Raw genomic sequence first — 281,754 nt, 5'->3', positions numbered from 1 at the left:
GCACATGGAGTTAAATATCAGACACCCAAACCTGAATCAGACTTATAACTGTAACACTCTGCATAGTTGTAGCTGTATTTCCTAGTGATAGGAACCCTTTGGATGCTGCATGCCATGCTGGTCACCTCTTTGGGTGGGGAGCTCTGTAGTCCACTTTCATAATAGTATATGAATGAGTAGCAAAGAAGATGGGGAAAACAGGAGGACGAGCATGCAGGGCAACTCATTCAGGCAGTCAGAATAAGGCAGACAATACTGGTCTTAACAGTGTGGATAAAAATGCACCCTGTTTATTTCTAGTGTAGTTTCTCTGCTTGCATTCTTATTCATATGCTAACTTGCAATGGCCTTCAGATTATTCCTAGAATTAGGGACAAGTGGACCCCAAATTCTGTATTAAACTTCAACATGAAGGTGAACCCCATTCCAGAGAAAACATTGTTAGGATGTCATCACAGAAGAACTTACACTCTGGGGATAGGTGGAAGGGGAAAGAGCTAAGAGGACCTCAGAGTTCCAGGAGCCCATTCCTAGACTCAGCTGACAGGCTAAGTGGAGGAGTGTCTGGCCTTCTCCTCACATTTCATGGAGGTCTTGGAGCTCAGGGATCTTCTTGGTCAACAACTTCAGCTACCCTTTGGGTACACCCCTCTCCCCCGAGACTCGCTAGTGTTTGAATTTGGATGTGCCATCCCCTAGAGGATGGATGGTCTTGTGGTTAAGGTAACTGGACTGGGAAGCATCAGATGTGGATTTTTTCCTGGTTCTACCACAGATTTGCTGTGTGACCTTGGATAAGTCACTTATCTTGCTGCACATCAGTTATCCATCTCTAAAACAGAGGCAATGATATTTACTGTCCACAAGAGTGGTGTGATGCTAAATTCAGGAAGTGCTCGGATACGAAGATGGTGGTCAGAGAAAAGCCCATCATCAATGCATAGAATGTGTTAGAGTTCAAACTAGAAAAGAGCACTTTGGAGGGAGACTTCGGACCAAGTTAGAATGTCACCCCAAAAAAAAGCATGGCCCACAAAGTGTCTGAAGCTGAACTGTGAAAATATGAAATATAACTTCCCTGCTGACTCCAGATTCCAGCATCACCCTCTCCTTCTCTGATCATTTCCTCCGGTGATGGGGAAACATTCACACAGTTTCCCTGTCATTTCAGGATAGAAGTGGAAGATGAGGATGAGAACCATATAATTTAGAAATGAGAGAGACATGGGGATTTATATTGCAAAGCAAGGTGTGGGGGGGAAATCACTCAAGAATATTTTATAGAGAACAATCCTGCATTGTCAGAAGGATGAACGAGGTGACCTAATAAAAACCGTTAAAGACTTTTTTCAAAATCTATCACATAATAGAGGACTTCTGTCTTCAGAGCTGTCAATCCAATACCTTTCCCAGCACAAAATTCACTCAAAAATAATCTTCATGAAAGGAGAAAAATCTTAGTTAACTGCTTGCCTGGGGCAAATAGAATGAAGCCAAGAGGCATGTTGGCAAGTAATTAACTATGCACTTTTAGCTGTCCAGGTGCAGGAAGCACAGCTTAGATTTTTATTTATTAACATCATTAAAATTTCCATTCCAGCCATAGCTCTGGCACCAATGGGGTTCACAAAATCGTGAGCAGGGCAAATAAAAATTGGCAGCACGCCTCATGCTGGGCAACACAAGTTCAATTGCTTAATAGAGCGAAGAAAATGCTGATTGAAATATTCAGTCATTTGGGGGGTTCCTACATGCACTTTACATGAGGGGAAGGGTGGCTTTGTGGGAAAAAGACTGGATTGGGAGTTGGGAGATGCAGGGACATAGGAAGTGCCATCTGAGATCAGGCCAGTGGTCCATCCAGTCTAGTACTCTGTCGGAGTGGCCAGTACCAGAAGCTACAGAGAAAGGTGCAAGAGACCTTGCAGGGCACAGTTATGGAATAACCTGTCCACAGGGGAAGTTTCTTCCTAACTTCTGTCAGTTAGTGGTTGGCTTATCCCCTGTATCATGCAATTTTACATATGTAATATAGAATTGTTTCTAATATAAAAGTGAATGTTGTCATTATCCACAGTTGTGTCTCTTCTCATTATCCACATGTGTCTTGTCCTTTCTTGAATTCTGCTAAGCTCTTGGCCTTAATGAAATATTCTGGCAGTGAGTTCCACAAGTTAATGGTGTTGTGTAAGAAGGCATTTCCTTTTATCGTTTTTAAATCTGTAGTCTCTCACTTTCATAATCTAAGGACAAAGGGATATTCCGTGAAAGAGGGTAAATAGGAGCATCCAATGTACCTTTTGCTAGCATTTATTGCACACCTTTATGATTAAAAGGGGGCACAATAACCATTATAAGGTAAATAGTCCCGTATGGGAAGACACTAAAATGTTGGCAGTCTCTCCTTGCCTCTAATATTTTTATTGCCTATCTCTGGAGCCTTTCCCTTTTTGCTATATCATTTTCTGAGAGAATGACCAGAGTTTGACAGTGTTCCAGGTGAGGGTGCACCATGGACTTAGATAATAGTATCACAATATTTGGGCATTTTCTAGCCTAATCCTCTTATATATGCCAATTTTTTGTTTGCTTTATTGACCAAAAATGAACACTGAACTGATGTTTCCACTGAGTCTTCTACAAGAACGCCCAGTTCTTTTTCCTGAATAGTTGGTTTTATTTAGAACTAGCAACATGTATGTAGTTCAAAAGCTTATTCCTTCCAGTGTGCATTTGTTAACAATAAATGTAATCTGCCATTGTGTTGCCCATTTCCCTAGTTTGGCTACGTCTTCGTAGTCTTCTCTAGTCTTGACTTAAATAATATTGTATCGTAGGCAAATTTTGCCACTCACTGTTCATTCCCCTTTCCCAGCTAGATAATAAATATAGGAAAAAAACCACTGATCCCTGCATTGAACCTTGAGGCACTCCACTGCTAACCTTTTGCCATGTTGAAAATTGAGCATTTATTCCTCAATTTATTTTTTTCTGTCTCTTAGCCAGATTTGAATCCATGACAGAACTTTCACTCCAGATCTACTTAACTTAATTATCTCTTGTGAGGGCCTTGTCAAAGACATTAAGTGTCCAAATAAACTATATCAACCAGTTTTCCTTTACCTGCTATTTGCTGACATGTTTAAAGAATTCTAGTAGATTGGAGAGGCATGGTTTTCTTTTGCAGCAGCTGTATTGGTTAGTCCCTACCATATCCTCATCTAGATATTTTATAATTCTATTATCACTTCAGCCAGTTTTCCTAGTATGGAAGCAAGGCTCACTAGCTCTGTTATTCCCCGGATCACTCTCAGCACTCTTTTTGAAGATGAGTTTGCTGCACTTAGGGTGACCAGATGTTCTGATTTTATAGAGACAGTCCCGATATTTGGAGCTCTCTTATATAGGCACCTATTACCCTCCACCCCCTGTCCCGATTTTTCATACTTGCTATCTGGTCACCCTAGCTGCACTCCACCCCTCTAGTAGAGTAGTTGATATAAATGAGACTGGATCCTTTTGGTAGCAGCTCAGCTGCTTCATTCTTAAATTCCTCCCTCAGTTCCTATTCCTGGCTTTCACTGATTCATGATGTGGCCTCAGTCAAATGGCTTAACTGCTCTGGGTTGCAGTTCTCATTTGGAAAATGAGGTAAATTAATCTCCTCTCCCTCACAGTGTATTGAGTGTTTGTTCATATTTGTAAAGTGCTTTGAGTTCTTCAGACAGAAGTTGCTACAAAAATGCCAAGTATTGTTATTTAAGACCTTAGATAGTTATAATATAAAGCATTTCAGTTCGCCTTTTAAAAATGTAATTGAATTCTATATACATTGTTTCTGTCATCTGCCCTGTTTCTGATGTATTCACATGGTAGTGCACATGGGAAAGAATTGCCTCCCTTTGGATGGGTGCTCTAGACTAATTGTTTTATCCTGTCTTTTTCCTGCAAACATCCCTTACATATTAATGTGTGACAATGAAAAGATTATGATGCCATACCAACTGCAACCTTTAGTTAACATTTTTTCATGCCATCTCCATTTTTGCAATTCCAGCTTTAAAATGTTTCTTTTTCTACTGCTTTTGTCCTTTTCCACTTGCCAAATAGATCATATATTTTTCCCCTCCTGCGTTTCTAGTGAAGCTGAACATGTGACATGACTTTTGCTTCTGTTTATTTGCACAGCAGCCGTCATAACATAGTCACAACTCTGGGAACTGCGATTGCTGTACTACTGTGAAACCAGGCTTCCCTTAGCAGATTAGTCCACACCCTAACAAATCTCAGTTAGCATGAACTTCCTTCTAACATATTCCCTTTGTATCTTACCTTTATTCCTAATTGTATCACCTGCAATAATTCCTCTCCCTCCTTTGTGTGTGTAAACATCCACTGTTGGGGTTCGCCCCTCTCTGGGGTGGCTGGGAGCCAGGTCGCCTCACTACACGAGTCTGGTGAGCTGATGAATTAGCCTGGTGAGTCAGGAAACAGTCAGGAGCCAAGGCCCTCAGGCAGGGGCTGAGCAAACAGTTTAGTATTCAAGCCCCCGGCCCTAGGTCAGGGCGGGGCAGCAAACAACATTTTGGGGCTCAGACCCTCAGGCAGGGGCTGAGCAAAGTAGCTCAGTATCTAAGCCCAGGCCCTAGGTCAGGGCGGGGCAGCAAACACCCGTTCAGGGCTCAGACCCTCAGGCAGGGGCTGAGCAAACAGTTCAGTAGTTTAAGAAGCCCAGGCTCCTGGGCCTCAGCGTCGGGGCGAGGGGGAGTCTGCCACCCGGGAGTGGGGTGGCAGGGGGACGCAGGCTCACCCACTTTTCTGCGTCCCAGCCCGGGGCCCTAACAGCAGCAGGCAGCCTGCTGCTGCGTCAGTGGGGATCTGGCCGCAACACACTGACATTGGCTCTGGGTGTGCTGCAGCCAGACTAGGGTCGACTGCCCCCGAGCTACTTCCGACCTCCCCCTCTACTGGTACCTCTGTCTCGGCGGCATCTTCCGCAGCGTCCCACACCATGGGCTCCTCAGGATACTGAGCGAGAGGTAAACTGGGCAGCTCCTTGGGATACTGAGCGAGGGGTAAACTGGGCAGCTCCTCGGGGTCCCTTTGTACCGGCCGGCCTAGGGGCTCTTCCAGTGTCTGGTCGGCGTCCAGGCTCCGCAGGTACAGCCAGTCCTCGGGTCAGTCGCAGGCGGCGGGAGTCTCCCCAGCAGGAGCTAGGGCACCAGCGTCTGGTCTCTCCGGCAGCCAGGCAGCTTCTGAGCCCTGGGGCTGGGCTTTTATACTTCCTGTCTTACGCCTTGACCTCTGGGGGGCGGGCACTGGCTCCTGCGGCTCCGCCCACTTTGGCGTCCGTAGGGGCTCGTCCCTCTCCGGGGCGGCTGGGAGCCAGGCCGCCTCACTACAGTGTGTTAAGTATTTTCAGACTGTTACCAAGTGCCCCCTTTAGTTGTCTCTTAGACAAACTACAGGTTTAGCAGTTTTAAAAAATCTTTTCTCGTATAAATCTCTAGCCTCATGATAATTTTTGTTGCTTTTTTCTGAACTACCTCCCTGTCCAGAAGTGATATTTACTATCCTAAGAAGCATATTACCTGTTAATTGTTTTCTGTGGTGCGAGAACACGGATACAGATGAATGAGTGTTCCTGTTGCTTGTTCATCAAGCTGGAGATGGCCAGTCTGGATATAGGATTTTCACAGCTGGCTCCACCCACCTTTAGGGCTCTGTGCTGGCAGATTCCCCAGCTGATGACTTTCAAAGCTGCATAATATAGGTTAGTCTGTGCTACCTTCTCCCTGAGTGACCAGAGTTAGGAAGGTATATCTATATAGCAGTGAGGAGGGCGCTTCCCAGCCAGGGGCGGCTCTAGGCATTTTGCCGCCCCAAGCACGGCAGGCAGGCTGCCTTCAGCGGCTTGCCTGCAAAGGGCCTGAGGCCCCCGAAGCGGACCCTCCGCAGGCAAGTTGCCGAAGGCAGCCTGCCTGCCGCCCTCGCAGTGACCGGCAGAGTACCCCCCGCGGCTTTCTGCCCCAAGCACGCACTTGGCGTGCTGGGGCCTGGAGCCGCCCCTGTTCCCAGCATGGATAGACAGATATGCTAGCTCTGCTCAAGCTAGCATGCTACCAATAGCAGTGTGGCCACTGCTGCAATGGCCCAGGCTGGCCAGAGAGTCAGGTGGGGTTGTACTTGGGCAGGTAGCCTGAGCCCGCCATCCATGCTGCCATGTCTGTGTACCCATGCTTGAAAGCACCTCCTAGCTGCTGTGTAGACGTACCCTCAGCCTAGGCCTTACATTAATGGGACATTTGAGTGGGTGTTTGCACCAGTGTAACTTAAAACTGTAGTTAATGTGTTTAACTGTACTCAGAAGCAAGGATCCACAACACCCCTTGAAGTCAATGGCATTACTTCAAATGTACTGTTTGCTGATGTAACTGAGATCAGAATCTGGCCTTTAGTAAGAGAATTCCAGGCTTGTGGAAAGCTGCACTGCTACATCATTGTTTCACTCCCAAACATCAAACCTGCTTTACTCCAGAGCTCTCCGGCAATATAGAAATTAGAGATAAAAGAATACCTGTTAGATCATGTATTTCATCCCCCTCCCCCCCACACTTTCCCTTCCTGACCAGGACAAATTTGTCCCCTAAACTCTCTTTTTCAGGGCTTTATCTAGTCTAATTTTCAAGTGTCCCAAATAGTAGGACTTGAGGTACTTTTCATGCTGCTTGAACACATTGGGACTCTCTGCTCCCGTGTCTATTCTACTAGCAGTCCTCAACGGATGACCTGGCTGCACTGATCTGACTTGCTGGTGATTCTGAGGGACTCTCTGGCATGTATTTTGCAGTACTTGAACTCCTTGGCAGAATTTTGTGGTAACTCAGTAATGAACATTGCCATCCAAGCTCCCTGAGGAAAGAGGTTTTCTTCTTTGTCTCCCCGCCCCCCACCACACACACACACATGTGGGCTGGATGGGACCGGAAAGAGCCAGGTGTCTGCAGCACCGAGAAGCAATTTGTGAACTGCGGGTATTTTGTCTGTTTACTTGAAAGCACAAAATTTGTCACTTGTGTGAGTAATTTGCTACTAATTATGAGCTTACAATCTGCAGATAGAAAAATCAGAGCCAATGTGCATTTTCAGAGGAAAAGGAAAATTACCCCAAGTACTGTATAATTATGCACTTAGCGGAGACTCGCTCCTGTGCCCTTTCCAGAATGTTGCGTTTGCTGTACAACTTGGGACGTTTACACACAACTGTGTGTGTGAGAAATACATATCTAAAATGCCGTTTCCAATGGTAGAGAGAAGTTGAGGATAAAATCTGGGGCACTGAATGGTTGGAATTTACTTATAAAAGTCTGGGATTGCAGTAGCTATAGCCAGACACTGAGCAAGCTTCACCTAGTACTACGCTATACCTCACTCCTGACCTGCAGCCCCAGCCCTGGGCTCCCCACACACAGCTCTGCCAGTGCCCCTCACCCCTGACCTGCAGCCCCCCCTGCTGTCCCAGCCCTGGGCTCCCCACACACAGCTCTGCCCATGCTCCTCAGCTGCAGTCCCCCTCTTGTTCCAGTTCTAGGATTCTCATGATCACCTTGTGCTAAACTCAACAGCATTTTTGCATATTACCTCTAAGTGAGCATGAAGAATACTTAAGAATCTCACTTTTGTTGTTGACCAAATGTGGGAATTGAACGCAGGGCTCCCAAGCCGAAAGGCCACGGCACTAATTCGCTGCAGCATGTAGCTGAATGCCAAGCAGCCGTGAGAAGGGATGTGCCAATACAGTGCAATACAGCTTTATTTTGTGTCTCTCCTACAAAGTGAAGCCCAGACCATTGTAGAGAATTAAATTACACTATTGCTGAGATAATAGCAGAAGCGCGAAACAAGAGCCAGAGAGGTAAGAGATGTAATTTGAGATGAGATGGAGAGTCGATGAGGCAGAGAGCTACAGGAAGGAAAATGTTAAATACTTAATTGAATTTGCATAAGTGATTCCTTAATGATAAACTAGGGACAGGTAAAGTGGAGAAGTTAGAGATAGAAACGATTTATTAGGCCATCTTGCCCATACACCAGTTCAGATAAAATAACACAGTCCTGCTCACTGCTGCTGTCAATCTCTCTGACACACTCTTCTCTCTTTCCTCCACCTCAAACTCATGTCAAATATTTTCAGATTTTTTAAAAAAATCTCTTTTTCTTTGAAGTGCTGGGCTCACTAAAATCCTTGGAGACTGGAGCTCTTGTCCGTCCACACAACAGATGCAGTGGGTGTTCCTGCTTCTCCTCCACTGCCCCTTCCTTCTGATGTAGAGGGACCACCTTTTGGGTTGAAAAGGGAATGGGCCACAGTGACTTGAACTCAGTCCTTGGTCTGTCCCCTGAGACTTCCAACTTTGTGGGCAATTAACACCAAATTAACTTCCTGGCACCCAGCCAAACTCATTATTCACAGGCTGTTGAATAGCTGTGAGTTGGTCATGATTGTAGATTCCTGCTCGCTCTTGGGTGACTCTCAAGACTGCTCCTGGGAGGCAGGCACTCTGATATAATCCAACATCCCTTTTCGTCCCCAGACCTGCCCTGAACTCTTTCTCTAGTGGCTTGAAGTCTGGTTAACTTTTGCTCCTGTTTTAATTTTCATGCCTTGTAGTTCCATCTGGGACCTTGTGAGAGAGGCTGGGGCCGGAGCCAGAAGCAGGAATGTGTTCTAGAGACCTTGATAGGGCAGGGAAGCATGCACACTTCTGGGTGCTTAACTGAACCTACAAATATTATGAGCTCCACCCGTGACAATAATCAACTCCAGAATAAAGCTTCATCTGCCAGCGCCTTTAGAGAATTATTTATGGATTAGCAGACTCTTCTCCTTCCCACTCCTCAGAAGGATGGTTAGGAACAGTGCCAGCATCGCTGGAGACAAGTTAACACTGCAAACTCATTTTTTCATGAATAACTGTTTGAATTTTTAAAGTGAGTTTTCTTCACCTGTGTTCATGCTGCCTCTGCCCTCCCCTTTCTCCAAATGTTGTCGCGGATGGGTTTGCTGGCAGGACCATTTACAGAAACAGTGAATTTTAAGCGATTATTGGAGAATGAGCATGAAAAGCACATTTCAGATTCATAGTGGTGAATATTCTAAGAGTTTACTCATCCAGTCAGAGACCAGAAACACACCAGGTGACCTATAATCCCCATCAAAACAGCTCCAATTTTGCACAGCAAATATTTGCAACAAACTAGCCACTAACTGAGGATTATTTGCCAGACTTTATTCAAATCATTTCAAATAACAAATACGCTGAGAAAAGTGCAATTTGTCCATACATAGCCAGAAGAGAGATGAAATTAATCAGATAACCAATTTATGAATTATTCTCCCAGTTCCAAAAATCACACAGGATTCCAACTGCAGAGTAAATTCTTTCTCATCCAAATTCCTCTGGCTCCTTATTGAGACTTCTCCGCCTTTAAATGCTGTTGTATTGTTGGCCTAAATTATTCATGTGTTGAAATAAATTTATTGGTTGTGGACTTGTCCCATATTCCTTTCCCTTAGCTGAAAATATTATTTAACTTCAAGGTGGCAGTTATGCAATTTAGTCTTTGTCTTCCATTATTGATGAATTTCAACATAAAATATTTAGGCACTTCCCCTGTTCTGCTTTATGTAGCATTGGCCATAATTATGTCAGATGGAATTTTCTCCTTTTTTGAAGAAGTATTTAGTAGAAACCATCCTCTGTGGCCCTGACGTTGGATATTTAAATGGAATAGTAATTTGTGCCTCCTTATTTTTAGCCCTTTTGGTAATATGCTGTTTTCAAAAAATGACCCTTCCAGTTCCTAACAATCTGTTGGCCCTGATCATACAACCCTTATTTGTGTGATTAATCTTTACCCTTCCAAGTAGTTCCACTGAAATCACCATGGCTATTTATGAGAGACTAAGGGTGACAGGTTCAGTCCCTACTTTTTGACTATCTTTTCTCCGCAATAATAAGACTTTGCCCTGTGTTAGCACCGGTCACTTAGGTGATATCAAAACACTTTACAAACTTGAATTAAACGTTGCTCAGTTCCTGGGAGAGAAATCCTATTATCCCAATTTTACATATGGAGAAACCGAGGCCCAAGTTCATGCAGAGACTCAGAGCTGGGAATATAACCTTAAAGCACTGACTGCCCCCCCGATCTCTACACTAGACCACACTCCATCCCAGAACTGCGATTAGAACACAGCAGTAACAACAGTTACACTCAGGACTCCCATGCTCTAGCCTCAAGAGCTGTCACTGTCTCTCTCCCTTGCTTTCTGGTGCCATTATTTTCACTCCTGTTTGCACACACAGATGGAAATCAACAGATCATTAATAGCATCCTCTACTTAATTAACATGCAATTAGCTTAATGAACATTTTAACCTCATTCTGTAATTATTCATCTTTATATGTTGGGGAAGTCTGGTGCCCAGCTATGGTCCGTTGTAAAGACAAGCCAAATGAGGTTTAGTTCTGCAATTATTTCCATGGGACCTGTTTGTGTAGTTGCTCCTCTCGGTTCTTGTTTAGTGTGTCTACGCTGACGGGGCTGGGCTGCACGGCACTGGAGAGCAATGAACTGCATCTGATGTGGGAAGAATGGCTCAGCACACAAACAGAACCTTTTATGAAGTTTAAAACGGTCTGATTAACATTCCAATTAAAATGCTGCTAGTGTCTGCCTGCCTCTGCGCTTTCTGCTTTCATCAGGGGTTGGTAGAGGAAATAACCTGAGAGAGGGGGCATGAGGGGAAATACTGCATGAGGGGCTGCTTCCAGTTACAGCATCCCAACTCACCCCTGCAGGTGGCTAAGAGCAATCAGCTGTGAACATCTCTTCTGCCTGCCTCACTGCTGAGTTTGCTCTGCCTGCCTCTTGAGTTTGGCTTCTCTGAACACAGAGACAGGACCCCAAATAACCCATCTCAATTCTCCTGCCTGCCTGCAATTAGGCTGTTCTTTGTCCATGCAGTCCATCTTGGGTATCAGGCATCCTGTGTGTCGATTCCAGGTACATGTACTGAGGGAGTGGATAATGGCTCTGCATGGGGTTCAGTGGCTGAGCACAGGAGCCTTCTCTCAGGGCAGCCTCTTAGCAAAGAGTTTCAGAGGGCAGTTGCTCCATCCTTGGCTCCTGCCCCATCTCGGTCTTGCTACATTATTTGGTTGTATAGTGGACACCAACTGGCATGGAGTGCAGGAGAACAGCAGATTTTCTTCCCTGTTCTCTCTCTTTCCAGGTTCTGGGTTTGAATCCCAGGACAGGCAATGTGGGTCAGAGCCCTATAGGCTGCACTGGATATTGCATGGCATCTCAGGGCAGCTGATCACTATGGAGCTGTTCTGGGAGTTTCACATGGAGGGGGTGTAAATTTTAGTCCTCAGTAGCATGTCACACACTAACCGGCCTGTGTGGATCCCATGGGCTTGCACTAAAAGTTCCCTACTGTGTGTTATTGTCATCCTGTTTTGAACAGTCAGGATTTTTAAGTGTGTGTCACACAGGCCAGTTAGTGTGTAACACACCATTGTGGTTGAAAATTTACACATCTCTGGTCTGGACCAAAGCACCATGAAGACAAGCAAACCCAGAGTCTGCATGGGGCACGTGAAGATGCCATGGTGAGAGAGGGAGAGACTTCTGGCCAAAAGTAATATAGGAAGCAGGACGTGAGGGAGAATCTGTGTCCTCATCAAAGTGATCTCATCAGCAAGTCACCCTCTAGGTGTCCTGGTACTGCCTGGCAGGAGGTTGGATTTGATTCTCAGTCTTCATCTCTTGGTGTGTCAGCCAACAGTCTCATGAAAGCAGAGTGCTTGTCTGATGGGGTGGAGGGAGCATCTTGCTGGTTCAATAGCAACCCCATTAGCTGACTACAAAGCAGCATTAACAGTGTCTAAAAAGGAGACCTGTTCAACCTTCCTGGTCTGGAAGGATGGTGGCAGAAATAGGGTGCCTATTAGTCTAGCAATAGAAAGAGGGATGTGGAAGAAACACTCACTCCCATCATCCCTCTAGGAGCAAAATCAAAAGACTTGTTTTCTGTTGATATCTCAGCAGCCCCCTCACCTCCTCTCTCTTGTCATTACAGGCCGGGGGAAGGCAGTCGTGCTTTCTGCCCTATGCCTGGGGAAACTTGTTGGTAAGAGCCATTCTGTCTTTATGGGAATCCACACAGAGAGAGCAATGGATATCAGAGATATTAAAAAAACAACCCCCCCCAAACCCACTCCAGTAAAATGCCATTGTAAAGTGGGGGAGGGGAGGGGAACCCACACTGAGCATTATTTCCTCCAGGCTGTGTTTGTTGCTGTTTTGAGTCAGCAAGGTTAACCAGAGAAATAGAGCAGAAAGTTGAGATTATTTGGAACAGCTGCAGACGGGTTTTCAGACCCTTCCTTGATACTTCAACGGAAAACAACAAACTTTATTTACCCAGCACACACCCTTGCCTCCTCAACCTGGAACTGGCTTTGGAGAGAGGGGTCTGGGTGGGGGGCGGGAATGAGATCAGAGAGGAGCATGAGCAAACAGTAGGCACAGGGATGAAGAAGGGTATTTTCATCAGAGGGAAATCACCTCCATTCAGCCTCACCCAACCGCAGAGCGAAGGGGCTGATTCTGCAATGTGCTGAGTGCCCTTGTTGAATTCACATGGCTTTAATGGTGCTCAGCTACCTCCCAGGTCAGGCCCAAAGTTCTCAATCAACTAGTTCCCACCCCTAGTTAGCACCACTTTTTAAAACTCCTGTGGTGGGATCACTCAGCTGTTGTCCTTATGCAGCAGCAGTGGTGTTCAGTGAAAGAGCATCTCCTTGAGTATCCTACTGAGCAGGAATGATTTGTGGGTGCACATGGGTCAGGCCATGCAGGCTATATAAAGAGCAATAGGTCTGTGGTACTAATCTTCATCTGAACTCTTAGGACTCTTAGGAGAAAAATATAGCTAGGGTTGTGTTGCATCCCGAAATCTAGAGGACTATCCGACATCCCGCAGTACTGTGACTGCTAAAGTCCAGACAGAGACCAGGACTGAAACCTGCCCTCTGGCTTAATGGAACATGTGCTGAGCTAGGATGCCATGAGTTGAAGTCTCAGCTCTTCCTGTTACTAGTGTTAATATTTCTGGGCACTTCAAGAGCCCTCATGCTAAGCAAGGCCTCCTGCCTCTACCCTAGTAGGCAAGAAAATATCGTCCATGTTATAGGTGAGGTAATGGCGAAGCTGCACAAGGCCACATGTTACAGAACTAGGAATAGGACCCAGGTATCATCCACTTAGCCACTGTGTCTTTGAGAAAGTATCTAGGGTGACTAGGTTTTATAGGGACAGTCCCAATATTTGGGGCTTTTTCTTATATAGGCTTTTATTCCCCCTCTCCCCCCCCATCCTGATTTTTCACACTTGCTAGCAGGTCAGCCTAAAAGTATCTAACAACTCTGTGTATTTGAGTATCATAAGCCAAATCCTCAGCTGGCGTAAAATGGTGTCTAATCCTTGACTTCAGTGGAATTATACTGATTTACACCAGCTAAGGATCTGGTCCCCTGACTGTAATTGCACCAACTAATACAGCACATTCCCTTCCCAGAGCCAGGAATCCTGATTCCCAATATTGTGTTGGTCTCAAGGAAATACCTGTGTAACCCATTGGCAAAGTGTGTGTCACATATCTCTTTAGTGGCTGTTCCACAGAGAATCAAAGCTTGCCACTGCTACCAGTTCCTCCTTGAGCACAAGTGGTAGAGATCTCTACTGGGTGCCTGAAGGGCCCACAGTCAAAATGTGCTGATGGCCCCTGTGGTGGTGGTGGTGGTGAATACATGCCCTCCTCATCAGTAGTGCTAAGTGGGAGAGTGGAGACCTCTGAGCATTGCTCATAGGTATTGGAGCCTTACACCTGTAAGTCACCAGCCCACCACAGTAGGGCCTGAAAGTTGTTCCCATCAAATGGATTTTTTGGTGGCCTATATAGGAGATGAATTTGGTGGGCCTCAGTTCTGGCTTCCACATCACAAAGTCCCCATCATGCTTTGCACTAACTGGCAGATGCAGTGGAGGCCAAAGACTGCTCTCCCCACATCTGCCAGCATGCCTCAGTGTATGGGGGAAGCTTGTCCTGCTGCTGGCATTCATTCACCAGGGCTATCAATGTGACATATTTCACTAGCATTAACTCTACAAGAAAAAAATTAAAATGAAAGGATATAGTCATATGCACTTTATTTATGAATATGCAAATTATGCTAATCAAGTATTTTTCATATGATATTTGCATGCCAGCAATTAAGCATCCCTGTTTTTTTCCCCTGAAGGTAGTAACCATAGGTGCTGTCAGAAATTAGGGCTTGCAACTGAGCCTGGGACCAGCTAGCTTCGCCTTGTTCCCAGGCTTGGACCAGTCCAAATTCTGCCTGGCTCTTGTCCTGCTCCAGCCTTACTCCCCTGCCCAGTTCCTGACTCCGTTCCTGACTCTAGCTTCGACCACTAGGCATGACTGCCCATGCCTTGGTCTGTGACAGTTTGAGCAGCCCAAATAAAAGGGGGTAGCTTTCAGGATGAATCCTATGGAGCCTAACATCCCCTTGTTGGGGTTGGGAGACCCCTGCAGAATTTACAAACCCAGATTAGTGCCCTGCATGTGCAGAACTCTGCTTTCCAGACCCAAGCTTGCCCCAGGTCTATGGAGAACTGAAGCTTCCTTTACCGGGCAAGCTTGACAGGGATCGCAGAAAGATCCATGGCTTCCTGAACCAGTGTCTGTTCCTGTTCTTATTATACCTACAAACCAGGGTGGTCCAGGGTGAGGCTCATCATCAGCTTGCTGACCAGCAAGCTGCTGGTCTGGGCCTCTCTAGTACTGGAGAAATCTAGCCCCCTCCTGGACCAGTTCAAGAATTTTGTCTGTGCTATGGAGGTAATTTTCAATGACCCAAATTAAGCGCACGTAGTGGCAGCCACGCTTCAGGCCCTGAGGGATGCCGACGGGCTACCAACTACACCACAGACTTTTGGTGCCTGATAACTCATACCAAGTGGAACAAAGTTGTGCAGTGGTACCATTTTTGGGTTGGTCTGAACAACATGATCAAAGATGAGCTGGTACAGGTGGAAGCTCTGACTGATTGGGATGCCCTTATCGAACTATGCCTAAGACAGACATCTTGAATACTGTGTGAAGATGTGGGCTCTCAAAAAAGATATGTTGGAATTGGAAAAGGTTCAGAAAAGGGCAATAAAAATGATTAGGGGTATGGAATGGCTGCCATATGAGAAAAAGATTAAGTCTGTGACTTTTGAGCTTGAAAAAAAAGATGACTAAGGGGGGGGGATATGATAGAAGTCTATAAAATCATGACTGGTGTGGAGAAAGTAAATAAAGAAGTGTTATTTACCCCTTCTCATAACACAAGAACTAGGGATCACCCAATGAAATTAATAGGCAACAGGTTTAAAACAAACAAAAGGAAGTATTTCTTCACACAATGCACAATCAACCTGTGGAACACTTTGCCAGAGGATGTTGTGAAGGCCAAGACTATAACAAGGTTCAAAAAAGAACTAGCTAAATTCCTGGAGGTTATGTCCATCAATGGCTATTGGCCAGGATGGGCAAGGATGGTGTCCCTAGCCTCTGTTTACCAGAAACTGACAATGGGCAACAGGGGATGGATCGCTTGATAATTACTTGTTCTGTTCATTCCCTCTGGGACACCTGGCATTGGCCACTGCTAGAAGACAGGATTCTGGGCTCGATGAACCTTTGGTCTGACCCAGTATGGCCATTCATATGTTCTTATGACTTCAGAACATGGGGACCCAGTTTGAAGGGATCCCTACTGGCCCCAACAACCACTCTAACAGCCTTTGGGGGTACCAGCCAAATACCAGGACTTTGATAGGAAGAAGGCTTAACATCTTGCTATAGACCTCCAACCTGAAGCCCAGGTTTCCTTTGGGTGTATTCACTCTCTCACTGAACTGTAACTACAGGCACTCACACTATTTCCCAGAGAACTTGGAAAAGGGTTTCATCCACCCTTCCACATCCCCAGCTGGGCTAAGAAAGATGGCTCTCTGTGCTCCATTTAGATTACTGGGTGCTGAATAAAATAACCATCCAGAATCAGTACTCCCTGTTGCTTATGAATGAACTCTTTGCGAGGCTTCGCTCCCCCAGGGTCTTTATCAAACTAGGCCTATAAGTTGGCTAAGATTCAGAAAGGGGTCACGTGAAAGACTGCTTTCTGCATCTGGTATAGCTATTTCAAATATCGGGTGATGCCCTTCGGGCTGTGCAATGCCCCAGCGACCTTATGACGTTTTATAACCAGTATCTCTAGGGACATGCTAGTGCAGTTTGTGGTGATATACTTTGACAATAGCCTCATCTTTTCTGAAGTCCAGACTCTTTGTGATCAGTGTGTCCACACAATCCTGGAAAGGCTTTGCCTGAACCGTCTCTGTGCGAAATTAGAAAAGTATGAATTTGATCAGAATATGATTGAGTTCCTAGGATATATTTCTCCCTGGGGAATAACTATGGATTCCCGGAAGGTTGCCGCCATTTCGACCTGGACACTTCTCCCACACTATTGCCTCACATCCAATGTACATGTCAGCCTGTGCTCTCCTATGTAGTCAGGCATAGCATTCACACTAGGCCACCATACCTGACATCTGCCAGTCCTTCTTCCTCACCCCTTTGCGTGCTGCACGCAATGAAGAATCTCAGATCTTGGAAGGGCTTGATAGCAGAGGAAATGTCTGATTTCACTTCTGAGAATTTTTTTCTCCATATGCAGAAGCCTTTATGTAAAGAGATTGGGGAAAAGGGGAGATTGGATTGTCTATTGCTGTTTGGTATCTACAGAACCTGTTTACTCATCTTCATTTGGAACTTTAAAACAGCTCTTTCAAGAATAAGAGACTGCTCACCAGCTGCAGGTCAGCAGCAAAGTCCTTCTCCACAAAGCCAAATTCCTGATCGCTGCTGCCATCACAACAATTTTAAGGCAGACTTTTCCTTCTATGACCATATTTAACACTTGACCCTAGTTTGTTTTTTACAGACTCTCATTGGCTTCCCTTGTAAGAGGGGTAGGCAACTTCCCACCCCATTGCAAATTTCAGTTTAAAATTACCAGTTGGTTCCTACTGGTTCCAGCTAGCAACTAGGGTTTGGAACATGAGCAACTGCTGTATTGGTCTTCCAGTTCCTGAGACTCCAATAAAAACCAATAGAGACCAGCTGAAGGATCCTTGTTGAGTCTACTGGAGTTTCCAATAAGTCTGCTAGCTAAAGGTAGCTCATGGCGTTTTACAATATGGCAGGTTGCCACCATAATATTCACCTGGCTCTAGTTTATGCATATTTGATGCAGCCCTCAGACCTCTGGCAGGTGGCTAGTGCAGCCCTTAGCTGAACAGTTGGGCATCCCCTTCCTTACGGTAAAGAGTTTGAAGCTGCACTGACCAGGGCTGCCCAGAGGATTCAGGGGGCCTGGGGCAAAGCAAGTTCGGTGGGCCCTTCCATAAAAAAAGGTTGCAATACTATAGAATACTATATTCTCGTGGGGGGCCCTGCGGGGCCTGGGGCAAATTGCCCCATTCCCCCCACCCTTCTGGGCAGCCCTGGCACTGACTTCTTCTGGCTTCCATCTGCAACTCAGCTGCTGTGGAAGATGTGGGGAGAGTGGGAGGGGTGCTTGTGAGCTGCAGCTGGAACTAGTGGTCTATGGAGTTGTGCTGCTTGCCGCAAACCCACAGGCAGCATGACAGACACACAAAGGGAGCAACTGGGGTTCTCCAGAGACTCCCAGGCAATGCACATGAAACTGACTCATCTCCGGCTGCCAAGAGGCTCTTCTGTCAGATGGAAAGAGCTGAGCTGTGACAGTTACAGCAGAGAATACAGTAGCAGCAGCACCTTGTCCTCTTCGTGTGCTTTCATCACTGCTCTCTGCCACAATTCACAGCTGTTTTGCCTCCTAGCCAATTAAAACCATGCCCTGGGTTGTATTCTTTGTGTATTGTTTTATTTCTGGCAGTTCTGGTCCAATTTCAACTGTAGTTTATAAAGAGAATCAAAAACTACCCCCTCCCCCTCAATTCCCAGACTTAATCTCCACATCAGCTATTTTCCACAAATAGCCATCCATATGTATAGATGTGGGCTGTGTGTGAGAGAGAGTTGGGGGCAGGAGACAAAATGCAGAGTCTCAGAAGAGATTAGTGTGCAAACACAGCAGTCGGGTTTTCCTGGAGAAGGCAAGATGCTGGAAGTTCAGTATTTCCCCTTCACTGGTGATTGATGGTCTCTGAGTCTTGTGGGGGGATTAGAATTCTGCATTTTGATTCACTCTTGGCAAGTCTAAAGCTAATGAACAGTGTCCCTGAGATGTGAAATCAGGCCTCAGCGGACTCTCAGAAGACACGTCTATCTCTTGACTTTGCAAATATGCCTTTTTAACATACATTATTATCTATAATGTTTAATAATCTCTTATACACTTATGGGCTGTAGCACTTCTCATCCCCAAGCACTTGATAAATGACTATAAAATGAGTAAATGCTGCACATAGTGTTTCCCCAGGCTCGGGCAGATTAGTGCAGATTAAATTCTGCACTAATATGCCTACGGCCATGAATGTTCCATTACATTTTACTGACTTCCAACAACTCTGCTGACAATATTTTTGTGCTCCTTGTGCAATACAAAATATTTTTAAATCAACACTAACCTGTGTGTGTGAACACTCAACATAAGAATACAATGTGCTCAGTGCTGTATAAGGAGTGGACAAGGTCCCTTCCCTCAGGAATTTACAGTCTTACATACATTTTTTTAAAATGTATGTGAAAGCCCAATTTATGGGACACCTTTGAACTTTTGGGAAATTTTGGCTTGAAAATGACCAGCTCAACTCTGAAACCAAGGGGGAGTGAGTGTGTGTGTGTGTGTGTGCATATATATAATATATAAAATGTGTGTGTGTGTGTATATGCAATATTTGAAGAAAAGTTTCAAAAGATTTGTGAGTTACAGTTAATTAAAAGTGTAATCTCTGACATTTTCCCTTTTGCATAGACCCCTCTAGCTCACAAATATCTTGTTTATTAGTCTTCAAACTTCCCGTACAGTGAAAGCTTGTTGGAAGCTCATGAACTAGCTATATATGTAGAAAATAGATTATATGAAGTAAATAAGCAACGTTATTAATTATTTTGTTGGTGCCCTATAGTGCTCCCATTGATTTCAGTGGAAATTGCCTGATTCTATTCCCACTGTTGTCAATAGAAGTTTGCCACTGATTTCAGAGGGAGCATGAGTGGGCATTATATGTGTGTGAATGTATTGACCTCTATTCAGCTGGTTAACTATAGGATTTAAACTAAAAGCAAAGGGGGTGCTACCCCTCCTCTCTGTGGCTTGGGTAAGCAACGTTCCTCCACGGCACCCTTCCCTCTTGACGGGCGCAGACTGCATTCACTTTTTGTTCCAAACCACTGTTGGCTGGTGGGTTGTTGGTGAGAAAGGACATAAAGGTCTGTTCTGTATGAGATAGTGAAATTATGCACCTCCTTTAGCTTTGAGAGGTAGGTTCTGTCTGCTTGCCACTGTAGGATAAGAATTCGAGACCCAGCTTCTCAAGTGTATATGTGGCTTGTCACAGCAAGGTAGCAACCTCCTCAGAGTTAAGGTTACAGCTAGGGGGCCATTATGAGGTTGCTCTTGATCCTCTTTGTAAGAAAAAGAAGGAAGAAAATAAAATTCCTCACACGTGCGCATTTCTACAATTAAGTTTCGTTGGCAAAAGAATATTTTCTGAAAATTGTAAATGAATTGAATTGATGCATTTTGAAATTAAAATACTTTAAAATGGTCGCCTTTTAAAAATGTGTGCAAAGTGCCTACTATTTCTCCCTGCCCAGTTAAACTGCATTATATTACACAATGTTCAATATAGGTAGATTTTTACAATGGCTTCTGCAAGAGGCAATTTACATGGTCCGGAATAGTAAATGTTTAATAAATTGCTTTTATTTGAAAACTAGACACGATTCTTCATCAATAAAGCCAAAGAAGAATCAAGTATTAATGGCGAATATTTTTGTTGGTGGTGTCTGAACCAGCCCAGACTCCTTTTCAAAAGAGAGAGGAAACTCTAGGCCAGGGGTCGGCAACCTTTCGGAAGTTTATTCACTCTAATTTAAAGTTCCACGTGCCAGTAATACATTTTAACGTTTTTAGAAGGTCTCTTTCTATAAGTCTATAATATATAACTAAACTATTGTTGTATGTAAAGTAAATAAGGTTTTTAAAATGTTTAAGAAGCTTCATTTAAAATTAAATTAAAATGCAGAGCCCCCTGGACTGGTGGTCAGGACCTGGACAGTATGAGTGCCACTGAAAATCAGCTCGCGTGCCGCCTTCGGCACCCAAGCCATAGGTTGCCTACCCCTGCTCTAGGCTCTAGTAAAATGATTCTTTCTCTTGCATTTCCCACTAACATGCCCTCTTGATCTAGGACAAAGTTCAGAGTTCCATTTTTCAAGAGCTGGCAAATGAGGGACAGAAAGCTTAACTTGAGAAAGCTTAATAGGACATTTTAGGTCAGAGGGGGAAACAGAACCTGCTCTTTGAGCCCTGGTCTACACTGTGAGTTTAGGTCGAATTTAGCAGCATTAGGTTGATTTAACCCTGGACCCGTCCACAAGACCAAGCCTGTTTTGGCGACTAAAAGGGCTCTTAAAATCGATTTCTGTATTCCTCCCCGGCGAGGGGTTTAGCAGTAAAATCAACCATGCTGGGTCAAATTTGGGGTAGTGTGGACGCAATTCAATGGTTTTAGCCTCTGGGAACTACACCAGAGTGCTCCATTGTGACCGCTCTGGACAACACTCTCAACTCAGATGCACTGGCCAGGTAGACAGGAAAAGCCCCAAGAACTTTTGAATTTCATTTCCTGTTTGGCCAGCGTGGTGAGCTGATCAGCACAGGTGACCATGCAGAGCTCATCAGCACAGATGACCATGCAGTCCCAGAATCGCAAAAGAGCTCCAGCATGGATCAAACGGGAGGTACTGGATCTGATCACTGTATGTGGAAAAGAATCCATGCAGGCAGAACTCCGTTCCAAAAGACAAAATGCCAATATATTTGCCAAAATCTCCCAGGGCATGATGGACAGATGCTACAACAGGGACACACAGCAGCTCAGGCAAGCCTATCAAAAAACAAAGGAGGCAAACAGTCACTCCGGATCAGAGCCCCATACATGCTGCTTCTATGATAAGCTGCATGCAATTTTAAGGGGGGCCCTACCACTACCCCACCACTGTCCGTGGACACCTGCAAGGGGGGGGGGAGTCTCACACAACAGAGATGAGGATTTTGTGGATGAGGAAGATGAGGAGGAGGAGGTGGTTGAGGATAGTGCACAGCAGGCAAGCAGAGAATCCTTTCTCCCCGACAGCCAGGAACTGTTCATCACCCTGGAGCCAATACCCTCCCAAGGTGGGCTCCCAGACCATGAAGCCAGAGAAGGCACCTCTGGTGAGTGTACCTTTGTAAATATAATACAGGGTTTAAAAGCAAGCATGTTTAATTATTAGTTTGCCCTGGAGACTTGGGATGCATTCGCAGCCAGTACAGCTACTGGAAAAGTCTGTTAATGTGTCTGGGGATGGAGTGGAAATCTTCCAGGGACATCTCCATGAAGCTCTCCTGGAGATACTCTAAAAGCCTTTGCAGAAGGTTTCTGGGGAGGGCAGCCTTATTCCGTCCTCCATGGTAGGACACTTTACCATGCCCCTTACTCTCACAGATATTGTGGAGCGCACAGCAAGCAGCAATAATGATGGGAATATTGGTTTTGCTGATGTCTAACCTAGTCAGTAAACTGTGCCAGCGCACTTTGTGCATTTGGATGTTTAATTCTACCATCATTCTGCACTTGCTCAGCCTATAGTTGACCTGCTCCTTACTACTGACCAGGCTGCCTGTGTATGGCTTCATGAGCCATGGCATCAAGGGGTAGGCTGGGTCCCCCAGGATAACTATAGGCATTTCAACATCCCCAACGGTAATTTTATGGTCTGGGAAGTAAGTTCCTTCCTGCAGTTCTTCAAACAGACCAGAGTTCCTGAAGATGCGAGCATCATGCACCTTTCCCAGCCATCCCACACTGATGTCGGTGAAACGTCACTTGTGATCTACCAGTGCTTGCAGCACCATTGAAAAGTACCCCTTGCGGTTTATGTACTGGCTGCCAAGGTGGTCCGGTCCCAAGATAGGGATATGTGTTCTGTCTATCGCCCCACCACAGTTAGGGAACCCCATTGCAGCAAAGCCATCCACTATGACCTGCACATTTCCCAGAGTCACTACCTTTGATAGCAGCAGCTCAGTGATTGCCTTGGCTACTTGGATCACGGCAGCCCCCACAGTAGATTTACCCAGTCCAAATTGATTCCCGACTGACCAGTAGCTGTCTGGCGTTGCAAGCTTCCAGAGGGCTATCGCCACTTGCTTGTGAACTGTGAGGGCTGCTCTCATCTTGGTATTCTTGCGCTTCAGGGCAAGGGAAAGCAAGTCACAAAGTTCCATGAAAGTGCCCTTATGCATGCGAAAATTTCGTAGCCACTGGGAATCATCCCAGACCTGCAACACTATGTGGTCCCCCCAGTCTGTGCTTGTTTCCCGGGCCCAAAATCGGTGTTCCACAGCAGGACCCTGCCTCATTGCCACCATGATGTCCAAATTGCCAGGGCCCGTGCTTTGAGAGAAGTCTGTGTCCATGTCCTCATCACTATCGTGATTGCGCTGTCGTTGCCTCCTCACCTGCTTTTGCAGGTTCTGCACATACTGCAGAATAATGTGTGAGGTGTTTACAATGCTCACAGCAGCAGTGGTGAGCTGAGTGGGCTCCATGCTTGCCGTGGTATGGCATCAGCAGGAGAGCAGAGTTGCAGTGGAAGTGGTGGATGATGACGGATGCAACGAGAATAGATATTTATATAGAACAACGAGAGGACCTGAGAGGTGGATTCATGGCACCAGGAGAGCAGGAGATCAGAGTTGCAGCAGAAGCGGAGGATGACGATGGATGCCACGAGAATAGATATTTACACAGAATGTTGAGAGGACCTGCGAGGTGGATTCATGGCACCAGGGTAGCAGAGTTGCAGCGGAAGCAGTGGGTGACGATGGTTAGCAGTCCTACTGCACAGTTAGCTGACAGCTGCACCCAGGACACAACAGCAGCGGTGATGGTGAGCTGAGCTGGGTGGGCTCCATGCTTGCCGTGGTATGACATCTGCACGGAAAAAAGGCGCAAAATGATTGTCAGCGGTTGCTTTCACAGAGGGAGGGGCGACTGATGACATGTACCCAAATCCACCCGCAACAATGTTTTTTGTCCTATCAGGCATTGGGCGCTTAACCCAGAATTCCAATGGGCGGCGGGATAGCTACCCACAGTGCACTGCTCCGTAAGTCGATGCTAGCCACGGTAGTGAGGACGCACTCTGCTTAGTGTGGACATACGCAATCGACTGTATAAAAATCGACTTCTATAAAATTGACCTAATTTCATAGTGTAGACATACCCTGAGTTGCTAGAGCTATATTTTATCCACTAAACCTCATTGCCTCCGGTGCCAATTGCTCCAACTCCATGTTGCCAAGTGTCATGCATTTGATATGACACTTGCACATTTGGCAACCCTGTCCCACTTTGCCCTGTCCCATCTCCTTACATTCGGCTGTGTTTTGGGAGTACAGCTGCAGTTGTTTCTCCTGGCCACTGGGGGTTCAGGCAGCCAGCTGGCCTTTCTTCATCTCCTCTCTGCCTCTAGGGAGGAGATGGTGCCTGGGGCAGCTGGTAGGCAGGTGATGGGAGCAATGGGGGAAGGAGACAAGGGGAGGGAGGAGGAGAAGTGGGGGAAGATTGGGGAGGCTAGTGAGGAGAGGGGCAGGAGGAGGCCCAGGGCTACCCACATCCCCAACATCTTCCCCGGCCCCAGGCTCCTACTGACCTCCTAGCCACCCTGCCCCACCCCAGTAACCCTTCAGCCTCTTCCCCCCGCCTCCGCCATCTTTCTTCCGGACCTTTCCCCCCACCAACCTCCCCTTTCCCCCATGTAACCTCTGACTCCTTCCCATCCCCTGGTCCCCATCACTCCTGGTTGCCCTTGGTTCCCTCCAAACCTGCCTTGCTTCTGGGATGCGGGGGGAGTAGGTTTCCTCCCCTCTCCCAACACACACCTATTGCCCCTGATTGAGGGGAGTGAGAGGGAGAAATCAGAGACTTTTTCACACCATTGAGAAATGTCACTCACGGAGCTGCACAAACTTGGCAGCAATGCACATTTCTGTGCTTATCTGTACAGTTCATCACAACACAACAGCCTTAACTCTGATCCCAGCTGAATACCATTCTCTTAGAGATCAGGTTATTGTGTTGTGGAGCAATATGCATTACTTTATGGTTGATAAGAATAATTGGTTTATTATGTGGGTGGTGTAAAATTTACAGTATCTTTTAACTATTCATTTCCTTGGCTTTAAGTGCTTGAGATTGGTAAATGATACACTAGGGAAGTCGCTGTTGTCACTCAGCAACCATAATTGGATTTTGAAGTGAAGATTTGTTTGGTTTTGCAGTAGGAATCACTTCATCCTCCACTGAAACGTAGCCTCCTTTGGGATAGAATGGAGCCACTGTTTAAAAACACATTGCCACAACATGCAAGAGTTTAGGACAGGATGGGAAGCGAATGAAAAATACTTCAGCTGCTGGAAACTAACGAAGGAATTTTGCTCAGCACAATGGGCACCAGGGCTAATGTTGTTGTTCCTTGGGGAGATGTGATAGTGTTTCAGGGGAATGCATGCTCCTGTTTATGAAGATATTATGATTATTGTTAAATAGCTTATTTCAGTGTCTCACAGGATTGCCATCCAGGAAGACAGCTACATTGTGTACAGAAGGCAATTACCAGCTAGAAAAACAAATCTGTAATATGTGAACAACAGACCTTCCAGAGAGACTAGGGCAGATCACAGGACACGTTCAAGCTAGAAAAAGCCTCACATACAACAAGTAAACTGAGGCCCATCTTGGAAGCCAGATGACAGAAATGCATGGAGCCACTATCATCTCAAGCTGTCTATATTCTTCCCAGCATCCCCTTTGCCTTGTGAAATGCTGAGAAAGTGTGTGTCATAAAGTTGGTTTGTTTTGTTGTCTCCAGGGGACTTATTGTAGGGACACTAATGCAGAAACAAGAGTCTTACATTTCGTTCTGAAGATGGTAATCTCCATGATCACTGTAGTACGTGGTGACATGATTCAAGTGGTGTGAGCTAGTATCAGCTAGTGTCATCATGCTATTTTTGTTTGCAACTGAAAGATCAAACTTCAACCCTTTGGAGGCTGTGAGAGGTGGAGAAGGTTGAAGCTGCCACTGGGGAGGGGTGGTATGTTTATTCCAGAGAAGGGGAGGAAGTGCAGGGAAAGAAGAGGTGCGTCTCCTTTGCATTTTCACTAACTTCACTAGGGGGCATGGATCAACATTCACGGGGCACTCCCCGTCAGTACGCGGCCCAAGATGGGGAAGCTAATAATCCCACCGGTGGACCAATTTGGTAATGAATCCTGGTCACGTGCCACCTGAGGCATGTTGCACATATGCTAAGAAGATTGGCATGATGTACAGTTAATACAGGAAGTAACTATACAGTGGCAAAGTAACTGGCCAGTGGTAAAGGGGTTTGGCTGCACTTGCACTCGGGCATGTGGCAGTGCTGCCTAATGATTAGGGCAGGGGACTAGGCCCCTGGAGTCTGGGATTGTAGCTCTGACTTTGCCTCTGATTTGCTTTCTGAACATGTCTCTCATTTTTCCCTACCTCACAAGAGGGGTTAAGAATTTATGTGTGTAAAGTGCTTAGAGACCCTCAGAGGAATGAGAAAGGCACAAATGTGATTGTTATTTCTGTAATCGCCTCACACTAGGATTTCTCACTTTGGTTTGTTTTAGGCACAGTCTAACATTACTTGGATTTACAGTAACGACTTCCTCTTTTTATATGGAATCTGTATAGGAATGCGCTATAAAAATAACCATGTAAATCGGGACAGCTTGTTTTCTAAAGTTTTGCACTCTAAAAGTTTTGGGGTGAAAAACTGAACAGTCTGCTTCCACTAGGATTCAAGGATGTAGGGCTTTTCTATTGTATTATGTGACGGAGCAGTCTGTCCCTGCAAGGGCAGTGCTGCCTAGGGATTGGCCCACCCTGTAATGTGGCATGGCCCTTCAAGATTTTGGGAGGTCTGATGTATACCAGAACCTAGGATATATTGGGAGAAAGTAAGCAGTCCTGGGAGGAAATCCTGTTGCTGTTTCTTTAAGACCCTGGGACCAGGAGCCTCGCCGAGTGGGAGGGACAAGGCTCCCCTCTGCACCAGCCAACTGGGATGAGCTTTAGGAAGGTGACCAGCATATATGCTGCTTCCTCCCTTGTAGTAGGACAGACATAAGCAGGAAAAGGCTGGTTTGCGAGGCAATACTTGGGGAAGAGGGGTAGCTGAAGGAGAAGCTAGTTAAGGCCCTACAGCTGGCCTAACCTGCACTATCAGCTCCAAGGAGGATAACTGGGAGGAGGGCCTTCCTGTCTTAAGGAGAGAGACTGTTCAAAATAGAGACCAGCTGCTGCCAGAGAGACTGAGCGCAGCTTTGTGGAAGCTCCTCAGTAGATAGCTGGGAAGAGGCTGTGAGAAGCCACAAATCCAATGTGGGAATAGCAGTCTGCAGACCTGGTGAAGACACTGGCAAACTGGGCAAAAGTAGAAGAAGCCCAGGGAAGTGGCAAGGGATTGAAGGAAGAGTCTTTAGCTACCTAAAGCAGGGTCCCTGGGCTGGAACCCAGGTGAGAGGTGAGTCTGGGTTCCACTATCTCTTCCCCCAGACCAAGAAGGGAAGTACAGGCTTCAAGACTGAGAGAGGCTGAGAATGGGGGCTTTCAGATAGGGTTGAGGACCTGGCATAGAGGTCACTAGGCTTTGTGCTCTTCTGTTTTGGATGTTATCTCTAGAAGGGAACTGGACTGACAGGTGACCTGGTTGATGGGCTAGGCCATGGAAGTAGCAGACTGCTCGGAACAAGGGGTTCTGGAGTGGAGGAACCCCTGCAATGCTGGGTCCTAAACCAACCGGGTGCTCTGGTGGTGAGTGTGCACCATAAGGGCCAACAATACACTTAAAGCATGTAAGGGACAAGCATGTGGAATTCAGTTGACAGCTCTCCCAAAAGATGTGGAAGGAGCTGTAGTCCTTCTGGGGATCTGTAGCTTAAATGGAAGTAGTTCCAAATATTTTACTCACTTCCATGTTTCTTGGCATTCTTGGCTTTGTGTACATCTATAAAAATATATTAAAAGATTCTCTGACTTGACCAATGTGATTAATTTAAAATGTACTTGTAACTTTTTTCTGGACAGGAGCGGAAGGTGTGTGCGCATATCTCTGTGTAAAGGCATATATCATTAGGCCCTTGAGCCTAGAGACTTCCCATGAAGGCCAATGAAATCTGAAAGTAAATAGCCTAAACTCCCTTCAAATGTAGGCACAGCCTATTTACGGCATCCAACAAAGGTCATTCTGTGTGTGACCCTTCCAAGGCTCTACGGTTGACCTGAGTCTTGCCCTGAAGAATCTAAGTCATTTGAGCTGAACGCGTTGTGAGCTGGTTCTGTGCAGTGCCTGGATTTGGGGAACAGCTAGACAATGGCATCTACATAAAGTATCGGTAAGAGGTCTCAAGAACCCTTAGTGGTGTCTTCCATGCTTCTCTTGGGGTACGTCTTCACTACCCGCCGGATCGGCGGGTAGCAATCGAATTCTCGGAGTTCGATATATCGCGTCTCATCTAGACGCGATATATCGAACTCCGAACGCGCTCCCGTCGACTCCGGAACTCCACCACCGTGAACGGCGGTGGCGGAGTCAACGGGGGAGCCGCGGACTTCGATCCCGCGCCGTGAGGACGGGTAAGTAACTCGAACTAAGGTAGTTCGACTTCAGCTATGCTATTTGCGTAGCTGAAGTTGCGTACCTTAGTTCGACCCCCCCCCAAGTGTAGACCAGGCCTTGGACATTTTGACTCTTAATGTCCAATATATGCCAAGCTATAAGCAATCAGTTTAGCTGAAAGAAGTGGTAAGTAAACACATGTGGCACTTGTGAGGAAACTGCTGGGAAATGGAAATATGGACTTTGAGACCCAAAAAGCAGCTCTGGTATATGAGCTCAAGGAAAATATCCCTTAACTCAGAGGTGGGCAAACTTTGGCCCAGGAGCTGCATCCGGCCTTCCAGATGTTTTAATCTGGCTCTTGAGCTCCCGCCAGGGAGCGGGATCAGGGGCTTGCCCCACTCCATGTGGCTCCCGGAAGCAGCAGCATGTCCCCCTCTGGCTCCTACATGCAGGGGCAGCCAGGGGGCTCTGCATGCTGCCCCCACCCCAAGTGCCAATGAACCATGGCCAATGGGAGCTGCAGGGGCAGTGCCTGTGGACAAGGCAGTGCGCAGAGCCACCTGGCCATGCCTCCATGAAGGAGCTGGAGCGGGGACATGCCGCTGCTTCTGGGAGCTGCTTGAGGTATGCGCTGCCCAGAGCCTGCACTCCTGACCCCCTCCCATGCCCCTACCCCCTGCCCCAGCCCTGATCCCCCTCCCACCCTCCGAACCCCTCAGTCCAAGCCTGGAGCCCCCTCCCGCACCCTGAACTCTTCATTTCTGGCCACACCCCAGAGCCTGCACCCCCAGCTGGAGCCTGTACCCCAACCCCCAATTTCATGAGCATTCATGATCTGCCATACAATTTCCATACCCAGATGTGCCATCGGTCCAAAAAGTTTGCCCACCCCTGCCAGGGTCAGCTCTATGTTTTTTGCCACCCCAAGCATGGCAGTCAGGCAGCGTTCGGTGGCATGCCTGCGGGCAGTTTGCTTGTCATGCAGATTCAGCGGCATTTCTGCGGGTGATCTGCCAGTCCCGAGCCTTCGGTGTACCTGCCACCAAATTACCGCCGAAGCCGCGGGACCAGCGGACCTCCCACCGGCATGCTGCCGAAGGCTGCCTGACTGCCGCCCTCACGGCGACCGGCATGCTGCCCCCTGTGGCTTCTCACCCCAGGCACGCGCTTGCTGTACTGGTGCCTGGAGCCGCCCCCAACCCCTGCCTTAACTGGTAGCAGTTGCAGCACCTTACACTATCCCTTCAGGCCTCTGACCACTAGGGGGCGAGACAACTGCAAACCAAAAGCAAGAAAAGCCCAGTAAATTGGAAATTTGTAGTGTTCAGCAAAGCAGCAATGTATCTCCCCTCTCTGGCTCTGAAAACCCTCCACATCTCAGGGATGCTCAATTCCCATTTATAAAAATTCCCCCTGAATAAAAGCAGATATTCAACATTTCTCAGCCCGCTGGGTATAGCTGTCTTTTGAAAACCTGGGCAAAAGTAGCATTTTAAAATTAAATAGGTGAACAACCACATCCTACTACAAGTGCCTGTCTCTGCTGGCGATGTGGGAAATGGTGAACAGCCAGTGAGAGAGCAGAGGTGAGGGTCTGTCATGCTCCTGATGAATTGTGCTGGCTAATGAACACTGAATTAACGCAGCAGGTAGTCAAGGTGGAGCGCCTCCTGTTTGTGTCATGATTATTGTTATCTGTGTGGGGGCAGTGCACAGAGGCCCTATTCACTCTTCTATTTAAAACTCCTCTGGTGTCTCTTCACTCTTGATGTTACAGAAATCCTGGCTGGAGATGCAATCAGATACCCCACTGATGAGCACAGTATAGATACTTAGATTAGATACAGCTCTGGATCAGTTTTGTCACAGAATTTCACGGTATCACTGCAATAACTCTGCATCGTTATTGGAATGGCTCCTCTGTGTAGCTGCTTCTCATGGCTATTTGCAGTCTATGATCAATAGTGGGGGAGATTCTAGAGTGTCTGGCTTGCATGTTCCTCTCTTCCATGTCCTTGATAGCTACTCTTCCTTGTCCCATGAGGACCTTCTTTTCTGGGGGCATACAGAGACCATGGGCCCTCACATGCTCAGTTTCAAACCCATGCAATGTTGACAGATCAGCTTCCTGTGTATTTAAAGAGGATCCCCCAAAATAGATTCTAGTGACCCCACACTCAGAGGGATGTAACCAATGAGGACAGTCTCCTCTCCAGAAGCTGGTCTTAGGGTGTGTGTGCATCTGGCACACTATTACAGCCCAGTCTCAAATGGATCCTTTAAAAAAAATGGGTCTACAAGGTGAACCCAAGGGTATGGAAGCCATACTAAGCTGGTCCTGGCTGGGCGTTTCCTCCCCCTGGGGCTGAGCAGGCACGGGCTGTGCTAAACTGGCCTCTGCTGGGAATGACTCTTTGCAGATTTTACACGGACTCATGCCAACCTGTTTCCTGCGGTGAGGTGGATTTAAAATGCTTTACAACAAGCAGCTCAAACGGTGCAGTCTCCTTGCAGTGACAACACCAGCTAGAGCTTACACCTGAGGCTGACGCCATCTGTTTCTGGAGCCACTCTCTCACCCTTTCCAGCAGTTTTGTACCATTCCCAAGGCAGAGTTCAGTGGTCTCAGATCATTCATTAGAACATAAGAACATAAGAAAGGCCGTACTGGGTCAGACCAAAGGTCCATCTAGCCCAGTATCTGTCTACTGACAGTGGCCAATGCCAGGTGCCCCAGAGAGAGTGAACCTAACAGGCAATGATCAAGTGATCTCTCTCCTGCCATCCATCTCCATCCTCTGACGAACAGAGGCTTGGGACACCATTCTTACCCATCCTGGCTAATAGCCATTTATGGACTTAGCCACCATGAATTTATCCAGTCCCCTTTTAAACATTGTTATAGTCCTAGCCTTCACAACCTCCTCAGGTAAGGAGTTCCACAAGTTGACTGTGCGCTGCGTGAAGAAGAACTTCCTTTTATTTGTTTTAAACCTGCTGCCTATTAATTTCATTTGGTGACCCCTAGTTCTTGTATTATGGGAATAAGTAAATAACTTTTCCTTATCCACTTTCTCAACATCACTCATGATTTTATATACCTCTATCATGTCCCCCCTTAGTCTTCTCTTTTCCAAGCTGAAGAGTCCTAGCCTCTTTAATCTTTCCTCGTATGGGACCCTCTTTAAACCCTTAATCATTTTAGTTGCCCTTTTCTGAACCTTTTCTAGTGCTAGAATATCTTTTTTGAGGTGAGGAGACCACATCTGTACACAGTATTCGAGATGTGGGCGTACCATGGATTTATATAAGGGCAATAATATATTCTCAGTCCTATTCTCTATCCCCTTTTTAATGATTCCTAACATCCTGTTTGCTTTTTTGACCACCTCTGCACACTGCGTGGACATCTTCAGAGAACTATCCACGATGATGCCAAGATCTTTTTCCTGACTCGTTAATTAGCCCCCATCATGTTGTATGTATAGTTGGGGTTATTTTTTCCAATGTGCATTACTTTACATTTATCCACATTAAATTTCATTTGCCATTTTGTTGCCCAATCAATTAGTTTTGTGAGATCTTTTTGAAGTTCTTCACAATCTGCTTTGGTCTTAACTATCTTGAGTAGTTTAGTATCATCTGCAAACTTTGCCACCTCACTGTTTACCCCTTTCTCCAGATCATTTATGAATAAATTGAATAGAATTGGTCCGAGGACTGACCCTTGGGGAACACCACTAGTTACCCCTCTCCATTCTGAGAATTTACCATTAATTCCTACCCTTTGTTCCCTGTCCTTTAATCAGTTCTCAATCCATGAAAGGACCTTCCCTTTTATCCCATGACAGCTTAATTTACGTAAGAGCCTTTGGTGAGGGACCTTGTCAAAGGCTTTCTGGAAATCTAAGTACACTATGTCCACCGGATCCCCCTTGTCCACATGTTTGTTGACCCCTTCAAAGAACTCTAATAGATTAGTAAGACACGATTTCCCTTTACAGAAACCATGTTGACTATTGCTCAAGAGTTTATGTTTTTCTATGTGTCTGACAATTTTATTCTTTACTATTGTTTCAACTAATTTGCCCGGTACTGACGTTAGACTTACCGGTCTGTAATTGCCGGGATCACCCCTAGAGCCCTTTTTAAATATTGGCGTCACATTAGCTAACTTCCAGTCATTGGGTACCAAAAGGATTAGCAATCAATATGACATCTACTGATTATGGTGGAGCAGAGGAGAAGGGGAGAATTGAGACCTGGATGGTTCTGGTTCCCTTTGTATGAGACTTTTTTTTTATTGCATCACTTTGACTTAGCATTCACAGAGGTGTGTGTTGAAAATAGGTGGCTGGGGTGATGAGGAGGGAAGAGAGAGACAAAGGGAGCATGAGTTTCTTTAACTAGCACCAGTTTGTGTGGGGTTTATGTTGTTTGTTCTAAGAGGGAGGGGAGGAGAGAGGAAGAAAGCAGGAATATAGGAGGAGGCAGAGGGAGGGAGAGAAAGGAATAGGGGGGAAGAAAACGAAGAGAAAGACGCTACATGGCAGTGGTAGGGTACCAAGCCTTCGCGTATTGACTTCAGCCCTCCTCTGAGCTGCCGCAGAGAAGCAACAGATCAGCAGCATGTGTGACAAACCCTCAGGTAAAAGCAGTGCCAGAGGGGAGAGGGGAATGTAGGGCCCGACGTCTCCAGTTTTAGAGCACCAGGGGTAGAGCGCCGGTGCCCAGGGTAGAAGAGCAGCTAAATGCACTGACCAAAGTGCTGTGGGCTCACATTGGCAATAGAAGGTGTCCCAAAAACCTTATCAATGAAATGTAAGCCTCCCTCCCCCCCCCACCAAGTAGAAACCAGGTGAAAGCAGGAACAGGAAACCCCAACAGAACGGTGACCCACTGCAACAAATACCAGCCTGTCACAGAACAGCTGCAACAGAGTTGGTGGGGAGGGGGCATGAATATTAAGTTAGAGAAACAGAACCGGATTCACTCCTCATTTATTTCTGTACCGAACATTCGCTGTAAGGAAGGAAGTTAATCAAAAGGGCAGAGAATACTCAAGAGGTTCCCAGGCACTATTAATACTGTAAAATGAATCTGGGAAGGAAGCAAACACAGCCTGGGGGTGTATCCCCCAGAGGAGGCCTGATAACCGCTGAGAGCAAAGCAGAGCGTCTCGCGTGCATCAGCCCACATTGCCACCACCTTGGCAGGGGGAGCAGCGCGCTCAGATGGAGCAGGCAGGGGCCCCCACCTTGACATAGCATTCGGGGGGAGCGGGAGCTCCTAGGAACTGAAGAACAGGATGGTGTTGGAGGCGGAGGGGAGGAGGGGATACTGCTTATGTGCTGCAACCTGACAGGTGTCCCCCTGCTTTCCCAGCTCCCCACTGCTGCAGCCACAGGCGTCCGTCCGCCCCCTTTCCTATGGATCGCCGCTCCCACCAGCGCCGCAGCGTTAGGAGTCGCCCTGCGTCCCCAGCCCCACTCTGCATTGTTATCACTGCCCCGGTTTCCCATCTCCCGGGCTGAGAGCGGTGCTGCGCGGTTACCGGAGACCTCGCGCTTCCGCACGTCCCCCAGCTCTTACCGGCGCCGCAGCATTAGTCACCCTCCTTCCCCGTCTCCTGGCCTCAGCCGGCACTTTACAGGGGCTCCCTCCCCCGTCCCCCTTTCTGTCACTTCTCAGGTTAAACCGGGACAGTGGCTCAGCAAACCCGCGCACCGTGCCTGGGCCTGTGCCTGTGCCTGTGCCCACTCCCCTGTGTAGCGGAAATAAATAAAACCCAACCCTCGGGGTTACGTGATAGAACTGGGGAGTGGGGCGGAGGGGAGGGAAATGCCAGACACCAGAAGCGGATCGGTGCCCAGGGGCAGCAGCTTCAGCAGAGCGTCCCCAGGAAAGGGGCGAAGTGATGGAGTGCGCTGGGCTGCAGCACGAAAACATTGACACAGGGAGGATGAATGTTTTAGTAACTGGACCTTGGCCTCGCCCACTTCATCAATCGTCTCTAGCCCGGGGCCGCTGTGCTATATATATGACTGCCTCTCTTTGAACACCCCGGCTGCTCCAGAGGCTGTCTGCCTCTTCATGTCTCCCTGAAATATGTGCCGGAGTGTGTATAAATATTTCAGACGGGCAGGACTTATTTGACAAGCGGGGACTGACAAAGAGACCAAAGGCACTTAGTTGTGAGGATGCGACTAATGTGTTCTCTATAAACTATTTGGGGAGGGGGCACCAACCCTTATCCATCTTTTTGACAAATGGAAACCCTGGAGGTTCTGGTTCCCTTGTAGTTCGATGGCAGATATACAGTGCTGGGAAGTGTAGATGGTTTTTGTCTTGTGTCTCCCATTGGAAACACTGAAAATTAATATTTTTAAAATGTTACCTGGTTAGACCTGAGCAAATCATTCATAAAAAATTCAACAACCGTCGTCTCTTATTGCTCCCAGAATACCCACGAACAGATCCGTTTCTTCCAATTACTCTTTAGTCAATTACTTTTCTTAACTCCGTAGACTGATCTCAGCCTGTTCGCTGCAAGAATACCACATTTGCTATTCAAGCAGCATTGTTCGAGCTCTGATTAGTCAGTTTAATTGCGATATTTCTTTCTGTTCCCTCATTGGATGACTTCACAGGTACTTCTGGCACAAATGCTTGGGTGTGCTCATTTAAAATTTGGTGGCTGTAAATACTTTGGCGCATTACTTTGGCACGCATTTTCCATGGTCACTTGCTCAGTGAGATAGGAGCATGCGAATGTTCGCAGAAAGTTAACATAAAAGGGGTATGAATATGCCGGAAGCAAATTAATGTAAAACTCTGAGTGAATATTGCTGGATCTGTGCACCATTCAGATAGCTCTGTACAAATCCTTAACAGGGGTTAATAACTAAATTAAAAACCCTGCAAAGGGTTTCACAGGTTACAAACTATACCATACTTATGCTTATCCCAGTAATCATTTTAAAATGTATTTCCCCATGTTACTGATAACAACGAAGTGCATTAAATCTGAAAACCTGTAAACATCTGACACTTCTCACTATTTGTTTCCTTTTTGTGCTTCACTCAGTTTTGATCAATTCCACGTTCTGTCTCTAGGCGGTTTCACTTCCCTGCTCTCCACCTGCACTAGCATAAAGTTGCTCACTTTGACTTTCTGGGTCTCTCTGGAGCTGTCTCCTGTGGCCTTCTCTAGGGTAGCAGCCGGCTGCAAGGAGCTGGATTTAAATCCCTCCCAAAACAGGGTGTATTGAAACTTCTTAGAAGTCAAGAAGACATTTCTACTCGTATGGAAGTTTGGAATCTCCCCCTTCCCCCCAGCTGTCGAAAACCAATAGGGTTGAAACCTACAACTACTGACGAGTGCTCCTTTAACCCATCTTTGCAAAACTCCTGATCCTGATTTGGGGAAGAATATGGGCCTATTATAAACCCTATCAGCCTTCTCTGCTCCATTAATAGGAAACTGGTCCTTATAGTCCAGCTAGTCTGGCTGCTCCTGCTGCCTCCGTCACTGCTGTACATTATTGCTCTTCTCCGTGGTTGAACACAGTTTACAATAGAAATACCTGCTCACTAATTAGCTGCTCTAGCTGTTAATTGCTTATTTGTTAGAGCATGAATTAGTAAGCAGCCGTTCTCTGGGCGATCACTCTTTCTTTCGTGTGTGTTTAACCCTGGGTATGATTCTTGTTCACACGATTAATCAATCCCTGCCAGGGCGCCTTTTACAAGTGGTTTTTCCTTTCGGTGTAACACCTCTCTCTCTATCTCCGTGGCGGCACAGGTTCCGATTCAGCGACCCCAGGGACAGAGGGATGAGTATCACCTCCGCCGGGGGTTCACTGTAGGAGTGTCATTAGCAAAGGCAGCTACTTTCCTTAATGATCTATCACAAAGTGTCTTCTAAAATCGCGGATAACTACAGCACCGATGGTCTAAAAGCATATTTGGGGCCAAGATACGAGGAAATCTCCAGCTGGTTCCTGCCCTGGAGAAGACTGGATATGTCTCAATACCTTACCTTCAGGCGGACTCTTGATTGGGTCACTTAAAAAAAATAGGGCTCGAGAGTTGAATGATCCCCCGAGAGAATATTCCTAGCGGAACAATCATACCCACGAATAAAGGTTTCTAGAGATCTGGCTTTACAGCTCTAGAACAGCCCTCGGCGCCTGAGCCTGAAGGAAACAGCCGGCTATGCCAGAGACCTCGGGAAATGGAAACTCCCCTATTTAGACGTGCCAGGGACAACTTCGCTGGCGGCTCCTACGTTCTGCGTTTGCTGATTCCCTGCGCCCCCGGCTCTGTCGGGGGCGCGGGGGGGCACTGTGGTATTAGCGTTCTGATGCGTTGGAGGGAGTCCATGAAGCAGTGAATAGCTAGGCAGGCTGCAAAGGGAAAGGGGAGAGGCTGGAGACACGCAGAGATGCTTAAATTCCCTCCCCTGTTAGGGTTTTGTATAACCCCCCCTGGTCCTGAACGATCTTAGCGGCGGCTATCCAAGCCATGCCCACACGCAGAGATAAATAACAATGGCAGATAAAGCAGGGGTAATGAGACACAGAGGAAGGGGGAGCACAGATCCCTTTAACTTCCCCTTCCCTGCCTCCCCCAATAATCCAGATATCTTGGAATTCCTGATTCGTCTTCGCATGTTTACAAAACCACTGCAAAGAGAGCTGATCAATTCTACTGCTATCTTGCGCAATGAGAACAATATTAGTGGGTTTCTCTCCTGAAAAACGTCAGTGCACTTGCAGTATCCCCCCAAGGTTCCCTGCTAAAACACCCCGCACCTTGAAGCGCGTTTGCTAATCTGTTTAATGCACAATCTGGTTGCGAAGAATAAAGAGCGGAGTCTTTCCACGGGAACTCGGGCAAGGGGGCTCGGTAGTTCATTAGACATTTTTTGCGTCCCACTGGAAGCAAAACTCAACAGAACTCTGCTCCCAGCAGCTCCTGTGCACTCCCTGATTAATATTGCAACAGCTTCTTCTACATTCTCGCCACATCTTACCTCCAGCCCCACAACCAATCATTTTTAACAATGTGGGGGGGGGATAGATTTGATTCTCGGAGCAACTTTGATTTAAGACTCCCCCTTCCCCCCCCACAAGGATGTGTGTGTGTGTGTGTTGGGGGGGATGTCTTTCACATGGAGTTTATGGAGGAAAAAGAAGCTTCCTGACCTACTGAACAGAAGTAAGACGTTTGCTCCACCACCTAGGAGCAGAGGGGACAGCTGGAGCATCTCATTCACTGGGTCAGAGGAGAAGCGCCTTCTTTCCGCGAAACCAGGCAGAGACTTTACAAGAAAAGCGGAGTTCTGCCACCGGGGCTCTACAAGGACCTGCAGCAATTGGATTATTATTATTCTAGGGGGATGGTGTGGTGTTTTTTTTTCGTCTCCGGATTGCTCTCAGCCGTGCTCCAAACTCTGCCGCGGGAGGTTGTCTTTCCCATTGCCCTGCGAGGAGAACAAACGCGCCAGGCGTCTGGATGATTGCAGCGAACGTATTAAGAAGCAGAAGGCAGCCTGGTGGAGAGGGCTCATTGCTCCTCCACCGAGCGGCCGACCCCCAACGCGAAGGGTGGGTAAAGGGAGCCTCGCGCACCAGCCGCCTTACACACACACGGACAATGTGCAAATGCACGCCCGTGCAACGCCAGCAAACGTGCAGTCCAGACCCATCCTACACAACCACACCTGTGCACGAGCATCCGGCGCGCTTGGACCATATGCAACTGCGCATCTGTGGAACACAACCGTGCAGGGACAAGTGTGCAGAAACATATACACTACACAAGCACACACCCCTGCAACCCCGGAACTATAAGCGTGCAGGCCGTGCAACACACCCAACACCCCGGTGCACCAACAGACACACCCCGTGCGTTACCCACCTAGGCACCCTGCGTGCACACACGCTTACTGCACATCACGGACACGTACCACAATGCTACACTACGAACACGGTCCAACTTGTCTGTGTCGCACCCATCCCCACGCTCATTGCGCCAAGCGTGTGCACCACCAACTCCTCCAGTCTCCTCTGCCCCTGGCCTCTGAGGAATGGGGCGCCGAATCCGCGTGTGCCCCCAGGCTGAATGGATCCTTGCCTGGTTTCTGGCATTTCTCTGCAGGGGAGGGAGAAAGGAGGCGAAAGAAAAGCCGCGCAGATTCGGTTTTTTGCCCAGCCCTGTTTTCTTTTCTCTAATTTGTCCTGAGGGAGGCCGGGGAATTGGGCAGGAGGCAGGGCTGTCTTCAAGCACAGCTGATTTAATTGGATCTTCCCCACCCCCACCTTTAACCGGAGGGGGGGGGGGACACCAAATAGTGGAGAGGAGTGAAAAAAATGAAAAGCCCAAGGGGGGAAAAGAGGCAGAACTTGCAGCCGGGTCTTGGAGGATTATAGATTCAATTCGGGGCAGAGGCGCAGCGAACAGGAGAGGCACCGTCACTCCCGATCTGCACAGGGGCTCGGGACATCTCACTCCTCGGGTCAGCCCGAGGCAGGAGCGAAGAGGCCAGAGAAGGTGTCGGCCAGAGGCGCCGAGCTCGCAGGGGTCTCTGCCCGGGCGAATGCTACTCGAAGGGGCGACGTGAAGCCGGATCCAGGCACTGGATTGTACAGTGCACCCAGAGCGAGCCTCGGATTCCTCAGCTGGCTTGAAACTGCGGACCCAAGATCTTGGGGGTGGGGGCGAAGGAAGAAGAGAATCAACCCCCCCCCCCGGACTTTCACACTTTGGGAGGAAGGGGCGGGGCCAGGACCCGTGTCTCCAAAGCCTCCTTCAAGAAGAATCCAACTTTCTCCAGCCCCCTAAAGCCTCAGCTGGCCATGCCACTCTTAGCCACCTGCTAGTGGGGAAGGGGGGAACCACATTAAAAGCCCCCATCGCAACCAGCCAACCCGACCTCAGGGAAACTTCGGAAGCCGGAAAGATCTGCCAGGTTGGCTGGGGGAAGGGAGCGAGAGGGGGAGGGGAGACGAGCCAAGCTGAGCTGCAAACCACTAAGCAGGGTGCGCGTGTTGCAGCGAGTCCTCGCTCCCCCCAGGCTCGCGGGGGTGATGTGATGCACCGGGGCAACATCAGGCTGGGGACCGAAGCTCAGCAGCTGGGGGAGCTATTGGGAGCTGCCGTTAAACGAACCCCAACCCCCTCCCTGGATTTAATGAACGACAACACCGCCCCTTCCCCAAAAGAGCTGGAGACTAAAAGAGAGTCACCTATCCCCTCCCCCCACCCCTTTCTCCTCCTCCTCCCTCACTTCCCCTTGTGCCTTCAGCCAGCGCCTCCTTAGCGGGCGGGCGGCCGGCCGGCCGGGGGCTCTCAAGTTGGCCCCAGTTGGCAGCCAGTTTGGGAAGCCCGGGAGTTCAGGAAGCGTTTGGCGTCTCCTTGTGGCCCCCTCCCATCCCCCCCCGCCCCCGCCAGGTGACAGGAGCGGGGCAGAGCGGAGGGAGAAGCAGCTGGAGTTTGTCTGGATTCTGCTCCCCGCTGGATCCGCGTCTCCTGGGCTCCGGGTTCATTGTGTGTGTGAGTGTGAGGTTGTGTTGCTCTTCCTGGAGCTCCTAAGGAGCCTGGGAGGGAAGAGGGGCCCTGGTTTGGTTTTTCCACCTTCCCTCTCTCTTCTCCCCCTCCCGCCCCCCGTTTATTTTTAACTGTTGCTCCTATTTCGGGGTATCTTTTTCTTTCGTCTAAGTTGACTGTGCAGAGATCGGCGACTTCCAGGCGGCGCTGGCTGACTTCGCTGGCCGGGCTGAGGCGCTCTGCGCCCGGGCAAGCCTCTCCTGGATCCCTCCCTGCTCAGAGGCGGTGGAAGTGCTGGGGATGAAGTAGCTTTCGCCTGTTTCTCGTTCCCTCCCCCCCCCCCCCCGCCGGATGCTGCCTGGCCTTTTGGGCTGCTTTTCTTCGCCGGCGATGAGGGCTCTGCCTTGAAGATGGAGATTATTTGTTTTTTCTTGCTGGCGGTGGTGCCGGTGTACATCCAGGGAGACGGGGTTTATGGTAAGAGACGTTATTGTTCTATCCCGGGTTGGGAGGGGCGGGTGGGGGTGGAGTGCGGACCACGCTATCAGGTCCAAGTTAAAAAAGCACCTGCAGGAGAAAGTAAATGACGCTGGCACAGCTAGTGGCAGCCTGAGCGAGGAGATTGAGGCAGCAATCGGGCTTCCCCAGACCCTGTCGCTACTTGACAATTCCTGCCTGAAATGTACGAGGGCGGGGAGATTGCACCGCGCGACCCTTTCCGAGTCTCTCTGGGTTGATGCTTTTTAAGGGAGAAAGCGGCAATTTGTGTCACACGGATCAGCCCCACCAGGTCTCCCCCTCCCAAACTTGCTCAAGAAGGAAGAGACGTTCTAGGGCAGAGGCTCGGCTGCAAAGCCCAGTGTCACTCTTGTACTGACAGTTGCAACACGAGCTCAAAGTTGCAAGCTTCCCTGTGGGGTTTGTTTGCCTCTGTGCTGTCTTGTTTCCCTCGTGCGGGGACACCACGTCTGTCGGCTCTTTACTGCTGCCGCTGCTGGGCTTCCTTTGCTGAGGCGGTGTGTGGGAAAGGGCTCGGTTGGTGTGTGCGTGTTGGGTGTTTGGATACTCTCCTAACCGGTCTGGCTTTTATCACCGTGCTGAATTGACAAAGGGCCCCTGCACTGGGAGCTCCCTCTGTCACCTGCTGCAGGGAGAGCAGTAATACAATAAACTAGAGATACAAATACAAGAAAAGCGCTTGTTTGGAAGGGGGTGTGGGAGGGTGGATGTCAGTCCACGCCGCGCTGGGGGTTTTGAAAGCAAGCGGGTCCAGGGTAATTGCTGCAAGAGTCAGCGCACGTGCGCTGAGGCTATTAGGAGCTAGATAAGAGAGATGCTCGGGGGGCAGCGATCAAGGTGTAGACTGGCTGCGCCTGGCTGGGTTAAGAAAGCATCTCCCCAGATCCCCAGGGACTGTACAGATCTAACTGAAAAGGGCTGTGGGGGCGACTTTGCCTTTAAATCCTACCGAGCTGTGTTACTTTGCTGTCATTCTTTAAAATTATTTCCTTGGCAGAGCTCAGGTTTAGCTGCTTTTTGTTGTTGCCCATTTGCAAATGAATGCAGGCAGCTAGCAAACTGCAAGCGCAGATGACACCCGGCGTGGTACGGTTCCCACAGACATAGATTATTTATCCCTTCAGCTTCCAGGAGGGCAGCAGGGCTGACCAGCAACACATGCTGATGAGAACAGTCCTCTGTCCTGAAGACAGGCTCCAAGTTGATCGTACACCCAGGATTTGCTTTGGCAAGCACTGCAGTTCCAAAATACAGCCGCCCGCCCCCCTACTGACTCTCACATTTTTTGCTTTACAAGGAGAACTGCATTTCCAACAAATAAACTACCCGCCCCCCCGACATGCCTCTGACAACAAGCCTGCTTTATCTTGGCTTGCATCTCCATTGTGCCTTGCTATAAAGTCCCTCTTGAAGATACGCCTTTTCCTCTAACAAGGAGAGCTCTCTGAGCATAGACCTCCAGCGAGAGTGCTCCCAATCTTTATGTGTTTTTTGAAGAGCACGTAGCTAATCTCTTGTGTGAGCTCTGGTAATGCTGAGTTCAGTCTCACTGACTGTAGCTAAGTCTTTGTAGGTCACTTTTTAATGATGTATTTCTTTGATGGGAAACGATTCTTCCTCTCCCCCTCAGGGCTGGGATGTTAATTTGAGTTTAGATCGGTTTTGTACAATAACTACTTTAAGTAGAGGCTTTACTTTTTTGTTGCAGTGTGTGTGGGTAGAGGAGGGATTGCAGGCTCAGAGGGAAATTGGAGGAAGCGCCCAAGAGCAGTGAGATGGGGAGTCTAATGTATTTATGGCAACAGAAACATGGTCTGTGCAGGGTTTTTTAATCCCTGAGGATGGGTATTGTGCTCCTAGACAAACTTCTACTTTTAATTAGTAGGACGGCTGCGGTTCAACTATTACTAGTTTACTTTGCTTTAAAAGGCCTCTTCAATCAGTTTTAAGCTCTCTCGCTCTTGTCACACTCCTGTTTTGTATACACCTTCCTTTGAATGTGGTTTATTATACTGTTTATCCGGCCAGGGAATTCATATTTTAGCAGAGATGCTGCAAAACTAGATCTTCAGAATATCTTCCTGATGTTTTTTCAGAAAGAGAGAGAGAGACTAAGATGAAGGCATCCTTTAAAGTCAGAACTGTTCACTACTCATATTTATTTTGCTATTTCAACTGCACAAATAAAGGAAAAACCCAGCCTCCTTCCCCCCCTCCTCCTTATGCTATCTGTCGAGAGAATCAGGGTTTTTAATATAGAGCTGTCTCTGTGAGTGCAACTCAGAACATTGGATGCTGCAGTCAGCACACCACAAACTTTTATGGTGACTAATAGTTTCATATCCTCTTTTCTGATCCTTCCTCCGGTCTCTCTCCTAACACTCGCTCTGTACAATCTCCAGCCAGAGCTGTTTGTTTATATGTGAAATTGCTGTTATTGCTGGCTCACCCGGTGCTCGAGTGAGGCCATTATATTTGCAAGAATATCTAAAACTGGATTAGAAACGCCTGCTTCCCTTACTTTTGTCCTAAATGTTAATCTCTAGCTATAGCCCCAAGCTAAATATAGTTGGAGTATTTTGTGGTTGAAATGCTTGTCTCATGTGGCACTTCATTTGGGATTTCAAGAATCTTGTTTCAGAACATTTTCCTTCTTTTGAAATATCCTAATGGCGGAGATGGGAGCGGAGGAGAGGCATTTGTATGAGGACTATAAATATATTTTATTAGAGTAAATCTAGTGCGATTAAATCAGATTAAACCAGATAAAATATCCATGTGATGTACCCTTTAAATAATACCCCCCCGTGGATGTGCACAAAAGACCTCTGCCTAGGAGAGCGGAGTTGTTGGAGAGGTTTATTGAGATGGATGGTATAAATTAAATGTGTGTGAGGCTTTGGAGGGGAAGAAGTGCCTACAAAGGAGACTCAATTTAATTAGGAGTCAAGGTACTTTTAGCCTGTTACCTGAAGAGGCTTGTTACACAAATTGGTGTTTGTTATAATGACTGAAGCGTGTCTGAAACCCAATAATCTTCCCTCTCCTCATTAGCTGATTCCATCTATTCAACCCTGTTTGCTAAAAGGGCATGATGAGGCTAGTCCGATCAGTTCATATAGTATGGCAGTTCAGTGGGCTGCCAAGAGACAACGCCCGCTAGCCCACTGCTGACTGTGTGATAGTCCCATCCCCAAATGACCAGTGTATTTCCTGAGGGCTAGCCACACTCATGCCTCCAAGCCACATGCTGAGGCAAGCAGCAGGTTGTGATACACTTAGCAAATGATGCTCCAAAATGCAGAAAAACAGACAGGCGGAAATGCCTCCCCTGGCTGGGAAGCTCTGAACGTTTAGAACAAAGGAACCAAAATGTGGAGCATGGAGGATTCTCTCCAGCTATTCCTCTACAAATAACTCATTGGAGTTTTTGAAGGGGGATGGGGCGGGGGGGGGCATGCCCTTTTCCCATCACTTTATTTAAAGTTGGCCCTGTGGACTTTAGAATCTTCTCCAGCTTTGTCTTAGGCTGCTGCTCTGCTTACTCCACATACAGCATTGATGGAGTGTTTTTATTAATACACTGTCAGCTTCTCAATGTTAACGTACTGCTTTTGAGCTGAGTCAAAGATGGTGGGTTGCTGTCCATTCCATCCCAACCCTTCAAAACCCTCCAGCTGTAGAAAACGAGAGAGAACTACCTTTCAGGAGTGTTTTAGGGTAGAGGCAGGGGCTATAGCAACATGCTAATGGGATGAAAAAGATTTTTAGCCTGGATATCAGGGCAAATGTCCTGAATGTGAGATGTGATGGCCTCCTAACCAGAGGGGCTGGAAGAGACCTGCCATTTGGGTCATATAAATCTGACCGGGCATAGTGCTTGCAATATGGAGCAATCCTGTCTCGGCTTCTGAGAATGGGACTAAAAGACCAGAAAATATCTCTCTCTTAAGACTCCATGACCCTGAAAGTCAGCTGTAGATTTTCCAGTCTAATGGGGTGGGCTGAAGGCAGCATAAAAATCTACGGGAGGAATCTTTCCTTGCTTCTGTCATATGAGTGCTTTGGGGAAACATGTCCTAGGCTAGCGCACAAACCCTCAGTCTCTTTCATTTAACACACACAAGCATTGCGTTTGTTTTCTGGTTCCTGAACCCTTGTCTCTAAGGCCAATTCTCTGCTCCTAGAGCTTCTACATCACCTTCACCCAAGCAGGACTTCTCCTCATTTCTTGCAAGCTCTGTGTGTTTCAGTGTTGGGCTGTGAATGCACGCAGATACACTGTAATATTAATCTCTAGCCAGCTGATCTGAACCAACAGCTCCTCTCTCTCTGCTTCCTTTGTCCAGATGTTCCACCAGCTGAGCCACAGTGCCAGATGGCCTGCTTTGCAGCCTCTTGCCATTCCACCCATCCCTCCCTTCGGGGTTGCTTCTTTAAGACCCAATCCTGCTTACACTGAAGTTGATGAGTTTGACCGTAGGCTTAACTGGCAGCAGGGTTGCGTCTGTAAGCTGCTTCTTGGCTGATTTTTATTTTGGAAGGTGTGTTGTAGGTAGTTTGTATAAATGCAGTGGCTCTCTTGGCTCCACCCAATGTGTCCCTTCCCCTGTGGTCAGTCAGGCTTCCTTGTTAGCCATTGGATTTAGATCATAAATACCCTTCAGCACAAGACCTTTGTCTTATATCTATAAATTGCCATTTATGTCTCTGGTGTTATATAAACATCATCTCCCACAGCCTGCAGGTTGGGCCAACACTTCCTGAGCATCTCCAGCAACTCCTTAATATCAGTGAGCTAAGTGTTCTCAGCACCACTCTACAAATCCAGCTTGACTCATCCTGCCCTCCTCCTGTTGTACAGCCTGTTGGTTCCTTCTCTTCGCGTAGCCAGAGCCTTGTTTTAGGTCAGTGGAACTGTGCTCCAAACAAACCCTGGGATTATTTTAATATGCAGTACTCGGCAACTGACATTATCCTCCTGACAGGTTGTTTGCAACTTACTGGTAGAAGTCAAAATATTTCACTATAGGTGTCATCAGAAACCACTATCCTATGCTAATTTTTGTGGGAACTCGAAGACAGATGTTGAATAATTTGACATGAGCAACATAGCTTATAAAATTATCACCATGTCAGGTTTTTGTCGGATTTTGTGGAAATACATATTTCAGATGACTTGAAAAGAGTACGACAGAAGGGTGTGTGGATACAATAAGCAGCTCCAAAGGAAAAGCCATGGTGCTGCAGGCAAAGGCAGGTGGTGCTCTTCCCTGTGAGTCTCTTCTACCAAAGAGGTACATCAGCAGTGGTGACGAGGCACGGTGCTGCTGGGGCCACTGCTACGTAGCTATTAACGATCCTATGACACTTCCTGAAAGCCAGAGCATTGGCCCTAGTGCCCTATACCGATCTCACTTTGCATAATTCCATTTCACTTACCTTAATTCATTCTGCAGTTTCAACTACAGAAATTATTTTTCATACTTTTATATCTCTCTCTGCCCCACACTGCACCTTCTGTTTCCCCCACTGAAAAAAGTATTTCAAACCACAACAACAACAAAACCCTCCACACCACTCTAATTAGCTATGCCTGGTCTACACTTACAGGTTTTGCCAGCACAGCTATGTTTGTATGCTTCAAATCCCAAGTTCAAATCCCTGCTCCGATGGCTATTTTATAATTTATACCCCGTGGGCCAGTGTCAAGAGGTGGGATTGCGAGAGACTTGCCTGAGGCGACCCCATATTCCAATGTCTAGGATGCTGTGTTGGCATGTGGGAGGCTCATGTTCAAAACCTGGCTCCACGTTAGGCAGAGGGAGGAACTGAACTTGGGTTTCCCACATCCCAAGGGAGTGCCTTAGCTACTAGGCTAACGGTTATAAAGGAGCCAGCTTTCTCCTCCCCCAGTTTTGTGACTGGTGCCTAAGTCCTGCAAAAATGGTTTGGCTGAAACTATTTGGTGAATTTGTGTCAAATCCCCTAATGGTTTTGGGTGGGCTGAAACTGCCTTTTTTTTTTGGCAAATAAACTATTTATCTCCAATTTTACCCAGCTCTACCCGCGAAGACTTTCTAGTGTAGACAAGGCGTTAGTGTTACTGGTGCAAAATGGTTGCTGGGAGCCATCCCCAGACATGACTGCTTATCAGTTCTGGGTGAATGAGTATACTGTTTGTAATGCGCTTTTCTTTTTCCAGATGAAAGGCATTGTACAATGTTGTTTCTTGTTAGAAACACAGCAGGTGCATTCACCTAAAAATACCTTGGCGTGTGTATCGTCTCCTTGTTGAGTGTTTAGCATGTTCACCAAAGCTGAGTGAGACTAGGCTTACTGAGAAGAGCCTTCCAAACTTTCCACTCCAGAGTGTTCTAGGCCTGGAGTGCAAGAGCCCCACCCTTTTCCAGGTGGTGGCTGCCAGTGCTGCATTAGCAAGTTGTTTCATTCTGAACCATGCCAATATCCTCCAGGCTTGGGGGATGTGGAGCTGACACCAGGCAACAGAATGCAGATCTGGCGGATCCACCAGGAGAGAATGATACATGGTAAGGAGTGCGGGGAGGGAGAATATGGGTGTGGCTTTTTTGTGTGCACGCTTGTGCACACCAGTGTTTAATTAGAGAGATCTACCCAGTCGGGATCTAAAGTATTTGTTTAATTTTTTAAAACTGCTTTAATCCTCCCTTTCATTTAAGAGACTCAAAGGTTTGTTTTTGAGCCGAGAATTAGCTTAGCAATAAAACCGCTTCTAAAAATGCTTGTTACTCCATGGAGGAGATCAAAACCACAGCATACATTAATGATGAAGGGAATCAATAGTTGGAGCAAGGGAAGGGGAACCCGCTTGTCCTGGCTCAATAAAAGAGTTAAGCTAGAGAAGGAGCGCTACCAAAGGGGTAATGGGCTACTTGGGAGTCTTGCTGAGCATAGCCTGGCAGGACTTGTTCTGAAGCAGTGACCTTTCTTGCCCAGCATTGTGTGTTCCAAGAAACAAGGGCCCTGATTCTCCTTTTTCTCACTCCAGTTTTATACCATTGACATCAGTTGTGTTATTGTTGATTTTACACCAGTGTGAGTGAAAGGTGAATAAGGCTACAAATGAGCGGCAGCCACTGCTGTTTCACTCAATCTGTAGAGTGTCGAAGTGTCCATCAGCATCAATTCCACTGCAGTATACAGTTCTGTATGAACGTCTGCTATGGATCCTGCTTCCCTGAGCTTTTCCAGCCCTTGTTCTGGCCTGGCCTGTCTCACCGCTGTCCACTCAGGTTTTTTCACTGGCCACAGGTGGGTGGGTGCACAACGGGCTAGGGAGTCAGTGTTGTTGATTCACATCTGACCAGCAGGGGGAGCTCTTGCCTACAGCATTCCTTATCTGTAGTTTCTAAAGGTGTGTGTCTGTGTATCTGTCCTAAAACCTGAGCTCCCCAGGGATCAGATGAACTTGCGATTGCTGTTTTCCATTCTAGTAGAGGTTATCTGAATCATTGTCACTTATGCCACGTTCCCACTCATACACACACACGCTCACAAGTGTGTGTGTAAATACACTCATAAAACTGATGATAGTGAACTCAGTGAAAAACGATGAAAAGAGATTTGTTTTATTTCACTGCAGAGTGCAAATGGTGCTTTTAGTGATAGTGGCTCTCTACCTATGGGGAAGCTGGTGCATGTGTTTGTGTGTATGTGGAGGGAGGCCCTTTAAGTTGTCCTTTGTGTTTGGAGCTAAGGTTGCACTGAAACGTGCACTTGAAGCAAGACTAAAATTTGTTTCATACTTGAATGATTGAACTTAGCCTCCATGTTTGGCCCAGTATTGGCCTCTGAGGACAACTGAATTTTCTGTGTAACCTCCTTCATAAACTACTTGCTAATTTGTGAAAGAATAATTTTAAAATAGCTCCTTTTAAAAAGCTTGTTCTGTTCTCCTCTTTCTTCGGGTTCCTCTGGCCAAACTCCCGCAACCTCTAAATTTCACAGAGTCCTGTTCTGATGTATCGTAGATATAGGCCACTTCTGTCCCTTTCCTGTAGTGCTAGGTACAGAGTACAAAGTGAACTGAAAGCAGTTAGAGATTGCTGCTGGACAGTTCCCCCTGTGTTAGCTACCTTCTCCAAAGTGCCTGTGCAGACCATGGTACAGTAGAAAATCAGGTCCATCGAGTTATTCCCCATATTCAGGATAAACTAATGGAGCTACACCAAGATTAGCCAAAGGAGTTACTCCCATCCAACAGCTACTTCCATTTTCCAGTGCTGACTGCCCAGTGATGGCTGCTTCTTGACTATCTGTCTGTCTAGTCTTTAGATACGTATATGGCCCCAGCTAGCATAGTATCCGAGAGCCTTCTCTTCAACATATTTATCATCCTAGCACTGTCCTACCTCACAGAGATGTTATTACCCCCATTTTACAGATGGGGAACTAAGGCACAGAGAGAGTAAGACTATGTCTATGCTGCAGTTAGATGCCCAGGCCAGCTGATTTGGGATTGCAGGGCTTGGGCTTAGGGGCTGTTTAATTTTGGGGTAGATGTTTTGTCTTTCTGGGACCCTCCCACCTTGCAGGGTCCTGGAGCCCAGGCTCCAGCCTGAGCGCAAATGTCTGCATCACAATTAAACAGCCCCTTAGTCCAAGGCCTGTGAGCCAGAGTCAGCTGGTGAGGGCCAGACATGGGTTTTTAATTGCAGTGTAGACATACCCTGAGTGACCTACCGAGGTAGGGAATCTCTGGTACAGCAAGGACTTGAATGTAGGTCTACCAAGGCCTGGGTTAGTGCCTGAACCAGTGGACCATCCTTCCTTTCCTCTGCACAGATCCTTGGTCAGGCAGGCAGGTTGAGCAGTGGGGAATATGGAGGTAGGCTCTGGGAGATGAGCAGAGATGAGGGGAGGAGGGATTTTGATGTGGTATTTTTGGGAGAAGAGGCTAGTCTACAGGGGAGGGGGTGGTTGTGGTAGGGGCCCTGGTTGGGCAGGAAGCCTAGTGTCTTTGCCCAGTGTCTCTGGTGCACTGGGGCTGCGGTGCCATGGAGAGATCTTCATGTGCCAATGCATCAGCACAGAGACACTTGGCTAATTTGGCGCTGCTACTTTGGCTCTCTGGAACACCATTCAGTGAGGCTGAGTGGCTCGGTTTGCTTCCCATAGCTCTGCTGCCACCTTAACGTGCCAGGGGAGGTCTTTGTGCCCAAGTACATTGGATCCACTTCATTCCAGGTCCCTGCTTTACCACCATTAGCTTTTAAACTTGGGCTGTGGCTGGAGAAGGGAAGTAGTTAAGGCTGAGCAGGGGAATGGATGAATGGAGTGCAAATGGGAGTTGAAAACTGAACTACTTATTTCCATGCCTTTCCTACCTTGCCGTAGTGGGCTATGCAGTCTAGCAACTTTAACAACAGTGTTTTGTGAGGGGATATATCATTAGTCTAAATCTCTCTGGGGATTTCAGGGACTTTTAAATTCCTCTGAGCGGGGACCTTTGTGCTTGTCTGTGAAGTACCATGCACATTCTTGGTGTTCTATTAATAATAAAAGACTGTAGACATGTGGTGATATCATTTTAGTGGCGCTTAGATGTAAGGAGAGGTGGACCATCAGGGAATTACAGTGGATCCTGAGAGGCCTGTCATACTTGCCTTTGCTAAGAATAAAATCCCCTTTAGAATGGCTGAGGTCCCCAGACGGCCAGGTCACTGCTCTGTAGCATTGGAATGCAAAGCTCCAGACAATAGATGGGTAATATTTCAGAGCACAAAGAATCCAAGTGGCCTGTATGGATCTGGCCATTGTTATGTTTCCTTGTGCCTCGCTCTCATTTTGCAATACACTCAGAGATGCAGTGTGTCTTGTTGCCCTTGGTAGTCTATCCCACAGACTAACTATCATCTTACATATGGAAGGTCCCACAGAGCTCACTTGGTGACCATTGTATGTGTGAAAATCTGTGTCTAGCCAGGATAAAATGGCTTGTGATTTAAACCACTCTTTGGAACTATTCATAGTATAGGGTAAACGGGATTGAAGTGCTCCTGTTGGGGTACTGTAAATGGAAAGAATGTCAGGATGAGGATGGAAATTGTCACAGGTGTTATCTCTGTAATTTCTGTAGAGAAAATTTGCAAATGTTACACTGAGAGAAACTGACAGCGTATTGAAAATTAAAGTCAAGCTGCAGGATAAAGGTTTTGGATGTCTGCGGGTGAGCATAAAAAACAGGGATAGTTGTTTGCTGTTACTCTTTGTTACTAAAGAAATGGGCCTTTGCTAATTGGCAGAAATTGGCTTAACAAGATAAATCTGGATTGGAATACAGTGAATTTTATCACCAGAATCTGTTTTTGATTCAGACAAGGGCTCACCGAGAAAGCATAATGGCAAAATGACTTGGACTTAAGAGAATGTGGAATGACATTTTTAATACTCAATCTGTGCTTTGTGTTTTTTCAAGAACCTGCAGGAAAGCAGTTTGAGGAATTACAGAAGCAAAGAATGATTTTTGCTGTTGAGTTTACTGAACGGGCTGCACTGGGGGCTGGCAGGGGGGTGTATGTGTGAGAGAGAGAGGGAGGGAAGGGGTGTGTTTCCCTAAAACTGATGGCAGGATAAAGATTTTTGTGACACCTATAAAGTTGTCATCAAACTCCTGCTTGAGATAGTTCAGTGACTAGTTCCAAAACCATCAGATGTATTTGTTAACTTGCCAGGAGGAGTGAAGTTTATAAAACGTGACCTGGCCCAAGCACTTCCACTGATTGTGTAAAGAGGATTTTTTTTAAGGATCTGGCTCTATCACTGAGTGCACAACTATGGCTATTTAAGGACTTATGGCCTCCATCACTGTAGTGTTTGATCGTTTCACAAATCTTTAACAAAGCTACCTTACAATGCCTCTCCTTTGGTAGTGTTACCCCATTTTAAAGTTTGGGAACTGAGAGAGAGAGATTAAGTGATTTTTGCCCACAGTCCCACCATGAATCTATGGCAGAGTTGGTAGATTTGAGCTCAATTCCCAAGTCTTAATCTAATCTAGTGCCTTAACCATCTTTCCAATTTTTGAAAGAGTACCACATGGCATAATTAATATCCCTGCTGTAGCCCAATGAATAATTGATTGAATTCTCCAAAGTTTAAATTTTGTCTGTTAGTTTAGAGGACATTTTTTAAAAAAGTATTAATATAGGGAAACTGTGGAGAAACCTTGAAGGTTCTAAAATGGTTACAAAAATCTAGAATGAGGATTGAAAGAGAAATGTGCTTTCTTCCAGAACTAAGTTGTTTGTTTAGGGCATAGCACAGATTCTGAGTGATCCATCCTTTCATAGGAAGAAAAAGCCATTGAGACTCTGACTGTAAACCAAAAACATTTCAGCATTACGATAACTTTTTAAAGTGATGTTAAACTACTATGGAAGATTCATTCCAAATTTGTCTACACTAATAAATCCAAGGGTTGAATTCAGCTGGCTCCTGATGGCTCAGCAAATTGGCATTTATTTTGGAAGCTGCCTTCTGGCAGTGGGCCAGAGTCTGAACTTTCCTTTACAACAAACAATTGAAGTCTGTAGCAGCCTTTAGGGAGAAGTAACCCCTCCAAATATGAACCGTTTGCAAACTGTTGCAGTAGTGTCTGCCTGAGTCTGCAGACAGGCTGAAAGACAGCTCTGCAAAATGTGTAAATGGCCCTGTTCATCACAATGGGGTGTTGATTCTAAAGCCCTTGATGATAGCAGTGTTATTAACTATTTCAGTTTTATTAACTATTTCACTGATGGTCAAAGCAAACAAGTAAGGAATGATTATGCTATGAAGTGCTGGCATTGCAAGAGACAGACAGATAAAGGAGGAAAGCAGAGTTTTGCAAGGCCCTGAAGGCAAAGACAAGAAACTTGAATTTGATGCTATAGAGGAGTGGAAGCCAGGGGAAGGGGAAGGATTCAGAGTTGGGGATGACTTGATCAGAAGATGAACAAGGAGAAGCGTCTTGGGAACAATATTCTGTACAGATCAGAGGGTGACAACGTGAGTGTCGGGGAAGCCAGGGGTGAGGCGCTCACAGGAATTGAGACTGGGGGTGATGAATGTAAAATAGGTTTGGATGGAAAAGAAAGGCAAAGGTTTTGAAGACTGAAAAGCAAATCTGAGGCAAAGGTTTTGAAGACTGAAAAGCAAATCTATTCGGGTACATTTTAGTCCAGAGTTTATTACTATGAGCAGGTGACACTCTTCATTATGTGCAGGAGCTGTAATTGTTTACATGTGTAAAGATGGAAAAGAGAAAGCCATAACATTTGCTTCACAAATGCTTAACGAAGGCTGCAGTGAATTAGACCCTGTGCTGCCTTCTCAACTGAGGTATTTTTGGAGCAATTAAAATTCACAAATACACATTTGAAAAGAAATCTACCTTGATCACTGATCAAAAACCTCGAGTTAAAAACGCAGCAAAGAAAGTATTCCACCTATCGCAAAAGCTAGGATTCAGAGGTGGGCTTTAATCTTAGCTGCCTATCCATGTTCTACCCAGTACAAGCCTGAATTAAACTTGCTCTCTCAATTACCTCTAGAAGTAGGGACACAACTGGAAGCAGAATTAGGATATAGACTCTTCCCATTACTGCTTGAGAATGAAGTTACATTTTTCTCAAACATCTAAATTGGTTAGGAGCCAAAGGGCTTGTCTACACAAATACTTAGTTTGCAGCAAGCAGGGGGTGTGAATCTACCTCACCCTAGCCTGCTGTGCGCTGTGTGCACTCTGCTGACGTGTACTAACAGCTTAGGGTGCTTTGATCTAATCCCATTTCAAAGCAGGTTAAAGCAAAGTGTACTAACTGTTAGTGCACATCAGCGGGGTCCAGCAGGCTAGCTCAGAGCAGATCCACACCCCAGTTTGCCACAAACTAAATATTCATGTAGACAAGTCCATAATCCTACTTTGAGAAGTGGTTGGAGGTATAGATCCTCAAAGGTAGTTAGGGACCTGAGAAATGAGAATTAGACACCTAACTACCTTTTGAGGATCTGGAACATAGGCTCCTAATTCCCATTGACTTTCAAAGAGATTTAGATGCCTAAGTCACTTTTGAAAATGGGACTTAGATGCTTTTGAAAACGTTACCCATAGAAATAAGATCCTTCTTTGGGTAAGATAATGTGGTGTAGTTTTTCTGGTTGGCCAAATCATATAGAATGTGAGAAATTTCATCCTTATTCCTGTAGAAAAATGGAGTTGACAGCAGAGAATTATTGTTTACTATCGGTTATAAGATTAATACCATAAAGCACACATGCTAAAATTACATGAACATCACCAAGGCAAAGTGAAAATGAGAAGTGTGGTGCTCAGACTTAAACTGAGACATAGCAGAAGAAATTAGCCAGTGTGAACTCTGGAACGTGCCAGAAATTGTTTCATGGCAGTGAGGTATTAGGCCTTGGTGAAGACAACGCACTAATTTATTTCTCCCCAGATCAGTGTAAGCATATGCACGTACTTGTAGCTGATGCTTCTTCCAGGTGGTCGGCAGTAACTTGTACTATATTGCAAATGCTTTTGCTGCTCAGCCATTGCAGACTATGTTAGCATCATATGGTTTGTCTAAAAAGACGAGACATTCAGTAAATCGCACTTAATCAGTTTTATCTCTCGGCTTCAAGTAGGTCAGTGGGGTGTTTTTGTGTGGACACTTAAAAGGGCAATAGAGAGAAAGGAAGGCAGAGTCCTGCAACGTTGCACTGCAGACTTTGCTTGGTTGCATAGCTCAGCACTACAGACCCCAGCCCAGGAAATTCCAGCTGTGCTAACTACTAATAAACATCAGGTAATAATTTAAATTTGTTGAAGCAAATCTAGCAAAAGAAAGGAGAATAAACAGTGCAGAGGAAGAAACCCACGATACAAGCCTCCCAGACTTTTGTGTGTAAACCAAAGAGCATCAGTTTTAAATTACAGAGGAAAACCAAACCAGGGAAAGGTGCTGTAAGAAAAGCATTAGGGCTAGTGACATGCTTGGGGAGGTATATAGAGAAATGATGAAGAAACATGTTGTCTAGCTGTTACTAGATAAAAAATAGTAATTACAGGGTCACCAGCAACATCAATTCCTTTTCTAAAAGTGAGAACGTTTGTGTTTCTCTCTCTTTCACTGGCCTGGTGATGATACCAATGATATTGTTACGGTTGAAAACAAGGAACTGGAAGAGCAAGTGACAACAGCTCTCCCTGACGTGCAAGTTGCCAAAGCAGAATCTCGGAGCTCCCAAAAGATGATCTTTGTAATGTGAATATTACACAGGAGGAGTCTGGAGTTCTTAAGAATATGAACCATGAGGATTGTGTGTGGTTCCTGTGTGTGTGTGTAATATATATATATATATATATATATATATATATATTAGTGACAGACCCAGGCCAGTGGGGTACAGGAGTCTGGTAGAGGGCAAATATACTGGTCCCTGGATGAGTAGTTTTCTGTTCCCTGAGTGACCAGAGCAGGGGCTGCACTAGAGTAATCAGGAAGCTGCTAGAACCAATTAAGGCAGGCAGGCTGATTAGATCACCTGCAGCCAATCAGGGCAGGCTAATCAGGGCACCTGGGTTTAAAAAGGAGCTCACTTCAAGAGGCACAAGGAGCTGAGAGTGAGGCCATGGCTACACTTGCAAATTTGCAGCGCTGCAGCAGGGTGTGAAAACACACCCTCTCCAGCACTGCAAATTGCGGCGCTGCAAAGCGCCAGTGTTGTCAAAGCCCCAGCGCTGGGAGCGCAGCTCCCAGCGCTGTACGTTATTCCCCACAGGGAGGTGGAGTACGGACAGCGCTGGGAGAGCTCTCTCCCAGCGCTGGCGCTTTGACTACACTTAGCGCTTCAAAGCGCTGCCGCGGCAGCGCTTTGAAGTGCAAGTGTAGCCATAGCCTGAGAGGGAGTGCTGCTGCTGGAGGACTGAGGAGTATAAGTGTTATCAGACACCAGGAGGAAGGTCCTGTGGTGAGGCTAAAGAAGGTGTTTGGAGGAGGCCATGGGGAAGAAGCCCAGGGAGTTGTAGCTGTCATGCAGCTGTTACAGGAGGTACTATAGACAGCAGCAATCCACAGGGCCCTGGGCTGGAACCCGGAGTAGAGGGTGGGCCCGGGTTCCCCCCAAACCTCCCAACTCCTGATCAAACACAGGAGGAGTTGACCCGGACTGTGGATTCCACCAGAGGGGAGATCTCTGAGGCGAGCAAATCCACCAATAAGCCAGAATATGTTTAGAAGTCCTGTAGCCACAGGTTCTGGGAAAGCAGTTTTCAGTTTTAAGATCTGCTGCGCTACATGTAAAACTCAGAATCTTGATGAAAAATATTTGTAGTTTTTAATCAGTGCAGTTATAACCGATTCTTATCCTGGTTCTATACTTTGAACCAATCTGTGTATCAGCTTGATTGCAGCCTGCATATACCCAATGGTACATGTACCTTAGCTTGAGAATTGTTCTTTTCTGCATGCCAGTTGGCTAGAGCAGTGACTGTGCATGGTCACAATAGAGCAGATGCTCAGTTGGGACTAAATATGCTGTCTGGGGCACAGTTATTGAGGAGTTCTGATGAGCTGGGTAATGCTTCTAGAAATGCCAAGCTCTGTACTTTGCTTTTCAGGATCTGTTGCCCGAAGAAGATGGTCTGTAAGGGGTTTCTTCGTTTCCCTAGGTACTAAAGATCCAGTGACCACTCTGGCTTCAGGACTCAATTGGTTACTGATTGTGGTTGGCTTCTCTTCCTTTTCTCCCTCTCCCATCGACACCATTATCTGCGGCCAGCCTGGAGTAATGGGGCAAAGGGTGTCTCTGTCTCTATCTCTCTCTCTGAACCAGCAGCGGTTCCCAAACTTCTTTGATCACACCCTCCTTCTTTGTGTCTGTAGTAGATTACTGCCCCCTCTCGCCACACAAGAACATATACCAATTTAAAAAAAAAATCAGGATGCAACTCTCACTAAATATTAAAAACAGTATGGCATTGATTCAAACAGCCATTTAATACTATAGTAATGCACATTTAAAGTGAGCTATTGCTTATTGGCATCACACTGTTGCTACTAGTGCGATGAGTGCACCTGGTTTTTGGAGCAGAGCAATTCTGACCTGGGTTGGCAATGCCATAGCATGCCACCCTTACTTCTCCGCTGCTGCTGGTGGCGGCACTGCCTTCAGAACTGTGCGGCCAGAGAGCAGTGGCTGCTGGCCAGGTGCCCAGCTCTGAAGGCGGTGCACCCCCGCCCACCAGAATGCATTCTGCGCGCACGTGCACACCCACACACCCCGTTTGAGAACCTCTGCCCCACAGCAGAAGAAGCTGGTGGTGGCAGTACCCACCTCTTCCTGGAGACCATGGGACTGTAATTGCCATGGTACGCAGTTTCCGTGGGTCTGGGTAGGGGGCAGGAGTTTGCTGTCCAACCTTTGCTTTCTTGCACAACAGCTTATACTGCTGCTGTGCTGGAGTATTAGGAGACTTTCCTTTTCTTTGTTTTATTACATTATTACTCTTACTTATATCCGTTCCCTGGGCATCTCTGGATCACCTTGAACTGCTCCCTGCCCTCCTTGGAGTGGGGTTATAAGGTACAGTAAGAAGCATAAAGATAAATGGAAGTACAGGGGAGCATCTTCCAGCCCTGGCTCCATGGGAGCTGATGTTGCTCAGCATCTTGCTAGGCTGAACCATATGATTTTTATCTGGACAGTTGTTTTCAAAAGGTTGGTCACAAACTGCTAGTGAGTGACAGCTTGAGAGGGGAAGAGACGGTCCCTGAGTCCGTCTCCCATTTGAGGAGGCTTTCTGCTCTTCTCCTTTCCCCAGGGATTACCATTAGGGAGGCAGAACCAACTCCTCCTCCTATTTGTTCCTGGTAGCCCTGGTGGATGTTCCACAGCTTCTGGGGGCACAGGTCACTCCTTTGTTTTGTCCTGCATTTTCTGAGCACTCAGCATGCTGGGAAAGATGCACAGGTGCATCCAAGCCTTGAATGTTGCTGCTGACTTGGGTATCTGGGCTGCTCCTGTCTTCTACAGATAGGCCTGTAGTTATCCCAGGTGAAGGAACAAGCAGATGCAGAGGCTGCGAAAGAGCTACCTCTGATTGTCTGAGAAGAGCTTGGGGATGCTGTATCTCCGAACTCTGCTGCTAATTATTCCAAATACACATGTTTTCTGGCTGTGCCTCCCTTTCCCTGTCAGTCCACCTGCATCGGTTCACACAAATCTGAGTTGATCAAAATCACTATCAGAGTCTTCCAAAATATCCTCTCTTTGGGAGGAGAATGAGGTGTGGTGGTTAGCAGGGGAACTGGGAGTCAGCTCTTCCTAGGTCGGTCAATGATTTTGTGTGAGACCTTAGGTAAACTGAGGCAAAGTGACTTGACCATCTGTTTTTATAATATACACCTTGGCTTCTCCTACAAACACATTTGTTACTTCTGCTCCTGTCCTTTCACCGCTGAGCACTTGTGGGGCAAGTCCAGCGTTCTCTCAGCTGTGCTTGGTTCTAAACAGCTTTCTCTCTCCTCTCTAACAGCCTCTTCTGCCTCCAGTCCTTGCTGACTCTGCTTTGCTGGCCATTCTCTCAGCTTCCTCTTCCTCCTTCGCCCTTCCTGCGCACAAACTAACTCGGACTTCTTTGCCTAGGTTCTCCCTAGATTCCTGAAAAGCAGGTTTGTCAGTATTGAGCAGGATCTCTCACTGGCTCTTTCTCTCCTCCCTTTTCCAGCTCCAATTTTATCCTCTCTTCCTTTATTCTTGCTTTTGACTTGCATCTTGCTTCTGTTTGTCTCTCACCCTCCAACGGGTTTGGCAGGACAGACACCCTTGAATCCTACATAGTCAAAGGGCTTTCCGTGACTGTCTGATCTGGCTTACATTGGTTTTATGCTGCAGACTTACTCCTGACTTGCACCCATGTACAAGAGAAGAATTGGGCCCTGTGTGTAGAACAGCCCATGTCAATGGGAAATGTGGGACTAGTCAAAATCTAATTCTAGCCTGCCTGGTAGTGCTTTGCCATGTCACTGAGCCTCTGAAATACCCGGATCAATTTCATGCTGCAAGAAAACTTGGTCAGAAGTGGCCAGTTCATGTCCTGTAGGCCAAGTGCAGAGTTTTCCAATGCAGCCAAGCTGCACACATCTTTGATACACTATGATGCAGCCCGTAGATGCTGAAGTTCCCAATATGTGATGCTCCATCTTGATTCAAGTAAATTTGGCCCAAACCCTAGTGTGGGAATAGCTCTGAAGATCGTGTCCTGACTCAACCAGGCACCTGCTTTGAAAATGATGATGAGGGAGATAAAATGATGCTTAAGGATATAAAGACTAAGCTATTGGCAGAGAGGAATTTAGTTATTCACTTCTGCTTCCAGCAAAACTGTAGGTTTCTTATTGAGGCTCTGGACTGGATTGTGCCTCCAGTTACCCCCTAGAATAAGGCTGGAATAAATGAAGGTTAACAGGTGGGATTTGGCCAGGTGGCAGAATTTTATGTGGCCAGAAGCTGTGGGTTTATCCTGAGGCCGTCTGGTGTAGAGGCTCTCATGCGACTGCTTGGATGAAGAGGGCTCTGGTTCGAAGGGGTGAGATATTTTGGATAACTCGTCCTTCCTGTTGTTGAAGTGTCACTTCTCTTCACAGCAAATCAGGCCCCATAACTTCAGAGGCTGCTCCAGTTTAATTACTTGTCATGACCCCATTCAGCCTAACCAGCTCCAGGGACAAGTGCAACCCCCCTCCGCAAATCTCTCCCATCCTCTCCTGTGTCTGACTTTTCTCCATTGCTCCCTAGTATGAAGTATCAGTGCCCACACACTACAGCAGTTAAGTGCCAAAGAATGAACGTATAGAATAATAAGACTGCAGTTTGGAGAAGTTTTGGGAGGATTTTTCTTTTTTCTTCCCTAATAATCTGTTGGAGTCCATTGGAATCCCTGCCTGGGGAAAGGAGCTGCTTCTGGATTGTTGTGTGTGTATTTTGGCCTTTTCCCTTACAGTCCTCCCAGGGGAAACAGTGTTGCTACTGGATAATTTTGAAAATCAATGCCTTTTAGGAGAAAATATTCTGTTTCCTCAGAGCTGAATTTGACTGAAATCGGTGGTGCTTGGTCCGTCTGAGCCTCGGTTTCTGGGATCCCAGGGCTTGGGGATTAAAATATATAATAAATAGAACTAAAGTCCATATAAAGATTCGACCAGGAACCCAATGAATAGGCTGAGTGAAATTCCTACTCATTGCATGTTCCCCCACAGGCCAGGGCCTGTGTAAATAGATGGATTTTCAACAAAAGTGTCAGCAGATTTGGGATCCTCCAAACCAAAGTGTGAACCAGGTTTGGATCAAGCCTTTCATTGAAAATGCCCTGCCAGCAGCCCACTGGTATGGAAATCTAGAGACACATTATTAATACTAGTGGTGTTAGGCTAGAGACAGGCCCCTCTGCTCTTGCTCTAAGGCAGAGAGGACTCAAACCTAAAGACCATTGTAAGTCAAGGACAACACACTGAGTTGCGCTGAGCTATGAATGAGAAACCAGTGCGATAAGTGGACTGCCAGCGGAATGTGCTCCCTACAAGGAATACCACTAAGTGGGCAGCTGTCTTTTGCAGAAGCCTGGATCAGGGTGGGGAGATGCCAAATCCTAGAGGAAAGGTTGCAACCTCCTGGCCAGGAGAAGGTGGAAGTGTGGGGAGAGGACTCCTGGCTATGACTGCACTTCGTGTATCAGAAATCAGCCAGGGGTCCTATAGAAGCCCTGAACGATGCACCTACTGACAGAAGGTGGCCAAGCCCTCTCTATGGAGGGGTAGATGGTAGCTTGGGGACAATGGAATGGGCATGTTGTGGATCTTTAGCTCCGTTTCTTAGGGGGACGCACTGCAGAGGGAGCATCAGGAGCTGCTCAGCCCCATGAGGCCTCAGCAGCTTTGTATGGCTAATAAGCAAAAAGGGCCCAGACTCATGTTGTGTGTGCTGGGGCTGCTTTAAGTTTCAAGTTCTCTGTATAGACCCAGTTGGCAGCTTTGCACTATAGTGCAAAGTATCGGAGTCTGAGGCTCAGTAACTCGCCTCACTTTATGTTGGTCTGGTTGTATGTGGTGGTGGTGTTGCTGGGGGGATTTTGTGGGATGCTGGGGGATGGATTTGAGGGGGTTATTTTACTCCCATCCTCAGATCTATTTGGGAAATTTGAGCACTTTTTAAACAATATTTTTTAAAAGGTGCGTCCAGGCTTTTGATCATGGACAGCTCCAGATTAAAATGAGGCAGAACTTGCATGCAGATGTCTGGGTTGTGAGGAAGGGGTGGCAAGATTGAGGGGTCTGATGCAAGACCCTTTTGGTCTGCTAATCAAGAGTCAGTGAGAAACTGTACATAACTTCTCCCTCTTCACCTCCACTCTGCCACTTTCTTACTTGTTGACTGTCAGGTGATCTTTTAAAGGGCAGGGATGGTCTCTGATCTCTTTCCCTCCTCCCTCCTGGGGTCTCAGAGCACGGGCTCCAGCCTGAGCCTGAATGCATACACTACAGTTTTGCAGCCCTGCAGCAGGAGTCTCACGAGCCCGAGTCAGCTGACGGATGTTGAATTGCTGTGTAGATGTACCCCAAGTGTCTCTGAAATCCAGCCCCTGCATAACGACACACCATTACATGTACCTAAGCCAACTGACCAGTTTTATTTGTGATGCTTGAAACCTCATTGCCGTACCCTTGAGTTTTCTGACAGGCTAATGGGAATCCAGTCCCTGCTTCTGTTGTGTGCTGTGTGTGTGTGTGTGTGTGTGAGAGAGAGTGAGTGTGTATCCCACTGCTACTCCAGAGCTCTCTCCTCACAGGGAAATGGCAGCCCTGCCGTTTCACTGGCAAATATTAATGCATGTAAACATTTTTCAAAAGGCATTACCTCTTTCTGCATGGACTTTGTTACATTCCCACAAACATGACTACGTTTGATAGATGGGTAAACAGGGAACGAGGAGGGGCGAGGGAGCGAAATAAACACACGAGCCTGCTGTAATTCAGAGCAAGGCAAAATCAGATTGTGCGCTTTGGCTAATTTTCTTATTCAGCTATTGATCTCGTGGCTGCTCTGGAGTCTATTAGCAGTCAGCCAGTGAAAATATTTCCCATTGGGGGCTCTGACCTGAGACGGGGGTGAATCTATAGCAATTTGTTCAAACAGAGGAAAGCTTTTCCCTCTGATTTGTATTCCAATTTGCACCATGTACAGAGGGGGCCCCTTCCTGGGGGTTTGCCGGATGGTGCTTGTCAAGTGGGAGTCAGGCTCCAGCCAGCTGAAGAAAGCCTGGTTAATACCCAGAGCCACCCTCCACCTGTCTCTCTCTTCATTAGCCAGCCTCAGTATCTGCCCCTGTAACCGGTAAGCGTCTGTCTCCCAGGGGAGCATCCTGGCCCTTTGTGCCCTGCCGGCAGTGGGAGGATGTAGGGCTGCGTCCTGTCAATGCTGCCAGCAAGGGGCGAGGAGGCGCCTCTGAAGAGAACTGTTTATCAAAGAGGAATAGCTGTGGTGTTAGGGGCACATGCACAGACACTCCGCCACTTCTTGCTGAATTTAGTGCTGGTCTAAGGTACCAGTTTGACAGCAGCTCTGAAGATTGAAGTAATCTATATTGCGGTCCTGGCCACTTGAATCTACCTGCCCTGAAGACTGAATTAAAGTGAAGAACATTGACATGCTTCCTGTCCTGCCTTTTAAGTAGCCAGGACTGTACAAATGCAGGCAGTACAAGCTTCCTATGCACCCCGTCCCACCCAGCATGAACAGTGGTAGTTTAAACTTCCCTTTAATGCACCCAGAGCCTGCTACCAATATGCTTCAGTTCAGGCTCTCTGCTGGTTAGATCTTTGCCTTTTCTGTTTGACCGCGCACACAAAGATGCTAATGGTAATGGTGCTTGTGTGGCAGGCCCTTTTCTATTAGGAGCTTAACTGAAACCCACCAACCCCTTTCATGTGGGCTGCCAAACAACCATCTGGTAAATTTCAGTCACTGTCCCCCTGGGATGGATTTGAACCAGTGTCTTAAGGATGAAAAGCCCCCCCTCTCATTCCCCTGAGCTGCTGGTTTCCAGTGAAGGCACTTCTTCAGGGGTAACCTGAGTGAAAGATCATTTCCTTGGCAGCCTGTATTCTTATTCTTGGGGGAATTTTGTAGAGCACTTTGAGATTCTCAGAGGGGAAAGCACCAGAGCAGTGGAAAATAACATGGGAGTGCATGGGGTTGGCAGCCGCTGTCTGGAAAGGTCACAAGCAGCTCCAATTCTGTCTCCGGTCTCCTACTGAAGTGGATTGACTAGGTCAGATGCCAGAAGCTCCCTGAATCCCCTTGTGTGGATTGCTGTGACTGTCCCTGTCTAGGAATTAGTCCAAAAGTCTCTGGGGTGTATTGGAGGGACTAGTTAAATGTGGGATCATGGTACAAAAGGCTGAGAGTTGGCCCAAAAAGCTCCCTGTTTGTACAGAGGGGTGTGTGTATGGTGACTCTGGGAATCCCCAAAAGATTTGGACTCTCAAGTGACTCTGATAACCTCCCAAACACTAGGGGGCACTGGGAATTGGAGGGCACCTTTTGAGGCTGCCTGTATGTTCTAAACTGAATAAATCCCTAATTCTTAGCAGGCCATTAGGCTTCAGTATGGACTGATGTCAACATCTAGTACATCTCAGCTGCATGCGGCCCAGGTGGGAGAGTTCTGGGATTTCAGTGTGGAAAGTCCTTAGGCATCTTGTATTTAAAGGAGAGGAAGAGGAGAGGGGTGGAAGAACAGGCAAGGGGACTAGGGGAGATAGGGTTGGGTTAACACACCCATTCACTTTTCAAATTTTGGAAATTGACTAGGGCTTGCTTGGCCTTTGCTGCTTTTGGCTTTAGTTTAGTGCCAGTCATTGAGACAGCTGGACTTATGCAGTGAGAACAAGAGTAGGGGTAGGGTCGGGAGGGGAAAATAAATCAGAGCTTTAAATCTTAAATCCATTCAATTTTAAACCACAAGTTTATTCTTGACTTGGTCATAACTTTCAGGGAACCAGCCTGGATTCCAGGGAGAGCTGTAACTCCAGCTTCAAGAAAGAGTGTGCAAGTTTATGAGCTTTTTAAAGCAGTCAAGCAGAGGTCCCTGTAGGAGCTGACATGAGGGAAGGGGGGAGTCAGTGTTTTGTAATATTTAGGGGATTATTTAACAGTGTCAGGGGTAAGCTGGGACCTGCTGCTTCTATAGGGAGTAGAATGCTCATTAATGTACTGAGGGGAGAGAGAGAATTACCAAAAGAGGCTGCATCCCTTCTGTCCAGCCAGGAGGGACACTGAGCGCAAAGAACCAGAGCCAGCTCTTGTTATCTGCCTGTTCCCTACGTTTGAGGGAGATCCTGATCTCATCAGCTGAGCACATGGCTTCAGGGCAGTAGGCAGCGTGGGTGCTACACAGTCAAAGCAAAGGAAGGCAATTAAAATCCAAGGTGATACTTGCTTGATGTACACCAATGATTAGGTCCCATCAGGAACAGGCACTTGAGTTTCACACCAGATAATTGGTCCAGTAATTCTAGTATCTTGCTTTGGGCATGGCCAGTCCCTGAGGCTTTAGAGGAAGGTGGAATGACTCATGTAATGCAGTACATTTATTTTACATCCTCCCCTGTCCTCTTCATCATTCTGAGCCTGCTGCCCTTTAATTCCATTGTCTCTTTGTTCTTAGGTTGTGAGATTGGCCCCAAGGAGAAATGAACAGTTTTTCACTGGGTTCTTAACACTTTGACTACTGGCTGCAGTGCCAGTCCCACAACACAGGAAGCAGGTTGTTGTTCTGGAGAAGATGCTGCTATGATTGCATAATGCCCTGGTGTGATTCCCATCTGGGATTCTGTGGGCAGGTCAGAGGACCATTCCACAGGCAAGAAAGTGCCTTGGTGAGAGGGTACCAGGAGGCAAACAAGATGCACTGTCTTGAGAACTAATCTTAGTGAAAAGTTAAGGGAGTTGAGCTGATTTCCTTTGGAAAGAAAAGACTTGAGGTAACAGTCTCCTCAGATCCTCACATGAATTGAGTGCAATGGCTTCCTCTGCTGAAGAGTCTGCAACCTGCAAATTGTACCTTGGTTATAGAACACTTTCTGTAGGAGCACTCTGGAAAAACATATGGGTTATCTGTAGAAAACCTAATAAGTTACGTATCGGAGCCTGGGGAAGTTCTGTAGAATACTAGCCTCTGGGCTCATGTGGCTCTGTAAGAGCTCAAGGTTAGTGAATAATCATCCCATTTCTTCTCAGGACTGTTCCATGTCCCATCTAGTTCAGTACCAAGGACAGCAGCCCCCATTTTTTTCCATGGCTTCTGTGGACCCACCCATTCCAATGTATTTCCTTTAAAAAAAAAAAAACAACAACATTTTGTACAATATATTGTTGTGAGGTAGCAGGGCTGGCAGAGGGGTTAGATTCCTTGAAATGTCAAAGGTCGCCTGTTCTTCATAGGCTTTAACTCCCAGACTCCTGTTTACACGTGCCTGCCCAACCACATTGTAGAGGAAATCAGGCTGCATAAGAAGGGAATGAGCTAGTTGATCCCAAGTCTCTTCCAACTGAAAATCCTATGCTTCATAAGTACGTGCAGTCAGGTGCCAGACACTGATGTCCTCCCTTTATCCCCAGGACAAGCCCAGCACAACCAACAACAGGGCAAGCTTCCTACACTGTCCCTTTCCATTGTCTCTCCCCTGTCACCCAAGATGTGAACCTCTAGGAATGCGAGAGAGTTCCGATTCCATGCTATGGTGCAGCGATCCCCACCGAGAGGGGCAGTCAGTCACAAAATGGGGGCAGTTTATACTGTAGGCATCTGGGCACTAGACTAGAGCCACCAACTGACTTTCCCACTGGCCATGAGAGGGTAATGACTGTCCTTAGCTGACTGAGACCCTTTCTGTCTCTCTCTGGGCTAAGTTCTGAATTTGTGTGTAAAGCAGAGAAGGAAAGAAAACTGGGAAGAAAAAAGAAAGCAACTTAGCCAAGCAGGAGCATTTGGGACCATCTCCAAGCTCCTCTGAGGCTCTGCCCCCAGGGTTGCTCTGTGTTGCAAGAGATTGAATCTTTTGGGCTACAAACTTGTCTGCTCCCTGATCCATGACTTGTATTGTGTTTGCAGCCATAGTCAGGAGGAGATTCTGAAAAATAGCCAAAACCAAAAGAAACCTGAGGCAGAGTCTCACTCTAGAATGAAATCAGCCCCTCTAGCTCCCCACAACAGAAGCTCTGCTCTCTCCCCATCACTGATCCCTCTGCCTCCCTCCTCTGAACAAAATAACTGCTCTCCCGGCCCCCAGCCAAGTGTAAGAAATCCCCTCCCCCAAGCAGGCCTAAAGCCCCCTGCTTCCTCTCCGACAATAACCCCACTTCCCTGCAAGCAGCCATTCCAGGCTCCTTAACTGTACTTTCTTATCCTGTATTGTCAGAGTGAACCCCCACCACTCCTGGCTTAAGGCTGGGTTTGGCCACGGGGAGGCGGTGAGTGCTGGGAGAGGAAAGGGAGCATGTGTGGGTGGTGGTCCCAGCAGGACTTTAGCGTTCCAACCTGACTTTGCCTGCTTAAGGTTAGAAACCCTCCCTGTCATAGTGCCCTTGGTGGCCATTCAAAACCCTTAAAGACTAGCTGGTCTCAGGTGACCTCCCAAAGTGTCCTGGCACCCATGTGCATTCGTGGTAGGGTTAGCCAGTTTCCAGAAGGTTAATGGAAGAGTATGACAATGGAGGCAGTTCTGGGCTATTTTATGGGGAGCCCATCTACCCACTCCTGCAGGGTATTGCATATCAGCATGCTCAACCAATGAAATACCAGCCTGACCTCATCAGCACAAACTGAGGGCAGGACACTGTTTCATGCAGTTGCTTGAAAGCTGCCTTTTATGGGTATTCTATCATTCACATCTTTTATCTGGGAGTGGGAATAACACACTTCCCACCAGCCCTGTGCATGCTAAGTGTGCTTTGCTCACGTGCCATTCCATCTGCCCATCTTTAACCCCAGCTTCTGTAGCCTCCACGGACTGCACGCAGCTGTGTACTTCTGGGAAGTCTCGCTGAGCTCTGGTGTGCAGGCTGTGCAGAAGCACCGGATATAGCGTTTCTGAGAACTCTTCCACTCAGCAGCAACTGGGAGCTTCTCCAGGAGCGGAAGGAGTGTTCAGCCAAGGGGATGTGCTGAGTACACGCTTTCCTGGTAGTGTGGTGCACCTCTAAAGCTGCAGGCTGTACACTAATGGCCTGATGCACCTGGATACCGAGAGAGATCTCTGTTACACTGGTGGGTTATTGCTCTGGATTCTATTCTTCAGCTGAGGAGTCCGTTTCTGCCCATCTCTAATGGGCTGTCATGGTGGAAGGGCTCTTTACCTATAAAACTGATGGCAACCCCCTTATGCTAATAATTGGAGATATACCAATCTCCTCGAACTGGAAGGGACCTCGAAAGGTTGAGTCCAGCCCCCTGCCTTCACTAGCAGGACCAATTTTTGCCCCAGATCCCTAAGTGGCCTCCTCAAGGATTGAACTCACAACCCTGGGTTTAGCAGGCCAGTGCTCAAACCACTGAGCTATCCCTCCCCCCAGTCTGTGTGTGAGGGCTGCTGAGTGCAGTACAGATGCTATATTGCCTTGCATAGTTGCTGCTGGTGGCTGACTCATGACTTTGTACAGCACTTGAGAACACTGAGACTATGACAAGCGCTAGAGAAACCCCAAATATCTCTTGATTGATGGTCCTGATGTCCTGTCATCTGGGACCACTGCGCAAAGGAGATGTGATGGGACAGAAAGAAACCTTTACTTGATTTTAACCTGACTGGGGAATGGAGGAGCTTCATTTTTGGTACTGATCATATTATACAATAGGCGAGGTATTTTTTTTTCACTTCCTGTCCTAATTAAGTATTTGTCCTAGGGTGCGGTGCACCATTAAACAGTGACTGTGCTCTGCCCTGATGTGAATGCATTTCCGTGGGTGTGGGGGGAGGGGTGCGTGAAACAATTTGTGTTGATGGCCCATGGAACCGTCTCTGCATTTCCGGTTCTGAGGGAGGAAGGAGTTGTGCGAGAGGGTTTGGTGCCCCTCATTTGAGGGGCTCTGGGCTACACCAGCAACCCAGGCCAGATGTCAGGTGCATGTTTAATAGCTGGGCACTTCCTGTTGAAACGGACCTTGTGCCTTGCCTGGGTCAACTCTGAACTATGCTGCTGGGATGATAACAGGGGGGGGGCTGCACAGGTGGTTGGTTTTGGGGCACGGCTTCCCCAGTTTCCAGCTGACTCCCATGATCCAAGCTGGTGTCACTTTTAGCAGCCAATGTGACTTTGCTGCTAATAGATGAATGCCACAGCTCTGCCTCCTGTATCTCACATTTCTCCCAAACTGACCCCCTCCTCTATATGGCTGCTCCATTAGCTGGAAAGTGAAATTGTGCCTTTTTCTGATATACTGCGGCCTGCCTAGCTAGTGCCTGAGGGGCAGAGCCTACTGGGTGCATGGCTGGGTCTCCAGGTGGAGGTTGGCGATTCCTAAGGAGTATGCTCATGCAAGGAGACAGACTGGATACGAGAGGCCCACAGCTGGGAAGGGAGCCATCTGGCACAAAGAGAGAGCCAGGCAGGAGTGTGATCAGAGGCCCCTGTGAGACAAGTCACATACTGCTTGTGTGCCTAACTCGGCACTAACGCTTTTCTCTTGAAAGATTCAATAGCTTTGGTGCAAGCTCCTGCCTGTAGGTGCTGTTTTACAGCTTGAGTGCCACCGTGACCTCAGACTGTGAGGAGGAGTGACTGCCTGTGTTAACAGTTCCTAAGAAGGCTTGCTCTGGTATTGCTTGTGCGGCTCTCTTCTTCTGCCTGTTATTCCACTAGGGCCGTATCTGTCCCCATCACCTAAGAGGGTAGTTGAAGATGAAAAAGAATGCCTTGCACTTGCGGCACCTTCCTTCCAGAGATCTGAGTGTTCTGCAGGACGGGTGTGTGTGTGTGTGTGACAGACACTGCGGCTGTAAGCAGTTGCTCAATAGCTGTCATGTCATGATGTTGCAGGGGTCCTTTGCCTCTAGTGCCCCTATTCCCACCATTCTACTTCTGCCATACTCTACGTCTTCTTGGTCTGAGCCCTCTGGCCAGGCCACCTTTAGTGCCGTTCCTCTGGGGTAACCAAGAAGTGCAAATGAAAATGGACAGCCTTAGTGACCATGTAGCAGGCCTTCAGCCTCTGTCTGGGCTCAATAGTCCTTGCCCCTCTCCTGAGGCTTACACTGCCCCTCCTGCAAGGAAGTGGTAGGGATCCCAAGCCCACTCTCTTCTCTGGATCTCAGCCTAGGGCCTTTTTGATCAGCAGCTCTGGTCTGTTTCTTATGATCCCTTGCTGCTTCCTGCCTTTGCCAGCTTGCAGGTATATATGGAGCTGCACTCTCCAGACTGCTTTCCCTGCAGTTTTGTTCCTCAGTTGCAGCGTTTCCCAGGCTGTTGCTAAGCAGCTTTCCCTGGATGGCGCCTGGTTTCTCTGGCAGCTGCCTGGAATTCATCAGTTTTGCTGTTTTCTGCCTTTAAGGCCAATCTCAGGGTATGAGCTCTCCTCTCCGTTCTCCCTCACTGGCCCTGCAGTCCTTCCTGTACAGAAACCACCCAGTCTGGGTCCCCTCTGCTGGGTCTAATCCTTCATTAGCTGTCTCCCCTCCAGGTGCCACAGGATGGGCCCTCAGATGCCGTATTAACCCTTTACTTGTCAGTGTGGGACATGCGCCTCATCACAAATGTCAGGCAGCTGATGTTAATGCAGCCTGGCTACTCTACAGCAGAAGGCACTTGCTCTCTCTGCCGGGCTGAAGAGGATGGTAGACGAGGGGGTGCTCTGTGACTGTGGGGCCTACTTTTGCTCCTCCCTGGTTTCCTCCCTCTCTCGCATCCGGGCAGAGTCCTCTGGGCAGTGTCCGCTGGCTTCCTTGATGCCTTCGAGGAGCAGTGGGCGCTGTCCGGGGTTCTCCGCTCGGTGTCCCCGTCCGGTTCCCTTTGTTTAGCCCTGGGACCTCACTCCCATCCCTGTTAGATCTTCAGTTCTCCCCCATATTTAATTGAGATCCTGGACCTTGTGGATCCTCCCCTTAGGCTGGGGGAGGTCCTTTAGCAGTGCCCGCCCATCTCCAGGATCCCAACAGACTGCCAGGCTGATTCCATCTGAGGACAGATTGGCAGAGTTGTGGCCGAGCTGCTGGAACATAAATAACAGAGACAGACCACTGGAGACTATTCCCCTTCCTACCACCACTAGTAGCTAGAACCATCTTCAGGAACAGACAGGAACAGAGAGCTATGGGTTGAACATCAAGAGCTCCTGACTCTGACACCGACTCCTTCTGTGCCTTGGGAAATTCCTTAATCTCTCTGTGTCCCAGTTCCCCACCTGTAAAATGTGGATACCGATACTGACCTACCGCCAAGGAAGGACATAAGGATTAGGGTTAGGGTTTTTGAACAGCCCTTTGCAGATCAAAGGCCTGCATCAGTACTGGGAGGAGAGGGATTGAACCAAAACCTGGATCCAACCCCCGCCCTCCAATCTCTCCCTAAAATGCAGATTGGCTCAAATGTAGAGCTGGCCTTCGTGGCTCAGGCCCCTCTCTAGCGTGTGATTGAGTGTTACGTGTGTGCCCTTCTCTGTAGCAGAAGGGGAACAGGGCAGGGCCCTTTCTTCTGGGGAAACAGATGTGATCACTTTCTTTACACTCGGTCTGGAGCCGATTCCCAGAGGGACCCCACACCAGACCAGAGTAGATTCAATTTACGCAGAAAGCAAGAGTAAGGGGATAATGAGAATGAAGGGGGAGAGGCGTCCTCTATTATCTAAGCCTCCAGAGACCTCCTTCCACCTGGGTACCCCCAACTGCCCTTGCATAGAGAGACATTCAGTGCATCAATGCACGGGCATTGCTCTGAAAATCTTCTCTCCCGGCTCCTGACAGACGGCCATCATTGTTGCTGACAGCTAATAAAATTATGCTGTTTGTGGCTAACGTGTCCACTAAACAATGTAATCTGTGCACAGTGAGAACAATGCATCATGTGGGTCCGCAGGGCCCAGTGATATTGAGTTACTGTTAGTCAGCAGAGAAGGGATGCTGAATTGAATGCAATAACATTCACTCAGCACTCTCCGGGGAGAGGGGGAGCAGAGGCTGAGTCCTGTAAGGAGGGACATGAATTACAGGTAGAATCTCGCTTAATTCATCTCCCGAATTCTCGGGCAGCTTGGTGCTCCAGGGTCTGCCTGGCTGTAGAGGATGCTTAGCGAGGTGAGTGGGCTTCGTTACAGCTGATTGTTCTGCAGCTCCCACCCCATTTCTCAACTCCATTTCCCCTCCTCAGGGCTGCTCTGGAGCCATAGGACCTGGCCCGGTTCTCAGGAGTGCCTGAGCAGCCGCTGAAAAAGATCCGTTGTTTTCTGCAAATCCGTTGTTGTTCTGAAGCAAAGGGCTTCAGAGCTACTGGGCCCCACTTGTGTCAGATCTTGACCCCCATTCCTTCCTCCACCCCATAGACACACACTATCTACTTTAGTCTCCTGCTCTTGGACCTGTATGAGCCACTCTGCGGCTTAGTTAAGGGGAAGGGAAAAGTGCAGCGATGGGTCGCGTCCCCAGTTACCAGAGACTCCTTGGCTCATGGTGCTGAGACTTGATAGGAAGGTATGTAGCTCTGACCTTTATTGCTTATGTCAGAAATTGCCTGGGCATCAGCATGGCACTGACTAGACTCTCAGAGTCTTGTCTCAGCAGGTGACAGCCACTCCTGCTGTGTTTCTCTCTCTCTCTCTCTCTCTGGTAACAGTATCTTTTTAAACATATCATTGGGTTTGCACTGTGACAAGTGACCCATTCTGAATAAAATAAGAAATGACTTGTATCCCAGCTCAAATCTGAGTCTCTCGAAGGTCAGGCAAGGTTGGTTTAAAACCCCTTTGTATGGTGTGTGTATTCCACTTGCCTTCCCAGTTTTTTTTTATATTTTGGCCAGGAGAAAAAGAAAAAAACACCACCACCAAAACGTCCCCCTGGCAGTTGTTCTCACGGCATTTCTGGCCTGACTGGAACCAGGAGAGTCTGGAAATCTCCTGATCTACAAAATTTCCAACCCACAATGATGTCTGAAAGATCTCACCTGCGCTGAGCTATGGCCACCGTGGATGCTTCCCAAGTAGGTGGTGGTAGGGGAATCTCAGATTCACTAGCTCAGTGTAGGTTGGATCTTTATCTGAAGTTATGTGTGCTGGAAATCCTGTCGGATTGGACTCGCGCAGTCATAACATTGATTCTGCCCTCTGTTTAAATGGGTGTAATTCGCATCCCCCTCGGTGAGAGCTAAAATTGTGTAACCGAGGGCAGAATTGGATCCATATGTATCAGAAACAGAAAACTCATTGTAGGTCTCCTGTGATCCCTCTCTAAGACCACTGGGAAATTCTTCCCTAGTGTCTGTTGACAGGGCTTTATCCAGTCTTGTCTGAACTAGAGCTCTCTCCCTCTCGCTCCATGATGTGTTCGAGAGAGCCTGTTCCTGAAGTCTGAAATCAAACAGCAGCAACGTTTGGGGTGAGGTCTCTGCTTCTTCTCTCTGGCTGCTGCTGCTACATGACTTATCCCTGGCTCAGAAAAATACCTGGGAACATCGTTTTGCCTTTTGAACTGCACCAGATTGCACCAGATACTGAGTCTGTTCAATGCATTGCCTAGTAAAAGAGATCCCCAGGCCTCATTAAAAGTCCTTCAGCCCCCTCCCTCCACCCACCCACACTCCTTATTACAAAACAAAGCAACAATATTATTAACTGGAGCCGAGTGAATGATTTGTACCAAATAATAGTCAGTGATTTTTTGTTTTTAAATGTATCTTCTGCAATAGCTAATTCCTTATGGTAGGAGGGAATCTCCCACCCGTCGGCTCCTTCAGGCCCCAGTTCAGCAGAGCACTGAAGCATGTGCTTAAGTTACTCATGTACCTTGCTGGACTGGGGCATGATGACTAATAATAATTCTATTCCTATTTCCTGGATAGCACTTTCCAGCAGTAGATCTCAAAGCGCTTCAGGATCTTTTAATGTTTTGCTCCTCAACCCCCCTGGGAGGTTGTTACCCCCAGTTTGCTGTTCCCAAGAGTTTGCTGGGTAGTGCTGCCTTCGTTCTGGTCAAAGCACCTTCCCTAATGGGACTGGGCTGTGTCGGGAGAATCCAAATGAGCAGCTGCAGTAGGTAAGCTATAGGGTGCCCCTTATCCTGGAATGGTCCACCTGAAAGCTCCCATCCTTGAGGGAGGGGTGCGCTTGGACAGGCTCGGAAGCACAGCATGGCTTAGGTGGCATGGAGTGGCGCCCCAGCAGTGCAGCACCTAGCCCCCATCTAGAGAAGGGATAGGAAGGAAGGAATACAGATGTTTGCTGACAAGCTCTCCAGGAATGACTGGGGGCTGGAGGAGGCAGTACAGCTGTTGTTATGATACATGCTGTGTATCCTCACAAACTGTATATCACAGCAGGGATAAGGGGGATAGCCTGGGCTCTGGGGTATTAGTCAGACTCACTGTGATAATGTTGGTACCCTGCCAACTGGTCTGTTTTGAATGGCAGGCCCATATCTTCCAGGAGGTCTGACGGCAGGGTCCCTTCCCCCCCGGGTCTGGCACCCCAATCAGAACCATCTCTCTCACTCACTCTGCTGGGCTGTGATTGGGTAGAGAGCCTGATCTCCATGTATGAGACAACAGGGTGCAGAAGAGGCCAGTGCTGAGGATGGGAGAAGATCTAAGGCCGTTGATTCCCCCTATGTCTCTGAGCCAGTGTTCAAAGGGGAAGTGGAAACATTTAATCCCCCATCCGGCACAAAACTAAAGGGTCTGGATGTGTCTGGCTGCCTACTTATAATGTGTCCCTCACTAGGGTGTCTGAGCACAGCTCTGTTTGCGTGCAGATGAGAACCGTTTGAGTGTTATGTATGTAACATGTTTGAATGTGCTGGTGTGCAAAGAATGCAGGTCATACTGACAGGATGGAGGACTCTATCCAGGGAAGCAGTGACTCTGAAAAAGATTTGGGGGTGATGGTGGATAATCAGCTGAATGTGAACTCCCAGTGTGATGCTGTGGCCAAAAGGACTAATGTGATCCTTGGATGCATAAACAGGAGAATCTCGAGTAGGCGGGGAGAGGTTATTTTACCTCTGTATTTGGCACTGGTGTGACTGCTGCTGGCACACTGTGTCCTGTTCTGGTGCCCATAGTTTAAGAAGGATGTAGATAAATTGGAGAGAGCTAGGGGAAGAGCCACGAGAATCATTGAAGGATTCAAAAACAGGCCTTATAGTGATAGATTCAAAGAGCTCAGTCTGTTTAGCTTAGCAAAGAGAAGGTTAAGGGATGACTTGATGCCAACCTATAAGTATCGATATGGGGAACAAATAGTTAATAATGGGCTCTTCAGTCTAGCAGAGAAAGGTACTGATTTGATTCCTGTGGCTGGAAGTTGAAGCTAGACAAATTCAGGCTGGAAATAACAGTGAGAAAAATTAACCATTGGAACAACTTAACGAGGGGCGTGGTGGATTCTCCATCAGGATTGGATGTTTTTCTAAAAGTTCTGCTCTAGGAATTATTTGAGGGCAGTTCTCTGGCCTGTTCTATACAGGAGGTCAGACTAGATGATCACAATGGTCCCTTCTGGCCTTGCTGACACTACACATCTATGAATGTGTGGGCATAAGTGTACATGACTCTGGGTGGAGCAGAATCCTTTCCTATCTGTCACCATACACCACTGCAATGTGGTCCATACTCAGCCAGTCCAGGTAACTGCCTGCAACAGAGTCCCCAAATGTGTACGTGACCATTCTGCTGGGGAAGCAGGTGAACAGGAGACAAGTTGGTTCTTGGGTTGTTCTCTTTTAACTCACAGCCTCTTGTGTATTTTGCTGATCCTTTGGGTCCAGCAGGGACACAGCACATGGAATATTTGGGGAATTTTCCATCTACCACGTACTGCAGACTTTTTCAAATGGAAATACTGGTGAAACCATGCTGTTGAACTCCACTGTGGATCCGTTAGAATTGGGCTGTAACTGGAGAAGACACCATTACAGGCAGAGTGGGAGATGTCAGGTGTGCACCTGAGAAGGTGGAACGTAAGCTCTTTCCTCCTAGGCTGTGAAAACAGCCCTCCTGCTCCTTACCCTGTTGATTTTCAGACCTCAGACAGCTGCTTTCCCACATCGGCTCTTCGTCACAGTGGCTCTTCTTCCCATACTGCTTGACTCCCTAGAAAGCTCAGCAGAGTGATGTTTCCAGGAACCCTCACCATGTGCCCTGATTGTAAATAGCTGTTGAATAAAGAGGCAGACTGGCCTGGAGGGAGTTGGAGCAGTGCCTCTTTTCTCTCTGCTAAATACTCTATCACTGCACGCTGTAGCACTTCCTTTCTCCCCATGAACACATGTAATTACACACTTATACACCTACACCACAGGCACTTGCACAAAGGTACATGTTCCTGAACACGCCCACTGTGCTTGCACAATACAACTCTGTGTGCACAAATGCTCCATATACGCTTGCAACCCTTACCCAGGCATACTCCTCTCTGTACATGCACTTGCAGATCTATGCCCTGTTGTGTGTAGGCACCTATATTTACACACACTCGCCCACTTGCCCCCCCCCTCAGTCACTCACCTGTGCACCCACTTGTGCGTGCCCCCCTCTGCAAGCTCCCCCGCACCTCCTGCATGCAGTTACACTGCTGTGCTGTCTCCTCAGACCAGCTCTCACCCCCTGTACAGTGATATTCAGATGAATAAAAAGCAGCATGGAGCAGGCATCTTTGCTGGACAAAGCCCACTCATGGTCCAGCACTGAAGTAGTTAATGTACGGGGACAGAGGTGAAAAGGCAGGAAACTGGGCTAAATGACCTATCAAAGTCCCTTCCCATTCTATAATCGGTCACCCACTGGTTCCAAAAGCCAGCATTTCCCAGCCAGTCACCCATGTTCAGCAGGAATAAGAGAGAGAAGGACAGACCTCCAAAGGATGAGCAGACACTTGAGGCAGGTGGTTATGGACTGTTCAGGCACATCCCAGTGACATGCCATGGAAATCGGGCATCCTAGACTGCAGAGGGCTGTGAGACTGGGCATGGAGAGTGAGAGAGGCTGGAGAAGAGCTAACGTCCCCTCACTAGTGCTTTACAAAAGGCCTCCAGAACTAACTGATTAAGGACTGGCTGAGAGTCAGCTGGGTGTAGCTGAATGTGCATTTATTTGATTAAAATCCCCTTCCCCCACAAAATGTATATAAATATCACAATAAAAATCCTACACTGGAGAGTGTGTTAAGGTTGCAAAGTCAAGCACCCAAAAGTTAGGAAATGCCACAATTAAAGGGGCCAGTGCAACCTTAATTCGATTCCATCTGCATGTGCATTATTGATACAGCCCTTAATGACCTGATCACATGTGTAAATCCAGTGGGACTTTATTGACTTGAAGGATGCAAGTTAAAGATACACATTGTGTAGATGAGATCAGAATCTGGCCCAGTGTCTTTTGGATGAAATGCACAACTGAGATCTTGATCACTTGTGGGCACTAAAGGGCCAGTGGCTCTTCTTGCAAGAGTACTGGCCAAATTCCAACTTGGGTAATTACATTTTGCCTCCATAATTCCCTGTGTTCCTTCAAATTCAGGCTCCTCTTTCCCTTTATGTCCTAAACCATCGGATAATGTTGTGTACTGTGAAACAGATGCCGTGTACCACCCCAGAGGCAGCTGCATTTCAGTGCTGACTTGAAGTGATCCCTGGGTGTAGCTTGTAAAGCTCTTTTGGCCTGAAAGAGGCTAGAGAAGTGTGAGGCAGCATTATTTCTCTAGTTTTGGGCTATTTGGTTTCTAAACTCTCTGTTAAGGGAGATGTGCAGGAGGGGCTGAATATGCCACCCTTCCCATAACATGCACCAGCCCCCCTGGATGCTTCTGATAACAGGAACAAGATTCACAAAAGTACATACAGAGAAGGGGCATCTCTTGTATTTCAGCAGTGTGAGTGTCGCTTGGAGTAACAGGCTGCAAAGAAGGAAAGAGATAAGGGCTGTGTTGGGAAGGGGAGTGCACCAGGTGTGACAGTTGGAAATTATGATCTGTGATATGGGGAGGGGGTGTGGGAGTATGATTCTGCCTAATGGCTCCATCACTGCATATATGCATCCAATTCTCCAGGCTGTACTTCTCCACGCAGCAGCTGGTGATGCTAATCCTTTGCCCTTATCAGGCTCACGTAACAGTGATTATAAGCGTGTCCTCTAAGGAAGCATTTTCCCCCAAAGAGGAGGGGTCTGGGAAGTGCAGATGGCAGAGGTTCTTGTGTCCTGGGTGAATGGTTGGGGCTGGACCGTGTAGTCCGGGCTGGGAACTAGATTGCAAACAGGTGGGATGTTGCCTGGGTATTTCTCTTGAATTGAAGTTACTGTAAGGAGCAATGTCTCTTCTGACTGAGAAGTGAGTGTCAGACGGTGCCTGTTACATTACGAAGGATCCTCATTTAGTTTTGCATGGCCCCTTGTGGACTCCTAATGGGTCTACGTCGCTTTCATTGTGGTTTTTGATCATGTCGCTGGCCAGTGTTCAGAGTCCTGTTAAAGGCACAGTCCTGTTTTGCTGGCATCTTTAGCCCAACCGGAAGCTGGAATAATCATTTAATATTAACTATTATTATTATTATTTATTAATGATGTCTATTATGGTAGTATCCGAAAGCCTCAGCCAGGGTTGGGACCCTGTTGCTGGGTGTTTTATGATGGCAGCTGAAAAAACAATCCCTGCCCCAGAGAGGATAAATAAACCTTGCACAAGATGGAAGCTCTTTGCATTAGCTTTCCTTCCTGGTTTTGTACTCCCAAGCAATGAGGGCAGTTTAGCTGAGTATCAGGAAATAGTTTCCAATTGCTGAGCTCTCTGAAGCTGTAGAACTGTCTCCCCAGGGAAGCTGGGAGTCCCCTTGTCTGCAACATTTAAAACTAGACTGGATAAAATACTAGACAACATGCTGTGGGGAAACAATCTGCGGAGATGGGTAGGTGCAAAGGGCCTGTGTGACTCCTCCTCAGAACTGCCCCTCTAGCCTATCTGAGCTTCACCAGTTAACCCACTGAAACACCCACCCACCAACTCTGGTCTCATTTTGATCTCGTTGGTGGCGAACCAGAGACAGCTGGCACCAGAAAGCCCCATGTGACCCAATGGAACTCCAGTGAAAGAGGGATTAATAATAATTTTTTAAACGGCTTCATTTGGCTGTCCTGTGGATTCGTGGCTGTGCCTGGGAGTTGTCATTGCTACACCTGGAGTTGCAGACACGGAACAGCGCACACATCCCCTTCCACCCAGCACGGGGAGGGGGGGGGGCATTAGAAATGGGAAATAAATCGCAGCACTGAGCATCCAGAGGGCTATTTTGTTTAGTGTGTGTTCTGGGGCCACTCAGCCTTTCAGCATCTGCTGTGTTCAGGAGGCAGCTGGTACTCAAGCAGCTAATGAAATTGCCACTGATCTCTTTTCTTTGGTGAGAATAATTCTCCAAGAAGATCTCTGAAGGCTCCTGTCTTCCCGTGCAGTTTGTAAGCTGTTGGCTTTGCTGCGCAGCAGTTTCAGCATCCACCTCTGTGGGAATTAGTGGAAAGCTGGAATGGTGACAGCCTGGTTCATGTTGGAGTTTGGTGTCTGTCAACTCAGCAGCACTTTAATTATACCCCTGTTCCTGTCAGAGGTGTCCCCAGGGAGCAGCCTGGGGAGTTCTAGCTTTACCTACACCCCTCACTTCTTGAGCGAGAGGGGTAACCATTGGCCTCTCTACTCAGACCTTCCTTGAGAGAATTCCGAACATACAGGCGCCAAGTCTGCCAACTTGCTTTGCATACAATGCGTTCAAGTACTCCCGGGAAGAACTATCAGAGCATGACATCTTCTGAGGACCGTTGATCTGGGCCGTATTTGAACCACCAACCTTGGGATGACAGATTCCTTATCCCAACCCTTTGAGCAAACCAATTGACCTGCCCTAAGCCTGGACTGGAGACTGTGTCCTAGAAATGAAATGCCTCCATTGCTCATTTTCAACCCACTGAGTCACTCAGAGGATTCACTGAATGCCTTTTGCTTAAATATAGATATTGCTGTAGCGTCTAAGCCCTGCAGTGATGGACCAGGACCCCATTGTGCGAAGTGCTGTACAAAACCAGAACAAGATGGGCCCTGTTTATAATCTAAGCATAAGACAAGAGGCAACTAGTAGATGCAGGAGGAATAGAAGGAACCAATGAGACAGTACTGGTCAGTAGGCTGGGTAGTTGTCTCACATAGTAAATATGTGTCTCTAAAGTTGGTTTCGTGCATTATATTAAGCTAAAAAGCTAGCAGCTGTTGAAGTCTAGGACAAGAAGCTTCATTCCACACAGGAGACTTGGCTCACGCTCTGCAGTGTGAGTGAGATTTCTTTGCTGTCCTCACACTACTCCACGTCAATGGGCTGGCAATTGGACGCTGGGAACTTGGAGCACGGTGAAAGTAGCACAGGTTGCTCTGAGTCTTCGGTGTCTTCCAGATCTGAAACAACTGGGAGCTTCATGCTCCCCTGACATACAGCTGTGTCTCCCCCCCTTTTAATTCCTCAGGCAGTGTTTGCTGTTTAATGGGGGTGTGAGGCTCTGAACTGTTCTTTCCGTGCCTTGTTCTGTATTCTTAATTGCGAAGTGATTCTTTTTGGGGCACTTGCATGTTCCAGTTACCCAAAATCTGTTTTAGGGTTAATGCATGTTCATTGCAGAAGCAAGCAAGTACTTTGTACAATCTTATAAATTGATGGTATCCGCCTTAATTAACACCCAGTGCTGAGCTAGCCATCCACGCATCCTTCTTATTGGCAACAGCTGAGACTTGCTTTTCAACTTTCAGTTTTATTAAATCATGTGTTGCACAGAACAATAAAGCCCCGATCAGATTATGGAGCATTTTAATCTTTTGCATATCTCAAGCACATTTCATCTGGTGATCTAGGATTGTTTTACAAACATTAATTATGAAACTGCATAACCCCCCTCTGAGGAAGGTAATAACTGCAATAATACTTAGCACTTACACTGGGCTTTGGATGTACAAACAATAAGCTTTAAAATTGAATGAATGGCTGTAATTATTGTCATTCTTGTTACACACGTGAGAAAACGGAGACACACAGAGGTGAAGTGTCTTGGCCAGGGTTATTCATCAAGTCAGTGATGGTCAGAAATAGAACCCAGGGGGTGCGACTCTAAATTCCTGGCTTTAGTTACAAGGCTGCCCGAAAATTCCTTGAGTTGGGTCTGAATGATGACGTCTCAGGGTGGCATAGATAATGGCAACTACACATTCGCGAGCAGGACACAATCTGTAATTGAGCATAATACTGGATTCCACTTCTGAACTTTTTGTTGAGTAGTTTGGTATATCCAGCTTCTTGGCCAATAAAAGGTCCTTCATTTGGGTAATCGATTGTCCTTGGTGCTAGATGGTATCAAAGGGTGACTTAGTTGGAATATTTTTGCCATTTCAAGACAACATGAATCCATTTAACTTGTAATTTACTGGGTTTCCCAATTGTTTTCCTGTTAGCATTTGAGATCAAAAGAAAAAGCAAGGTAGAAAAGTTGACCAATGACTAAACTTTTCTATCCTTTTTTTTTTTAAAAAAAGGAGGGGGGATTGTGGGACATGATCATACGGGGTAGAAGGGTGAAAGGTCAGTCATTGCAATGCATGGGTCAGTTAATTCCTTTTCTAGGCAGTCAGCATGCTGCGTATGATCATTGCATTATGAAGTATGACAATCCCAAATGTATGAGACTATCCAATGAAACTCAAGAAAATGGTATTAAAATATCCCTAGGTCTTAGCCTGCCCCTGGACTTGCCTAACTAGGCCAAACCCTTTTCAGTTACAGACACGAGAGTAGAAGACTAAAAGCCTTTGTCTTAAGAAACCCTGTGTTTCCGTCGCTTGCCTCTCAAGGCTCTGCCTGTCAGTATTTCAGTCGTGCTGAGCTCCATTTCTTTAGTGTCAGAGATCATCTTCCTAACTTTGATGACTTGTCATCTATCCTCTGGCTTCTTTGATGCCGCCAGGTGAGTCCCAGAGTCATCTGTTGTATGAGCCACTTGAGAATGGTGAGCTTGTGGAAACGGTATCTCGGGAAGCAAATTAATTTCTGTCCCTCTTCCCAGTGCAATAAGCCAGTTGACAAGTAGTCTTGTTTTTAAACGCCCCACGCACACATTACACCTTCCCAGTTTCCTCTTGGAGGCCCTAGCGTTTCAAATGATCTTTTGCTCTGCACAGGTATCAAGTAATAAATTCATAACTTTGCTTTGTATATCTATTGTTCCAAAGCCCATTTGCATGGGTATCCCATGAGGGGGGGAGGCTGTGTCAGTGTCAACCAGCATGCCATCCCTTTTGGTCTCCATTGTAAAGGTGTTACTGAAAAATGGGGAATTGTGGGAAAATATGTATCAAATGTTTCATGATGGACAGTTACAGCTGAACACACCAATGAACAGTGGGTGGGAGAGGCTCAGATTTGGTGTGGAGCTGATGTGCTCTCTCAGAATTGCCGATTGCTCATGTGTTGCAGGAGTTTGAGCTACAGAAAGCACCAGCTGGAAATTCAGTTTGGAGCGAGCTCTTCACAACCGAGAGTGGCCCAAAGCCATTCCCAGGGACAGAACAAATACTTCAATATTTTGATAGTTAACAGAATATACATCGATTGTGACTTCAGTTGTACTGAGCAATAGCCCCAGGTACAGTGATGACTGCAGAAGGCCAAAGCGGATAAATAGGTCTTTAAGAAACCAAAAACTGGCCAGGGTTTCATCACTTCTGACATCTCTTGGGAGAGCTGCTCGCCCACAGAGCATTCCTTCCTCCCCCAGGGCTGAGCAATGACAAGCAGAAATACAGGCATGACTGGCATCTGCACAGTGAAAGCAGCATGGCCAGCTGTTGTGCACAGCTGCATGGGAACGTATGGAAAATCTATTAATTGGAGTCGGGACACAATACAAACAGTTTGTTATGGTGTCAAGGATATTTCATTGCACGATCACACAGCAGATGTGAAGTGATGCAAAATGCTACATGTGTACAGATAGCTGCATTGGGGCGGGGGAATCAGCTCCTTCTGTATTCTCTTATAATATGCTGAATGGTATGGAATGATGCCCAGCAGGGCTGGCTCCAGGGGTTTTGCTGCCCCAAGCAGCCCCCCTCCCCAAAGCCACGATCACGGCAGTTCAGCGGGAGGTCCTTCGCTCCAAGCCAGAGTGAGGAACCCTCCACCGAATTGCTGCCGAATCCCTGAAAGTGCCGCCCCACTCCCGAGTTACCGCCCCAGCACCTGCTTGATAAACTCGTGCCTGGAGCCAGCCCTGTTGCCCAGAGTTTGTGATCAGGTAAAGAAACATCCCATTCCTAGGATTGTACAAAAGGGGGCAAAAGGGAGATTAAGATAGGAGCCTCAACTCTGAATTTGTGACTCTTGTGAAATATAAAATCTTAACTTTAAAATTGTAACATGCTAGCTTTTGGGTGTGCATCCCTGTTCCTCTACTGGGTGGAATGCTAGACACGCACAAGTGTGTCTCATAAACAGTTTGCTGCTCCACTTAAAGGGATAGCCTCCATTAGTTCATGACACAGGGAAGAGGCTATGCTTTTGGAGCAGAAGGACCTGCGTTCTGTCCCCACTAATGATCATAAGTCCCTGAATGTCCGTAGCACGTATGTTTGTATGTCCCATCCCAAGTGAGCCTCATGTGCCACAGAAGCATCTTGCTGGCTGGTGCCTCCTTGTGAGTGTCTTGTTGCTGGGCCTTCTCCTTGGTTGTTGCCTCTGTCTGGGTCTTCCGTGGCCTAGCCCTCCGGCCAGGTTACTTAAAAGTTCAATCCTCTTCCAGGGCATCCAAGTCCAGCTGTAACTGAACAGACACCAGGCTGGCTTCTCCCAGCAGACCTCTTTAGATTCTCTTTGCCCAGTTCCTCCCGGCCAGCAGCAAAGTCCTTCCAAAGCAAAGAGAATCACATCAGCCTTTCACAGAGCAGCAGGTTCCAAGGCTTCTCCCTGGCACCCCTTGTTAGAATTTCAACTACATTGGCCCCGGGATTGCCTCCCTGGAGTCTGACCCCTTGTTCTAGGGTCTCCCACAGGAGCTGACCCTCCACTCTTGTGGCTTCACTCTTCAGCCACAACCCAGATCAGCTGGTCTCCTCTACAGCCTGTCCAGAACTGCTGGGCTTCATCTCTTTTAAGTCCTATACCCAGGCCATCACAGGTGTGGCAGGGTGAGGCTAATGAAGCAGGGCTGGCTAGCCCTGGGCATCTTGGCTGTGAAAAGCCACCCTGTTGTGGTGTGGCACTGTGGTGGCCAGGGACATATGAGTTGCATTGACTTGTGTGCATTATGGAGATGCTGGTTGCAGCTCCATTGTTAAGGTTGAGTTTGACTTTGCACTTTAAATCCCTGTTTTATCTCTTTGTTATGTATGAAAAATGCAGCATACTCTCTCAAGAATTACAGCACTTACTCTTTGAGCACAGAATGAATTTACCGAGCACTTACAAGTAAATCCATTAATTAATTTGAGTTCAGATTAATTTTAAAACGATCCTTTTAAGAAATTTAACATTTGTCAGTCTTGTCTTTGTCCTGAATGATCTTAATAATGGAATAGCACAGACTATTCAAACGTTACATATAATTAAAATTCATTAAATCTTCTGCCTGGATTATGTTTGAAGAAAGTAGGTTATAATTACAATAATTGTTAATAACTTAGTTTATCTAATTGTTCTGAGTATATGGGATACAGACAGGGTCAGGTCAATAGCTCAGGGATGTTGTAATTTCCAAAACGAAGCATTACAAAACCAGGAAATTCAGAGTTAAGATTACACTTAAAAGAAATCCAAACTAGTCAGAGTATGGATACGCACAGTTAAAACCCCCAAACAGCCGTATCTCTGCCCTCTCTTACTGCCATATCATAACCTTGCCATTATGATTGAGGGATATTAGTGCTTGTTGTCCCAGATGAGATTAAAATTGATTTTTAAAGATGCTATTTCTCTTCCATATGTTTCTTGACTCATGGCATCACTATAGGGCAGATGTAAGTGTGCATTTCTGTAACCTGACATGTCTGGCTTTCTTTAAGTGTAACTGAATTTCCTGGGTGTGTAATGTTTGCTTTAGGGATAATTACAGCAGTCCTGTACTTCTTTTAACCCTTAATTTACTTGTGTACCTTCAAGATTAACGCCTTTTAAACACTGGCTCTTGTCCTGGAGTACAGTATTAAAAAGCTGACTGTGCCGCTTTGCATTGTGGGCATCCCAAATCCTCACTAGCACAGGAGGCATCTCTTATGGGGGAAGTTTTCTCCTCTCCTCCCCCGATCTTTATTTAGAGAAGAGGGGAGGTGGGGAGAAAATAAATAATGGACAAAGATGAATAAACTCCCTGAGATTGTGAATCAAAGCCTCTGGAAAGGCAGCAGGAGACTTGTACAGTTTCAGCTTCAACCCCCTTGGCCAAAAGGCCCAAGAGAACTCAGATGAGAGCCCTTTAAACAGATCTCTGTCTCGCACTCCTTTGACTTTTTTGCTATTGCTATTTAAAAGAGAAAAGCCTTTTAATATTTAAGCACCATTAACTTGGCTGAATTATTAAATGTCAATTTGCATTACGTGCATAAAAGGATCAATAAACAAAGAGAATAAAACTATGGACTTGGCTTGAGGTTAGGGAGATGTCAGCTCCTCTTATCAGAACGGGAGGGAATCGCTCCCTTGCCTGTTGGGCTGTGGTTATTCATTACTGGCACATGAGAAGGAAGGAACTGGGGACTGCACAGGACTCTTCACACCAAAGGCTTTGCAGGGATTTAAAGGGATGCTATCAAGATGAAAACTATTTGGCTTGGTTTCCAGGGGTGCTGAGCATCCACAGCCCCCTCAGCCTCTCTGGAAAATCGACCAGTTTTTCCTTTCTGCACTTCCACTCCATTTACATGGTGAAACTGGGCTGTGGTGTGTGTCTTTCTGGTTTTTACTAATTTCACTGCTGATAGTTGCTTTTGGGTTGGAGTTTCATGTGGTGGGTGGGTGGGGTAAACACCACTGAAAACACCAGTTTTTGTTTAAAAAAAAAACAATTCCTGAAACTCTATGATAACATTTTTCTGTTTGTGACTATGAGTTTTGTGCTGAATTAAACACCCCTGGAGACTTAAGGCAGGTTTTGCCATTAAAACATTGGGCTGGAATGGGGAGAGGTGTATTCAGTTCCCTGCTCTGTCACAGAGTTTCAATGTGACCTTATGCAAGTCATTTAATCTCTTTGTAGCACAGTTTCCCCCTCTGGTAAAGGGTGGCGATGATACTTCCCAACCTGGCAGCAGCAATCTCAGGATAAATGCATCCAGGTTTTGTGAGGCACTCGGGTAGTACAGGGACAGGGGCTGTCTGAGCAGATAGATCATTCTGTTTCCACAGAATGGGTAGAGCATGGGCAGAGGCAGAGCAGGGTTTCCCTGCACCATCCCCAAATGTGCCTCGGTGATCCTGCCCTGAAGGGACAGCATCTAGACATCACAGGGGGGTTCATTCTCTTTTGCCAACTCTCTTCTTGACTTCTCTGCTAGTGCTGCCAGCAAAAGGACTGGTTAATGCCAGTTGTGTTGGGTTTGTGATGTGAACACTGGTCCCCTGGGAGCTGGTTTGAGATCAACCAGCTTTCCTCACCCAAGCCGCAAAACACTCATCAGATAGCAACAATTCACTATTGATCTGGGCTGAATTCAGACCTAGTACTGCTGTGCTTAGATCCTCTGTATACACCGCGCCGGACAGAGTGAAATGCTCTGTTCTTGCCAAATACCGTTCTGCTGCAGAAAACCCTGATTGGAAATACTTGCATTTAAGGTAACATTTTTGGTTCAGCTATTTCAGGCCCTAGTGAGCAAAAAATGGAGGGTTTAAACAAATTCTGGTTGGAATCTCCTACTCTCCCCCTCCTCCGTCCCCTGCCTTCCATTGCAGGGGTTTAAATGGCTTCTGACTTTCAGATAAGGTATGGTCCAGCAGTGGGTAAACAGGCCCACATGTTGAATCTTTCCCTTTTAGCTGTAAATTGCAGGTGAACCTGTATGGCACACTTTCAATACCTAGGAGTCCCCTCCTTCCCATGCCTCGTTTATCTGTACCTCTCCTTCTGAGACAGTGTCACAGTCTCAGAGCTGACACTGAATATACTAGGAAATGTAGAAAATGAGTGTCCTCCAGCTCTCTCCGCAGAAGGTCCCTCGCTTTCTTCTGACAATTCCCTTCTCCTTCTCTCCTCCCTTCCGTCTGCTATCCACTTCTTACATTTCTTCTGGACCCCAATCTCCACCTAGCTGGAAGATGCTGGTCCTTTATTATCTCTCACTTTGAAGGACATTGCTTGATTTGCATGAAAACTTTTGTATTCCTATTCAATTTAGGGAATTCATAGATTAAAAATGCCAGATGGACCACTGTGATAATCTAGTCTGACCTCCTGCATAACACAGGCTGTAGGGCTTTCCGGAATTAATTTCTGTTTGAACTAGAGCATATCTTTTAGAAACCCAACAAATCTTGATTTGTTTTTCTGAAGCCTCCTTTCCTTATTCATAAACAAAACCCGTGGTTTGGGTCTCCTTTATTTTGACCTTGTTCTTTTAAAAAATAAACCGGCTGGTTGAGTCTGTACCTGTGTGTGTCTGTGTTTTGGGTGTGCACATGTGATTGTGGTGGTCAAAGTTTGCACTTGTCCCCAAATGTTCTCAGTGCTGCTTGCCAGGGAACCATGTATGGTACTGTTCTCTCTCTGCCTTTTTGTTCTCTTTCCAACTTGGGAGTCACAGCTGTTGCCCCCTGATGACTTTTTATATGAAAAGGAGCCCATACTCCCTCATTGATCAGGTCACATGCACCTTTGCTGCTAATCCAGTCAACAGATTATTAGCAAATTGACATTTTCCTTTCCCTTTTGAAGGGCTGAAGGCTGCATGTGTGTGCTTGCCTTTCATCTCTGTTAAATGGTCCAGCAGTAAAGCAGCAGCCGGAGTTTCAAAGTGCTCTGTTTTCTGGATCCGTAGCCGCAGATGTCTTTGTTGAAACCTCGCAGTTGTTGTACCAAAGTGTGTGGGTTTTTTTGTTTTTTTTTTAAAAAAGGGAAAAAAGAAGAAGAGAGGAAATAAAACAAACAGCACTAGCAATGACCTTGGGAATGAGCTGATCTCAAATGCAGGGATGATGGGAGAGAGGCAAAACCCTTGGGATGGTTAAAGCAAAACACACTTTCCTACAGAGGTTATTAGTAACAAGTAACAGTTTTCCTTAGGACATTCATCTACTAAACTCCACTACCTGCATTGTTCAGTTGCTGTGCACCTGGCTGACTCTCAAGACTTGCAGCATGTATCAGTCACCACCATTGGGAGGGGAAGGAGAAGAAAGACAGGAAAGCAGAGGGCATGAGATTTGCACAGAGCAGCTGGCTTCTGGCTGAGTTCTGTTCAGGCCCTATGGGTTTGGCCCTTTCGGCTCCCCAGGTACAACTGTTGCTGTTGGATCGTTTGCAGCCTGGTGGTCAGTGGGAGCAGAATAGACCTGCTTGCTTGCCATGGGATACAATGGCAGTATGTTGAGATGCAGATAGCAGCCTAAGAGTGGGACGGCTCATGAAATGAAGGATCTTTGAGAGGCTTTCTGACTGTTATCATTCAGGGCTTGTGTGGAGGTGCCTATGTGAAATGAATAGTTGGGTCTCAGCCCAGCTCCTACTGGGCAGTGGTGCCCATCACAAACCACCATCACTACTGGCATTAATTGCCCTTCTCCCCTCCCCCCGTTGGCAGTCTCCATAGAGAAGCCAAGGATTGAATAGGACATGGAGATTGGACTCCCCCTTTCCTCACTAGAGGAGATTCCTGCAGAGGATGAAGCACATACGCAGGATGGATGGATGAGCGATGGAGTGCGAACTTCCACTGTCCATGCTGTTCCTGGCCTTTGTGTAAAGAGAAATCCCCAGGCTCGAACCCTTCACCAGTGCTGCAGCTAATTAAAATGTTTTAAAAAGTTAAAAAAAATTGGTTTGTAATTGCAGCTGGAGTGGAACCCAGCTGGGACGCGGCACATCCTCTGCTGCATCCCTTTTACCTTGTGGCTGCTACAGCGAGATACAGGGATACGGCAAAGCTTTGCTTCTGCAGACAGGGAAGCAAAGCCCAGGTAGTGAAGGAGGACTGAATCCTTTCCATAGCTGGGCTCAGAGGATGAGACATTCTTCTTTTCTTCCCGTTATTTGGAGTCTATGAGTATAACGTTGCTGCGTAACAGGATCCGAATATAGCTAACCTCTGCAAACAGTATTTAATGCAAGAGAAAGCAAGTCATTTCCCCGACCTAGAGAATTGCACTAGGGATCTAAATATTGAGCTGCTGCAGGCCAAAGGGAAGGGATGGTCCTGCTTTGGTGGTTAAATATTTCACTGAAGCCCACAATATCTTTCCATGTAAAACAAATCTAATGCCATTGCCCCAAAATTGAGCCAAGCCTTCTGGTGCATCAGCCACCCTCTCTGGGGCATATGTTCTGCAACTCCTGCTGTTTTTTCCCCCATTTGTTTTTGTTTTGTTTTTTTTAAAAAAGCAATATCTAAATGTTGCTGGAAGAGTCACTGGTGATTCAGTGGAGGGTTCTCCCAGCATGCCGCTGGGGCGATGTTTTGCTGGCGGTGCCATTGTTTGGCGATGTAAAGCTAAGGTTCTGACCACTTCTGAGTTAAAGAGCCCATGCCACTTATATAAGTGGCTAGCTTGCCTCCTGGGTGATTCCATTCTAATCCCTAAAATTCCTCCATGCAGTTTCCATCAGAAACAATATTCTTCTCTTGTTGTGTAGTGTTCTGGAGTGTCAGGCAAACGTTGCTTTGTGCACCTCCATGACAGCTAAGTTTCTGTGGTGGGTGGAATGATTCCTGTGTATTTATGTAAACGCCGCAGAGGCATCTGGCACTTTCCAGATGAAGTAAAGCAAGTTCCCTGCCCTCAAGGTACTGTATTTGTAATTGAATATAAGCAGGCAATCCAAAGAGCAAAGCTGGCACTAGCACAAGGGGTTCAGGGTGGGTTAAGATGGCTGGCATGCTGGGAAAAGAGACGTGCTCAGCAGAGCTTTGCTTTGTTTTGCACACCCTTTGGGTTGTGATCGTTAGCGTTATCATGTTAGATTAGTGTCATGGTGGCTTTGTTTTGTGATCCTCTCCTGAGTGGGGCCAGCCGTGCAGAGCACCAGAGTCAGGGTAGTGCTGGAAGGGTAGCTAAAAGGAATTTAGGGAAGTGGCTTGGTCAGTGCTTAAAGACATGGAAAAAGTGGAGGATCTATCATTTTCTACAGAAACGAGTGACACCACATCTGCCTGTCCCCCACCCAGCCCCAATCTGTTCTCTTCCACATCAATGCTGCCCCTGCACATCTGTTTCCCCCCTCTCCCCCGCAGCCTCACCTCTGCTCCGCTTGCAACTCCAGGGGCTCTTCATCCCCTCTCCCAGGATGGGGAGGCTGCAATGGGGGTGGAGGGTCTTTCTCCCCCTCCTAGACAGGGGAGCAGCTCCAGGGGCTCTTTACCCCTTCTGCTAAGGTTGTCCACCTCTGAGATGCAGGAAAAAACCCCAGCCACTGGCTGGCTACCCACCCACCCACAGAAAGGGTCCCAGTGCCAACTACAGCTGATTCTCTTCTTCCCCCCACTCCCAGTCATGAGCCCTATCTCATCCCCTCCCAGGAGCCCCTGCCTCCCTCATCCTTCTCCTCACCCCTCCCCACTGGTGAGCCTTGTGTCCATCCCACTTCCTGGCCCTCAGTGCCGAGAGGAGCAACCATGGTTTTGATGGGTTGAGAGCCTGGTGTGCAGAGCAGGTGCCAGCTGCACAGTAGTTACAGGATTGCTGCATGTGCGCACAAATTTCAGGGAAGGCTGTCACAAGTAGAGAAGAACTTGGCACATTAAATATTTTTGCCAGCAACTGCCAAGCCAGGCCAAAAAAATGTGGCCAGGTGGCAGCCCTACCCTGCCCCTTCCCAGCCCCGGTGTTGCAGGGAGGGGAACAGAGGAATGGTCCCTGTTGCTCACAGGAGGGGAGGAGGGCGCAGAGCTGCTCGAAGTAGCTGGACTCTTTCTGTTCTCTCCTCCCTCTGTCCTGAGAGCAGACCCTGATGGGAGGGGTAGAGAGCCTTGCCTGCTTCTTGCAGCAGCTCTGGTTGGCTCTTTAGACCTCCAGTGGAGGGAAAGTGGCCAGTCAGAGGAAGTTTCCCCCCAGGCAGGTCTGAAATGTGCTTCTCAGAAATTTTATTTGCAAGTCTGCCAGCTGTTGTAGTCTGGCACACTTTACACAGAGGAGAGCAAGGCCACTAGGTCCCCAAGAGGCAGTGGTTTTCCAGGCAGAGAGGGAGATGTGAAAGAAGGTCCAGAGCAATGAGTGGGAGGGAGCATGAAGACCCTGAATTCTTATATCTCCAGAACTCCCGCTCTTAGCGTCTGGTCAGTGAACCTCTTGTCCCCCAACTCCTGAGAGTAACCCAGCTCTCTTGGTGTTAAGGCTCTGAGACCAGCTACACTCGGAAGTACCCGACTGCCTCAACTCAAAGCTACTCCTGGCTGGCACTCTGAAAACCCACTGTGACGAGTTCGGTCACAGAGACCCCCTTGAGGCTGTCACCTGACGTGCTGGAATTACCTCTGAGCCCATTTTCCCTGCCAGCTTGGGACTCCAGAACCCTGCCCTGTTAAGCCAGAGACACTAGTCTGCTGCCACACAGACCCCAGTTTAGTCCATGCCCCCAAAGCAGTAGACTTTACCTAAAAGCAGCTCAGCAGGTTACCTGGCTCCCAGCACCCAGACATCCAGCGCCCAGTGGGATCCAAACCCCAAATAAATCAGTTTTACTCTGTATACAACTTATACAGGGTAAACTCATAAATTATCCGTCCTCTATAACACTGATAGAGAGAGATGCACAGCTGTTTGCTCCCCCAGGTATTAATCACTTACTCTGGGTTAATTAATAAACAAAAGTGATTTTATTAAGTATAAAAAGTAGGATTTAAGTGGTTTTAAGTAATAGCAGACAGAACAAAGTAAGTTACCAAGCAAAATAAAACAAAACACGCAAGTCTAAGCCTAATACATTAAGAAACTGAATACAGGTAAATCTCGCCCTCAGAGATGTTCCAATAAGCTTCTTTCACAGACTAGTCTCCTTCTTAGTCTAGGCCCAATCCTTTCCCCTGGTACAGTTCTTGTTAATTTCAGCTCAGGTGGTAACTAGAGGATTTCTAATGACTGGCAACCCCCTTTGTTCTGTTCCACCCCCTTTTATGGCTTTGGCACAAGGCGGGAATCTTTTGTTTCTCAGGGTTCCCACCCTCCTTCTAAATGGAAAAGCTCCAAGTTTAAGATGGATTCCAGTACCAGGTGACATGGTCACATGTCCTGTGAGACCCCAAGCTCCATTCTTTCCAGCCTGACTCACATGAACACAGGAAGGCTTACAAGTAAACAGAGCCATTTGCAACCAATTGTCCTGGTTAATGGGAGCCGTCAAGATTCTAAACCACCATTAATAGCCCACACTTTGCATAGTTACAATAGGACTTCAGAGTAATGTTTCATATATCTAGCTTCAGATACGAGAATGATTCGTACAAATAGGAAGAACACACTCAGTAGATTATAAGCTTTGTAATGAAACCTTTACAAGAGACCTTTTTCATAAAGCATATTTCAGTTACATTATATTTACACTCATAAGTATATTTCCATAAACATATGGAGTGCAACGTCACACCCTCGTTAGGATTTAACTCACTGTCTGGTTTGGCAGGGATCTCCTCCTAAGGGTGTCACTGGGGCAGAGATGCAGAGGAGGCACCAGGCACCCAGGACTTGTTCACAAGGCAGTGGTGGGAGTGCTGACCAACCAGACTCCACCATTAAGAGGTGACATGAAGACATCAGCCACCTGGCTTCAATTAGATATCACCTGCTGGCTCCTCCCTTTCTTCTATTTGCATTGCAGAGTTAATTCTGACACACACAGCCCAGTCTTTCTCCAGCCATTAATACACTATTGATTCGCAGCCCTCATGACAGTGTTAATGGACACTGATCGTGTATTATTATTTCCATAATCAGCCTCAAGCTGGAGTGAATTTTCCTTTGCAAATGCTCCATCGATATTGTGCCCAGCTTTCTGGCCTTCCGGGGAAGGAGCCGGCCTGATTATTTGTTTTGTTTAAAGTTTCAGTGGAGCCTCTGGTTTCTATCATTAATAGCTTAATCAATGACACCCGCTGAATAATGAGAGAATGCCTCCCGCCCCCCACAACCTTCCTTCACAGCATTTGCCATCCCTTCCCAGGGCTTGTTCTTGCAGGCACGTTTTCATGACTATACAAAACTGCCCCTTTGTGCTAGACACCTCTGCTCCATGTTTGTATCTGCTCGCTATCCTGAAATACTTGCATTTCCTATAATATTAGCGCAAACCCTGCGTGTTGTTTCTATTCACTTTATTAAAGCCACAGTAGCACCGCATCTCCCATCTTTAACATTTTTAGCACAAATTTATTTGACTGTGTATATCAGAATTATCTTAACTGCTTTCTATAAGTCCTTTATCAGGTCTCCCTTGAACCAATGACCATCCAACTTCTATCTTCGCTGGCTCTTATGACTTAGAGGAATGATGTCATTTTCTTGTTCTTGCTGCTCTTGTTGCTGCACTGTATCATTTTTTTCTTTCAGCCAAGTCTGATCTTGCAGGTAACAATTGCAAATGTCTCCAATTTCATCTATACGCTTGGCCATTATTAGCCATGACATCATAAGATTGAGGTGCTACCTCTTTTGTTACAGTGGCTTTCTGAGCCCAATTTCTACCATTATAGATATGTACTCAATCATTTGGTTTCAAATAAGGTAGCTTAGGCAATCCTCAATCATAATAATTCTTTTGATACAAACTTGGCTGATATTTATACTTATTCCTTTCCTTCTATCCTTTTTGAAAAAGCATAGGTAATTTCCTGTTACATAACAACTGTGCAGGTGCTAAACCTTGTCATAATGGCCATGTTCTATAATTTAATTTAAATCAGTATTGATTTCTTCAGCTTTTATTAGTAATCTTTTTTATTATTTTAACACCATTTTCAACTTGTCCATTAGATTGTGGGTAACATGGACTTGATGTAATATGTCTGAAATATATGCGATGCAAAACTTTTAAACTCTCTTGACTATGAAATTGAGGTCCATTTGCAGTCATTGCCCTATTGGGAATACCATGCATTGCAAAAATTGATTTTAATTTTATTAATGACTTGTTTGGCACATGTGTTTTCTAGTATAGATATTTCAGGAAACTGTGAAAAATAATCAAGAACTATAACATATGCATATCCTTTATATTCAAATAGATCTAAATCTACTTTAGACCAAGGTCTTGAGTTTTCTTGAATAAATGTCAGAGGTTGTTTAGACTGACATTTTTGATATTATCAATGGCTTTGTGTATTCTTTGTGAATCAATCTGTAATCCCTGATTAGTAAGTGTGTCTCCTAGAAGCATTAATTCTTGCACTTTAAATTTACATTTGTGTTAAGCTTCAATCCTGCTTCTTTTGCTTTAGATAATTCTTTAGTTAATCTTATATCCTGCTCTTTTAAAGTTCTTCCCCATATTCTTATGTCATCTATGTACACTTGTGTGCTACCTATGTTTTCAAAAATCTTTTTATTGCTCTATGAAATATGTCTGAGCTGAACATAAGCCAGAAGGTAATCTTTTTAAAACAGTAATGTCCAAAAAGGTGTGTTAAATGCACATAGCAATTGGCTTTCTTGCTCCAGTGATATTTGCCAAAATCCATTTGAAGCATCTAAAGAAGAAAAGTATTTTGCTTGTGACAGTTGTCCAAATATTTCTTCCCTGGTAGGTATTTTAAAATGTTCCCTTTTAACATACTTAGTTAAGTCTTCTGGATCTAAATATAAATGTAAGTATCCATCTTTCTTTTCTACTATTACTAATGAATTCACCCACTCAGTTGGCTCTTCCACTCTTTTAATTATATCTAAATTACCTGACCTTTCCGATTCCTTTTGTACCCTACTTCTTAAAGCTAAGGATATTTTTCTAGTTGCATGTATAACTTGTTTCTTTGTTTCATTTAACTCTGTTTTATACATCGTATCCAATTTACCAATGCCAAAAAATAGTTCTGTAAATTGATGTTCTATTTCCAGTGTTTCGGAATTTTGAATAGTCTGAGTTCTACCGGTTAGATCTAGAGAGAAACGTGTTTCTAAACCTAAAATAGAAATATCTTGTCCCTTAACTACTACAGATCTTATGCTTTCTAAATTGCCTTTAACTAAGACCTGTAATTCACTAATACCCATAGCTTGAATTTTTTTTACCACTGAAAGATTGTAAATTAATATGTATTTGTTCTTTCTACAGGTTTTACTTTAGACCTCCTATAATTTCTTCTGAAATGACAGTAGCTTGTGCACCTGTATCTATTGCATACAAAATAAATGTTCCATTAGAAGATAGTGTAAGGGCTCAATTCTCCTTGTAATTTACAGAGCGACTTGGTTTCAGAATACCCAGAAACCAGTTTTCTTCATCTGTAATGTTAGTTCCGTATTTCTTACTTGATATCTTCTCTGATACTTTTGAATTTTGAACTAAATGTAAATATCTACGTTTTTTTCAGACTTTTCTGTTTACAAACTTCTGTGAAATGATTCTGTTTCCTGCAGATCTGACAGGTCTGACCATATGCTGGACATTGTCTAGGTTAGTGCCTCCAACCACATCTAGACGTTCCTTCATATGCTCATATGTTTTAACTTTAACACTCTATAGACTTGTTTGTTTCCTTTTCCTTAGCAAGTCTATATTCACATCAATTTGTTTTCTTTCTAAAATGTGCAATCGTTGTTAATTAAATTCAGCAGTTTGGCAAATTCTCACTGCTTTTTTCTAGATTTAGATCTTGCTCAAACAGTCTCTTTTGTTACCGAGATACCTTTTTATACCCATCGTCATTTGATTCCTTATCATGGATTCAGATTCTGGGGAAATTACATGTCTGACTTCTTACCATTTAGTTCCGTTTAAAAATTATTCAAAAGTCTCTTCCTCCCTTTGATTCCTTGAGTGAAACTGAAATCTTTCAAATGTTTCATTTCTTTTTGGTAAACAGTATTCCTCAAATATTTTTAAAACAAACTCCTAGTCGGCTCCTTCTCTAGCATTAAGCTCAAATGAATTGGATAATGAAATTGCTTTTGTACCTGCAGTATTCACAAAGATAACAATCTTTTGCTCATCTTCCTTATGAGTAGAGCTGATTGCCCTAAAACTGCATCAAATTCTTGTGTAAACCTTTTCCAATTTTTCTGCAGCATTGCTTGACATTTTGAGAAATGTAAGAACTCTTCATTTATCCATCTTATTTCGTTCAAATTTGTTTTCACTTCTGAGTAACTCTTACCTCAGTTTTTTTTTTAACTTCTTCCAGTTTTTTATCACTTCCTTCACTCCTTTTGCCATGTATTCTTTTATGGCCAAGTAATCCACTAGTCTTAATAATAATAATTCATAGCTAATAATGTAACAAATCTTTATTAGATACATAGTTAACATTGAGTTGAGTTAAAATGCTCTGTATGTATCAGTCTAACCTAAAACCAGCAGCCTTTTCCCACTGTCCTCTCCCACACCCTTTAATTAGGTATAATTAAAGCCACAGTAACACCACAGCATGTTACCTAGGTCTTTGGGTATGTCACTGTGCCATGTGTGCAAAGGTCTCTGTGGTTGCTCTGAACTCTATAGAAAAATTGGGGTCAGACTCTGCCTTTTGCTGCCAAAGCAGAGGCTCCTACCACTTGAGAATCTTCCTTAGCTGTTAGCAGTATAGGACTTATGACACACAGTGGAGCAGTTGTGATTCCATCCCGGAGAGGATGGTGATACTTAAACTCTGGGTAGCTGATCACAATACTATCTCAGCAAGAAAAATTGAATGATTTATAATTTAATTCCAATAAACCCCTGCACCCTCCATTTGATGCAACATATTTTAGGATTTTTCTGCTTCTTTCTTGGCACCAGCTGCAAAGCTCATCCACTAGCTGCCTCTTGTGCGAGACAGGAGATGTGAGAGAATATGATTGGCAGCCAGCTGCCTGGCTCTTCAGGGCTTGAGCAGATGGTGTCAATCAGACTAGAAGTGAGTGTTCAGCACTGCCCTCTCCCCACTCCCGTGTTCGCTGTAACTCCAAGGAGACAGATCAACAAGGCAGGGAAAGGGCTCTGCCTTCATAGTTTGACCTACTTGCAAAAGAGGATGCTTTATAATCGCACCGGGTACATAGAGAGTCACATGACTGGCAAAACTGGTGTCTTGAGTAGGTCTGATGAACTGTGTCAATGAGGAGCAGGAGGCTGTAGCCTACAAGGGGCAGCAGGGAGGACCAAACAACCCGCTTCACGCCAGAGGGGGATGGGACTGGAAGCTGTACTTGATATGTGGATTTTTGGTGCTGCATTAACAGCTTTGGGGGCTGAAGTTCTTTATCCAGGGAGGCAACCCCAGAACAGGTACAGCGAAGGTGGGGGCAGGGCAGCACTGTGTGTAAGGATGAGTTGTCCTCCCAGTCCCCCGTGAAGCACCCTCAGATCTTTCCTGGGATCTGTGTTTAGGAGTGGACGGCGTGCTGCGGAGGTGCTGAGCTGATGACACTCGTGGTCTCCTACTCCAAGACAAAGCGTGTGACGTATCCATTTTCTCTGGCTTGAACAGCTATCCAGGGTGGATGGATGCAGGCTTGCTGCTGTTAGGCTTGCTCCTGAGGCTAAGGCTGCTCGTATGGATTTTTCTATCCTTTTTAGAACAAGAATATTGAACATCCGGGTCTGAGGAGCAGACTGCAGAGAGAAGTGCACCCAGCAATAGCCCATGGCTATGAGAAAACAAAAGGGCAGGTTGCATTTGCTGACCTGGCTGATGTCACTAAGAGCCTGGGGGGATTTTGTGTAAAATCTGTGAAGAATGGCTTATAACGTAAGCCTTGCTCAGAGCACAGCAGGCCTGACAAACTCAGCTCCTGGGGAGCTGACTCCAGGCTGATACTGCACTGAACTGCTCTCAGCTGGGAGTTGCCTGGCCGTGGGCCAAACCATTAGGAGCCATTCTGAGCAGGTCTTAGCGGAGAGTCATCTCCTGGCATGCTGAGCTGGCTTTGTTATAAACTCAGCCCAGTGGGAGAAGACTCCCAGCTCAAAGCAGCTCCTTCCGGGGGAGGCTCCCTTTTGGTACAGCTGGCAGAACTGCTGTCCTTGGGCCCGGCTCCGATTTCTGTTTGGAGCTTAGCTGTGGGGCCCCACTAACTTGTCTGGTACAAGATGAAGGACTTGGATAAAACTTCAGCCTCTTCAGTGTCCGGACCCCAGCCAGCTGACCCAGCAGGTTCTCTCCTCCGTGTGACTTGCCCCAGGTTGGTTTTAGGGCCCTGTCATGAAATAGTGTCTGGAGGGAAAATTTTGACCTAATATGAAGAAGTTTGGTGTTCTTCCCATGAAGTTGTATGGTCTGAGTAGTACCCTGGATATCTTTCTTTCTTTGCCCCAGCCCTCACTGCTCTGTTGCCTCCATTGTTGTACTATCTGAGCCTGCATCCGACGAAGTGGGTATTCACCCACGAAAGCTCATGCTCCAATATGTCTGTTAGTCTATAAGGTGCCACAGGACTCTTTGCTGCTTCTGTCTGAGCCTTGTAAACGTAAATGGACTGATCCCCACAACCCCCCTTGTGAAATAAGGAAGCAACGTCATCCCCTTTTTATAGCTGGGGATCCAGGGCACTGAGAGATTAAATCCCTTGCCCGAAGTTACACAAGCAGTGTGGCAGAGCAGAGAACGGGACCCAGCTCTTCTGAATCCCAGTCTGCTGCCTTCCCTACAAGACCATTTCTCTCTCCTCTGCTACTTGTTATTAACACGATTGACCTCTAAAGAGCAGGTGTCTCGTAAGCTTCCCACATGATGGTGATAACATTGTACAGTACATTGCACTGGCATAAAGTTATTTTATCCTCTCCAATTTCCTTTCACTTTAGTGTGTAAATATATCAAGTGAAAGGCTAGTTAGAAATCTCAGTGCAGAGGCCAAGCTCCCTGTGGGCCAGGCCTTTCCAGAGTGGGAAATATTAGGATGTGCTGTGAGATGGGTAGGTTTTCAAAGGCTGCGTCTTTCCCTGAAAGCAGCTGTGAGTGTCTTGGACTGTTTGCTTTGTCTGGAGCAAAGCCCCTTGTGTTGGGCTTCTCTGTGGTGGATTTCTGTCCGGGAGGAATGGAAGTTCTGAAGCAGTTTTGCTTTGGTTGTTGAAAAGTGGACTGAAGCCTTGGAGAAAAGACCAGGGACACAATCCTGCCCCAGCCTCCAGCACGCATTGGAGCACTTCCTTTTCTGCCTCGTGTGGTTCTTTGGGTTTTGCACACTCAGAGAGGCATCCAGGTTTAGGGAAACCCACCAAAACACATGGAAATGTCTCCTCAGGGCTCATACTTTATGGGACTCGCACAGGGAATGATGGAGATGACTGCTTCAGTCCCAAGCACCAATCCCCTTTCCTCAGTCTGATCTTCCTGTTCCTCCCAGGAGAAAGTGGCTTCCACAAAGCCTTGTTTATTGTGACAGATGCAATCCCACCACCTGGGGAGGGAGGTAATGCTGTCTACTGCACTGGAGACCTATAATCTTTCTGTGTGCTAAAAACCCCATGGGACCCAGGATGATGGGAAATAATAATATTCCTTCCACGTGAGCACCCTGCGAATGTAATTAATCCTCATCCAACCATTTTACAAAGGGACAAAGTGACTTTCCCAAGACCATACAGCACATCCCAGCAGAGTTGAGATCAGAACCCATATCTCACAGCTGCTAATTCTGTGATTTAACCACTAGGATATCTTTCCTGCGGAACACTGAGAGTAGAGTTTGCCCTTGGCTATCTCCCTGTTGTCTCACTGACGTAAACATAACTGACGACGACGTTTTTTCGCTGATCAGACTCCCATTACGTGGTAGCCAAGTGGTTTCACAAGCCGTCTGCAGATGGTACAGCAGGTTTTCTGAACTCTCCATTCAGAGACCTGGGCTCAAACTGGGTTTAGAGGACAGATGAAATGACTTCTTCTTGTTGCTGGAGACTCAGTGCTGTTACTGCAGGAGAGAGTCTACTACTTTGTTTGGACAAGGACTGATGAGCAGCAGTGGTTCACTCTCCCAAGGGCCTCTCTCTGTAATCGGAGAAGGGGTCCTGCTGCAAAGAGGATCAGACAGGGGAAGCTTCCTAACAGTGTGTGTGTGCATGGGGGGGGCACTGGTGCCTCAACAGTGCCCCTCCCATACCACCACTTCTCCCTGAGGCCCTGCCCCTCCTTCCCCCCACACCCCGTTGCACTTCCTTATGGCTGGTGGTAAGTGGGAGAACCATGGTCCTCTGCCCCCAACGCCAGCACCCCAGGGCTCAACCAAGTTATTGATACTTACCAGTAAAGCTAGAAATATAGTCTTGCTTCTGAGCAATATGGAAATCCACTGGACTAGAGAGAGCTCTGTGGAGTGGCAGAGCAAGAGAGGACAGGGAACATCTCTTAGGGACTGTGTACACATGGAAATGTACCAGCATAATTATACCAGTATAGTTACCAGTATAACTCCCCTGTGGGCACTCTGTTCCAGAATATGAGAGCCTTTTTCTGATTTAGCTTACACCACTTCCAGAGCAACATAAACTAAACTGAAAAAGGCACTTTTATTCCAGAATAAGTGTGTTCACGTGGGGAGTTATACCGGTATAACTGTGCTGATAAAATCCCCTATGTAGTCTAGCCTATAGGGACTGTCTTGGAGATAAGGCTGGCAGGCAGGAAATGGTTAATCAGATGAGAGGAGCAAAAAAAAGCAGAGACTTCAGTGGGGCATTGACCAGAGGGAAGACAGCCACCGAAATTAGAAGATCTAAAATGAGCTGGACTGTACAGTAAGCAGGGTGCACAGAGGAATTTAGGGAAACATTTAAGTTGAAGCGACAGAAGCTGAGCTGTTACCACAAGTGAAAGAGCTCTGAGACAGGAAGGGTCTGTTGGAATGCAGGCAGCCCCGCTTCAAGGAGAGAACTCAGGATGAGATTGGGGCGGAGGGTGTCTGTTTTAATCCGCAGTGCAGATTCCTCCCAAATCCAGAATTGGGTGCAATCAGCGTGACTGATAGTTGGTGCTGCAGACTCAGGATTGAGGTGCCCTGGCAGGTCTGGGGCTGGGGATGGGAGCCCAGGACTGGAAGAGCAGAGCAAAGGACGTCAGGTCAGCACTGAGGGGACATGGCAGAGCTGTGTATGAGAGGATTGCACCACCTCCTCTTGCTCCGCACTAGCCACAGTGCTACCAAGCCCTTTCTGTTTCTTAAAGTGCTTCCACTTTCTCCCTCTACTGACACGGTTAGCAAACAATAATCCCCCCATCCTCTTGGGAAAGGCAAATCTCTCATCTGCTCAGTCATATCAATGTGGCTTTGTGTCCTGGTTTCAGTGTTTTAGTTTTTAATGACAAGACTCTTGTGAGAGCTATCCCAGGAGATCTCTCCAGACGCTATAGGCAGGAGAGGGAAGGAGCGGCAGAGATGAGTGTCCATATATTTGCTATAATATCGTTCCAATAAATGCATTGATTCTATTAGCTCACAGTTGTGTGGACAATACTTATCTGATGATCCTGCCAATAAATTGCCATTGAATTGGAACGAGAGAGGAGACAAGGTGATAGAGGGGGTGTGATCACCTAGCACACAGACCCTGTGTAGCACTACAGCTTGCACCTTTGATGTGTTTTATAAATGGTCACCTCTTGGAACAGGGTAACCAGTCATTGAAATGCAACCCTTCTTCCCAGTTGGGGGTGAAAGCCTCCGCTATTTTAAATTAGCCTAGTTTGGCTAACGGCAATGGAGCTGCCCCAACTTACACCAACTGAGGATCAGGGCGTTGGTCTGAGTAACACAACTGCCAGGGGTGGCTCTAGGTATTTTGCCGCCCCAAGCACGGCAGGCAGGAAGCCGCGGGACCAGTGGACCCTCTGCAGGCAAGCCACCGAAGGCAGCCTGCCTGCTGCCCTCACGGCAACCGGCAGAGCGCCCCCCGCGGCTTGCCGCCCCAAGCACGTGCTTGGCGTGCTGGTGGCTGGAGCTGCCCCTGACAACTGCAAACCCCCTTTTCCACTGTCCAAGCCCAGCCTGGCCTGGGCCTGTGCGGCTAGTGAATGCAGAGCTGACTGTTTAGAGCTGCACAAAGCACTGCTTTCATTTCGCACTGGCTAACAATATTTTGATTTTTTTCATCCTTGGTGGCTGCATGGTGACGGGATCTGTGGCTTACTCCAAAAGTCCCTGCACCTTGGCAAACTTTGTGCCAAAGCTGCCTGCGTAACGGGGTTTCCTTGCAAACCCTGTGCTCAGTTTGGAGAGTTTTTATAAAACTCTTTGCTTTAAGCCCTTTCTTCATTTCCCTCTCAAAGTTGTCCTGTATTGAATTACACTGGGGGTGATAGGGCTGAGGAGCTGAATCCACATGGAAGTGCTACAGCAAGAAGGAAACACATGCCCCACTGAACTAGTAACATCTGCAGGTTTATCCATTCCTTAAAGTTAGGCTGCAGTTTTCTGCCTGGCCAAGCACTGGTGTCCCATGGGGATGCGCACAGTCACATACAACACTCCCCAGCTGCTGCAGTGATCATGAGCGCTCTCAGCATATGGACCAGATGACTGTTGATGCAGGTCCTCTCAAGCCAGATCTTTTTATATATTCCCCCTTACTACTTGTAGAAACGGCTCCTATTCCTGTTGATCAGGACTGACTAGTAGGGTTTGAGGTGAGGCATTGGTTGGTTTAAGGAATTGGTAATGGGATATGGAGCCTTTCACCTTCACTTCCCTCTTGGGGGGAACCAAAAATCTTTCCTTTTGGATGCTGCTGCATTGGCCTCCGTGAAAAGCGTTGGTGGTCTCAGTTCAGTTCCTAGTGTTGCCAGAAATTGGCCTTTATTGGAGTCTCAGTGGAAATCTCAGGGATTTAAGGAGCCACAGAGAATGAAGTCCTCTCTCACCGCTAGAGGAGAATCCTTCTAGCACAAGGCTGAGGCATGTTGATTTGACAGCATGGGGAAGACTTGTACCTACCGTGGCCTGTGCTGTAACCTGTTCTGGGGATAAGTACGAATAGCCAGTGCTTATACATCTCTGCAGAGCCCTTTGGAGTGACTGGCTGATTAACTCTCCTAACCCCACTGCAAGGTAAATCTCCATCATAATCCCTCTTCTACAGGCACAGAGCACTCCTGATTTGACCAGGTCACACAGCCAGTCCCAGACAACACTCCTTCTCAGAGCTAGGAATAGAGTTCAGAAGTTCCTGGCTCCTATTGATCACTGGCTTACACTATCTCTCGGTGTACTCTAGTTTTCAGTCTCCACAGCTGCTAATCCCAGTTTCTTTCCCCCAGATTAAATTCACTGATGCCAGGGGAGGGAGGAAATTCCCCAGTTTTCAGAACAATGATGCCCTTGCCTCTCCAGTACTGACCTTAGTCTTGCTTTCACCTTCTGCAGCCCAGCAGAGGCTGCGTGGCTCCCGGGGCGAAGTGTGGCAATTCCAACAGCTTTGTGAGGACTTGGATTCCACCTATATGTTGCTGGCATTCCCTGTTCTAATTAGTTCTCTCTTTCCCAGCTCCAGCTCAGGCCCAGATCATCCATGCGGGGCAGGCCTGTGTTGTGAAGGAAGATAACATCAGTGAACGAGTGTACACTATCCGGGAGGGCAACATTCTGGTGCTGCAGTGTCTGGTCACGGGACACCCACGGCCGCAGGTAACCTTTCTGTAATGCCAGTCACCCGCACCCCTGTGCTTCTCCATTGGGTTCACTCTAATCTCGCCTTGTAGAGGAGACATTGGGGGTGGTTGGAGGATCCCTTTCCCCACTACCTTCACTCTTCTACCTTTTTGAAGGTAGGTTCCTCTCCTCTCTTTCTCCCCTGGCTTCCTGGGCAGTAGCTGCAATAAAAGAAAGAAAGGGCTGAGGAGCAGAGACACTGGATGAGTGAGTGTCCTCTGGAGCTAGGGCTGTGGCCTACAACAAGGCCAGAAGTCCTACCACAGTACAGCATATGGAGATTCCCCTGTGGCTCGAATACTAGTGAGAACTGTGTTTTGGGAGCAACAGGGCCTGAGGTGAAATATTGCCCAGTTCTGCCCGTGTGCTGTATATTGGTAGCACAAGGCTCTCTCCAGAGCGTCTATCATTCTAACGGGCCAGAATGAACTAAAAACATGGGCTGTGTTGAATTCAGGGCTGTGTAGGTAACACTAGAGACTCCAATCCTCCCTCCACAGGACAGGCACAGCTTGGACAGGAATAGTGCAAGCTTCCCCTTCACACCTCACCAACGTAAGAGCGGAGTCGAACCTCTGTGGTCTGTTCAGCCTTGGCCTCTTGGACCAGGCCTGCAAAAGGGATCACTCAGTTAGGGGAACACTGGGGGAGAGGGCGTTTTTCTGATATGGACACTTGTCCATGATGAGCTGGACTGGGACCCATCAACTCATTTCCTACAGTGGACACCAAGCAGCTGCCAGTGGTGGTAATTTTTGATTGCTACTGTCCAAAGCTGGATTCAGACCCATGCCATAGAGGTGAGAGGACTGCAGAGAAATTCTTACATAGCAGCTGATGTGTGTAAATGACCCCAGAGCATGGGTAAAACTGTGGCTAAGCTTGGGCCTTCAGGGCCAGAATAAACCCTGGGGAGTGAGTTACACTGTGACTGAAGCTGTCCGGGGGAGGGTTATAAGAGGGTTGGTGAGAAGCTCAGCGGTTCCTGCTGCCCCTGCAGCAGCCTTGCCAGCTGTAGGCACTGATGCTGATAACCTGTAGCTCTGTGTGTGCCGGTCACCCCTTCCCTGCACTAACTGACCAGGCGCTACTTGTCTCTTGGGCCTTGGCTGGTAGGAAATGACAAAGGAGAGAGAGCAGCTCGGCCAGAGAATCCAAGTTAGAATTAGCCAACAGAATGTCTTTTAAGAAACAAAAAGATGGTGACAGTCTGAGCCAGGATGTTGGGCAGCTGGCCACTCAACAGAGCCTCTTGTGTGTCATTGTGGAGGATTACCTACCCTAGGCACTTGGGCACACTGATCCTGTGCACAGTGGGCAGATCCTGGGTGTGCAGAATAGAGGCATGGAGAGAACTGATGCCCATGCTGCCTGGGAGCATGCAGAGCATGCAGGCAATGTGAAGCTCATGGGCACTCTGAGCCTGGCAGGACTAGAGAACATTGGTGTACCCCTTGTGCAGAACGCTGCTGCACAAGAAGCTGTGGCATCCCCAGAATCTGTTTGTGTGTAACACTAGCACATGCAGAGCCCAGATATGCATATGGGACACTGGCGTATATGTCCAAAGAGGGCAGGCAATGAAGCACTCTGGGATAGCTCCTGGAGGCCAATACCGTCGATTTGTGTCCGCACTACCCCAAATTTGACCCAGCAAAGTCGATTTTAGCGCTACTCTCCTCGCCGAGAAGGAGTACAGAAGTCAATTTTAAGAGCCCTTTAGGTCGATGGAATGTGGTTGGTTGTGTGGACGCATTCAATTTTAAATCGACCTAACGTGGCTGACCCCATAGTGTAGACCAGGCCTTAGTCTTTCTCTTGCTTTTAATCTATTTAAAGAACCTCTTTATATTGCCTTTTATGTCCCTTGCCAGGTGTAACTCATTTTGTGCCTGAGACTTGGTCTGCAATAAAAAATTAGGATGACCCAGCTACATCGATATGGGGTGTGAAAAATCCACACTCGTGAGATACATAGTTAATCTGACCTAACCCCAGTGTAGACAGTGCTAGTTTGATGGAAGAATTAGGTAGTGTCCACACGGAAGTGCTTAAACAGTGTTGCTGTTACAGTGGCACAGTTGCAGCATTTCAAGTGTAGACAAGACCTTTAGCCTTTCTGATTTTATCCCTACTTGCTTGCGTTGTCCTTTTGCACTCCTCCCAGCAATTCATCTATGTTTCCACTTTTTGTAGGATTCCTTTATGATTTTTCAGGTAATTAAAGAGCTTCTGATGGAGCCATATTGGCCTCCTACTAGTCTTCTGATCTTTCCTTTGCATCAGAATAGCTTGCAGTTGTGCCTTTTAATATTGTCTCCAGGGGAAACTGCCAGCTCTCCTGAATTCCTTTATTCCTTAGATTTTCTTCCCATGGGACCTTACTTCCAGTTTTTGAGTTTGTTAAAATTTGCTTTTTTGAAGTCCATTGTTTTGTTCACGCCTTTCTTTTGTTAGAGTCATGCAATCAGTCATTCCATGATCACTTTCATTCAGATTGCCTTCAGATTCGCAACCAATTCTTCCTTGTTAGAGTGCATCAAGGCTAAACTGGCCATCCCCCTGGTTACTTCCTCCACTTTCTGAGACAAACAGTAGTCCCCAGTACATTCCAAAAAGTTACTGGAAATGTGTTCTGCTGTATTACTTTTCCAAGGGATGTCTGGGTAGTGAAAGTCCCCCATAACTACCTGGTCTTTGTATTCTGGAGATTTGCTATATGTTCCGTGTGTTTGTTTATTCTCCATTGCCTGGAGAATGATGGTAAAGGTGCCAAGAGAAGTGGTGATAATAGCTTTGTAGCCATGAGCTAGTTACCTGCAAGGCCCCACCCCTCCTGGCCATGCATGCTTGGCTTGCTAGCCAGCTTCTGCCCTCCAAGGATCGGCACGGAAAGCCCTGTGTGTGCCAGCACTAAGCAAACCGGGTTTGGCAAAGGTTTTGTGCTGGCTAATTGAACTGATCAGGAGTGAGCAAATGTAATGCACATTTGCGAATAGTAGGGGGAGTTTAATGGCAGGGGAACACACAGCAAGATGGGAGGAACTGTTACATTTGGGGGTCACTGCGGGGCACTAGTGGGTTGGGGATGGGCAGGTGCAGCCATTTGGCAGGGACATTTTGGGATCAGCTGCTAAACCTGCCTAGGCTCCAGTGAACATGGCTGTGCCTGACTCTGTGGGCATAAGGTGGGGAATGTTGCCTTCTCAGATGAGGGGCACAAAGGTGAGTGCTGCTGTAATCTGAGGCCTTAGAGCTGTGTCCACAGCTCTGAGTCCATTTGTGTGGCTTTTTGCTGTGTTTGCCTCCCTCCCTCTCCTATTCCCCTGCAGGTGAGGTGGACCAAAACTGCTGGCAGTGCCTCGGACAAATTCCAGGAGACATCGGTGTTTAACGAGACCCTTCGGATTGAGAAGATCCAGAGGCTGCAGGGAGGCCGCTATTACTGTAAAGCAGAGAATGGGGTTGGGGTCCCTGCCATCAAGTCCATTCGAGTAGATGTGCAGTGTAAGTCGTTTAGCGGCAGCCCAGAGCATCCCACAGCTCTAATGTGTGTCTATAACTAACTGTGTGGCCAGCAGGACTCTACATAAACCTAGAACCATGCTCCCCCCTAAGGGACAAAGGGATCAAAGTGGTACCTCTGGAACCCACTTCCCCCTGGGATGTTAGACCCTTTGTGAGGCAGGATGACTTTATCTGTCTAAACCAACCTCTCTCAGCCCAGGGACCATGATCCCCTCCAAGGGTCCCCAATGGTTATCTGGGCTGGTGAGGGTGTTTGGCTTCTGTTCCCTTTTGTTTTTCTCCTTTTCAACATTGACTTGCTCTCCACTCCAAAATAGATCCATCGTAGATGCCTGGAACACCCCAGAAACCATTGCACTGATTCCTACTATGCCTCATCTGAAGCACTGTCGGAACAGTGGGATGCTCCTGAGGAGGCTGAATTGTGAATGGCTAAATAAGGGGTGAGCATAGGAGGAAAGCCAAGAATCCCTCAGTTTAAGCCAAAAAGGAAGAGAGCTGATCTGAAATTCCTCTGGCCTTTTACTGCTCTACCTGGGTCTCTCTCACCTTGGAGATTCCACTTATTACGCCTTGTGGGGAGCAACATTTATACGTGGGCTGTTGTGGCCAGCTGTGATGAAGGTTAGAATGGGGTTGTGTTGCTGTTGGGTAGATACCCCCTTGTGGGAGAGACCAAAGACCTGGAACCAAGCACGATTTTGAGGGAACTTTACTAGGCAGACACTTTCTGCTTTGCGGAGGATAAGCAGGCACAGTACAGCACAGACTCCCATCAAGCTGCTTCCTTGTGTGGTGGGAATTCTGCTCATTGCCTGGGGCCATCAACTGATGCAGTTCCCTTCAAATCTTGGTGGCACCAAACCAAGGTCCTCACTGACCTCAGTTCTGACGGTCTAATTAAACATTAAGTAAAGGTTTACATTAGCGATTGGCCTGAGCACCCCCATGACTTTGGGAGAGTCAGGATCCAGAACTGTGTCTTGCAGTCTGGGCAGGTTCCTATTTTAAATCAGCTTTGACTGTTGCCTTCTGCTTTGGTTTGAGTTTCTCTCCTCCCTTACCTTGCCCCACTCCTTTACCCCACTAGGGCAGTGTTGGGTGAGTACCATCCTACTACTTAGGCAGGGGACACATGTAACTCCTCCTGCAGCTAATGCTGCTGTGGGTGGGGTCACTGTTTCTCCATGGATTCCAGCTGTCTTTGCTTTGAGAAGTTCCCAAACCACCTAGGAACTCTTGGCTTGTCCACCCTTCCACTTTCACGTCTACAGTTCAGGCATGTAATTGCTCCCCTACAAAGGGAACTTTGGTTTTCTCAGACCATGGCATAGCAGCTTGTCCAGGCCTCTGTGTCTTTAGGAATGGGATTGTGGAAAGACTCTTGATATGAGCATTGTAAGTTGTGGGAGGTCCCTTTGCATCTGGGGTGCAGTTTGGAAGTAGGGTGATGTAGAGTCCTGTGGTTCCTCATGCATCTTTGACCTTTAGAACTGTGGGGCCAATGGCTTTCTGATACTAACATCTACTCTGCACATGGACTTGGTAATGCGTCTCTTCTGTTTGTGTGTTTTCTGGGAGAAGAGTCTGCTTTCTTTCAGTATTTGCTGTATATAAAAGGGAGCAGTTAGGAAAGATCAGATAGTCGGTTGAGGGATCACCAGGGCCAGCCTTTAGCTGGCTGAGCCAGAATTTCAAATCATACCCTTCTTTCCCTCCCTCTAATACATAATTGGGAACAGTCCCCATAATCTCAATGCTGCCCTTAGTTTTAGTGTCTTCAGTGGCCAGCCCTGGTGCTCACTGGTGCGCTCTGGAACATTCAGTAGGATGTATTGCAGATTGCCTGGGAAGCTCCATTAGGCACATGCAGATGGTTCCAAGGAGGGTACAGTAGCCTACAGTGAATGATCCCGCTGCCTTGGGCCAGAATCACAAGGCTGGCTGCTCCTTGTCCTGGTTTGGTGGGGTTGGGGGGTGTCAGTCTCTCTTGGGTCAAGATCAAGTGGATTATGGGAAGAGCAAAACACAAGCACACTCTGGGCCACATCCACCCTTAGTGTTGCTCTCCTGAAGTCAGGGAGTTGCACCAGGCATGGATTTGGCCTTGTCATGCTTAGTATGTGCCCGTGCTGGTTCTGAGGGCAATTTGCTTTCACGAGAAGAAAGCTCTAAACTGATCTGGAGACTGAAGCCCTATAGAGGCCAAGTCTCATGGATGCAGGGTGTAGGTTGTCATTTATGCACCCAGATCTTCCAGAGCTCCCTATCCTTTGATTTTCACTGAAGCAAGTCTTCCTCTAAGGAGAAAGCAAGGCAGTATGCAGCTGAGTATCAATGGCTGCCAACCAGCCTTCTGGGCAGGGGGATCTAGGAAGCTGCAGTTGCCAGCAGAAAGTTCCTAGGTCTCGCTGCACTAGGCAGGGATTCTGCTGCCTGGAGCGGTTCCATGCTGGGGAAAGGGAAGACGAATGGAAAGAGGAAGATGCTGTTACTGAAGCATTCCATGCGGTTGGGTCAGTGCTAAATTTATCCCTAGTGCAACTCTATTGACTTCAGCGGAGTTACTGTACATATGTGTTTCCTTGGTTCTTACTGTAGCTTCTCTCAGGAGGGCTGGGCCAAGGGCTGGCAGCTATTAAAAGAGGATTTTATAGGAGGAAATCTAGAAATATAAAGAAAGATAGCGCTCTGCACTACCATGGAGAGAGCACAAATGGACAGGGGCTGGGAGTTCTGGGGAGCTGGTGTGCTCTGTCCATGGTGGTTGGAGGAAAATCTCCTATCGTAATAGTGACCCTCTTGCTTCCAGTTGACTAAGCATTGGCAGGCTGGAAGGATGTTAGCTGTAACCCAAGTCTTCTAATGTCTTGAGGGATAAAGGAAGGAAATGGAGGAGTGGGGTGGTGGTAGGCTCTGCCCAGGGTCATGGATGAAGGGGAAGGATAGTATAAAATTCAGTTAGCTCTCCTGTTAACAACACGTTAACAGAGAAGGGTCTCTTCTCTGTTTTTCTTCTCTCTCTTTCTGTCATTCAGCTAATAGTTCTGCTTATGTCTCTGAGCCATGGTGCTGTCAGGCTAACAAATCTTGGCTTCCATTATAAATGCTGTCTTCAGAACACACGCCTCATTAAAATATGTAAATAGACTGGTCCATGCGCACATCTCTGTGGGGAAGGCATGCTAGCCAGAGAGCGCATTAACAGCGATTAATCTTTTCCCTCTGTAGCCAGATTTCCAAACTTGCAAACATCTGAACCAATATTTTAAAATCCAGTGACATGTAAGAACAAGGAGTGATGGGAATGCATCCTTTCCCTTCATAGGCTCTGGGGCAGAAGGGGTCGCAGGGAGGCACAAATGAAGGCAGCGTGCATGAGTTTTACTGATAGTTACCTCAGATGTAGCATTCACAGTCAAGTTGGGGCCTGATTCTGAGCTTGGTGATGCGGGGGATATCCAGAGTCTCTTCACTAAGCTCAGTGGCCACCCTCCCCTCAAAATGTAGAGGTGTGTGTGAGAGGGGTTGGGGGCATGTCAGAGTCAGGAGTCCAGTTTGGCCCCATCTCCCCAAATTAGTACAACTTTAAACAGGGCCTGAATGTCAATTGATCTCAACAGTGATGCTGTCTGATGCTCCAGTCCAGGCGTTCTCCAGCTGTTGGAGTCTGGGAGCCCCTTTGTCTGAGGGAGACCCATCTCCCCTTTCTGGACCCACACCAGCCCCTCACAGCACAGGGGCACAGTCTGAGAAGCCCCTTTCTAGCAGGAAGGTTGCAGTGGGCGAAGCCTGCCAGCATGGCGAGCTCCCCAAATGGGACTCTCTGCAGGACTCTTTTTCAGATCTTCTCAAATTAAAGGTTAATCCCATCACTGAGAGGGACTAACATGATTTTGGTGCAGGGGAAGTGAGAGAGGCCTTGGAAGGGTGTTTTTTCTAGGGAGAGGAGAGAGAAGGGGACAGTCTAATGGATAGTTTTGAGGTAGGGGAGGAAGATATTTACAGTGCTTTTTTAATAGGGACAGAGGGGATGGTGGAGGGGAGACAGGATCCGTGCACATGGTAATAGGAAGAAGGGTTTGGGGTGCACTTTTTTAATGGGAGAGAAGAGGCTGCATCCAGATGTTCCTGTGTTCTTACATCCCATGTTCCCATGGTTGACATTCCGCCAGACTCTTTCCTGTCTGTGAGATGAATCTCCATCTGTTGTTCCCATTTTCTCTTCAGCTTTAGGGTTTTTCATGTTTTTTTCCATTGTCTGGCCATGTCCAAGAGAAGGGTATAGCCCCAACTTCCCAGAAGAAATCCCTTCCCATTCAAAGACAGGGCCACGGAAGTGAAGGGTGAGAGCAGAGGGGAACAAGGGTGTGGGAGGAGAGTTCCTGGGGTTTGGAGCCCTTTGCCTATCAGCTAGAACAGAGGATTGAGATCAGGGAGCAGGGGGGAGGTGATCTGGGAGCTGGAATGATGACATTGTGGTCCTGTCAGATAGCCAATCAATTAATCTTACTGCCAGCTGGAGGCTGCAAATCAGAGCTTATTTCCTGCTCCTGGAATGTGGTGGAGTGGACTGGAGAAGGTTGGTTTCTCCCATCAATTCCCTTCAGGTGCCATGTGTTGAGTCAGGTCTGCTTCTAGCTTAGTGTTTTCATTGACTGAGTGTGTGTGTGTGTGTGTGTGCACATCACGTGTGTGTGTGTGTGTGTGTGTGTGTGTGTGTGTGGAGGGGTTCCCCTCTTCTCCTCCCTCCTGGAGCTTTGTCTGCTCACGAGGCTGTGTGTACCCTGGCCTGAACCTTGCTAATAGCCCCCGCGGACCTTCCCTACCCCCTCCCTTCCAGATCTAGACGAGCCCATTCTCACCGTCCACCAAACCATCAGCGATGTACGTGGCAGCTTCTACCAGGAGAAGACGGTCTTCCTCCGGTGCACAGTCAACTCTAACCCTCCCGCTCGCTTCATCTGGAAACGGGGTGCTGAGACACTCTCCCACAGCCAGGATAATGGAGTGGATATCTATGAGCCACTCTACACACAGGTGAGAAAGACATCACCCACCCCCAAACCTCACCACTGGCTTGTGTTGGCAAATCACCCACCAGGGCCTGAAGATCATCATGGGTCCATCCCTACCATGCCAGGAGGGGAAATGTTGTCCTCCTCCTGGCACCCTAGGTTCCCCAATAATCCAGGATCCCTGCAAAGTTTATTGTCTGTGGGTGATGCTTCTCACTCCCCACTTGGCTTGTTGCATATACTAAGGAGAGGGTGGTAGGAGAAGTGTGGATTGCAAGAAGCACTCCCAATACAGAGGACGGTGATGGGTCAAGAGGACTCCTCTGCCTGCAGGCCTTCCCCTAAAGTGTTTGATGTAGACAAAGGGAGAAGAGTGGAGCACGAGGGAGGATCGTAGCTGGGAATTTCTTGTCCTACCATCAGAATGACGCCTGTGCCCAAGGGCCACTGCGGCCTCTTTGGGGATGGAGCCAGGGATGGTTAGGCAGGAAACCTCAGGAATTCAGGCCAGGTTATTCTGTTTGGTTATGTTCCTTAAAGAAGGAAATGGAATCCAGTCCCTAGGCCCCTGGTACTCTTCCCCTGTCCTCCCATCTCTCCAGCTGCACATCCCCTAGCCTCCCATTGCTACACACATGCTGATGGCAATACCTCTTCTCTGTTCATCAGGTTCGCTCCTAGAGCCGTGTGTGCTGTTCACAGCCAATGGATTTTTAGCCCTTTTTCCTTTTGGCAAACTGCCTGTGAGCAGGCCAAGGTTTTCATGTTTGTGTCAGTTACTCCTAACTTTAAATGAGGAGTTTGTGGAAATTAATTTGAATGGTTGAGATGATTCACTGAGCAAGCCATGTGATTGGTTCCCTAAGTCACATGGCACTGTTTCTGTTCCTAATTGGATACCATACACTTCCTATTTATGAAGAAAGAATGAGGATTACTTGTGGCATTTTAGAGACTAACAAATTTATTTGGGCATAAGCTTTCGTGGGCTAAAACCCACTTCATCAGATGCATGGAGTGAAAAATACAGTAGGAAGATATATATATATACACATACAGAGAACATGAAAAGATGGGGGTTGCCATACCAATTCTAACGAGACAAATCAATGTACATTGGCCAAAATGTACAGTCGCTACACAAAAGAATAAATGGACACAAATCAGATGTCAAGAATTATAACATTCAAAAACCAGTCGGAGAACACTTCAACCTCCCTGGACACTCAATTACAGACCTAAAAGTCACAATTCTTCAACAAAAAAATTTCAAAACAGACTTCAATGAGAAACTGCAGAACTGGGATTAATTTGCAAACTGGACACCATTAAATTAGTCTTGAATAAAGACTAGGAATGGATGGGTCATTACACAAACTAAAAACTATTTCCCCGTGCTATTTCTTCCCCCTACTCACACCTTCTTGTCAACTGTTTGAAATGGGCCATCCTGATTATCACTACAAAAGTTTTTTTTCTCCTGATAATAGCCCACCTTAATTGATTTGTCTCGTTAGAGTTGGTATGGCAACCCCCATTTTTTCATGTTCTTTGTATGTGTGTGTGTGTATATATATATCTATATATATAGATATATATAGATATATATATCTTCCTACTGTATTTTCCACTCCATGCAGCTGATGAAGTGGTTTTTAGCCCACGAAAGCTTATGCCCAAATAAATTTGTTAGTCTCTAAGGTGCCACAAGTACTCCTTGTTCATTTTGTTGATACAGACTAACACGGCTACCACTCTGAAACCTATTTATGAAGAGTGTTTTGGTTTGGAAATATGCATGGGTGTTTGTAATTGCTGGAACTGACGGTGCTAATAATGAAGAGCTTTTCCGAATGGCAGTATGTACATCCCAAATACACATGTACTCTTCCTCTCTGTCTGTTTCTCTCTCTACCCCACCCCCCACCTTAATGTGCAGGTCAAAATCCTCATGCTTTCTAATGCTTGTTTCCTGCCCCCTCCACACATAGCCCCATCAAGTCCCAGTGTTTTTCTTCTCTGCAACTGTAGTGGTGGTGGAAGGGAATGCTCTTGGGTAGCCTGCATTCCAAAGCATTCTGGGAAATGGTGCCCTAAAGTCTGCTATGGATTTCAGTGCCCCTCAGTGACTGCCTTGCTGACACTGCTGAAGTTGGTTAATGAAGCAGAACGATGCCACAAGGCAATGAGGAGGAGAGGGTGAAAGGGTAGTTCTTGAGAGGACAGCTTCATCCCTCACATCTCTCTGCCAACCCAAACCCCCTGCAACTGGGCTCGGAGCAGATTCTGGTCAGTTTTTATTTTTTATTTGAGCCACGCCCCAGGCAACCTCTCGGTTATTGAGGCATTGTTCATAGTTTTTTTTAAACAAGCCTTCCCTGCATGCCATGGAGTTGGAAGAAAAACCAAAAGAGAGATGGGGACAGAAAGAGCACGGCACTGTGGGTCTGTGATAGATTTTTAAAAAATGCTGTAGGTCAGTGCTACTACTTTGGTCTTGAGGGGATTTTCTGTCTAGTCCAGTGCTGTATAATGTCCAGTAAGGAAATTCCAGGCATTAGAACATCACCTCCTCCTCTGGCTTTCCCTTTTCAGGGAGTCTGAGGCTGACTATCTGTAGAAACTGGATAATGGTGAAATCTTAGGCTGTGGAATAGTGCCCTCACAGCTCAAAGAAATTCTCTTCTGTGTTCCATCTGTGGTTTCCTGTCAAGGGACGTCCCTGCCAGCATGGGTCATTCCTACAAATGCCAGCTAGAGGGAAAGTGGTGTAGGGTTGCCCTGTTTATGCAGAGGTGCCCTGATTCTCCTCTTCTTTCTACTGGCTTAAGCCAGAAATTGAAGTTAGCAAAGTTATATAGAACTGGTGTGATAGCAGAATCAGTCTTGTCACTCAGAAGCCTCATGTTTAACAAATCACAATTCAGTTACTCTTGTACTGTTGTATTCTCAGCCAGTCAGGCCAGATACACTGGTGTCAGTATAAGGTTTAGATGGCTGACATTTTACAAATGAGCTAACGGCTTAACAGTTTGTGCTTTTGTAAACTGATTTACAATCTAGGTTTATATACGTTTACCCGACCCTATGTCTACTGATCAATAAACTGGATGCATATGAGCCATGTGTAAATCACTAGTTGACATGCACATTGTAAATGCCCTTGTTCATGCAGCATAGCAACGGATCTCCAGGGAAGTGTTTCTCACTTGGGTATTGGTCTCCTAGGAATTTATCTGCTAATTCACTCAGGTCAGATACTACATGTTCAATGTATAATAATGTTTGTGAGCTCCATGTCCTGTCCCATGCAATCATTTCAGGAGGATTTGTCAAGCTGATATCGTTTCACATTTACAGATTTTTTAAATAAAAATCTGTAAAAAGGGATGTTCACAAATAAAAGGACAAAGGCAGACGGTCATAAAGGCATATGAGTTAGAGGGTACAAACCATGGGGTGCATCTCAGAACTTCCCATAAGTGTTTCTCATAAATGTGAATATACAGAACCCTTATCATGTGAATTTAACGAGTTATTCTGGTTCTGCTGTGTGCCAATGACTGACAGTGCCAGAATCTGATTTTAGTTACACTTCTATGAAAAATCCAGGGCAACTCCATTAAAGACAGTGTCGTTACCCTGGAAATATATCAGTGTAAATGAGATTAGAATCTTGAGCAAAGGGAAAAGAAAGGTTTGATCATTTCTTTTAATATTTCTCTTAATTACTCTTTTTTCCTCTACTGCAAATGTTTACAGTTTAACTGTTGAGCATATATTTAGCCAAGTATTAAAAGACTAAGGGCTGAAATCTGATCTTGGTTACCCTGGTTTTATGACATTGTGACTCCACTGACTAGAGCTACTGCTGGATATCCCATTGTGAGATCAGAATCTAGCTCTAAGTAGTTAAGAGCCTTTCAATCCTGCAAGATGATCCTGACAGCAATTGACAAGAGATGATCTCTAAAGCTGCTCAGTAATGCTTCCAGGTTACATGGTAGTGCTGCTGATTCTGTTTGTTTATTTAATTTATTTAGAGAATGACTTGGGTTGGAATTATCACCACGAACATTTTATTGCTTCTTTTACAAAGGAACGAGGGGCTGATCCAGAGAGGTCCTGAGCGCTCACAACTCCCATTGATCAGCACTTCTCAGAATCAGATCACAGATTTGTAGCTGAAAGCTGTTCGTTGTACATCTGTCATTCAGTTACTCTGTTTCCCTTCTTTCCAAACTCCCAGGGTGAAACCAAAGTTCTAAAGCTGAAAAACCTGAGGCCACAAGATTATGCCAGTTATACGTGTCAGGTATCCGTCCGGAATGTCTGCGGCATCCTTGACAAGACTATCACTTTCCAGCTCACTAACACAACAGGTAAGAGAGCAGCAAAAGAAATGCCTTTGGGCCCTGAGCACCTCTTGCTTGCTGAACAGCTGTCCTCCTTCCAAGGTCTGGTGAAGTGGGATCCAATCCAATACCTATTAAAGTTAGTGGCTAGACTCTCACTGACTTCAGTAGGCATGGGATCAAGTCCACAATACAAAACTTAGCATGAACCAAACAAAGAGTTGGAGCAGGAAGTGTTCAGCAGCCCTGGGCATTCTTGTGAGCTCTCAGCTGCCGTGGCTGGTGGGATGTCATGAGAACAGACTCTGTTTATGTGTTGAGGGAACTACGTAGATTTTTAACAAGCCAACTTTTTACAAAAATAAAAGCAACTTTCCTGATTTGCTTTTTGTACAGTTGATATCTGGGAAAATGCTGCACGAACTTTCCCACAAATACTCCGTACAATATTTGGATGACTTTGCTCCACCCTGATTCACACCCCTCATGTGGCTGTTTTCTGAAAGCATTCAAGCCATCAAGTTCTACTGGCACGGATGTCTGTGGAAAGCAGATATCAAAACAAATTTCACAATCACATGCACAAATGTTCATGACAGGAATGCTTGAGTGATCATCCAGTCAAGGAACAGAAAAAATATAATGTGATCATTCAGAGAAGTCCTGACTAATTAACAACTGAATATCACATATCAAATCATTGCAGATAGCTGTTCACAACCAATAGATTAAAAAAAGCCCCAAAAAGCAAAAAATTGTCAAATATTTTAAATAATGAATAAATATGAGAAAATTGCTTTTTTTGCTTTGGGATATTCTGTGATCAAAGAAGAGGCTGAACTCATTTCTGTAATGTGATGTGATGTCATGTAATGTACTTGTTTGAATTATTCACCTAGCTTTAATATAATACAAAGTAGTTTACATCCCTTGTGTCATCTCTGTACAACGAAGGCAGAACTCTTGATGGTGCCAACTGTTGATGAGAAATAGTTAATACTGTAGAAGATTATGTGTATTGATCTAACTGAGCCTAGGGGCTGAGACAATGAACATGTTTTTATGTATAAATAATTAAATACCTTAAGAAAAGAGAAACCTAGGTTAAATATTAGGGAGAAATGCTCCTAACAGTGAGATCTCTGCAACTGTCTCAAAAGGTGGAAGCAGCATCACTTGTGTCCTTTCAAACTAGAGTGGACAGAACAGTAGAGCGTTCATTATAAGGCACAATCCTGCCCTAGTCAAGGGGAATGGGGCCTCAAACAGCTTTTCTAGCTCTGACTTCTGAGACGATATGTTTGTAGATTTATAGAATCTAATTCCCCTTCAGAACCACGCTCCCCAGATAACTGCAAAGCAAGCATCCTTCTTTTCATTTCAGCCCCTTTATTGAGTGAACAAGGAAGCAGGGTTTTCAAGCTGATCAGATCTGGTACCAGTACATGTGCAATACATGGCTAAATTGACTCAACTTCTTAGCCACTTGCACCAGATCAACATTTGGCCCATACAGCAGATGTGTGTAGCTCTCTTGCTATATATAGATATGTATTCATATTTATACACACACAAATATAAAGTCTTTCTCTGTATATGTGTGAATAATTTTTTAGATTCTCTCTGATCTTGCATAAATCTCTTCCTCCCCTCTTCTGCTCATGCATTAGTAACTTCCTTGTAGCATTGGCTGTGTCCAGAATTCTGAACAGCCTTACTCATGATGTCTTTGCTTCTGCACCTGGAGAAAAACTCAGGGAGCACAGAGGTGCGTGGAAATAAATCTTTAAGTATTTATAGACCCAAATAGTATGGACCTTTGAGGGGAAGTGATGGGTCAGGTCAGAGAATCTTCTTTCCCCAGCTTGTTTGCTGCTCCTCTGCCATTTGGCTATAAAAGTGGCTCCTATGATTCATCAGGGGCCCCTTGCTACTGACTGACTGTGGTGCAGATCTGTGCTTCTCCCTGCCCGGGAGTCCAGAGCTTGGGCCTGATGGGTTCCTCCACCCCGGCTTGGCTCTTCGATTATCTTGGGCAGCAGCTGAGTGTTGTGGTTGCAGCACAAATGTCTGCAGCACCAGTTTCGATTCCTGTTCTCTATGTGCATCCTCCCCCTGCAGGAGTTTTCTGCCGCCGCCGCCTCCTCCTCCTCCTTCCTGACGATGCTTTTTGGTTCTAGAGCTCTGAGGCTGACCCAGTGGGTCTGGTTGCAGAACCCAGTCTTGTCTCAGGGCCGGTTTGTTGCAGCCTGAGTGTTGGGATCCAGCTGTGGTTGGGGAATGGCTGACATTTTCTCCCTTGATTTCTGCAAAGTTAAGCAGCCCAGCTGGTTAATTCTCCTGCAGTTTTACTGCAGCAAATTGGACTTCAAAGGGAATTGAAAGCGACTCTTTGTTTTTAATGGTCCCCTCGCTCCACAGCAGACTCTGCCAGCAGGTTTTCTGAGCCGAGAACAAAAGGAATCGCCACGGGTTACAAATAAATGAGATTCATCTCCTGCATAACAATGGCTGCATCTTGTTACCCTCCATCCGCTGACTAGAGGAGGATGTGATCCAATCTCAGCTCCCAGAGTAGGGGCTGGGTTCAGGCCGTCTAGCTGGAGAAGCATTGCCTTGAGATGTGCAGGTGGACATTTCACAGGTTCCTCCTCTCCTCGTTACACACACCAACTACCTGCCCTGAGGAAGCAGCTGCCCAGTGAGGTCACGTTTTCTGAGTTACCCTGCACAGAACATGTCCTCCCTCAACAGGATTCTAGCAGTTAGGGCTGGGCAAACAAGTTCAGTAAACTAAAAGAATAGCCCAAAATCTTTACCAGAACCAGAACGAGATCTGACTCATGCTTCACTGCTGCCTTCCTACCCTCCCCTCACCAAACCCCCTCCAAAGAAATCGATCTCTGCCACCTTCCAGGTCTGCCCGGAGGAAGATACTCCCTACCAAGAGCATGAGTACAGTTTCTACCAGCTTGGCCAAGGAGAAGCAACTCCCAGCCAAGACCGGCTCAGTGTCAAGGGAGGTGACTACTATTCAGTATCAGCTGGACGAGACCGAAGGTCTCTTGGCTCAGAGCAACTGCCTTAGGGATGGTCTTGTACTCTGTGTCGTGTCTGCATAGATTGTGGGGGTTTGTCCATCCAGGATGAGCCAGGCCACCCTATTAGGGGCCTCTTTGGATTTGTGAAGCCCCCTCAGAGCCTAAAGTAACCACTGGCAAATACACAAATCATTTTTGCTCCCTATTATACACTGGATTTGATGTTTATTTTCCAAAACTCCAGGTTGAGGGACCCTCAAGGGACCTGACCTTCAGCTGTGGCCCCGAGAAATCAAAGGAGTTAAATGGTGTGCCTCAAACTGATCCTGATGGTTGGCAGCAAAAGATGGCAACCCCCTCCCTCTCCCCCCCCCCCTCAAATATACAGCACTTGCACAGTGGGCCGGGTGCTCCCTGTGCATTTGACAAGGGGGACATTGGCCACTGCTAGAGACAGGACACCAGGCTGCAGTGCTCGGAGCTTTCTGGCTGCAGTTATGCTGCTAACTTATGCTGCCTGCATGGAGGAGAGAGCAGCCGTCCTAGCCTTGTTTGTATGAACCGTAATTCAGAGATCCAGCACAGCTCATTAACGCAGGGTCCGGGGAGAGGAGAGGCAGAAATAATGATGCTGTTAAATCAGGCTTCATGAATATGTAACAACGTCCTATTTTGCATTATTATGGCCGTTACTTAAAACGCACTCTCAGCCTTTGTGCTGTCGCCGGTTGCTTTCTGAGCTCTGTCTGGAGCCAGTGATGGAGCTGACAAGGACCGTTAAAGGGCCTTTCGTGAGATGAAGTGGGGAAGGCAGAGGAAAGCTTTTGAGATCAGTTCCTGGGGAGGGTAGGAATGAAAGAAACCAAACACAAGGATGTGAGCATCCAGAAGACGAGTCGCTGCATGTGCACTTTGAATCTGCCCAACCTGTGCCATAAACGGGAAGCCATCTGGGTTGTACCCCAAGTGTGTAGAACCATGTATTTGACACATGCAGAGAACCAGGAGAGAGCTACAGTGTTTAGCACCAGCTGGTGGTTGGGATACAGGACCATGAATGATCTAGACCAGCAGTTCCCAAACTTAGTTGGCTTATGTACAGCTTTCTTTAGTGATATTTGAAGTATCACGAGCAAATTTCTTCTTTTAGTGCCCACTTCTTTTAGGCCTTAATAGGTGTAAGCATTTCTGGACTCGTAGTAAAATAGATTCCTACTGATGTCTGAAGTGTTAGATTATAGAATTTTTTAAACAACTCAAGTTTTTAGACAGTGAATAAAAAAAATCATGAATTATTATGTCTTCCTTGTAATTGAATAATACAAAACATTTGTCAAGTGACTTGATATATTTTGGTATGCTGCTAAACTAAGCCGGTGGCTTGATGGTTTAATTTGTCTCATTTAAGTTCAACGTTTCTGCTAATTCTTACTAGGATTATTGCTGAACATAACACAAAGGTGTCATCTTCAATTGACAATAGGTCCCTGATCCTCGCCTGGACACCAGGCAGCTTCAGCTCCAATTCACTCTTGTTCCAATGCTTCAGGTTCCCAGCTCCCCTCCAGTTCCCGCTGAACCAGGGAACTGTGCCAGTCTCACTGCAGCCCTTGGCCTCTCTGAAGAACCTTTCACACAGATTTCCTCCTGCTCTGGACCCAACTCTTGCCCTCTATGTAAGGAACTACACAGCTGTGCCATGATTCAAGCAGGCTTCTCCAGCCCACCAGTATCCAGATTACAGCCTCACTCCACAGAGCCTCCCTTGGTCCTTGGACTCGCACACTTCTTCCCCTTGCTTTCAGGCCTCCCCGCAGCCCTCCTTCTTAGGGCCGGGTTCTGATTCAGGCAGGCTTTCCTGGTCCACCAATCTCCCTTCTGGCTCTCACTCTGGTGAGTCTCTTTCTTAACTCAGTGCTCCCCTGCAATTCTTCTATCCAGGCTCTCTGCCCTCTACTGCTCCTGGGACTCACCTAACTTTTAAGGAGGTAGCTGCTTTAACACCTGCCCCTATTCTGCTCCTCTCTTGAATACCTTCTTCCTTAAAGGGGCCATATCCTGAAACAGGGCTTGGCTGGTCCTGGGCCCCACTCCCCTTTAAAGGGGACAAGACCACCCTTTTACAGTGTACCACTTTCAACAAGCTCCTGTACCACCAGTGGCACATGTACCACACTTTGGGAACTCATGATCCAGACAAGTTCTGTTCTTCCATCCCCTGGGGCTGAGCCAGCAGGGCCATAGCAGTCAGAAGGAAGGTAGAGTGCTTGCCTCAAGGGAAGTTCTGTCCATACCAGGAGTCCGTTCTGCGAAATGGAGTGGAGTCTCATGATGTGGGTTGTTTGGGATATGTACTTAATACAGATGTGCTCCAAAGCTCCTTCTCAGGCTGGTAACTGTGGAGGGGTGAACTGGTCTGATGAGAGCTGAATCCAAACCCAAACCACCAAAGTCTCCCTCTCTTTAGCCATTCCTCACCTCTCTGTGTGGCTGGGGCAGCCCTGCAGCCCTCTTTGCCGCCTTCTCCCTAGCTATAGGCTTTGGCTTGTGGAAGATTGCAAGGTTAGTTCTGTTTTCTCTCCTTCCCCCTCCTTCCCTTCCCCCCCCCCAGGCCTCTTGACTTGGAGGAGGCCTTTTGCCCTTCTCTGCCACTGGCGGGACCCATTACTCCCTCTTGGATCCTTCTGTTTTTAAACTGAGCTGCCCTCTGCACTGCCCTGAACTGGTCCCCAGCAGGGCAAAGTGGCTTCTGAAATCTCTCAGCTGTTCAAAGTTGCACTGAGTGACCCAGTGTGGGAGGAAAGAAGAACCCTCTTTCCATGCACTTCTGCTCTTTCGTGTTTGGCTGGTTCCCTTGGTATTCCTACCAGACTGAATGCATGGGGTGCCAGAAATCTCATGATCTGAGAGCCTAGTCTCATGAGATTTCTGGCTCTGTTATGCAGAGATGAAAGATTGAGAGAGTTCAGAGCAGCACCTCAACTTGGAGGTCTCTAAGTTTGTATGTTAAATTAAGGATACCCTTGTGATGGTATCAGAGGTGCCAATACTTTGATTGAGCCCTGCTGCACTACTGGTGGAGGTGCATTGCTGGAGAGGAGCAGAGAATGTGTCCTGGTGTCCAAGCGATTAAAGCAGGTTTGGCATTTGGCATGCTAGCTAAGCCTGACCTAACTTCAATATTTTGACTAGTCTACATGCAGAGTAACATCTTTAGCTAGATTTTTAAAAAGGGTGAGGTTAGGCTTAACTGGCATGTGTTAACTAACCCAACCCTTCATCTAGTTAAGACACAGCCTCTGTAAGAACGGGCATGGATGTGTACGCCATTCCGGGTGTGTGTGTCCCTTTAACACCTGAGGCTTGGAGGGGTTATGTCAGTATCACTGGTTTGAACAGAAGGGTGACTACAGTATTTGGTAACTTGTTACATGTGAAAGGGACATCTGCTTTTGGGACAGTGTGGGAATAATTGTCTGTATTCTCCACTTCAGTGCCTAGAGATTGATCCAAAGCCCACTGAAGTCTATAGAAATCTTTCTTTTGGCTTCAGTGGGCTTTGGATCGGGCCCTGAGTCATTGAGCCCAACCCATGGTGAGCTGGTAGAAAGTTAATATGACCTATTTCAATGAATCTCTTATTTTCATATCTTTCCCCGCCACCACTCCTTCCACTCAGTCTCCTGTGTGCTATTTCTGTAGGAGGCATAGAGATATTTGCAGTGACTTACACAACATTTTCAGCAGGGGGTATGCAGAGGCTTAGAGAGGAGCCACAATGCAAGTAACTGAGCTTTTATTCCATCTCCGCGTCTGCAGGCCCCATTTAAAGACAGGGGGAACTGATACAGAAAGAGCAATATAAATTAACCGGTGTGCAGGGGATTTTGATATTGCTGTTGTGAAAATAAACTCGGCATTGGTTCCCCATTTCTCTGTCATCTTGGCGGGTAATGTCCATCTGCAGCCACAGTTACTTGAACTGGGAGCAAAAATCAGCAAGCCTTAGGGCCAGATTCCCCACTGCTTCTGTGTTGCCAGTCGTACTTATGCAAAATGGGTGTAAAATACTACTGTTCTGATTTGGAGTGGAGAATTGGGCCCTACATCTATGTTCAGTGTAGATGGGACCTAACCATGCTTCTAAAGCTTGGACTGTTCATGGTTTGCGCTGCAATCACAAGGTGTCATTGCAGCTCTTGTAGACATACCCAAGCAAGTTGTTAATCACCCTAGCTCAGTCCTGGAGCAGGGAAGCTGCCCCAGTGCATGCTTCAGTCCATCTGGAACCCTGGGTAATTATTCATGGAGCTAGCCCATGCTGAAGCATGCGCTGCTGCAGCTTCGCTGCTCTGGGACCAGGAGCTAGCTAGATTCAAGCTAGCTCGGGTATGTCTACACCAGCTGCAGTCTAGATGTGTCCTCAGTTTTGGGTCTCCGTGAGGTCCTGTCTACGCTATGCCTTTTAACCCTGTTGTGGGTAGGTCCCCTGCCTTGGCTAGAGATGCAGTGTTGATGGGGCCCTAGATTCACACACATCATGTTTTTAATGAACTCATGGCCAGCCCACACTCGCTCAGCTGGACCTGCCCTTTCCCCAAAACAAACTGAGAGTCTCTCCATTCAGATAGAATTGAGTTAAGTCCAGGCTGGTATGAGTTTCCTCAGAGCTCACTAGTGTTCCCATTTTTCTCTTCCAGCCCCACCCGCTCTGAAGCTGTCTGTCAATGAGACCCTGGTGGTGAACCCGGGAGATAATGTCACTATGCAGTGCTCCCTGATAGGCGGTGACCCACTGCCTGAGGTGGTCTGGTCTCACTCACCCAGCCCTATGCCTCACAATAGCCTTATTCAAGAGGGTAACCTCACCATATGGGGGATCCGCATGGAAGATTCAGGCTACTACAATTGCACGGCCATCAACAATGTGGGGAACCCAGCTAAGAAGACAGTGAATCTGCTGGTGCGATGTACGTCCTTCCACTGCATGCGCTTTTGGGGCGTGACTCTGGGTTCCCAGCACACATCATTGTTCATTTAAATAGGCGGTAAAGGTGCTACTCCAGCAAGGGACTGGTAGCACTGGCTGGAGAAGGTGCTGTGCAAGCTTTCACACCTACAGCTCTGCTGATGCACCTCATTCCTGACTCACAGCACCCACAGTTATTCCAGTCCTGTCCTTCCACGGCTCTGGAGATGCTTCCTGATCCTGACCTGCAGCACCACAGCAGGCCTTGGGGGTGTGGGGCCATTGCCTCACATGGGGATCTCATTTGGGCATAGGGCTGGTGGATCCCTTGACCCAGAGTGTGTGGAGCCATTGCCTCCCATCGGGCAAAGGGTAGATGTCTCACACGGGTATCCCCATTGGGCACAGGGCATTTTGTCTTCACTAACTGGCTTTGCACCTGTATTCATCCCAGCCATGAAGAACGTCACCTTCCAGATCACCCCTGACGTGATCAAAGAGAGTGAGAGCATCCAACTAGGGCAGGACCTGAAGCTCTCGTGCCATGTGGATGCCGTCCCCCAGGAGAAGGTCGTCTACTTCTGGTACAAGAATGGGAAACCAGCCAGGGTCTCAGACCGACTGCTCATTTCCAGGAACGACCCTGAGCTCCCACCAGTGACCAGCAGCCTGGAGATCATTGACCTGCGCTTCAGTGATTATGGCACATATCTGTGCATTGCGTCCTTCCAGGGGGCCCCCATCCCTGACCTCAGTGTTGAGGTGAACATCTCTTCAGAAACAGGTGAGCCTCCACCGTGGAGGCCTGGGGCTTTGAGGGAGTTGGGTCAAGGGGCACAGTATGAATTAGAATCGTGAAACCAACATATTCTTTCCAGCCTGAGCTCTTGAAGGCCCTCAAATGAGCCTTGATTTCAAGTGTACGAGCTCTTGTTCCTTCTGCTTGGGATGACAGCTAGGCTGCGTGCCTTGTAGTATCCTGAGATGATCCCTCTTGTGCCTGATGAGGAGGTTGGACTAAACCAAAGAGAGCAGCCCCAGCATGCTACATTTTATGCGGAAACCAGTGTGTGCTGGGCTGGATGCTGTGGGCATGTCTCGTGAGTGGTCAGTGACCCAGTGGGGATAGGTGGGTTCTAAAGTAGCTAGTTCCTTCCTTTAATATGGAGTCTTAATGGGTTAGTTTCAGGCTTCTAGTGACCTGAGGCACAACATGACTGAGGATGTCTGATTACGGATTGGGAAGGCCCAGATTGCAGCCCAAGCCAACCTCGGAAGGTTGAAGAAGAAGGGTTTGAAGAAGCCCTGGCCAAGGGCTTATCATGAAGGAACAGCGAGGGAATGGGATTTTACCAAATGTTCCAAGGCTGGTGGTTGTGGGGAAGGAGGTAGTGTTCTTTCACTTCTTTGGTGTGACTTAAAAGAGACACTCCCTCTGATATTTTTCCAGAGACTGAGATGGCAGGACCTGGCTTGTGTCCATGGCCATGTACGGTGGGAGCTGTGTGATGTCTCTCATAAACCCTCATTCCATGAACAGCTTTAATGTTTAGTGTCCTAATTCTAATCCTCAGGACAGCTCTTGAATACTTTCTGCAGGAGCCCAGACACTATAAATCTCGCCCTCTTTTCCCTTCATAAAGGTCCCCATCCTTCTCCCAGTAGAATCAATGGCAAAACTCTCTTATTTGCTTCAGTGGGAGCCCCAAATCTGTGCTAGCAAAACATCAGATCAGATTCTGTTCTCAGATATGCCCATGCAGTCCCCCTGCCTTCCCTGGGATTGCTCAGGTGTGACTGAGAGCAAAGCTGCACCTACTTGTAGATAAATGGTGAGCGAGCCTGAGGGAAGTCAACTGGCTGCAGAATCTGTCCTGATTTTACAAACTGCTTCAGAAAGTTTCCTTATTCATAGTGATGTTAACCAGCTTTGGCTGGTCCCAGGGCTGGTGCAACCATTTAGGCGACCAAGGCAGTCGCCTAGGGCGCTAGGATTTGGGGGACGGCATTTTCTTCGGCAGCGACCGCAGCAGATGGATCTTCAGCTGCCCCGGTTGCCGCGGGCATTTAGGCGGAGGGAGCTGGGGCAGAGGAGTGCGGGGAGGGCCGCCTGCAGCAAGTAAGTGGGGGGGGGCGGCACGCGGGGGAACTCCCCGCCCCAACTCACCCCTGCCCCGCCTCCTCCCCAAGCACACCGTCACCACTTCACTTCTCCCGCCTCCCAGGCTTGCAGCGCCTAAGCTGATTGGTGCCACAAGCCTGGGAGGCAGGAGAAGTGAAGCGGCGACGGCGTGCTCAGGGAGGAGGCAGAGCAGGGGTGAGCTGCTTCACTTCTCCCGCCTCCCAGGCTTGTGGCGACTAAGCTGATTGGCACCACAAGCCTGGGAGGTGGGAAAGTGAAGCAGCGACAGCGTGCTTGGGGTGGAGGTGGAGCAGGGGTGAGCTGGGGCAGGGGGGATGCCTCAGGGTGGAGGGTGGGGGGTGGGGAGCTGCCGCAGGGGGAGCGCCTCAGGGCGGAGGCTCGGGGACGGGGGAGGGTGCAAGATAGAAGTTTCGCCTAGGGCGCGAAACATCCTTGCACCGGCCCTGGCTGGTCCCAGTGCTGTCCATGATCAATCTGATTTCCTGTCCTGTCTGTGCCCTTAGCAGAAAGTGTTGGAATTGGTTCTTGTTTTTCGGAAAACCTCCCCTACTCTCGGCAAAAATCTGTAGCAATCTGCTCCAAAGAGAATGTCCCCCAATGCTTTTGTGATAATGGGATACTGATCACTTACTGTGTACTGGCTTTTCAGCAAAAAATAAATTCATTCATTCATTCATACTCCTAACAGCCATGGAAGGTAGGGTTATGCTGCTCCTCCCCTTTTTACCATTGGGGAAACCGAGGCACAAAATGACATGATTTGCCCCAAATCCCATGGTGAGTCAGTGGCAGAGCTGGGAATGTAAGCCAGATCTGGCTGTAGCAATGGAGTTTAGAGCATACTTCTCCCCACCCCACCCCACTTCCCAAAAAAATCCCAATAGCTAATAGAATGTAATAGATATAAGGTCGCAGGAGTAAGATGGCAAAGCTCTGTATGATCACAGAGTCTGTCCCCACTACAAGGGCTGGACAATATTTGCTGGCCCAAATGTAGGTACAGGGCTCAGGAATTAAAAAATCTACAAGGAGGTGGCTGTGGTGGCCCAAAGTTGCTACAACCCCCCTTCCACCAGCAGGTGCTGAAAGGGCCAGCACAGGACATAGGGGGTTGGCTGGGCAGAGAGCATGCTGAGGCTGATTGAGTAATGTGGCAGTCTGGAGCATCCCATCGAGGGTCACTGCCAGCTGGGTTCCTCTGGAGCCAGTGAAATTAAAGCTGCTGTCTCCAGCCAGAACCCCAAGAGAGGGCAGGCAGCAGCACCATCACCTGCCTCCCTTCAGGCTGAATTCCGCCCCCACACACTGGGTAACGGGGGGTGTTTGTCCATGCTGGGGCATCTGGCCCTCTGTGTGCATTTAAGGAGCAATAAAGACCCCACCCTTTGTGTTTGGTTTGAACCTGTTGAGTTTTTCCCCAGAGCCATAGTATCGAAGCAGCAAGGTGGAAACTACTCTGCATTCCCTGGCCATCTGTTGCCGCCCAGTAAAACAGCCCCCAATTCGCTGAGATGGCCGTCTCCAGTGGGAGGCTCGGAAGAGATAGCTTTAATTAAAAAAATCTCCAAATACAATTTGCAGTTTTTCCCTGTGGTGAAAATTGCCTCTCGCCAGGTGAGCGTCTGCTGGCAGCGCTGACTGGCGGGGGGAGGCAGCGCTCTCTTCACACCAAACAGGAGAGCATCTGATGAGATTCCACAGCCCACAGGGGACCTGTAAATTGAAAACTCGACTTCTCTGTTGCATAGAGAGGTCGCTACCAAAGGAGACTGAGGCCAGAGCCATCTTAAATACGCTCTTAATGCAGTTATGTGTTGTATGTGTGTGAAAATAATCCCAGCACACTCTCTCTTATGGGCAGAGGGTAAATTGAGTGAATAGTGGCCAGTTTGGATTGAGGTGGCCCCTGGAATTTTAAGCTTTCATTTAAAAAGAAAAAATATCTAGCCCTTCCGTTTGTGAAAGTATCAGTCCAAACGTCATCCCTGTGCAGTGCTGGCTGCAGAGAGACAGCCTGAAACAAGAGATTTCTGAGAGGTGAGAACAGTCACATTTGTCGCAATGTGATGTTAACGCTGAAACCTAATGATGACATGCAATGTCAACATTTTGATAGATGTTCCTGCAAAAACCATCTACATCTGGGTGGGTTCTTGGTGGAGCCTGGAACATGAACAAAGAGTCCTGTCCAAGTCAACTCCATGTTCATATCAACTGGAGATCTTAGGGTATGTCTACACTGCGATAAAAGACCCGCAACACAGCTGTGTCTGGCCCTAGTCACCTGACCTGGGCTTGCAGGGCTTGGACTGCGGGGCTATAAAATTTCAGTGTTAGACATTCAGTCTTGGGCTGGAGCCTGGGCTCTGAGACCCATCTCCCTCGCAGAGTCTCAGGGACTGGGCCGCAGCCTAAGTCTGAACATCTACACTGCAGTTTTTAGCCCTGCAGCCCAAGCCCTGTGAGTCCAATCACCTGGACCCAGGCTCTGAGACTCTGTGCCGCGGGTTTATCACAGTGTAGACATCTCTCTTAGGCTCCTTATGAACTTTGGCTGACAGTAATGGCTGGACACTGGAGCGGGTGTCACTAGAGCTGTGTGAGTAACCTGAGTTTTTTTAGTTTGGTGGCTGAACCCCACTCCCAACTCAAATACCCAACTTTTATTTTAGGTCCACCAAAAACAAACACTTTTTGAATTTTTCAGAAAATCATAAAAAAAAGTCAAAATAGATCATTTTGAGTCACAGCAAATGTTTAGGGGTTTAACTTTTTTTTTAAATTAAAATTAAAGTAAAATTCAAAATGACTCCAAATATTTTGTTTTCAAAACAAAATGGCAAATTTTACACAGATTCGTGAAATGTTCTGCTCGACTGAATCTGCATTTTTGGCAAAAATGGTTCTATCTAGAGCAGAAGCACCATTTTTTCCCAATCAGTAAGGTCCCCTGTCCAGGAACTAGATTTGCTTTGTGCAAATTCTGTACATTATTGTAGCTCAGGTTCTAACCCAGGGGTAGGCAAACTTTTTGGCCCGAGGGCCACATCTGGGTATGGAAATTGTATGGCGGGCCATGAATGCTCATGAAATTGAGGGTTGAAGGGTGGGAGGGCTCTGGCTGGTTGTGCGGGCTCTTGGGTGGGGCTGGCAATAAGGGGTTGGGGGTGCAGGAGGGTAATCCAGGCTGGGACCCAGGGGTTTGGAGGGCAGGAGGGGGATTAGGGCTGGGACAGGGGGTTGGGGTGTGGAAGGGACTCAGAGGGGCAGGCTCCGGGCAGCACTTACCTCAAGTAGCTCCCAGAAACAGCAGCATGTCCCCCCTCCGGCTCCTATGGAGAGGTACGGCCAGGCGGCTCTGTGTGCTGCCTTGTTCACAGGCACCGGCCCTGCAGCTCCCATCGTTTGCGGTTCCCAGCCAATGGGAGCTGCAGGGGCTCTGGCTGCCCCTACGCGTAGGAGCCATGTGGAGTGGGGCAAGACCCTGACCCCACTCCCCAGCTGGAGTAGAACAAGCCCCAGACCCCATTCCCTGGTGGGAGCTCGAGGTCCGGATTAATATGTCTGGAGGGCCTGATGTGGCCCCCGGGCTGCAGTTTGCCCACCACTGTTCTAACGAGAACTAGGCAGCAGTTCTACTGGGTTTGCTGTCACTTACGTGGGCCTGTAGGGGTTGTACTGAGCTGGTCTCAGCTGGGAGTTGCCTCTCCTCTGGGTGAGCCAGCGATAGCTACATTGAGTTGTACTTCTCTGAGGTAGTTTTTTTGCACATCTTGGTGAGGATTCACAGTGAATTCTAGAGTAGAATAAGTGAAGGTATTTAACAAATCTAACTTGTGTCTGTGGTTTAGAAATTGACAAAGGTCCTTCCTCCTGGATGTCTATGGAGGCTGGGAGTGGAATATATGAAGCATGCACCCATAGGCCACTGTCTCCAATCCAGCCCACGTAAGGAGATTGGATTTGGCCTCTCGCTTCTGGGCTACAGTTGGGGAATTAAATGGCTAACAAGATAGAGACTAGGATGTGGAGTCTTTCACCTCTAGATTATCAGTTCTAGCCTGGTTTAGGCTGATAGTGACTGAAAGTGTTTGACAATAGTTCACTGATGTACATGAAGTGAGTTGAGCTGGCACTTTCTGTTGGTGCTGGCACACTCAGAGGCCATGGGGATGAAACACTCCTCTCCACCTAGAGGTGGAACCTCCATGGGGTGGCTGACATTGGCTGGGGCAGAGTGTGGGGAGCTTTGCTCTGGAATTACCATTGCCATTCTTGATTGGAGGACTGCCAGTATGACATCCTTCCCCACAAGTGCAACCATCCTTCAAAGGTTTCCCTCGTGCTCTACTGGAAGGATGTTACCTTGACAAACAAACAGTCCCTTTTTATCATCTTCTTTTTAGTGCCTCCAACCATCAGTGTCCCCAAGGGCCAGTCCACCATCACCGTTCGGGAGGGCTCCAGGGCCGAGCTGCAGTGCGAGGTTCGAGGGAAGCCCAAGCCGCCCATCATCTGGTCCCGGGTAGACAAGGAGGCCCCCATGCCCTCAGGTGCCATGACAGTGGAGACTTACGATGGGAAGCTGCGCCTGGAGAGCGTTAGCCGAGAAATGAGTGGGACCTATAAGTGTCAGACAGCCAGGTACAATGGCTTTAACATCAGACCCCGGGAAGCTCTGGTACAGCTCAACGTACAGTGTGAGTATAACAGCATGATTCTGTAGCTCCTACCTCTGTGCCAGCATGCACTGGTACCTTGCTAAAGTCTGGGCAGGTGATGCTTATTGCGTTGCTTTCAAATAGGGTTGGAGTGAGTGTTTCATCTGGTGGACTTTGAAGGGTTTATTTACCTGACGTCCACACACAAGCAGACATGCCAGCCAACCAACAATGTATTCCAGCCAACTGTGGGGGCCTGTTGATCCGCTGTTGGTTGGGTCACCTCACTTGTTCATGTAGCAGTTGCCTCTGTGTGTGTGTGTGTGTGTGTGTGTGTGTGTGTGTGTGTGCATATATCTTACCCACACAAAAATTACATTAAAAAAACATTATTAGGGTTGCAAAGACAAGCACTCAGAAGCTAGGAAATGCCAGAATTAAGGTTGCCTGTTCAACCTTGATTCAGCCCTCTTGTACATCTCCATTATGATACAGTCTTTAATTATATGATCACACATAATTTTTTTCTATAGGACCCCTCCTGCCCCATTCAGGATGGACCTGCTCTGGGGATGAATCAGGGTTGTGTAATGAAAGAAATGGTTGTAGGTAGACCCTTGCCTCTTTTGGTTCAGAAGTTGGAAAGTGTGTAGTGAATGAGGCAGGGGACTGCAAGAAGGGAAAGTACAGTCTCATGGTTGAGACAGTTGAATGCTGCCCTGGAGAACTGGATTTTATCCCTGGCTCTGCCACAGGATTACTATGTGATGCTAGTCAAGTCACTTAAACCAGACTTTTCAGAGGTGGTCACTAATGGTTTGTTCCTCATTTGACTTGACATCTTATGGTCTGATTTGCAGAAGTGCTGAACACACAGAGCTGCAGCTGAAGTCAATGGGAACTGTGATTTGAACATATAAACTGCTATATAGTGCTACGTACTCTTAAAAATCAGGTCCTAGGTGTCTCAAATTTGGCATCCCAAATTAGTGAATACTTTTGCCCTTAATCTCGCTGACCCAGTTCCCTGACTCTAAAATGGGGATCATGCCACCCACTTGCCTCACAGGGGTGTTGTGAAAATAAATTAATTAATATCTGTGAAACACATGGTTACTACAGTGATGAGCCCCATCGGAAAACCAATGAGGAAATTTGTCTTCAGAGCAGGGTTTGAATAGTGTGCAGTAAATAAGGTCTGGGACCACACACTGAACAATGAGGAGAAAACAAAACATTGAATAGATGCTCATGAAGTGAGTGCTGTCCGTTCTGCACACCGAATGAGGCAGGGGAAAAAATAGTATGTGGTCATGTAATTAAAGACTGTATCATAACCCATGTGGACAAGAGGGTCAAATTAAGCTTGCACGGGCAGCCTTAATACTGGCATTTTCAAATTTTGCATGCTTGAGTTTGCGACCTTAATACTGTTCTTTTAACATCGTTTTGTGTGTGTAATTTCCTAGCTTTTAAAAGAGCAACCTTCTCCAAAAAAAAAAAAAGGAAATTCCATCATGTGGCATCATATTGACACCCACATGGGTCATCAACAGGGTTTTAACCTTTAGATCCACCATATAGGCCTTCACCACATAAGCTAATAGAATAACAGATAGCAGTAGTAGGTTGTCATCCTCTCTGTGGTCCAGCACTAGAGGAGGATGGGAAACATTGCCAGAGGGTTTCACAGATATTTGTTGACAGCAGAAGAATGGTGAGATTCTGGAATCCTGAGTTCCCATTCTAGGCTGTAGAAGGGAATGTGCTCTAGTGAATATGGAGTCCTCTTCCCTCATTCCCTCCAAGCATGACACCCTTCTGCTCCATCCCATTCAACCTATTTCTGCACCAGTCCTGTCTCTTCCACTCCTGGCTCCTTGTCCCAGTGCCCATTCTCCTTACCTAGCCAGTTCCAATCTCCACCCCTCATCCCTGTCTCCTTGCCCAGCCAGTCCCAGTTCTCCCTCAAAACCTTAGAACCTTGTCATATCTGTATGCCTCACCCTTTAATTCTTCCCTTCAACCCTACTGATTCTCCAGTCTCCATGCTTAGCCAGTCCCTCCCACCTCCTGGTTCCTCAGCCAGTATCTGTTTTCCCCAACCTGCTGGCTCCCAGTCCCCTTGCCCAGCCAATACCAGTCTCCCCCATCTCATCTTCCAGTTTCCCCTCTTGCCTGCGCCAGCCTCCAGTCCCAAATTCTATCTCCACCCTGTCGTCTTGTCCTAATGTTCTCCCACCTGCCCTCTCAGATCCAGCTCTTGTTTACTCTGCATTTGAATCGGACAGTTTGCTCCTCCAGACTGCCTGGGCCTAGCAGGGGGACCACTGAGAGCAGATGAGCTAGAGGCTCCCTGCTCTCTTTGTTCAGGTGCCTGGGCCTGGTATGGCCTGCAGCTGCCCAGAGCTGCAACTGCAGGAAAAGTCCTACTCAGACCTGCAATGAACATGCACGGTGTAGATGGAATCTTCAGGAAATCTAGCTGCCAAAACTCTGTCTTTACTGAGCATGTGCAGAGTGTGACCTCTCTCCCCACTCAGGCTTATATCTTGGCCAAATTTGGGCAGATTTTCATGGGGACATTGGAAGGCACATCTTTGATTTAAAAGGTCATCTCCTGCCAAATTTGAAGTCCCTGCTCCAAAGCATATGGGGTGCTAAAGCTTCTCAAAGAAAGGTTGCCAGAACTTAACATGGGCAAAACAATGTATTATTCCAAGCCTGGTTCTTGGATGTGGCAGATCCATTTTGGCTGGAATTCCCCCCCTCAAATCAGCCTGAGGGAGGGCACTGGTATGGAATATTTCAGTTTAGATGGTTAAAGTTTGGCAAAGTTGCAAGTAACTGAAAATAGAAAAGTTCAGGTAATCTAAAGGTACGTCTACACTACCCACCAGATCGGCGGGTAGCGATCGATCTATCGGGGATTGATTTATCGCATGTAGTGTAGATGCGATAAATCGATCCCCGATTGCTCTCCCGTCGACTGCTGAACTCCAGCTCGGCGAGAGGCGGAAGCAAAGTCAATGGGGGAGCCACGGCCGTCGATCCCACGCCGCGAGGACGTGAAGTAAGTAATTCTAAGTCGATCTAATATACGCAACTTCAGCTACGAGAATAGCGTAGCTGAAGTCGGCATATCTTAGACTGATTTTCCCCCCACCCCTCTCGTGTAGACCAGGCCTTAATAATGGGCTGTGCTACCAACCCCATCTATAATATATACACACACACACGCATATACATAAACAGGCAGCAGGAGACCACTGAGTGGATGTTGCTCTGTACTGCTATCCTTGCTGGTGCTCATGTCATGCCATTCTATTTGGATGCCTTGTTGCTCAGTGATACCTCCCCTGGCAGAAGAATGAAGCTATTCATATCCCAGGCTGGAGTGTTTAGAAGTTATTGGTGATGTTCTGATGTGTGGAGCAGGTAGGGGTCTGGGATAATCTGTGCTCCCTTCTTAGTAATAGTATCTTCAGTCAGTCAAGTGCTGCACTGGGTGGAATTCAGATAAGGAGAATCCAAGCCTAGCTCCTTTCACTTCCCAGATTAAACTGAAGACTGTGCTGAATAATATTGAGTAGGGTGGAGGGCTGAGGCCAAGGTGGGGAAAGATTCAGTACTGAACTCCTGTGAAGTCCTCTTGAGGATGTGGCAAGCATGGGATTGGTGGAGAGAAGGTTAATTTGCACTAGCCTGCACCATCCATGGGCTGTGACTAAAGCGCCTAAGTGCGTAGCACAGAGTAATTCATTAAACGCCAACCCCCTCTTCCCCCATCCTCCATCCGTCACCGCTAGAAAAGGGATAAAACCTACTCTGATAACCTGGATGAAGCTGAGCAGACACGCACATTCCGTTTCTTGCTGTTGGCATCTCCCATCACCTCCACCTAAGGACAAGCAACATTGAATTTTGTTTGGATTCTGGAAGCCATGCATGATCCTAGAAATTAACCCCCTCCACTTCTTCAAGACTGCAGTCTTGGTCAAATACTGAATGGGTCACAGGGACTGAACTCACCATTCCCACCTACAGCTTGGTTCCTCCAAGGCAGAGCAGCATGGCAGAAGTTTGCAATGCCACTGCCTGGCTGTCCATTTTGTGCCTAAGCAGTGGACTTCAATCTCCGGTGCTGTCTATCTGGCTCCTTTTACCAGCATGACATTCACGAAAAACAAACCTCTGCAACTGGAAAGTGGAGCAAGGTCTAGAGTCACCCCTGCCCCCTGGCTAAACAAACAACCCATCTGTTTATCCAGCTCCCTTTTTGTGGAACGAGCCGGGTGCCCCAGCAGGGGCTTGCTCTGGTTAATTGAAATGCTGTTCTCCAGTGCGGGCAGCTCATTAGTGTTGTGGCTTGCTCTGGAATTCTAATCTTGTCGGAAATGGGAATCGTGTGGCTTCTGAAGCCTCTATGATGAGCATGCTTCCCCCCCCCCACCCGCCAGCCTGCTCCTTCCATCTGAGAATCCACTCAGGTGGGGCGGGGGGTGTTTGTGTGAGCTCCTTTTGAACCAGCTTACACAGAGGAGAGTGAATTGTGGGTGATAATGTGGTTGTTTTGCTGATTTGTTCTAAAGCTAAAGTTGCAAAATCAATACGGCAGATCTGATTAGATGTCAGAACCTGTTTCTCTGTTTCTTTTTTCTTCTTTTTTTTTACCCATATAGTTCTGTATTGTGACAAACAGCCCAGAAATGAGCTTTGCTAGCAGTGCTGCAATATGGGAGAGAGAAAAAGGGATGGGAACAAACCAATCAGCTGCCAAAAAAGTGGTGTTTTGATTCCTTTTATTATTTATATATTGTGAAAGTGGGAAAAGTGGCTCTCCTTTCATGTTACATGCCGGAATTGGCTAAGGGCAGCTCTGTGACAGGCCACACAGTCTGTTTCCTGAACTCTGCAGCTCTGGTGGAATAATAGGTTTACAAGAGTGCTTCCTGGCTTTCATCTCTAAGGCTAGGATGAGGAAATATGGTGTAGTGGTCAAAGCAAGGGAGTAGGAGAGTCAAGACTCCCAGGGTTCAGGTCACAGCTTGGTGTGACTAAATCACTTCACATCTCTTTGAAAAGGGGATGAAAGTGACCTACCTCACCAGGTGAGAGTTAATGCCACAAAGCACTTTAAGATTCTTAAATAAAAGGGGCTATGGAAGGACCAGGTATTATTATTATAATAAATATAAAACTGTTTAACAGGCTTGTCTCAAGGCTAGGTAGTCACTTTCAGAAGAAGCACAGTTAAGCACAGGATATGTCACAGATGCATATTAAAATGAGGGACAGACAACCAGGTTCAGATAGAGATGGGGCTGATCTGCAGATTGTGGGCCTGGCTTGGTACCGTTGCAAAGTTCAGCACTGTTTGGAATCTAAATGGGATCTGGTCTCAACCATGCATCCCAAAGCCAGCAATAACATAGTAACTAATCATGAAAATGATTTGACCCCTCTGGATTTTAAGTATCCTAAAAGCAAGACAGAGTCTTTACAGTTACTGAAAATGGCAGAGGTTGATTTAAGTTCTAACCTCTTTGAAACTATTGTCCTTTGAGAGAGTTGTCTTATCACGCTGACATGACATTTTGTTAGATATTTGCATTGTGGTGTAGCACCAAGATGTAATGAAGCAAACTGTATGATGTTATATCCTGGGTGCAGTATCCTGCCAGGATAATATTACGTCAGCCTGAAAGATTTTTCCAGCTCTGAAAGCCAAGCCTAGTCTGCAAGATGTAGGACAGCTCTGTCACAAGTGGACAGAGTTTCCAGTTTCCACCCACGTGCCACACGACACCAGAACATCTGTTCCAGAATGTGTTCTGCTAATACACTAGATAAGATCAGTTGTCCATCTAATTCAACTGCCCCTGGGGGTGGTCTACACTTGGCACTTCAGAGCAAGATATACTGCCCTATGTCCCGGGGCTTCACTTACCGTGCTGGTGCCTCCTGCTGGTTGTCTTGATTAGCTGTGCAGGTTGGTACGCCTATTCCTGGTAATGCTTTACCCGCTGTCACTTCTGCTCCCAGACCCCCATCACTCCAAGGTCCGCAGGATCCTCTTCATGACACAGCCCTCCGGCCAGGTCACAATCTGTGCTCCTTCCTTTCGAGGGTGAGTTTTGCAATCCAACTATCCCACCAGTTCCCCAGTGGTGACTGCAGCCAATTGTCTGGCCACTTCCCTGTGGCTCCAGTACCCTCTTTGCCCTTGCCTCAGGGCCTTAGCCTGTAAATCCCAGCAGTCAGTCAGGATCTCTTCTCTAGCTCTCCTAGTCCCTGCTAGCAACACTGCTCTGTCCAGGATGCTAGCTTCCTTCTGCCTGCCAGGCACCTAGTCCTCCCTCCTTCAGTTCCAGAGAGCAACTGACCCTGCTCTGCCCTGCAGCTCGTCTTAGATGGCCTGCTGAGCCCTGATTGGCTGTTCCTCACAGCCCTTCTACTGTTGGCTGCTGCTTGTGCAGCTTCCCTAAGGCCCTTCCTGGCATGCCAGTGTGGGCGGATGCCCCATCACACCCTACAATACAACTGACCATGTGTCTGGGGATTCCCCTCTGGACCCCACAGGTCAACGGCTTATGCATGAGAACTACTGTCCCTTATACTGTAAATTGTCATTCTTTTTCATGCTAAGGTTCACAGATCTGTTACAATGGGTACTTCAGCCTACCTGCAGCTTGGGGGGCGGAACCAGACTGCTCAGTCCCTGGCAGCAGGGAAATACCCCATCTCCTGAAGTTCCTTCCATTTTTTTCTGCCTTCACAGCAGCTGTTGGCTCAGCCAGGCCTCCCTGTTGCAGCACTTTTCTGAGGGAAATGCCAAACTTTATATCCAACGTTTAGACTATCAATTTGGCTCAATAATGTGTCTGTCTAATTCCCAGCTGTGTCCCAGGGCTGCATTTACCTTTTGGGGGGATTGTCCCCTCAGCTCCGCTTCCCCTTGGAGGCGTCTGCAGTGGTTTGAGCGAGCTGAGAAAAGCCAGAGGGGAAGGGGCTGTGTCTCCTGCTTCACTCCTTTATCAACTGTCTCATTAGGGAGGTTGGCCCGCTTTCTGGGCAGGCCACAGTTTTCCTACCATGGCCCATGACCCTGGGTGGGGTCACCTCAGTTCCCCTTCCCCAGGCAGGAGAGGAGCCATGCTAAACTGGAGAGGCACGCTCTGCTGGGCAAGATGCAGCACTGACTGGGTGGAGGTTGCCTTGGCCCCTCACCTGCCCGTGGCAGGAAGGATTGAAAATGAAGACTTGAATGAACTGATTATTGGTCTCATGGCCCACTAGAAAGAAGTCAACAAATAGAACTTACTTTACTGGCTGATGAAACGTCCATTGTTAAACCAGTGAAGCAAAGCCTTGTGTCGCCATAGCCCAGGAGGGCTTTTTTTGTGGGTGTATAATAGCGTCCAGGCAAAAAGGTCAAGTCTCTGTAGTATAATGCTCTCAACATGCCCAAGCAAGGACAGTTTGTGCAAATCTCTCCATTAAATGCTCCCTTAGTGCATCCACCTTATTCCCAACCCTGTGTGCTCATAGAGACCGGACTTGGAACCTGTATGCAGCACTACCCAGATGGAACCCCTACAGGAGGTGTTGGTACTTCCTATCCACTAGAGCAGGCTGCTAAATTGTGAGGTTCTCCTAACCCCTGCCTCCTCAGAGTTGTATTTTGAATTCAGGCTGGTAGTCCTCTCAGCTGTCACAGCATTCATTCCTGAAGTAAATTCAAGAAATACTTCTCCTGCAGTTAAGCATCGAAGTCCAGTCCTTAGGAACACTAACAGTCTCAGGGCAGAGCAGTCCTATCTGCTGCATTGAGACCTATTAGATGGCCATTAGTTCACCACATTTTGCATATTGGTCACCCAGTCTTAGCCGATGCCTTTTCCTTTCTTTTGGCAGAGTTCTTCTCCATGCCTTAGTGCCCAGGGGATGTGGAATCATTATTTATACATCATCTACCTTGTTTTGGACGTCAATATTTAAAGGATAATCCTGCTTCCCACCCCAGAGGCACACCACTATGAAAATCCCATTATAATGGATTTGTGGAGCTTAGTATGAGGGAGAACAAAAACATTTATCCATGCTTACCTGAGAATTTCCTTTCTTTGAATAATAAGGTCCAGAGATCTGGCCCATCCGGGAGACAGATGGATTATCGAGAATAGAGATGGAAAGTAACATCCAAGGGTTGGGTTGTTTATTGTTGGGGAGAATTTACCATGTTCTGCAGCAGGAGACATTGCTTTCCCTCAACCCTAGTCAAACCCAATATGTAACTTAAAGTAGATTTGAATTAGCCTGGTAGTAGAAGTTATCTCAACTAGAAGAGAGGCAGAGCATTTTCCTGGTACTAACAGCTAAAAGGAAGGATTACCTGGTGGTTAGGATAATAGCTTAGTATTTAGGAGTCCCTACTCTTCAACATACTTAGTGTGAACTTGAGCAAGTCATTTAGCTTCTCTGTGCCTCAGTTCCCAAATAGCCCTGCTCTACGTCACTAGTGGTGGTGTGAGGATACATACATTAGAGATTTTGAGGCACCCAGCTACTACAGTGGGGCCAGATACAGCTACTACAGAGAGGGCCAGTTAAGTACCTAAGATACATAGGTCTGGTTCTGCCCCCAACCTGCAAGCAGGCTGAAGTGCCCATTGTAACTGTCTGTGGATCTTATTACTCAAAGGAAATTTTCAGTTAAGCACAGATAAATTTTCCTCTTCTAGCTCAAACACCTGTAAATGTTATTCCTGGTGACACACAGTTGCTTCATCCCTCTTTGGAATCCTGCTAAGCAGTTTGCAGTGCTGTACATCAGGCAAGTAATAGCCTGCATCAATTTGACCGTTATCTGTGGCGCTAACAGAAGTGCACAAGGGGAAGAAGGGGGCAATACAGTAAATAAGTAAAAAAAAAATCAGTGGATATACACAACTGGAAATGGAAATGCATTAAACTCTGTTTCGATCAGCTGTGGAAGTCAGCCCTCAATGTCAGAGCTTTTTGCTGGTGCCCTACCTCCACTAAACCACAAGCTTGGCTATTCACTGCTCTATTAAAATGCTCTCAAGGCTTCCTGGCATGGAGCCTATCCTGGGGGGTGGCTAGAACTGGGCTGTTGGCTCCCATGAACTTCCAACAGCTTTTTGTGATAGTTGATGTGCAGCTAGTTGCAGAGGCATGAAGCCATGTACCAGATCTGGGATGCATGACTGCTGATGAGGTGACCCATACCTTCAACTCAGGGCTGCTGTCTCCATCTTACTAGATTTGGCCATCTGAGCTGGAGTTTGGAACCACCTGCTAAGAATTTTAGCCTGGGGTTGTTTTATTTGTTGTATTGTCCTTTTAATTCCCTTTGTCTGTAGTCTGCTGCAGCAAAGCAGTTCTCCTGCTGACCTTTCTCGTGGGGCTATGGCTACACTACAGACCTTACAGTGGCGCAGCTGCACTGATGCCACTTTAGCGCTCCTAGTGCAGACTCTCTAAGTCAATGGGAGAGAGCTCTCCTGTCGACTTAACTACTCCAGCCCCCAGGAGCGGCGGTAGCTATGCTGCCGGGAGAAGCTCTCCCACTGATGTAGTGCTGTCCATGCTGGTGTTTAGGTTGGTGTAACTTACCTCGCTCAGGAGGGTGGCTTCTTCACACCCTGAGCAAGATAACTTATACCGCCGGAAACTGTGGTGTGTATGTAATTAACAAGGGTCAGAAGATGGCTTCTTCTCCCTTTGGGAGGTCAGAGCCCTTCTCCCTCTTCCGTACCTGCTCCACATCCTGGGATGCTCACTGTTCCTGAGAGAGACCCTGGATGGTCTGAGAGCCTCGACCCCTGCCCAAAACTCTGGGGTGGTTGGTTTTTTTTAGCATCCATACAATTAAAGACCAGCTGAGGTTCTGGGAAGTGAGATCTTTCCTCAAAGTCTTGAGGAAATCCTGCCTCATATGCCTCCAAAGTGTTTGCAACCCCAGGGGGCTCTATTAGTGCAAAGGAGAAAATTAATTATGGTCACATGCATGCCCTTGGATGGGTGCTCTTTAAACAGAATGGCAGCTAGTCACAACAGATGTAAAGTCTGATTCTGTGATCCAGTCCCACTTTGTGATGAACACCTCCCCATGTTCATCTCCTCTGCTTCTGACTAAACATGCTGTGATCAACACCCAGTTTCTGTGCCTGGGAATACACTGCCCAGAGTCTGTGTGCACACATGCACATGCATGTACCACTGCCCTTTGCTGAACAGAATTAGGACTGCACAGCTGTGTGCCATGGGCCGTATGTTGCTAGTAGCTAACAGAGACTCTCCTTTAGCTCTAGTTGTAGTGGCTTGCCCTGCTCCAGTAGGGCTCAGTCCATCCCTGCTACTGCAATGATGTTCCGGATGGCCATGGTGCAAAGTATAGTGACAGCCATGAAAACATAGGTGACCGTGGGTTTGTTATGCTACTCAGGGAAGGTGTGTACTCCCCAGCAGCCCTGTGGCATAGGTGACCGAGATCTTGACAGCTGCTCCATTGGCAGTTTGGATTCCATTTTAGAAATGGATTCTGTCAAATCTGGGAGTTGGGTGACTGATGTGGATGTAACTCCTGCTGGCTATAAAGCATCGTCAGCCTTACCATCCAGCCAGCCTCGTGGCATTGGAGAGGGTGTTCAGCACACTGCGCTCCACACTCTGTTGCCCCTTCTGCAATGAAAGAAGCTCTGTTCCTGACATCTATGGTGTTTGCAGTCATAGCCTTTGCAGGGCTAAACCAGAGGATCCCCAGAGTAGCCAGTTCCCAGTCTCTGGCAGTCAGTGCTGTGCTAAGCTGTGCCAGGGGGTTGGTCTTTGGAGGCAGTTTGTTCTGAGTTTTGCAGCGTAAGAATGGGGAGGATTTAGACTTATTTAATTATGTCTCTCTTTGGTGTGTAACCGTTAGAACTCTCTGAGGGGCATTTCAGTCTCTCTCTTCTCTGCTTGTTGCTTCATGGAAAGCTTCACGCACCCTACCATTAACAGGAATTTTCTTGGGAAGCCTCCTTTGTGCAGTGAGCTCTCTCTTGGTTTTATTTAGGTTGTTGAAATTGACCCAGCAAAGCTCATCTGGACAGGGCTATGGCCAGGGGTCACCAGACATGGGGCAAGGTGAGGAAAGGGGTATCCAAATGGCCTAAAGGGGTCACACACAAGCAGTGGAGAGAGGGAGCCTCTGAAAGCAGGTTGGAACATGCCAGCTTTGCCAAGCTGAGCACCAGATACGTTATACTCAGAGGTAAAGGGACTGTCACTGCTGTTCCTGGCTGAGCGGCTGATTGGTGGCTGTGAGGGAAGAAGTTTCTTAGTTGCTCCTGATACAAGTCAGGGCTCTGCATAGATTAGTGCTGCCCCTGCCCACATATCCTAGTTGGGGTGGGTACAAGACACCAGATGGCAGCCCTGGATCTATATCTGGATGCCAGCAGGGGGGCAGGGGGAAATGTCCCTGGGATAGGACACATGACTGCTCCTCGGCTAGCATCCTGCCAGTGCTTTCATTCGAGCCCTTATGCAGACTGTTGTTCAGCCCATAAATATCTTTGTGGTTGTAATGAGGGACTGAGGCGAAACTTGGTGTATCCATTTCTGGCGCTGAGAGATTGTATTAGTTCGGTTCCAGATGAGAACTGGTGTAAATCTGTTGATCTATTTCTTGGTTAGTGGGGGAGGAGGACGAATACACTTTTCTATAAACTGCCTCGATCCTAATTTTTGGCCAGACTCTCCAGCAGAAAAGGATGTAATTTCATATGAGAGAGAGCATCCTGCAGCTATTGGGTTGGGGCGGTGACTGTCATTTTCTCTGTTCATACTGTGCCTAGCACAACAGGGCCCTCACGTGGTGGAGGTCTCCTAGGTGCTGCCGTGATGCTAATAGTACTCCATCGTGTCAGATAGCCCTATTGGGATTCATGCTCCAGTAGCTCTCTTCTCTTGGCTGTGGCTGAGCCAGCTGCGTTAAAATAAGCCCCTGGATCCTCCCTGAAGCTTTGCCGCCCAATCTGGAATCTGAAATCAACTCCCCTGAGGTTGGTGGATGTTCAGTTCTGGTCTAAATAGGAACTACACAGCTGGCACCCATCTCTAATCTATGTGAATGTTCCCAGGATGGAAAGGCTCCCTAGCCCATTTGTAACACACCCAACACTCTGATGAGTTCCCCCATGGAAGGAACCACCATTTTGCCCAGTTCTCAGGGCCTGTCTGGGCTTGGGTTATCTCCCGTGTTGTGGTCTGATCTGTAGCGCTAACATCACTGGGATGCCGAAGAAGAGTGTTGGGAGGCTGCTCTTAGATCCTCATTCGCTAGGGCTGGGAGCAAGGCAGGGGAAAGGGGTGTATGTTTTTCCATTGCTGAATGCTGCATGCACCCCAGCTAATTCTCAACACCCTGGAGAGAGCCACGCTGAGTCCTCCCCATCTGGAGGAAGAGCCACCACAATTCAGGAAGTGTTGGGGGAGCAGAGGAAGAGGAGATCATTGGGGGAGATGAAAGGAAAATGTGAGAGTCTCCAAAAGAAGTCCCCTCCCAATACTAACCATCAAGTTCTGCCCAATGCCTCAGGCACGGTGCAGACAGCACTACTGAATCATGATGAGCGTGGCAGGTCAGTCCCTACCCAAGCCCTTAGGAGCTAAACCAGGGAAGAAGGGGCACTGGAACTTTGTGACATTGACAGCTGAAACCCAGCCATCCCAAACACCTGCATTTCCCTAAGGGAGGAGTGGTAACTGCTTGTTGCTGGAGTTCACGGTTTGAGTATGTCTGTAGCTTTGTCCTTGTCCCAGCTGCAGGCTGTATCTTAGGGCAGGCTGCACTCAGAGGACACTTGAATGACACCCCTTCACTTCCTTCTGAGTCCTGTGAGAGGAAGGGACGCTGTCACTGGAGCAGAACTGTTTCCCCCAGAACCTGCGGAGGACTCCAGCCAGCAGCTGAAGGGAGTCTGCAGAATATAATACCACTTGTGGGGTGAGGGAGGTTTGAGGGGATTTAATACAGAGGAGACGTCCCTGAGACACTCCCAGTGTGAACAGAAACCCTACTAGGAGAGGGCTTCTGCATTCGAATCAGCCCCCACCATTGCTGACCTAAACTTTGAAACAGCACCAACTCCATTTGCCCAAAGGGAAAATGTTTCCATGCAAAGTAAATACCCAGAGGTATCCAGGGATTCCTTGACAGGTACAGTATTCTCTCCACTCCCCAACCTGTGCCAGGACTGTTATGCTGGGGAATCTAGGACCTCAGCTCTCTAGAAATGTCATCTTTTAAAGCTCCCTATAGGAAGACACTGTTCATATTCTGATCTGTACTTTTCTGGATGTGCCAATCTCTGACTGAGGCAGAAATTCCTCCCAGTCAATGCCAGCCTTTTCTCTTTGCACTGAGATTGGACATTTTCCTGTTTCTGCTCACGTGGATGCTAATGTCCACCCCTACCCCCACTTCCCCACTGCACAGTCTCCTCTTCTTCCTATCCTCAAATTTTAGCTGTGATTTTTGGGTTTAAATGGTCTCCAAAAATCAGATAAAGTTGGTAAGTAACTTGATGAGCCCCAAGTGAGGCTGCATATCTTGCATGAGTTCACTACAGATCCCTCATTGGGTCCAGAGATTGACAGACAGGGCCTGAGTCTTATGTTCCTATGCAGACCCATTGCATTTCTTATGGTTTCAGGCTTGACTGTGAGTCTTTCACACAGCTCTGGTCACAACTGACCTTAGAAAACCTAGGAAACCTCTCATTGCAACTGATTGGGTGGAATCCTGTCTCTAAGCCTGGATTCTTCTCTTCTGAGCTCCTGGGGTGCGGGGAGGGAAGATAGTTGGGGAGGGTTGAAAACTCCGCTCAGAATGGGACAGGAAAATCTCGCACTGCTTCACAGTGACCTGTGTGGCTGAATGTGGAGTGGCAGTGGTGAGTGATTCCAGCCAGTCATCTGTAGCCCAAGGTTGCTGCAACCTATTTCTGCTTCAGATCCGATGAGCTCCATAAATCTCAACCATTGCAAATGTGCCGAGACGTGGGCCCAAGTATTCTGGGCACAACTGATAGCAGGAGTTGGCTGTCATGCCAAAACTAATGCTGGTTCCAGAGAGTGGCTATGGGCTAGCTCAAGGGACAATAAATGAAAACGGCATTTGCACTGATCAGGGATTTCCTTACTTAGTGTTTATAGTGAAGAGACATTTTACCATCCTAATTGTGAGCCAGAATATAGTAGCTAATAGCAGTTTAATGCAATATAAATGGGCTTAAAAGTGATGGTCCTGCTGGGATTTCCTTAATAGTTCATAGCATATGCAATTGCATAGTACGTGGCCTCCTGGCCAATTACTTGCTGTGCTGTGAAATGGGAGACTGGGGCTTTGGCAAAGAAGGGACAGGAAGTGGCACTCAATGTAAGATGTTTTGCTGGGGACAGGATAAAGGAGAATTTGAAGAGATGAGACAATAGAAACAGCTCGTTGGGTCTGAGGAAAATACAGGGACACGCGGGGGCCAATTTTCATTAGGCCTCCAGTAGTGATTTGCCCCATTTTTTGCTTTGCACTTGTTTGTGCATGCAAAACCTGCATTTGTATTTAGAAACAAGCAGTTGTGCATTTTAGTTTGGTGCATAGGCACCCACCACTGACTTTGCATGTGCACATGAAAAGTATTTTGTGCACACAAATGAAGCTATTTGCTATTTTGTTGGAAACCCATTAGAAATGTGGGTTTCCTTATGGCTAAAGTTGTGCCTCCCAAATTCTCCTCACAGGCAAAGAGTGGGGTGGAAGCCCACCTTCCACAGAATTGTGAGAAAGCAAAAGATTGTTTGTTCTCACCTTGAGGTTTTTTTTGCTGTCTGCACAGGTGGAAAAATTATTTAATTGCCAAGAATAGCTTTTTCTTTACTAATGGATCTTATAGATTCATAATTTTTTTTAATGCCAGAAGGGACCATTATGATCTAATCTGACCTCCCGCGTAGCTCAAGCTAAAGACCCACACCCAGTAATCGCTGCATCAAAGCCATCACTTCTGTTTGAGATATAGCCATAGGATGCAGAGGTGGGGGGTCACACAGGCCATTGCCCAATCACTTTTTGGGCCACAACAGCCCAGCTTGGGGCAGGTGACCCAGTGGTTCAAGGACCAGGAAAGGGGCAGGTCAGGGCATCATGGGGGACAGCCCTGCCTGCAAGCTTTGGTGAGAGCCAATGAGGCAGAGCAAGGAGCCAGGACGGGAGCCACTGTGGGGTAAGTAGTGGTGCAGGCTTGCTCTCTAGTGCCTCTCCAGGGGCAGGACGCCCCCTTGTGTGGTCCCCCTCATTTGAAATGGCACTGTGCAGCCAGGGGCTGTTGTGTATCTTTTAGAAAGACACCCAGTCTTGACTTAGACTGCAAGTGAGCGTGAATCCACCATAGCCCAAGAGCTAGGCACCCAAATACCTTTGAGGATCTGTACCCATGTCCTGAGGTAAGTTGTTCCAGTGATTTGTTACCCTCCCCATTAAAATTTTGTGATTTATTTCTAGTCTAAATTTGTCTAGCTTCAGCTTCCAATCATTGGAGCTCATTATGTCTTTTTCTGCTAGATTAAAGAGCCATTTTCTATTAAAAATCTTTCCCATGTAGGTCTTCTAGACTGTGATCAAATCATCTAACGTTCTCTTTAACACAGTAAATAGATTGAGCTGCTTTAGTTTTTCACTATAATGTAGGTTTTCCAGTCCTCTAATCATTCTTGTATTTCTTCTGAATCCTGTCCAATTTGTCAACATCCTTTTGGAAGTGTGGACACCATTATTGGACACAGTATTCCACTAATAGTCTCAATGCAGAGGTAATACCGTCTCCCTGCTCGATATTCCCTTGCTTATAGAGCCAAGAATTGCATTCAACTTCTTAGCTACAGCATTGCATTGAGAGCTTATGTTCAGTTAGTTATCATGACCCCTACGTCCTTCTCAGATACAGGTTTCCAGGATAGCTCTTTCATGTGTGACTTTACATTCTTTGTTCCCAGACACACGACCTTGCATTTGACTGTGTTTAAAACACACTATTGTTCAAATGAACCCACCTTACCAAGCAATCCAGGTTAGTCTGTATTACTAACCTGTCCACATTGTTATTTACCACTCCACTATTTTTAGTGTGCTCTACCAATTAACTGGAAGATAGTATAAAATCATTGCCGGTAAAATTTGCAAAGATATTGATAGCACTGATATTGAACAGCATTGGGCTGAGAAGAGATGCCTGTGGGACCACATTAGAAACATTCCTCATTTACTATTACTTTTTGCATTCTCTTAGTTAGCCACTTTTTTAATCCATTTAACATGGGCTATATAGATTTTTCTATAGTGCTAATGTTTTTTAAATCAGAATGTCATGCAGGACTACGTCAACTGTCTTATGGAAATCTAAGGGTGTTATGTCAACACCTTCCCTTTTTTCAAGCAAACTTGTGATCTTCTCAAAAAACAATGTAAAATGTATTTGACGAGTGATTTTTTCCATAAAACCAAGTTTGACATTAATTATGCTGTCATCTTTACTAACTGCATCCCATATTGGTTTTTCCATAATTTTGCCCAAATCAGTAAAGAATTAAAAGATTTCCTGACATTCAGCCTAAATTTGTCTTTTCGTAAGTTGACCCTATTAGTCCTAGTTACTCTCCGTTGGTCCATGCTAAATTACTCTCTATCCTTAGTGTTTATATCCTTCAGATATTTGCAGACGATGTTAACTTCTCCTTCCCTTCCCCCAGCTGTAGCTTAGCCAGGCTAAATATATTTAAATCTCTTAATCTTTTCCCGTAAGTAAGTCCCTCCACCTCTTTGATCATTTTTCTGCTCTTTTCTGAACTCACATCACTTTGTCACTATCTTTATAGTAATGAAGTGCTCAGAACAGAGAGCTGGAGTTTCCCGAGAGCTGTATAGAGAAGGCTCTCCACACTCTGATCTGGGACATGATCCTCTGAGACCAAGGTTCCCAGATCTGAGTGCAATATCCCAATGGTTCTCCCCAGACATGTGTAGAGAAGGTTTATCCCTTCCTTGATGAGATGGCTCAGCAATCGACATGTGTTACCCAAACTCATAAAAATGCCAGTGTCACTGCCGAGTGCTTTGAGTGCTAGAGGTGCCCCAATCAATGAGGGGCATCACAAAGAGGTTTCAAAAAGCTGGATGCCACATTACAGAATGCATGATAACTGCAACCCTCCAGACAAGAACTGCTGAAGAACTGGTTCAAATCTGGAACCCAATCCTGAGTTTTGAGTCTCTGGATGAGAATGGGGGGATGTATTGCAATTCTTGTTGGTGTAATCAGAAGAGCCAGGAATGGGAGTGACTGATTCTTTGTAGAATGGACCCCCATCATTGCCTTCCTGGAATAAAATCCATCCTGCTATGATAGAGTGGGGAAAGAAAAGCAACCAGAGAGCACTCCAGGCTGTCATTGGGAAATGTACTTCCTGCCCCTTGCCTTGCAAGCTCCCCTCTGCCGCAGATTAAATCCCCTCCAGTTGGTATTAAAAGGATGACTCTGTGAGGTGCTGCTGCCTCTGCGATAAGTGGACTCAGCTCCTCCGAGATGCTCCTTTGATGCCAGCCCAGTTTGAAGTCTGTCACTGAAGGAGTCTGGCAAATCAAATGTCAAAACGTGTTTATCTGGTGAGTGGGCTAACAAATAAATCTCTCTCCGGGTCTGAGTCCAGATGAGATGAGACAGAGCTGTTGGCCAGATGAGGAGGGCGAGGGAAGCAGGCACCGGGGGTGGGCAGCAGGCAGCTGTCCTTGAGTGGATGCCAGTTCTGTCACCGGTCTCCTTCCGGTGCCCTCTGCTGCAGAAAGCACCCTGAATTCGGAAGAATAATTTCTATGACTGCACAATGCCTGCAGCTGTCAGAAACCACAGAGCTCTGAATACCGCAGCTAAAGCCAGTTGCTGTAAGGTGCTCCAGAGTTTCGCTAGTGGGTTTGGGACGTTCCACCCCTGTAGAAACACAGTGTCCAAGAGTGGTAATAGGGAGAGAATATGTCAAGTGTCACAGCTTTGGCAAGAGAGTCCCCATCGCATGGCTCATTGCACCTCTCTGAGACAGGCAGCATTTGCTAGTAGTTTGAGCACAAGACTGAGAGCCAGGAACCTCCTGAGTTCTAATCCCAGCAGTGACACTGACTCCTGCTGAGAGCCCAGAAAGTAGGGTCAGGCAGTTAGACCTGGAGTCAGGGCTCCTGGATTCTATTCCAAATTCTGCCACTGACTCCTTGTGTGACCCGTAATTTGTCCCCACCTGCTAAGTGGTGCTGGTAATACCCTAGCTCACAATTCTTCCCACACTAGTAATGTCCAAAAGCTGTTACCAACTAATGGCTGATGAGAACCAAGTCAAACATCTCCCTGCATTTCCATGGGGACAGATCCACAGGACAAACACCACTTCCAGGACTGGCATTGATTAGCATTTTTTCCTGGAAGCCTCAACAAAGAGCGCGAGGACTGAAAGGGCCATGGAGACTGAACTTCTCTATTCCCTCAAGATCCAGACGAGGGGCTGAAAGCCAATCTGAGGAGAGAGGTGGGGTCTGGGGGAAGCTTGCTCTGACCCTGTTCTGTAGGTGAATAGGACTGTTGTTGTTTAACCCTTAGCACCCTGCCTCTACATCTTGTCTGTACAATAGGTAATGGTTAAGAATTCAAATTAAACATATTAATGATTAATAGTCAATATTTTGCCATTATAATTGCCTCAGACTGCTTTCCTTCCCCACCAGACTCTGCCTGGCTTGGCACCCCGCCCCTTCGTACTTTAGGCCCCGCCCTTTGTGTTGACACAACTCTGGTTTTTAATAACTATTTCTGTCTCTGGCTGCTCTCCCCTCACTTCCTCTGTCTGTTTTGGAAGCAGCTAGAGAGTGTCTAGTGCTCCCAACTTAGTATGTAGACTCAAAACAGAAGGCAAGGTAAAGGTATAGATCCCAGCTGTAAGCAAAAGGCTCTGACCACCCGTGGCTTTGAGGATCACTGCATTTTACAGCAGTAATTCTTCTCCTCCCTTATGATGTTTGCTGTTTTCAGCAGCACTTTACCTGCAGTTTCACTGTTTTTAACTTTCAGTGAATTTTATTAAAAGGCCCAAACATACAGGGGACTGGAATTCCTGGCAGCTGGTAATGGGATACAGAACCTTTCCCTTTCAGAGTGCTACTTTGAATCCAGGTTTCAGAGGAGCAGCCGTGTTAGTCTATATCCGCAAAAAGAACAGAAGTACTTGTGGCATATCTGAGCATAAGCTTTCGTGGGCTACAGCCCACTTCATCGGACGCATAGAATGGAACATATAGTGAGGAGATATTTATACATACAGAGAACATGAAAAGGTGGGAGTAGCCATCAATCCAGCCAGCAATGACCAAGAGCCATTCCTAGCTAATGGCTGTTCTGAGGTCCGTGTGAATTCAGTAGTGGGGGACCAGGGAGTCTCAGCCCAGTTCCTAGTAGGCAGCAATAGACCACAGAAATCAAACCCACAGATGGTGCTAATTGGCTGCTTGTTGAGCAGACTGTGAAAGCCAAAGATATGTCATTTGGTTTGGATGAAAATATGCATGTCCGTCTCCATCTGTGCCTTTTGTTATGACTTTTTAAAGGTGATGTCTTGGGTGCAAGGAGGCTAGCATACAGAAGGCCTGCTCCTATGGTCCCCAACAGCAGGAAGCATTGCCTGAGCTTCAGACTCCAGTTATGTCCCATTTTACTGAGGAATTCCTTGAAGCGAGGTGCTGAAACTCCACAGGGAGGTGCATAAGTATGAGCTTTATTGATCAGGTGTGTGTTGCATGGGTATCCCAACAGCATTCACTAAATGCCCAAAGTCCTGTCTCAGCAAGCACTGGGCTCAGTATAAAACCTGGGAAGATTAGCCCGTCTCTTCTCCAATTGTTCCAAAGTCCTGCTTGGGAATCTGGAGGGACTTGTCCCTGGATCCACGCACTAGACACTAAAGGGTCTACTTTCACTTTCACACTAATTCTGGGGGCTTAGTTTTCCCCCTTGCAGCATAAAATACTCCCTGTCTGTGATTCTTCTCAGAGGGTGGAAATGGTACCAGCTGCCCTCTACCCTTGCCCTTATTGCTGGGGCTTGTGCATCTGTCTCTGGCAGCCATTGAGTGCTGGTTCCCTGCAGCCCTCTGCGATGCTCAGAAGAGTCAGACAGAGCAGTGCATTCAATTTTCTTTCTTTTCTCTTTTTTCCCTTGTATGTGACTCTGCTGGCATTTAAAACTCCGAGGCCCCGTTTGTCCCCAGAGAGAATTAAGCCGGAATATACAATAAAGCTGTGCTCCTGGCTGATGACGATCAGAGTGGGAGGAGGAGGGAAAGAGGAAATGTAAAGAGTTAGAATAAATGCCAGAGTGACCTTGTCAAGGGCTTGGATAGTCAGAGTGAAATGTGGCCGAGAGCTTCTCCGGGTGCTTCTTGTGAATGCAGCGGGGGCTGCTGCTTTTCAGTTCTTCCATAGGAACCACGCCACCTGCTGGCCTGGGTTTGCTGGGCCACAGAGGTGTTCATCCAGGCTGTGTGGAGGGCGCTGGCCTTTGGAACTTCTTGCTGTGCATAAGACTGGATGTTAGCATTGGGACGCTTTCATAGGCATGTCTGGCCTGGCGTCTTGCCAGATTCTAGTCTGGGGGATCCCATTTGCCTCCCTGAATTCCCCCTGCAGTTTCAGCTGGGACTGGGATTCTTTACTTCCTGACCCTAGCTGGTCATGTAGCTTTCCTGTGCACCATTAAAAAGCAGGATGAAGTGTTTCCTGTCTTAATCTAGAGAGAGGGAGACCCATTCGGAAAACATTTTGGGTACAATATAATTGGCTGATGTTTAATGAGTGGTTGGATAGAAACACCACATAGACTGATAGGAGTTGAAGGTTGTCACCATCCTGGTGTGTCATTAGAAATAAATTTGAATACCTCTGTGTGTGTGTGTGTGTGTGTGTGTACACCAATGTCTCCTAGAGAAGGAAACAGAACCTCAACTGTGTGTCATAGGTCCTATATTGCTAACAGCCAAGGGAGATTCTTTTGCTAAAGTTGCAAAGGTGGGTGTTTTTCAGGGTAGACGAATTGGAGCTCTATCTTGGCTGTTGCCATGAAGTTCCATGTTGCTGCATTTAACAAAATAGTGAAGTCCTAATTGACCATGGCTTGGTTACAGCATTTCTCTCTCTATTTGTGCTAAAATCCTTGATTTGCTCTATGCCATTGATGTGCTAGTAACTAAGACACTAGCATGCTGCGTCCTGTTCTAAAATGGGTATATTCATTATTTTAATCTCTTGCATACATGCCCTGTCTGATCTGGTGATGGGTGGGAGTTATTTGTATACATTACTCTGTGTGTGTGTGTGTGTTCTGTGCCTGCTCCATCTTTTTCAACTCCTTTTTTTTTTTCTTTCAATTAAGGAAACCAAGTGTGGTGAAACCTAGCACTTCAAGGTAACAGAGCCATGGGAACGATGTGGCTTTACACTGCAGGGGAGTACTTGTCTGTGTAGTGTCTCGTTACCATGAATTAATTGGACACTCATTCTAAGCAGAGTTCCAGAATGTCTGGACTAGGTCCGCTTTTAGGAGGAGCGTATGTGTGGCAAAAGGCCTGGAGATTCCCACCCAGAATGGACTCTATTCCAATGCCTGCTGTGGGAAACAGTGGTGTAATATACTAAGCTCTGCAGCTACTCACAGAGTAAATCACTAAACAAAATCTTTACTACAATAAGGTTTGACTAGTTGAGTTAATTGGCTTCGGCAGTTTGTAGAAGAAGAGAGCTGGAAAGCTGAGATTCCGCCTGCGTGTGCCTACGTTTTAACTTGCTTCTCTTTTAAAAACATAAAAGTATGTGACTGGCATTAGGACAACCCTGCTCTCCTCCAAACCCCAGCCTCCCCTCTCCTCTCAGTTCCAAACAGAGTGTGCTTAGACAGATTTGTTGGGTTAGTAAGAATGGCAACTCTTAGAGCTTGGCTTCAAAGCATTTTATGGACACACAGTCCTTAGGACTCCACTATGTGAGTGGGGTGGGTATTATTATCATCCATTTTACAGATGGGGAAACTGAGTCGCAGAGTGGGGAAGTGCCTTTTGCAAAACCACAGAGAGCATCTGTGTTGGAGCTGAGATTAGAACTGAGAGCGCTTTATCGAGGCTCCCCTGCTCTAACCAGTAGGCCGTACCATTTCCTATTTTGCTAAACAAACGTATGAAATTGAGGATGTAAATGTCCCTAGCCTAGATGTTTCCATATGGAAAACTGCTTTGGTTGGGACCCAGTGTGCCTGACTAGCGTGCTGAGAACAAGTCCTTCAACTACCTTATATGCGCGTGTGCGCTACTGGATGGCAGCCAAACGGCTCAGCTCTGTGTTACAGCAGTACAGGGCCCAAGCCCCCTTTAGCTTGGGTGGGTCGGGGTCTGTGCTTTTGGAACAGGAGAATGAGTCCTATCCCTGCTGCTCCCTGGTGTACAGTGTTGTGATGGCCAGGACGCCTTAGATGGCTGTGGATTTGTTACAATAGGGTGTGGGATAGGACAGCTATGAGCAGTTACATAAAGCTCCATGTATCCTAGGGCCCAATATGCACATATAGCAGTAGCCACAGCAACAGGAGCAGTATCATCATAGATTCACTTCCATCTTCCCCAGGGCCCTGGCTTCTCTGCCTTCCTGTGATCTGGTGCTACTGATAGAAGAGGGGATTCCTGCTTGATTTCACTGCTTGGTATGCTGTGCTGCAGGCCAGCTGGTAGGCCCCAGCAACCTTTAACGGGGTGGTGGTGTTAATGCTGAACCTCAGCGGAAAGAGAATGAGGAGGCAGCCAGTGTGTGCATGTAATGAGTGCCAGGCAGTTGGCAGCTCCCTCTCCCAAGTTAGGAGAGAAATGGATGGGGTCAGGTGTGTCTAATAAGGCCCTGAGACTGGCACATGCTGGTTTCCCTGCCATGATTAGAAGTTCCATTCATAGATTTTTACAGCCACTTGGGATAACGTGTGTAATACAAAACCCAGTTAATAACAATCCCTTCCCAGAAAGGGACGTCTTTCTCACAGGAGCGTGGGGGTTAGGTTCAGTGGCAGATTTAGAGTTTAGTGGGGCCCTGTGCGCAGCTTCATTTTCCTGCCCTCCCCCCCCCACCTCGGGACCCAGCCAAGAAAAAGAACATTCTCTCTTCTCTCTTCCCCCCAACACCCCCGTTTTTCATTCTTTTTTTTCTTCATCCTCCTCCTATATTATAAGTAATAGGAAGTAAATGAAAACAAAGTGAGGTACCTTGATTGGGGCGGGGCTTGGGGTGCAGGAGGGGGTGAGGGATGAGGGCTCTGGAAGGGAGTTTGGGTGCAGGGTGCGGGCTCTGGGTCGGGGCAGGGGGTTGGGGCCAGGGGCGGCTCTACAAATTTGGCCGCCCCAAGCAGTCATGCCCGGGAGGCGCCCCCGAGCCGCGGGAGCAGCGGACCTCCCGCGGGCATGACTGCGGAGGGTCCGCTGGTCGCGCGGCTCGGCTGGACCTCCTGCAGCTGCGGGCGGTTCGCTGGTCCGGCGGCTCCGGTTGAGCTGCTGCAGGCATGCCTGCGGGAGGTCCAGCCGAGCCGCGGGACCAGCGAACCGTCCGCAGTCATGCCTGCGGGAGGTCCACTGCTCCCGGGGCTCCGGTGGACCTCCCGCAGGCATGACTGTGGCAGGTCCGCCGGCCCAGCCTGCCGCCCCCCCGGGAAAGGGCCGCCCCAGGCGGGTGCTTGCCCCGCTGGGCTCTGGAGCCGGCCCTGGTTGGGGCGTGGGAGGAGGAGTGAGTGGTGCAGGCTCCGGGAGGAAGTTTGGGTGCGGGGTGCAGACTCTGGGCTGGGGTAGGGGATTGGAGTGCAGGAGGGGGGCAGAGGGGCGGTGCTTACCCCAGGTGGTGTGGCTCCCAAAGCGACCAGCACACACACCCTTCCGGCAGCGCCTCTTAGGCAGCGGGGGCAGGGGTTCTCTGCGTGTCGCTGCCCGCAGGTGCTGCCCCCACAGCTCCCATTGGCTGCAGTTCCCGGCCAATGGGAGCTGCGGAGTCGGTGCTCGGGGTGGGAGCAATGCGCGGAGACACCCCCACCCTAGGGACTGCAGGGACATGCCAGCCGCTTCCAGGAACGGTGTGGAGGGAGGGAGGCAGAGTGGGCAGGGAGCTGCCTTAGCCCTGCTGCTGGCACATCTCTGCGCACCCCATCGGCGGAAGGGAGCAGCAGGTCTCCGTGCACTGCCCAGGGTGGGGGCAACATGTGGAGCTACCTCCCCCCCACTATTGCCATGCAGAGATGTTCCAGCAGCCATCCGCTTCCGGGAGCGGTGCGGGGCCACCAGCCATGGCATGCAGGCAACCTGCCTGCCTGACCCCTGTCGTTGGGGGGCCCGTGCCACTGCATGGTGTGTTTAATGGTAATTCTGCTCTTGGTTAGGTTTGTTCTTTTGCAGTGTTAACTGACCCCTTAGTTCCTGGATTATCCCAGCTCATGCCCGTGGGATAAAATGGAATCTGCAGGAGTTGCTCTGTTCTTATCGGCTGTAAGCGTCTGGGGTAGAGAGTTACAGCTCGCATTTTAAGTTTGTGTCTAAGTTTGGAGGGAGAGTTGTGCAGCAGAGGAGTCTGAGGGCTGCGGAGAATAAAACTGCTCTCTAATCTAGAGAGACTTTGTTATTTCTATCACTCGCAGCTGGAATTTATTTTCGTATGTTTTGAAAAAAAACTAAGAATTTTCTAAACATATGGCTACAAGGCGATAAAACAGCCAGAGCTGGCCCCTTTCAACTCATTCAGGCTCATGGGGCTCAGGCTGCGGGGCTGTAAAATGGCAGCGTAGACATTCGGGTTTGGGCTGGAGCCAGGGCTCTGGGACCCGGAAAGGGGAGGATCTCAGAGCCTGGGCTCCAGCCTGAGCCCAAACATCTATACTGCAGTTTTATAGCTCCATGAGCCCCAGTCGGCTGAAACAGGCCAGCCGTGGATGTTTTATTGCAGTGTAGACATACCCCAAGAGGCTCCAAATGGGTACTCTGTGACAGGAGATGAAGCTTGGTGTGATGGTTAAAGCACAGGACTAGGTGGTGGTACTCCAGGGCTCTATTCCCAGCTCTGCTGCTGACTGTGTGACCTTGGGCAAGTCAGTTCCCTGCCCTGTGCCTCAGTTTCCCTATCTGTAAAGTAGTGAGAATACCAGCTCTGAGGCAGCCCGGTTAAGAATTCCTTAGTGTTAGTAAAGTGCTTTGAGATCTGCAGAGTATTAGTTGCTTCTTACTTTGTGTTGCTTAATACACATGGGTGTTTCTGGGCTTGGTCCTGACTAGAACCGGGCCATGGACATTCTTGGAAAAAGCAAGCTAGAGTTCATCTTTTTTCAGCCTGCACAGACCAGATTCCAGCTGTTTGTGGAGGAGATTGGGTTTGAATTTAGGGTTCAGGCACATGCTGGTGCTGCTGTTGGAGTCGGTTCTTCTAGTTAACTTGACCCTTCTGGGCACTGGCTTGTCCATCACCTTCCCCATGCAGCTTAAACTCCTTCCTCCCCCTCCACAGCTCACTACAGCATCACTCTCACCTGCATCTCCAGCTCAGGCTCCCTCTCTCTTCCTCTGTCCTGACCAGGCTTCTCTCCCTTCTCTTCTGCCATCCCTCACTTTGTGCCTTCCTCCTCTAGGCTCCAGGTAGGAGCCTCTCAGCTAATGCAAGCTGAGTCCTCTGCCCATTTTTCTTTCAAATTCCACCTGTCACCCAGAAATCACATTCATGCCTTTGGCCTATGAGCTCCAGGCAGGGACCTGGGCGTGTCTTTTGGCTTTCTGCATCACATTTTTCACCTGTTGTAAAGCAACAAATCCAGCATGGTATAAATAAAAATAATGATCCCGGTACCAAGGATCTGTGGCCCCAACCAGGGAAAGATGGGAAGGGGCCACCCAGCCATGGACTCGCCACATCCCCACCGTGCCAGGAGGGCGCTGTTTGGCAGGGCACTCACCGTGGCAGTGGGATGCAGGGAGGCGGTGACAGGAGAGTCTACAGTGATGTGAATCCATGGAGAAGAACACATGTGGCAGCTCCCAGTGGGCTGCGTGGAGTGGAGAATGGGATGACTGGCCACACACCGAGATAGGTACAAGCTTCCAGTGACTGCGTGACTGTCTGCTACAGGTGCAGGTTGGATGTGAAGGGGAGGTGGGCTATCTCCAAGTCATGGAGCAGCCAAGAGAGCAGTCAGCACTGTTCACTCCTCCGTGTCCAATCACCGATACCACTGCCACCTTTGCAGCTTTGAGTTGAGGGCCACGCAGGGACTGTGCCGCTAATCTGTGCCCTGCCCCGGGTTACGCGGCAAGACCTCCTCCATATTATCAAAACCAGTTTTCTCAGGCTTTGTGCACAGGGGCAGGATTTAGCTGTGTTGCTGTCATGTGACTTGTGGAGCCCATGACTTTCCTGGGGCTGGGAGGAAGTTTCCTCAACATTTGTGGATGTTCCTGCAGGGCAGGTGGACCCGAGACTAACACATTTCACTGAGAACTTTGGGCATCACCATCTGGCACAGCCTGGGAGGCTGCACAGTGACAGGCCAGGGAGACTGTGGACTGGATTTCTCACCTGGGAACTTTGACTCCTTTGTGTGGAATGAGGCTCCTCCCTTCTTTGCAGCTAAAATAAAAAGACTTTAAAATGAGTTCTTAAAGGTTGGCTTTGGGCCAGCAACCATTGCTCTCCCCTCTGGTGCGGCAGCACAAGCATGGTTCGACTAACTTCCAGGAAACGAAGAAAATCAGATTGTGACTGGGGCCCAAAACTCCACCCCGGACACTGGACATTTCTTCACTCTACTTCCCTGACTCCTGCTCTTTTTCGCCACGAGCGCCCTGGGACTTCTCCTAAAAATAGCCCTGCTACCCCGGCAGCCCCATTTGCTGCAAAGCTCCCGGACTGGCTGCTGTGAGGATGCTGCCTGGCGTCTCTCTTGGCTTTCAGATCCCTGGGTTGACCGAGTGAAGCCATCCTAATTGGGTTGGTTTTATTTGTTCCTAACGAGCAGGTGAGTGATTATGCTTTTGACTGTTGCACAATAATTTTGTGGCTAAGGCGGGCTGTCTTGCCCTGTGTTTTCACAGCAGCATTATCTGAACAAGCCTGCTGGAGAAGTATTGCTGCTTTAACGCTGGCTGACAGGGTAATGCTCTGCCCTCTTCACCCCTTTCATAACACTTCTTGCCACGTTGCTGTTCTCTGGTTTATTTGGCACCGGAGGAAAACAATAGTCCTTATACATTTGCATAGCACGTTTCATGCAGAAGTATTCTGGAATGCTGTGTATGCAGAGATTGCTCACCCAGGGCTGAATGCAGCCACCCCTGGGGTGGAACATAGCCGGTGCTTTACAGCACACACCAGCACTACACAAGAGGCTTTAGGGGAGAAATGGAAGGGAGTTTGGGGAACCTGTAAGTAATTGCCCATGTTGGAATTTGGCCAGGAAACTAGCTCCCTAACTCCCTAAAGCATGTCATGGGACCTGAATGGGACCTGAATGGCCACAAGCAGCCAGGACGTTGGCTTTATGGTACTTCTAGCAGGACAGCTCCCCCAGCCCCATGCATTACAGTTTGTGAGGTGCTGCCTTGTGTTTGCGGAGGAGGGCATCTCCATCCAGCGAGAAAGGCAATCAGAGGCGACCGTTTATTTTCCCCCGGCGCACACACAAGAGAGTGATGGTCACATATCCTGGTTGGCGTGCAGTCTGAGTAGGGAATCTTCATTCCCACCCCCATGCTGCAGAATGGTGGCAGAGCCCCAGAGCATCTGCACATTCAGAGCTGCGGTAGCCCCTGAGGAAAGAGCTGGGTTCTACCAGCCCTGCCCCTGCTCCCTTCTTGTCCCTCTTCTGCCCTCATCCAGTCCCTCTTTACTAGGGCACAGGCAGGGTGTCCCTGGAGCCAGCAAGGGGACCTTTTGTCTAGCTCCAGGCCCCGCTCTCCAGCATAATGACCTACACTGCTGCTGCAGATCTCACGGACCTCCATGGCCTGCCTAGTGCTATGAAATGGCGGCTCCCCCTGCTAGCTCGTTTGCTTTGGCTGAGTGTGTCTGTCGCCGCCACGTCACTTTTGAAGCCTTCTCTTTTTCACTTCCCCAGACGGTCTCAATTAGAACACGAGGCCCTGCCGGCTTCAACTAAGGAGCAGATGTGACCCAAGAAATGGGATAGCAGCTGGGGATGAAGATGACACTTGGTCTAATCAAACAACTTCTCACATTATAACTCTGTGAGGTGGGAGACGTGTGAGCCAAAGGCAAGTCGGTGCTCAGAGCGCCTGCTGAGACACACCGCTAGCAAGCCATCTGTAATAAGTTGACCATGCCACTCAACACACGGCAAGGCACGCTCAGTCCAGAGCTGTTTTTAATCCATTTAACTGCAGAGAAGGACCAGAAGGCTGAGAGTTGGGCCAGGTACCTGGAAAATAAGATGGTTACTGTTGAGCAAGGGCGACTTGGCAGAGGAGGCCCTGTTGTACCAGACCTGGAGACGCTCTTGCGCCCCATGGCAGAGGAGATTTTTTCACATTAGACATGTAAGGGTCAATGTTGCCCACAAGACTGTAGATGTTACCAGGCTCATGGAGGAAGAGTAGTTATTGTACTAGACCTACATAAAGACATCTCTGCTTTCTCATTTGGAGCTCGGGCCGTCCAAGAGCCAGATTCTGCCCTCACTTACGCTGGGGAAGCCCCACTCATTTTAGCAAGAGAGCTTTTGTTTTTTCCCACTTTTTCTTATTCTTAATCAAAAGTTGTGTGCTGGTGGAAGGAGCTGGATTGATAGCCCTGGCGACTGAAGTCCTCTGTTAATACATAAAATAGGTACAGCCCCCGCAGTGGTGATTCACACTACCCCATGCTGGGTCCCATCTGCATGCCTCACTCATGCATTCCGGAGGTCTCAGAGTGTTACAGACACTAATGGATTTGCAAAGCCTTCTTACCCCCAGGAAGGCAAATAAATGTTGTTAGCCCCTTGTGACTGATAAGGAGACTGAGGCATGGAGAGGGGAAGTGATTTGCCTTCCAAGGTGTCAGTCAGTCAGTGGTAAACATGAAAACAGAACCTGAAGTCCTGACAGCCAGTCCACTGATCTAACCGCTAGACAGCATTGTCATGTATATCTCTGGCTTCTTGCCTCCGTTATAGCCCTCTAATGCCCCACGGCTCTCCCAAGGGGTCTGTGTTCTGTGAGGGTGGACAGGTTGTATCCTAACAAGGAACCAGGATTCTATATAGCTGATACATTTTTAACCCTCCTCTGCACAAAGTTGCACAGGAGAAAACCAATTTCAGTGTTTGGGAGCTACTTCGCTGTGCTTTATGATGCAGATTACACTGGCTTGGAGGAATTACTACTGCTCTTGTTCTGATTTAGGGCTTGCGGGGCAAATGCCAGCTGTGGAGCTTGACAATGTGGGCTGTACATTTAATACAAAGGTGCCGCCTGGTGATAAGCCAGGACTCTGCATACAATGTCCCACCTTGGCAGTGGGGATGTGGATGAAGTATTGTATTCTGGGACCTGTGCTCTCCATGGGAGATGAGGGTGTCTGCAGCCTGCTCCAGCCCAGCCCCGAGTTGCTGGGAAGTGGCTGATGCAGCTGTCGATTGGACACACCCTGGCAAGGGGGAGCAATATGCAGTCAAATGTAGCAGGGGCGTGAGTACCGGGAGATGATGTGGCAGCCAGTGAGGGTCTAGCTCAGGAGACAGATTGCTGCTCCAATGACGGGTTTTCTTCCTGTTCTTGTCATTATGATTTCCAGTCCCCCCAGTGGTAGAACCAACTTCTCAGGACGTCCGCCAGGGCATGGGCCGCAGCGTCACCCTGCGATGCACCATGCTGAAGGGGAGCCCCATGAAGGTAGCCACAGCCGTCTGGCGCTTCAATGGGAACCTCTTGACCCTACCCCCCACAGAGCAGCAGGACTACTCAGAGCTGAAGGTGGACAGCGTGAACCGGGAGACCAGTGGTAGCTACGAGTGCAGCATCTCCAACGATGTGGGGGTCTCCACCTGCTTCTTCCAGGTGTCTGGTAAGTCTCACAAATTGCCTCCTCCTTATTATGGTTTTAATTGACTTGCTTATAGTGAGTTTGGTGGCTGGCAAGCCCTGGAGACAGACGCCTTCTCTTCATAGAGTGGGTACAGTATAGGCAAGCTGCCTCCATGCACTCTCCCCACCAGGGTGCTTCAGTTGTGTTCCAGGAGGACTCCCTCTAGGGCTGAGTAGGGAGCTCGGCCTCCACGGCTCATGCAGTCCTTGGTGCCTCTGCTGCCACTGCCTAGAAGGGGGCTAGTTAGTGCCAATTGGGTTGGTGCATTTTTGTGGTGTGAACACTTGCTCTAAAGGAAAGGAGTGACACACACCAAACTCATTTCACATAGGCCACTGTACAGCTGTCTGTTGGTATCCACTCTCAGCTACAGACAACCTGAATCGGATTTAAATGTTGACCAAGCAGGCGTGTAAGACTCAGCATCCCACATCAGCCCTGGAAGACCTCCAGTCCCTTCTTTTAAAACAAAACCCTTCCTTTAGTGCGTATCCTTCTGGTTTCTCCCATTCTTTGTGCAGCGACATCTGCTTAGATAAAAACTAGGCATGGTCTGATGCTGTTACCCAGTGGATTTGCTGCTGGGATTTGTGCAAATCCAGCATGTACACTGAGTAAAATCCTTTCCAACTTCATGGGAAGCAAAAAGGGGCAGCGACGCTTGAGCTCAAACCAAATGTCTGACCCAGCCACTTCTGCTGATCGTTAAAGCAGTTTTTCCCTTGACCTGAGGTTTGACTTGGGCCCCAGTTTCTACAGAGGTAGATTTACACCCCATCTTGCGGCAGATTAAGTATTTGTACAGACAAGCCCTTACTCCTTCGGTGTGGGTGTGGGGGGGTGTGGTGGCAGGGAGCGGTTGGAAGGTTGGTGGGATCTATTTCATTTCACATCTTCCACTTAGTCATTTCTCAGGCACTGGTACCATGCTGGCCTTAGTCTTTTCCCTTGATACACTCCCGGAACATCCTATTTTGACCAGCTACAGTGACCCCTCCCCTATCCCTTCAGACCTCTGTGCATTTGTGTGGCATTAGGTTTCTTTCCGTAACTTACGCCACTTTCCTCACTAACCTGCAGCCAGCACTTATGCCATCACTGCGAAATGAAATCCATTGTGCTCTGTCAAACCAAGCTCTGACTCTAGCAAGCTTACTCATTCCTAGTGGACTTGGAAATGCTTCCAGCACATGGATTCCTTCCTGGAGCTGGTAATTCATGGATTAATGCCATTCAGTTTGTGGTGCTCAGTCCCATGAGACAGGATCCCCTTAGCAGCCTGCGTGTTCCTTCTGCTCCAGCCTTTCTCAAGAGCCAGGGCATAGCTTTCCAGTGCTAGCTTTCGGATTCCATGCTTCTCTGCCCATTCTTATGACCAAACATCTACAGGTCAAGGGAAAACCTCGGCACTCATACAGCCGCATGAAACTTTTGAATTCTTTCTTAGCACATATATCTGAGAGGAAGGATAGCCCAGCGATTAGGGCATGAGTCTGGGACTTGGGCCACTTGGGGTCTATTCTCTGCTCTGCCACAGACTTCTAGCATGACCTTGGGCAAATCACTTAGCCCCTCTGTGCTTCAGTTCCCCATCTGTAAAATGAGGATAATAGTACTGTTCTACTTTACAGGGTGTTGTGATTCATTTAAAGATTGTGAGGTGCTCAGATATGGGGGCCATGTAAGTACCTAAAGTGTATGGGGGTGCTAGCTTCTTCAACAGATAAATTAATTTGTTACAGGCACATGTGACTTGTAGCTGTCCCGCACCGATTCCACACACACCTTGCTAGCAGCGCTGCCATCACACGCCTATGGTCTGGTCAGTGCTAATCCACTCTCCAGCTTCACCTACATATAAGGTCCAAAAATATGATTTGAATGTGTAACCATCTGGTTCTCCTTTCACCCCAAACAGTTGGAAAAAAGTCCAGCAACAGTTCAACTTTCCAGAAGTGAAGTTTTAAAAGTATCTGATATGCCGTAGTCATTATTAAAGGGCTTCTTCCCCCCCCCCCCACCCCCCTTGCTGCCACTTCCATTTCAGAGTCAATTAATAAGGAATTAATGTTATGCAAGATGGTAATTACCATCATTTCGGAATCTATTATGAACTTGACTTCTACAGTCAATACAAGTTGAATAAGCAGTAATTAATCTCTGAGGTGGTTCTGAACTTCTTGCTTGTGCAAAAATTTAAGTCGATAAAAATAATAAGAAAAAAAGACATGGCCATAAACATTCATATTCTCCCTCAGAGTTCACAGAAAACAAACCCTAATATATGGAGATATACCTATCTCATAGAACTGGAAAGGATCTTGAAATGTCATCAAGTCCAGTCCCCTGCCTTCACTAGCAGGGCCAAGTACTGATTTTTGTCCCAGATCCCTAAGTGGCCCCCTCAAGGACTGAACTCACAACCCTGGGTTTAGCAGACCAATGCTCAAGCCACTGAGCTATCCCTCCCCCAAATCCAAATCCTGCATCCTTCTAAGCCTGATTACACCTCCATAAAATGAGAGGGCCTATGCTTCGAGTGGAAAGTGACAGGAGTGTGTTCTGCCAATGGGAGTGGTTGGGGGTGATGATATTTATGCTCTGCACTCCAGCAATCCGTGCTATTTAGAGATGGCCCCAGTCTGGGAAATTCACATCTGCATCTGGACTCCCCCAAAGTCCAGGGAGAGTTCTGATTCAAGCCCATCTCTTGCCTTGCCCCTTTTCACTCTTGGGGACAGATTTTGAGCTCAGTCACAACAGTGTAAATCTGGAGCTACTCCACTAAGCCAGGTGCAGCGACTCTATTAACATTTTTATCAGTGACCTGGAAGAAAATGTAAAATCATCATTGAAAAAGTTTGCAGATGACACACAAAATGAGGGACTGGTAAATAATGAAGAGGACAGGTCACTGATTCAGAGTGATCTGGATAGCATGGTAACCTGGGTGCAAGCGAACAATGTGTGTTTTAATGTGGCTAACTGTAAATGTCTACATCTAGGAACAAAGAATGTAGGGCATCCTTAGAGGATGGGGTAATCTATCCCGGGAAGCAATGACCCTAAATTGATTTGGGGGTTGTGGTGGATAATCAGCTGAATGCAAGCTCCTGGTGCAACGCTGTGGCCAAAAGAACAAATGCAATCCTGGAATACACAAACTGGGGGATCTCGAATAGGAGAAGAGCGGTTATTTTAACTCTCTATTTGGCACAGGTGCAACCACTGCTGGAATACTGTGTTCAGTTCTGGTGCCCACAATTCAAGAAGGAAGTTGATAAATTGGAGCGGCTTCAGAGAAGAGCCATGAGAATGATTAAAGGATTCAAAAACGTGCCTCATAGTGATAGACTCAAGGAGCTCAATCTATTTAGCTTAGCAAAGAGAAGGTTAAGCAATGACTTGATTCCAGTTTATGAATACCTACCTGCGGAACAGATGTTTAACAATGGGCTCTTCAGTATAACAGAGAAAACTGTAAAATTATCTAATGGCTGGAAGTTGAAACTAGACAAACTCAGACTGGAAATAAGGTGTAAATTTGTAACCACTGGAACAATTTACCAAGGGTTCTGGTGGATTCTCCATCACTGACATTTTTTATGAATTGAGACTGGATATTTTTCTAACAGATCTCCTCTATGAATGATTTTGGGGGACTTCTATGGCCTGTGCTTTACAGGAGGTCAGACTAGAGAATCACAATGGTCCTTTCTGGCCTTGGAATCTGTGTGTCCCAAATCAGATTCTGGCCCTGGTGCCTTGACTGGCGTCCAAGGATGGGCAGCTCTCCCAAGTGATGGCTGAACCTCAGAAGGCACAGGATTCCATTCAATTAAGCCCTGGAAGTTTGGACACTTCCCTGAATCCTATTCAAACTCCTTGAGGCTGGAGAGCAGCTGAAAGCAGCTTTCGGTGTGGTATTTTGGTGTTTGTCACCAGAAGCCCAGGAGCACAGAGAAAGGGGAGGTGTTTTCAAAGAGACTCAGGGGCACTCTTGAGGAAGATTTTGGGTTGGGTCTTATTTTACCCAACCCAGTTCCTGCCACAAAGCCAGCTCACTTTGATCTCATCTGTGGAGGCAGAGGCAGAAAAAGGGCTTCTGCTGCCCCATGGAAAATCCTTCTACCACCACCCATCTATCTTCTTTCTAGAGCATATTTTCCTCTGTCTCTCTCTTCTGGTGCAGCTCTTCATTTCTAGGAGGAGACATTGGCTCAGAAACCAGATCTTTTCCCCCTTAAAATACAAATATGGTCTATTTGTCAAAAGGTTCTTTCCCTAGGATTGTTAGCAGGAGGCTCTATGAAGCAGCCGATGAAACAGGAGAAACAAAAATACCACTTTAAAGTTGCCTCAATCTAAACTGCAGACAGAAGGGAGATCAGTGTTAGTTCAACCACAGAACTAAACCCATTGCCGCCTTCACCGGTGCACTGTCATGGTGTGCTGGGGGTCACTAGGTTGTTACCTTCCCCCAGTAGCTTAGCCAGTGGAAATGGGAGCATAGAAACATATAGTTTGAATGGCTTTTAAAATGTAAATGAGGTGTTTAGCATAATGCCAGCCTATGCCCCTGGGTACAGAGGACCACCTCAGCTGCAGTTGGGCTGATGAGGTGGGCAATGAAGTCTCACCACCCTCGCCATCTCACTTTGTAACTTAAGTTCCCACCCCCCCACCCATCCCCTTTCTCTTCTTTCTTTTTCTTTCCCAGCCAAAGCTTACAACCCAGAGTTTTACTACGACACTCCCAACCCCACACTCAGCCAGAAGCAATCCAAGAACTACTCTTATGTCTTGCAGTGGACACAGAAGGAACCCGACGCAGTGGATCCCATTCTCAAGTACCGGCTGGATGTCCGGCAGGTAAGATCCCTAATCGCTCTTCTCCAGCACCGTGCCCATATTTGGGAAGACCAGCTTTCAGTGAGAGCTGGGAGGAGCTTACCTCAGATACTACCCGCAGATTGGGAGCTGCTCTTAGCAGAGTAGCCAGAAACTGAGGGTCTGGCCACTCTTTCCCTCCAAGGAATTGAAGAGGAAAGCCAATTGTGCAGGTCAGTGTTTATGTTCAAGTCTGTTGTAGGGGAGGATTGAGGCACTAAAAGGCCTCACTCCTTGGACTTTTCATGCTCCATCTTCTGAGTGCGGTTTTAATATGAATGCCCTTCTCCCCACCCCCCCAAGTCACTAGTAAAGGAGTGTAGATTCTGTAGGTTGGAGACTCAGGCAAGTGGAATTTCAGCCTCTTCACTCATTACAATTAAGGGAATAAAGTGACAAGCTCTCTGGGCTGGACCTGCAGGGAAAAGTCATTGTTTGTGTTACGGAAGGTCTTTCATACCGTCACAGTCGTGAAGTCATTGGAATTATATAAACTCTGCAGGAGCAAGGGTTTCTGTTTCTAGTTCTGTACAGGCTGAAGGGGACTTATGGAGGGCCAGAGAGGCTAAGGGGAAAATAGGAGAGGGCACTGGCTAGAGAGAATCACAGTCTGACACTTTTAAGAGTGTGGTAACCTAACCAAGTATCACAGGACACTTCCACCCAAGTTTTGCCTCCTTATCTGGGGCAAAATGCCCAGATTTCTCCAGGTTTTTAAGATTGGTGCTTCTTGGGGTCTGGTAGTTAATGTGTTTGTGTGATGTTTGGGAGCAAACGATTATTTACTGTATATACAAAACAAAATAATTAAAAAAGAATCCAAGTGCCTCCCTCCTTTGGGTCACATAGTGTATCTCATCTTTATGTCTTTGTTTGATTGTGAGCTCTCCAGGGGAGGGACTTCTTATATTTGTTTCTCGTACAGCGCAGAGCACATTGTCAGTGCTTAACAAATAATCACCACAATATAGGACACAGGGGAGCTTTTTATAATGAAGTTGCTTTATCACCGAACAACTTCACTGTAAAATGGGATTCACTGTGACCAAAATTGCCATTTCCGCCTTTGCAACTCTCTGAAATAATTTAGGATTTTCATTCTTTTTCACCCTCAACCACATTCCTCTCCATCTATAAGGTGAGTACATGTAGTCTCAGATCTGATTCTCATTTACAGGGAGGCCCCCTTACACCTTTGTAAATGGGCCTTGAAGAGGAGGCAAATGACATTTATGCTACCGGAGTGGTAGAAAGGCCTTTGTGGAAAGGAGAATTAGTCCTATTGTCTTTGTCTGCATTTCACAATATATCGCTGTTGGCATTATCTGTTTCTCTTTACTGGCATCATTACATTCTTATAATGAAGATTTTCCTGCATTTGCAATCTAAACATGTTTGCATAAATTTATTACTTGCTGAATGCTGCATCAATAGAGTATGATGTCAAGTGGGGCCATAGTAAGGTATATTAATCTCATACCCAGCCATTCTCCTACGACATGCTAAAGCTCCCATGGGGGGAGGCAGGGGTGAGCTGGAGCCGGTTCGCACCGGTTGGCGCGAACCCGTTGTTAAATTTAGAAGCGGTTTTAGAACCGCTTGTTAACTAGCTTCCCTGCGAGGGAAGCTTTGATGGGCTCTGCCTGGGAAGCCTGTAATTCCTCCTCCCGGCTGCCGGGGCGCGCTGCGCTGTGCTGCGAGAGCCATGTGAGCTGCCTCCTGGCCCTGTTGCTGCTCCTGCTCTTTGGACCTCTGGCCCTGGGGCTCCTGCTGCTGCTGCCTGGTGAGTCCGCGGCTGCGTCCTGCTGCTCCCAGCCCCCCCCCCCCGTGTGAGTATCTGCGCCCCTCCCCCGCCTTCCCTGCCCCCAGCCACCCCCAGCCCCCAGCCAGCCCCTGCCCCACCCCCTGCCCACAGCCACCCACAGCCACCCCCTGCCCCCAGCCAGCCCCTGCCCACAGCCGCCCCCTGCCCCACCCCCTGCCCACAGCCACCCGCAGCCACCCTCTGCCCCCAGCCAGCCCCTGCCCCCAGCCCCCCCTGCCCCCCCAGCCCCCCAGCCACCCCAGCCACCCCCTGCCCCCTGCCACCCCCTGCCCCCAGCCAGCCCCTGCCCCCAGCCAGCCAGCCCCTGCCACCCCCAGCCAGCCCCTGCCCCCAGCCAGCCCCAGCCAGCCCCTGCCCCCAGCCAGCCCCTGCCCCCAGCCACCCACAGCCAGCCCCTGCCCACAGCCGCCCCCCTGCCCACAGCCAGCCCCTGCCCGCAGCCGCCCCCCTGCCCGCAGCCAGCCCCTGCCCCCAGCCAACCACAGCCGCCCTCTGCCCCACCCCCTGCCCACAGCCACCCGCAGCCAGCCCCTGCCCACAGCCGCCCTCTGCCCGCAGCCAGCCCTTGCCACAGCCAGCCTCTGCCCGCAGCCCCTGCCACAGCCACCCCCTGCCTGCAGCCAGCCTCTGCCCACAGCCGCCCGCAGCCACCCCCTGCCCACAGCCACCCACAGCCCGCCCGTCTGCATCACCTGCCCACAGCCAGCCCGTGTCACTCCCTGCCTCCAGCTAGCCCTGCCCCACGCCCCTATCTGCAGCCAGCCCCACATCCACTGGTGCCCTGCAGTTCCCAGGGCAGTAACCCTGCACACCTGCTTTAATGAGGGGGGGGGGCAGGGAGCAGCTGGGACCCACACATGTGCACACCCTAGAGTGACCAGACAGCAAGTGTGAAAAATCGGGACGGGGGTGAGGGGTAATAGGAGCCTATATAAGAAAAAGACCCAAAAATTGAGACTGTCCCTGATCACCACCCACACATGTGAAACGGAGCTCATTTCTAGTTCAGCCCCATCTTTTTAAAAAAGAACTTTAGGTAGGGTTAAAATACATCTGTATTTTCCTGGACATGTCAGGCTTTTCGGTTCTTAATCACCTCCTGGGAAAATATGGACGTATGGTAACCCTATTGGTACAAAAAATACATGCTGTCGCACATCCCTTAAATCAGAACTTTTTATAGGGAACCCGTTGTTAAGATTTTGGCAGCTCATCACTGGGGGGAGGTGCATAGGGGAGAAGGTTTGGCACTGAATAAGGCATGGGGGGAAAAGGGGAAAAGATAGACAGTTCATTCCCCACTCAAGACAGTGCTTGGACACATGCAGACAGAGAGTAGAAGGCAATATGTTTCCACGATACTGAGCTGGTCTGGTTCTCCTCCTACAGTGTTGATCAGTGTTCTTGCTCAGTGGGTGTGTTCCTCCTCCACTTTCCATAGTGGGGTTCACCTTTGCATTCCTCCCCTCGCTTTCCACCCTCTTTCTGGGTGATCTCATCCACTCTCGTGCTCTCAACGCTCATTTTCATGCTGGTGACTCTCAGATCTCTCTCTGCACTCCTGACTTGTCTCTCTGCATCCAGTCCATTCATCTCAGCCTGTCTCTGGCATTTTCCCCAGATGTCTCGTCATCAGCTAACACTAAACGTGGCCAAAACAGAGCTTCCGGTCTGTCCTCCGAAGCCCTGCCCATCTTCCAGTTCTTATGTCACTGCAACACCATGCTCCTCCTTGTCACTTGGGCCTGTAAGTAGGGAGTGCCATCTTCGACTCCTTACCTTTTATGCTATTTTCCCCAAGGGGGCATGGCAGGATACATGAACAACCTTTTGCCTTGTTGTTTAATCTCCTGGGTTCCTCGCCTAGTGGAGAACATGAGGATGCTGGTGAATACAACTGTGAAAAGCAAAAAAGGTGCTGAAAAGCTTAGCTGGAAAAAAAAGTGCTTTCATGTGAAGAGCCCTTAAGGGAAGAAAATTTGTCTGGATAAATGATAAGAGTGTGTTTGTCTGTGAACTCTTCTCACTGGATACTTCCTAGCTTCAAGGTGCTACCTATGGTGGAATAAAAGTTCTATTATGGGAAGTCTGAGAGTAAGGATTTCCCTCCTCCCCCATTGTGATGGAATATTCTGCTCAGAGAAAATATGCCTTCTGATCAGTCGTGTGCAGTGTCGGTCCCAGGACATGAGAAACAAGGTGGGTGAGGTTAAAAAAAAAAACTGTCTGGGAATTGGTCCTGCTTTGAGCAGGGGGTTGGACTAGATGATCTCTTGAGGTCCCTTCCAACCCTGATATTCTATGATTCAATATCTTTTATTGGACCCACTTCTGTTGGTGCAAGAGACATGCTTTTGAGCTTCACAAAGCTCTTTTTCAGGTCTAAGAAAAAGGTACTCATCAGTCAGCCATTCCCAGTGTTAGAGAGATCCTAATTTACCAGCCAGCTGGAATTCATCAATTCATCAGCATTCTTAGAGCTGCTCAGGTTCACTGGCCTGTCAGAATTCATTCCTCAGCACCATTACACCCCCTGAACACGTCTGAGCCAAGAGAGGGGATTCTTGGGTGCTGACTGGTGAGGGGCAGCCAGGTGATGACTAACTCTTGCTGAGCTGGAATTACAGGAGGAGTAAATGTAATGATCTTTGCTGGATCTCATTTCAGTCTCCTCAGTTTGGTTTAAGGGCTCTTGGTGTGTGTATATATAATGCAAAGATCCCTAAACAGCTGCATGCTCTGCAGGACCCCAGGGAACCCTTGAATTGAAATTGCCTACTGCAGCTGTTGAAACCTGTGTTGGGTGGGAGTAGAAGCGTTGCTTATTGTTCAACTGGCAAAGTGGCTCCTAACCTTCTGTCTCTTCCTGTTCAGCACCTCTGGACAGACAATAGGGTTAGATGGGGCTGCGCATTCCAGGGTGACGGATCTAAGAAAATCGAGTACTTCAGAGATGCTGGCGTTTCCTGCACGGGGACTCCCAACAAGGGAGGCCTGTGCATTTTCAGATGGGATTTGATCATTCAGGGCACTGCTGATGATGATTATGACGACAGACAAACCAGTTCCATTTGGATACAAATTAACCTAAACTTAAAAAATAGCCTGATAGCTTGGAGCTACCCCCAGGGACAGCACCGGCAGTAGCAGTTCAAGCCTCTTGAAAAGCCTTAGTTTTATCTCTCACCTGAAGGACCACACATCCAGCAGCAGGCCACCGAATTGCACCGTGCAGCAGCACTGGCTTCGTTAGTGCTTTGGAGGGAAGCTTGTTCTGCACCAAAGACTCTGCAAAGCCCTGCTTTTTTTATTTCTTGCTCCAGGAGGTATCCCCTCGCAGTGCTGACCAGGGTCGATCCTGCTTATGAAGTCTAGTGAGTTTTTGCAGCCTCAGGTGGTTTGACTGTGGGCAGATTGTAAGGCCTAGGGTTATTTTTCTTCCAAGCACAGATATTCCTGTAGCATGGAAAGGCACCAGGCATGCTCTGAAAGCTTCCTGCATCGCTTGGGGATTCAGAGCAGCCCACTCAAACCAAACCCTGGCTTAAAAAATAAAATATCCTTTCAGTTGCTTGTTTCTTTGTGTGTGGTTTATGCCCTCCCAGAGCTCTGCTCTAATATTAAAGGGAAATAAAAAGCCTTTTAATATTGTGTGCAGGTTGCATCCTGGAGGAAGGATCTGAGCTGAGCTGGTGGTTACAGGGGACAGTGGCAGAATTACTGTGCGCTCAATGAGACGGAACCCATCTGTGACCCGAGGCTGAGGGAGAAAGAGGCAGGAGAAGGTACCGGTGCAGAAGGAACGTTTAATCTTCACGCTGCCCCTCAGGGGGACCTGAGGCTAACGTTTCCTCCTTAAATTCTGATGTGTGGCCTCCAACCAAAACTGGGCCAGGTTAACACATTCCTGCCATTCCTCTGATTGGAACAGACTCGGATTTGCCTGGCGAAGTGTTCCTCAGACCCCCTCAGCAACCTGCACCAGCCAACCATCTGCGGTGCCGGCTTCTCGCTTCCCCATTAACTGCAAAGAGCGCTCCCCTCCTGGACCCACTCGCTAAATTAGGTAACCAGGTGGCCATCTCCGATTAATTCCTGCCAGGGAGCCCAGCGTGTCTTTAATGAGATCGGCCCTGTGCAATATCAGAGTGATTGGAGGGGGAGAGAGAGAGACTCTCTCTCTCTTTGTTGGTGCTTTCATCCTCTCCCTGTTTGATAAACATCCTCTGCTGTCTACAAAACTGAGCTGGGCTTGGGAGCCGGCTGCTGCTCACCCCATCAGCCAGCCAGAGGGCGTTAATGAGGGCTAAGGCGGTGGGGAGCCAGGCTCACCACATTGGAGGTGACATATAACAGAGCTGCTTGGCCATACTCAGGACAGGGGCGATAGCAGGGATTTAATGATGGAGATTAGAGTGGAAGGTTAACTCTGCTGATGGCCATTGCAGCGCAGTAGGAGCTGTTTTATGCTGAGGTCCATTTGCCATAAAATTGTGTCTTTCTTTCTTGCCTCTAACATGTTTTTACCCTCCTCCAACCCCACTCGATCGGTGTCTCTAGATGTTGCTCTGTCTTGTTAGTGCAGAAAGCCAAAAGCCCCGCAGAGGAGAGGGCACAGGAGCTGGAGGGAATCCCTTACCTGTGCTCTCTAGTTCCTCCTGCTGGCTGACTGAAGCAGTGGCACTGGAGCTCCAAAGCGAGGTGTCACCAGCCCTCCCTGCTGTTTGCTTTCATTTTCAAAGCCAGTGTTCTCAGCTCAGCACACAAGCCAGCCTGTAGTAATACACCAGTGTGTGTATTTCCCCATTCAGGAGCAACCTCTAAGCGACAAGCTCATGTACGCAACCCTGTGCTCATGAGCAACCAAACCCTAACAAACATAAATGTCCCGGCACTAACCAGCTAATGTGTGTGTCCCAGCAGGTACAGACAACCCAACGATAACAACTCAGCCCAGCACTCACAAGCAATAATAAACCAGGGCTCGGGTCAGAGCTCATGCTTTAGGAAGGGTTCTGAACCAGTGAAGAAGGAAAACATGCTGGTGGGTGCCTCTCCTAGCGTTTGGCACCCTATGCTGGGAGATGAACCAAGCACCTTCTCTAGACATGGTCGCTGCTTCAGGCGAAACGGCTCTGGAAATGGTACAGAGATGTCTCGCAGGGGAGGGAAGAGGAAGGGTTACCTTGGGGCTACAGAAACTGAAACTCCTCCTAAGACAGACTCAGGTGTCTGAACTCGCTTTACAAAAACAGGCTAATGTTTTGCCAGCTCATGGGGATTATGTGCTGTCTAGGCAACACCATGATCATCACCAAGGAAACGACACCACATGGGGCTGTGATGATAGGCCTATGTCCACAACATAATTATCCTGAGGTTCGTTGCCTGTGCACATATTGGGCCAGAGTCTGCTGTCCCACACACTGGTGTCTGACAAGATTTTCACCTCAGAAGACCCTGCAGGAGCTATCCTGGAAGGGAGCAGAGTCAGAGGAACTGAGCTGAAGTTCTTAAATTTAAGTAGGATTTAGTGAAAACCGATCAGTCCTTTTGTCTAACAGTATCCGAGAATGTTAGAACAAGAGGTCAGAGGATTTACCAATGGCTGGTAAATTTACATTGACACAAGTAAAAGGAAATACTGTTCTACACATAGGAATGAATTAAGCTGACTTAGAGTTGCACGTGGAATGGGTATGGCCCACGGTGGGTTGTCTGCCTGTAGAATTACTTCTGGAAATGGTTGAGTCCCACACCAAGAGGCTGCATAGCTTTGGGTATGTCTACACTGCAGTCAGAGCTATGATCACAGCACATGTAAACACACCCCAGCTAACTTTGATCTGGCTAGCTCCAATAATAATTAGCAGTGAAGCTGTGGCAGCACAAGCTAGCCACTTGAGTACACTCCCAGGTAGGCTTATACAGCCCGTGCTGCTGCTTTGGCTTCGCTGCTGCTGTTTGAGCTAGCTAGATCAAAGCTAGCTTGGGTATGTCTAGACCAGGGGTCAGCAACCTTTCAGGAGCGGTGTGCCAAGTCTTCATTTATTCACTCTAATTTAAGGTTTCATGTGCCAATAATACATTTTAACGTCTTCAGAAGGTCTCTTTCTGTAAGTCTGTAATATATAACTAAACTATTGTTGTATGTAAAGTAAATAAGGTTTTTAAAATGTTTAAGAAGCTTCATTTAAAATTAAATTAAAATGCAGAGCCCCCCAGACCAGTGGCCAGGACCCAGGCAGTGTGAGTGCCACTGAAAATCAGTTCGCGTGCCGCCTTCAGCACCCATGCCATAGGTTGCCTACCCCTGGTCTAGACGTACTGCAATCACACCTGTCGCTGCCATGCAGACGTACCCTTTGTGACCAGTAATTGTAGTTATGGACTAAAATAAGGTAATAGCAGCTCAGGGCATAAATTCATTGCTTTGTGGGATGAGAAGGTCATTTCTAGAGCTGATAAAAAAAAATTCAATGAAATAATTTTCCATCAAAACTTTTAAATTTAAGTTTTGACTGAATTTTCATCTAGGTATCTCAGATCCAGGGTAGACTTACTGGTCAAAACCAGAGAGAGAGACCCAGACTAGCCCCAGAATAGCCAATGCTCACCTGGGATGTGGAAGACCCAGATACAAACTCCTGCTCTGAATTGGGCTGAGCAAGGACATTAACCTGGGTCTCCTCCCACACCCCAGCGGAGTGCCCTAACCACCAGATTGTAGAGTTAGACTTCTCTTGTGTACAATGAATATTCATTCATACAAAGTAGAGCAGCAACAAGTGAGATTGAGAGAGTCAGTTTCATCAGCTTGCCAGTACCTCCCTTGCCCATACAGCTGTTGTGAGGACTGGGAACTGCAGATACCTGGCCACAAAGTGCCAAGTGCAGACACCAGATTGAGTTTCATAAAGATGTCTCATATTTGGGATGATCCTCCCAGGTTGAGATGGCTTATGACTCTGGAAAGGTTTTTTTTTTTATCAATCTCCTTTTTGCCTTCCCTAGCCACCAGGCTGGTGTCTGATGGTGTCCTATTATAGCAGCACTTCATGAGCAAAGTAAAAATTGAATTGGCTACAAAAATGTCCTCTCCTGGAGTGAGTAACATGTCAGATGAGTAACACCTGGAGAAGGTTCTCGGATCTAATTTACTTTCCACCATTGATGCAATTTGTTTACTTTTTACTCAGCCAGTGACACTAGACTATGGGCATAAGTAAGGGTGTGCGGGACAGAGCCCTTAATGAGGCAGAGGCCATTGGAGGAGTGTAAACAGCAGGTGCAGTGGTTTGAAGTTCTTGGTTCACGCGGCCGTGAGGCAGAAAAAGCAGGAAGGAGGTGACTGTCTTTTTAAGGTCAGTGAGAGGAAGAGTGGCTTGGGATGTTCAGTAAAATTGAGTGACAGCTTTGCTAGGTGAAAGGGGAACTGTAGGCAGAGATCAATAGCACATGATGGACAAGACTCCTCCTGAAGCATAATAAGATTTGTGTGTCAGGCCCCGGGAAAAGCAGCAGCATCCCCATTAATATTTGGGAACAGAGGAGGCAGGATCATGCTCCATCTGCTCCCACCACTGCTCAGTATTGTTCACACAGCTGCAGTCACTTTTGCTGACAAGTGTTTAGTCTTCTCTGCTTTCCACTCTGGATGTTTGTCAGTGGGATGTGTTTGTGAGGGCAGCCGCTAGCATGCGGGCTTCTCTGCTAGGTCTGAAGGGTTGGAAAGACTCCAAACTAGTTGGATATTTTGGGGCTGGGAGAGGAGGGAGCTCCCTTTTAGTTTCAAAAATATATATGCTATGCAGACCAATTTCCGTGCTAACTAAATCCACAAAGGATTGCTTCCATTTGGGACCAGCACAGTGGGGCCAGGGGAGGTGACTCCTCCCACCTGGGGCTGGCTCACTGCAGCCACGCGATGCGGACAGGAGGGTGTTTGCTAGATCATGCAGTATGGTTCCAACTGGCTCTGCCAGGGAGAGGCTCAGAGTGATTCCTGCAGAATCCTGTATGCCAGCAGTGTCTCCAAGCTGATAGCAGTTCAGCTTGGTTCCTATTGGATGAGCCAGGGGAAGGTAAATCCCACATTAGACCAGCCTGACATCTGTCAGCTCTACTAGTCAGCACTGGTTTAGTGCACCCAGGAGGAGTTCAGCAAATGATTCACAACAAATAATTTGATTAATTTTGACTTGTTTTATTCACAAATTGCTCATGAACAATCATTAAACAGTCAGATTTATTCGTTATTGACTGTGATTCAGGAAGGTACGCAGCCAGTAATCCTTGGTCTGCAGCTCATTTGCAAGTGCTTAGTTGGGAACACTGGCAATTTCAGCTGTGCAGGTTAGATATATCAGTTCCGTGGTGTTTCTGTTCTCTGATTAGCTGATTTCCATAACTAATCCACACAGCCTAGAGAGTGACGTGTGAGTGTTACAATCCAACCAGCAATTCAGAATTTACTTTTCAGTGAAAATTTGATCTTAAAATTCACTTTTCATGAGTATTTGTGCTAGTAAAACTGAAGTGTTAGGTGGTCCGAGAGAGAACGCAGAAAGTGGGTTAACTTTCTAATACAAACAAATAATTAGGGACAATTTTTTCCATCGTTAGCTCCACTAGGACAGTAGAACTAATACTTTAACTTTTATAAAAGGGCCATATGATCTCCAGTGACTGCTAACTGCAGGGCCTTGTCTACCTGTCTAACTCCAGCAGCATAGCACCTCCAAGTGCCCGAAGCTGGGAGTGGATGACGGGATGGATCACTCGATTGCCTGTTCTGTTCATCCCCTCTGAAACACCTGGCACTGGTGACTGTTGGAAGATGGGATACTGGGCTAGATGGACCTTTGGTCTGCCCCCCTATGGCCGTTCTTATGTTCTTTCCCTGCTGAGGCTTTGGCTCATGCTAATTCAGGAAAGGAGGGGAGAGAAGAGCACCTGCGCTGTATCCCTATGCCAGCCTTACAGGTGTGAGATGTTGAGTTCCTGTCCAGCTGGCTGTTCACATAGTCAGCCGCTATTGTACAGAGCTGAGCACAGGAAGAGAAATGCAAGCCAGGCATCAAAGAGAAAAGCAAGAGAGCCTTTTGTGCCTCTCTCTTATCCCCCCTCCCTTTGGTGCCTTTAAGGAGTACGTGCTAGTTACTAGGTCTTTCTGAGAGTCCCTATTGGAAGGCTGGGATGCTGCTTGGGGCTTCCTTTCTTTACTTCATTTACCATTTTCAATAGCTTACCTCCACCGCTCCCCCACTCTCCTCGGCCTTTTTCATCTGTATTTGCCCTCTCCTCCCCTCGCTTTCTTTCCTTTTGTTTTTGTTCTCTTTCGTTCCCCCGGTTCATTCATGAAAGCTGCCTGTGTGTGGATGTGGAGGAGAGAGAGGAGCCAGAGCCAAAGCAGGGGGAGTGCACGTTGGGGTTTGCAATCTCTCCCGTAGCAAGTATCAACTAGCCAGGTGCGTACTCCTCTCGGTGCATGGAGGTGTTTCCCTTGGTCAGGGCTCCCTTTGTAAGAGAGAGAGGTGAGTGCCATATTCTGTGGCTGTGATTTGTTGGAAGAGCACATTATCTTGTCAAAAAGAGGGGGGAAAACCTCCCCTCTAGAGCTAGTGTATGAAATGGTTGCAGGCTGGGCAGCTGGATTTCCACAGCTCAGAAGCAGGGTTATAGTCACTGCTAGAAATTGCTTTCTGTAACTGTTTGCAATTATGTACAATGACCTTTCCCCATCAAATAAAACACTAAAAAGCTTCTATAGCCCAGGGGTTGCCAAAGTGCGGCTCACAGAGCTCAATAATGCGACCTCAGGCCATCCACCTTTCATATCCAGGTTAGGCCCATGGGGACAACAATCCCAGCATGCAAAGCTCTATCTTGATCCAAATGGGCAGGTGGCTTGGCTCGAGAAGGATTCTGTGCTGGACTCTGTATTCTCCCTTTGTACTAAAGGTGAGGGCAATTGCGAGGAAATTAGGGATGGCCCTTGGGTGCCCAGCCGTTTGCCAGGGTGCTCTGCTGTAGGATTGACTTGGGTAAGTGGTTTCATTAGGCCGGGGGTGGTGTGCCAGAGAGAGTGCCAGTAGGTTCCATTTAGGGGAAGCTCAGCTCGAATAATAAACAGTTTTTCACTTTGTTTTGTTTTAAAATAAATGTCTCCTTGCCAACTCTCCCACAATGGGTTCTGTCGTCGGCAGGGAGGCCAAGCAGGCAGGCTGTGGCGATGGCATTCCCTTCTGACTCCTAGATGTCGTGTCTCCTTGGCAGGAGTGGGGTCCGTTGGTGCAGCATTGTTCCTGGCCCAGGCTCTGCCTGTGCTGGAGATAAAGCGAGAACTTCAGGTTGTGTGGTGTGAATTCAGGTGCTTCCCAGCATGGGCAGATGAAGTCAGGATCTTGTGATCTTGGCCTTGTGGTCTGAGAGCCCTAGCCCAAACAGCAGGGCCCTGTGCACCTGAGGGACTGAGAGGGAAAGATAATGGAGCGTAGGGAGAAATGAGGAGGAAGAGCCTGTTGGAGCACAGGGGTAGGAGGATCAAGCTGAAAGGAAGTGTTTCTGTGATGGGGAGGGGGAGTATTTTGGGGGGCACCAACATTTTGGTTGAGTTTGATCCACTCAGGCTTGGTTCACACCTGGCTTTCACTAGCACTAAATCCATTTAAATTCAAGGGGGAAAGGAGCAGGAGCCCACGGCTTCCCCTCCCGATGTCTGGCCAGACACCTTTATCCCAGCGTAAGGCTCCCCCTCACCTCAGGATCGATGGTGTGGTGCAGCCTCTGTAAGGCCCAGGGCTCAGACAGCTGCCAGGCATCCTTTAGCTTGGCTGAACATTTCACTTGATTCTCTTCCTGATGAAGTGAAGATTAGGTCTGTTCTTCTTACATGGGGGACATATGTTAATAAAATACATATTGCTTTCTCATCAGCCCCTAATGAAAGACATCATTGAAGAGTGTGGAACAAGCCGTTACAGTAATTCATGACAGCACCAATTTGGCTTCTCTGGGAAGCTGTAAACTGCTGTTCTTGGCACCTAATGAGGATGGGCAGCTGATCGTGTGGGTGAGAGAGCGGGAGAGAAACTGTCTCCTGCCTTCGCTGGCTCAGGCCCTCCCCTGCAGCCCAGCTGAAGATCGCAATGGCTTTTCCATTTGGAGCTGGGATTTCTTTTCCGCTCAGCCCAGGAGGGGAATAACTCTCCTAATAACAGTTTACTGCTAGCTGAAATATGTTTCGGGACCATTCATTTGGCTTTAATAATGAATTTGCTTTGGATGTCGTGCTCGCTTACCAGCGACATTTGAACCATCGTATTTGACTAGATCAAGAGCTCACAAAACAGAAAGACATGAATTTTTAGTTCACCCGTCTTTGCAAAGTGGATTTTATATCTGTAAGCAATGATTCTTTCCCCCTGGATGCCTAGAATTTGAATCGTGCTAATCCAGTGCGGGAAGTGGAAACAAAACCAGTTGAGAAATTTCCCCCAGTCCTGGGACGTCTTCTCTTGACAGATGTCCATCCAGACTGAGTGTAGGAAATAACCCAAGACACAAGAGGTTTGACCAAAGCTCAGAGAAATATCTCAGCTGTTGGTTTCGTATCTAAACACAATCACCCAAGCACCCATCTTCAGAGCTTCAACATGGCCAGATACCAGTCAAAGAAATCGCGGTTGTTCCTAATCCCCAGGGAAGCTCTTTGTTGCAGAATGTGGTTGTGTTTTTTCTTTCTCTGAATGCTCAGGGAACAGGAACTGGGCTGGAAAGAGTGGAATGCCTAAAAATAAATAGGGTCAAAGCTCTAGACAACAAACCAACTTTCTTCTGAAGCCTCACCCCATGGCATAATAATTGGAGTCCTAGAGAAGCATAAACACAGGCACGCACATCCACTTCTTTATGTATGGGAGGGAAGCTGCTGCAAAATTTTGCAGCACTGTGGAAAATATTGAAGGCCATGCTCTGAAGGAGTCCCCAAAATTCTCTGAACTTGGCCCCCCAGTTTGTCTGAGCTTCTGTTAATTCACCATCAGCCTGTTTCCCCCTGGTTCTGTTTCCACTCCTTGTGCTCATGTTCCTGTTTTTGTTATTGTTCAGTGTTCTAGAATCCAAACTCTAGCAGAAGAGAAAATGGATTAAATTCACTGGGTGAAGGGGGAGATCTTGACAAAATCAAATGAAAGGTACTACCGGCTTAGAAATGAGCCCTTGTACGGCAGGCCCAGGGGCAAGTGAAACACCATGCTCTCTGGTCCTGATCCCATCTGATATTGGCTGTGCTCTGAGATGGAGGCTTGGCATTGGATAGTGAGGAGGGGAATTGCAGAAGTATATGGATCTTGGCAGGATGCCCTGCCAGGAGAGAGCTGCCTGTGTGACTGCTTAAAAAACTCTCCACAGATTTTTCGGAGTGGAATAAATGGGACTTTGGCTGCCAAATCTCTCTGCAGCATAAGCCCATCAGTGCCACTAGTGCAGTAGGCTTGGGGGTGAGGGGGAGGGTTTAAATCCAGTTTTGGTTTGCTCCCAGCTCCAGTCAAAACGTTTTCTCAGATTTGTGAACCTTTCAGGTGAATCAAGGCTCAGTCTGGAGCAAAACTGTGCTACTCCCAGCTTTGCCATTGATTCACTGTGTGAATCTTTAACAAGTCAGTCCATACAGAATGCAGCTGCCCAAACTCCTCCTCTTTGCCCATCAATATGATCATGTCTCTCCACTCTTTGAATCCCTACACTGGCTCCCCATCCACCATCAGGACATATTTATACTGCTGCTTGTCACCTTCAAAGCTCTATAGCGCTCTGCCCCAAATACCTATCTTCTCTTGCTGAGCTTGTCACCCTCTACTCCACCAGCGTCCTCTGCTTGTCAGCTTCTTGCACAGTACCTCCAGGCCTTTTTCCAGGTGATCCCTTATGCCTGGTACAACTTCTCCAAGCTCCTCAGCAAAGCCCCTAACCTGTCCATGCTTAAGTCCCTTAAAATCCCGCTTCTGCCATGCTGCCTACAATGAATCTAGTTGATTTATATAGAAATGTCTGGAGAGTGGCCAGCACATTATGGGCCCTACCACTAATAAGTAGCAATAATCACTTAAACCCTGTATGTGGTTGTAGGCGAGTCGCTTACCCGCTCAGGGCCTCAGTTTCCCCATCTAGGAAATGTGGATGCAGGCCCTTGTCATAAAGAATGCTGAGGCTTGCTTAGTAGATGTAAAGCTGTACAAATTCCTTACTTTTATTTTAACAAGGCCATGAACACCTGGGAGCTTCATCATTGCCTCTACAGGCTTCTTGCAGCTTCACAGCAGCAGCAGGAATAGAACTTCAGGCCAGGGACTGTCTACTCTGTGTGTTCAGCGCCTTGCACAATGGAGCCCTGTCCTTCACTGGTTCCTAGGCACTACTGTAATAAACATGATTAATAACGGAGCTCGCATCCTCCCCATCCCAAAACAGAGGCCTCTACCACAAGCCAAAGGAGACTCTCCATCAACTGTTAGCAGCAGAGGGCTGATGACACATGGCTGGGTGGGTCTGATTCCCTCCTGTAGAAGGCCATGATGCAGTTCATTACAGCATTTTTGGTTTTATGTATGGGGAACCACTTGGAACTCACTGGGCTTGTTCTGTTTAAACTCCCAGCCAAAGGCAAGGTTTGCGGGAATGTCTGTGAGATCACAGCCCTAGGGGAAGGAGCTCACATGATATGGGTCCTTCTCCTGCTCCTCCCAGACATGCTGGATGCTGAACTGGATTTGTGCAGCCTTTCAGAGTAACAGTCTCTCTTTGCTGCCATCACCTTGTTCTCAATCACAGCCCAAGCACCAGCATGGCTACTCCTGGACTGGACATAAATAGGCTGCTTGGCTGAGGCTGTGCAGCACTAGTGGGTATGTGGGAGTGACAAACCAGACCCATCGCTGCCAGAGTTGTTGCGTTTGAAGCAGTTCTTAATTGGCTACCGTTACAAAGAGGCCATCGCAGAGGCAGCGCTGGCTGCTGGAGGTTATTTACTCAGTGCTGTTGCTGATGCTTTTTTTTTTTTTTCCTTCCAAGCCCCTTTGAGCAGCCTGTTCCCCAGCAGGCAGGAGGAATTACAGGCCTCACACTCTCCTGGCCCCAGCTCTATCATCATTCCTGTCTGTGCTCGATAGAGATCAGCTCAGGAGAGCCCAACTGCCTACTCCGAAAAGTATCATTACCAGCAGGGCAGCTCCAAAGGCTGCTGGCTCCTGACAATCCAGTGGGGAGAGGTGGGCAGCTTACCACATCACACACGTGTGCGTATGCCTGAGAGAGACGGTTTGTCTACATGGCGCTGTGTGTGTGTGTGAGAGAGAGAGAGAGAGAGAGAGAGAGACTGAGACTGGGTGGGAGAGGGAACGAGACTGAATGGTGTTTGTATACCGGTGGTTTTGCACCAGCTTATGTTTACGCATCTATCTTTTCTCCCTTCGTTCCCTGCACAGGGGCCCGTGTGATTGCAGATGGGAGTTGAGAGATCTTTTCCCAATACCCTGGCTATGTGCTCAGCTGATGATCGTGTGCACGCAGCCACCCTCTCCTCATTTGCTGTCTAGGAAGGAACGTCCAGGAGAATTAGAATGATTTAAAGAACAGAGGCAAGAGATAAAGAGTTGCGAGAGGAGATATAGGAGAGCAGGGCTAGTGCTCACGCTCCAAGCTGAGACGTAGCAGGGAGCTGGGACAAATAAGGACAGAGTGTGGCAGGAATGAGTAATGACTCTGGGAATCATGATGCTCGTGGTTGTTTGTGTCCCTTTGCTCTAATCTGCTTGTCGTGTATTCTGCAAAATTTTAATATACTTTTTTTTTTCTCGGCCGTTGTGATAATCCCTCTGAGGCTTGGGACTGAAACTGGTTTCCTTACTGCTTGCTTGCTTCTCCATCACACACACACTGCTGGTTTCTTAAGAGAAGATTGCTTGTGAGGCTGCATATACCAGCACTAGGACGGCTATGTTATTGTAGGATTGCATGCAAACACTGCATGTTGTATGGCTTACTGTATTGGTGCACACCCTACTTTGTTTGTGTAGGGTTGCTCGTGAATCCTGAACCCATGCAAATGCTGATTTGTTATTGTAGGGTTGCTCGTGATGGCTGTCCAGTGCGCTCTGGTGTTTATTACAGAGCCGTGCAAGAATATCGGGATGACTCACTGACTTGTGATAGGATTGCTTGTGACTGCTAGGCTGAATGCACTCGTGTGTTTTAGCAAGGTTCTTCAGAAGTGCCGTGCTGCACAGAAACGGGTGTATTATTGTAGGGCTTTTGGTGTTGGCCAGGAACGCCATTTTCTTGTTGTAGGATCATTTGTAGCACTTAGTTATTGGCAGGCACTTTATTTATTTATGATGATTAAAACATAATTTGATTTGAAAAGAAAAGCCCCTATTCCACAATGCCATGGGCTTTGCAAGCAGAAGAAATAGCAAGGTATGGGCATCTTGCACTCCACATGTCCGTGTAATAATTTTTTTATTTTATTTTTTGTTAAAGCAGCTGGGAGGGGTAAGCTAAACCAGCCCAACTCCATGCGTCTCAATTTGAGGCACCTAAACTTGGAGTCTGTCCTCTCAGTCAGCCTGCCCAATGGCCATGCTGGAAGCAGCACCTTGTAAATGCCAAAGGTACTAGGTCAAGGGACAGGACTTAGCAGAGGCTAAGCCTGAGGGACCTGCTGGCAGTGTGTGATGGTGAAGGATTAGAACTAGGAGACACGGTCCTGGATGCTCTTGTGCAGGCAGCTGTCAGTCTGTGTGTGTGTGTCTGGAGGGGTGGGGTTTGGGTATGTAAAGCTGCCTGCAATGGCTCAAGAGCATGAGTACCAAGTAGGAAAAGAAACCAGAGAGTTATTTATAAGGTGAAAGCAGATAAACATACACGCACAAATGTGTTACAGTCTTGTGTTTCAAAAAGTAATAGCTGCTTCTCTAATAAGCCAGCTCTATATGTCCCTTTGTGCTAACCCAGGCTGAGCACGGAGGGTCTCTTGTTTATGCATAGTAAACCTTGCGCTCCCCTGCCACCCCCCAAGTTCAAGCAGCACAGAGATGCAATTCCTTCTTGTTAAGGGTTTTTATTCCCTCCTCCCTTGTGCTCTGAGCTGTGAATTCAGCTGATGGGAGGAATCTTCTTGCATGACTTGTCTTCAAAGCAGGGAGGGCCGAACAACCAACATCTTTTGTCCTCTTTCACATCCCACAATCATCTGTCTGGTGTTGATAGACTTTTTGTGTTGGGCAGGATATAACACTTCCTGTTGCAGACCAGCACTTCCTGCTAGTTAGTGTTACTCCCTTGTCTGGTGATTTACACGGTCACAGCGCCTCACAACACAACTGCTCAAATATTACCTTACAATATGGAATGCAGATGTTAGAAGTGAGATTAATTCATCCAGCAACTCGCAAGCGTTCAATAAAGTCTAAACACATTCTTCTACTTCTCATATCTCTTTCAACAATACTGAGACACAGGTGAGCCGGACTGCTTCCAGCGACGTATTTGTCAGTGTTCAGTGGAGACAGGGAGACCTTGGCATGAGCTGGCATCTGGTCTGCCAGCATCACCGGGCATTCATGTGCTTGCGGGGTATTCATGGCTGTGTGTGTGTCCACGTGTATATGAATGCAGGAATGTGTATAAGTGTGTGCACCTGTTTGTGAGTACACACATGTTGCTTGTGGGGGTGACTTCACCCTTCCCTAGCACTTTGGTGCACCATTCCCCACATGTGCTATCCCCACCCCCCACAGCCTGCGTAATGTCTGCAGCAGGCACTTGGAGGCCGATGGGAATGGTATGTTTTTTCCTCTCTCTCCTTATTGTAAATGGAAGGAGGTGAAGGCAGAGATGAGACTGTGCGTTGCTCTGGCTCCACTGGCAGCTTCCCGCGCCCGGTGATGAATGAGCTCATTGCTGAGTCTTGCGTGCACCCCTCCACCGAGGCTTGGGAATTTCTAATGAAGGGGCCAGCCGCCATGCTGGCGCGTGTGTGTTGTTAACGGCACAGAGTGATATTAGGCCGCAGTGCTGGGGCAGCATGAGCAGGAGGAGAAAAGAGAGTGGAAGGGAGAAAGAGAGCCAGAGCAGCACGGGGTGGAGCACAGATTTAGGGGAGAATGGAGCTGGCAGCATGGCATTGCAATGCAAGAATAACAGAAACTACTCCCAGATTGCTGTGTGCAGCTGTAACCTGCTCTGCACAGAACTGCTGCTGTCAATCCCGGGTGGAAGCAGTCCTGAGAGCTGGATCTGGCCTCAGCCCTACTATTGTCTGCTGGGCCTGAGCTGGTCATTGCTACCAAGCACCTGCTCCTGGCTTACAGAGCAAATAGGTGGTTGAGGCTGCCTGGAACCAGCCCTTGATCTCGCTCACGCTGCTATTTCACACTCTAAATTGTGCCTTTACTGGTGGCCATGGCCCCTCCCCTCCTTTGTAGCAAATTTGGGTTTGTGCTGCCGCTGACGCATAGACACCCATATTTCTAAAAACTGCCACCACATTTTGGCACTAGTGGGCCCCACTGTGGACAGTCTCAACAGAGGAACCAAAGTCCGAATGGGCCATGGAGAGTGAGTTCCCCTCTGATGCCTAGCGAGGGCCATAGGTGCTGGAACTTGGGGTGCTGGGGGGGCTGCTGCAACCCCTGGCTTGAAGCAGTTTCCATCCTATACAGGGTTTACACTTTTGTTCAGTGGCTCTCAGCACCTCTTGGCGAGGGCCCCTCCAGATCCCGGGCATGTTGGTGGGGCAGTGTGGGGAAAGAGAATATTTTTAAGTGCATTTCAAACAACTGAGTAAAGCAAACAGGCCCCTGTTTGCCTCCCTTCCCTCTCATGTCTAGGGAAAAGTGAAGATCTCTAAACACCCCAGATGTCACTGGCTGACATTATAGAATAGTAGGGATCTCAGGAGGTCATCTAGTCCAACCATCTGCTCAAAGCAGGACCAATCCCCAGATTTTTACTCTAGTTCCCCAAATGGACCCCCTCAAGGATTGAACTCACAACCCTGGGTTTAACAGGCCAATGCTCAAACCACTGAGCTACCCCTCCACTGTGCTTTGATTGTACCAGGCCTCACAAGCTGAGCAAGGCAGGACTGGTTCTGCCTATGGATATGAACCGCTCAAGGACAGCCTAGGTGCTGCAGGAAGTGGTGCTGGTGATTTTAGTAGGGGGTGGGCTCCACTGCAAGTCAATACCCAGCCCAGTGGAGAGCCATGCAGTTCAGACCCCATCCCCACCCACTGACCAGCCAAAGTGCCCTGGTGTTTTCCTGGCTTTGGCTTTAGGCTTCTCTCCAGTCCTGCCTTTCTATTTGTTTCTCTACCAAGGGGAATGGCTAGAACAGGGAAATGATCCCTGGCTCCGCACCACTGTTTCCTGGCTGCTGTGTCTGCCCAGTGCTCAGGGACTGAGGCAGGTGAATACATCAGCCTTAAAGGAGGGGCTGGCCCTAGCCTTTGGATCAGGCTACCCCTATCAAAGAGCCCCAGCTCAGGACTGTAATTATCTTTACATTTTGGCATTATCCTTCCCCCTGCCTCTGGCTCATGAGCTGCCCTTGCTTCCATGAAATTGCTGGTGGGGCACTAACCAGGGCACATGGGGTCGCTGCCACGGGGAGCTGGATACTCTCCAGCCTGGCAGAGCACACGTGAGAGGTGCTGACAGACGGGCGGGCTGAGCTGTAGGGATGCCAGCTGGATCAGCCCCCAATGTGCTCATGTGCAGATGTGCCACTACTAATGCAAATGGATCCTGACAGCATCCAGGTCATGCTCTGTTCCAAGAGAGGCTACCCCAGTCTTACCTCGGACACAAGAGGAGCCTTACACACGAGGGAATCAAAATGGGGCTTGTACCTGCAACAATTCCAGCAGCTTAGCAGGATTGTGCAATGACCAGCCTTCCAAATGGTCATTTGGGAGCTGTGGCCAAACAACCTGGGGTGAAGGAACTAGGTCTTTGCTACCCCAGGAGTGCACCGGGCTCTGGCATAAGGCACCGGACTCTGGCACTAGCCACTGTTTTGCATTCTATGAGTGCATTCAGTGTCTGCCAGTGAGGGGCTGGAACCTGATAGAGAAGGGAGTGTCTATGCTGTCTCTCCCAACAGCTCTGCTAATGCAATCCTCACCAGCAGCCCCCTTTGTGGTTCCAGTGCTGGATCCCAGACACACAGCTCTGCCGCAGCCCCTCAGCAGGGCCAGAGTAACCCATTACTGGGCCCTAGGCAAACATTCACTTCTGGGCCCCTACCTTGTTGGAGAAAGCAGCAGTTTGTTTACCCAGTGCCCTCCTCTGTCCTTGGCTCCTTTGGGCATGGCACAGTGTGGCTTAGCTGGGTGTTGGGACTTCCTCTGCCAGCCCAGCCCCTGGAGAACTTAAAGTGAGTGGTGTTGCAGCCTGAAGCACGGGGTCACAATGCCACTCAGCTTTGGCCTGGCTAACCCCTTATCATGATGGAGGAACGTCCAGGCCAGATTTGAGTGGTGGTGTGACCCCGTGCTCCAGCTCGCAATACCATTCACTCAAGTAGATGAAGTTGTTTCAGGTCAGGGGCAAACCCACATTGGTTTTTAAAAAAATAATCGGGGCCTTAGGCATGTGCCTTGTTTGCCTACCTGTTAATCTTGTCCTGCCCCTCAGTCCTGACCCATGGGTCCCCATTCTCTGCCCTGACTTTCTAAGCTGGGTGTTTTGACCATATATTTTGGCCCCAGCCTACCCTACCCACCTCCACCCCTCTGCTATTCCAGTCCAATCAATTCAGAATTAAAGCTGAATAGGTAGGCTGAAGATCAGGTTGCAGAATAGTCAGTCAAAGGAAGTGGACGAAGCTCCATTGCTTGGGACATTGAACTGCTGGGCAAGGCAGTGTTGAAGAGACTAAGCAGGGCCCCATGTTCTCTGCAGCACAATGGGACCAAATATTGTGGCCAAGAGCCCCCCTAAATTCTGCAGCAAGAATCCCTAAATTCGCTAACCTTGCTGAGCAATGTAATGTAGTTCCATGACATATCCTCCATTCCCACCCCTCTGACACCCAAACACACACCTTTATGACTCATCATTGCAAACACTCAATGATAGATCCTTCACCAGTGATCCTTTTCAGCAACAGGCATTTTTGACAATGGACTTTTTTGCTCATTTCTCCAGAGAGCCCTCAGCAGTCATGATGTTGTCTAGACAGCCTGATTTAGTCTCCCATCCATGATCGTTGCAGGGACCATCCTACCAATATGACTCTCAGGTCTCTGCTGGACATGTCCATACCAATGTAGCCTAGCCTCACCCAACTTCTCTGCAGCTGGGCCAACCTGGATTAGGCCCCTCCCAACCTCATTTCATTTCTTATCACAGAGCATCCAACTATTTGACCAGCCTACTGAAAACTGTGTTGCCACTGTTCAGTGTTGGTTTGCAGGGTCTCGCAGTCTTCTGCACATATCACTAAGTTATCAGCGAATAGCATTTTCCAAGGCAGTTCCCTTCCGGGATTCTCACTTATCTCAGCCAGGAGAGCTGCAAACGAAAAAGGACTCAACGCAGACTCTGGGTTTACTGGAAATTCTCTCCCGTCGCCCTATTTGGTTTTTTACTACAGTACTCACTCCAGCATATGTATCCTGTATAAGATGGACATATCCTTCTAGTACACCTCTCCATCACAAACTAATTCTTTTAGTATATGATCATACCCCTTCTCCAAGTCCACGCAAATCAGGCCCAGTTGCCATCTCTTTTCTCTGACCTTCTCCATTGGGATTCGTAGAGCAAATATGGCGTCAACTGTGCTCCTTTCCATCATAAAGCCGTGCTGATCCTTCCAAATTTCAACTGTTCCTCATGGATGCTTTTCAGTAATGTTATCCCACACCTTCATAGCAGGTGATGTCCACTTAAATGGGTGATAATTGACACACACTGTAGTATTGCCTTTATTTTTAAACATGGGCACCACAAAGGTTTTACATCATGCATCCAGCATTTTCTCTTTCTTAAGAATATCATGGAATGGACTTGTAAAATCCTTGAAGCCATCCCTTCCCAGTGACTTCAGCACATCCAGACTTCATCTGGTCCAGGTGCTTTCTCCTTTTTCATTTTCCTACATGTCTCTACAACTTTTTCCTCCTTTATGGAGGAAGAAAGGAAACTCTTATTTCAAACCCAGGGTGTGGGGCTTGAACAGCTGATCTGTACTGCTTGTCCACTAGAAATGCTTGTGTGAACTGATGCCCAATGTGCCTGGCTGTAGCAACTTAATTGGAATGTGCAGCAAAAATGCTGAGTTCTGTGCTACGTTGTGGAAAGGCCATATTCCATGTGCATGGAGTTATGGAGTCTATGGGCCCTGACTGAGAAAAATGGGGCAATTCTCCTCAGAACCACTGTTTCAGGTTTTCTGTCACATTTTCGAGGTTATCTTCCCACCCGTAAGGGCTACAAGTTTTGTTTCTTTTAAATGAAAGCTGAGATTCTGGAGCACAGTTCTGTGACAAGGAGTGACTTCTACAGCCAATTTCATGGCAGTAGATTACAGGGGGCCTTGACTATAAAGACCATTCCTGCCTGGCTGTGAGGGAACTGGTCTGGATGGCCCACAGAGCCTTTCAGATTCTCATTTTCAGGCCGCTAACACTGATTCCATGGGATTTAATTTTTTTTCCTTGCAGCTGAATCAGAGGAACACTGTCCAAACGTTAATTCCTGTGAAGAAGATGGAGAAAGGCCTGCTGCTGGAGCACATCCTGCGCAACTTGAAGGTTCCTCAGAGCTATGAGGTTCGCCTGACGCCCATCACCAACTTTGGGGCTGGTGATATGGCTGCCCGCATCATCCGGTACATGGAACGTAGGTATCTTCCCCCTACATCCCACCCAAGAGAGCAGGGGCAGGGTCCCCCTCAGCGTTGGGTTGTTGGGTTGTGATTACAGGAGGGAGTCTCAGGGTGATGCAGTGTTGTGGTGACGCAGTGCCATCACTGCCCTTTGGCCAGGGCTCTGCAGCCTTCCTCACCATGGGACCCCATGCAAAGACTTTGGGTAGGGGGCCAAATTCATTTTACATAATGTTATGTTCTTTGCTTGCCAGTGTTCCCAGCCACGCTACATGGCCCCTTTGCTGCTGGATGATATTAGGCTCCTCCGTTCATGTTAGGGCACAAGCCATGGGCATTGTGTTGTAGCCGGACTGACCACAAAGGGGAGAGAATTTGGGGGGCCTTGGAGCAGTTCATTCCACAGCTCTTTTCATAGCTAAGCCAATGTGTTGTAGCTGTGTTCTAACTCCTGTGGAGCGCAGGGCCCTCTACCTGATCCTGCAGATCACTGGACATACACCCAGCTCCCTGCTCCCGCACCACATTCCTGCAGGACACTGAGCTGCTTTGATATGCTGTCAGACAGTTGCCCTCTCAGTTTCACTCAGGAGTTTGGGCCCCACCAGTTCAGCATGTAAGACCCACCTATTCCATTTCCATGTGATTTTGCACAACCCTCCATTCCCATGGGGTATAATTGTGACTCGGTTTCCCCAGGGATTCCAGTCCCCTTTAGTTGCACACCAGCGCCTAGACCCTATTGATTTCCTGCAGGGTGACAGACCCTATTCTAACGGCTACCTCAGTTGTCCACCAGGTGTGAAGCTGTCTGGATTTCCCTGCTGGATACCAGCCTTCCCATTCCCAATGGATTCCATGAAAGAATCTGCTTTAGCCACTAGATACAGGGACTTGTGCTGAACAAAAGGTTTGCATCTGGGGTTCTGTCTGCATTTTGAAAATAGAACTGTGAACCCACAAACTCAGGACCCTGGTCTGTCCCAAACACAGGGATTCTCTCATTTGGAACTCAGGGGCTGTGAGGTGGCTGTGGGTGATTTGGGCATTAGTCGCATTTCTCAAAGTGTTTTTTTTGTTCAGGTTTTGATTTTTTTCCTTGGGAAACAAATGCTGTTCTAAACCCTTTTGTTTTCTGTTTCCTTTCCCAGCGATTAACTATCCCAACCTGGCAGGTAAGCAACGAGGCCTCCGGTTTTATTTTTGACTATACTGAGCGATACCTGCCTGGGCAGCCACAGGCAATTACCAGACTTGCCAGAGAGAATGGGGAGGTGCAGCCATGCCAGGGGTGCTGGGTGGCACAGGTGGCTTTGCAACATGCTCCTATCAAGGGGGGCATCAGCAACTCATCATTGTCCCAGCAATGTCGGCTTTTTCAAAATAACCCGCCTGGTCTGAGTTGGGAAGGGAGCTGCCTGATACTCCTGCGGGATGTTGGAGAATGTTTTCCAGTATGGCTCTTCTTTCCCTGCAAACACCCACACCCCGTTCCTTAGTCTCCTTTCCCAGCATTGTTCTTTCGCCCAGTCATTGCTCTTCCAGTTATTCCCTCTGAGGGATGCACTTCCAGCCCAAAGCTTTAGGACCTGGCTGCAGGGCCTGATTTTTCTTAGGTACCGAGCACCCATAGCTCCCTTTGACTCTGAGCTGAGAATCCTCAGCATCTCTGAATAATCAGGCCCTGGGTGTTTAACAGGAATAGGATGATGCCCAGAGTTCTTGAGAGAGGATTGTTTAGGGTGGTCCCAGAGGGTTAGAACTAGTGGTGGAATCATCTCCTCTGGGTGAGGGTGGAAGCCCCACTGGCTGAATCATGGGAAACTTGGCAAGGTAAATAGGGCAGAGGTTCCCATGTTGACAGAGCACTGACTGGCGATCCACAGAGAGCAGGCTGGTCCCATAGTGCTGTCTCCTCCTCCTTGTTTCCAGCTGCCAAATTGAATGAAACAAATTTGAAAACATATATTCAGTATTTTCCTAATGTTCCTTTTCCATGTAAGCAAGTCCTGTAGCTGCTACAGGGGTGCTGTGATGGTGGCTGGGAGGAGAGGGAGGGGTCTAGGCAATGGCAGCTGGGACGGGAGGCAGACAGGACACATTCTCTCAAACAAGGTGTGGTCCACACTCTGAAGAGGTTTTTGAACCCCTGCACTAGGGAGTTTGCTGTAGAAAAAGGTTCTGCTCTAGCTAGGGGCAATAGCTTCCTATTTAGTCATGAGGCTTCTCTGTCGGTAATTCGTATGATTCCCTCCTACTAACATGTCCCTTCCCCCACGCTGCAGCGTGGCACCTCAAGTGTCCCATGTGCCTCCGATTCCCACATCTCTTGAGTGAGGGCTGCACCTTGGCCCCTTCTCGCAGCTCCGTGCCTTCTCTGGTGAAGACCCACTGGGAAACATTAAACAAATTGCCAGGGTCCTGTATTCTGTGCGTCCAGAACACGTTCCCTTCTGCACCTGGCCTGGGGAGAGATCCCATCTCAGTGAATAGGAGAAATCTTTCCTTTTGCCGCTTCTTTTCATTTCCACATAACTCTCAGGAAATCCTGTGGGGACCCCTATCTCATGAGTGACCATGTCCTTGGGCACTTGAGAAGTGGGGCCTCCAAAATCTGACATTTTGGCTGCTTGACAAGGGCCACAAGACTAAAACAACACTCATGCAAATGGGTACAGTTGCAGCCCCCCTTACATTTCGATACAGGGGAACAGTCACAGGTCCCACATGCTGTGCTCCATCTTGAGGCAAGCTGCACTGAATGCTGGGAGCTATGTGCTGCTCCTTGTGGGTCCTGCCCACCGCATGAAAGGTGTGAGAACAACTGCATTGTCGTTGCTTTGGCCATCCCCGCTTTAGAGCAACACCCCTTCCCTTCAGACCTGCTGGCCAGTGAGATATGGTCACAAAGGCTACTGGCTTTGTGTCCATGCTGCAAAGTTAATAACCCAGAATGGCACCCCACCCTTTGGAGCTGCTGGCTCCACAGGTCATCAGAGTGTCTCTCTCTGCCCTTAACTCTCCTTCCTTCCACTTTGAATTCCTTCCCGAATGCCCAGCTTTCTGGAGCAAAAGGCAAAGATGAGATGATTAATGCCCATGGCAGCCTGATCCAGGGCACACATAATGGTGATTAATTTACAGACTCGGAGTGTTGCTTAATATAATTATTTCTTCATGCATATTCTCTTCTGGCCTAATAAGATGTTAATGATGTTGGGCCATGCATGCTTGTGGCATGGTTACAGACGCAAGTGCAGCAGCGATCCAAAGGGAGGGGACGGGGTGCTTAACTTTCATGCACTTTGAGGTTAAAGAGAGGAGTGACAATAACCAATAAAAATATATCCAACTCTAAGAAGTTAAGTGATACCTTCTGTTGTTTTACGGGATCCCTGACTCCTTGTGGTCAGTAAAGATCTCCTGGCACTTACTGCAAGAGTAAAAGTGTTAACCCAGGGCCAAATTCCAGCTCGGGTGAGTCTGTTCTTTCTCCCAGAACTCCCCCTGCTGGTTCAGTTGCTTACAATCTTCACTTCCTATACTAAACTCTTGTGCAGAACTTGTGTGTGCAGTCAAACAGCTGCCGTGTTCCACTCCAGAAGTGGTGAGTGAAATGATTTCCCTGTATGTCCAGTCTAGCATTCTGACATCCTTGGAAATGATGCGTAGTGAAATATAAGAGATTAGTGTTTTCTCTGCCACAGGCCATTCCCTTCCTGAGCAGGAGCAGTGTTCCCGTCTCACTGCACGTCATGCTAACGTGATCGGTCATCTATTGCATGCGATAGAGGGTGATCAGCCTATGGGATTTACCATGCCTGAATAGACCTAAGGAGATTCATCCAGTCCATTGTTTGCGCCTAGTGCATCTAGCCCTGCCTCTGACAATGGTCAATGGCAGATGCTCCAGAGAAAGCTGAACCTCCTCCCCTACTGTGAATGTGCGGGAGTGAGAAATGAGTTGACTGGTTAGAGCATGGCTCTGAGATTCAGGATTCTCGAGTTCTATACCCATCCCTGGGAAAGGAGTATGTGTGCCTAGTGGCTCGAGCACTGGACTGAAGTTGGAGACTCCTGTTTCTATTCCCTGCTCTGTCATTGGCTGTTTGTGCAATGAATGCAAATCAGGCTGTATGTCATGCTCAGTCTTAATTTCCCCGCCTGTTCTATGGGGATAATGATTATGTATCTCCCCGGGGTGTTCTGAAGCTCAGTGAATGAATGTTTATAAAGCACTTTGAGATCCTTAGGTGGAATGCATTATGGGTCTAATAATACTGAACACTCTTATATAGTGCTCTTCATCCTTGCATCCCAAAGCACTTTACAAAAGGTGATTAAGCATCACTGTCCTCACTGTACAGCTGGGGAAACTGACACACCAAGGGGAAGTGACTTGCCTATAGTCACACAGGAAGTCAGTGGTAGAGTGGGGATAAAACCCAGCTCTCCTGTAGCCCAGTTCCATGTCTTAGCCATCAAACCACAATAATATGTGCAGGTACCCCTAACAATCACTATTTGGCTCCCATAGTCTGTAACTGGGAATAACTTCCTTCTTTACGTGCACCACAGCAGCCTGAATATCCGGGCTGGGACTGGCTCCCCCATGCTGACGTGAAAACCTCTGTTCCATTTTTCTAAAAGGGGAAAAGCCTAGAAATGCTAAGAGCCATGGCAGAGGATCACTCCTGGGTGAGTGCAGGGAGGTGGCTGTGACCAGGGATAAATACCAGGGCACTTTCAGCTGCAACCACTGCAAAGCACATTGAGGGACTCTGCCAGGTGAAGGAAGAGCTGCCTTTGGGAATCCTGCTCCACCTTGGCTCTGACAACCCAGAGAAAAGCTTCTGTGTTCAATATTTAACCCAACGGTTTAATATTTAAACAGGGAGGTTCCTTTGCTCTTCTTGTTGCTGAACCAGGATCCCAGCCAGGTGGATGGAATCTGAGGCAGGGTTTGCATCACGCTGCCAGGGCAGCCGTCAGGTTGCTGCTGTATTCTCAGTGATGCAGGGGATCATTACAAGTATTGTTGCATAAGAACATAAAAACGGCCTTACTAGGTCAGGCCAATAGTCCATCTAGCCCAGTATCCTCTCTCTGATAGTGGCCAGTGCCAGATGCTTCAGAGGGAATGAACAGAACAAGACAGTTTTGAATGATCCTTCCCCTGTTGTCCACTCCCAGCTTCTGGCAGTCAGAGACTTAGGGACACCCAGATCATGGGATTTTTATCCTTGACCATCTTGGCTAATAGCCATCGAGACACCTATCCTCCATGAACTTATCTCGTTCTTTTTTGAACCACGTTATAGTTTTGGCCTTCACAACATCCCCTGGCAATGAGTTCCGCAGGTTGACTGTGCGTTGTGTGAAGAAGTACTTCCTTATGTTTGTTTTAAACCTGCTGTCTATTCATTTCATTGGGTGATCCCTAGTTCTTGTGTTATGCGAAGGAGTAAATAACACTTCCTTATTCACTTTCTCCACACCATTTTATAGATTTCGATCCCCCCCGCTTAGCTGTCTGTTTTCTAAGTTGAACAGTCCCAGTCTTTTTAATCTCTCCTCCTATGGTGGACATAGTTGTGTCCTCACCAGCACCCCCAAGTCCCGCAGGGTGTCCCCACAATCAGGGGCGGCTCTACAAATTTGGCCGCCCCAAGCAGTCATGCCCGGGAGGCGCCCCCGAGCCGCGGGAGCAGCGGACCTCCCGCGGTCATGACTGCAGAGGGTCCGCTGGTCGCGGGGCTCGGCTGGACCTCCCGCAGCTGTGGGCGGTTCGCTGGTCCGGCGGCTCCGGTTGAGCTGCCGCAGTCATGCCTGCGAGAGGTCCACTGGAGCCGCCGGCCGAGCGTCCCCTCCGCAGTCATGCCTGCGGCAGGTCCGGTAGTCCCGGGGCTCCGGTGGACCTCCCGCAGGCATGACTGCGGCAGGTCCGCCGGCCCAGCCTGCCGCCCCCCCGGGAAAGGGCCGCCCCAGGCGGGTGCTTGCCCCGCTGGGCTCTGGAGCCGGCCCTGCCCACAATTCAAATGCTGTTCCTTTCCATGTTTTCAATGTGTCACACACCAGCCTGCCTGCTCAGTCACTCTGAGTGGGAAGTGCGTTTGGGTAATGACACGCAAATGAGCACACCATGCATTCAGCGAACCACAACCAGCAGCCCGTGAACTGTAGTTGGGATTACCCAGGGGCTAAACCATGGCGAGTATTTCACTCTGGCAGGACTGATTGTGCTGGTACAGGAGCTGGGCCTGGTGGAGGTGAAGCCAGGCTTGTTGGTACAACCTAAACAGATTGGAGGCTGGTGAATACCAGCCTCCCCTGTCGTGATCTGAAGATCTCAGCACATCCAGCAGCACAACAGGCCTGGATCTCAGCCACCTTATTCACATAACCCGCTGGAAAGGACACGGTGCAGCTGCTGTCTCGCTTCTTCCCCTGCCTTTCGGAGCTGGAGACAAACCAGCCATGGAGAACATATGACCATGATCCCCAGGCCTCCAATCTCCCAGGCTCTTGCCAGGGCCAGTCCCCACTTCTCCCTCCTCCTCTTCCAGCTTCAGCTGCAGAGCAGCCCCTGAGCTCAGCACTACAAAGCAATAGCTAATTTGGATTAGGATGCTAATTAGAAATGAATGGACTGAATGGAGAGCACTTAGCTAGGGTTAATCAGCAGTTAAATGGGCAGCGGAGCTCCCTATGACTGCATTCCTGCCGAGCTCCTGGGGCCTGCATTCAGCAGCAAAACCCAGCTGCCTTGGTCAGTGAACCATTGTGGTTGAGTCCCTCATGGACAGAGCATAAGGTGCAGGTGGTAGTGAGGGCCGTGTGTGGATCCCTGTGGATCTCAGAAGAGTCCATTTCTCTTCCTTTTCACCCTCCCAAATCTAACATGGTGGGTGCTATCCAGTCCCCATAGCGATGTGCCATCAAGGAGAGACAGGCATGCAGTAGAAAGAGGGGACAACAGTTTAAAGCCCCAAGTTCTATACTCCAGATAAGGTCTCCAGAGACCCTGACTGAGCCCCTGAATTCCACGTGACCCCGGGCTCTCTCCCAGCCAGTTTCTGAAGCAAGCACATCCAGAATCAAACTTATTGGGGATACAGGAATTTGGAAACATAGGGACTGATGTAAATGAGAGTTGTGCTTTCACATGCCCATAGGGGAAATGTGTTGCTGGTGCTTAGTGCTCAGCTTGTGTCCCAAGGCAGGGGGATTGCTAGCCCCTGTCAGTTTCTCCTTTTAAACGTGTTGCTTCCCAGTTTCATTGGGTGCCCCTTGTAGAGAGGAGCTCCTGGTTGAGCTGTCCTGCAGGGGCTCAGGGCAGACTGTTAAGAACCAGGGCACAAACGCCTAATTGGCTGCAAGTGCTATACTTAGATTTCACCAGACAATTATCAAGTGTAAACGCCTCAGGCACTATAACTTAACATGGAGTCCCAGACAGTCCCCTTGGGTACTCCAGGTAAGCCTGCCTTTGTGATAGATGATCCCTTACACCATGAATCACACAAATATTCAGGTTATTCCCAATCCCAAAGAATTGGTCACTAAGGCTTTGGCTACACTTGCATTTCAAAGCGCTGCCGCGGCAGCGCTGCCGCGGCAGCGCTTTGAAGCGCTAAGTGTAATCAAAGCACCAGCGCTGGGAGAAAACTCTCCCAGCGCTGTCCGTACTCCACTTCCCTGTGGGGAATAACGGACAGCGCTGGGAGCGCGGGTCCCAGCGCTGGGGCTTTGACTACACTGGGGCTTTGCAGCGCCGCAATTTGCAGCGCTGCAGAGGGTGTGTTTTCACACCCTGCTGCAGCGCTGCAAATTTGTAAGTGTAGCCAAGCCCTTACTCCAGGTCAGTTGCACTTTAGCTTGCACGCCAAAGACTATGTTTGTAGCCAATCCTATACTAAACTATCTAAAGATTTATTAACTAGAGAAAGGAAATGGGAGTTATTTACAAGGTTAAAGCCCATGAACATGTGTATACAAATGAGTTACAATCTTAAAATTCAAAAGGTAACAGAAGTTTCTATAATAAGCAAGTTCTATGTGTCCTTTAGGTCTAACCGAAGCTAAGCAGCTGGGGATCCCTTGCTTGTGCCTAGAAACCTCCCCCCCCCCCGCCCCCCCAGCCATCCCCCCGGAGTCCAAGCAGCAATGAGACATTGTTCCTCCATGTTAGGGAGTTTTATTCCCTTCCCCCATCTGCTTTGAGCTGCAAACTCAGCTCATGGGAGGAATTCACTTGCATGACTCATCTTTGTGGGGTGGGCAGGGGAGAGTAAACAGCAAAGTCTTTTGTCCTCTTTAATGTTCCACTCTAGTCCTTCTGGTGCTGATGGGCCTTCCTTGTTGGGCAGGACATAACAGCCTCTGTTGGATGCTTGTGTTTCACACTAGTTAATGTCTCTCTCCTGTCTGGTATTTACACAGTTAGAGGCTTACAGCTACAAATGCTCAAACATCACCTTGCAATATGGGATACTAATGTTATAAGTGAGATAATGTTTAAATCCTAAACACATTCTTCTTCTTCTTCTTCTAATACCTATTTTAACAATACTAAGACACAGGTGAGCCAGGCTGATTCTAGCAATGTATTTGTCAGTGTTCAGTGGAAACATGGGGACATTGGCATGAGCTGGCACCTGGTCTGTCAGGGTCACAATCCTGATTTACTTTCGCTGCAGCATCCACTGGTGTGTGAGTTTTTATACCTCACTTGTGTTCCCTCCTATTTGCTTCCTCTCTAAACTGAGCAGTCCCAGTCTTATCCAGGTTCTTGACCTATGGCGCGCAGTCTCCAGCCTCCAAGCATTTTCATCTGCCATCACTGGACCCTGTTCTATTTATTCTCTATTTCTTTCCTACATACAGCTCCACAGAATCCTAGTGCAGGCATCCAAAGTCAGTGGTTGGGCCTTGATCTCCTTGACCTGGGACCTGTCTTTTATCATAAAAGTTAAAGGTGGAGAAGCCTTGTCAGGTCCATTTAGTCCACTCTCTGGGAGCCAATGTAATGTCAGGTCTACGCTAGAAGCTTTTGCGGAATAGTATTGTCAGTTGGGGGAGGAAGATGACTTAAAAAAAAAATTCTGTACCAGCAAAAGTGTCCAGGCAGTTACATTAGCATAAAAGTGCTTTTGCTGGTATAGCTTGTTTCACACCAGGTCTACTCTACAAAGATTTGCTGCCTAACAGTATCAGTTAGGAGTGAGGGGGAAAAAAATCACTCTCCAACCAACACAGCTGTGCTGGCAAAATCCCCTGTGTAGATGCAGCTTATATCAGCAAAAGAGTCCTTTGGCCGATGTAGCTTTTATGTCATTCGGGGAAGTGGTTTGACTACACAAGCAAAGGAACTCCTTTGTCAATATAAGTTGTCTCTCCACTAGGGGGCTTTGCTGTTATATCTATTACTGCAAACCTGTTCTAGAGTAGACCTGGCCTCAGATTCTTCCCTACAGTGCATTTGCTCATGCTTGGTCCAGTCTGGTTTCAAATATCCTGGCGATGAGGCTTCTACCGGGAGATGATTCCACAATCTAGCACAGGGGTAGGCAGCGTATGGCACATGTGCCAAAGGCAGCACGCAAGCTGATATTCAGTGGCACTCACACTGCACAGGTCCTGGCCACCGGTCCGGGGGGGCTCTGCATTTTAATTTAATTTTAAATGAAGCTTCTTAAACATTTTAAAAACCTTGTTTACTTTACATACAACAATAGTTTAGTTATATATTATAGACTTGTAGAAAGAGACCTTCTAAAAGTGTTAAAAAGTATTACCGGCACACGAAACCTTAAATGAGAGTGAACAAAAGAAGACTCGTCACAGCACTTCTGAAAGGCTGCCGACCCCTGATCTAGCAGATATCACTTTCAGAAAACTTTTCTGGTATATTTAGCCTGAATGCTCCTTTTACCCTTCTATAGCTCTGCCCCCATGGAGCACCCTACTGATTCTCCTTTCTCCTTGGTCTTAGTACCCTTATTCCACTGTTGTAGACAATCACATCCTCTACCCAAGCTAGATGTATCTAAGGTGCCACAAGGACTCCTTGGGTTTTTTAAGCTGATTAAGTTTTCCTCCCTGGTTAGTTCCCTGCCCACCTATCCCTGTGGTGACATGGATTCCTTCTGCACTGACGCAGCATTACAGACTCGCGCATTCCCCCCGAGTGAAAAAGCCAAACCAGCAGGTTTGGGGCGTGGTGAAGCTCAGTAACTGATCAGCCCCTTTTCTGCCCACAGATAACACCTGCCACTTTGAGGACGAGAAGATCTGTGGCTTCACGCAAGACAAGATGGACAACTTTGACTGGACCCGTCAGAATGCCTTGACTCAGAACCCCAAGCGCACTGTCAACACAGGGCCATCCACAGATATCAGTGGCACAGAAGAAGGTATGCAGGCTTCCAGTTTTCCTGTTGCTCAGCTCTGTGCGTGTTGAGAGCATGAAGAGCCATTGTACTGTGTCTTGCCAAAGCCCTGTCAGGGGCTCCTCAGCCCGCTACCCCCCCACCCCGAAGATCCCGAGGATGGAGTGCTGATCTGCTTTCCAGGCACACACGTCTGCTCTGCATGGGGCGCAGGGAGCAGGCGGTTAATTTGCATGCTACTGATTGGCATTAAATACACAATTAAAACGCCCACAACTTTGTTTAAAGAAATAGTGAGAGCTCGTTACCAGCTAATTGCCTGCTGCCAAATGCCCTTGTCCCATCTGATGCTTGTTTTGAAGTCACAGAGGGAGAAGCAAGTAGGAAACTGAGGAATGTCCAAGTTGGTTCCAACCAGATGTTATCTTAAGGAGGGATCTCAGTGAGGCCACCAGCCCACCAAATCTCCCCTCTGATATTGTTATTTAAAGATCTTGCCATCCAGGGCAAATTTGTTGGAGCTTCTCACTCAGCTGGGCACAGTGAAATTAGAGTGATCAGTTCCACTTTCCTCTCTCGTCCATTTCACTCCCCGGTTCTCCTCCTGCACAAAGCAACCAGATTTGGGTTTCCCAGTGCTGTAGGGGAAGGACTTAATCCCCCCCATCCATCGCCCATATCCCAAAATTTGAAAAGCATGACCTCTGCCATGCCAGCTCAAACTGCCTGCTGCCACTCCTCAGTATACTCCAGTAGCAGGTGAAAAAACCTGAGCAGGATCAGCAGGGCACATGGTTGGGTGTTTTCAAAGCAAGAACATGGTTGGGTGTTTTCAAAGCAAAGGCTGCTCAGCCAGGGGTAAGAAGAGCAAGCCTGACTCCTTCTCCCAGCATTTCTCTCCATGTCAGAGCCTGCCCTAGATGTTGGGTCTAAGCTGTCAGCATCTCCTTTGAGCTGCAGGGAGGGAGACCTGGTGCATTGCCTTTCCCCCTCCTTTCCCTCTTGGTCTGTAGGTTATTACATGTTCATTGAGGCCTCCCGGCCCCGGGTGCAAGGAGACAAGGCCCGGCTCATCAGCCCCCTGTACAACATCACCGGCAAGTACTTCTGCGTCTCCTTCTTCTACCACATGTACGGGAAGCACATTGGTGAGTCACCCGAGAAGGGGCAACACTGGCCTGGGGTGGGAATCCCCCATGGGGGACGGTCTTCCAGCCATGTCTGCTCTGTGATCCTCTGTTATCCTCAAATAGTCCTTTTCCACTGCCCCAGTGCAGAGCTGAATGAGGCTGTGAGCCCTGCATTTAAAGCCTTCTCTGACAAGGGCACCAGTTCCCTGCAGTGCCTGCCCTGCACCTGGCAGTAGCCCTTCAGCCTCTGAGCCTCTGCCTCCCTACCACACCAGCACCATGCCGCGATCCCCCATGAAACAGGGCTGTGCTCCCTTGATCATCCCCTTCCTGTAGAACACCTGCTCCCCATCACCATCCCCTGCAGCGGCCCCTCACCCCTGCTCTTCTATCCCCTGCGCTGTAGCATAACATCACGCCCTTGCATCTGATCTCTCGTTCTCTGGCCACACCACAGCCATCCCACAATCCCCCTCATTCCCTCCTCGGCCAGCTGTGAGTGTTCCCGTCTCTCCCCTTGAGACAGCAGGGTGTGATATCACAGGAGAGACTGGGGGCCTGGAGGGGTGCAGAGGGAATTGTATCGGGGGTATTGTCCCTTTGTGGGACATAAGGGAAAAATGGGACTCCGTGGTTGCTAAAGTGGTTTTGGGGTGGAAGCCAGGATGACAGATCTGCGGGGAGGGGGGTTGTATCCTGAGGCAAAGCTGTTCTGAGGGGGCATCTCCTCCCACCCAACTCAGCAGTCAGAGGAGCAGGAGCCCATGTGCCTAGCAAGCACCATGGAAGAACCTGGCACACTAATGAGTTTCCATATACAGTCATGGAGTAATTGCTAATTTGTCACCTCTTGATTATAATTTCATTAATTTGAATAATAGATGCACTCTTCCCACAGTGCACTGGGTTATTAATCTCCTGCTGGACTGGAGCCTGACTGAAAAATCACGGCCCAGACAGGAGTGTGGCCGCCTTCTGGTAAATGGGGTTAATTAACAGCTCTGCCTCAATGCCATTGAGGTCAATGGCATGGAATGTACTCCAGGGACCAGTCCCTTACACCATGACTCCTGTGTGTAGCAAGGCAGAAGAGGCTGGGGTCCAGGATCTGGGCACTTCCTGCCTGGCTTGGACTATTCTGGTTATGTGGCTGTGAACTGCTTCCCAGCAATGAGGAGGTGAAGGTTGTCCTAGCGGTCACTGAGGCCTTGGCTACACTTACAAATTTGCAGCGCTGCAGCAGGGTGTGAAAACACACCCTCTGCAGCGCTGCAAATTGCGGCGCTACAAAGCGCCAGTGTAGTCAAAGCCCCAGCGCTGGGAGCCGCGCTCCCAGCGCTGTCCGTTATTCCCCACAGGGAGGTAGAGTACGGACAGCGCTGGGAGAGCTTTCTCCCAGCGCTGGCGCTTTGACTACACTTAGCGCTTCAAAGCGCTGCCGCGGCAGCGCTTTGAAGTGTAAGTGTAGCCAAGCCCTTAGGTGTCCACCCCTAGACCTTCAATGAGGACTCAGGGACCGTCTAAATCAGTGGTTCTCAACCAGCGGTACATGTACCCCTGCGGGGTATGCAGAGATCTTCCAGGGGGTTCATCAACTCATCTAGATATTTGTCTAGTTTTATAACAGGCTATACAAAAAGCACTAGTGAAGTCAGTGCAAACTAAAATTTCATACCGACAATGACTTGTTAATGTTGCTCTATATACTATACACTGGAATGTAAGTACAATATTTATATTCCAGTCAATTTATTTTATAACTATATGGTAACAATGAGAAAGTAAGCCATTTTTCAGTACTAGTGTGCTGGGACACTTCTGTATTTTTATGTCTGATTTTGTAAGCAAGTAGTTTTTAAGTGAGGTGAAACTTGGGGAACGCAAGACAAATCAGCCTCCTGAAAGGGGTCCAGTAGTCTGGCAAGGTTGAGAGCCACTGGTCTAAATAATATTTAGTCCTGCCAGGAGTGCAGGGGACTGGACTAGATGACCTCTCAAGGTCCCTTCCAGTCCTACGAGTCTATGATTTTGCCCCGCACTCTCAATGTTGTGACAATTCAGCAGGATCTCAATATGCTCATACTTGCTGTATGAGTGGGCCGGGCTGTGTTGGTGCTCTCAGGGGTAGGTTGCGCAGAATTTAGATCCATGTCAGTCCCACTTCACACTGGGATTTTCTGTGCCTGCTGGACTCATCCAATCGCTCAGCAGAGCTTGGGTCACAATGAGGTACTCGCATGGCTTTGTGCATGGACTCTCCTGACCTCCTCTGATCTGGTCAGCCACAATTGCCTGTGGAATGAATCAGAAGCTTTTGCTGTGGACTGACCAGTGTATGTTTTTACCCAGCCCTTCTCCAGACATCTTAGAAGGCTTTCCCCCTTCATCAGTCCAGCGCAGAGTGAGACAGACCAGTGGCGGAAGGAGGAGTGGCAGGGGAAAAGAGAGCTCCTCCAGCCTTGCTTAGTTTGGGCATAGGGCATTGTACCTCATACAGGGCACTACAAGAAACCCCTTCTGCAGGACAGACAAAGACCCTCTTCCCATCGGAACCTTTCAGCACCCGCATGTAACATGGTGGTCTGGGTTTGGTTTGGAGGGAGGATGAAAATGGATGCAGATGGGAACGGATGCACTGGAGTTCTTTTGCTCATTGGCATTTTAACCCTTTCTGCGTTGACTCCAGCTATTAAGAAGCCAGAAAGTCTCAGTGACTCCAGAGACTTGGGACAACCGCTGGGTTCCATTTCCATGCCCCAGCCTCAGGAATCTTTCAGCTTCTGTTCATTTCTCCATTCAGACTTAATATGATCCTCCCTGTCTGGTCCCCGCTCCCCTCTTGCCACCCAAATGGGCTGTTAAACAATCCAGCCATCTCGCACAAAGTTAATGTTAATGGCATCTGATGATTTCTCAGGTTTGGTGCTGCTTGAGCTGAGGGTGAATGAATTCTTTAAAATGCAGACTGACCGGATAGAGTCACAGGGGAGAGGGAATGCTTCTCCCTCTGCCTGTTGGAGCTGTGGCCCATGTGTTGTGGCCCAACAATGCATCCTTCCATAAATCTGAGTTCGCATACTTACCTTCTCTCTGTTTTAGAGCAGTGCCCATCACTGTGGTCTCGAATCAGTCTGGCCTCAGTATAATTTGCTGGGACACCAGGGCAAAATCAGTATGTTCCCAGTAAATCAGAGCAACCAGTAACCCTAACACTGCCTGTCTCACCAAATCTTGTTCTGTAAGGTGACCTACTGCTAAAGCCTACACTTTGGGGTCAATTTCCCTACTGCTCGCATGAAGCTGACTAGTCTTCCAGTGCTGGCATGTCACCAGCTCCTCTTCTCATCCCTCTGGACTCTGACCCAGCATTGGGGATCTCCACTAGCATCCACCACATTTCTTGGACCTGGTCCTTCCCTAGATGCTCCTGCCTTCAGCAGCTCTCCAGCCTGAGGGCTCTCTGGGCAGTAGTTAATCTCCCCCATTAAGGACACACTGTGTTCCCTCCAGAAGGCTCTATGGTTAGATCTTGATTTCCAGTTGGTATTTCTTGCTCTAAGAACAGTTTTGCTTGCATGATCAGGGGATCAAGTGGGACCAGGCCCCGCAGCTTTAGTACTGCTGAAGGGTGACAAACGGCTGTCCCTTGAGGCTGAAGTCATCCAGCCACAGAGCAGGTCCATCCCACTCAGGGCTCCAGCTCTCCGGTTCATTCAGTCATTGGCCTCTTCACTAGGACCTGTTGTGCCAAATGAGGAACTGGACTGAGACCTCCCACCCAGCCATGCGTCACACCTGACAGTCTGATGGCGATGACTTAGTCACTGCACATCTGAGCCACTTTCCTTTCACTCTCCCTAAGCTGTCCATTCCCCACGTGCACCGCGCACACTAGTGTTTATATCTTGGCCAGCACAGCTGGACCAGACCGAGTGCTAGCACAGACCCATCGCACCAGTGCCAGCCTGTGTCCCGTTTGCATGACCCGAAGAACATCAGCAGGCCCCGGGGCCAGCATGCAGATGAGTCCCAGCCTCTCCCGGCAGCTGGCCCTCCACCACGGCGCCATGCAGCCCTCTGCCACCATGGAAAGAAGCGGTGTAAAAGTCAACATTTATTTCTTTTTAATAACTAGTTTATTACCTTTTATTCTCCCCCCACCACAACCACCATCACCACCACGACTTGGAAGCTGCTTTACTCTCACGATTTGACTATAAAATATCCATAGCCATCCAGGCAAATCTTCCCTGGGAGAGTTCCCAGCCCCTGCTCGTTTATAATAGATATGACGAAAGAGAGAAACCGAATACAAATGGAGCGTGTGTAGCCAGGGTATAAAATATTCAGTGACTAACAGAGCAGGGCAATGTTGAACGTCTCTCAGCTGAGCTGAGAACGTGATGGAGGGGAGCTCTCTGGAGGCCCTTCCCATTCCCCTTGAGTTATTTGGCTGTTGCTTCTTCCACACACACACCCTCAGAATTAGGGTTCCCAGTATCCCGTGACCTTGAGATGCCCCGAGGAACCTAGAGGTGGGGAATCCCCTTTCTACAATGCAGGGCGGCAGAGCATCTTGTTTGCAGTAGAAGGAAATCTAGAAAACAATTGTCCTTAGCCCTTCTTTGGTGTGTCTCCATTCAAGGATCCCTTTACATTTCACTTCACCCACATGAATGAATGAATTCACGCACCCCATGAGGGGGTTCAATACCACTAACCCTAGCTAACAACAGAGGAAGCTGAGACCCAGAGAAGAGTCTTGTCTGAAGTATCACAATAAGTCAGTGCCACAGCTGGGACTAGAACCCAGGAGTCCTGACCGCGAGTTTAACCATTAAGCTCCCTCCCTGCAGGATACTAGCATAAGAGATTAATTGCTGGAGCTGCAGCAGTGTCTCTTACCATGACTATTCATATCAAGATTCACAGCTATTTATCTATGGTGCTTCTTGCTGTAGTAGCAGTTGCAATGCTGTGCAAATGATCTGCTGTTCCAGGGCAGCACCAGATCTTCTCCCCTGCCAGACACACCCATGCACACAGAGCTTGCAGTGGAGATTGGGATGCCTCCTTCATTTACTTGTGTTGTCAATTGCAGTCCCAGATGGTGAATGGCTTGGGGGTCTATCAGAGCAGGGGATTTGGCTCCTCTCAGACATAGCGCCTTAATATGTGTGGCCACCATGCTAGATGGCTTCATTAGCACAATCAAGCGCCCAGACTCCTGCCCAGAATGCTTCCTCTCTCCTAAAGCAGTAACTGTGCACAAATTGGAGGTACTTGGGGGCTGAATAGCCAGTCATGTGACTACTTTCATCCAATCAGTGAAAGGGATTTTTTTCCCCTGCCTTCGGATTCATGATGTCACTGCTAGCCTGGGTCAAAATGTTCAGGTTTTTTGGTACATTTACTACCAGTACTAGTCGCTGCCATGTGAGGTCTGCATCCGGGCTAGTGGGGGGGATGTGGCCTCAGAGAGGGAGCATGGGAACTACCCCTCCTCCTATCCCGAAGTTCAGGGAACAGGTTTATTATCGTGGGTCTGTCCAACAGCTCTCAAACTCAGCTGACGAGTATTACAGGCACTGTTATTCCAATCCACCTCTGACTGTGATCCTGTCTGGTCACCAAGTTAAATGGGGTCTGGTCAGGCCATTAGCTGGATGGGATGCCTCCCAGGGAAACGTGAAGTGATGCTGGTGATTCAGATGGAGATGTTCTTTTTGAGTCAGTACTGAAATCAGTATGGGGACGAGGGGCAGAGAGGTACCTAGGTAGACAGAGGTGCCAGCTTTCAGATGAAACAGAGGCCCTGATATTTGCAGGCATTAATGATCCCAGGGCACTTGTCACAAGATTCGGGATGTTAGCCTCCAGGCTCCTGACCAGCCTGCAGGGTGGGTAAATTCATCCCGTAGACCTGTGTGTTCATCACTTCCTGTGTTGTGTAGTGTTACTGAGCACTGTTAAGAACAGCTGCTACTTTCCACCCTGCAGGTGGCTGTTTTTTAGTAGTGGGTGAAGAGAGGTCCCACTCTATAACACATCTTTATAAAACATGTTGAATTGCCTCCAGAGGGCACAGCACTGTATCATGTAGGATTATGTCATTGAGATGAAGTAGAGGAGGCATATTTCTCCAAATGGGCATGATTCACATCCCTCGAGGCTCTTGGGAAATAAGTTGCAATAGGAGCTGAGTGAACAATTTGCAATGAATAATTTATTCAGTACATTTAACCCTTTTTTTGTTCACGAATCATCCCTAAATAGGCTCTGGCTTTTCCTGATTTTTGTTGTTGTTCAAAATGTATTTGACTATTTTATGCAAACAAATATCAGTTCATGGGTTGTTTGCTGTGGGCGAGGAGCATTCAGTCCTCTGCTATACTTCAGTGTACTCTGATAGCAGCTGTTTACTTGTTTATTTTATTTTTTGGAAGTTGCTCAACTGCCATGATGAGGAGCAGGGTTATAAATACCTGGCAAGATAACCATATATTTGTACTATGTTGTTCAGACTCTCTTGATTGAATACATAGGGGCTGACCCAAATTTCACTGAAGTCAATCTGAGTTTTTCCGTGGATTTCAATGAGTTTTGAATTAGGACCATAGATTATTAAGACCAGGAGGGACCAATAGATCATCTTGTCTGACCTCCTTTATGTCACAGACTGAGAAATCTGGTTACTCCAACTTGAGCCCAATAACTAGTATGTGTCTATCGTCTGATTGGATGAGCTTGATTCTTATTGTTATTTATTTGCATACAGCACCTAAAGTGTGCCTGACACTTTACAGATGTAAAACAAAACTGTCGCCTGCCCCGAGAGCTTAGAGTTTAAAAACTAAAGAACACGTCATGGACAAAGAAAAGATTCACTTGATGTTTAATTCTGTGACTAAAACCCCTTCTCCCCTCCCTCTTTTTATCATAAATCCATCTGCCCTGACCTGCGTGCTCCCCTGTGCTCCCCCACACTGAAAGTGTGTCCCACAGCATCAAGTTTCCAGTGCAAATACAAATACACATTCAGCATTTGTATTCTTCAAACATGCTCTCATGTTTGCTTACAATTCACTGTCTGGCAGCATTCCATCCTGACGGGGAATTCGCTTACAGGAACGTCAGTGGGAAATGAATCTTCAACGGGTAGAAACAGGCAACACAGATTCACCTACAGACGCCAGTGAATATGTGCAGATAACCTTTGGCACTGTTCGCTCACTTCGAGTTGCCATGAAGGGTGTCCTCGTGGGAAGCAGCTTAACCCAGTCACCCCCAGTTGCTCAGAGGAGACCCCACTCTGTCTCCCCACCCCCCCTTCTGGTTTAGGATTACAGAAATTTTGAACCTGGTTGAGCAGCTGTTTAGAACTGCAGCCCAACCACCTCTCCAGGGCACAAGGTGTTTTGATCAATTATTCAAACCCTGAAATCAAAACTTATCAGGCACTTAAGAGAAATAACGAGAAAGTGGGAGGGAGATCTACCTACACAGCCGCATTCTCCTTATGCATTGCTAGGCCACCTTTCTGTTCTCTAAGTGGAGCTTTAATTGCTTCCCCACTGCCCAGCAACATAGGTATGTCAATGAAGATTGCATCTATCCTGTAGTTAGTTGATCCAGGTACCTTTCAGCAAAACAGCCATATGTGCTAGTGTTCATTCCTGCTGCATTTTAGGAGAACACCAGCTGGATGTCCCCAGCGTATCAAAGTACAATACTGCCTTTTGGCTGCTGAGGCTAAAATCCAGTTATCCTGCCTCTTCCAGAAGGCCTTAGGGAGGCACAATTGTGCATTGGGAATTAGCATTTTTTTTTACATGAAAAATCCTAAAATACATGAAACTGTTGATACAGGTGCAGCTACTGCCATCGCTTCCAGTCGTAGCTGCCCAGCTAGTAAAAGGCTTTGAGAGGTTGGAGAGGTACCCTAACATCTGCACCTTTTGAGGTTGCAGGAGCAGGGTGGGAATCCCATCAGAACAGCCAGTCTCCTGCAGAATTTCCGGTTGCAACCCAGAATGGGAAAGGTCTGTCTTGCCATAATCTGATCCTGGCAGAAAATCAGAAGTAGAACAAGTTGGAACATGTTAAAACATCCTCCTTGGACTGAACCATGAGGCTGCTACCCTCTCCGGCATGCAGTCCTTTGGCAAGGCTCACCTCTGATGGGCTGCTGAGGGTGGGGAGTGAGTGGGAGGACAGAAAGGATTTGGAGCAGCACCTTCAGTTCCACAGCAAAGATAGGTGCTCCCTTTTGCTTCTCTTTCACCTGCTCCTCCCCGCTATTTGCCTGCCAGGGCATTGCACTGAGCCATCCCAGCTGTCTGCCATGCACCAGCTGCTACAGACGTGAGGCCCAGCAACTGCCCTGCACTTGGCCTCTGGTCTTGGGGTTGAGAGACCACAGGGAGCCCAAGCAGTGTGTAAATTGTGCATCAACTGAGTGGCAGAAGATGAAGGGAGCTGCTACCCACAAAGCAAGGTGGAGTGTGCCAGGAGCTCCATGCGATTAGGTGACCCATAGCACAGGCCTAGAGGAACTGGCGGAAGGAGGATGCTGACAGACAGAGAACAGGCATGGGCAAATCCTCCCCAGTGAAACATCAGTGAGTTTCATCCTGGTCTGTGGTATGTTCCCAGTTCCATCTCTGCCTGCTCATCGGGGGCTTCAGGAAGCTTTTTACCCTCTGACTCTGTGACTGAAGACCCAGCTAAGGCAGTGCCTGAAAGTGAAGCAGCGAAGCCTCTCTCTCTCTCTCTCTCTCTCTCTCTCCAACTGCTCTGCTCTTTTGAACCCTCTGTATCTTAATGAAGCAGACTTCTGTTTCAGCTCGACTGAGAGCGAGCCCAGCACAGTGCTCTAGCCAAGGGAGCTGAGCGAGGGCCTGGCTATCTCCTATGGCAGAGATGAAAGGGGCGGCTATCAAAGCAGCAAGGGAGGGCTCTGTGTTGCACTGCACCACCGAGGAGAATTCTCCTGGAGGCAACTGAACATGTCATGGAACAAACAGCAGGTGAGCAAGCGACTGGCAATCCTGAGAAGGGTCAGCGTTCCCCCTTTGGCTCTATCCTAGCCTCTTCAGTCTGCAACGCATGACAACCTCTGAGCACAGGCTCCCTCGTGGCAAAGGGATAGTACTGCCCATTTCCCCTCATGGCAGAAACAGCCCCAACATCTCTCCTCTCGGCTAGTATCCAGTATTTCTGGGATCTTCCGGTGCAGAGATGCAACACACAGGAACAATCAAAGTGGGGGAGAAGATAAACCTTTCAGAACCCTCCAGAGGGCCTGGTTCTGGAACTAGGCTAAGCTTCCAGTGGGGGAGAGGGAAGGGCTCCTGTGATTTCTGAACCAGATTACCCATTGTGGAGAAGGTGGGACGTGTCTGTATTTGTTTTATGAAGCAATGTGTGACTCCGTTTACCCACTCACTTTGTGGTGTTACCCACTGGGTGTGGAGGAGTAAGAGATGGATGTTGGTCACGTAGGCAGTCTGTGTTGGTATGAATGAACTATCAAGGGCTGTCAGCAGATGAATGGAGTTGCCTTGGAGATATAATGGAAGACCAGTGATTGGCCATTAACTGTTAACAACTGACAGCCGGGGAAGGAGAACATGTGGAAGCTGTGTGATTTGAACTGGAAACAAGTCTCTCAGGTGTGAGCAGACTGGAATAGGAATCCTACGCTGCCCAGTGCAGGGGAAGATTAGATCCAGGACTGATGGGCAAAGCAAGGCAGTTTGACTGCAAGCCTAGAGTCTGCATCCCAGGCCAGGGCAAAGAGGGGGCTGCCTAACTGGAAAAGCAGAAGCTAGCAAGTTAGGTGAGATCCTAAAATACTGTACTCCAGCTGACTAATCAATAGCAGTGGCCAAGGCTAGCTGCCCTGTGTCCAAAGCGCCCCGGTTCCTGCCCGCTGCTGCCTATGCTACTGCCGTGACACTACCCTTTTCAGAGCACTAGGTAGATGAGAGAGCTAGCGTGAGTGTGTCTACATGAGCAGGGAGTCGCATCCCCAGCTCCTGGGGTAAAAGTAGCCTAAGGGTGAAGAGAAAACCAAAGTAGTGCCCACCAGTAGCTGGTGTTCTGGCCAGCTACCCTGTACAAGCTGTGAAAGCTGAGCTCCACATTGGTTCGATGGCAGTGCCATTGGAGAGACATTTTAGACCCAGGGAAAGGTGACCGGCTGGGTAATAAAATGCAGATCAGAACTGGAGTCTGGGATGCAAATCTCCACCCTGTGAATCTTCTCGGGGGCCATACAGAAATTCCTGCAGAACCCACCGGGACTGGGTATACTCCCTATCCGTGTGGGGATCTAGCAGATGGTGCTGGCAGCCAGCCCCACTCTCCCAGCATTCACCATATGTGCCCTGCAAAGGGTGTTTTGAAATGATTTCTCTTCCTCCGCCATGCCCGCCTTCACCACGGTGCTGTAATTGAGAACACAAGCCTGGTGCTGATCGCTTTCCATTGTTAAAGACATACAAAGGTGCAGCACAGTGTGCCCCTCTGGTGGCACTCGGAGTGAAATGAAGGCAGTGGTGTTTATTTCAGTGTGTACACTACATGTAGGCGCATCTGAACTAAACAGACTCACTGGGTCGCTTTGACTCTCACCCTGGCTCTATAGCATTGCAGACTAAAACATGGGCCCCTCTCTGTCCTTTTCGATGGTAAAATCCAATTTCTCCCTTCTGTACCATAATCAGTCTTCCCATGACGGTCTGCACCCCCGGTGTATATTTTATTTCACTATGGGTCCACGCCAGGGCTTTTTTCTTTAAAAAAAAACAAACAAAAATTTTAATTTGAACCATCTGCCTAATTTGTCTGTCACTGCGGTATCTAGGCACCCAATACCGTAATTAAGAGAAGTAGCTCCCATTGTGTGGGGAAGGGCCATTTTCTCTGCTCTCCCCCCACCCCCACCCCAGGTAGGTTGTATGGCTGTGGCTTAGATGGAGAAGGGACAGGAACAGTCATACTTGCTTTGTGTAGCCTGCCGGGGAGGGAGGGAGGGGGATGGAAAGGTTGCTCTGTGATGTGAGGGCCTCATCCTGCTGGATGAGCTTTGCCATAGACTTCAGTAGGAATCGCATCAAGCCCTAAACCAAGTGACGCCCTTTCCTCCCAACCTTTACAGTTGGAGTTCCAGGCTAGGGCTTTCTGCCCGAATACCAGCCTGGCCTCTTTCAGAAGCAATGTCCCTCTAGATCGTTGAGCGGGGATGCAGAAGGAGGGTGGTCCCTGAAGTAGCTAGGCCTTAGCCTCATCAGAGCTCTGAAGGTGACAGCTAGACCCTTGAAACTGACCTGGGCTGAAGACAAGCAAGACCAAAAGGCTATTTACTGTAGTGTATGGACAATAGTTCCTTATAATGGAAATGCCTTCCTTTCCCTGACTATGGCATTTCTAAAAGGGTAATGGATACTATGGATAAGGCTCTTAGTAGATAGGTGCTATACAATATCATATGTCCAATGTATAGCGGAAAGCCATGTTTAAGGAACAGGTCTATTAGCAATGTCCAAAATACCATGCCATCAAGGTTGTAGGGCGATCGTGAGTCCTGTTGAGTAGGGATGCTGTCTCCCAGTAGGCTCAGTACTAAAAGAACAGCAGCCCTTCAGTTGGGACCCAGTCCTGCGCTTGCCATCAGCTGATTGGAAGCATCTAGGGGGAGCTGGTGTGAAGTGGGGTCCATAAGGAAATAAGAAGTCAAAGCAGAGACACAACCTGCCTGTGTCAGGACAGAGCAGCCCACAGAGAAGGTAAGGAGAGGCTCAGCTCATCATGACATTGAGATCATAGGGCAAATCCGAGACCTTATTGCAAATGTAGGGGCAAAGACCTGAGTGAGCTGTGGGCCCTGATCTTCAATTCCTTATCATAGGGGAAGGAAGCACCTCCAACTCGCCAGGGGTAGAGGATAGTCCTATTGAGAGAGGTAGAGAGCAGGTACAGTCTCCACAGATGCCAGCTGAGATACAGAGCTGTAATCAAGGCTCTCCCAGCCCTTCCTCACACTGCCTGGGGGAATGCAGGTGTTAGAAGACTCATTCAGTTCAAGTTGCTCTTTATTTTCCGCATTGCTGGGCTGTAAATAATCAAGTGTCCAGCTGAGAGAGTGGCTGGCTCTGTCCTCCTCTCTTGCCTTCCTTATCCCTGACAGGGAGGGGAGCTCCAGGAGAGACTGACGGACTCATACGCCCACATGACTATTCTGAGGGCATCCAAGGATGGGACTGAGCTGGTGACAGGAAATGGGGAATCTGCTATCAAGGCAGATTTAGTTCCCACTTCACCCAGCTCTGTTTGAGTTTTGCAAATTGGCCGACTGACTCCCGTGTGCGAGGTAGCAGGGAGGCTGAGTGCAGGGGATCAGCTTAGGGATTTTCAGTTAGTCAGCCTGTCCTGTGGGGGACTTGCATACCCCAAATCCTCTCTCTCTCCCCCTTTGCCCTGATTATCCTCTGTTTACACATGAGAAGACTGAGGCAGGGAGAGGGGAAATGACTTAACCAAGGCCCCACAGTAAATCAGAAACAGACCTGGGAATAGAACCCAGGAGTCCTGACTTCCTGTTCTTTAACCACTAGACCATGTCCCCTCCCACTCTTTTGTTTTGGCTGTGTTTTCAGTGGGCCTCTCTCTTTAAACACAGCAGTAAATATTCTTAGTTTAAAATTACACAATTTAAAAATCCCTTGAGTCAAATCCTGTCGGTCTCACCCAGGAAGGACTCTTACTGACATCAGACAAGGTTCATGGGCATTTTGCATGATCGACTGCAGCATTTTGCCTGTTATTTTTAGCACAATTGATAAATGCCTCGTGTCGTTCAGCTCTCTATGCTGGAGTACACACAGCGCCTACCCCTAATTACAGCTTCCATAGAATGAGCCAGATTCCCCCACATGTAGCTCCATTACAAGTCCACTGATGTCAAATTGCAGCAGGGATGAAGTATGCCTGGGGGGGAGAAGAGACACTCCCATGGATCTGGGCACATCCAACTCTGTTTTCCCTTTGCACGTTTCTGCCCCAGGAAGATGTAGCCCACAGTGAGATTGTACAGATTTGAACCCTGCCAGGCTTTGTCCCTTCCTTCAGGCAGATACTCGACTGGGTATTTTTAATCCCTGGCAAAACCCACAAAATTGCCTCTACCAGGCACAAGTAACTGATTTTTCACAGGTTTGCCATGGAGGGAACATTGCCAATTTAAACACATCATGTTGCCATTTACACTGCATTAGATACTGATTTAGCAAGCCATGGCAATAGCAAGAAGGAAAATCTGGTCCTCTTACTCCAAGAACTCAGGCCCATAACCCCTGAGCAAAAGGAAAATCTTCCTTGCTCGCTAGCAGAATAGGTCCTATGACACACAGTTGAGCAGTTCTGATTGCACTCCACAGAGGGCAGTGGTGGGTGTACACACTAGCCAGTTCATTACAATATGTACCTGTCACATGAGGTTAACTCATTAATGCATACAAAGTGCTTGGAGAGCCATGTTTTTCCTCTGACTGACTCTGGACTCTGGTAGCACTCTCCCACATGTAGCCGGCATCCAGTTGCACCACTATTCTTTAGGCTACTGAGCCTGCCCTCTGTAAAACTGCTGAGTCTCACTATGCAGAAGGGTGTCTGTCTGCAATGAGCTCTTGAGTTTGGTGTGAGGGATCCAACAGACAGGACTAGGGCTTGAGAGAGCTTGGATGGCATCCCATCTATTAAAATAGGAGTGAAACGAAGCGTTGAGCAAGCAGGCTTGGGAGGCTGTTGAGAGCCTGTAATTGTGTTTATTACACATATGTTGCTATACAAAGCATCATTAGAGACAATGGAAGAGTAAATACCTCTTATCATGGCACAGAGACAAATTACATTCCTATAAATTACAGCTCAGTGCAGCTTGATGGTATTTCTCTCCCTCCATCACCAATATGATCGTTTTCTCCACTCTGTGTCTCACCTCTGAGTGGTAACTTTCCACCACAGCACCATAATTGAGAACACAAGCCTGCCGCTGATTGCTTTTCATTATCATTCATTTAAATGAGCGAGAGAAAGGCCTGTATTTGTTCCCGGGATTATGAACAGTAATAGGTTCCTTTTGAGGGCTTTAGTTCGCTCCAGGGATTTGCCTGCTCGGAGCTTTGGGCTTGCTTTATGATCAGCTGGGTTAAAATAAACAGCCGTGCCCGGGACGCAGTCAGAGGCCTGGTTACAGGAGGAAGGGCTTTGCATCTCTGGGCTGGGGCCGTCGTGTTAGGCTTACAGTTGGCTCTACAAAGCTGTAGTGTATCTGTCTCTACACTGTACATCTACTGTATGGTAGATCACCCCCTTATCTCCATCTCTGTTTAATCTAACCTAGGATCCAAACCCCTTTTGAATTTCTGGGGTGGTTTTTGGATTTGAATCCCCAGACCTGATTGGTTTGAAGTTGGACCCAAGTCTAACTTCTGGCTGCAGCTGAAATCACTTGTGAACAGCTGATCTCATGAGATTTCCACCTTTGGGGGCTGGAATATTACAGGAACATTTGTTCTGAGTTTCAGCACCATTGAATCTGAAACTGCACCCCCGCCTACAGCTAATCCGGGTCTGCGCTGTGATCCCAAACACCACCTGGCTTCACGCTCCACTCCATCAAGCTAGAGGGATACAGTATTATGCATACTACTCTGTGGGTATCGCTCCACTCGCTCCTTTTCCTCGCCAGACCTCAGTTACTTTGCTTCCTTCCAGCCACACTTTTTAGATCTCTCATCCCTTTGGTCAGTATCTTAGTCTCACTGTAGGGCTCTGTGTTACCTAAAACCGCTGTGGAAAATGCCACACTGCTGCTTAAGGTGCCGTTGTTCCCAGGGTTGAGCTTGTCCTCGGGTGCTGTGCCCGCCTCCGTTCCCTGGCTCACTGGCCCATCCGTGCCAGCTGTTCCTAACTTTTGTTGCAGTTCCGACAGAGTGAAGTTCCTATCCCATGGCAACGGAAATAAGACCTTTTCATCCTGCAAGCAGGTAACATTTAGCAGCATCCCCTTGGGTTACTGTATCTGGCATCGCAGCTGGTGCTCTTTTGTGTTCACGCCACTCTTCTGAAATGCCAGCTCTGGGCTTAAAGGAGCCAGCAGAAGGCACAGCTTACTCGCACGGTAATTGATTCCTCCTCACATATTACAGGCCTTTATTTTCCCCTCTGATTAGAAAAGATGAGATGATACAGATAACAAATAAAATACCAAGAGCGCCCCATTGGAGGGAGATACCAATGAGACTGGCAGTGCCCAGGGATTTCCTCTGTGCCGCTCTGTCACTGTGGCCGCCGACCTGCTGCAGCACTCTAGCAACAGACACCTGGCCTCCCCTTAGCTGTGTATCACGAGCAGGTGTTTTGAGGAAAGGTCAAACCACAGTCAGATGGGGAGGAGGAGGGGGAATGAAAAGAGGCAGCAAAACTACCAGTAAGGATGTGGATTTCTAAATGAGAAACTGTACATCACCGTCAGATAAAACCAGGCTGGAGGCTAGATCGCAGGTACAGCTGGTTGGAAATTTTTTCGGCAAAACGTTTTTTGCTGAAAAAATGCTGATTCATTGAGACCAACACAATTTGCGAACCCGGGTCAGAGTCAGCGAAGCACTCGACTCAGTGCAGTTTTGGTAACTAAAATCATTTTGAGGTTGTTGAACCAGAAGGTTTGGGGGCAGGTTTGAGTTGAAACAACTTTTTGTTTGGAACTATTAGTAAATCTACTCTTTAAAAAAAGGGAAAATGTCAAAATTGAAATAACCTTTCAAAATTATCTAAACGTTTTGATTGTCCCGAATCAATTTTTTTTACCAGATTTTATGTTTGTGAAAATTTTCGAGATTTCAACTTTGCATCCCAATTTGAGATGGGAAAATGTCAAAAATTCTCATTGGATAGGAAAAAAGTTTCCTGCCTGCCCTAACTGCAGGCAGCCATACTGCACTGGCCCCCAGGGAATGAATGGAACAGAACGTGCCCATCTCTGATGGCTGTGAGCTGAGGACTGGAGGCATCTCCCAGTTAGATTTTTCTCCTACATGGAGCCATTGGAAAGTCAGTATAATTACTACTCTCCCACTCACTAGCATCTTCCATCCAAGGATCACAAAGCATTTGTAAAGTATCAATTAATCCTCATAATCCTCCTCTGTGAAGTGAGTTAATATCATTATCCCCCTTTCACAGATGGAAAAACTGAAGCACAGAGCGAGAGGGAATAACTTGCTCAAGTCACAGAGGGATAGAGCTGGGAATGGAACCCAGGAGTCCTGATTCCCTGTCCTGTGCTGTAACCACCAGCATATCCTTCCTTACCCCAGGAACTGTACAGTGTCTGCTACTGGGGAATGCCCACCTGGAGCTGTTAGGTAGCCTTTATAAACAACTGGTTGGACATGGAACCTCTGTTCTAGGAGAGGGACATTGGTCCCCTTACAAGCATAAGGTGTTTGGCTTGACCTGAACCCATCTGAAGTATTTATCAGGGAGTTGAAAGTTATGCAGGAAGCAAGGAGGATTAGTAGGGATGAGAGAAGGCTCCTGTTGCACAGAGGTGCATAATCACCAGAGCTGCATGTGGTCATTGGTCAGGACTTTGTGGATCTCAGCTGGGTCCTGCTCACAGAGTTTGTTTCAGAGGAATATCCTAGAAAGGATGAGGCCATGCACCTTGGGCTCCATTGATCACATCCAGCACTCGGGGCAGGATCAGCCTGCACCATGACACAAGGCCCTCTCCTGGTGCCTTCCTGGTGCTAGGCAGAAGCTTGTTGGCGTTAGGCCACATATGTTCACAGCCTATCTGCTGGGGTGGCATAGAGCCGGCCTGCCTTTGCTGATCTTCAGGCTGGCTGGGATCTACCTTCTCAGCCTGTTGTTCCATCTATTCAAGTAAGCTGGGGTCTGGTCTGGGAAGAAAGAATCTTCAGTCCCCCACAATCCCAGCAGAGGGTGTTTGTGTGTGTGTGTGATGCCACCCCTGCTGCCCCAGCATAAGACAAGGGGTGAGGTGGAGCAGGAGGCACCACTGTCATCCCAGTGAAGCGCCACCATGCCACCTATCTTCCCAGCTAAGTATTCCCAGCTGTTACATTGGAATGGAAGCTGTACTGCTTTTTAGAGCATAGGACCAACAATACCAGATGGTCCCATTTGGAGGCCAGAGCCAAGGGTTTATTGCCAAGAGGAGGTACTCCCATCACGAGGCATTTAAGCTAGGCTGGACCTGGAGACCATTATAGGAAACAAACCAGGACTGACTGAGCAAAGGAATGGACTCTAAGACCTCATAAATATTCCATTTCTTTGGCTCTCAGCCAGATCAAGAGCTGGCATAAGTAGCTGCCACCCTGTTGATTTCAAAGGGCTTGCACTCTTTGCCATGTCTGAACGTAGCCCTATGAATCCATCAGAGTAGCAAGCAGAAGGCCATAGTCACAAAGACCGGCGAGGGGAATGTCTTTCCAGGCACGCTCAGAGAGGCAGCATGGGTTAGTAATTAGAGCACAGGGTTAGGAGTCAGCAGACCTGGGTTCTCTTCAGAGCTCTAACACAGATTTGTAACGTAATCTTGGGCAAGTGACTTAGCTTCTCTGTGATCAGTTTCCTCCTCTGTAGACTGGGGCTAGTGATACTGACCCACCTCGCAGGGGTGTTGTGAGGCTTCATTAATGTTTGTAAAGTGCTCCAAGATCCTCACCTGGGAAGTGTGTATTATTTATTATATTTCATTTATTTAGTTTATTAGTATTTTTATTACTAGAGATCTTTGCTGGGCAAAAGGTAAGAGCCTTGCTCCTTTTCCTCTGTTACTGCAGAAAGAGGCCTGGAGTTGACAGCCAGGGGTGTGCCCAGGATTGGTTTGGTCCTCGATCAGGAGTTCACAGTCAATGCATCGCTGGCACCAATTCACATTCCAGATGCTTCTCTTAGTCTCTTTCCGTTTTGCCTTCTCTTTTTTCCTAGGGCACCAAAGTCCATTTACTAAACGATTTGTCCCACCTCTGGCTGCTCAGCCAGGCTCTTGCATGGCAGATCCTAGCATCAGTCACTGAAAGAGGTTAGAATAGAGGGTGGCTGTTTTTAATCCTCGCTCACTGGCAGCTTCCTGCTAATTCTTTCCTCTCTCTGCACCTCTCACCTTCCCAGCTCTGGTGGCTGTAATTAGCTGCGCTCAACATAGTCTCATTGACATTGATCTATTGGGTTATTTAGTTCCTGCTTGGACCATCAATTCACCCTACGGCCTCAATGAGATTCAAGCTTCATTCTTCTTCAGTCAGACATTCCTTCACTGGTAGTTTCTGAGGCCAGCGGACAGGGAGGACATAAGGATGCCCGTGGCTAAAAGCTGTCTTTTGCTAGAGACTCCCACAGTGACTTCCCTCATTCCAGGTTCCGTGTTTCCACAGAGGAGAGCCCAGGTTCACTTCTCGCAGTCTTCCCGAGGTCACGCGACGCCGGCTGACCTCTCCAGAGAGCGATGTGCTGTGTCACATGTCACCTCGGTTCGTGGTGTCAATCCAAGTGCAAAATGGGCACCTCCGGGGAAAGGATCTGCTCATACCATTCGAAGGATTTTTTTTCCCCTCGCTTGTTCAAATTCACCTCCTAGGAATCAGAGATGGAATGTTAGGTCAGCCGATCCATCCTGCCTCCTCACCAGTCCTGGCTTAAACCCAAGGTGCTGTTTGAATAACTCCAGTCACGGGGTTTCCTTTCCTTCTCTTTGGAGACGATTCCACAGTTTTGTGTCTCACCATGTTCGGAACTTTTTCTTCCTGTTCAGCTTGTTTAGTTTAATCCCATAACTCCTACTACCAGTCCCTTGGACCTCCCTGAGCAATCCCTCTTCCCCATTAGTGCTGACTCCCTTTGGCCATTTCTAGGCAATCTCTCTCCCTTCCCCGTTAGTGTATGTCTACACTGCACCTTGGAACTAGCCTCCCAGCCTAAGTAGGCAGATTTGCACTGATTTGCTAAAAACAGTAGCATCGCTGTTGCGGTTCCAGTCTCCCAGACCCACCCAACCTCTGGGTCTGAGCTCAGGTGGGTCAGTTCACGTCTTTGCTGGAGCTGCAACATCCATGCTGCTATTTTTAGCACACTCGCTCAAGCCAAGCTAGTGCGTGTCTGTCTACCTGGGCTGGGAGGCTTCCTCCCGGCTGCAGTGCCGCTGTGCCCATAGTGGTGTGTTAGCCAAGTTACAGATATTTCATGCTTTTAACCTTTCCTTGTGAGTCAGCCACTCCGAGTCTAAACATTTCATCATCTTGATTACACGTCCCTGAACATCCTCCAACTTATTGATAGCTTTCTGACAGTGCAGCCCCCCAGTGGGGTTCTTCCACAACCAGAGAGAGAGAGACGTCTGCTGCTGCATGCCAGCCTACCTCTGAGACTTGGATGCCACGTATGAAATGCTCCTAGATGCACTGTGACCAGAGTGGTATGGAAAGGGATTGCGCCCTCCCTGCCCTGTGCCTGGTGTCTCTGAGAGTGAAGTACCCAGGTCAGAACACAGCAGCCCAGCTGCAGTCGGACCAGAGGCACATAGAGCGAGGGTATTATCGCCTCCCTGCTCTCAGATGTGACACCTCTGGGTATGGAGGCCACAAACACGCTGTTTTTTTATTTTTTAGTCACGGAAGAGCAGCAGTGGCTTCAGCCCAGCCCTTCAGTGCGAGGGCTGGAGATGCCATGATTCTATTCAAGACCTCTCTGGTTCCCATCCCCTTCTGTCCTCTTGCTCTAGGAACATAGTCCTGTCCCAGGTGATCTCTGTGGCTCAGATCTTCAAAGATATAGGCAACTAACCCTTGTTGAAATCATGGGCAGCTCTGTTGGGCCATTGACATAGGGTCCTTAATGCCCCAGTTTCAGCAGGACTCTCTGGGACACCTGCAAGTTGATGGAGCCTGACCCAGGCCTCCAGTGTCCAGTTTCTTTCTTGCAGGCTCCTTGAATCTTCTGGTTCGTGTGCAGAACAAACGAGCCATCGACACCCAAGTCTGGTCGCTCAGCGAAAACAAAGGAAACGAGTGGAAACAAACACACGTCCCCATCAGCCCTCCAGGACCCTTTCAGGTAAGCAGGCGCTAGAGCTGCCCCCCGCCCCTCGGGTGCATGCTATGCCCAGGAAGAGCATCACCAAAACAGCCCTGTGGTTACGCGTTCCCTAACAGGGAACAGACACAGGGTATGTATGGTACATGGGAGGGCACAGGGCAGTTCCCCACTCCCAAGCTTGTGGGGAGGGAGTGTACTGAAAGTCACAGCCAGTTTTAGGGAGGAAGGAGAATGGGGTTTCATGCCTCTGCAAACCTCTTGCCTAATTCCATGATGCACAAGCACAGATTTGTTACTATCAATCTGCGGTTGAGGCGAGCACTGGCCTGGGAACTGGTCTGATACTGCAGGGTTGCTTGTGAATGCTGGATCTGTGCACTGGGCTGTTACTCTAGCACTTGTGAGCTTGCTGTTGGGGGCGGGGTTGTGAGCTCTGCAGCCATGCACACTGGTTTCTTGTTGTAGGGTTGCTTGTGAGCACTGGGCGTGGCACTCTTTTGGGGCTTGTGAGTGGAGGGGCGTGCATCCATTCGTTGTTGTAGGGTGCTTAACGCAATGCCCTGCATGCTGGGTTGGTGTTGTAGGGTTGCATGTGAGTGCTGAGTCTGCGTGCACTGATTTGTTGTATAGGCGTGAAGTGCCTATACTTTGGGGTGCTATAAAATCACAAATAAGAGTCTGAGTGCAGGACGGTGCTGGGTGGTGAGCAGGCCTCTCTCCAGGTAGGATGACCAGACAGCAAGTGTAAAAAATCAGGACAGGGGGTGGGGGGTTATAGGTGCCTATATAAGAAAAAGCCCCCAAAATTGGGACTGTCCCTATAAAATCGGGACATCTGGTCACTCTATTTCCAGGGTAGCTGGGCAGGGACTATAGTGGCCATGCAGGACTAGTAGTGGTTGGGAGGAAGAAGGGATGAGCCAGAAGCTGGGTTTTACCCCTCTCCTCAGTGAGTGAGAGCTGGCACCAATTGTGTCCCCCCTGCCGCCAGCAGGTAGTGATTGAGTCTCTGCCCCTGGGCTGCCGGCAGAGTTTGGTAACCATGGGAACAGAAGAGGGAGCTCAGGCAGATGAATGACAGGCTCTGAGAAGGAAGGAGCCAGTCTCTCCATGATTCCTGACCAGGGTGGGGGGCATAGGGAGGGGAGCCCTGCAGCCCCCAAATGGAGATGCAGGAGATGCCCCAGAGGTGGAGTGGGAATCGCTGTCTCCTATCTGTGGGGAGCAGGGGCTGCCCCAGTTCAACTTACTCTCACCCCAGTGCTTTGGTGACAGTAGGTCCCTCACTGGCCTGCCCAAGGGCACTCAGGAGAGTGACCCTCTGCGCAGTGCAGGCATGGCAGGTGATAAGCACAAGGAACCCCACGCTCAGGCAGCCGGCGGGGTGGAGAGGGAGAAGAACCCCATGGGAAACAGCCTAGGGGCTGCAGGGGAGTGACCAGAGGGCTGGGAGAGCAACAAATCCCACTCAGGGGGCTCAGCCGGGGGGCAGCCAAGTGGCTGTAGGGAACAGAGACTGTTCGGGGGGTGACCAGTGGGCCACAGGAGTCTGGGACCCTGGGCTGGGGGTGGAACCCCCTTACGGTCATGGCACCTGTGCTGGGCAGTTGGCATCTGTGGATGTGGCACCCTGTGTCCTACCTGTTCTGTATATATGGGCCTGGCCCGTCAGTGAGGCCATTCCCCTGCCTCGGGGCAGCCCCCCTCACTGTTCATTGTCTCCATCCGCAGATCATCTTTGAAGGCGTCCGCGGCACAAGCTATGAGGGGGACATTGCCATTGACGACGTCACTCTGAAAAGGGGAGACTGCCCGAGGAAGTCGATTGGCCCAAATAAAGGTGAGTGTCTGAGCAGGCTCGAGTATAAGTGTGAGTGGGCACCTGGGGGGCTGCTAGAGGAAGAATGGGTGTGGGGGGATCTGATGCGTTGGTATGAGCATGTATCGGTGAACAGAGAGGGAGCATGTGTAAGTATAAGTACACGGTGTGTGTTGCTGGGTGAGTATTAGCGGGATGTTTGTGTCTGTGGTGTTTTTACATCAGTGTTGCTTGGTGTGGGTGGGTTTGTGTGTGCGCTGGGGAGGTGGGTGGTGTGTTGGGTGGGTGTTGGTTATCAAAGGGGTCTGTGTGGGTGTGTGATGTTAGGTGGGTCTGAGTGGACGCTGGTGCAATGGGAGGTATGTAGAGTTGAGTGTCTGGTATGTTGGGGTGTGTTGGATATCAACTAGAACTGTGTGGGTTTTGGGAGGGGTGTTAGATGTCATTTGGGTCTGTGTGGGTGTTTGTGTTGGGTGGACAGTGTGTAGGGTAGGTATTGGTTGGGTGTAAAGGAGGTTTTGTTGGATGGATGGCGTGTAGGGTGACTGTTAGATGTTGGTTGGGTGTGGGGGAGGTTGCTTTGGGTGGGTGGTGTGTAGGGTGGCTATTGGATGTTGGTTGGATCTGTGGGGGGTTGTGTTGGGTGGGTGGTGTGTAGGGTGGGTGTTGGATGTCTGTTGGGGAGGGTTGAGTTGGAGGGTGTGGAGGGTTTTATGGGGAAGTATACACTTACTGCTCAGTGTATGATGACACATTATTAAAGCAAAGTCTTCCAACAGGAAAGAGGAAGAGTGTTTAGCTGCCTGATCAGGTAAAACCCTGACAGGGTAGGACCGAGATCTCTCATGGTCCACGTGACATTGCTGTTCAGTTGCTCCAGAACCTCTAACCCCTGAACTGGCAAATAACAGTCCAGGATCAATTTGACCTTAAAGAATGAAGCAGAATCCATATGGATGGTTGTAGCGATGTGGGACTCATCCCTGCAGCACCTTCTGCTGGCCTCTTCTCGGAATTAGCTAGTCCAGCCTCCGGAGCACCCTCTTCAGGCTGGGGTCCCACTGCCACTTGGCCCCCATGTCCCTCCCTGGACTCTAGTGCCCTGTTATCTGAGGTACTGCCCCCTGGCAGTAACACCTGACTCTCAGGGTCTCCCCTTCCCAGGGAACCCCCACTCCCCCATCCCCACCTTGCCTCAGTTGTAGGCTACTGCCAGTCACCAACTAGCCCCCGGGCCCCGGGGCAGACTGCAGTATAAGCCACTCATCACAGGCAAGCGGGTTTTGGACCTGCTGCATTTCTCTGCAACCCAGTACCTCTCTGGGGCCTTGAACAAGGCCCTGCAGCCTGGGGAGTTGCCAGCCTGGAGCTCTCCAGCCCCGTTGGCCTTTCCCCAGCCCTGCCTCACTCTAGGTACTCTGAGCTTCCCAGCAGCCAGGCCCCCATCTCTCTCTCTCTCTCTCTCTCTCTCTGAAAGCAGAGAGAGACTGACTGCTCCTCGGTCCACTGCCCTCTTATAAGGGCCAGCTGTGGCCTGACTGGGGCATGGCCCAGCTGTGGCTACTTCCCCAATCAGCCCAGCCTAAGGCTCCCAGCCCCAACCCTCTCCAAGGGCTGGCTTTTAACCCCTTTCAGGCCAGGAGCAGGTGACCACCCCGCTACAATGGTGTCGCTGCATCTGCTAGCTGGTCAGAAGCCTGCAACTGGGCACTGAACTATGTATTAATATGCCAAGGTCTTGGCTAGGGTATTGGGCAGTTGCAAGATCACTATTTCTGGAGAGGCTTATGAAGCATCACAGATCCTGTACCAGTGGAGCTGGCTAACACTAGTCATTTGAGTAGCCTTGGAAAGGGAGTAGATCTTCTTTGAGCTTTTAAGGCTCAAGTCCTCCAATGAGGGACAGACTGCATCAGAACTGAGGGTGCCAGCTAACCCAAGAGCCCTAGAATTTTGAGATTGGACAGAAGTAGCTGTATTGGGGCCTATTTAGTCCACCTCTGAGGCCCAGGCAGGACTGTTCCCTAGAGTATACGCTGGAGTTGCTTGTTCAGTCTCATTCTAAATGTCCTCAGCAATGTGCCTTTTCCCTGGGGAGACAGTTCCCCAGCCTAATTAATCTTATAGTCAGGAAATATGTTCTGATATTCAGCCTACGTTTTACTTGGCTTCGTTTCACCATCCCACTCTGAACAATCTCTCTCGTTCCTTAGGAAATGCACCTTTCACATACACGTAGGTGGATCTCAGATCGCCCTCAGTCATTGTTTTGGCAAGAAAGATTTAGTTCTTTCATCTTCACTCAGAAATAAATCCCTCTAGCCCCATGATCATTTGTGGTCCTCTTTGCTAAGCCTCTCCAGTTTGACGATACCTTCCTGACATGAAAGGTGTCTAAAGAGGGACCCTTCCCGCCTGGCTGTAGGATGTGAAGCCATGGCTGTAGTATAATAGCCAGTTTGATGCCACATTGCACTGGGAAAGAGGGACGCTGGTTTTTCCTTGACTTCTGTCCCTGAGCACGAATGCTAGTGTCCCACAAGCTTAATCCCAGCTATGGTCTCAACTGGATCCCCAAGAAAGAGGGCAGGACGGCAGGTATCCAATGTATGTGGAGCTTGCAGTTTCCTGTGGTGCCAGCTGGCACTGACGTTGGTTGACTTGCTCTACAGGGTATGTCTGTTTTCCATAACCAATCTCTTTCTCTCTTTGGCCTGCAGCAGTCGCCCTTCCAGGGAGCGGCGTCCCAACCCTGCACAGGTCTTCTCTCGGTGGGCCACTGACTTTTTTCCTTTATGTGCTGCTCAGATGATGGCAAGCAAGCATTCCTGTCTTCTGGCCAAGACATTCCTGCTCCTTTCCTACTCAGCCACCTCTGCTCCTCTTCCTCCCCCTCCTCACTGGCACACCAAAGTGTCCATACGTTACCAAAGACTGACAAGCATGACCACGCAAAGGGATCTGCTCAGAACCTGGTGGATTCCTCAAGAAAGTCATAATGTCTAAAAAATAAAAAAATAAAAACAGAAAATGAGAGAGAGCGAGAGGAAGGAAGAAAACAATCACACAAGAAGGAATGAAGAAAAATGGGAATGACAAAAATGTAAAGAACAAATGAAGGAGGAAACTCCCCCTCCCCGTGTTTCCTTGGGAACATCTGACAGGACTTCCTCAGGGAAGTGGGAACTTTGTTTTAAACAAAAATATATATATATATTAAAGCACAAATTTCTACCAGAACTGTTACCTTCTTTACTGCAGAGCCCACAGCTTAGGAGACCGTGTATTGCAGCGCTCCCCTTTTGGCTTTCCGTGTTCCACCTTTATCCTGCTGGCTCTGGCTACCGTGTACCAGCTGCAGCGCCCCTACAGTAACATCCCACCTGTCTCCATTTGGGGCAGCTCACCTCCCGTGTGCTGGTTGGCCATAGACTCTCGCCCCATGCTGCATGTGCTTCAGTGTCTCCATCCGCATCTTCCAAACGTCCATATATTCAATTGTCTATGTGTGATTTGCTTTAATCCACATCGCACTCCTTCCCCAACTCGCTGTGTCCTCCCGCCCTGCCCAAAGAAGACAACAGCGGAGTGGACCCATCATCTGGATTGTACTGAGTGGTGGAAAAACCCTGGGTCGATCCAACTGCAGCACTGGCCACCGAACGCTCCCAGGTGCTTCTCTCTCTGCATCTCTCACTTCCCACCACTGGGTGCACAAACTCTGATGATGGAGCTGAGGTTGCAAACAAAAGCCTCTCGGTGGGATGGAGCTGGCAGGGTGGTGACATGCGGACAGCACTTGTCAGTCAGTGCACATTGGAGTGGGAGCTGCAGCAGCCTTGAGGCCAGGATCTCCTCTCAGATTTTTTTGGTTAACTAACTTACTTCTTTCTTCATTCCACTGTTAGCCTTCCCTGCCCCAAGCTCCTATTTCCTTTCAGACTGTGGGGAGAGGCATAGATTTGCACCCTTTACATTTCCCCACCCCAAACCACAGGCCTCTCCTAGTCTCCAACCCTTGTGCCCTCTGAATGGATCTGAAATTGCAGCTGCTGCCTTGAGCTCCAAGGACTTTTGTTTCCCAGGATGTATTAGCCACAAGGGAGGTGCAGGGGGGCAGCTGGGTTCCCTTCACCAGAGTAACAATCAGAGGAGCCAGGGGATGGAATGGGCCCTGAAGCTCCTGGGTGACTGGGCAAAGCAGGTGGCTGGATCCCAAAGAGGGGATCATTCTGGTTTTCACTTCTGTTGGCTGCTGGGGAAGAGGGTGCAGGTAGGGAGAAAGTTGGGATTTCTTCTTCATGGAGTTCATGCTGCCACTGTGAAGGAATAAAGCCAATGTCTCAGGAGAGTTGCCTCTTGGCTCTGAACCTGTTCCAGCCAGATCCATCCTGCTCCCTACCGCAGCCATGGCTTGGCCTGGGGGTGATGTGGTGTGTAGGCATCTGCTGTACCAGGTGAACCCAGGAGCAAGGTCTCCCTTAGGCTAGCCAAGTAGGAGCCATGTTGACCTTGTTACAGCTGGAAACAGCTCTGGGCCTATCTTGCTCTCACCCCTCTCATCGAAGAATAATGTTAGCTGTACCTGTGTGGGGGGGGGGGGAGATTCAGTGAGGTGACACTCTTTCCTCTGAGGCACACCCAGTCTGCTTGCTACTTCAAGGGCACAGCAGAGGTACACTGACCTGTCTCAGGTGTAGAGTTGCCAGCACACATGCCCCCACCCCACCCTCTCTGATGACGTTATCATAAATTTAGGCTTCTCTGGACAATAGCATGTAGCTAAATCAAATCAGTGTATCACCTGCCCAATGCCTTCTGCGATGCTTGGCTTCCCAAAATGTCTGAGGCTTGGCTTCCCCTCACACCCGGTGGGGAGGCCTGTGTTCAGTGCTCTACCTTCCTGTCCAAGAGACCCATCTTCCAGTGCTCGAGCCAACCACTCACTCCCCAGGCCTCTAGGAGATGGCATCTTGAGTCATTCTGCAGTGACCCTCGTGGCCAGAGTAGGAGATGTGCTGATGGGCTCCAGAGAGAGTCCCATCCAGTCATCCTCAGCCAAAAAAAAGGGTGCTGGGCTGTTGGGCTGAGGCGATCCTTCACAGAGGACTTCCCAAAAGATATTGAAAGGTCTAGCCACGGGGTTCCAAAACTCCAATTGATGATTTTCCTCCTCTCCAGGACTGAAAACTCTGCCCTCTTCATCTGCTTAGTCCCTCCACCTCCATCTTCTGAGCCCAGTTCCTAGTCTCAGTGAACATTTAGTAAGGGAACGTGCTACCTTTGCCATTGGCCAGGTACTGCAGTGGGGCCCTTGCAGGATAACCTCTCCTCACTGCCAGCAGACACCAGGAAATGCAACCAACCAACCCCCAGCATTTTAGAAAATCTTCAATTCTATGCCCTGGAATGGGGTCTCTCCAGGAAGCAGCTTTCTTTCCTCCTTGTATGCTTTCCAAGGGGTCTGATCTCAATCCTTGGAGGAGAGCCGGTGCTTTCCACAGGCAGCACAGGGGCCTGGGTGTTTAGTGCTAATGATTTGGGTCAGCTGCCAAGGTTCCCTATCATGTTGCAGTGGGCCTTGGGGTGGGGTGGAGTATGTCCCCTTCCAAAAGAGCTAGCCAGGAGAGCCCATATTTTCTTCTCAGTGTGGGGGTGGGGAGGAGGCAGGTCATGAATTTGCACCTTTTGAAGTTTTGGGGGAATGTGGGGTGAGCTCTTGTGATTACGTTCCCCTGAGGAGGAACAGGAGGCTTGCTGCACAGCTGGCAGGTGGAGGTGGAGGAGAAGGATCAATGTCTTGAGCAAGAATTATCCCTGAGCAGAGGCAAGGGAGAATGGACTGATTCTAAAAAGGAAAACCTGCGACCCCCACGTCCCTGCTCTGCTGCAGCATCTGGCCCATTCACCACACACACAGGAATGTGCCAGAGCCACTGAGCTGATCCACCACGCTGGGGGTCACAGTCCAGTCCATGGCATTGGGGCTGGAGAGCAGCATAGATTTCCCCTTAGACAGCAATTGCCTTATCCATTCATTGGGCTCAAATGATCACTGCTTTTTGGCCAGTTTGCCCTTGTATAAATCTCAGGGAGCCCCCGTTCATCCCTCCCTTCCTAGATTCCCTTCCCCTTTATCTGTGGCTTGAAAGCAGCTGGTGTTGTGTTTACTGGAGCTTCATTAACCCAAGTGCCTCAGCTTGTCGGAGCATTAAGGATGAAAGGAAGGAAGTCATTGCACTGTCAGCAGTGCTGAGTGTGCGGAGCAGAGGAAGGTGCCTGTTCAGCAGCAAGGATGCCTCACTTCAGGGGGATGGAGACTGCACATGTGAGTGGGGACGTGCTGTTATTCCTTAGAGGCTTGGCCACCTTGGACGGGGACCTCACAAACTAAGCTGGGTTGTGTTATGTGGTGTGAAATAGATGGGAGACTCTGAGGAAACTCCAGGTACTGCAGGAAATAGTATTTGTGGGTAGGGGTCAGTACTAACCCCAGCCTCTGCACTGTGCTTTCAGATGAGGTCTAAAACTATATTCTGCACCCCACGTCATTAAAGATCCCCTGGCACTTTACACTGGTGTTAAACCCAGTGTTCTGGGCCAATTATAATCATTACATTTCATTACAGTGTGCTTCCTTCAGGCTCTGATACAGTTTCAATTAGATACATTAGCCTTCACTTCCTGACCTTTACTGTTGTTGTGTGACTGTTAAGTAGCTGCTTTGTTCCACTCTAGAGGTGGCTGCATTTCAGATTACAACTCGCTATAGTTTGGCACCCCTGCAGGAGAACAGGTGCTATATCTATGTAAGTGACTGTGTTTATTCACAGGGAGATGTTTGGTAGGTAGTTGTAGAGATGAAGTAGGGCAATTGCTATGTGGGTGTGATCCAATATATATTCAGCCCTTTTTTTTCAGTACATGAAACAAAATGTGCATACACAGGCATAGATTGCAGGTATCAGATGTAGTGAGTGATACTGTATAGTTAGGCTTGCAAAGGAACTTTTATTGAAACCTCTCTGCAGTCGCTCAGGGCATTCTGAAAAAATATTTCTTTTTTATTATTCCCCACATTGGAGTAACAGCCCCAGTCACAGGTCACCAACCTAGGATTTTCAGCTATGCAAGCAGGCACTCCCACTGCTTGCAGTACCGGTGCAACTTTTTCGGCTGGTGCAGTAGTAGACTTTTATCCTTTTATATGGCTCAGCCACTAGAAGGCAACACAACTGGCATGTTACAATTGATCTTAGGTCTTGAGCAAGTCCGTTGGAAAGTCTGAGGGAAAATCGTTCCAGCCACTTTGGAATGAAAGCGAGCAGGAAAAGAAATATGTATTTTTTGCATTATTAAAAAAATTATTCAAACTTTTTTTTAACACACAACAAGTTAAAAAACACCTGACGTTTAAAATGTTATGTTTGACACGTGTGCAAATCTACCTCTGTATCGTCTCTCAATGCACCAGTTAATTATCAGCCTTGCAGAAATGTTACCCCGGGGAAGCAATTTTATCGGGGGGGTGGGGAGTGGGAAAGCAGTACAATACAAATGTTTGTTCACAGGTTTAGCCTGGGATACATTTCATGACAGTTTTGCAAGGCTGATTGATGGTGTGTATATGTATTAATGATCATGCTACAAATGGCATTTCATTCTCAGCTGCTATTCAAGGCAACTGAAATTCTAACTTCGTAGTATACTAGGCCCTTTGGGCCCCAGCCCACTCAGAAACACTGCAAAGAGTCTTCAGTATCCGTGAGAGAGCAGGCGCTGTAGTTCACCTCCTAGCCTGGTCTGTTCTTAGTCCCTGCAAGCCAGCAGTATCAGGAGAGCTGCTATACCTCTGGACTGGTTTTTGTGCTTCTCAGCCTGCAGACAGTACCGGGTTTACAATGGCGCCAGTGGTGCCATGGAGCCGGTCCCATGCTCAGAAGGGGCCTCGGCCTGCTCCACTTGCACTGCACCCTGAGACCCTGCCAGGCCACTGGCTTCCCCCCGACCCATCACTTGCTCCTGTCGACCTGCCTGTCAAGGACTGCTCTCTGCTCCCTGGCCAGACCCCAGTGCACCTCCAGCTCCAGGCAGTCTCTGCTTCCCACCACCTGTGGGTCCCCACCTGTCTCCTCGGAGCTGAGCCACCTGAGACTGGTGCAGAAGCCTGGCCAGTCTCAGGCATCCGGGATGTGGGGGACAGTGTGGCAGGCTTGGCTAGGCCCCTCCAGGCAAGTAGGTCCTGAGGGAGCCTGGCTGGGGCAGTCCCTGGCCTGGATGATCGCGCCATTCCTGAGGGGCCGGAGCAATTCCCCATCCCGGGACCAGCCGTGGCTGTGCTGCCGGCTCAGCCCAGCAGACACAGTTGCTTCCCAGCAGGGCTGGTGAATGTGGCCAGGAGGCAGGGCGTGGGGGAGTGGGTCTTGAGAGGGGCTCTTGGGGGGAGGGTGCTGGGCTGTGAGGGGGTGAGGAAGGTGTGTGTGTTGAGGTGCTGGGCAGTTGTGCTGGGGCTGTTGGCATGGGGGCGCTGGGCAGGGGTGGTGTGCAGGGCACTGTGCATTTGTGGAAAGGTCTGGGAGGGGCTCTGGACATAGGGAGTCGGGGTGGATGGGGCAGGGGAGCTGTGTGGTGCGGCATGGGCCCACCCCCAATGGGAAGGGGCACGCTGGCAGCACAGGGCTGGGCAAGACACTGTTTGTCTGGCAACAGCTGGTTTGTAAATAGTGCCCTCACACTGGGCTGGGCGGAGTGGGGCTCCCCTGTCATGCCCCTGGCCAGCCCCTCGCTCCAGGAACTGATCTCCCCACACCATGCTCCATTGCCCCCATGGGGGCCCACAAATATGTTTGGCACTGGGCCCACAAAAGGTTAATCCGGCCCTGCCTGCAGAGGGGATGGTCACTAGCGATTATGGACCAGGTTCTGTTCCAAGATGTCCATTGGGCTGTTGCCATATAGCTAGAAAATCCACCACTGAGCACTGGGTCTCCATTTTGAATCAGTCCTTGTTTTCAGTCATTGGCCGGGGCCGAGTGCTAGTGCCTGTTTCTCCCACACTCCCAGCAAATTTGAGGCAGCAGGTTGAGCCTGCACTGGTGAAGGGGGAAAGGTGGCACCTCCAGCTGCTCTGAGTGACCCCCTGTGCAGAGCGGCATCGACAGGTGCCAAAAGCAGTGGCCCCCAGGGCCCTTTGTAGAAGAGCATGAATGGATCTCTGCCTCATCCCACTCAGAGAGGGGCGTTTGCCTTAATTATTATTTATTATTTCCTTTTCCATAGCCCCGAGGAGCCCCAGCCATGGAGCAGGCCCCCATGGTGCTGGGCGTTGTACAAACACAGAACAAAAAGATGGTCCCTACCCTGAGAATTTCCAATTTGTGTTCTTGACAAGAGACAACGGCTGCCAACAAACCAACAGTGGGAGCACAAGGAAACAGAATTGATCAGCATGACAGGCAGGGTCTCTGCACACCTGCAGCTTAGCCGTTGGCAAGTGCTTTGCAGGCCTCCTGGCAAAGGCGAGTTTGGAAGGAGGCTACAGGGGTGGATGTTTAAAGACAGCAACCTGCCAAGCATGTGGGGCAGCATGGGAGGAAGCATGATGGCTTGTCTGAAAATGGAACAAGTGGGTGGTGGAGGCTGGCAGCATGAGCTGGTCAGAGGCAAGAGTTGACGTCTCAGTAGTAAATGAGAGAGGATAGGGAGGGTGGGACAAGGGCCGTGAAAGTGAAAACAGGCAGCTTGATACAACAGGGAAGGGGCAACCATCGGAGGGATGCAAAGAGAGGAGTGATGTGGTCAGAGGGCTGGGCTAGGGAAATGATCTGTGCAGCAGCATTCTGAATGGCTCCAGGCAGGGCACGCCAGCAGTTGTCAAGGCCAGAGAGAAGGATGTTGCAGTAACTGAGACATAAGAGGATGAGAGCCTGGGTGAGAGTTTTACCTGTGTGGATGGATAGGAAAAGCCGCATCTTAGGCTATGTCTACACTAGCGCGGTAAGTCGACCTACGCTACACAACTCCAGCTGTGTGAATAACGTAGCTGGAGTCAACGTACCTTAGGTCGAGTTGCCACGGGGAGGTCGACGGGAGACTTACCTCACTCTTCTTGTCCGGGGTAGAGTACAGGGATTGACTGGAGAGCAATCAGCTGTCGATTTGGTGGACCTTCACTAGACCCGCTAAATCGACCACCAGTGGATCGATCACAGAGCATCGATCCCGGCTGTAGCGTAGACTTGCCCTTAGGGATGCTGTGCAAAGGGAATCTACAAGATTGGGACGTAGCCTGGATGTGAGAACCTGGAGAGAGGTCTGAGCTAAAGATGACACCCACCTCACAGGCCTGAGTGAACGGCATGATGGTGGTGCTGCTCACAGCAATCAAGAAAGGCGAGATCAGGAGGGGGAACTGAGAACTGTGTTTTACACACATTGAGCTTGAGCTGATGGCTAGACATCCATGAGGAGGTGTTCAAGGGACAGGTCAAGATTTTAGCATGGACAGAAGGAGACATCTTCGGAGCAGAGGTAGATCTGAGAGTTGTCAGCAGGGACCCGAAAGTTGAATTTGTGTTTGCAGATGAGATTACCCAGAGCTGAACAAGGAGCTCAGAGTGGTGTTATTTCGATCCCCTTTGTATGCTGCAGCCCTGCCAATGAGAGACAGCCATCCTGCCCCCAAATTGCAGCATCCCCATGCCACCAGTGCCAGGGAAGGAATGGGGCATGCTGGTCACTGCTGGCTCTCCCACTGGAGGCTGGGTTCTCTGGGGAGTGGTATTACAGCTCCAGGCAACTGAGATCTGTTCCTGGAAGTTTTCTTCTGCCTTTTTGGTGGCAATGGTGGGAGGCTAAATACCAATTTCCCCACGCAACCCAGCAACCTTGCCCCCACTCCACATCCCTCCATGAACCCCTTCTCCATGATCCCAATCCCTATCTGCACCACACTGTCACTGTTCTCAGGTGCCCCACGCATACAGTGCTCCCGGCCTCTCAGAAGCACGGAGCACGTTGCAGCTGGTAATCTGCACGTGCTGTTAGGGCTGGAACAGCCAACCCTTGTCGTTTTACCTTTGTCCGATTGTTTTTTCATTCGCCCTGTTCAACCTTGGATGATGCTAAATAAATGAGCAAGACATTTGCAGAGAAACAAGTCCCACGGTGCTTTGGAAATTGCATTTTAACAGGACCCAATTTACGCTCCACAGTAATAGCCAGGAGATGGTGGTTAGCAACAGGAAACTGATAGCACCAATACACTCAGCAGCCCTGAGATGAGAGCAAGGGCCTTTGAGTACTGCTGAGTCCCCCTCAAAGGGCGTGCAGTGAATCGGCACCCAGCCATCAGAGTGGAAATGTGCCACAGCCAGTCCATCACCTTGTTTCTGTGCAGTGGGATTCTGGGGGCCGTGAATGGCCACTCAATGCCTGGCAGTGTTGCTTTAACCCAGCAGCAGCCAAGAGTGGCCCCAACGCCATATCTGGCCTCTGGAGGTATAGGGCACCCCCGAGCTGCATTCCTCTTTAACACAGCCGTGGCGCCTGCAGAAACCATGTTCCAGGCTGCTCAGGAAGGTAGCATGTTGGGAACCGTCGTCTCTGTGGGCCGCACCTCCCTGTGAGAGCAGCAGCAATCTGCTCTGTTTCCGTCCAGTTAGGTGTGACCCCTGAGGATCCCAGTACTTAGCAACAGAACCCTGGGTTGGGCGTAATCTGAAAGTGAACCCTGCTTTAACCTTTGGGTCCCTCCTAAACTTCGATGTTACATCCCTCCAGCTCTGATGGGCTGCAGCGTGGCAGGAAGTCAGCGCTCCCCCATCCTCACCCCCTGAGGCTGGAGGCAGCCTGAGCATGCAGGTGCCTTTTCAGCAGAGATCCTTTATAGAGAAGAAGAGAAGCCAGAGAGAGGAAGAGCAGTTTAGCCAGGCGAGGGATTGCTTGCCAGCCTTGCCGCAGGCTGTGTGGCTGAGTGAGCTTGCAGCCACATACAGCGCGTGTTGTGCTCTGCGTTCATTTGGTGTGGGACCCCCATGTCAGGAAAGCTCCCGCTCCCACTCGCCTCCTAGCCCTGCCTTAGCCTGTGTTGGCCTGAGGGTGTCATTTAAACTACCTAATGATTGAGGATGGGGCTGGTGGCAAGGAACATCTCCATTCAAATCTTGACCCCTGCTGTGGCCTTGGCCAAGTCACTTAATGGCTTGGTGCCTCAGTTTCCCCACTGGTAAAAGGGGGGATTGTAGCTGCCCCCATGGGTGTGCCAGGAGTAGGGAACATTGGTAAGGTGCTTTGTAATGGTGAAGCTCTAAGATTAGAGAGGCAATGGACAGCAAGGAAATCTGAACTTTCCAGCTGGCCCCCTCTCGGTAAAATGGGCCAGCCCGAACTCCCAGCTCCAAACTCCGCATCCTTGCAGGAGCTCTGAGCAAAGTCTGCAGCTCAGGCCTAGCTGTTAAGTGCTAAGCTGGCTGCCAATCAAATCGCAGGCCTCACTTCAGTGAGCAGCAGCAAGTGGGGCCCCCTGCCACCTGTCTAGTCACACTCCCTGGGGTGGCAGTGCACAGGAGGGAGCAGGGGATTGCCTGCTGGATAAGCCACCCACACCCTCCTCGAGCCCCACTCAGCCGGGTAGCGAGCCGTGCAGTGGTTCCTTTGCGAGCGCGTGGCGCCAGCGTACTGCCTGTACAGACTAGTCCTCGGGGAAGGCTGTGCAGCTGCAGAGGGAGTTCGCACTGAGCTCCCAGGCACAGGCAGGCTTTCACTAGCCCTGCTTCCTTTCATGGTGGGGATTTTCTGTGTGGGGGACAGAAGAGCGAGAGTCAGGGTATGGCCAGGGCTGTTAGGAATGGAGAGCCTGGCAATGGGGGAGGGGGGTTGGCTCTGAGGCCAGAGCTGTGAAGGCCTCGGGCTTAGCCAGTTCTGCTAGGTTTGGGCTGGCTAAGGAGCCACTTGCTCCCATGGGATGAGGTGGAACCTCATTTCACCATAAGTTCTAGTCATAGGCTAGGGGATTTCTCCCTGGCAGCCAATGTACAGCATGATCCTTCCCCTAGGATGGCTGAGACACAGCATGGTCCATAGAAGGTAGCACAGGACAGGGAACTGGCCTGCAGCCCTTCATATCATTTGCTTTAGCCGGCTGTGGCAACTGCCAACTCTTTGGCTTAAGCAATGAGCAGAGGGCAGGGCTGCATCAGCTGAGGTTGTGTGTGTGAGAGGTGTTACCCTCTCATGGCTGGGCCTTGCGAGAAGGTAAGGGACCTCCTACTGCTGCCAGGAGTTCTTTAATTGACGGAACTGGGTTCTAGTGTGGCTCCCAGCTGTGGCTGTGATTCAGGCAGTGATTGTGGCTGTTATTTGCAGAACAGCGATGTGTTACAGCGCTAGGTGATACACGAGGGAGTTTTCCGTAGGTGCCAGGAGGTTAGAGCCCGGGTCTGTTGCCATGGGGCTCAGCAAAGCTAGGGAAACAGGCCCTGAGTAGGAGCTGCAATGGGCCAGACCTTAGGGTGCGGGGTGCCGTCTGTGGTCTCAGAGGAAAAGATGAATGTCTAGTCAGGCTGACAAACCAGGTTTCAAAGCAGCCAGGAACAGAGCCTCTGCCACTTTCCTGTCCTGCATCTCAAACACTGCTCACTTGATCAGTCCTGCCTGGTTTTCTCTTGGGAACCCAGGCAGTGTCATACCTGCTGGGTGCAGGTATTGCCATTGCTTCTGCTAGATGGGTAAAGGGATGGAAGAGTTGTTAACAGCATGCGAGGGTGTCAGGGTTGGGAATTGACAGAGGGTGTCTCCGCATTCCTGGAGACAGCTGCTGCTAACACTGCACTGGGGAGGGACTGCAGGCAGCAGATTGAAAGGATGCATCCGAAGGCAGCATTGTCAGCAGCTATTCAGGGCCCCTGTGCCAATTTACCAGGCAAGACTGCGTCTAAGGGCACTTAATACGCTGCATGACTGGGCACTAGGGTAGGGAACCAGTCACAGAAAGCTGCCCTACCAACACTGGCACGTAGAGCGGTGGCAGGAAACCACTATAGTGCCATGCCTGTTTGATGTATACTGAGTAACACTGAGATGCTACTGCATCACTCACTAAACCAGACGGTGCTGCAGAGTATTCCCATCAGACTGTGCACACATTTTAGTGGGAGAGCACGATCAATTTCCGTATCTTTTAAATGCCGTGAACACGGGCCAGCTGTCATATTGTAAATCTTCTGCATACACCACCGAGGCGGAGATGATCAGAAAGCCAGAGATTTCCCTTGGGACATTCAGCTGCTGGAGTTAGAAGGCCTTTCATGCCGGGGGAAATGTTCATACAGCAGGGAGTCCCAAAACTTTCTCATGCATTTTTGTGATTGTCCTTATGGGTACTTTGTTTGTTACTGAGCAGAGTAGTAGGAATCTCCAAACATTCACTAGGGATAATCCTTCCCCCCCGATCCTCAACCCCACTCCCCTCAAACCTGGATGTTTTTTCTCACATCTCCTGGGTGTATCCTTACAGGTGGAACCGTAGCCATGCTGATATTAAGGTTGCCTAGCAGAAATGCTTTCAATTAGATTAGCTTGACCTATATTCCCTGCTCTTGTAACCCCTGGGGTTTGCAAAACCAAGCAGGAGCTCTCCCCAGTACATACTCGCGCTCTCTCATGCCATTTGCAGTGCAGGCCAGAAACGCTGCAGGAACGTGGCCTTTTTGTATTGTGAGTCCCGACCACACCCTAGCACCACAGCAGCAGCAGCCAAAATGGCAAAATGATCCTTAGACAACTTTAACCGCCTGCTTTTGCATCTGAGAAATGTCTCCACTCAGGTCAGGAAGATCAGCCCTGTGGAGTTAGTTTTGTTTTTCCAGTCAGAACTGCCTTGCCCATTTATCAAACACACCGAGCAGGGTGCATCAGAGAGCCGTCACCCAGCAAGCGATTGTCCCATGGAGAACTGACTGCAGTGGGGTTACGCTCCAACCAGCGTTCCGCATTCCCTCCTCCTGAATTTGTGTCACCAGCCATTTCATTTCCAGTCCGGAGAGATCGGGGGAAACTTCCCTGCTGCGTCTCACAAAGGGGATCACACCAAAATCCTGTCCTCAACTGCAGGAGTGATGGACAGAATCAGCTCAGGCCAAACCGTGAGCCGCTTCAGTGGGATTCGGAGCAGGGAGACTCTGCCGCCCCCGCCCTTCTGCTTCAAGGTCATCACGGCCAGTAGAAAGAACACGTTGACCTGACCGAAGCATTAGAAACCCATGACGATGCCACAAACAGACTCTGTGTATTTGGGGGTTTCGGTGGGCACAAGGGAGGTTCTTTGATGTCTGTTGTTTTTCCCATTGGCGTCCTGGGTGGATCCTGGGAAAATGGCCCCCTTCACCGCCATTCGTCTCCTAGCCACATCAGACCACGCTCCTACTCTGCTCCTTCGTGGGGTGGTGTTATGCAGAGCCTGGCACCAGCACCTACCGCAACATCAAAGGTCACAATTCTAAAAGCACAAATTACAAAGGGACCGAAGGAGGAACCTTTGAAACAGGGTGAGATGTTTTATAAACAATCCCCCGCCCGCCCCCGCCCTTCTTCCCCTCCATGTAACCGATAGATTCTCAGTGTGGATTGTTTCATTCAAATAAAGCTGCAGTATTCAAATGAATGAGCATGTGTGTCAGTCTGTCAGGGTGTGCGTGGAGGTTAATACCTCCAAACACATGGGAGCGCTTGGTTCGGGGGACACAAAGGTTTGGGGGGGGGTATTAGCTCCGGGGCCACACTGCAATGTGTGGGGGTGTTGCTAATGGGGGATTGCTTAGCTCTGAGTCACCCCATTGAAATTGGGGGGGGGCTCTGTTGTCCCCCATGCAGAGGCCTTTTCTTCACATCACTGACACTTTTGTACTACACCGTGCTGACGCGCTTTCTTTTCCAAAGCCCCACCTCCTGCCCCAGCTGCCCAGCCAGAGGCTGCGGAGGTTGCTGCTGTTGCTAAGCAGTAGCAGGTCTCTTTCTTTCTTGCACACAGCCCTCTCCCACCAGGGACTGGGCAGCAGCTTGAAAACAAGTCTATCTGTGGAAACAAGCATGAGGCTGTCTGACTTTATAGCAGCGCTATCCCCAGCAGGGATGTTCCGCCAAGGGACCAGTTCATGTATGCACTGGGCCTTGTTCTACCTGTATGGAACTGGTGCTAAACCCCCATTGCCCAAGCACCCAAAAGGGATTCTCAGGGGGAGCTGACTGTTCCCTGCCCAGGGAAAAGTACAGGGCTATTCCAGCCTGGCTCTGTGTGCATTGCTTTATTATGGCACTGTGGCCAGAGCTCCACTCTGCCACCCAAGAGACCTGGGCTTGATGCTTGTGCTCAGGTTCTCACGCCCTGGGCTAGTGGGAGCTGGAAGTACTGGCCCAGGGCTTAGTAGATGGCAAAGCCCTAGCTGCTAATTGCAATGTGCCCAAGCACAAGACTAATGGCAAACAGTAGGGGCATCTCTGCTCCAATTGGGGACCAGCAGACTATTTAAGCAATAGCCATGCTGACTACCTTTGCTATTATTGATGCATTAACTCAATGCCAGCTGGGATTTTGCTCTAGTACACACGACAGCTACTGGCACCAATAGAACTCAGACCCTCCTGCTTCAAAAGCACAGCCCCACTAGCACGTGTGCCATAGGAAAATCTTCATTAGCTCTTATCAGTACAGGATACATGATATGCAATTAAGCAGTTCTAATTCCATCCAGCAGAGGGCAGCAGGGTGTGCGTAAACATGCACACACAGACACACCCCAACTACTGACATCTTTAGAGGTGGAGCCGGTCAGGATGCCTATAGTTAAGGTTGTATAACACTTTCCATTTTTAGGCCCTGTTTTCAGTTGGCTATAATGTTACAAAATGTTAACTGTGCAGGCTGAACTTTCTTATGCAGGGTGTCTGCTTCAGGCAGATTTTTTATTTTTATTTTTTTATTTCGACTCAAATAGTTCAGCTGTTTCTGAGAGTGAGGCTAGGGGGTGGGGAAAAAACATTGTTTTGTCCAGGTTAAAAATTCTTACAGCTGCTTAGTTGAGAAGCTCTAGTCCCTCCATGCTCTGCAGAGAGAGTTGAAATCTTTAATTACATGATCACATACTATTTTTTTCCCCACAGGACCACTTCTGCCTCATTCAGCGCACAGGCTGGACCTGCTCTGGGGATGAATCGGGTGGATAATGAAGGAAACGGTTGTAGGTAGGACACCCCCCCCCCCCGCCGCCTCCTTCACCGCAGCAGTTGGAAGGTGCTTAGTGAATGAGGCAGGGGATTGTAAGAAGAGAAAGGATGGTCTCATGGTGAAGGAAGTTGAATGCTGCCCTCACGAACTGGATTGTCTCTCTACCGCTGCCACAGAGTTCCTCTGTGTTGCTGGTCAAGTCACTTAAACCCAAATTTTCACAGGTGGCCACTAATTGTTTGCTCCTCATTTGGTAGGCATCCAATTTGATACACCTGGAACTCAATTAGCAGAAGTGCTGAGCCACCTGCAACCAAAGTCAGTGGGAGCTATGCTTTGAACAGCTAACCTGCAATGTACTGCTAAGCATTCTGAAACAGTAGGTCAGGGGTAGGCAACCTATGGCACACGTGCCGAAGGCAGCACGCAAGCTGATTTTCAGTGGCACTTACACTGCCTGGGTCCTGGCCACCGGTCTGGGGGGCTCTGCGATTTAATTTAATTTTAAATGAAGTTTCTTAAACATTTTTAAAACCTTATTTACTTTACATACAGCAATAGTTTAGTTATATATTATAGACTTATAGAAAGAGACCTTCTAAAAACGTTAACGTATTACTGGCACGTGAAACCTTAACTTAGAGTGAATAAATGAAGACTCAGCACACCACTTCTGAAAGGTTGCCAACTCCTGCAGTAGGTCCAAGGCGTCTCATGTTGGGCATCTCACGTTGACAGTTTTGGCCTTAATCTCGCTGTGCTGCAGGTCTGCGTGTGTAAAATGGAGGTGATACTAATAATATCACTTCCCCCGAACAGCTGCTGTGATGTTAATTTCATTAAAGTTTGTGAACAGTGTGAATGCACCAGAGAAGTGTCCACGATGATATTACTAAGTGTGTATTCCGGGCAGGGATTGGATGGTGTCTGTAAATAAGGCCTGGGGCCAGACATTGAACGATGAGGATAAAAAGAAATATTGACTAACTAGACATTAATTGAGTAACGTCCATGCTGTGCACTGAATGAGAATGGAGGGGTCCAGTAGAAAAAACAGTAGGTGATTGTGTAATTAAAGATTGTATCATAATGCATATGCACGCATGGGCTGCTTTAAGGTTGGCCAGGCCACCTTAATTCAGGCATGTCCTAACTTTCGAGTGCTTGATTTTGCCACTTTAATGTAGCTTTGGTTGGCTGCAAGGCAGAGCTCCAGTGTCACAGATGCACAGAGCACTTCACAATAGGTAAAACGAGCTCTGGCCCCCCAAGGAATGGTGGCTGAGTCCATTTCTGCAAAGCCCAGTCCAGCCCTGCAACCCAGCTCCCCGAATCAGAGGAGCGACTGCCATTCTTATCTGTAAGCAGCTTGGCGTGTGCCTCTTTTACGTCGGGGCCCCTCACACTCCCTGAATCTCTTCCCCAGTAAAGAAGGCCCCACTGGCATCGGAGAGGGCTTTGGGCAACGGTTGTCACACCAGCAACCAGGTGGGGTGTTTCGAGAGCCCTCATGCCTTCTGGCACATGAAACACAGGTGGCTGCAGCGGGAGGCGAGCTGACAGACAAACCGGTTATAGGCATCAAATGGCATGGCCAGGAAACAGGCCTGGCCCGCAGAGCATGCAGGTGCCGCAGGATGGGCACAGATTTTACAATGCTGCCACCCTGCTCAGCTAGCCTCACTTGGGCTCCGGGTGCCTCAGTCCGTCTCTCCCCCACCCTGATGTAGGTGGAAGGAAAGTTGAGTGGGTCTGTGGGGGTGGAATTCACCAGAGAAAATATTTCCAGCTGCTTCAAGCAAATCAGTGCTGGATGCTGGTGGGGGAGGTATGGCACCCCTACAGTTGCCAGGTGTCCGGTTTTCAACTGAAACACCCACTCGAAAAGGGAATTGGCGGCACTGGTCAGCACCACTGACCGAGACATTAAAATTCCGGTTGGCGCAGGGTTGGCAAGCTCCTGACCCAGCTCCGCGTGGCTCCCGGAAGTGGCTGGCATGTCCCTCCAGCTCCTAGGCATAGGGGCAACTCTGAGCACTGCCCCTGCCCTGAGCACCAGCGCTGCAGCTCTGAAGGGAAATGCCAGCCGCTTCCTGGGAGCCACCTGAGGTAAGTGCTGCCCAGACCGTGCACCCCAAACCTCCTCCTGCACCCCAACCCCCTGCCCCAGCATAGACCCCCTTGTATACCCCAAACCCCTCATCCCTGGCCCCACCCCAAGGCCCAGACCCCCAGCCAGAGCCCTCACCCACTCCTGCCCCCTAACCCAGAGCCCCCTCCCACACCCTGAACCCCTCATTTCTGGCTCCACCCCAGAGCCTGCACCACAAGCTGGAACCCTCCCTGCCCCCCGCACTCCAACCCCCTGCCCCAGCCCAGAGCCCCCTCCTGCACTCCAAACCCCTCATCCCCAGAGCCTGCACACACACACCCCAGCTGGAACCCTCCCACACCCCAAACCCCTGCCCCAGCCCAGTGAAAATGAGCGAGTAAGAGAGGGTGGGGGAAAGCGAGCTATGGCGGGAGGGGGGAATGGAGAGAGCAGGGGCAGGGCCTCGGAAAAGGGATGGGGCAGAGGGCAGGGCAAGGGTGTTCCATTTTCTGCCATTAGAAAATTGGCATCCCTACTCCCCCCTTCAGGTGCCCTGCCTTCCTCGGGTGGTGCATTGGACTAGAAGGGGTGGGGACTGAGCACAGGAATAGAAACCAGGACACCTGGGTTCTCTACTCCGGACTCTGCCACCCATTCACTGCACACCCTTAAGGGCAAGTCCCTGCCCATCCCTGTGCCTCATCTGTAACATGGGGCTAATGCACGGGGCGGGGCTGCATCAGCTACTCTTAGTGCCTTGAAGCTGGACCATACAAGAGAAATACTGATTCTCTGCCAGGCTAGCAGAACCAGGCAGCAGCATCCCCCACACAGCAGCCAGACTTGGGTATGTGCGTATGGGGGTCTGCAAGTTGCCACAGCAGAGAAGCAGGTCAGGACCCGGGTGGTGCAGAGACAACTTCTCTACTTGGGAGTTTCCCCAGGCAAAGCCTGTAGGTCTCAGGCAGGAGTCACCATCGGCTGCTGTCATACAATGGGGCCATGCTGGGCTTGGGGGTAGGTGAGGACATTGGGACTGGGAATGGGGGAGAGAAAACAAGACACCAGCAGGGCCAGGGAGGAGCACGTGTAACCCATGGGCAAGTGTACGTTACAGAGGCTATGAGCTGTGACAGCCGACAGCCAGGGAGGACTGGTTCCTGAGCTCAAGCTGGAGCAGTTGTTGCTTTTTTTGGTCAGCTGGTCCCCAGTTCAGTCCCCGGTGTGCAGGGGCAGCTCCAGGCCCCAGCACGCCAAGCGCGTGCTTGGGGCAGCAAGCCGCAGGGGGCGCTCTGCCAGCTCTGCCAGCTCGCCTGCGGAGGGTCCGCTGAAGCCGCAGGACCAGCGGACCCTCCACAGGCAAACCGCCGGAGGCAGCCTGCCTGCCGTGCTTGGGGCGGCAAAATCCCTAGAGCCGCCCCTGCTGGTGTGAGGGCACAAGGGTGGCGGTCACACAGTCCCAGTGTGGAACGAACAGTGGGAGTGAAGAGTGCTCAGCCTGGTGACAAACAGATTCTTGCCTACTCTTATTTGCCTTGGGAAGCACAACAAAGGGCTCACCCAACCTCCTTCACATGCCTGAGGCTGAACTCCACAACCTGTGCTCCAGGTACACCCCCACTGAAGCCATGTGCCCAAAGGAGCAGGGCACAGAAACTTAAGGGAGGTTCATGTGTCCCACTCCAGGGTGCTGATCCCAGCCAAGGGCAGCAGCATCTCATCTGGTTGCAAGTGAGGCATGGCAAGCATGACAATCCGGGCTGTGCCGGGGGACACCAATGCACAGCCGCTGTGAGGGGGAATGGAGCGGTCTGTGTCTGCGCACTGTGTCCTCAGGCAGTAGGGCCAATCCGCGGTGCAGCAGGGGTTAGGGAGATTCCTGGCAGGGATTGAGCCGCCTAGGAGGGCTGTGCAGGTGCAGGCTGGTGCTCCCTGTCCCTGCTCCAGGGGAACTCCCTGCCAGAGAGGACTTGGCTCCTTGCACTGACAAAGATCTATTAAGCCTCATCCATGAGCAAGCGCCTGTGTGCAGTAATATCCTGCACAGGGCAATGCCAATTCCAATCAGAGCGAGAAATTCATGCATCCTGGGTACACCCCGATGAGGCGATCTGCTATGTCTCACACAGCCGCTGGTAATAGTTATGTTACCTCTGTGGCTCAACAGCAAATCCTGGCAGGTGGGCTACGGGGAGGGGGGGAGCGTTAGCAAAAGCAAAAGCATCTGGCAATCCAGCATCTTAGAGTACTGGCAAGTTCAAAGGCTCCCACAGCGCTTCCTAGACTGATATGCAAATCTCTCAGTCCACCACTGCAATGCAGCCACTTCTGGGGTGGAGCAAGCTGTAGATGATTTGAAGGGGGCATAGCAATCCCACGTAACAGTTTAGGACAGGAAGTAAAACAGCCTATTGTATTGAATTGGAGCTACGGGATGCATTTAGCAATGCACTGTAATTTACGCAGGGCTAACTCCTTGACTGGTACAACAGTCACTGTAGAATCATTACTGATGACCCACCCACAGCTTTGGCTAGTCAAGGTTTAGTTGTTGCAAGCCATGGGGCTTCCACCACTTCCCTTGGGAGTGGATCCTAATGCAACTCATGGTTTCCTTTGCTCGGTTTCATCCCGTTCGTCTCAGCCTACACCAGCCACTGCCTCTCCCTTCTTGGTGTCCATGATTTTCAAATACTCACACAAGATCATCCCACATCCTTATAGTCACTGGTTTGCCACACAGCAGAGCCTCTCTCTGCAGTACAGTGCAGGGAATAACCATATCCCTGAGCTCCAGCCGCACACCCAGCCCTGGAGAGCTAGTAGGGGCACATAGTGCCAGGAATGCAGCACTCCAGCGGTAGGACATGTTTTGCCTTGCTCTCTGGAGCTGGGTTCAGACTCCCAGCTGTGGCAGTCTGTTGCCATCTGTCCCCAGGATTCGAGACATTACTTCCTCATCTCAGCTCGCCATGCTGTTTTCCAGCAAAGTTCCCCTTCGGATCCTTGTCAGAGCCAATGACAGCGGTGGAGCAGCAGCGCAGCACAGATCTGCCCACAGGCGGAGCCGAACGTCTAGGAAGGGACTTTGGGCCAATCTGGCAGCAAGTCCCAAAACCCGTTTCCTAGGGAAGGGAGAAGCAAGCATGGGGCATCGGGGGATAAGGCACCTGGCCAGCTGATTATTAGACAGAAGCTGGGTCCAATACAACCAGCCAGGAGACCAAAATGATGGCACCACCTTCCTTCCTTCTCACACATTCACTCTCCTACACTTACACAGGTGCCCATGGATTATCAGAAAATGACCAGCATCTCCTAAAACAGAGGGCGTTGGGTTAGTCCCCTAGTGTCTGAAAGGAGAACTGCCGGCCCTAGCCACACATGCCACTCTGCTCCATCTCTGTCCTCACCCACAGCCAATGTGTTGCTCTGACTTTTAGGATGCAAAAGACACTAGCTTCTAAGGTGGCCATATCCATCTATCACCGCCCTGAATGTTCTCTGCAGCCACACCTCTCCCTGCCTCTGTGGGGCCATGGCTGCCTTTGAAGAGAATAAAAAGGAGGAGGGAAACCATTCTCTCTGGCCTATTTTCAATCAGGCATTACAACTAACAGATGCAGCATCGGCTGTCAGGAAAAGCAGCTGGCAAACTACAGCTCCCCTTGGTTAGCTCCATCCTAAGGGGTGTGCACTGTTGCAACTGATTGGCTCCAAAAGCTCTTCCTCAGTGCTGGGCCCAAAAGGGTTACGTTGCAATCTCAGGCTGAACAGGACTAAGTCCCCATGAGCAGGACCCTAGCGTGCAGACAGGGGTGCACAGAATGAGAGCGCTGCCAGAGTGCATGCTGGAAATCCAGTTCAAGTGCTTCACCTGCTGGGTGCACAGTCTGCCCGCAAAGCCCAGGTGCAGTGTGTGAATCCCTTGCCAGCTGTTGCCTTTAGTGCTAGTGGCCCCTGGCTGAGAGCGCTCTGCTGCCTCATGCATTACAGCAGGGGTCATTAGCACCCATGGTAGTTACCAGTGGGGTGGTGCTGGGTGTGGTCCCCCTACCAGGGCCTAAGGTAATTCCAGAGACCCCAGGAAATATCAGACCAGCCATTACCCCCGAGGAAAGAAGAGGACACAGAGGCCTGCACTCCCAAGCAAGGAGGCCCATTTACCTCCCTGCAGTGTAGGGTCACTGCCCTGCCCAGGTGGCAGGAGGGCCCTGCTCTGATCTGGCCTCGCCCTCATGCTGCGAGCCACCTCCCACGGAGGGCGAGAGTCCTCACGCCGCGGGTGCTTACCTCGGAACACAGTGACCTACCGCACCCTGCGCGGCCACACGGGGCACCAGAGGGGGCGGGGCGGAGGGAGCAGCTGCCAGGGCCTCTCAGTCAGAGGCAGGCTTGAAGCGACAGCAAGCAAACCAAAACAGCTGGCTTCTGTCTGCACGGCGGCATTCCCCAGGACTCTCATCCAGCCGCTAGCCAGCAGCATTTCAGAGAGAGCCTGGTGTGTGATCGGAGAGGGCTGCACAGAATTGGGCAAGGATTGCCCCGTTCTTAGCCTCCACATACTCAGATCCTCTGGGCTGCGCTCTTAATATCCGTCTTTTCTTTGTTCTGTCAGTGAAAACTGCCTCTTGCTTTTGGGAACAACAACAAACACAAACCAAAAAAAAAAAAAAGAAGCCTGAAAAGAGCAATTCCTATTATCAGCACTCCCTGACTCTGCCAATACCCCAACCCCGACTCACAGACCCACCCCCCACACAGCTCTGTCCCTGCCCTGCCCCCATGACCTGCAGCCAGCCACTCCCCCACCCCCCCACACACACACTATCCCAGCCCTGGGCTTCCCACACACAACTCTGCCCATGCCCCTCACCCCTGACCTGAAGCCCCCCCCCCGCCTCGCCATTATCCCAGCCCTACGCTCCCCACACACAGCTCTGCCAGTGCCCCTCGCCCCTGACCTGCAGCCCCCCTGCTATTCCAGTTCCACCCCAACCCCACCAGTTCTTCTAATGGCCCTCAATCTTCATCAAGAGCTCTCAGCTAGGCATTCATGCCTGGGCCGTTAGGAAATCAAAGAGCCTGAAACCATTTGGTCCTTTTTTTCGAAGGAGCTGACAGCAAAGCCGTAAAAATGAAAGATTCTTAAAATAACATGCAGCACGGAGAAGTCATGCAACTCCAGTGCCCACCACCTCTCCCTCCCAATGTTCCTAGATGCCTGCATCTGCCTCATCAGCCTTCTTCATGACTGTCTCCATGATTTATGGTGTTAATAACCAAGCTTGAATCCAGCTGCACCCCCGGGGCTCAGAGCCAGCCACTCAAATGCATCACGTTGCGTGCTCCAGTGCAGCATAGAACAGCGCTTCAGAATGACCCCATCATTACGCCTCTGCCCAGGAGGGTTCTCTGGACAGACCATCCCCCTTGCTGGGCTTGGAAGACGGATCTTCCATGTCCTTCCTCGGTGGGAGTGGGCTTCTGCATCTTTCCTGGGGGCACCCATCATACCCCCCATAGATGGGCCCATGAGACACCAACCACACCCTCCCCTCCATCCTCCCCCAGGAGATCTCCAGGGGCCAGAAGAAGGCCTGCTGTCTCTTATGAGTCTGTCATGGAACCTCCTTACAGACGCTGGGCAGGTACAATGTGTGTATGGGCACGGGGAAGTGGGGAGCAGCTGAGGGGACCCAGGACCACCAGGCTCAGCTTGGGTTTGGGGGTTAATTTGACTACTGGGCCATCTGACGAGGTGACCCTTTGCTGTCAGAAGGGCCTTTAGAGTGAGAAGAAAGTGAAGGCCAGGGAGATGGGGTCAGGAGGGGGTTTCAGGCACAAGGGGACCGGTGTGGAAGAAGTGAATGTGAGGAGCAGCCAGTCTCATGGCTTGGGTGGAGATGAGCGGGGAGGCCCTGAAGCTGGAAGTGGAAGCTGCAGGGTTAGTCTGAGCCAATGAGTCCTTGCCCAGACTGTGACCTCTAGTGGCATTTGGAACCACTTCATAGCCTGGCTGACTGTACCCATGGCTTCCCATCACACACCACCATCTATTTCTGGGTCGGCAACAGGTAGATAACACCGCAGCCTTCACCAGCAGCCCAGGCCGGCGCATGGCTGGCAGGGTCTAAGGCTCCATACATGCCCGGGCTGCCCCCAACACCATGCTCAGCAGGAAACATCCTACCACTGGCCTTTCCCCGGTAATGCAGAAAGGGGGCATGGAAGGGAGGCTTTTGTCAGCAGTCTCCCTTTGCCTGTCCCCGCCCCTCCAGCATGCCCCTAAGGCCCAGCTGTCTCCCCACCTCCCTCGTGCCTGTTCCTCAGGCTTAGCCCCTCTGCTCCCATCTGCACTGTGAAGCAAGTCACTTAGAAGCTGCAGCAAGGAGCTGACAGGCTCCAGTTAGTCTCTGAAGAGCCTGGCTGCTGCTTTCCGAGCTCTGCTCCTCAGCACAGAGGCAAAGCGCTTTGCCTGCTTGCCAGCGAGCGGGGAAATGAGCCTGTCACCAGCTCCACACTAAGCAGCTCCCTTTGCTGTCCGTGATACGCCAGCCATCCCCACACTGCAGCTCAGGGCCCCAGCTCAGCCCGACTGCCACTTGACATCCTGGTCCTAAGCGAGTCTCACCTTGTGCTGCCAGGAGCCCAAGGCAGACTGCAGGCCTTTGCTGAGCCCAGCGGGGGAGCGCAGAGGGGCTGGAACAATTTGTATAGTGGGGGTGCTGCGAGCCATTGAACCAAACTGTGGACCCTGGATAGAATGGAAACCGCTTCAAGTCAGAGGGTGCTGCAGCCTCCCCCCCCCAGCACCCCTAGTTCCAGCACCCATGGGGGAGTGGGGAGGAAAGGAAACAGAGGGGAATAGGAAAGTCCCACAGGACCCTGTCCAGTCCCTGAGGAACAGGAGCTCATGAGCTGTTCAACTGGGGCCATTTGCTTTGCTTTGCTTTTAATGCTCTTTAATAGCTTCATCAAGGAGTCAAGGCCTTAGGCAGGGATCCCAGTGCCCGGGAAAGTGGTGTCAGTGGGGTTAATGGTAGGTGTGGGTAGGTTCCCCTCCTGCCATCCACACCCCCATGGGGTTTGATGGAAGCAAGGATTATGTCTGGTCTGAGTGGGCCTGACTTTGAGCACCTGCAGCTCCCATTGACCTCAGCTGGACTTCTGGACCCTCAGTATCTTTGCCAATGAGACCTGTTCCTGTGCTGGGAGGCACTGGGCCCCACCCGCCAGTGATCTTGGCCAGGGCATCTTGGTGGAGGAAGCAGAAGCCTGGAACTGCCTCTCCATGCTGCCAAACAAGGATTCAAGAGTGGAGGTGAAACAGGCATCTGCCTAGTGCTGAGAGGGGACAAAACCCCACCTTCCCTGTCACAACATCACTGGGCCTGCTGAGCCCAGGCACCTTTGGGGATGGGGATGGAACAGTGGCTAGATGTGTAGTCTCCTGCCTGCCTGGCAATCAATGCACACTCTCCAGCCCCGCAGAGAAAGTGTTCCACGGACACAGCCCAGCCCACGTGCACAAGTGCAACACAAGCACCAACTTAGACGTGCCTGCATGAGCAATGGGCAAGCCTCCAAAGGTTGGGGTCTGAGTCCAGCTGAGAGCAGCACCCCAAGATGTAGCAGTTCACCTGCCCTCCCTGCCGCCACGAAGCTGGAACTGCTCCCGCTCAGACCTGCCCCGTGCCATTCCCAGAGGGCCCTGCTCTCAGCTGGGCCTCACTCATGGGCACCATTTGGGCATTCCCTCTTCAGGAGGGCCCAGCCTGGCACTCCTGGAGCGAGCATGAGCCAGGAGAATGAGCCAGCAAACAAGCCAGCAGGCTGTAAGCAGTTAACAGCTTGACTCAGTAATAGCATCAGCAGCGCTTTCATGATGAATGAGCCCTGCCCCGTGGAAATGTCACTGTCTGAACAGCGTGTGATCTCATTCTCCTTTGCCTCTGATCCCAACACAGCAGCCACGCCAGGCCGAGCAGCCGCCTACCCTTGCTGAGCTGGGGTGACGGGGGCAGCCCCAGCCTGGCGTCCCTCCCCACATCTCCCCACGGTAGCGTGAAGATGCCCAGGCATTCCTGCAGAGGTGCTGGAAGATTTCATTAACACAGCCTACCCGCTTCAGCCCTGCTAGTTAATGAGACAGGGGCTCCCCCTCCCCTGCCGGAGAGGGGGAAAGTCTAAGGATGAAGGATGGTTTAGTTGAGGATTCAACCTTGTTATCTAATTCAAAACGCGGGCAAATGAGATAATTACGGTGAGCTATTGATTCGCAGCAACATGCTCCACGAATGCCAAAGCAATAACTCCCAGCTCAGTCGCAACAGCTGCCCCAGCTCCTCCCCCGGCCCGAGGAAGGAGGCACAGGCTTCATTTTTTTAGCATGGATATGAGGTGCTGGATGGAGAGCCCTGGAGACTGAGCTACACTGAACAGGTACAGCCTAGGCAAGGGCAGAGCAAGCTTCCCCCAGCACCGTTTCCTCTCCACTCCCTCCCCCATGGTGTGCCTCCAAACCTTCTTCTAAAGGCAACACCTCTGGGCGTTCAGATGTCATGCTCAGGGCTCACAGCTGGGAGAAGGGAGATGGTCTTGTTGAGGCACTGGACTAGGACCCAGGAGATCTGAGTTCAATTCCCTATTCTGCCATGGACTTCCTCTGTGGCCTAGGGGAAGTCATGAATTAGGTGCTGTCCGCTTAGGGCCTGCTCCCACTGAACTATAAATATGTGTCTCTTCTGCCTCAGTTCTCCAGCCGTACAACAGGGATCATATTCCTCACCAATGTGTTGTGGGGACAACGCCATTAATCAATGTCTGGGAGGCGCTCAGATACTCTGGTGATGGGAGCCGTGACCCTTCAGTCCTGGCCTACGACAGGACTGCCAACACGAACATGTCCAGTTAGGTCCTGATCTTCAAAGGCTCCTAACTTCCATGGAAATCAATGAAAGTCTAAATACTGCCAAGGATCTGGGCATTAGTGCACAATGAGATGGGCAACGATAGCAATAGGGATATTGGACTGAGGCCCAAACAACTCATTTCACACTTGTCATTGAGCAGCCATCAGGTTGAAATGGTCACCACCAGTCTGGGTCAGATGTGAACCTGTGGCCTAGGGGCAACCAGCCAGGCCAGTCCTCCTGGAGTACCCGTGTAAAGGAAATAGAGTTTGCCATGTTCTCCCACAGCCCTGCCCCCTCAGGCAGGAGCATGGCTGTACATTTCAGACTCTGTTCTCCTGGCCTTGGACTGGCCAGCACTGGAGGAGGGAAATCCAGCTGCCTGCTTTTCCTCAGCAGATTGATTATTAGTGATTCGTTCCTGAAAGGACTTCTCAGATCCCAGTTAAGCTTGACAGCGTATTCTTAAAGGGCTCCTGCCCTATGGGCCTCTCATGAGAGGGTTTGAAACAGTGGCACCAAAGACATTGCTCTGTTTAATGGCTGATGAGTTTCACACAGAGAAGAGGTTAGCACACTTGTGAACATATGTCACAGCTCAGCACTCGTTACCAACCACCATGAATAGGTGCATGCCCTTTTTATACAGCATATGATTTACAATCAATGACAGATCTCCTGCAGCAGAGAACTTACAATCCAAAGGCACCTGTCTTGTAAGGTGCTGAACACCCTTCACCTTCCAGGACAGTGATGCAATCAGGAAGTTGATGCTGTATAAGGAGAGGAGGGAAAGCTGTTCCCACAACTGGGAGTCAGGAGATCTGGGATTTAGTCTGAGCTCTGTCACTTAACCTCAGTTTCTCCATCTGTAAAATGGGTGCCCATTATACTTCCCTACCTCTTCAGGGATGGGGTGGTAACCCTTAAAGTAGTCATGTCTTTAAAGTGCTTTGAGATCTTTGGCTAGAGAGTGCTATAGAAATGCAAAGGTTTATTATTATGATTATAAATGGCATCTACTCACTCTTATTGTCTGCTCCTAGTGTAACTTCAAGTCATATGATGATTATTTCCTGGACAAATGAGGCTTCACAGACAACTTATGACCTTTTGTTCTAAAAACACAAGCACCTGCTGTTCATGCTACCTTCTTCCTAGACATTGCCTTAGGTTTCTCTCCTCCAGCTCCAGCTTGGAACCCGTCTGTCCTCTCCACTCCACCAAAACTGCTCTCACCAAGGTTTCTAATCATCTTTCTGGCCAGCTGTAAAGGCCTCTACCTACCATCCTCATCCTCCCTGATTTCTCCATGGCATTTGACGCTCAGTCACATTCTCCTTCTCAACATATGGTGCTCCCTGGGCTGTCACAATGTCCTTTCCTGGGTCTCTTGCCTTCTCTGGTCGGTCCTTCAGTATCTCTTTTGGCAGTTCCTCCTCTTTCCCCCTCTCTCTGTGGTGATCCCACAGGGCTCTGTCCTTGGCCCCCTCCTTTCCTCCTTCTACACCCTTTCTTTGGGCAATCTCATCTGCTCATACACCTGCGATCACTAGTATCAGACCTTACATCTCACAAGTCTGCCTGTCCTGTCCCTCCCATCCAATCATGCCACTTGACCTCTTTGACATCTCTTCTTGAATGTCTCACTGTCAGCTGGACCTCAGCCTGGCTGAAACTGAACAACTGATCTTTGCTACCAACCCTCCCCACTCCTCCCGTGCTCTGTCGCCCAAGAACACATACGCCTCCCTGTCACTCACTCAGACCTGTAACCTAGGAGTCACCTTTGACTCTTCAATCTCCCTCAACACTCACTCCCAGGCTGTGTCCAAATCCTGCCACTACTCCTGACTTCCTCCTCTCTAAGAGGTGACCTTCTCTCTCTCTCCAGACAGCAAGAATTCTAATCTGGACCCTCACCTCTCATCCCCCAGCCTCTGCAGCCTCCCCTTCACTGGGAGATGACCTTCTATGCTGACGGCTCAGAAACAGACCTCATGATGCTTCTCTGTGAAGGGGCAAATTTCACCTGTGGAGAACACAGCTGTATTTCCACATCCTAGGAGAAGTTTACCTGCTGTGAACTTGAGCTTGGTCCTGTTCCCATTGAAATCAATGGAAGTTTTCCAATAAAGACTGCAAAATAGCCTCACCCTCTAGCACTAAAACAAATGCCTTTACCAAGGAGTGAGGGGGGTGGTCAGATTTCCTTCTTAGTACTCCACTAATGCCCTTAGGAGAGTGGTTTTTATTTTCAAATCTGTTTGATCCTAATAATTCCCAGGTACTTAATAGGCTACACTGAAATCATTCATCAACTCCTTCAGGACACTGGCTGATGATTGTTATTTGAAATTTAACACCCCCAAACACTGATTAAAAACTATCCACTGATGGAGAACATATTTGTTTAGTTTACTCCAAGTTTATTAGATGTTAGACCTAATTAAAAGTTCTAATGCATGGTAAATGCTTCTTTAATTACAGAGAGAAGAGGAACATTAGAATTGTGTCTTTGTAGAGAAAGTACATCTAATTAGGCGGGTATATTTAGGGCATTATTTCTATCTGTGTGAAATACTCTGCACTTTCTAAGTGTTACTTATCCCCGTCAGAGCTTTAAAACAATTTGTTCCAATTTAAAAATATGTTTTTAATTTTTTTCCCCCAACACCAAATTTATCCTGAATGAAAGGTGCTAGAATGACTGTCATAGATTTATCGACTCTAAGGCTGAAAGGACCCACGGTGATCACCCCGCTAGTCTGACCTCCTGGATAGCACAAGCCAGAGAACTGCCCTAAAACAATTCCTAGAGCAGATTTTTTTAGAAAAACATCCAATTTTGATTTAAAAATTGTCAGTGATGGAGAATCCACCATGACCCTTGGTGCGTTGTCCCAGTGGTTAATTACCTTCCCTGTTAAAAATTTATGCCCAATTTCCCAGGAGAATGAAGTCCCATTTATCTGCAGAACTGGTAACAAGCTTTGCGTAGATCACTGGAGGGACCTTCTCCTTTAAGAGTGAGAGGGGAGCTCAGTCTCCATAGCCCAATTCACTCCTTCATCTTACCCCTTAGGCCACCAAGAAGGCCAGCAATGGTGGTGGACATTTGTGAAGGAAACACTTGTCCCCTGGGAACTGGATTGAGACCCCACCCACCCAAGTTGATCCCACCAAGCAGGGGTCACTGATCTGCCACCAGATTTCCTAGGACAATATTGCAAAGGGCACACACGCACCCCGATGTGGGAAGCAAATAGTTGTCGTAGGGTGAAACTCCACCCTTCAGTCAGGGCTTAAGTGGTGCACAGGCCTGCGGGGGCCATCTGCACAGGAGGTAACCTTCACTACAAAGAGAAGCATCAACAGAAACTGTACGAAACCAATTCATTTGCTTCCCCCTCACTGACCTAACAGACAGTATTCTGCAGTTTCCTCTGGCTTTCTTGAAACAGACAATATCATCAGTGAGGCAGGCCTGAGACATTTGTTCCAGGAACAAAAGCTTTGCAGGCTTTGTCTGATAAGCCTCTCAAAGTTCAGTTACTCATCCTCAAGCAATCAGAGCATTTGGGGCCTGCAGCTCTGCTGGGAGATCTCCAGGAGGTCCTGTTTCTAGTGATGCTGGAAATACCTTGAGGTCGGCAACCCTGCAAAATGGAAAAATGTAGGAAAGGAAAACATTTAAACTCTACCCCCACTCCCCGTCTTTTATAAAAGTCAACCAGCATTTTCCAAACCTCAGGAAAGCCTGGGGCTCTGGTTTGGGGCAAAGGTTCAGGACATCTCTTATTTGAGCAGGATTAGTTTGTTCCAGATGGAGACAGCAGTTTTTGTCCCAAGAACCCTGACATCGCAACTGTTATTACAGGCCCAGGACAATGGGGGTTGCACCTTGCTCTGCAAGCAGGAGTCCATGCCTAGCTGTCCTGCATGGAGCCCCTTTGATCCTTATTCCTTGCTCACTGCCACACCAGCTAGGCCTAGCAGGTTACCCACAGGAAACAAGCTAGATACGCTTTTCTTCTCCACCCACTAGTTCTAGTCCTAAACTGGACTGACACCCTGGGTCCTTGGTACAGTTGCTCTAGCAAGGGTCCTACTCTGAATGAAACCAAGAGAGCCTTACTGGTGAAGTGACGCATTCTCATTCTGTGCCTGAAAAGGCACTTGGGAATACAAGCATGTATCACATCAGACATGTTCTGATCCAGCCCTCTCCCTCTTTGTAGGGAGAAAGGTATGTGGGGAAGTTGGTAGGAGCAGGTCTCTCAACATACAGCCTAGCGTTATTCCCAGTAAACATTTGCCATCCAGCCCTCTTCTGTGTGGTCATTTTGGACAGTATTAGATGAGGTTTCACAACTCTCTGCATTCTGATTAGGCCTATCCAGGCCACGAGCCTCTCTCTTTTGTTTGCAGTGGAGTTTTATTAACATTTTGTTATCTGTTATAATCCACTCAGCAGTCAGTTCTTTCTGTGAGATGCTGATCTAGTTGCGGCACGCAGGGATTCGCACAGGGTGAGTTCTCTGCTACCCTGGCTCACAGCTCTGCATAGGGTTTGCTGGGACCCTGAAATTTGGCCCTTGCTGGCGCAGGACATAAAAGTAACAGCTGCCTTTATTAGATGCAAAGCTGACAGGACAGTGAGTAAATTGTAACAGATCCATGCACACCTTGGACCCAGGATTTTTATCTGTACAGGTATTTATGCCACTTTCTTCTCTATGCTATCGTATCTGTCATGCTGCACACAGGTACTGCGGCCTCTCATGACTCCACAGTGACAATAGAACTAGAGCTCAGATCCTCCTGCCATGAAAGTATAGGCCCTTAGCGCTTGCCCCAAAGGAGAATCTGTTAGCAGTACAGCCCCTATGACACACAGATGAGTCTCACCCTCCTGACCTCAGCGTAGAATGATTCAGAGTGAAAAGGGCCTAGCTGAGGCTAGAGAGGTCCGCGAGTGAGAATTGTATTGGCAGCAACACCAGCCGGAACACAACCGACAAGAGCCCTCCATCCTCTGAGTTCCAAGTGTAAGCTGATCAGTGGGTGGGTCTGGGAGAAGTTTCGCTCCAGGATAAATCATTGCACAGGTGGCCAGATGGATCTTTTCAGACCTTTCTCCGCAGCATCAGACACACGCTACTGTTGGGGATGAGAGAAGGAGCTAGATGAACATTGGCCTTGTCTGGTACAACACTGCCCTCCTTTATCCCTCCCCCCATACCCTTCCTCTACTGCTTGTCTTCATAGACTGTGAGCTTCTCAGGGCAGGTGCTGTCTCCCCCTATGTAGCTGTATAAGGCATAGCACACTCCAGGCACTGCTGTAATACCAACACAACCTAACCCCTCCACTGCAGCTCCTGGAACACCAACAGCCTCCCTACATACAAGTGTGGTTCTGTGTGCCCCTGCACACGCCAGTGCAGCACCCTGTCCCGCTGACATGATCCCCCAACTGGCTAATACAGACCCTTACCACCCCTCCAGCATACTGACTCAGGCTTTGTCTTCAGTGCAGAAAAGATGTTTATTTGCAGTGTGCACCATCACGCGGTTTGGGGCAGTGAAGAGAGAGCCTCAATATCCCCCACATCGATCCGACATCCTCATTTGTTGTGACGCCTGGCCACAGTGTCTCGAAATCCCTCAACCCTGCCAACTGTCGAGTCGCCTCTGGGCCGTGAGCACCACTTTCCCATTCCTGCTCACACCATCCTGCCAAGGACCGAGCTCCACCTCACCTATCTCCACCCCTTCGCCCCCACACGCATTCCCCTGGCACCCCCGCCTAGTGCGTCACCACGGCAGCTCTCCCGTAAGAGTTATTGTCTAGTAAAAGAGATATACAGAGCAGTGTCCAGACTTTGCACAGGTCTTAAATACACCATAAAACATTCAGCAGCTTTTGCGGCTGGCTCCCTACTCGGCTGCATTACAGATACAGGGCCTCCAGCAACTCATTTGTGCTCTGCCTCATTCTGTCTCCATACAGCTCTCTGGCTTGCGGGGCTGGCACAGCAGAGACTGTGTGGGCTATTCTAGTGCAGGTCTGGGAGAGGACCTGGACCTGGCAGCATAGGCAGGACATGGGACCCCTACCTGTATTTACCTGGCAGAACGTTACCAGAGACAAAAGACTGGTGAACCTCAAGAGACTCACCTCAGCGAGTCCCTGATCCTGAGCTGAGGGAATTCTCCCCCCAACCCATCATGTCTGTGGAGCAACGGGCCCTTTTGCACAGGGCACCACCGTACTGCAAGTGCAGCACTGGGGCTATGCCGACTGACTAGCCTGGGATTTCAATCCTACATGGGCTCCACCACCTATCTGAGCCAGTCAGGTCTACGTCTTGCAGCCAGGGCCCCTCCAGTCAGGCTTCTCTCTCTGTGTCTCTCTCTCACACACACCCCTAGTGAAATAGTTACAGGCTGCAGAAAGAGGGAGGAATGGGAGGAGAGCAGGCTGGCAGGGAAATCCATCTATGAAAAAAGTGCAGGGGAAAGCAACATGGGGCATGGACGGGCTGCTTTCCTAGATGCCTGATCTACCCAGCTGAAGGATCAAAGGCCCCTACTCAGACCAGAGGGCTGGCATAAAAGGAAGCTTTCAGATAGTAAACTCTGAGCCCAAAGCATGATCCCAGCTGGAGACAGCAAGACTTACAGCACAACCAGATTCACATGGCCCTTTGGCTCAGCCACGTGGAAGGAACTTTAAGGATCCCATTTCCTTCCCAGGTGCCAAAAGGGGCAAGGTTAATATCCACTGCCCCCTGTGCGGTGGGTGAGGCCAACCTTGGTTTGCAGGCACCCAGCCATTTGAAGGGGAGATCTGAGATGCCCCGGTTAAAACAAAACCAGATTCAAAGTCTTCTCAGCTGTTCCATGTGTGATCAACCATAGCGCATCACCTGGGGTTGCAAACGGATTATTAATCATTTGTATTACATAGTGACTAGATGCCCCAGCTGAGATCAGAGTCCCATTGGTGCTGTACAAACACACAGCCAGAGACAGTCCCTGCTAGGAAGAGCTCGCATTGTAAGTAGACAAGACAGAAAAGGGATGTCAGGGGAAACAAAGGTGGCCTGGGCAGTGGCAGAGCCAGGACTACAACCCAGCTCTCTTGATTCCCAGCCCAGTGCCCTCGCCAGTAGACAGCGCCGCCCCTTTGAAAAGCTGCACGGACAGAATGGTCCCTAGAACTGCAGACATGTCGCTGCAGGGAACGGAACTCCCAGCCCTCACCTCCAAAACACATGGACCGGGGAGGAAAGTCAGCTAGTTCTGCCACTATGCGGAGTGGAGAGACACTCGAGCCGTTCTGGTGGGATCTACCCAGTAGGGGCCAGTGGGGCATACACCAGACAGCCAATCACAATTCATTGGAGTGACATGGGGAGGACATATTTCACCCCATGCCTGTGATGACATCTTCTGAGGCTCTCAATAGAATGAAGTGAGGATTATTCATTCATCTAAACCTAAGGGAACTGGGCGACTGACCAATGTAATCCATAACTCCTCTGCCTGCTCCCGGAACAGGCTCCCAGAGCACTAGTCAGTTATGTGCTGGCATAGGAATGTAAGGGCATTTGCACTGAGCTGCTGCTTTCTGTCACTGCTGTGGTTGGAGCTTACTATTTCTGAGTCCAGATACTAACTGGAATAGAAATGTAATTAAACTACAGGAGCAAGATGGCAGGTGCTTTCTCTGAGCCAGAGAAAGCAGCTCAAAGTATGGCAGAGGGACACTGTGTGACGCCACAACCAGCCAACCCCCAGGGGAAAAAATTACATCAGAAGAACACTCATTGACTGCAGATCCAGAGGGCAGAACCCTTAGTAGGTGCTGTGCCTGCCAAATCTGGAGTCTCCAAAGCTGGGGTGAAGACATCTTGCTCTGGCACCAGGCTTATATTTCTGCCATTCACCCAGCACTGTTCAATACCAAATGGCACATCCTGATGTCTGGTGATTCAATCCCAAAATGACCTCGTGTCAGCCCTGTACTAACCAGCAGGCAGAGAACCAAAGAGCATTATCCTGTACAGTCTGCTGAAGTCCTTCTGTCCTGGACACACCCAGCAGAGAGCCTTGAGATGGCATAAGCAGGGAACATTGCGGGTTTTACCCTTTCCTCAGAAGCATCCAGCCTTGGCCCCGGCTGGAGACAGGATACCAGACTAGATGGGCCACAGTCACAGAATCAGAGAAGTTAAAGATGGTGCCCATGGGCCATATTAGAAATGCTGAGGGTTAGGTAAGAGAGACCATCTATTGGGGCATCTGGCCCTCCCACACAGAGAGTGCAGCATTGTTCTCTGCACCTCTGCTCCTAATCCTAGGGGTTGATGAGTTCAGCTGTGGGCGGCTGGCATGTCAATATCAGAAAGCACACAGACTGACCATTACATGAATATTCAGCGGAGATTAAGCTGAGAATCTGACGAGATTAATTTTTCTACATAATGAAAATGTTGTTTTTAATGTTGGCCACAAACTAAATCTGCTTCAGGATTTAAACATGATAAAAAAAAAGTAATTTCTTCTTTCCTTGTTTCTGCATTTCGCATTTGGCGTCTTTTTATCTCACATGTCAGTGGGGGAAAAATCAACAACAGCACCTGCTTCCATGAACAGAAGGAATATCTGTTGAGGAGTAGAAGGGCTTGGGAAGAGGATGATCAGAAAAGCTAAGCCAACCCCAGCCATTCTGTCAGAGCAGCCCCTTTCCTATCCTCCATTGAGTGGTGTTTGCAATCTGATCAGGCTGGTATCAGAAGCAGCAGCATCCCGAATTGGCAGCTTTGGCAGGATTATGCTAGCAGAAGCTTGCATCACTAATAGCTTTAGCTGCATCCAACTTCCCACAGAATAGCGGAAACTGCTAACTGTGTTCCATTAAAAGCCCCTAGCTTTACATTATTTTATGCAATTGTATCAAACTGTGGCCACACATTCATCATCAGCAGGTATCAAACCTCAGACCTTCGGCACAGGCACCTGCCACTTGAGCTGAAAGAGTAACTCCATTAAATGTGAATAGCTAGCAGGCTGCTATAATCACCGAGGCCAGCCAGTGTCTAGAGAGAGGCACATGACTGCATGCATTAAGCTAGTGTGTTACGCAATATTAGCACCAGGGATATCAAATTCTGTGCCTTATGACTCTCTGGACTGCATCAAATGTACATCTAGATTTACATGATAGAAACACAAAAATCTGGACACTAATCCCTAGCATCCACTGGTACCAGTTGTATCTTCCCCCTGGTAAATTAATAGAAATTGCTTGGTGCTGGAGCCACTAGCTAGAGGAACCTGCAGCTGTCAACTTGTGTGTTAGTACAGGCTCGCTTATACAGAATCGTCAGGGTCTGGGGGAGGGGAAGCATTTTATGAACAGCTCCAGTCCCATGAGCTATCACACTGCAAAACTGAAAGGTTGGATCTTTGATGAGCCCATCTCCCCAGTGACACCCTTAGGGGGACCTCTGCACTCTAAATCACAGAGAGCGAGAGAGAGAAGAATACAGGAAAGAGTGGATTTTGTTGCAGTGCAAGTCTTTTCTCCCTCCTCCATGCCCACAACTCTAAACTGGGACCATCCATAAATCAAGAGGGAGCCATTTCATTTGGCACCAGAGACGAGGCTTCCTCTTTTGGCAGGATTCTAGCATAAGAAAGGTTCAGACCAGTCAGAAAGTGGTTTGGTTCAATATCTCTGAACAAAAAACTGCCTGGTGGATGTTCTGAAGACACCTACAGCTAAGTCTGTAGGTGGTTTCAATTATAAACCAAGATTTGCACACTCTCCCCTGGAACTATCTTGAAAGCTCCTTTCCCTGTGCTCTCTCCTGTCCAGAAGACAGGTGGATTGTGCGGGTGTCTAGAAAATTTGCAGTTAATGGGACAAGCCATTTTGAGAGTTTGGAAAGGATGAAAACTTGTGCTAGCTTTTATTTGCTCACCCAAAACAACGTTATAGACAACCTTCCCATGTGGTTTATGCACTGGCCCTCACTGAGAGCTGCTGCCCGGGGTGATGTTTGACAAACTGAAGAGCAAATGTTTTCTGTCATTAGCAAAGATGGAGCTGACCCAACCCCCCCAGACCAGAACCCCACTGAACTTTGGGAACTTTTGGCTTCCAATCTGACCTTTGTGACTTAGGTCTGTCCTTCTCCAATTTCTAGAAATGATCTCTGCATCCACGAATAACGTCTCCGAGAGCTCTGGCAAGTGCTACCAGGCCCATGCCAGCTAATTGACGTTTTCCTTTCAATAAAGCAAGTCTCCGATCCCTATTGTTGCAGAAATCCTGGAGCCTCCAGAACATTGAGCAAATGCTGGGCTTTTAGGTCTGTGTCACAAGGACTCTTCTGATAACTCAAAAGATTATTCAAGGTGAATTTAAAGGGAAAGGGGCCTGATTCAATGTTGTGTTACTCAGACGTAGAACTGGAGCAATGCAGTGATGAACTAGGCCCAATGAGATTGTCTCACCTAGTCCAAACCTTGTCTGCCACAGCCCCTGCAACCCGCCCTCTCTCTGAAGATACAGAGACTACTTCATTCTCATCTCCAGGAATAGGGTTGGTGCAAGCTTTGCTCTTATCACGTCTTATGTTTCTTTTGATCCTAACTTCCAGGCTGGTCTCTGTGGTATGGGCCAAGAGGATGTGTTATGGGTGTGAGAGCCATGCCCATGCTGTGTGGCACCCTGTCTCTCCCCGACGGCAGTTAGGGTATGTCAACACTGCAAAGAAAAACACGCGGCTCCGAGTCTCAGAGCCCAGGTCAATTGATTCGGGCTCACGGGGCTAAAAAGAGCAGTGTAGACGTTCCCCCTCAGGCTGGAGCCCAGGCTCTGAAATCTGGCAAGGGGGAGGGTCCTGGAGCCCAGGCTCCAGCCTGACCAGGAACGTCTACACCGCTATTTTTAGCCCCACTGCCCGAGGCCCACAAGCCGAGTCAATTGACCTCAGCTCTGGGATGCAGTGTGGCAGGTGTGTCTTTGCAGTATAGACGTACCCCTAGAGATTGATGAGCTTGCTACAGCCTCGGCTGAGAGCTGGATCTTTTAGCTCAGGCAGGAGAAGCTCATGCGTTAAGATCCAGAGGTGCCGAGATTGATCCTCACTGCTGACAACCTACCCGGGGGTCATCGGCACTGCAGGGGTGTAATCCTCTTAAACGGATTCAGCACCCTCTCTTCCCTTGCAAACCCAATCCCCCACCTTCCTAAACGGATTAGAGCTGGGAAGGGACCGTCTCTGCCCCAGGGTAATGCACTCCACAGGCTTCAGCTAGTCTCTGATTGGACTCAGTGCTCAGCATCCTCCTCTGGTGAAAGCGGGAGCTGGTGCCTGAGCTGGTAGTGCCTGGGCACTGCCTACAGAAGGATTGCCCTGAACCCCTCGGAGCAAGCGCTGTGCTCCGGGGCAGGGAAGCAGCATCAGTAGCAGTTTCATGATCTGCAATCCCAGAACAGGAGGACTAAGCCTGTGTCATTCCATGCAGACAGCACGGGCCTCTTGGTGGCTCCACTGCTTGCCTCAGTGGGACACTACAGCATGGGCCCTGTGACAAGTGCAGCGGCTTTGATTTGTTGCCAGGTGGCCATTGACACACATTCAGACCAAGCCCTTCAGGGGCTGCACAGTCCAGCTCCTCCTGCCTGTCTTGGAAACTCCGCCGAGGATTTCATTACTTTCTAGCAAGGTGATGTTACTGCTGCTCTCCCCGTCTCCACAGGAATCTCTTCCCTTCCTGCCTGTTGCTAATGTGAGGGGCGAGGGGCATGGGATGGGCCAGGAGACCAAGCAGGCTCAGCCGCTCGATGCCACTAACATCTGCAAGTGCTCAAGCCACTCCAGGCATTAGTGCCACATGGGGGATGTTCATCGCCTAACACTTGACACCACATGACTGTCTGAGCGCCACATCGATACTCCCAAATCCATAGGGAGCGAAGCGTCACCGCCCCTTCTGGTGCAGCTCCCTGCAAAGCCCCCAATCTCCTTGCACAGGAATTGGGTAGCACCCTTTTAAATAGTTTGTCACCCCTCTAGTAGACTTCAGAGCCTTCTGTGTTTGAGATGCCACCAGGACTCTGCAGCAGCAGCGGTGCCTATAGGTAGCTAGGTCTTGCATGTTGTGTATAGTTAGCAGACATGGTTATTTGGGCCCAGATGCTCAAGGTATTCAGGTACCTAACTCCCACTGATTTCAACTGGAGTTGGGCTTTAGACTCCACTGTGCCCTCTGGCTCCTTCCTGTGACTTTTGCTGTGCAAAAAGCAAAAGACACAATCATTGGCGAGGAGGATGAGCTCCTGAGCCAGGAACACAGTGAATTAGAAAGTGACTGCTGAAGCCAAGGGGACATGAAGAGGAAACTCTAGTCTGCAGCCTCTGGGACTGTGAGTAACCTGCTCATTTACAGAAAAATAATTTGAAAAAGGACTACAATTGTCTGTTTTGGGGAGGGAAATGGCCTCGTTTGATAGCTCAGTAGAGGACTGGCCCAGCTCTATCGAGAGACTAGAACAGTATATAATAGCTAATAGTATAACTGATGAGAAAATGGTGGTGGTTTTACTGAGCGTAATGGGGGCTAAGATTTATAACCCGCCGCGTAGCCTAACAGCTTCTATTAAACCTGCAGACAAAACATTTGCTGAGATTGTTTGCTGGAAAATTTTACAAAATCACCTCTCCCCAAAGCCACTGGTGATTGCAGAGCCCTTCTGCTTTTAGAAATGGAATCAATAAGAAAATGAAACAAGTTCTGAATATGTGGCTGGATTAAAGAAATTAACAGAGCATTGCCAGTGTGGAAAGTGTTTAAATGATGCATTAAGGAACCAGCTAGTGCGTGGTATTCAAAATGAAACAACCCAAAATTGTTATTGACTGAGGCTCATTTGACACCCAAACGTGCTCTAAAAATTGCTGTATCAATAGAAACAGCTACTAATGATGCCAGGGAACTGAAACAACATCATGTAATCTGTGCAACAAATTAACTGGGGGGGTCAAGCAGAAAGCACAGCATGGACAACCCTCAAAGACTAAATGCTTTCATTGTGAGAAAGAGTTGCACAATGCAAATAATAGTTGGTTCAAGGACAAGCCCTGTAGAAACTGCAAGAAATCGGGTCACACACAGAAATTTTCATGTGCAGGTCAATGCAAAAAGCACAACCACCACCAGGCCATGGAAACATTTATTCTTGGCTACACATCAACCACCTCTGGTTGCAATTTTTAACCCAACGACAGTACAAGTAATGGCTGCAGCACAATTATGGGGATGGACAATATTCCTGGGCACTCACTCTTAATACTGAGTTCAAAAGCATCAACCAACAAGTGAATGCGGATAGCTTCTTACACTTGCTATTGGAAGTGGCAAGTAAGGCGAAGGCAGTGAAATCAGTGACAGTCACTAAATTCTACATTACGACGAATGGATGGATTTATGCACACAAACAACAGTTTCCAGCTTTCTCTGCCTGAAAAGCACAGTTGAGTATATATCAAGGTGTGACCCAAGCCTGGTTATTCGTATGGAGCTCAGGTCGTGTGTACTCCAAGAATTACATGAAGGCCATTTGGGAATTGTAAAAATGAAAGTCTTTGCCAGGAGTTTTGTGTGGTGGCCACAGATTGATACACAAATAGAGGAAATGACAAAACAATGTTAAGGTCATCGACAAAACACAACACGTGCCCACACATGTTCCTTGGAATCCTTGAGAGCAACCAACTGCTCTGTGCTGGCAAATCCACATAGATTACACTGGACCATTAATAGGACATATATTTTTGATTGTAGTAGATGCCCATTTTAGATAGCCTGAAGTATTCAGTACGAGTTCAACTAATTCAGCGCAAGACAGTGGAAGTGCTAAGACTATTATTTTCACAGATGGGAGTTCCTGAACAGATTGTAAGTGACAATGAAACTCAGTTCACGTCTGAAGAGTTTCAATTGTTTGTCAAAAGAAATGGTATCAAACGTCACATCAGCACCTTCCCATCCAGCCACAAATGGATTAGCAGAAAGGTTTATCCACACATTCAAGCCAGCAATTCATGTTCTGGCTTTGGATAAAAGTAGTATACAACACAAGAGTACAGATTTTTATTTCACCTGTAGGAATGCGGCACATGCTGCTGCAAATTATACACCAGTTCTGTTGGTTACGGCTGTAATTTAAGGTCTCACCTGAACTTGTTAAAGGCTGATCTACAAGGGAACATTCACAGAAATAGCCTGATTGAATTGCCACAAATAGTCACATCCGAGAGCGCAGTTTCCATGTTGGAGAAAACGAAGATACTTTAGAGATAATTCATAGAAACCTGGAGCAATTACATTGCAGACAAGACCCCTGCCTTAGCAGGAAGAAGCGGCACCAAATATGTCATGCAGAAGACATGCACGCCCTGTTGAATGCGTGCTTGCAAGCTGATGTTCTATCCCACGGAGGCCTAGTGAAAATAAGCCAATAATACAGCCGCAGTTGGTGCCTTGTGATAGCACCAGTGAGCCTCAGGTCCCTGTTTCTACTAAAAGGGGCCCTGATACTACAGAGCAGGAAGATGCTGTTGAAACAGCTACACCACAAAGTGCAGACATGGCTCCAGACACTGGTGTGATGCCGAAGAGACGTTTTCCAGAGAGAAGCCATAATCCAGCTCTCAGATTGAAAGTGGAGCACCTTGGTCTATTTAATGGCAGTAAGGCATTGGTAACTCTTTTTTAAAATTATGCCTTTACACATTAAGGGGGGAGGCATATGTACTGCCCAACAATGGGTAGTACCCTTTGAATAGTTTGTGAGCCCTCAAATGGACCTCACTGTCTTTTATGTTCCAGAAGCCACCAGAACCCTGCCAGCAGCAGTGTATGTATATAGCTAAGCTTTGCATGTTGTGTATAATCAGTAAACACCCCACTGTGCCTATGTTGTTCCTTCCTGTTAGGCAACAAGAACCATGGCTGTTATTAGAGGAGAGCTCTGTCAGGCCCTCCAGTCCGCCCGCCTTGGTAAGAACAGCATTGCTCTCTTCCTTGCAGGTTTCCACCTCCTCCATTGAGGAAGCAGTTACATAGCCACAGTAATTTGGGTAGATGGGGACTCGGGACTGATCATCCCATGTGAAGCATGAGTGGAAATGCATGCAGCTCTGAGATGGGGATATGGCAAACTAACCAAGGAGGAGGAAGGGGGGAACTGTGCTGGAGCCAGTGTCTATCCAGGAGCAGTCTCCTTTTTGGCTCCCATAGAGAAGATGCTCAGAACCAAACTTGACCTGCTACGGGGACTTAGCTGTCCCTTTGGATACTCACTGGAGTTCTCCCTCAGTTGTAATGGACGGGTCACCTGTTCAGGAATCAGCTGAGCATGAGCAATGTCAGACTGAACCATGTGAAACCCCACAACATGGGTGCCCTCCCTACTCCTCCCTATGGGGGACACAGAGCCATGCTGACACAGGGATATTGGGATAAGTGCCTTGCTGGTGGGAGTGGGATGGGAAAACCCCAGGGCTGCAGGAAGTAGCATTGTCTATGGTCTTCCTTCAAAATCAGTGCTGGGGGGGGGGCACTCTGGTGCCAGGAACAGACGTGGATGACTAAGTATCCTTCTGAATCAATATTGACACCAGTGGTCCAGGGCAGCATGAAGGGGTGCTTTGTCGCTGGAGGTGCCGAGCTCCTGTAGCTAGACCAGGGGTCAGCAACCTTTCAGAAGTGCGCGCCGAGTCTTCATTTATTCACTCTGATTTAAGGTTTTGTGTGCCAGTAATAAATTTCAATGTTTTTAGAAGGTCTCTTTCTGTAAGTCTATAATATATAACTAAACTATTGTTGTATGTAAAGTAAATAAGGTTTTTTAAATGTTTAAGAAGCTTCATTTAAAATTAAATTAAAATGCAGAGCCCCCCCCCCCGGACCGGTGGCCAGGACCCGGGCAGTGTGAGTGCCACTGAAAATCAGCTCATGTGCCGCCTTCAGCACACGTGCCATAGGTTGCCTACCCCTGAGCTAGACCCTTGTTTCCTAGGCTCCCATATTACAAGGGTGGCATTTTATGATGACTAAACATGTGACCCCCAGTTACTTGGGGTGGGGCATGCATGCTCCCCCACAACATCTCTCCAAGATGTGCTGCCTCCCTGTCACCACAACTCTGGCCAGCAAAGGATGCCAGGGACATCCCCTGGCCAACACCTGTTCAATTTCAGTTGGGTTCCCCCTTCTTTGGCAGAATCCCCATCTGTCGTCCCATGCCCGCCCTCCCTCCCCACCCACATAGGAGGTAGCTGTTAGTGTAGGAGTAGATCTACTAAGGCATCACCACAGGCTAGTCAAAGCTCTGGCTCTTTGCAGTTCAAACCTGCTGGCTCTAGGAGCAGCCTCTCAATTAAAAAAAATAAGTAAACAAAAGTATTTGAGAGGCACTGGGTTTTAAAGAGTTGAAAGAAAAACAGAGGGAGAGGGCAGGCAGTTGCTGGCTTGCCTTTGGCATCCAGCCAGCATCAAAGCGTCATTCAATTAAATACATTTTTATTTAATAAAATGCATCTGCACTCAAGTAGCGAAGTGCGGTGCCAGACATGGTACTGAATAGCTCAAATGGGAGAGACGGCAGCCAGTCTCCATGAAACCCCTTCCCGATGTCCCCATCAGGCACTGCTACAGCACCTGCCATCCCAAAGGATTACCAAGTAACATTACCTAGCACTTCTATGCACATTTCATCAGTGCGTCTCAGAGTGCTTTACAAAAGCCAAGCACCTTACAGGACACGTATACGGAATTGCCTCCCTTGCCACGGAAATGCAGCCACCTTTGGGATGGGAGCACATTTACCCAGCACACAGCAATGCTACAACCCTCTAGGGGAGGAAGTGAAGAATATTGTATTGAGGTGAAATTTCCGGGCACGGTTAGATCAACACAACGTAGTCACTCACTTTGGAATATGATCAGGACACCAGGGCTAAAAACCGCCACAGGTTCTTTATTGGCCACAAGAGGTCAGAACCTGAGTTTTCGGCCTTATCGGAAAGATGGTACAATCAGCAACACAGAGTCCCTTGCATCAAACTGAGGAACTGGGGTCAGTGCTGAGTCAGGGGAAAGTCAGTCACCAACACTATGTGCTACAGCACCTGGGGCTTTCCTTTGGGTCTTCCCATCCAAGTAACAACCAGGCAAGACTCTGTTTAGTACGTGAGATCTGATGAAATCCCAGCTGCAAGGGACAATGATTGGGGCTGATAGATTTCAGATTATTTTAAGGATCTACTAAACATTTTTAAATGATGACTCCCCACTTTTTACACTATTACGTAATCCAAGAATAAGGGGACGATGGATGAAATTGACAGCCTGCACACACATCCTCACACAACAGGTGGAACGCTCTGCTGTGGCATACATGGGACTGAGGTTTCAAAGGGGTAGGAAATTGTATGGCCAACAGTAATGTATTTTGTTATGCATTAAAATAGGAAGAATCAGCTCTCATGCTTCAGAGCATCAGATAATCACCCAGAGAGGTCAAGAAGGAATTCCCTCCACCCCTAATAATTCTCATCACTTTTCCTTCTGTAGATTTGAAAGCGCTTTGCAAAGGTTGGTTAGGATCATTCATCATTCTGACAGATGGGGATACTGAAACAGAGAGGTTAAGCCTCATGTCACATAGCATTTCTGTGTCAAAGCTGGGAAAAGAACCCAGGAGTCCTAGCTCCTCACTCTGGTGTCTTTCTTCCAGTAGGCCATGCTGCCTGTGGAGCATTGCAGAAGAGGTCAAATGCACTCCGGGTGTTCTTCTGAAGAAGTGAATATTGGCCTCTGGATACTGGGCTTGCTAAACCAGTAGTTTGAGTTGGCACAATCAAGTTCACAATTCCAAAGTTATACACCAAAAGGGTGATTTTTAAACCTTGCTACACAGTCTGAAAATATACTGGGGCCTCCAGTGCTCTGGTCGCCACTTGCTTTTCCATCTTCCCTCATCCTCATTCTTTCAAAACCTTCGCGTAACATCAGAAATAAAAGTGCTTTCAAATCTCTTTTCCTGCTGTGGTGTTCCATCGCCATCCACTCTCCATTGTTCCCTGTTGCCCTTGAAAAATGATTTAAGCCGACTGCGCGCTCCCATCTCTGAGTAGACTTTTTCGTTCCCTTTTAGCATGTCAATTTAAAACGAAAAAGCAAAAACAAACAAACAAAGAAGGCTACAAAGGCTCCATATGTGTCTTGCTACCTGCAAAGCAATTCAATCCATTCGATTTTCTCTAGCATCCTCAACACACAGCATCACAGAGCTCTGCACACTGAGAGTTAGTCATAAGCTAATGAGAAAAAGAAAGGCTTAAATAATATCTTCAATTCATAGATCACCTTTCATTCTGAAGGGCCCCAATGCGCTGTACAGTTATATAATCTATGCAAGCAATGCTGAAATGCAGCCAGCTCTGAAGAGGGTGGCAATCAACTTGTTTGTGCGCTGCACAATTACTACGTAAAGTCATACTCAGACCTGGAGTGAAATGCCTTCCTAAGTCCTATGGACATTGGCTTACAAGCTGGAGCACAAGTTTTTATTACCCTTAGTATTATTCTAGCTTATTTAGCTACAAGTATAAGTAAGCATTAAATTATCCAGATCTGTGGACAATAACTTCCTGTTGCGGGGAGCTCCACAGGTTAAGCACATACTGTGTAAAGCATTATTGCCTTTGATTAGTTCTAAATCAATTATTTTAACTTCATCCAGAATTTTTCTTGTACTCAAGATACTTAGGAACAAGGTGAATGTGAGACACTGATCTGTTTCCATGTTATACTGAACACCTCAGCGGGGTCCCCTTGAACCTGTCTCCTTTCTAACATTCATACAGCACAGCCAGCAAAGATACAATATGCCCATTACGTCTTCTTCTCTCACTGCCCTCTACTTACCTCCAAACTAAAAGCTAATGTTAAAAAATTATATAGTACATGGGTTAAGAAAAGAGTGTCTGTACGTCTGAGTATAGTGCTTAGATTATCCACAAATACAAAGTTTGTTTTAAAAGTCATAAGATACATATACTGTATAATCAGCAATAACTCAAATTAAGGTGAACAGATTTAAGAATACAGTTTAGATATTAGCAGACAAATATTCGGGTACATCACTCATGAAAAGTTTATACAGAGAGTTGGTTGTGGAAAGCAAATATGGCAATGAGTGAAGATTGTCCCTCAGTAATTGAGAATTTAGGGTAGGTTGTCCATTTAGAAATACAATCCATGAGGGAAATATTTCAGTTCCTTTCCCCACTGTGCTTCTGACCAGCACTCCAGCTTATCCCTCCTGGTATTGCCAATGTCCAGTGATGTGTTCTGTGTAGCTACAGCCACTGCTAATCTATTCAGTTAGCCAATATTTCCATTCCCATCTGCAAAGCACCATTAGAGATTTAGGTACCAGTGGATTCTGACATGACTATTGCCCTTTAATCAAGTACAGCTGGCTCATTCATGATGCTGTGACAGGCAAAATCTCCTGTGCTAACCTTAGGAATAAATATTATTATGACAAGCCCTAAGAGAAACTAGACATATGGATTGAGAGTGCCTAGGAATTCTGGGGAACACCATCTGCAAGAGAATCTTGAAATTCCTCTTTTCTAGAGGAGGGAGAAGTAGAGGCTATGCTCCTCCCATAACGCACAGGAAACCACCTATTCCTAAAGAGAAGGCATCGAAATCCAAGCCCAAAGAATGGGGTGATTGTGGTATGTTGACTTCCCTGTAGACCAGAATTCCACCCACTAGGCCACACTGCCTTTCCGCTACAATATGAGAAGCCCTTCGCCCCAGACCGAGCCGGAAAAAAGTCCAGGCGCATAAATATCCTTTCGGCACAGCCAGCCTGAGAACGTTTCAACTCAGTGATTTGGTTTGTAAATCTCCTTTCTGGGGAAGAGCAAGCTATCGGTGTAACCATCCCAGTGCAACCGGCCTCTTCCTTACAGTGTGTAGAAATGATATAGTCTTTCCTCATTACCGGGCTGAGTGCCACCTGTAGACTATGTCCATCCCTCTCCATTACAGCAGCCCCTGGGGATTCAGGCTCTCTCCTGCTTAATGGCAAAGTGGTATTAATATTTCAATATCCACATGATATATAATGGGCCATGTTAAAAATCAATCAATAGGCCTTCCCTCATTTCCCCATGTCTGCTGGCTTAAGGGAGGAAATTGCTACTGCCCAAGACCTTGAATGCCGTTGGTTATTTTTTCCCCTCCATGGATGCATTTAACCCATCATTTAAAAAAAAAAAACCTTTGAGAAGCCCATGGCTTTTTCTTGATGTACGTGAGGGGGCAGGGGAAGAGTTTGGTTCAGCTACTGGGGGTGGAAGGCAGAGCCTTTCAGTTCCTAGATTAGGAGCTCTTTTGGGCCTGGGGCAGCGAAGACAAAGGTGGGCCTGATTTCCCAGTGTGTGGGAGTGAGGCAGGCCCTGCAGGTAATGAGACAGGAAGAGCTCAGCTCCATTCGTAGTGTTTCACAAAACCCCACTGGAAGTGACATGCCCCCTTGTTGGAAGCCTCGGAAGAGAAGCCAAAGATTGCATGAGCCATGGAGACCCAACTCCCTTCTGCCAAGGCAGGGTGTTGCTCCAGGGTAGGACAAAGGCATTTTGCGGGGAGGAAGGGGATTGGAGAAGAAGAGAAGAGAAGCTTGCCCTGTTGCTGCCCATGCAGCATCTGTTATGTGAAGAAATAGGACTTCAGGCTTCAGGACTGCCAGCTAGATACCTTTCACCCAAACCAACATTCTTCTTCTCCAAAAAAGGAACTGAAACATACGAGCAGCTACCGCTGCCTGAGCAGCAGTGCTCAGCTGGGGAGGAATCATATGTGGGGAGTGCTGTGGTCAGGCTCCACCTACCATCTCAGAATAGCTGGACGATGAGCAGCGTAACAGCAATCGCTAGTCGTCAGAGTTTGTGCCCCACTCAGATCAAGTGGGGAAGCTATGCCACGCAGGTCTACTGTCTCAGGGTGCTGGTCTGCAAACTCAGGCAGACAGCATGATATCAGGGCATCGTCTGAAGGTTTTCTCTGCAGCCATAAAGGCTGGAAACTTCCTTTGTTTAATGGAAGCTTAGATTATCCAGAGATCGCTGGGTCATTGGAGAGGTACAGGTACAGCAAACTGTGCCACAGTGACTCACAACAGCTTGGCGTGCCACAGCTAATCTCAGCCAGGTGACTACGCAGTGGGCCTCGTTCCTTTTCTCCTGCAGCATTTCGGGGACAGGTTCACAGCCCAGTCCTGTCACCTTCAGGCTTCTCATCCCTCAGATCACGTTTGCTAAGAACACAACTGGGACCCCACACACCAACACAACTCGTTTCACATGAGCCACCGAACTGGGGAGGGAGAGGACGAGAGAACAAACACCTGACAGATTTTAGTCACCACAGGAAGGTGCTCAGAAACTACAGTGATGAGGATGGTATAAAAGCTTATAAAGAAGAGAACAGCTGTCAGATCAGGGACCAGAGCTGAGTTCCCAAATACTGTGGAAGTTCAGAGGAGACTCAGAATTCCAATGATTAGACAAATTTTCTGAGCTATCCAGCCAGGCAAAGCTGGGCTGGTTATTTCAGAGTCCCCTCTTCCAGATGGAACCCACCAGCTCAGAAACGGCATGGAAACCTAAAGAAGAAGTTAATGTTTTTTCTCCAGCATCAGCAAGAGGTGAGGGGAACAATTCGTATTTCGGTAGGGCAAGCACTGGTGTTGGAGGGAAATAAGGGAAAGTCATATGAAAAATGGAGGACATATTTTAAGGGACATTTCAGGGAAATACCAGTTCCCTTAGCATATCAAGTGTACTTTTCTACTGCCCTCAAATATACAATGCAATTACCACAAGCTTCAATTTAATGTTTAAAATGGTCAAAGGATGTCCCTTAAAATAAGGGACGGGTTGTCACCCTATAGTTCAGCCACCTCTGTGTCATTGGGTTATAACTTCTGATCACTAGCCATTACTGATCTGGGACTGGATTAGAACCAGTGACTAAGGGGGGAAGTCTCCATTTTCCATCCTCTCATCCAGCCAGTCTCTGCTAAGGTGCAGTGTTTTGCTTCCACTCCAGCCACTGGCCCCTTTTCTGTCATGTCTGTTTAGGAGCCATTCCGGCCCCACCTCAGGTTCAAGCAGAGGTGAAAGTAAGCCAGTCCGGTACGGCACGGCGTACCAGCAAGAGTCAGTACGCCGTGCTGGACTGGACTGGCTTCCGCAGCGGTGATTTAAAGGGCCCAGGGCTCCAGCCTCTGCAGGGAGCCCCGGGCCCTTTAAATCCCCACTGGAGCTCCAGCAGCTGGGCTCCCGCGGTGATTTAAAGGGCCCAGAGCTCTGCGGTGGCCAGAGCCCTGGGCCCTTTAATTCACCCCTGAGCCCCGGGGTTCCCAGCAGCCTCTGCAGCTGGTAGCTCCAGGGTGATTTAAAAGCCCTGGGACTCCCAGCCATAGCTGGAGTCCCAGGGCCTTTAAATCTTGAAAGGCCCCGCCTCTTCCGGTTGAGGCCATGCCTCTTCCAGTTGAGGCCACGCCCCCACTCAGGACTCCAGCGTATTGGTAAGTCCTTTAAGTTACTTTCACCCCTGGGTTCAAGGGAATCTTCAAATGATTCCATTAAGGGGGGCATATAAGAGGGGGGGCAAAGGGCTGAGGGTAGCGGGAGGTGAACTCCGCGTTCCAGAGTCCTGGAGGAGATGCAAAAAAATGCTGCTGAGAAAGAATAAAACAGAGTGAAGAGGACAAAAACATGGTCCCACCTATTGCAAAGCACTAGACCCAGACATGTGCTGGAGCTGGGTCCACCAACGTCCTCAGAGCTCTGCACCCCTAGCGTCTCTTTCCTGCCTGCCCCACTGTCCTGCAGCACCAGTGATGAATCCCAGAAAGCTTTGCTCCAGCCAGTCAAACCTGACACACAAGGTCAACGAGCGACCCACCCTCTTTGTTCCCATCATACATGCAGTTCATCCTGTTTCCTTTCGTTCCCCCCACACACACCTCCCGCTTCCCATGAACAGAGGTAACTTAGAAGCAGCGTAGCCGCTTCACCAGATTGTTTACTACAGAGAGTCTCTGAAGTTAGAGAAACTGCAGCCCCACTGTCAATTTCCATTTTAACTATACAGTAAGGTATCAGCCTATTATCATAATAAGGAGATTAAGCTGTGCACCACTCAGCACATTTACTTCTGGCTGGGAACTTCGCTGCTGTCTTTGCTAGGCCCCCAGGTTCTGCAAGGAGGTACTTTGCTCTGCTGATCCTTTTCCTCTGAGCTCCCCAGCATGGCAGCTGGTTGGCAGGTCACGTTCCACAGGAGGTGCTGGCAGTGCATCCCATACATCCACAGCTCCAGCAGCCTAGTCTTTCACAGGGCCCAAACCACTGCAGGGCTCCCAAGACAGGCATCTGGGGCAAAGCCGCCTTCCTCCCTTGCTCTCCCAAGGGGCTCTGCTGTTCTTTGACAGAACGGGTTGCAAACGTCATACTTCCAAGTTCGGTTTGTGGCTTCAAAAATTCCAACCCAGCCCTACGGCCAAGGCTTTTGTATGTGATGCTAGTAGCCAGCTGCCTCTCGCTGCAGGGCTTGGTGCTCAACCACGTCAAATGCAGAGGGTGTGACTGGCCTCTCGCCACCTGTACTGAGGCCGGGTCTACACTATAAACTTACATTGGTAGAACTACATCACTCAGGGGTGTAAAAAACCCACACCCCTGAGCAACAAAGTTACACTGACCTAACCCCTGATGTGAACAGTGCTATGTCAACAGGAGAGCTTCTCCTACCGCTATAACTACTGCCGCTCAGGGAGGTGGATTAATGACACCAGCTCTCCAGTCAGCTTAATATCATCTTCACTGAAGCACCGGTGCAGTGTTTTAAGTGTAGCCTTGCCCTAAGTTCAGTGCAGATACTCCGGGTTTATACTAGCATAGGTGAGAGGACAGTCAGGCCCATGCATTTTAAGAGCACTTGCTAGACTCTTCCTGGGTTTTCTCTTGGTAATCTGTTCTGTTATGATTCTTCTGGGACCACACAATGCACAGTCAACCTGTGGAACTCCTTGCCAGAGGATGTTGTGAAGGCCAAGACTATAACAGGGTTAAAAAAAGAACTAGATAAATTCATGGAGGAGAGGTCCATCAATGGCTATTAGCCAGGATGGGCAGGGGTGGCATCCTTAGCCTCGGTTTTGCCAGAAGCTGGGAATGGGTGATAGAGGATGGATCAGTTGATGATTACCTGTTCTGTTCATTCCCTCTGGGGCACCTGGCATTGACCACTGTTGGAAGACAGGATACTGGGCTAGATGGACCTTTGATCTGACCCAGTATGGCCATTCTTATGTTCACACTGGGAATCATCTCACCCATCCAGAGCAATCATAACTGGATCTTAGCCCAGTCCAATCCTTGTCACCAATCTTCACTTGTTGTGGGTTGCAGAATCACAAAGCACCCACCTGGATTTTCTTAACAAAACACACTCCTTTCTATTTAATTCAGAACAAGACATCCAAGGAACTTTTAGAAAGCAATGGACGTGCTCAGATACTATAGATTTGAGAGAGAGGCAGATAACAGAGCTCTCACTGATCCTTGCAGCCAACACTGCTTCTAGTCACTCTCAAGCTGCTCTTTTTCACAGCTCAGCCTCTAGACATCATTCATTAAGCACAGGTGCAGACCGGAGCATTGGCTGCAACAGTGACTCACCTGTCACTATTCCTAGGTATGTTTAGCCAAAAGGAGAACAGCAACTTGTGTGGGCTCCAAATTAGTTCATGTGGGTTCACTGTGAAACACTTTGCCCTTTGAATTAACAGCTAACATTGTGCAGAGCAACAGCTAACAACGATCCTGCTCAGATTTTGTCTATAAAACAGCTTTCAGCCTGAAGGATCCCAAAGCACTTCAGAAGCTGTATACACAGCTCCGGAGAAATGCAGCCACCTCTAACATGAAGCACTAAGCATACCATGCAGCAGGGAGGGGGAAGAGGACATTTAAGCTAAGGCAACACTACTAGCCTTCCCATAAATGCTGTGGGATCTTTGACATGGACTCAGAGCAACCATGACTTTGAATTGTAAGATCTCATCTAAAAGACCCACCCAGTACCCAATTTATCACCCCTCCAGGAGGAAAGACAGGGCTGCCCCTGGCAGGATTTGAACCTGGGGCTGTAGGAATTTTATGTGTTTAAAACCTGATAGGCCATTAAACTGTCCCATTTAGCTAGGGACAGAGATGCACTGAAGGAAGGTGGACCCCAATCGGCCACATTCATCCCTAACGCAATGTCACTGAGTGACACCAGGGATGATTGTGACCTAATCTCTAGGCAGGAGGCAAAGACAAGATTAAGGATGGAGGGGTGAGTAGCTCTCCTGCTTGGCTGCCAGCAGAGCCAGTCAGCCCACCTAGGCCACTACACCAACATGAGCAAGCAAGGGGAACTGCCACCAGAGGCGCCGCAACCCACACCAAAAGCACAACTGGTCCAGGAGAACCCTGGCCCTGCACTCTTTGCCCCCAGAAGCAGGTGAGTTTGAACATGTACCTGGGAAATGTGTGTGGGGTGGGGAGGCAGGTTTCTAGGGGCAATTTTAGAACCCCTGGCTATTCTAGCCCCTGCACCCCTCGGAGCAGTGACTGCTGTTAACCACGCTAAATGATGCCAGATCACGTGGTTGTTTTGTGATGTGGACAAGTACCCACTGTGGTTTAAACTGAGCTCCTCCCAAACTCATTTCACTTGTGGCCTAGGGTGGTGGCGGGGGGTTATCTTGCAGACCCAGACAACTGTAACTATAGCAAGAGGAATGGTATTGTTAGGATACAAGGAAACGGGCTCTCGGCATTTACCTCATGCATTTTCTGCCCTGTGGCCCGGGAACACTTTTGTGGGCTGATGAGAGGGGAGAAAGGCAGACAAATTATACTGGGGCTGCGAGCTCAGGCAGGCCCCCAAAACATCTGTAAATGGGATGAAATGGGAGGGAGTGGGGCCCCAGCGAACGTGATGTACCAGGGGTCCAAATTTCTCTCAATGGGTCTGCCATACAGCTGTTAGAGACATGAGACAGGCCACTCTCTCTGTGAGAGCTCATGGTCAGACTAGTGCCTGGATGGGACCAGGGGCGGCTCCAGGCCCCAGCACGCCAAGCGCGTGCGTGGGGCGGCATGCCACGGGGGGCGCTCTGTCGGTCGCCGGGAGGGTGGCAGGCGGCTCCGGTGGACCTCCCACAGTTGTCCCTGCGGAGGGTCCGTTGGTCCCGCGGCTTCGGTGGAGCATCCACAGGCGTGCCTGCGGGAGGTCCACCAGAACCACGGGACCAGCGGACCCTCCACAGGCACGTCTGCGGGAGGTCCACCAGAGCCACGGGACCGGCGACCGGCAGAGCGCCCCCCCGCTGTGTGCCGCCGTGCTTGGGGCGGCGAAATGGCTAGAGCCGCCCCTGGATGGGACACTCATGAAAACCCAGGTGCTGCAGGAAGCAGTGTTGGTTACACATTGGGAGTGCTCTTGACTCTGAGTCAGCACAGGGGGCACCGTGCTGCTGGTTTCAGGTCAGACACAACCCCAAAGTTCTAACTGCTTGTGATCACTACATGTCCTATGGCGCTTTCAGAACAGTTGGGTTGTTACCCCCAGTGTCCTAACCAAATTCCAGCCTGTGTAATTCCCTTCTACCTCCCTATGGGCCCTACCCAGTGCTCAATTTGCACCAGGGCTTGCCAGGGCTGAGCCTCAGCACCTCTGGGCTTCTCAGTTCATAGCCCTGGCACCTCTGGGTTTCCTGCATCAGTTATGAGTGTAAAAAAATTGCTTGAGCCCCAGCACCTCTTTCATTACAAATTAAGTACCGGTCCTACCTCCCCTCTGCAGTATCAGTTGCACACAGCATTTCTCTTCACTTCCTGTCCTAAACCTCTGTGTGCTATTTAATCAACTGCCATGTTCCAACTGAAAGTCAGCTGCATCTCAAGAGTTAAAAAAGGGATCCTTTTATACACACACACTATTTTGTGATGTACTCATCTAAAGACTCCTAGTATAGGTTGGCAGCAGAGTTTGAACCCGAGACTTTTATCATTACTAGACACATCTCTCCCAGTTGAGCTAAAGGAATAACTTCAGCAGTGGGCAGCAGTAGTAGGTTATCATGCTGTAAGTGCACCAAAAACACTAGCGAGGACACAAGTGTCATATTTCAAAAAAACATTGTACTTAGTGAGGCAATGTAGTTCAGTCAATGGGACAATGGCTAGGAGTCAACTGGTTTCTATTCATGGCTCTGCTACAGACCTGCTGTGTGAGCGTGGGCTTGTCATGTTACTCTGTGCCTCAGTTTCCCTTCCCCACCCTTGGTCTGTCTTGTCTATCTCAATGATAAGCTCTTTGGGCCCGTGATTGTTTTCCACTCCGCATGTGTGTGTACAGCACCTTGGGTAAGGCTCTCAATGGGGGCCTTTGGACACTACTGTAATACAAATAGTGACTGAAAATAAAACCCAAACAAAAGGGAAGTTCAAACAGAAAACCCCAGTTCTTGCTGGAGACAGACAATGGGGCCTGATCCTGCACAGTTCTGTGGTCAATGAGACCTCACAGGACCAGGCTCTGCATGTGTGTTAGATGTTTATTGCTTCGTGCATCGTTGAGAGAAAGCAATTCCTTTCAACAGGTCTCAGGGAGGGAAAAAGTCCCATGACATCCCTGAAGGAAGCAACACCTGCTGTGTGTTCCTTTCAGTCTGGATTAACCGCCATCTTGTCCCTGCCCCACCTGCCGCAGTTTCAGATCTGGTGGGTTTCCGCTTGCTGTTTGCTATTTTTTTCCTACTTTACCTCTTTAGTTAAGACATCAGAAGTGAGATTTGTCACTTAACCATCTGGAATAGGCAACCACTGGAGGCTGCAGCTTCTCTGCCTGACACACTCTTAAACAGTGCTAATATAATTCAGATGTTTTACAAACCAGCAACGACAACCGGGCATGAAATTAAAATGTTTGTGGAGCTTGCCGAGTGGAAAATCACGGCTGGGCTAGGGAAAGGCAGGCGCTGGGATAAATTCTGGGGCAGGAAGAGGCAGCCCAGGGGCGCTTGGCTTCCCGACAGCCGAATGGAGCTGCTACATTGGCTTTGCTTTCACAAGGAAGCAGTAGTGTACATGTCTCCACCGACTCGAGAGGAAAAGCCAGAGGGAGAGACATTGATTTGGCAGGAACATGGAAAGTGAATAAGATTTACCCCTCTTTCCCCCGCCCCTTTGACATGTCTTACATTTAACCCAGTACAGCCTCAAGCCATTAGTCCTCTGGGAGGGCTTCAAGCAGCAAAGAGTTGGGGGGTAGGGAAGGGCCACATGGAGTGTACATATCTGGGGGGAACGGGAGCAATATTGGCAGCCAGAAGGTAGGGCCACCCAGCACCCCCACACTAAACCACTACCCAGCACTCCTGCACTAAACCCAGCAACCAAACTAAGACCCGAGTATTACAGCCTGCAGGAAGTGCGTGTCCCAGAGAGGAGTGGGTTGTGACAGCAGGGCGAAGGGAGGAAAGGGAATCATTCTAGCCAAGAATCTCGTCCTGCCCTCCTGCTCCCAGCAGCCCTCCAGGGTTCCACCCCGCTCCTCAAATTCAGCCAGCCTCTCGGCCCTACAAACATCTTGTTTTCAGCTGCCACCTATTTGGCTTGAAGGGAATGGCAGAGCACCAGAAGTGCAAAGAAGAGACCCCCACCAAAAATGCTGTCAATTTGGGGTAACCTCCTCACTCCTCCAGACTCTGGAGAAGTCTATTGTTCCAGACTATACAGCACCCTAAAAGAGTCAGAGAGAAGAATATGGACTCAATGCAAAGGGAGAGGGACACTGTGTGTGTATAGAACAAGGCACTGAAGATGGCTATTGTCTATTTCCTACTACAGGGTGTTTTTATCAGCAGGGAGTGGAGTGGGAGAGCGTTAAAATGTTTTCTAATTAAGGAGCAAGCCTGCCCAGGAGAGCAATTAAGCTGAAAACTTCCCTTGTTTGATAAGGTTCATGTTACAAGCTCTGGAAACCTTTCCGAGTTCCAGCAATTAAACCACATTTTTCACCCAGTTACAGACATTTCCTTTCATCTTTGCTCTTATCCAGTCTCCCAAGCGCCCCCTAGTGCAAGAAGTGATTAGGACGAGGGTGAAATGCCAGCCAAGGGGTGAGAACGAGAGTAGGGTGTCTGAGGAAGGGACAGGAGACCACCATGGAAATAGTATCTTGTATTTCTACAGAACCAGAATGATCCACAGATTCAACTGACTGATTACAAACCATAGACAAGGGTCTCTGTACCAACCACTGAAATGCAGCCCCTTCCAGGGTGGAACATGGGAGCCGTTCAACAGCCACGCAGCAATTTAGGATGAGACGGGAATACTGTATCTAGCTGAAAAACAGCAACAGGGAATTTAGATTGGAAGCCTGTAACTACCCAAATCAGACTTAGCCACAACACCCAGGCTAGCACCACCAACTCTTTGACCACAAGTGGTTCTGACTCAACAAAGAACAACACGCCCTAGCACCATGCTTAGGCACTGGTTTAGAGAGAGAAGAGCCCAGCTTACTGCTGACCAGCACCACTGACCAGGCCTCACCCTGCTGAGCGAGTGAGACGTGAGTGGACCACTGGGCAAAGAGGCAAAACTACAGTGGACAGGTCACCTCCTGTCTTCCCAATTTGTGGCTGTAGATTTGATAGCACTCCTGCCTCAGTGCAGGGGATTGGACTCGATGCCCTTTGGAGGTCCCTTCCAGGCCTGAATTTCGATGATTCTATGTTCCAAGCATCTCCGACATACATTGGTGATTTCCCACCCATGTGCCAGCACGTCCCTTCGCTGGCAGGCTATGAAGATCTTGTCACTATGAAAGAGGAATGGTCAAAATTAAAATGGCAGATATGAAATCGATTAAACACTGGCTAACTGATGAGCTCTCACAATGTAATTGTAAACAGGGAATCATCTTCAAGCGAGTGCATTTCCAGTGGGGTCCCACAGGATCAGTTCTTGGCCTTACACTATTTAACAGTTTTATCAGTGACCTGGAGGAGAACATAAAATCATCACTGATAAAGTTTGCAGATGATTGGTAAATTGGGGGAGTGGACAGGTCACTGATACAGAGCAATCTGGATCAATTGGCAAACTATGTGCAAGCAAATAATATATGCTTTTTACTGCTAAATGTAAACGTATGCATTAGTAACAAAGAATACAGCTACAGGATGAGGGACTCTATCCAGGGAAGCAGGGACTCTGAAACACATTTGGGGGTCATGATGGATAATCAGCTGAAGATGAGCTCCCAATGCTGTGGCCAAAAGAGCTAAAATGATCCTTGGATATATAAACATGGGAATCTCGAATAGGAGGAGAAAGGTTATTTTACCGCTGTATTTGGCACTGGTGTGACCGCTGCTGGAATAGTGTGTCCAGTCCATGTGCCCACAATTCAAGAAGGATGTTGATAAATTGGAGAGGGATCAGAGAAAAGCCAGGAGTATGATTAAAGGATTAGAAAACATGCCTTATAGAGATAGACTCAAGGAGCTCAATCTGTTTAGTTTAACAAAGAGAAGGGTTGGGGGTGACGATCACTCTGAAAGTATCTACAAGGGGACCAAACTTTTAATAATGGGCTCTTTGACAGGGCCGCCCAGAGGTTCAGGGGGCCTGGGGCAAAGCAATTTCAGGGTCCCTTCCATAAAAAAAAGTTGCAATACTATAGAATACTATATTCTTGTGGGGGCCCCTGTGGGGCCCGGGGCCTGGGGCAAATTGCCCCACTTGCCTCCCCGCTCTGGGAGGCCCTGCTCTTCAAGCTAGCAGAGAAAGGTACAACACGATCCA

General features: G+C 48.5%; 1 protein-coding gene across 4 annotated transcripts; it reads left to right on the top strand.

Moving 5' to 3' along the window:
- The first annotated feature begins 39,528 nt into the window (after positions 1-39,528).
- MDGA1 (MAM domain containing glycosylphosphatidylinositol anchor 1) lies at positions 39,529-230,871 on the top strand. Of its 4 annotated transcripts, none has more exons than XR_006577983.1 (18): positions 39,529-40,133; positions 102,282-102,421; positions 105,778-105,952; positions 110,817-111,013; positions 115,241-115,373; positions 123,088-123,357; positions 123,811-124,140; positions 129,906-130,199; positions 160,099-160,368; positions 165,110-165,261; positions 188,839-189,016; positions 190,154-190,177; positions 199,265-199,417; positions 200,407-200,541; positions 220,544-220,674; positions 222,388-222,496; positions 225,199-228,031; positions 228,124-230,871. XR_006577983.1 is itself a non-coding variant. In XM_045009519.1 (17 exons), exons 1-17 carry the CDS (start codon positions 40,067-40,069, stop codon positions 225,285-225,287), a joined length of 2,850 nt encoding a protein of 949 aa, XP_044865454.1. In that variant the 5' UTR covers positions 39,531-40,066; the 3' UTR covers positions 225,288-228,035. The 4 variants fall into 4 exon arrangements, 1 of the variants encoding a protein (XP_044865454.1); XR_006577982.1 differs by having other exon boundaries at positions 39,531-40,133; positions 225,196-228,031; XM_045009519.1 differs by lacking the exon at positions 228,124-230,871 and having other exon boundaries at positions 39,531-40,133; positions 225,196-228,035.
- Positions 230,872-281,754: the final 50,883 nt, after the last annotated feature.

This window comes from Mauremys mutica, chromosome 3 (genome assembly GCF_020497125.1).
Source record: "Mauremys mutica isolate MM-2020 ecotype Southern chromosome 3, ASM2049712v1, whole genome shotgun sequence".
In the NCBI taxonomy this organism is placed as follows: Eukaryota; Metazoa; Chordata; order Testudines; family Geoemydidae; genus Mauremys; species Mauremys mutica.
Note: the sequence above shows the minus strand (reverse complement) of the source record. Positions and strands in the feature narration are given on the sequence as shown.

Excerpts from the sequence above, each read along its gene's own strand:
- MDGA1 (XM_045009519.1), top strand. The coding sequence starts at position 40,067 with ATGGAGATTATTTGTTTTTTCTTGCTGGCGGTGGTGCCGGTGTACATC. Across the intron at positions 189,017-190,153 it reads CATCATCCGGTACATGGAAC|CGATTAACTATCCCAACCTG; the intron begins GTAGGTATCTTC and ends TTCCTTTCCCAG. Across the intron at positions 200,542-220,543 it reads CATGTACGGGAAGCACATTG|GCTCCTTGAATCTTCTGGTT; the intron begins GTGAGTCACCCG and ends TCTTTCTTGCAG.